The sequence below is a fragment of the Myotis daubentonii genome, chromosome 18, assembly GCF_963259705.1.
Source record: "Myotis daubentonii chromosome 18, mMyoDau2.1, whole genome shotgun sequence".
Classification (NCBI taxonomy): Eukaryota; Metazoa; Chordata; class Mammalia; order Chiroptera; family Vespertilionidae; genus Myotis; species Myotis daubentonii.
This window is the reverse complement of record NC_081857.1, coordinates 21756274-22003319: the sequence shown is the minus strand read 5'-3', so window position 1 is coordinate 22003319 and position 247046 is coordinate 21756274. Positions and strand designations below refer to the sequence as shown.

General features: G+C 39.6%; 4 protein-coding genes, 1 long non-coding RNA gene and 1 pseudogene across 11 annotated transcripts; 3 read left to right on the top strand and 3 right to left on the bottom strand.

Annotated features, from left to right (window-relative positions):
• Positions 1 to 19996: 19996 nt before the first annotated feature.
• LOC132220967 (uncharacterized) lies at positions 19997 to 35953 on the bottom strand. The gene is made up of 3 exons (XR_009449897.1): positions 35819 to 35953; positions 25510 to 25561; positions 19997 to 20367 (listed from the first exon to the last, which is right to left on the bottom strand). It is a non-coding gene; the product is annotated as an uncharacterized LOC132220967 (long non-coding RNA).
• Positions 35954 to 36042: 89 nt separating this feature from the next.
• SOAT1 (sterol O-acyltransferase 1) lies at positions 36043 to 83852 on the top strand. 3 transcript variants are annotated; one of them, XM_059674766.1, is made up of 16 exons: positions 36043 to 36246; positions 48696 to 48818; positions 58725 to 58783; positions 67461 to 67606; positions 70650 to 70709; positions 72563 to 72670; positions 73683 to 73965; positions 74620 to 74698; positions 75193 to 75274; positions 75508 to 75553; positions 76475 to 76604; positions 78307 to 78404; positions 79449 to 79547; positions 80581 to 80716; positions 81316 to 81461; positions 82510 to 83852. In XM_059674766.1, exons 2-16 carry the CDS (start codon positions 48704 to 48706, stop codon positions 82564 to 82566), a joined length of 1644 nt encoding a protein of 547 aa, XP_059530749.1. In that variant the 5' UTR covers positions 36043 to 36246; positions 48696 to 48703; the 3' UTR covers positions 82567 to 83852. The 3 variants fall into 3 exon arrangements, with proteins under 3 accessions (XP_059530749.1, XP_059530751.1, XP_059530750.1); XM_059674768.1 differs by lacking the exon at positions 36043 to 36246 and adding an exon at positions 44707 to 44727; XM_059674767.1 differs by lacking the exon at positions 36043 to 36246 and adding an exon at positions 47782 to 47908.
• A 5677-nt stretch (positions 83853 to 89529) lies between these two features.
• On the top strand, positions 89530 to 152334 carry AXDND1 (axonemal dynein light chain domain containing 1). Its single transcript, XM_059673344.1, has 26 exons — positions 89530 to 89800; positions 90075 to 90254; positions 91544 to 91713; positions 92142 to 92245; positions 97578 to 97698; positions 98446 to 98531; positions 100323 to 100379; positions 102151 to 102253; positions 104070 to 104191; positions 110880 to 111020; positions 111725 to 111829; positions 117925 to 118045; positions 120001 to 120102; positions 121517 to 121680; positions 122754 to 122829; positions 125073 to 125307; positions 131792 to 131993; positions 133013 to 133106; positions 135339 to 135538; positions 136470 to 136566; positions 138732 to 138842; positions 141670 to 141777; positions 143646 to 143750; positions 146810 to 146892; positions 148380 to 148603; positions 152223 to 152334. The coding sequence occupies exons 2-26, from the start codon at positions 90179 to 90181 to the stop codon at positions 152306 to 152308; spliced, it is 3093 nt and encodes a 1030-aa protein (XP_059529327.1). The 5' UTR covers positions 89530 to 89800; positions 90075 to 90178; the 3' UTR covers positions 152309 to 152334.
• Positions 139738 to 141111, bottom strand: LOC132221054 (mitochondrial import receptor subunit TOM40 homolog; annotated as a pseudogene).
• A 1260-nt stretch (positions 152335 to 153594) lies between the features above and the next one.
• On the bottom strand, positions 153595 to 169806 carry NPHS2 (NPHS2 stomatin family member, podocin). Of its 2 annotated transcripts, none has more exons than XM_059673342.1 (8): positions 169461 to 169806; positions 167108 to 167211; positions 165426 to 165498; positions 164272 to 164354; positions 161277 to 161480; positions 159160 to 159215; positions 157714 to 157792; positions 153595 to 156553 (listed from the first exon to the last, which is right to left on the bottom strand). In XM_059673342.1, the coding sequence occupies exons 1-8, from the start codon at positions 169744 to 169746 to the stop codon at positions 156275 to 156277; spliced, it is 1164 nt and encodes a 387-aa protein (XP_059529325.1). In that variant the 5' UTR covers positions 169747 to 169806; the 3' UTR covers positions 153595 to 156274. The 2 variants fall into 2 exon arrangements, with proteins under 2 accessions (XP_059529325.1, XP_059529326.1); XM_059673343.1 differs by having other exon boundaries at positions 156454 to 156695.
• Positions 169807 to 177701: 7895 nt separating this feature from the next.
• On the top strand, positions 177702 to 224076 carry TDRD5 (tudor domain containing 5). 4 transcript variants are annotated; one of them, XM_059673600.1, is made up of 17 exons: positions 177702 to 177933; positions 178553 to 178960; positions 180446 to 180636; positions 185133 to 185216; positions 187414 to 187470; positions 189882 to 190035; positions 194619 to 194791; positions 195877 to 196097; positions 200371 to 200583; positions 201347 to 201413; positions 209045 to 209245; positions 209732 to 209887; positions 212461 to 212616; positions 214520 to 214699; positions 215502 to 215642; positions 217466 to 217676; positions 223829 to 224076. In XM_059673600.1, the coding sequence occupies exons 1-17, from the start codon at positions 177702 to 177704 to the stop codon at positions 224074 to 224076; spliced, it is 3093 nt and encodes a 1030-aa protein (XP_059529583.1). The 4 variants fall into 4 exon arrangements, with proteins under 4 accessions (XP_059529583.1, XP_059529582.1, XP_059529586.1 ...); XM_059673599.1 differs by having other exon boundaries at positions 194583 to 194791; XM_059673603.1 differs by lacking the exon at positions 212461 to 212616.
• Positions 224077 to 247046: the final 22970 nt, after the last annotated feature.

Below are 247046 nucleotides of genomic sequence, written 5' to 3'. Positions count from 1 at the left end.
AGTGGTCACAGAGCAAAATGTTGGGGTTTTTGTTTCATTTGTATTATCTTAGAAAATTCAATTTGGGGGTATCAGTCTGGCTTCTCTGCTAATGTTATATAATGTAATATGCATATAGTATAGCACAGTGGTTAGGGGTAGGAACTCCCACGCTTACACTGCTTGAGTTCAAAAGTGTGTTTATACTTATTAGCTATTTGTTCTTGGGCAAATAACCTTTTTATGCATCAGTTCCTCATCTTTGAGGTGATGATAATAACAACAGTACTTACCTTATAGTGCTCTTGTGAGAATTAAATTAGTTAATATATATAAAGCACTTAAAAGAATATTGGGCATGTAAGTGTCATACAAGCACTTACTATTCATACCAAAAAAAAATATAATGTTTTCAGAAGTCCATCAACTTTTCCAAGTCTAATTTCTTCAAGTGATATAAACTTAGATCATGGAACAAATTCTACAGTATTTATTCAGGTGAGCCACCACCACCACCACCACCACCTACCACTTTAAATTTAACTAAAAACAAAAACACCCGTCAACCAATAAAAACATGTGGAATCATATGTCACTTTATTAGTCATTCCTACCTGGTTATCACCAGCTACCTCCACATGTGAACAATTACATAAGACCTTTGTTTTTCATATGAAAAATTCCTCTGTCATTGATTCTTAAGATCCTATCTAGGCTAAAACAAGAATATCTTGTAAGTAGAGACTTAGAATACATGCACTATCTTGTAGATGTTTTCCATTCTTTCATTTTCAACGTGAGATGGGAACTTTCAGAAAGGGAGTTGGGGAGAAACAAAGTTAGGGAAACTATTTCATCTCAACATAACCAAGCCAAAATGAATTGCCGGAGAATTACACTTTAACATTCAAAACAATCCCAAAACATAAACTTAATTGAGGGCAGCTGTGAGCTTCCATCAGGGGCAGAAAGCATGTGTGTGTGGGGGGGGGGGGGGGCGGGGAGAGTAGCAGGGATGGTGCGCAGTAGTGCAGGAACAGCCTCACCTGTATGATGGCCAGGGAACTGGCATGGAAGATCAGACACAGCACCAACACCAACCGGCACACTGAAGACACAGATGCTCATCATCTCGATCTTCTCCAGAAGCAATGCCACTATTTCCAGAAGCAAGAAGAGTGTGAGCCATGCTTCACTGATCCTTGTCTTCACCAGCCTGCATTTCCAGGCTCTTGCTACAGTCTTACATTATCTCCCATATCTACCTCTTTCCCTGCATCTGTATGGACACAGTGTTCATTTGGACTCAAGTCATCCCTCTGCTGGATTCGCCTGCTACTAGCCTTTTCCTCCCAGGTTCCAAACCTTTAGCACCAGCAATGTATTAAAACAGAAATATTTCTTCCTCTCATTGCTTTGACCATGCTCCCCTCCCCTCCATTATATACAATGTCTAAGTTTTTCATCTAATGTTTCAAAATTATTTTCCAGGACACCCTGGATTATGATTGCCTAGTGTTCATCATCTCCTGTTCCTCAAACCCATATCCCTTCTATGACAGGTATATATACATCCAATTAGCCTCTTACTGGGATGTCTTCTTTTTTAGCTATGACTTTCACAATAATCACATTATCCCCAGTATGGCTCCTGAGTGATTCCCCTTATGGTACTTAGGATTCTACTCAGATCCTGCCTCCTTCATAAGAAAATCTCAGATTTATACATAGAGATATAACAGTTTTCCCTGGTCTCTATTCTGTTCATACCTACAATAAGCATAGCTGATAACAATTCTTTGCCTATAAAATTCAGTTACCTTCCTCTACATCCCCCAAATGTGTTTAATTTTGACAGGTGGCTCAGAGTCATGGGGTTGGAAAGAATTTTAGAGGTCATCTAGGCAAATCTCCTGGAATTCCCTCTATAATAACTCCAGTGAGGGAGCCCATTTATTTTAAAACATTCTAATTCTTAAAAAGTTCTTCCTAAAGATACACTGACACATGCCTCCCTGAAATTTCCACCTGTTTCACCCCTGGTCCTAGTTGTCCCCAGTAGCTACACAAAGCAAACCTAACCTTTCTTCTACACAACAGCCCTTCAAATATCTGAGAGTTGTCATATTTCCCTAAACCTTTTATTTTACTTGCATACATGAATGTTTTTGTATGATTATGTTTATGTCTGTCTATATTATCTACATGTTTATGTTTATGTCGATAATTGAAACTAAAAAAAGTCATTGTATATGTAGTTTTCTTTCTCCCTTTTCCAGCTTTATTGAGCTATAATTGAAATACAGCATTGTTTAAGGTGTTGATTTGATACACTTATATATTACACAGTGATTATCACCATATCCTTAGCTAATATCTACATTACCTCACATAATTGCTATTTTTTTTAACAGTAAACAATACTCACATTTTTTATTCCAAAGTAGGTTTTTTTACAGGACCATGGTTCTTCTGCCCCTACAAAAACATTTTTTTAATTTATCTTTATTGTTGAAAGTATTACAGATATCCCCTTTGTTTGTTTGTTTGTTTTTCCCATTGACCCCTGTCCCCACCCCCTATTTCTTTTTTGTGGTGAGAGCATTTAAGATCTACTCTTAGCAAATCTCAAGTATATAATATAATATTATTAGCTATATCATCATGCTATACAACAGATCCCCGGAACTTATTCAGCTTATAACTGGAAGTTTGTATCCTTGAACCATATCTCCCCATTTCTTTCACCCCCAGCCCCTGCTAACCATCATTTTCTCACAAATGGCAGAATTGCCTCCCTTCTCATGGCTGAATAATATTCCATGGTATATATGTACCACATCTTCTTTATTCATTCTTTTAAGCTGTTTGTGCATGCAGTACTTTGAATTTTGTTTATGTGTGGTTTGTCTCTGCATTGTTGTTGCATTAAATCTTTCAAGGCCTATAGAGTGCTAAATACAGTTCCATTTACAGAAGCACACTTTAAAAGTTTTTTTGGATGACAATCAAGAGGAGGAAGATGACTCTTATCTGGCTGGGATAGAATAAGTCATTCTCTTTGAAGATAAGGAGATGGATTAAATGACCTCTTATTGTTCCTCTTAACTCCCATGGGTCTATGATTCAATATTTCTTCGATTAAAACCTTTATAAATTATTAAGAGACTACTTCAAATTGGCAGAGTGCTATATAAATGTCACTAGTAGCGATAATAACATCTATTCATTTTAAGTTAATAAATTAGTACTCATCCCTTTCCTATGGTAATAATGAAACAGCCGATTAAACAACCCATTTAACATGTAGCCCATCACTACAGTGTAATGGAAATAGGCCTGGTTTAGAATTTATGTGAAATGGGGTTGTTTCTGTTATCTATTGCTGCATAACCAACTACGTACCCCAAAACATAGTGGCTTAAAACAACAGTGCTGTATGACTTCTTGCAATTCTATGGGTTGGCCAGCCAATTCTGCTGAGCTCACCTAAGCTCCCTCATGTAACAGCAGTCAGCTGGAGGGTCAGCTGAGCTGGATGGAAGGTTCACAATGGCCTCCTATCAGGCAGTTGGTGCTGCTATAAGTTAGCATCTTGGCTCTCCTCCATATGGCCTCTTGTTATGGGCTGAATTGTGTGCACCCCATCTCTTCCAATTCTTATGTCAAAGCTCTAGCCCCTACTACCTCACAATATGACTCTATTTGAAGATGTGATTAGATTAAAATTAGGGTGAGTCCTGAACCAATGTGACCGGTGTCCTTAGAAGAAGAGGAAGTTTGGACACAAACACACACAGAAGGAAGATCACGTGAAGACACAGAAGCAAGCCATCTACAAACCAAAGAGAGGTCTCAGAAGAAACTAACCCTGCCGACACCTTGATCTCAGAGTTCAACCTCAAGAACTCTGAGAAAATAAATCTCTGTTGTCTAACTTACCCAGTCTGTGGTATTTCGTTATGGCAGCACTAGTAAACTAATGCAAACAATCTAACCTACTGCAGAATGAGCAGGTATATTAGTTTATTGGTATGTTAGGGAGACTTAAACAATAGGAACGTATTTACTCACAGTTCTGGAGGCTAGAACTCCAAGATCATGGTGTCAGCAGGATTGATTCCTTCTGAGGGCTGTGAGGAAGAAACTGACCTTTGCCTCTCCTAGCTTCTGGTGTTGGCTGATAATGTTTGGTGTTCTTTGGTGCGTAGATGCATCACTCCTACCTCTGCCTTCATCTTCACATGGTGTCCTCCCAGTGTGTGTGTGACTCTGTCTAAATTTCCTCTTTTTATAAGGACATCAGTCATATTGGATTAGGGTCTGCCTGATGACCTGATTTTAACCTAATCACCCTGTAAAGGTCATGTTGCTAAATAAAGTCATATTATGAAGTACTAGGGGTTAAGACTTCAACATACGAATTTGGGGAAACAAATTCAGCCCATAAAACTGAGCTTTCTTATGGCATGGTGATCTCTATGTTCTTTTTTAAATAATAAATTTTTATTTATTTCAGAAAGGAAGAGAGAGAGAGAGAAACATCAATGATGAGAGAGAATCATGGATCAGCTGCCTCCTGCACGCCTTGCACTGGAGGATAGAGTCTGCAACCCAGGCATGTGGCCTGACCAGGAATCAAACTGTGACTTCCTGGTTCACAGGCCGGTGCTCAACCACTGAGCCACACACTGGCAGGTCTCAGGATTCTAAGAGAGCAAGAGTAGAAGCTGCAAGACCTATTCAGGCCTAAGATCCAAGACTCTCGCAACATCATTTCTACTACATGCTATTAAGCAAAGCAAGTCACAAGGCCAGCCCAGATTTAAAGGATAGAGAAATAGCTCTACCTGGTTTGGCTCAGTGGATAGAGCGTCGACCTGCAGACTGAAAGGTCCCAGGTTTGATTCCAGTCAAGGGCACATGCCTGGGTTGCAGGCTTGACCCCCAGTAGAGGGTATGCAGGAGGCAGCCTATCAATGATTCTCTCTCATCATTGATGTTTCTATCTCTCTCTCCCTTCCTCTCTGAAATCAATAAAAATATCTATTTAAAAATAAAAAATAAAGGGTGGGGAAATAGACTCCACCTCTTAATAGAAGAACCAGGAAAATATTATAATCATATGTGTGTGTTTTTAATATTTTCTCATGATCATGTTTTCAATCTTCCACAGGATCTGATCCTTTATTATAAGAATTAACTAGTATAAGGCCTTGGGCTAATCATAAAAGCATAGATTCTTAGAAGAAGAAGGGGTGCATGCAGGAGGCAACCAATGGATGTCTCTCTCAAATTGATGTTTCTCTCTCTGTCTGTCTTTCCTCTCCCTTCCAATCTCTCTGAAAATCAATGGGAAGATATCCTTGGATGAGGATTATAAAAAAAACCAAAACTATAAGAAAATAAATAAGTAAATATGAGAAAAGCAAATAAAAGTAGGTTTACAGCTGTGAGTACATGAAACAGCTTATTCTTATGTTATTATTATTGTATTATTTTTCATACAAATCACTGTAAACTTTTACTTACCCCTGTGTATTCAAGATGATCCAGGTTTCTGTTACAGATACAGCAAAGGAGAAAATGATCTAATAAAATAGGAAACCGTGAGTCCATACTGATATAAATTCATATGTAAATAATCTGAAGGTTTGTTAAGTCACGAGTTGTGCACATATTACAATGTACCCCCCTAAATACTTATTAATCAGTACTGTACAATGGAGAAGACTGACAGATACCATTTTAATCAAGTGATCAAAATCACCATGGGACTAATCAAAATTGAGCTCTAGCTGATTGGTTGCAATGAAAAAAAAAACATGGATTCCTTACCAAAAAGGAGTAACTGGAACTAATCATTAGGAAGAACTGGAAACCCAAAATGAGAGACATTCCACAAAATAACTATTTTGTTCTCTTGACGTCAAGGAAAGACTGGGAACCATTTCAGAGTGAAAGGGATTAAATAGTTATGACAACCAAAGACAACACAGAGTCCTGGACAGATCTGTTTAATCAGGTCCTGGACATTTTGTAAAACTTGAGCAGAGTCTGAAGTAGAAGGTACCAATGTATGCGTGCTGGTTCTTGTTTTAATGATTGTATTGTGATTATACAGGAGCATGATTATAGAGAACGCACACTAACTTACTAAGGAATAATGGCACATTATATTGGCAACTTATTCTCAAATAGTTCAAATACCTCACCAAAAAAGTCAAGTATACAGGTCTATGATATTCCCCTCATTGATAATCTTATAATCCTATCAAGAAATGAAACAAGGCTACTTTAGAATGACTTATTTTTATTTTGTTTTTAAAAATACATTTTTATTGATTTTTAGAGAGAGGGGGGGGAAGGGAGAGGGAGAGTTAGAAATATTGATTGGTTGCCTCCCACACACCCCCTACTGAGGATCAAGCTGTAACCCCGGAATCAAACCAGGTACCTCTGGGGTGCATGGAACGATGCTCAACCAACTGAGCGACACTGTCTAGGTTAGAATGATTTGTTTTTAAATTAACACTGGTCGCCTGTCTTAAGTGGTGACTGCTTTTTTGGATATATGCTGACAGTGATCTACCAATTAGCTTTAGGTTAGAGATTGATCTTGCAGTCTCAAAGGGACATATTTCTGAAAATGGATCATTGCCAGTCTCTTTGCTCATATGTCTCTGTTATTTTAAGGGGTCGCCACCAGTGCTAGAGTGACCAGCCTTCCCAGTTTGCCAGAGACTGTTCCTGTTTGGGCACTGGGAAATCCCTCACCTGAACGTGAGAAGTCCCAGTTTCTGCACTGTGCCATAGGTCAGGGGAAAGGCGCAAAAGCCATGTGGCAGCTCACAAAAATAGCGGCTGAAAGCAACACTCTTTTTAGTTTTAAATGGCGCGGACACAAATTATCCGCCTTTTGGTTACCATTTTTCCCCCCTGAGGCTGATGTTGACAACCTTGATTGTCAGTTCACAGAAAGGAATCGTCCATTGCACACGTTAAAGTGAGCAATTTAGGTGCCTTGTAACAACCAGTGTTTTGGTTTTGTCTGTGGGTTAATTATTGTGCTTTGCATCAAGATAGTGCTAGTTTAATTTTTAACATTGTGAATATTGTGACCATATTTCCTAAGAATGCAGATAATGAAAAAGAACAATTACTATACCTACACCAGCATGACCTACATATCATTGAAAAAGAAAGCTAAACAACTGTGTTATGTTCATGAGAGGGTGATAAGTAAATAACCAAAACAAACCAGACTGCACAATTTGTAAAAGAGAACTGGGGATTGAACATGGTGAAGGGGAAGTGAAAGCACTGACATTGAGGATCTCACAAATCCAGGATGAGAAAAGCAAGCACTTCTAAAGCAATCAGCTGATAGTTGTGGGTGTTTGCTGTGTTCCCTGTGAGAGACACTAAAACCAGCAGATAACTGTGTGTGATTACAAGAGCTGTCACAACTGTTGAGACACAAATTCAGTTAACATTTTAAGTGGCAGCTCAAAGCTTTTACATTCCAATTTGTTTATTTTGAAAAGAATTTGCGCAGAAAAGTTAAAAGAACAGCGTAATGAATGTATTCCTTCCACCTAGCTTCACCAACTGTCAACATCTTGCTACAGCTCTCTCTGTTTGTAAACACACTCTTCCTTTTTGCCAAAACATCTGAAAGTAGGTTTCAGACATCTTCCAACCTTACCCTTAAATGTCAGCCTGCATCTCCAAAGAACAGAAAACATTCCACCGCACAAGTATAATGCTCTAACTCAGTGGTTCTCAACCTTGGCTGCACATTAGAATCACCTGGGAATCTTTTTTTGCATTTCCGGAGGTTGAGGCCCAGAAATCAGGATTTTAAAAAGATTCCCAGGTGATTCTAATGTGCAGCCAAGGTTGAGAACCACTGCTCTAACGAGACTTAAGAAAATCAACATTAACTCAATGACATCAACCAACATTCAGTCCGCATTCAAATTTCCCCAGTTGTCCACCTCTCACATTCACAAGTTCTTTTCTACCCTGCAATGTACTTCTACTGGGCCTGGGAAATAAATGCAGCCTCCTTAGGTGTGTTTCCTCCGCTTAAAGATTAACTATACATTAATATTTATTTTACTTGGACTTATTGGATCTATGATTTATGAATGATAATTGGGTCTGTGAAAACAATTTGGAAAACGTTTCAGGGTAGGCTACCACATCACAAGTAGCCTCTAGGTGTCCTCCTTGGATAGAGGAAATCTGTAGCTGCTCCCAGGACTTGTCCAGAACAGTCATTATTTGAAAAGAGACTTTTTTTCTCTCTAATCAACATAGAGCAAAGAATCTAATAAGTGTTTCAAAATTCTAAACAGAACACAAGTAAGCTCAAGGTATATGGCTCTTCAAACACTTGGTACACATGAACAAGGTTGGGAGCTAGAGAGTTTGAAGACCATAAATAAAGTGTCAGGGCAAAAACAGACCAGTGTAAGTATTCACACACTTGTTTCCCCTACTTCTGTCCCTTTTCAAAAGGATCTTTTTTATTGCTCAATATTGCGTGCCTTTGTTATATTCCTCTGTGAAATGGGGAGAGAAACAGAATGGAATGAACCTAAAAAAGAAGCTGTATGAGAGATGTCTGACAGGAGGGATTCAGGAAGGCTAATCTACTGACCGATCAACTTTAGGGGCTGCCCACTTGATGTTTTATTAGTTAACATCAGCAGGTTTCGGTATTCGTTTACACTAGCTGTTACATCAATGGTTCTCAAACTTCAGTGTGCATCAGGTTCACCTGGTGGGCTTGCTTGGCTCCCCATCCCCAGAGTTCCTGGTTTAACAGATCTGGGATGGAGACTGCAAATTTAAATTTCTAACAAGGTGCCAGGTGACTGATGCTGCTGGTTTGGGGCCACACTTTGGGAGCCACTGTCTTAGATGAATTTTTAAAATCTCAGTGGTTTAACATAATCTTCATTTACCCAACAGTCCAAAGTGTGCATCTGTGGTTAGGTGGTTTTCTTTCTTTCTTTTTTTTTAATATATTTTATTGATTTTTTACAGAGAGGAAGGGAGAGGGATAGAGAGTTAGAAACATCCATGAGAGAGAAACATCGATCAGCCGCCTCCTGCACACCCCCCACTGGGGATGTGCCTGAAACCAAGGCACACGCCCTTGACCGGAATCGAACCTGGGATTCTTCAGTCCACAGGTCGATGCTAGCCACTGAGCCAAACTGGTCAGGGCATGTGGTTAGGTGGTATTCTAAGGCAGCTAGCTCTCTTCTGAGTGGTGATTCCATCTTTGGTTCTGCCATCTTCACTATGTGGTTCCCACGTTTGTCTCGGGATCATCACCTTCCAGTCAACCAAAAGAGGGAAGAGGTATGAAGGTTCGCTCCTTGGAGGTTTTTATGGATCAGGCCTAATAGTTACTATGTTACTCAGACACATAGCCACACCATACTGCAAGGGAGGCTGGGAGATGTAGTCTAGTTATGTGCCCAGGAAGAGGAGAACACGGGTTTGGTCTCTGTGATTAGTGCACCCTTCTGGTCATCAAATACCCATTTCATTTTTCACCACATATAGAAAATAAACCTTTCTCCAAAACAACCCAGAGTCTCTTATAGTCATTGAGCCAAGCTCAAAATCCAATATCTGTGGGAGACACAGTCTTCTCCATTAGGTCTGGATATGGCTCCTCATGGTCTAATAACTTTTGGAAAAACAAGTTTTCTGTAAACTATTCTTTTCCCCTCCTCTGCATAGAATAGTGGAGCTAGGGCAAACAACCCACAATATAACAAACAAACACACACACACACCCATTCAGGAGATACACACAGTCACTAGCCCTTAGCAACTGGTGAAAAAGAGCTGGGCGGGCACTGTGAAGACCTCTATCTTGGGGTGGGAGGAGTTCTTTGATTAGACTAGTCCTACCTTTTGGGAAGATCTTTTGTTAGCATTTTTCTCTGTAGTCCCTGAGAGGCTCTCCTTTTTACATTACACTTCCCAGCCACGTCTGAAGTAGGCAGTGGAGAGCATGGCATCTTTGGGGCTTGCATCATGGGCTTCCTGCCCATGCAAATTCAGAGACTTGAGGGTTGTTTTTAAGTTCTCTGGATAGGCCAAAGTTTTCTTAGACCAGGCTTATCATTTCTTTATCAATACAATTCCCTCTATGACTTAGATATTTCTGATCTATTTGCTTTTGGAAAGACTCAGGTGTCAGTAACTACTCCCAAAGTCATTTTCTAGACCTAAGGTTGCCAGAAAAAATATTGGGTGTCCTGTATTTTCCCTTGCTAAATTTGTCAGCCATATCTAGATCCAGTTCTCAAGACTGTCTGACTTCTTTGTTTCTTTCCTCCATGGTTTGCTCTTTCACCTAAAAGGTGGTTTACCTTTGGGCTCGGCAGAGAAGAGAATATCCTAATCCAATTGCCACACACAGCTGTCGTTTTGTTTACTTAGAAATCTTACTAAGCCTTTGTCACTCACTGTTTTTTCTATCTTATCATTAAATATTTGGAGTCTGGAAGCAGAGGGAGTTTCTATAAATCTCATGATCTCTAGGTTTTCTTCATTCTCTTTGATCCCTGCTTGAATTTAGTCCAGCTCTGTTCTAGTCTAGGTTCACCTGTCTCTTAATAACAATAACTTGCTGAGAGCAGCAAGTTCAACCTGAAATACAATTGCATTCAAACTCGTTCCACCACTTCCCCTAGAGCAGGGATCTGTGACCCAGGGGTTCTGTAAATCGGATGGTGAGTATATTAAATCAAGTTATCTGGAAGCAGACCTTGAAATGAGGATTCATGTGCAAGTGATTTATTAAAGAGTAACTGGGACTGAGGGAAAAGCAGAATAATAATATGATGAAATTTTAGGCAAAGGCCCAACCTCAGCTTGATCCTACAGGGGAACTCTGGAACATCAATTACACTTCAGTTTTGTGCCATCTCAAAGCAAAAAAGCTGACTTTTCATACATCCTCACCTGTCAGTCATTGGCTATGGGCTGCCTTTGGAGGACTTAAACACCCATGCATTTTTACTTTTCTGCATCAGTAGACAAAGGTCTGCAGTAGCCCAGGAATAGTACTCTGAAATAAGGCTCAGGTAAGAGCTGGTAATGCAAAGATAATAATAGAAGCTGTTATCAGGCACAGAACCAACAGAGTTCACCAACATGGGGAATAAATTAAATTTTTTATCTTCACTAACCTCCACCTGAAACTTAGCATTTCCTTCATTCACTTATGAACGTAGACAACAAACCATAGTGCTGGTATTGGCTCCTGTGAACTATAAGTCGCAGGTATTTCATATCATATTATAGTTATGGCACACATGTTGCAACATATCTCAAGATATTGTTTACTCTTATACACTCATCACTACAATGAACTCATGATAGTCTCAAGATCAGTAGTCAGTAAACTGGAGACCCAAATTAGCTGGTGGGATAGTTCTAGTCTGAGTCTAAAGGCCTGAGAGCCAGGAGAGCTGATGATGTAAGTTTCAGTCTGAGGCTGAGTCCCAAGTCAGGAGAAGACTGATGTCCCAGCTTGAAGACAGTCAGGCAAAGAGTGAATAGATTCTCCCTTACTCAGCATTTTTGTCTATTCGGCCTTCAACAGATTGAACAAGGCCCACCCATACTGGGGAGGGCAATCCTCTTCACTCAGTCTACTGAATCAAATGCTAATCTCATCCAATAAAGTCCTCACAGACACCCCCAGAAGCACCATGTTTAACCAAATATCTGGGCAGCCCAATTAAATTAATAAATACAATTAGCCATAACATGCTCCTAGATCTTGCTATATAATGTATTAAAAAAGAGTAGCCGGGACCAGTTTGGCTCAGTGGATAGAGCGTCGGCCTGCGGACTGAGAGGTCCCAGGTTCGATTCTGGTCAAGGGCATGTACCTTGGTTGTGGGCACATCCCCAGTGGGGGGTGTGCAGGAGGCAGCTGATCGATGCTTCTCTCTCATCAATGTTTCTAACTCTATCTCTCTCTTGCCTTTCCTCTCTGTAAAAAATCAATAAAATATATTTTAAAAAAAGATGTAAAACATATTTGCTTTTTAAAAGTATTTTGCTAAGCATTTGTCAATACAATTGGTTTCCCTTTAGTCTTATATATTTTACTTTGTACATTTATGAACATTATTCTGAAATGGGATCCATAAATTTCACCGAACTGCCAAAGGGGTACATGACACCAAAAAGATGGGAGGGGGGAAAGAAGGAAGGAAGGAAGGAAGGAAGGAAGGAAGGAAGGAAGGAAGGAAGGAAGGAAGGAAGGAAGGGAGGGAGGGAGGGAGGGAAGGAGGGAGGGAGGGAGGGAGGGAGGGAGGGAGGGAGGGAGGGAGGGAGGAAGGAAACTGCCCTATTACTGGAAGTTCGTTTAGGCAAGCCATCATCCTTCTAAGTTATTTTAAGTGACATTTTATCAAAATGTTTTGTCAGTACACAATATGCATCTCCATTTTCCTAGGCTTGGATATCTGTTTCCTAACTCCTCACAGCTGATCCACTGAGGTGATGTCACACATTTTGGGTTTTTGTTATGGCAGCTGCTATAGACTGAATGTTTGTGTTTCCCAAATTCGTATGTTGAAACCTAATCTCCAAAGTTATGGTGTTTGGAGGTGGGGCCTTTGAGAGGTGATTATTAGGTCATGAAAGTGGAGCCATCGTGAACTGACTTAGGGCCCTTATAAAAGGGACCCCAGAGAAATCCCTGTCCCTTCTACGACGCGAGGACACGGCAAAAAGATGGCCATCTACGAACCAGGAAGCAGGTTCTTACCAGACCCTGCATCTGCCAGCGCCTTGATCTCAGACTTCCCAGCCCCCAAATTGTAAGAAATGAATCTCTGTTGTTTATAAGCCACCGAGTCTATGGTATTCTGTTCCAGCAGCCGAACAGATTAAGACAGCAACACTCCATTTCGAGATACTAATGTTCTGTACTGGTTAAGATAAAGCTATCTGTGCAATAAATAAGCCCTTGATCTCAGTGGGTTAACACAATAAAAAATTATTTCACAGTTCGTGCCGTGTTCATGGTACATGGCTCCCCTGCATGATTCCCCTGAGCAGCTCCCACTCAAGTGGTGATCTAGTTACCCAGGTTCCTTCCATGTTATCCTTAGCCAGCTGGAGAGAAAAACTGCAAGGAGAATTGTGTGCCAGAGGTTCTTATGGCTGGAACTCAGCTACATAACCCCACCTAACTGCAAGAGAAGCTAGGAAATGTAGTATAGTGCTTTATGCCCAGAGGGAAAAAATGGGTTTGGTGTAGGGTTACCAGATAAAATATAGGATATCCAAATAAATTTAAATTTCAGATAAACAACAAATAATTTTTTAAGTATACGTATGTCCCATGTAATATTTGGGCATCCTGTAGCTTTGTATGCCCAAATATTAGCATATAATGCTACGCAAATTAGTTTGGTGATCAGCAGTCTCTGTCACAGAAAGGATGTCAGACTGACCCTTTTGAACTGCTTAAGGCTTTGAGTTACTTGAAAATTCAAGGGGAGAAGGGAGCCTGAAGAGGAAGATTCGAGACTTCCTGGTAAGTGAGAATGGGACTAGTGCAATTTATTTGGAAGATAAAGGGACAATATTTGTATCGTGGTTCATAGGGGCAATAAGTTACATTATCAGGGGCCTTATCCCAGGATATTTATGAATTCCCATCTAGCACATCCTTGTGTCATGGACTAAAGTGGGGAGTAGACAACATTTTTCAGACAGTGGCTATGATGCTGCTGACAAACTAGAGCACGTGGGTGGATGTAGATACTTATAAGTCTCTGCTGATGTGGGAATAGAGACTTGTGGTCTGTGTTGAGCCTGAGCTTGAAAGGATGCTACATGATGCTTTAAAACCAGACAGATATAGAGTGGTTGGCAGAACATGCAGGGGGAAAAAAGACATGACGATATTAATTTATTTTAGTGATCCCTATCCCTGGAGAAATTTCTATAAGGTAGATATACAGAAGATAGTTTCTAGTTTCTAACTCAGACTCTATAAAAATGTCTAAAAACAGCAGCACCCTTTTTGAAGCATGGACTGTGGCAAGTCTTGATGTACAAGAAAGCCCTAATTTCCCCAAGCCTGGACAAGTCACCCAACACATGCCTAACGGGTTATGTTGCAATAGTCTGTGGGAAAGGCCATGCAGCCTGTAAGAAAATAATGATTTCCAGAATCTGAGGGTATTATCTGGAATGACCTTTCCACCCCCAGGAAATAAAAAATAAAATTTTGGTAAGGACAAATTGCTGAAGTCCTACATACACAAAAGAGAAAGTTATTAGAAAGAGATAACTAGATATCAATGTAGTACTGCAGTGCTGGTGCCCTAAAGGTTATTGATGATCTCTGGGTAGAAAATGCCTTTAATGAATGTGATGAAGTGTTTGTAGGTCCTTAAGAGGATTGGGGCAAAACGGTTCCTACATTTTAAAAAAGTATAATTTTATATAGTGAAGCTCGCTCTTTACTAAAACTTTACACTAAAAGTATGGCTTCATCTCCTCAAAAAATTGTCCTGTCCCTTTGTAATCAAACCCTCCCCCATCCCAGTCCCTGGAATTCACTAATCTGCTGGCTATCCCTATAGTTTTGCCTTTTCCAGAATGTCATATAAATCAGATACTAGGTAACTTTGTTAGTCTACTGATGTCACTTGATGATAATACTTTTGTGATTCATCCATGTTGTTGCATGTATTAGGATTTGGGACAGACCTTGAAAGTTAATTTTTATTTTTTATTATGTTTTTAGAATATAGAGCATCATCAGACCTCTCTGGTAAAAAATGTTAAGACTGAATTCCAGAGAAATGAGAATCTTCAAACAAAATATAAAAATATTAAGACAACAGAGATTTTGCTCCAAAAACTTATCCCCAACGGATGCCATAGGAAAACCAAGTCATCAGAAACACTGCTCTTAATGAGGGGCAGAGATATAGGCTAAAGCTTGAAAACTGCCTCTAAGATTTCTAGAATTAAGGAGACTAATTCTAAAAGAGGAAAGGAAGACTTAATCCTTTTGAAAGAGCCATCAAGACCCACCATGGGTCTTAGCAGCCAATTGGATAGGTTAGCTACAGCTCAGAACTCTGGGAGTAATCATCAAAGACTTAAGGCCACATGGAACTGTCCAGCTATGGCCATGCTTTCATTTGCTCTGAGGAAGATGGATATTTACAAAGGAGAACCATGGACACTAAGGCACGTTTTGGAATTTTCAGGAAACAAGGGTGAACCCAGAGAAAGGAGGATCCCAAGGCTGCTACCAGCTCTCCCTTCATAGGTAGCAAAGGATTAGAGATGGAGCAAAATAACAGAAAACAGACAGTATGGGACTGGCCACCTCCACGCTAGATCCTCTCCTACTTGGCTTCCTAAAAGGTAGTTATGCCCATTCTTTGAATCCCATGGCAAGAATGAAGGAACGTATGGGAAGGGTGGCCCATAAATACAAACAAGGAGCTGTTTCTTCCCTCTTTGGGGCCCAGAGGCTTAGGGGATGATCATAACTCTGGGGAGGAAGAAGGTCTGGCTGGATTTTCAGAAAATCGAAGTATCTTTCTGTTTGGAGCTCATTTTATATTTTATTGATTTTTTAAAATATATTTTATTGATTTTTTACAGAGAGGAAGGGAGAGAGATAGATAGTTAGAAACATCGATGAGAGAGAAACATCGATCAGCTGCCTCCTGCACATCTCCTACTGGGGATGTGCCCGCAACCCAGGTACATGCCCTTGACCGGAATTGAACCTGGGACCTTTCAGTCTGCAGGCCGACGCTCTATCCACTGAGCCAAACCGGTTTCGGCAATGGAGCTCATTTTGAGAGTAACCTGCCAGGCTCCCAAAGAGGAAAAGGGAGAAATCAGCCACAGTTTTGGATCCATGAGGTGGCACATACCTGAGCACATCCTGATTCTGAGTCCGAGGCCAGCTGATGGTCCATAAGCCCGCAGTACATGCAATGGAGGAGACTGGTATGAAAGAGCATCCTGCCAGTGCCTTGGCAGCAGCTGGAACAGAGCCAGCCCAGCTCCCTGTGCAGGCAAGCTGCCATTTTGCTGTCAGCATTCCACCTCATGATAGCAGCAAGAAATTCTATGCACTGGTTACCCTGGATACTGCAAGAATCTTAGATGACAGGGCTCCAGTATCCACATTCAGGAAAAACTAGGGCATGAGTAAACCCCAAGCTTGGGGACTAGGGAAGGAAGTGTCTGATTATACTTTTATAAAACACTAGAGGCCCGTTGCATGAAGAGATTCGTGCAATAGGCCTTCCTTCCCCTGGCTGCCGACACTAGTTTTCCTCCAGCACCTGGGACCCAGTCCTTCGCTCTGGCTGCAGTGGAGAAGCCAAGCCTCTTCAGTCTTCAGTCTTCGCTCCTTGCCTGCATATGCAAATTAACCACCATCTTTGTTGGGTTAATTTGCATACTCATCCTGATTGGTTGGTGGGCGTAGCGGAGTGACACCAATTTGTATGTTTCTCTTTTATTAGTGTAGCTGTCATTTATAGCTCTGCACCCCTCACAATGCTTTCTTTAATTTCTCATTCAATTGAGTCTTTATTGAGTGCCTATGATGTACAAAGCAGTATTATGAAGGTCAAGCTCATATATTAATCTCCTCTGCCCTAGTAACTCAAAACACTAATACTCTCAGTAGACACAGGTATGAAGTACTAATCACAATACTGTGTCCCACAAACCATTCCATAATTTCTTCAAGAATTATTCAAAAAAATTTAATGAGAGTCTATTTACTAAGGCATTGGACAAGGCTCAGACTTAGAGGATAGAAAAGTAAATGGGTAGTTTTTCACCTCAAGAATACGTCTAATGGACATTTATCATGCATCCATTATATTCATTCATACATATATGAAATCTACAGGTTTGATTCTAAATACTGCGAACACTGAATTGACTTTAAAAAAGGGAGAATTCGGTATAGTAAGAATAAAAAAATGTGCTCATACATATTTGAAACCACATAGCACAGTATCTGACACCTAGTAAGTGCTCAGTAAATATTCGTTCATCTATAAAATGATTATATTTGAAGGTATTCTGGCACACAAAATGTATTACAGGGATACTTGCTGGTTATTTTAAAAAGTAAAGCATAAAAAAATAAAGCATAGATTTCAATACACTACTGTGTGGCTCTCACATTAAAGGCATTTATTTGTTACTATTTCATCCTTAATCAACTTAAAGGTTTCACATATGCTATTAGAAAGGGGACTTCTCATTAACCTGGATAATTTTGGGGAAAATTTTTATAGGGCCAAGTCTAGTTATGCTTGTGTTGGAGACGGGGCTGCCAACTCGGTGTCTATGTGGTAAGATTTCTTTAGAAACTGTCTGCTCCAAAATATTCTGATCACAGAGCTACCAATGTCCTTGGAATCACTCCCAGTTGAATGCTGGCTTTGGATGAGAGGCTATTTCAAAAAGTTCCCAAAGTGCAATTCTATGTGGGAACTCATTGATAAGTTCATACCTGTTGACACATTAGCAGTGATTAGTTTGTCGGGCCGATTTATAAGACAATTAAGTATCTCTAAAGGACAGGGCAGGAAAATGAAGGGCTTTTGGGAAGCTTTTTCTTATTACGGGGAGTCATCAAAAGACAAGGGGGTGACAGTAAAGATAAATTACATCTACGTCACAATCTGTTTTTGGGCTGCTTCATTACTGAAGGAAGGACTAGGGCTCTATGTAAAGTGTACTAAGAATTACTATGATTAATATTCTTTCTTGCAATGAGCAGCATTTTAAACATGGGTTGATTTTTTTTCCTGGTCTGTAAGGAATTTGAGTGAATGGGAAATACATTTTTCTCTCTTAATTTTCTCCCCCCAAATAACCATTGCCAAAAAGATACTTTAGAATCTCAATAATGTTTTCGTAACAATCTTTCCCCCCACAACCCTAGGAAATAATTACTATCACTGGCCTGAACTTTCAGGTGAAGAACTTTAGGCATGAAGAAGAATTTGCCCAAGATCCAAAGCTAGCAGTAGTTGAGGCTGGATTTGCACCCAGATGCTGTAGCTATAGAGATCATGCTCTTAACCACTGAAGTGCAGTCCATCTGCCTCCCAGTGTCATCGGGATGTGGTTTTTTTAAAGTGCAAACTGAACACAGGATGTGCCTTCCAATTCGTAGGAGACACTTACACGAGGCATACCGCGAGTTTGACATGCTTGCTTTAGAGACTGGTAGTCTTTCATTGTGGTCCTCAAGCCAAAAAAAATACAAAGATTTTATGTGTAAAGTGATTTAGGTCCTAATACCAACCGTTACAGTTTCCTATCATATTTCTTTTCAAAGAGCTCCTCTTCTCGATGTTCAGGTCATCTTTCTAAATCAGGGCAGGAGCCCTAGCTGGTTTGGCTCAGTGGATAGAGTGTCAGCCTGCGGACTGAAGGGTCCCAGGTTTGATTCCGGTCAAGGGTACATGCCCAGGTTGTGGGCTCGATCCCCAGTAGGGGGCGTGCAGGAGGCAGCCAATCAATGATTCTCTCTCATCATTGATGTTTCTATCTCTCTCTCCCTCTCTCTTCCTCTCTGAAATCAATAAAAATACATTAAAAAAATAAATCAGGGCAAGAGTCTTAATTAGTTATCAATCTCTCACTATGTGTTTAGGTTATGCTAGCCACGGGCCACATAACTGTTTCATAAACAGATAAACAAGATAATGAAAAGCCAGCCAGAAAACAAATACTGTAGCTTAAAAAATTATTATTTCCCATCTTATCTGTTTACTGGGATTCTTAGGCTGAGGAGTTATTTCCAAACCAGCTTTTTATATCCATTATATGCACGATTGTGACCTTGTGACCCCAGCTTTCTAACTGGCTTTTCTGGTCTTTTGGGGGAATTGTTAAAGATCAATAGTTATTTAATGCCTGGCCATACCTCATTTGTATTAAACTAAGGGATTTTAAGGCTACAATATTGGCCTTCACTCTCTGTTCATTTTACAGTATAACCTCCAGGCTTATTCACATCCTATGGACATTCTCTTCTAGCATCCTTTCTATTTATATGTGTAGTATAGTAGTCCCCCTTATCCACAGGGGATATGTTCCAAGAACCCCAGTGGATGCCAGGAGCTGCAAATAGTATCAAACCCTCTATATAGTATGCTTTTTTCCCTATACATACATGCCTATAATTTAACTTATAAGTTAGGCACGTAAGAGATCAACAACAATAAAATACAACAATTACAGCAACATACTATAATAAAAGTTACGTGGTCTCTCTCAAAATACCTTACTGTGTTGTACTCGCCTTTCTTCTTGTCATGATGTGAGATTATAAAAGACCAAACCTATTTCAGAATCTGTGTAAGCTTCCCTGACTTGCAGTAAATGGCTTGGCGTCACTTGTTTCAGGGACCCCTTACCGAAGTCTTCCTATAGGCTCCATGCTTTCTGGTGCAACACACTGCTGTCATTTTCAGTTCATGTCTTCCACCCACAAATTGAAAGCCTTTTCCGTGTTAAGTAAGCATTTATCATGCACTGTGGCTATTTGAGGTGGGACAGCAAAACTGTTTCCTTCTTCACAATTTCATGGCTGGAAGATTCATTCTTTACTGTAGATGTTTCCTTTGAGTTCTGTGTCTGAAGTGTAGGAGGCCTGGCTTTTCTTTCCTTATTAAAGTCGATAATTTTCACCTTTTCACCTTCACGGCTTCTCTTTGGTATATCCACATGGCCAGCATCACCACTCCTGCAACTGGGGCCATTATTACGTAAAATAAGGTTTACCTGAACACAAGCACTGTGATACCACCACAGTCAAGCTAATAACCCAGAAGGCTACTAAATGACTAACAGGAGAGGAGATTACAGCATGGAGATGCTGGATGAAAGGATCACTCATACCCGGGGCGGGGAGGAGTAAATCACACCACTCAGAACAGTGTGCAATTTAAAATGTATGAATTGTTTATTTCTGGGATTTTTCATGTAATATTTTCGGACCTCGGTTTGCAGTAACTAAAACCACGAAAAGCGAAACTGTGGATAAGGAGGGACTACTGTATTCTACAATATGTTTATTCCACATTAAGCATGAAATGTAAAGATCATCATCATGACTCATAAGATTTGTCCCTTGACCTTGGTGGGGGTAGCTGGAGGCTGGGACCTTCCTCTCCCAGTAGTTTCTCATCATTTGGTAACCAGCTTAAGCTTCTTTACTTGGCAGCTTTGCTCCAAAAGAGTCAGGGTAGAAGTTTCGAGCATCTTAAGGCACCGGATCCAGAACTCACATTATATCACTTCCACCATACTCTGTCGGTCAAAGCAAGCCATAAGGCCCATCCAGATTCTAGGGAATAGAATAATAGACTCCACCTTTTAAGAAGAGGCAACAACATCTCACACAGAACCATGAAACCAGGGACTCGTGGTATGTTGGGAGCTATTATTATAACAATCTACTGCAGTTGGGGAGTGCAAATTAGTTTGCTACATTTGGATTTGATCAACGAAAGAGAAAATAATCTCTAGAGATTAGCATCTCTGTTTTTTTTTCTCATAAATTATTCCAGAAAAGCTTTATTATAAATCTAACTGCTTTAATCAGCGTAAACTATACCCCTAAGCATTGTACCTGGAAAGCAAAACTGGAAGTTTACCGAGAAATGGGCAAGAACACTGCATTTTACTTTTTCGTTTGAGTCCTGTGTCTGAAGCGTAGGATTCTTGGGGATTGCGCCCTCAGAACCATAAGCTCGCTCCAAAAGCTAATTAAAGGGAGGAAGCTAATCAAAGAGAGACAAGAAGTGATGAATCTTCGTAAGAGACACGAAGTGACAAATCTTCCATGAAGTGACAAGTCTTTTTAAGATTTCTATGACACTATAATTGTAATGTCAGAATAATCTGTTCTCTACCCAGTGTGATTCACTCTGGGGTTCCACCAAGCTTGTCTTCTAAAACAATGCTCTCTTGCTCTCTCCCATCGCCGGCAATGGGGAAGGCTAATGACCGAAGACCTTGACCTTTTGGCACTCCTACTTAGTGTGGCATTGAGGGAGGCATAAGATTCAAATTGTTTTAGGAAATGGCAATGGGTTGAGTGAACATTTGCCTTGGAGTCTGTTATCATAATGCTTTCTTTAATAAGTGGGAAGATGGAGCCTAGGAAGGTAACAAGTAGTCTGTGCCACTTCTGGTGATAGATGTTACTGCTTTACAGCCTGCATAGTAAAAGAGTATTACCTTTCATTTGTTCAATATTTATCTTCCAGACGCTGGAAGGTGTGTCAGGCCAAGTAGGCTAGGCTGGTAGGTGGAGTAAAGTCGGTCAGGTTTATCTCATTTGGCTGTAACTTTTTTTCACATCTGCCTCTGGCTATCCAAATCCAGACATGAAGTATGTGTACAGTAGTGGAGGAATTTCAGAAGAAAACCCAACTTACTTTCAGGCTTGGAGAGTAAGTTGTATTGTTTTATCAAAAGGAGGGCTCTTGGTGATACCTGGAATATGTTCAAAAAATAAATGGATTTATATAAGGTTGGGCCTTATAGATAATAAATTGCATGGGTCTCCTTGAAATGAAAATGGACCCCATTATAAAAAAAATGGAGCCCTTCACACAAGGATTTGTAAACAAGAAAGGAAGAAATAAAAGAAGGGAGAGAGGGAGGGAGGAAGTGAGGGAGGAAGACAGAAAGAAAATAAAGGACAAATAAAAAGTAAAAACAAACAAATATATGGAAATTAGCCAAAATTAGTTGACCAATTAAGTACAAGATTATGAAGCACAAAAATGCTTAATACAATTAAAACATGAAGCCTTTCAGACCCTTTTAACCTGGGTTTTTCAAACTAGAATATCTTATTATAGAAAGCACTTAAGAGTCAAGAGTCTTGGTATTCAAGTCCAGGCTATTTCATTAATTACCTGTATAAACTTGAGCAATCCAATTGAACCTGCTTGTTTTTAATTTCTTTATCCACAGAATAAAAAGGTTGGGTGATATCTGACTCATTTCAGTGCTGTCATTCTGTGCTGTCAGTCACCTGTCATACCTTTAGCTCTAAATCCTATCTTGGAGCTTTTAATATTTATTAAACGACCTCTCCTACAGCTTCAACTATCATGTGTATTTAGCAGAGTGACTTCTTGAATTTCACAACTGCATATGCAAATAAAGAAAAAACAGTGACTCTTTACTGACATGTCCAGGTCAGGTGTCATATTATCTTTCTGTAAGAAGTAAGGAATAGACATGGATTTCATGAGGATCAGGTTTCCTCAGACTGGCCCAAGGCAAGACTTTTAAAAGGATGAGGTTTGTTATAGGGTCCTCTGACTCCTCTTTCTTCATCTCCTCCTACTTCCTAAATTGCCGTTGGCTGAACCCCAGGTGTCCCTGCTTTCCTAATACCATGCAGCTGCGCAACGCCCACTTCTCTTCCTAATCTCCTCCTGCTCCACCTTTATGCTCACCCTTTAATACAGTGTCTCACTATTAAAATCCCTTCTTACCCACAAAAACCTGTGTCCTTTCCTAAAGTTCCTAATCCAGCAGGTATGATGAGGTTAACTTTCTGACTGAACATTATTATTAAGTTGTGACTCAATCTGCAATTTTTCCCAGAAAAGTATAACTGGTGGAATTTTAGATTCAGCAGCAGAGTCGAAGAATTTTAGGGAGTAGAGGGAAACCTGGGACAGTGCAAGTGGCAGAAAGAAAGTGTCTTTCTGTTCTCCACCCTTCAACTCCAAGTTAGGTCCTAGGACCACCAGCAGTAGAATCATCTGGGAGCTTGTAAGACATGCAGAAGCTCAGGCCTTCCTAGCCCTTCTAGGCAGACTCTGCATTTTCAACAAGACAGGAGAGGTGGTGCTAGCTTGTAGGCACATCAAAGTTTGAGAAGCACTGACTTACAGTGTTCCCCATAGATAAACACCTTCTTCCCTCTCTCTTCCTTATGGCCACCTATTCCTTATGAGACTGAATTCAAATGAAGACCCATTTTAGATTTCTAAGCAGACTTCCTTCTAGCAGTTGACCCAAAGACATCATGGTCACAAAGAAAGACTCTATAACTTAATACATTTTGAGAGGAGGAGGCTTTGCAAAAGACCTTCATTTAACACAGCACTGCAGGGAAGTATCCGCACAAGAACGGAATCACTTGACTGTTCTAACTTTTCTATCTAACCTTTCTTCTTCCACTGTGTTTCTTAAACTATGATTCACGCAACATTGTCCAAGGGTAAAAGAAGCCACAGAATGAACATAGTACATTTTCCCAGAGACTAGTGTTTACTTAAAGATTTTTTAAAAATTGATTTCAGAGAGGAAGGGAGAGGGAGAGAGAGAGAGAGAAACATCAATGATGATAGAGAATCATTGATCGGCTGCCTCCTTCACGCCCCCCTACTGGGGGTTGAACCCACAACCTGGGCATGTGCCCTTGACCGGAATCAAACCCGGGATCCTTCAGTCCGTAGGCTGACACTCTATTCCAGGGGTCCTCAAACTACGGCCCGCCGGCCACATGCAAATACAAATATTGTATTTGTTCCCGTTTTGTTTTTTTACTTCAAAATGAGATATGTACAGTGTGCATAGGAATTTGTTCATAGTTTTTTTTTAAACTATAGTCCAGCCCTCCAACGGTCTGAGGGACAGTGAACTGGCCCCCTGTTTAAAAAGTTTGAGGACCCCTGCTCTATTCACTGAGCCAAACCGGCTAGGGCAAGATTTATTTTTTGAAAGGGATTCGGAGTGTGAACTGCACAAATATGCTTTGTCAGATGTTTCATTTCAGGCATTATGGCAGATTAGATGTTTACAGAAATCCTCCTGGTATAGGACACCTAAAAATGCGCGCGCGCACACACACACACACACACACACACAGGTAGGAAAACTAGAAATCAGCAATGCAGTTTGATGTTGGGTTTTGTTCTGGGGATATCTGTCTACATGGGTGGCCTAAAGCTTGAATTTTAATGGGCTCAGTAAGCAGGGGAGAAAACCAAGACTTACTTTGGAAGATTGAATAGAAACTACTATATGGATCTGGGAACCCACCCCCCTCCCCAAAAGATATTTGACTTCAGCATATAAACTAGGAAAAGAAAAATACCACAAAGAAGTCAGTGACTCTTGTCTGTCTCAATCTAAACTTTATTGGAGGGAAAATATGACTCTTTTGAAATTTCCAAACTATGCAAAAACAAAAACTCTAGCTAAAAATATAGCTTAAAGTGATCTTGGATTGGTACTGCTCCACCTGGCAGAACGAATACTCTCTGGAAGAAAGCACTGCCTCTGGGCCTCAGAGACTTTCAAGAATGTGAGCATCCCTATGGAAAGTCTAGGTTTAACTTTTTGAGTTTCTGCCAAAGTACAATTTATCTATTTTTTCCTCCTGTTGCTCATGCTTTTGGTGTCATGTCTAAGAAACTATTGCTAATATAAGGTCACAAAGATTTAGGCCTATGTTGTCTTCTGAGTTTTATATAGTTTTGGCTTTACATTTTGGTTTTGATTTATTTTTGAGTTGGTTTTTGTAATGGTGGAAGGTCCAACTTCATTCTTTTGCAAGTCTCGGCATCATTTGTTGAAAAAGACTATTCTGTCCCCATTTAAGTGACTTGGCACACTTCTCAAAACCAATTGACCATAATGTGGTGTTTATTTCTGAACTCTCAATTCTATTCCATTGATCTATATGTCTAAACTTATGTCATAATATCTTTTATGACCTAACAAATGACATATCATCACTTCTGCCATGTTCTATTGATTACACAGATCATCTCTGGTATAATGTGGGAGGAACTATATAAGGGTATGACTATACCAGGAGATGAGAGTCATTTGGGGCCATCTGGGAAGCTAGGGATCACATAACACTTACCATGTAATTACCTAGGTATACAGAAAAAAAATATGCCCTTAGTGATTTAGTAATACAAGAGGACTTCTAAATTTGATAAAAACTAGTTTCAAAATATTTACTCTAAACATTGTGTTTAGTGGTGAGACATTTAAAGTATTTTCTTTAAAACCAGATACAAGCCATGGACAGTATTGGTAAGTGGTTAGAGAGTTGGCCCAAGCACTGAAGGAACGAGGTTCACTCCTGGTCAAAGGCATCTACCTGGGTTGCCAGTTCAATCCCTGGTGGCCCGGGTCAGGGTGCAGGCAGGAGGCAACCAGTCAATGTCTCTCTCACATCTATTTTTTTCTCTCCCTTCCTCCTCCTCCTCTTCACCCTTCCACTCTTTAAAAAAAAAAATCAATGGGAAAAATATCCTTGGGTGAGGATTAACAATACACACACACACACACACACACACACACACACACATGCACACATGCACACACACACACACATGCACACATACACACACACACAAAGGATACAAGACAGAAATGCCCACTTTCCCCAGTTTTACTCACCATTGTGTTAAAGACTTCAGCCAGTGTAATAAGGCAAGACAAAGAATAAAATCTGTAAGAATTTGGAAGAAAAATATGACGGTTACTCTTTGGAGATAATATGATTTTCTACATTAAAAGTGAAAAAGAATCTATGAACTATTTAATAAGAACAATTAGTAAGATTTCTGGATATAAGAGTATACCAGCAACACATAAGAAAAATTTATTTTAAAATGACAGCCTTGTCCAGCAGGTGTGGCTCAGTGGCTGAGCGTCAACCCGCGAACAAGGAGATCATGATTCCATTCCCAGTAGGGCACATGTCAGGTTGTGCCCAGTAGGGGGTGTGCAGGAGGCAGCCGATGCATGTTTCTCTCTCATCAATGTTTCTATCTATCTCCCTTTTACTCTCTCTAAAATCAATAAAAACATTTAAAAAATAATAATGATAGCCTTATTGTAGCAACAAAAAGTATAAGTTATTTGGAATAAATCAGGCAAAAATGTGTAAGATCTTGGTGGAGAAATTTATAAAACTTTATTGAAAACTAAATAATAAATAAATAAATAAATATTATATAAATACTAAATAAATTGTGAATAAGAAAAATCAGGCAAGAGGGTCATGCCCTACTAGATAAAAAATCTTATTTAATTATAATAATTGAATCAATGTGGTATTGACAAAAGGATTGGCAAGTAAACCAACGCAGCTGACAATAAAGCATAGAAACAGACACTGCTGTTGGTACTCAATATGCAACAGAGTTTTCAGTTGAGAAAAGATGCTCATTTGGACCTGGTAGAAACATTTCTTTATCAAATACATTCCAAATGGATGACTAAAGATTTAAATGTGGAAAAACAAAGCTTGTAGAACTCCTCAAATAAATTATAGGAGAACCTCTCCTCTGTGATCTCATGATGTAAGAATTTAAGACAGAAAAAGCTCAAACCATAAAGGAAAATATTACTAACTTCTATTCATCAAAATACACAATAAAATAATGAAAAGGGCTGCAAAATATCGACATATGTCATAGCAATGCCTGGATATAAGAGTATACCAGCAACAAATAAGACTGGTAAAGACCGATACAGCTCCTAGGGCAATAGAGATTAAGGAGAAAATAAACAAATGGGACTACATCAAAATAAAAAGCTTCTGCATAACAAAAGAAACCATCAACAAAACAAGAAAGCCCATTGAATGGGAGAATGTATTTGCCAATGCTATTTCAGATAAGGGTTTAATCTCCAAAATTTACAGAGAACTCATACAACTTAACAAAAGGAAGCTAAACAATCCAATCAAAAAATGGACAAAGGACCTAAATAGACACTTTTCAAAAGAGGACATACAGAAAGCCTAGAGATAAATGAAAACGTGCTCAAAGTCACTAATCATCCAAGAGATGCAAATCAAAACAACAATGAGGTACCATCTCACACCTGTCAGAATGACTATCATCAACAAACAACAAACAACAAGCGCTGCAGAGGACACAGAGAAAAAGGAACCCTCGTGCACTGCCTGTGGGAATGAACACTAGTGCAGCCACTGTGGAGAACAGTATGGAGCTTCCACAAAAAATTAAAAACGGAACTCCCATTTGATCCAGTAATCCCACTTCTAGGACTATATCCCAAGAAACCAGAAACACCAATCAGAAAGGGTATATGCACCCCTATGTTCATAGCAGCACAATTTACAACAGCTAAGATTTGGAAACAGCCCACGAGCCCATCAGCAGATGAGTGGATTAAAAAACTGCGGTACATCTACACAATGGAATACTATGCTGCTGTAAAAAAGAAGGAACTCATACCATTTGCAATGGCATGGATGGAACTGGAGAGCATTATGCTAAGCGAAATAAGCCAGTCGGGGAAAGATAAATATCACATGACCTCACTTATATGTGGGATTTAATGATTAACATAAACTGATGAAAAAAAATAGATCCAGAGACAAATGGCAGGGGAGGGGGGAGATTAGAGATCAACCAAAGGACTTGTATGCATGCATATTAGGATAACCAATGGACACAGACACTGGGGCAGTGGGGGCTTGCTCTCTGGGGTGGGAGTGCGGGAGGAGGGGGGTAAGTCAATCAGGGAAAAAGGAGACACATGCAAAACTTTAAACAATAAAATAATAATAATAATAATGAAAAGGGCAAGAAACAACCTTGGAGAGATATTTGTAATGTATATAACTGACAAACTATTAGTATTTATAATTTTTGTTGTTGTTAATCCTCACCTGATGGTATTTTTCCATTGATTTTTTAAAAATATATTTCATTGATTTTTTTTTACAGAGAGGAAGGGAGAGGGATAGAGAGTTAAAAACATCGATGAGAGAGAAACATCGATCAGCTGCTTCCTGCACATCCCCACTGGGGATGTGCCCGCAACCAAGGTACATGCCCTGGACCAGAATCGAACCTGGGACCCTTCAGTCCGCAGGTCGACACTCTATCCACTGAGCCAAACCGGTCACGGCTCCATTGATTTTTAGAGAAAGTGGAAGGAAGGGGGAGAGACAAAGAGAGAGAAACATCGATATGAGAGAGATACATCGATTGGTTGCCTCCTGCACGAGACCCAATCGGGCCGGGCATCAAGCCTGCAACCAAGATATGTGCCCTTGACTGGAATTGAACCCGGCACCCTTCAGTCTTCAGGCTGACCTTCTATCCACTGAGCCAAACTGGCTAGGGCTACCTGTAACATTTTTAAATCCTACAAAGAAAGTCTAATGGAAATACAAGCAAAAACCTTGATGTTATGAAATAAACCAACAAACACGAATGGCCTCTAAGTATATGAAAAAGCCCAAATGTCACTGGTAATCAGAGAAATTAAAACTAAAACCATAATCACATGTACCAGGCAGGCAAAAACTAAAGACTGGAGAACAACGGGCACTCCCATTCACTAGTAGGAAAAGTTGATACAACCACTTTTGAAGACAATTTCGTATGTTTCTGGTATTCTGTTGTTGTGTACAAACCACACCAAACTTGGTGACTTGATGACCCAGTTTCTATGGGTCAGCAAGGGCTTGGTTGGGCAACTCCATAATCATTCCTTCAGTCACAGAGGAACACCTAGGAGTTGGGACCAGGGAACTGGCTGGGGTCTCTCTTCCTGTTGCCTCAGGGCCCCTCCATGCCATCTCTCCACATAGGTGATTAGATTGAGCTCACAGCAAGACTCAGGTCCCAGGGTAGTCAGGGTACTTATATGGAAGCTTAAATATTTCAACCAAAATGTCCAGCAACATGGGAATGAATATAAAAAGATATGCTGTGTAAGCCACAATGCATGACCTTTAGTCACACACACATGGACATGGATGAATCACAAAAACAATGTGGAACTAAAAAAGCAAAGTGTACACTATACATATGTTGTTTATATCAAGGTCACAAAGTTTTCTATGCTACTTTTTGTTATATTGTTTAGAAAAGTCTACATTTGTGGTAAATTAGTAAATTACAGAGAAAAACAAAAGAATGATAACCTAAAGTTTAAGATAGTGATTTCAGGAAGGGAGAATAGCAGAAGAAAAATCTGGGAGGGGCAGACACACTAGGAGCTTTAAGGTTCTGGAATGTTCTGTTTCTTAAGTTGAATGGTAGTTATTTATCGTTCAGTTTATTATTAATCTTTAAAACATATGCATATTTTGAAAATACTCATATTTATAATTCTCACAAAATTTGAAAAATATGCATTTATCTAAACTGTTTTGTCAGATGTATGATAGAGTAAAACCAGTAGCAGTAGGAACCTATTTTTAAAAGAAAGTCTATTAGCCAAGGATAGTATAGCAAACTTGTTTCCTCCTTTGGCAATAGATCTTTAAAACCTTATTTTTTAAAAATTTATTCTAGAGGGAAGAAGGGAGAGAGAGGAAGAGAGAGAGAGAGAAATATCGATGTGAGAGAGAAACATTGATGGGTTGCCTCCTATACATGCCCCAACAGGGAATTGAACCCGCCACCTTTTGGAGTAAAGGAAGATACTCCAACCAACTAAGCCACACTGGCCAGGGATAAAACATTATTTTTATATGATACCCTTCATATGATAGATTCATACGCAAAATTTGCATTCGTTTTAAAGATAAAACAAGAGGCTTCAAAGACATTGGGAGTGGATAGGGGACAAATGCCTAAATTTCTTGGCAAGTGGGGCATTCAAGTTTATTCTTTCTCTGTGAGGAAATACCTTGGCAGAAAAGTTTGAAAAGCATTAGGTCTCCTGGCCAACTTGATTACTCATTATTTCCTGAATACAACCTGTGTCTCCTGACTTCTATGTTTTTTGCTCCTGTCATTATCTCCAATACTAACCTTTCAAGTCACAAAATTTACTTTGAATATGGAGGAGGTGACAAACTAACTTGTTCTTGCCCAGAACCACTGTGACAAGACAACTTGTTCTTGCCCAGAAGCAGCACATTTTGACCTACATTCTGTGTTCCCACAGATGGGAGACAATCCTCTAACGTTTGTGCAAGTCTGCCTTCTGACCTGAAATGTGAAGTCCTGGGTCCACTGTTTCATACCGACGCTGCAACAGCATGAACTCGGACAGTGAGGGTGATTGCTTCTAGTTGGTAGCTGTTTGGTAAAATTAATTGTTGCTCAATATTATTTTTGCTATTTAAAATGTATTCAGCGCCAACAATCTATTAGGGAGTCTTAGTCAAATTCCTAATGAATGGCTATTCATTATATTTCTAAGTCTGCCACAATTATTACTTGAATTTTTAACTGTTCATTTCTAGAGAGTTAGAGTCCAGTTGAAATTTTTTAAAAAAGTGGACTGTTAGAATATTGAGTAGAGGACCTTATATAATTCTAGAGAGTGGCTTTTTATCCCTGAGTATGAAGTACAATGTCTTGCTACTTCTCCTTCTAAAACAATATACCAAGAAGAGATGTCTCATTACCATGCATTGGCCAGCCCTACTCCGAGTCAGGGAACCTCTCACCTACCTAGGTGAGTTGTTCATTGTGCCAAAGGATGCACATTAGTGAAGCAAACTGGGTAAGCTTGTTCCCTATTGCTTATGCTTTATATGTCCCCAGGGCAAATGACTTGACTCTCCATACCTATCATTGCTGCCTCTTTTTGGATTTCTTCAATCTACCATATCCAAGAGAAATCTCTTCAAGTATCCCTACAATTTCCTATATATGTAATTCAGTTAAAGTCAAAACCTATTTATAGGGGCCTACACTCACTGTGATAGGCACTACAGGGGAATCAAGAGTGGGTAAAACTATCTCTTTTCTACTGAAGCAATACAAAATTGTGTGTGTGTGTGTGTGTGTGTGTAGGAGGTTGAAGTAGTCGGTTAAGACGTATATAGATTAACTGCAAACAAGACAGCACACACATGCTGTATGTAGGCCCACCAATAACATTTATGTGTCTGAGGACAAAAAACAAATTGAGGTCCACATGCCTTATCTTTAAGTCTTTAAAAGTTATAAATCAAGTTAACAGACTATTAAATATAGTATACCCTCCTACCTCAACAAATAGAGTATAAGTAAACATTTATAACAACCAAATGGGAAAATATATGGAAAGCTATACTTTTTATATGACTTCAAGAAAAGTGAAATGTCAAAAAATTACAATATAAATATTATTGCATACGTCTAAATTTTTGGCTGATGATGTATTGGATGAGGAATGAAATTAAAACACATGTAATTCCTATATCATCTTATATTTATGCCATAACTTTATCTAGCTAACATTTCAACAAAATCATTAATTATGCTATCATTAATAGTTTCATTTATTTGTGTTCTATTTATAGTAATGATCTAAAGTATCAGTACACAAAATGTAGAATTTAAAGTGCGTGAAAATTGCACTGGCTGGTGTGGCTCAGTTGGCTGGGCATTGTCCCAGGCACCAAGAGGTTGCTGGTCCATTCCTGATCAAGGGCACATGCCCTGGTTGGAGGTTGATGTTCAGTGGAGGGCATACAGGAGACAGCCAATCAATGTTGGGCTGTCATATCGACGTTTGTCTCCTCTTTCTCTCAAAATATCAATAAACTATTCTTTATAAGTAAATAAATAAACGTCCGGTCAATGTGGCTTGGTGATTGAGTGTCGACCTATGAACCAGGAGGTCATGGTTCGATTCCCGGTCAGGGCACATGCTGGGGTTGCTGGCTAGATCCCTGAGGGTAGGCATGCAGGAGGCAGCCAATCAATGATTGTCTCTCATCATTGATGTTTCTCTCTCTCTCTCTCTCCCTTCCTCTCTAAAATGAATAAAAATATCTTTAAAAAAATAATAAATAAAGTACATGAAAATTGAGTGCATTGAATATATTTGTGACACTGAATATATTATATTAAAAATTAAATGTAAAAACTAAAAATTATTTAAATATGTGCTTTATTTTACTTATAAAATACTATTTTTAACTTATTTTAGAGAGACAGGAAGGGAAAGAAAGAGAGAAACATTGATTTGTTGTTACACTTATTTATGCATTCATTGGTTGATTCTTGTATGTGCCCTGTGCATCCTTGGCATATTGGGACTATGCTCTACCAACTGAGATACCCAGTCAGGGTCTAAAATACCCTTATATATTAAAATTAAATAAAAAATTAAAATATAATTAATGAATATCAATATTTTAATGAATATCAAAATTATTTCAATAGAGCTAACATATAAAGTTTTTTTTGTCTGAGATATTACATATAGTAAAGTACACAAATCTTAAATATGTAGTTTGAAGAACTTTTACATTTGTGCACACCTGTGTAATCAGATTAAGGCACTGGACATTTCTAATACACCAGCGGGATCCCTCATACCTTCTCTCAATTGATAACTTGGCAAAAGGTAACCACCATTCAGACCTCTATATTAGTTTTGCCCATTTAAAGTAACTTTACTGGGCCCTAACCAGTTTGGCTCAGTGGATAGAGTGTCGGCCTGCAGACTCAAGGGTCCCAGGTTCGATTCCGGTCAAGGGCATGTACCTTGGTTGCAGGCACATACCCAGTAGGGAGTGTGCAGGAGGCAGCTGATCAATGTTTTTCTCTCACCGATGTTTCTAACTCTCTATCCATCTCCCTTCCTGTCTGTAAAAAATCAATAAAATATATTTTTTAAAAAAATAAAGTAACTTTACTGGGATGCAGTTAACATACTATACAATTCACCCTTTTAAGTGCATAGTTTAATGGTTTTTAGTATATTCACTGAGTTGTGCATGCAGCCATCACCATAATTAGTTTCAGGATACTTTTACCACCCCCAAAAAGAAAACTCTGTATCTATTAGCAGTCACTCCCAATTTCCCTCCAACTATGCCAGTTCTAGGCAACCACCAATCCATTCTCTGTTTATGGATTTACCTATTCTGGACATGTCGCATGAATGGAATTACATAATATGTGGTCTTTTGTGACAACAATTTTACACTTTAGCAGAACGTTTTCAAGTTTTATCGATGTTGTAGCATATATCACTACTTCATTTCTTTTTATGGCTGAATAATATTCCATTATATGGATATTCACTTTCTTTATCCATTCATTAGTTGATGGTCATTTAGGTTGTTTCCACTTCTTGACTATTATGAATAATACTGCCTTCCTCCATTTCAACATTTCCTCTCATAGAGTGATAGTCATTCCTTCTGCTTCCACTGTATCCAGAAGATAATAACATCAACAACAATGATGAACTTCAATGTATTTATGCAGCACTTTTATATGCCAGTGCCTGTACTTGGAGCTTTGTAGGCATTAACTCATTTAATCCTTACAATGACCCTGTTAGGCAATTTTATCATCCCTTTCCCTTCCTTCCCTTCCCTTTCCTTTTTAATTGGTTTTAGAAAGAGAGGAAGGAAGAAGGAGAGAGACAAAGAAACATCAATATGAGAAACATCCATCAACTGCCTCCTGCACATTTCCTACTGGGTACCCAGCTGCAATCTGGGTATGTGCCCTTACCAGGAATTGAATCAGGGACTCTTTGGTGCACAACCTACCTCTTTTTATCATAACACATCTTATTGTCTTGAAATGGTTTAGTTATTACCTATCTCCCCAATAGACAGTTGTTCTTATTCATGTTTATATCCCTAGCAACTATTACATGTGTTTTTGTTTTTTTTTAAATATATTTTTTATTGATTTCAGAGAGGAAGGGAGAGGGAGAGGGAGAGATAGAAACAATGTTGAGAGAATCATTGATCGGCTGTCTCCTCCCCGCTCCCTACTGGGGATCAAGCCTGCAACCTAGGCATGTGCCCTCGACCAGAATCGAACACGAGACCTTTCAGTCCACAGGCCCTTCTATCCACTGAGCCAAACTGGCTAGGGCTACATGTGTTTTTGGTTTTTTTTTTGGAATATGATGAAGCAACATTCAAATTTAACCTAGCCTTGATCCCAAGGATTTTCAGCCCAGTGGCGGGAGAGGCTTAGTAAGGGCAGAGGCTTTCAAGGTCCCTCCAATCATATTAAGTGGTCTTTCTCCTTGAAGTAAATGGCATTGCCATTCTCCCATTCACTTATTACCCTGGGAGTTACCTTGTTTACTACCATTCTTCACACCTGCACCTCAAGAAATATCCTGAAATTCTTCTACTTCCATTTCCATAGCAATTACACTAATCCAGGTCACCATCATCTATCTCAGAACTTGTCCAATAGCTTCCTATCATTCTCTGGCTTCTCCCTGTTCCATTTCTGTTCTCCTCCAAGTCATTCTCTACAAAATAAGTTGATTAAAAAAACAAAACAAGACAAAACTTAACTGAAATAAAAAATCCAAAACGATTAAGCTCTTGCTTAACCTTAAACTCCTACCCTCCACATGGTGCTTCAAGCCTCTTGGCCTTCTGTTCCTCAAACAAGCCAAACTTGTTTAGCATCAGCACCTTAAATTCACATCCATTGTCCTCTGTCCCAAATGTTCGTCTTCCCATAGTTGCCATAGTTGGCGCCTTCTCCTCATTTAAGTCTTAGCTCCGATCACGTCCTCAAAAAGTCCTTCCATGACCATACTGTTTTGCTTTCTTCCCAATACTTATTACCACCTGCAATCATCTCATTTACTTGTTTCAATGTTTTCTGCACTAGAAACATAAGTTTTTAAGTGCCAGAGCTTCTGTTTTATTCACTGCTGTGCCCCTAGCACCAATAACAAAACAGTACTTTTTGAATGAGTAAACGAGAGGAACACACAAGTCTTCTCGGTGTTGACAGGAATGAGTCCCTGTGCTCCTACTGCTCCTTAGCTAATGGGAGTGGAGAGGTAAAGTACACAAACCACTGGGATCTATCGTCATCCAGTTGGCAGAAGCAGCAATCACAGTTGTACAAGAGGCAAACTGGGTAGGTTCCCAGTGACTGCCAGTACTGCATTGGACTGGATGCTGATGCAGCTTCTGTCTTGGGGTGAAGTGCTGCCTGCTTTTAATAGGGCCACAGAGGGAAGTCCGTTCAGATAAACCTGACCCATCTATCTGTTCAGGGCAGCCTGGCCCTATCTGTTTGGAATCGTGTCCAGGTGATTTAGGCAGGTTAGGCTAGGCTAGCTTGTGCTGGTTTGCAGGCTGGGACTGTGGCTCTTCAGTCCCTGCTGCTCTCATAATTCCCTTTTTTTTTTTAATACTTTATTGATTTTTTACAGAGAGGAAGAGAGAGGGACAGAGAGTCAGAAATATCGATGAGAGAGAAACATCAACCAGCCGCCTCCTGCACACCCCCAACCGAGGACGCGCCCACAACCAAGGTACATGGCCTTGACCGGATTTGAACCTGGGACCCTTCTGTCCGCAGGCCGACGCTCCATCCACTGAGCCAAACCGGTCAGGGCTTCATCATTCCCTTTTCACCTACTTTACTCTAAATTCGCCTAACACCCTTACTTTCGTAAAACCTAAGCAATGAACTGTCCTAGCTAATCTATGTCCTACACCTCTCTCTGCATCGTTTTTTCTTTGGTGATGAAAGTCCCCCTTTTAATTACATAATTGCCCATCATTTCACGTATCTCACTGTCTCATCTAGTGCGCACGTGCTGAAGGACACCCACAGCCCCGTACAGTTGACAAGGAAGGATCCCATGACAAACGCTTCTGACTAGCGTTTCTGTGTTGTTTCTAGAGGGTCAGGGCGAACTGCACCGATCCTCAGTTTTAGAGGCGGCTTCCGCGAGTCTCCAGAAGAGGCACCGGTCTCGACAGTCCCGTGCTACCGGGCGGGGTGCCTCTTCGCACTCGCAGGACGTTGTGTCGGTCCCATACCTGCCGCCCATCGGATCGCCAGGGCAGAAACGAAAAGCCAGCTGCCGCCGCCGGCGTCACCACCTGCCGGAGCCCAACTCGCCGCGCCCCGCGGCAGGGCCAGCTGGGGGCTCTCGCACCGGAGACACGCGCGCGGAAAGGGGCGGGGCTGCCGGGAGCGGTGGGCGGAGCCTGGTGGCTGCCGGGCCACCAATGAAATCCTGAGCCGGCGCGGACCGTGCGCGTGACGCTGCGTAGCGGGCCGCGAGGCTGGGGGCGGAGGGGCCGGGTGTCCGGCGCTTTATCTTCGTCTCCGGCCGGGCTGGCGGCGTTGCCGGCCTTGGACCCCCGGAGAGCTGCCCGTAGCTGACCTTCCTGCAGGCCGCGCTCTGACGGCCCCCGGTTCTGCCTTCCTTGCCGAGGTCCCCGCTGCCGGGCTCCGGCCCCAGGTAATGCCCTTGCTCCCGATCCGATCCTCACTACCCGCCCGGGTCCACCCACCCGGGCCGAGAGGAAGGGGATAGAGGCGGCGGCTGCAACTCCGGCCCCGCGGGCCGGGCCTGGTCCTGGGATGGGGGGCGGAGGAGGCGGCGGCTCCGCGGGTCCTGGGGAGTTGGGGTGATGGAGAGGGCGGGAAAGTTACCAGCGGACCCCCGCTGGCTGGCAGCGTTGGAGATGGCTTTGGTGTCCCACACATGCTGTGGCATCTCGCAAGTCGGTAGTGAAGAAAGTTATGACTTAGAAGACATTTTTTTTAAAATATATTTTATTGATTTTTTTACAGAGAGGAAGGGAGAAAGATAGAGAGCTAGAAACATCGATGAGAGAGAAACATCGACCAGCTGCCTCCTGCACACTCCCCACTGGGGATGTGCCCGCAACCCAGGTACATGCCCTTGACCGGAATCGAACCCGGGACCCCTCAGTCCGCAGGCCGACGCTCTATCCACTGAGCCAAACCGGTTTCGGCACTTAGAAGACATTTTATTCCTTAAACCAAAAATGCACTCAGGAAGTCGGCTTCTAATTGATTAAGGGGGGGGGAGGGGGGAGTCCAAAACAAAACACATGTGCGAAGGGATGATTGACACTTCAATACATCTAAATTTGCTTGCCTTGGCACCAAAGGCTTTAATTAAGCTCGTAATTTAGTCTTAAATATTATGATGTAATTAAGTTTCCGTTGCTCTCTTAAATGCTAATAGCCACGCAGCTTAGGTGACATGTATGTTTAGAAGTTATTTGTAAGGAAGAAACAACTATAAACTCTATAGTCTCTGTGTTTATGTAGATTAAGCTGATTGGCCACTTCTTAATAATTAAGGGGCTGCCATCCGTTTAAACTACTTTTTTATTTTTCAGAATACTAGCCTTTCTCTTGACATAGAATTAAACTTCAACTTCTCCCCCCCACTCCCCCCTTGCTATAATTTAGACGGATGGATGAAAGACTTGTTAGGGAAATTTGTGTGTTGTTTAGACATGAGGATGGATTTTGGAAGGAGCTTTGAGACATTCAAGAGTAATCACCTAATAAAGAAAGTAATCTTTAAAAATACATGTGTCTCAATGCATCTCACACGTAGAACTCTCAAAGACTTCCTACTTCTCATCAGCATAAAGACCAAATTACTGCCGCCACTCTTCCTGTCTCCAGTTGATTTGGGCCCACTTTTCTTTTGGATCTCTGGTCCCCAGCCACACGGGTTTTATTTTTTTTATTTTTTTTAAATATATTTTATTGATTTTTTACAGAGAGGAAGGGAGAGAGATAGAGAGCCAGAAACATCGATGAGAGAGAAACATCGATCAGCTGCCTCCTGCACACCCCCTACTGGGGATATGCCCGCAACCCAGGTACATGCCCTTGACCGGAATCGAACCCGGGACCTTTCAGTCCGCAGGCCGACGCTCTATCCACTGAGCCAAACCGGTTTCGGCAGGGTTTTATTTTTGTTCTAAGAAAGCCTCTTTCTCCTTAAGATCTCCACCTCTTAGGCGCTATTCTCTCCCTTCCTCCAACTCCTATGTATCCTTCATTATCAGCCCAAATATCACTACAGGGAACCGGTCCTGTCCTGGTGAAGTTCTCCCAGCATTCTGTTTTCCTTAGCTGCAGTTAATCATTGTAGCAAGCTGCATTAGTTACTTAGATCAGTGGTTCTCAACCTTCCTAATGCCGCGACCCTTTAATACAGTTCCTCATGTTGTTCGCGACCCACAGGTTGAGGACCGCTGACTTAGATGCTTTGTTTCCTCTACTAGCAGGTAAATTTCATGAGCGCTAACTAGTCCCCATCTTATTTATGGCTTCATTCTGTAGAGCAGTGGTTCTCAACCTTCCTAATGCCGCGACCCTTTAATACACTTCCTCATGTTGTGGTGACCCCCAATTTCATTGTTACAAATTGAACATAATTAAAGCATAGTGATTAATCACAAAAACAATATGGAATTATATATGTGTTTTCCGATGGTCTTAGGCGACCCCTGTGAAAGGGTCGTTTGACCCCCAAAGGGGTCGCGACCCACAGGTTGAGAACCGCTGCTCTGACCTGGCACAAAGAGTTAATGAGTTGGAGGACAGGGGAATGAACTTTTGAATAGGAAATAATTAAATGGGGAAGAGTGCCTGTTTCCTTTGGGAAGGAAGTGGGAAATGCTTTTAATACATTAATTTTGGAATTTATCAGGTAAGATTAGTAAATATGGTGACCATACAGATGTTCGGAAAACCTGTCTGTGTTCTTTAGTTTTGCTAATTGACTTAATGACCTAATTCTTTGATACGTAACTATTGTGGGATTGTGTTTAGAAGGAAGAGGAAGAAATTTCATGTTTTGGATTGTAAATTTATCTGCAATTGTTTCTCCTCTCCACCATACCTCCCATCCCCCACTGAACCTAGGTGTGCTACAGCAAAGTTCTTCACTGAGAGTAGGTGCTCAATATTTATTTGTTTTATAGATTTATTTTGCAAGCTTTATTAATAGGAACACTCTAGGCAGGCTAAAGTTGATACTGCTTTTAACCGGGTTCATTTGTTTCTCAAATCAGTTCTTTTTGTTTTGCTTTTGTTAAAAAGGAAACCATGGGCCCAATAGAGCATCGTTTTTGCTGAAAGCTCATGCTCCCAAATCTAGATTTAATACCTGGTCTGATTGCAGTTTTGATCTCTCCCAGAAACATAATCTACCTGATAAGACCCCTGCCTTTCCCTACGGGAAGGTGTCCTTGCCTGAAATAGTCCACCCTTAACTTCTTAGTACTACCCTCTTCCTGCCTATAAAAACCTTTCATTTTGTACAACTTATCAGAGCACCCTTCTAGTTGCTAATGGGACGCTGTCCAATTGAACCGCTTAATAAAAACAATTAGATCTTCAGATTTACTCAGCTGAATTTTAATACTTAAAAATTTTTTTTTTAAAAAAAAGACAATCAGAAATGAATACAATAACTGAAATGAAAAATACATTAAGTGGAATCAACAGCAGATTATTAACACTTTATGAGGCCAAATTAGATGCTATCAAACTGAATATTACAAAACCAACGCATAGATTAGATTCTTAAGAAATAATTGTTTAATCAGTGTGTTGTATTTTAAAATAGTTATCTAGTCAGCTTTATGTCATCTTGGGTATAAATGTTTCCACTGCTACTTACTGGCTATGTGACTTTGAACAAGTTTCATAGCATTTCCAAATCTTTTGTGTCTTTTAAAATGGAAATGTGAAATGAGATATGTGATGTACTTAACCTGGCATCAAGCACAGTAAGTGTTACTGACTTAGTAAAAATTAATGCTTGGTGTCTTCATTGCTGGACCTCTTGCAAGACTAGTCTTATGATCATTGTTTTCACTTCCTCAGCTCATTTTGCAACCCAGTCCAATACATTTCTTTGTCCTTCCTGAAACTAACTAGAAGTAAATCATAGCTACTAATGTCCCCAAATTGTGAAATATCACTATCCTTTTTTTTCTTCATTTAAAATATTTGCTGATTTTAGAGAGAGGAAAGGAGGGAGGGAGGGAGAGAGAGAGAAACTTGGATTTGTTGTTACATTTATTTATGTATTTATTGGTTGCTTCTTGTATGTGCTCTGACCAGAGATTGAACCTGCAACCTGAGAGTATTGGGACGATGCTGTAACCAACTGAGTTACCTGGTTGAGGCCTCCATTTTTTGGTTCTACTTAAATTCTCCTTGATAATTGGCCATAGATTACCTCTTGAATCGTCTAACTTGATTTTGAACATTACTTGCTCCTGGTTCTCCTCAAATTTCTCCTAGTCTTGCTTTTTTAGTGTTCCTTAATTCCCTTATGATATTGGGGAAATGACTTAACCACCTGTAAAATGGGATATTAGTACCTGCCTACCTGCATAGAAATGAATCATAGTGTAAAGTTAATATTAGCTTTATTATTTCCTAGGTAACCTCTTGACTTATGGTGTCCCTGGGCAATCTCCTTCCTGTGTCTTGGCCTTAGCTGCTGCCTGTGTATACTGTTGAATCCCAGATTTCCATCTTCAGTCTGAACTTGTGTATTCATCTACCTGTTAGTCATCAGCATTTGGCTGACCCACACTCACATCATATTAAACTTGTCTACTCCTTTCTCTTCTAAAGTTGCTGCGTTAGAAAACTCACTTGGGATCTAGATTTACAACTGCCTTCTGGATATAGCCATCTGAATATCTCATAGATGCCTCAGACTAATGTTTGTAAATTTATCTCCCTTATCTCTTCTTTCTTCGTTTGTTCACTTAGTAAACTCATGTCATTTGATCCTTACTTCAGACCTTTATCATTTTTTGTGTGAGCTCTGTTCTCCCTGTCAATAATCTTCTTTCATAGTACATCTGTCATATTGTCACATGAGTTATCTTACTAAAAGACAAATGTCAAGTCACCCTGTTATTTAAAAAACTATCAGCTCCTTGTTTGTGCTCCAAGTTCCAGACTCCTTGGAATGGCGTCGTGAAGGCCTTTGACTTTGACTTTTGCCCGTCTGCTTGCTCTGTGCTCAGCTTTATTCCTTCTCTTCCTTTAAGATTTAAACTAAATTTTACTTTCTTCAGGAAACCTTTTCTAATTGCCCCAAAGATCAGTTGGCCACCAGGCTGAACTCCCTTCATACTATAGGATATTTCAACTACTGTTCTGTAACACCATAAGGTGTTATGATGACATTTTAATGACTTTTGCCCGCTGGATTTTCACTTCTGGAGGGTACAGACCTGTGGTCGGCAAACTGTGGCTCGCGAGCCACATGTGGCTCTTTGGCCCCTTGAGTGTGGCTCTTCCTAAGCCTTAGGAGTACCCTAATTAAGTTAATAACAATGTACCTACCTATATAGTTTAAGTTTAAAAAATTTGGCTCTCAAGAAATTTCAATCGTTGTGCTGTTGATATTTGGCTCTGTTGACTAATGAGTTTGCCGACCACTGGTACAGACTTTTGTGGTAATCTGCATATCCTAGGGCTCGGCACACACCTCAATAAAATGTTTGAAATAATGTTTGAAAAACATTTTTAAGCAAATTGCCTTGCCTTCTATGTTTAAACTATCACAGCCTTTTAAAGAATGTCAAGGCCATTAAAAACATGAACAAGGTCTGAACTTGCTCATGTTTTTCATAGTGTGCTCTCTTCCCATCCTGTTTTGATGCCTAGCAAACTTCTAGTTCTTCTTTTGAACTCTGGCTCGAATGAATGCTACTTCCTCTATGAGGACTTGTTTGCTAACATCATTGTAGAAAGAGGTGCTGAATATACATGAATTTTATTTTCAGATAATTGATTGGCACATATCTTTTAAGTGTCAGAACTTAAGAAAGATTTTTAGTCTAAATTGCCTTGCCTTCTATTTTTAAACATAGCCTTTTAAAGATGTGCCAAGGTCACTGAAGCATGAACTTCAGCTAAGGTCTGCTTTGATACAATGATGTATGAGGGGATGCATAAGAAACATAACTCCTTTGATCACACTGAAAACAAAACATAAAACTTCTACTTGTTCTCTTTTTTTAATGTTGAGTCATACTTTCAAAGTTTTCTTTCTTTACTGTCATTTATAATTATGCTCTGGCAGTCACTACTTTTTTTTCTGTTTGAAAATGGGGACAGGATTTACCCCAACATATGGTTATTGTTAGCAGTAAAGGAGATAATGTACACAAAGTTCTTTTTTTTTTTAAGTATATTTATTGATTTTTTAGAGAGGAGGGGAGAGGGATAGAGAGCCAGAAACATGGATAAGAGAGAAACATCGATCAGCTACCTCTTGCACGCCCCCTACTGGGGATGTGCCCGCAACCAAGGTACATGCCCTTGACCAGAATCGAACCTGGGACCCTTGAGTCTGCAGGCTGACGCTCTATCCTCTGAGCCAAACCGGCTAGGGCCACAAAGTTCTTATCAAAGAGTGAAGAAAATAGTAAGTACCCATTAAGAGAACTTACTAACAATTCTGATCATGTTTATTCTAATTTGAATTGTTTCAGGAGAACAGTCGCTCAAGTTTGAGTGGTTTCCAATGGAGTAAAGAGTATGGCATTTGCCAGCAAATTGTTTTTCAGAGTCTCTTAGGTAACCTAAGCTTAGAATTGGGTCCTGAATGGCAAATGTTGATGAATAGTCTTAAGTTCTAGAACAGATCGTTTTTATGTATATACTTACAACTTAAATCCCAAACTAGGTAAATACCCTCATTGACCTAGTTATATAACGTCATTATATTTACCATTTGATATTAATGGGTAAAGTTAGAAATAAAAGTGAACATCAATTCCAACTGTTTTACTAGCCTATTACTGATTGTTTCATGGACATATGAAGCACAATTGTTTTATTTTCTTAATGTATATGAAAATGCTTGGTATCCATTTATTAATTCACTCAACAAATGAGTAGGTATATTCCAGGTGTAGTTCTAGATACTTGGGTAAAATGGTGAACTAGACAGAATTCTACTTTTCATGGGGATTATAATTATAGCCTTGTGGGGTAGATAGATAATAAGTGCTATAATGTATTGGGTAGTAAGTGCTTTGAAGAAAAAGCAAGGTAACGAATAAGAGTAACAGGGTGTGAGAGTGTTTATTTTAGTTGAGGGGCATTTGAGCAGAGAATTTGAATGAAGCGAAGGAGAAAGCCTCGAGGACAGCTGTGGGAATGAGCTTGGCTTGCTCAAGAAACAGCAAAAGGCCAAAGTAACTAGAGTAGAGCAAGTGAGAGAATTGTAGTAGGAGGTTGAGGGCGCTGGAGGGAGAGGGTAGGTGGTGAGTGGCAGATCACGGAGGAGTTACTAGAAAATGATGAGGACTTAAAATAACATCCAATGTTGGAAGGATTTGGAGCAGGGGAGTGACTTGCTCTGACATCTTTAAAAAGGATTAGTCGGGTGTTACGTTAAAAAATTGTACAGAGGGGAGAAATTGAAGAGAGTCCAGTAGGAGGTTACTATAGTGAGAGGTGACAGTGGCTTAGACTGTGGTGAAGTGGTGTATATGGTGAGGAAAGATTAGAATTGGGTATATATTTTGAAGGCAGAGTAAATTGGACTTGCTGTTGGATTGGCTAAGGGAGATTAAAGAATCAAGGATCACTTCCTAGTGTTGTTGTTTTTTAAATCCGGGCAAAGATTCACTGTTAGTCCCATTAACTGAGATGGGGAAAGCAGTAAGAAGAATGGAATTGGAGGGAATATCAGTAATTCAGTTTTGATCATGTTATGTGATGCCTATGAGAGACATCTACTTGAAATAGGCCTTTGGATATGAGCCTGGAGCTCAGAGAAATGTGGGCTGGTATGTGGAGAAGGGAATTAAAGAGTTGGTGTGGAGGTATCAGATTAAGTGAACTGGTGGTGTTCAGAGGGTTAGATGCTGGAAATCAGAATTATGGACATGGAGCAGTTATTGGTGACAGGAAGTTCTAGGGCAGCCGTGGGCAAACTACGGCCCGCGGGCCAGATCTGGCCCGTTTGAAATGAATAAAACTAAAAAAAAAAAAAGACCGTACCCTTTTATGTAATGATGTTTACTTTGAATTTATATTAGTTCACACAAACACTCCATCCATGCTTTTGTTCCGGCCCTCCGGTCCAGTTTAAGAACCCATTGTGGCCCTCGAGTCAAAAAGTTTGCCCACCCCTGTTCTAGGGGAAGGTGTAACTGGGACATAGGAACAGCTTGTTGGAGAAAAGAAGAAGTTGAGATTGAAAGACAGGGTATTGGAAGGATCTGTGTACGTGGGTGATGAAGTGTGGAAGAATTAGTGAGAGGATGGGGAGTGAGTGAGGTGTTCACCTCAGTGAATGAGGGGAGTGATCAGGAAGACAGCACATACTTGCAACAGGAGAGGTATCAGTTGTGATAATCTGGCTGACCTGGGGAGGAGAAAGGGGACCTGGAGATGATAGGACACAAGGAGGATAACTCCCCTTCCAGGTGCTGTGTTAATGGGAGGGCAAGAAAACACTATGGTACACCTCACATAGGATCAGTGGTCCATCTTAGCACTTAGAAACCATGTAGCATTAACTACAGTTTGAATTTTTGACTTTTCAACAGCTCAAGTTGTTTGCCTAGCAACTGTCTAGATTGGTAAGGGATCATTCAGTTCTATTTTAGATGAGTGGTTCTCTCTTTCATCCCTCACCTGGGTGAATGCAGTGTCTGCTCACTGGCCCTTTGCTTGCACTCCTGATCTCATTGTGGTCTGCTCTCCATACAGAGGCCAAAATGATCCATCTGTCTGGAGAAGGAACAATTGAGCTGAGCATTACTATAATTTGCCTCCATTTTTTGCTGTAAACGCTATATACTGTTAGCTGACATGCATGGCAGGAGGAACTCGATTTAGACATCATCTCATACTTTTACCATCTACGTGATCGAAGGATTTGGTCAGAATTGAGGTTAGCCATTTTAAGTAATAGTTATCCTTCCTAACATCTGTATGTATGACAATAATAAAATGTTAATATTACCTTGAAAACCACATGATCTTTGAGCTGCACTTGAGGAAGTATGTGATTATGGCACTTTATTTACCCTCATCTAGTACATCATAAAGCAAACAAGTTGAATTTGAGAATGACATGGCTTAATGTTTGACTGTGTCATTTAGCATACAGGAGGTACGTGTGTAGATATCAGATTACTTAATTCTTTTCACTTGGTTGTTAATAAAATGTTGGCACTTTAGTGCATATTATCATACTTTTTTATGATGATAAACTGTAGTAGCATTTATATTAATTTTCTAGATGAAGAAACATATTGAGAGAGGTTGGAAGATTTACCCAAGCACGTAATGATAAAATGAAGCAAAGGTGTAAACTACCGTATTCTGATACCAAATCCTGTGTTTTTCCACTGTTACAGTTCTCACTTCCTGCTAATAGAGGAATTTGAGGCCAACGGCATTAGTATAGACTCTGATAAAAAGGTTTTGTTGTGAAGTTAGCATTTTCTTCTTTGGCTCACTTCTAAAATAAGTAGATGAAATTATGGCAGTGTGATGGTGTTTTAGCTTTTGATGTAAGACTTTGTTCTTTAGATGAGGATGATGGTTCCTAATTTCACGACAACGGTCTTTTTCTACAGGGTATCCAGGCTTAACTTTTTTTTTTTTTGGTCTATTAGACATCATTTATTTATCAAACTTTGTTTATTAAGTATTTCTTTCACCTCTTAATAAGTGCTTTTAATCAACATGAGAACTGATTTCTCACTGAGTTGATAGTGTCAGCTGAAAGCAAAGTGACATTGTTTTTGTTAGCCTGTATTGTTTATGTGACAAATGTATAATTTTTTTTTCATTATTGAAATATTTGAAGTAGTTTTTGCATACCTTTAAGAGTCCCAGGGGCCCTCCACCCCCCCAAATTAAGAGCAGTTGGAGATCTTATTTTGGAATAGGATGTGTAAAGGTGTTAACAGTAAAGATGATGCTTACTGGCTTCCTTCTAGCATATATTTTGCTCTTGATTCTCTTAGAGCATTGTATCCTTTTACTTAGGATAAGGGGTTGTGGTATAACTGATACATCCACTTTCTGTATAATGCATGCCTGCCATGCTCCAGGGACTCCCCACTAGATTTGGGGGGTTCAAAGAGTAAATACCATGTAATCCCTGTCTTGGAAGAGCTTACGCTAGTGTAAGAGGGAGACAGCATTGCTCTCTGAGCACAGTAGTAAGGTCTTAGTCACAGTGAGATGACTGGTGGTGGTCAAAGGAACCTTAGCAGAGGACACAGGTCTGGCGATTACAGGACAGGCTGTGGAATCCGGTAGTTCTGGTTTTGAATCCCAGTTCTGCTGTCAGAGAATCATATGATTTAGGGCAAATTAAATCACTTCCTTAACAATATTTTTCTCATCTGTAAAATGAAGATAATACCTACTTTCTAACTTTGTAAAGATTTGATAAGAAAATGGAAAGGACTCAGCAGCACATGGTAGGTGCATAATAGCTGCTCACTAAGTCAAAGCTGCAGTTGTTGTTACTACTGCTGTTCCTGCTGCTGCGTCTGGGACTCTTACCTTTAAGGGCGTGTAGGGTTAGCTAGATAGAGAAAGGCAGAGGAGAATGGGCTTTCTAGAGACAGGAAAGAGGGTAACAGAAGACATGGTGACCAAGGACATTTGAGGAATAAAGTAATAGTAACTACTTTAAAGATTATATTGAAATGAAAATACATCATACATGAATAGTAAAGCACATAAGCACTCACAAGTGGAGTCTGTTTTTAATCCACTTTATCCCCTGTGTAATTCCTTTTTTACACATTTGGGTTCTTTTCTCATTTCTCACTCTCTATGGTTTCCTTCCCTGATTTCTTTTCTACTTGATGTGTTACTTCAAGATGTGTTGGACATCTTTCAGAGTTTAGTGGTCTGTTCTCACCTCTCTGATCTTTTCTGTTGGAGAACTAGAAGCTCTTCCGGCTTCCTCTGTCACTGTGACACAGGTGACTTTCAGATGTGTCAGTTGCCCCGACGACCTCTTTCCTAGGTTCCTCTCAGTGAGATCTCATTGGCCTCCTAAAATTTCTACGTGACACATCCACCTACCTTTCCATAATAGTTTCATTTGTTCAGTTTCAGAAAATACTGGAAGGGGACTGATCTACATTTGTCAGATCTTTACTTTGGCAAGCAGTGATATTTAAGAAAATAATCAAACTCCCAGGTACTACATTTCATACAGAAAAGAACATTTTAACCTAAAAGTTTAGAAAGATGGTAATCTTAGAATTTAAAAATATGTAGCTTTAAAACTAATGTAGTGAGTACTTCATTATTTTTCTTTTTGCTTCAGATTAATGAAAATGTAATAGATAATAAACACTGCTTTGGAGTAAGCCTTATTATGTCTTGACATTGATCTGTCAAAATTTGACTTTGATCATATTTTCCAGTGCTTAAAATGGCTCACCACTGCCTAACAGAAAGAAAAAAAAAATCCTAATTTCTTAGGCCTTTACAATTTGATTCCAGCTCTCTTTTCTAGTCTGTCCTCTCGTCATATTTCTCTTTTATCAACTTTAAAAAAATTGAAATAGTGTTTTTTGGATTGGACCCGGATTCACATCTGACCCTGTCATTAGCTGTTTGGTCTCCACAGGTTACTGTAATGAGAAGGAGGAAAGCAGCCCTCGGCACCCAAGAGCTGCACGGGGCTGTCAGCTAGGCCTCGGTGATGCTGCTAGCTAGCCCGGCGCTTAGAGCTGGTTCTTGGTGTTCCGTCGAAAACAATTTCATTGACCGTCAGCATCAGAAAAGGCCGTTCTGTGACCATGATGGGTCAAGACAAAAAATGTCCATGCTATCATCATGTCTGAACACAAACAAAACATGGTCATTGTCCAAGTCACAACATTTCCAGCGTCCTCCTCCCCAGACAGACATCGGTTAGGGTTTCTGCTTTATCAGTTCCAGCTTTATCTTCCTTCCTTGGAGCCTTCCTATGGAGATGTGTTGAGAAACCCAGTCCTAGCATTGTCTCGGCTTTCTGACATCCCCAAGGAACAGTGACCCTCTGCTTCTTTGTACTCTCACCCAAAATCACCTAGCCAAGTTCCAAATCCTAAGTAAGTCAGTTCTAATACCCCCTTACTGAGTCACCCCACAGTTTCCCATGGTGTGTGTTCCTAACAAACCCAACTTGTGCAACTGGTGTGGGGGTGGAAGGTATTGACAGTAACTACTTTGAGCCTTATTTTTTTCTCATATGGAAACCAGGAGTAACACCATCTGTTTTGCAGAGTTATTATGAAGATTAGATGGGAAAATGGAAAGCACATATAGTCCTTGCACTTTGTAGATACTCAACAAAAGCTTGTTTCTTGTCCTCTTGTAAAGTGGTCTGCTGTGATCTCTTGAACAGGGCTCCTTGTTTTAACCCTTTCTTACCCATGAGTGCCCTGTTCTCCTCCTTCAAGACTACGTCCAGATACTTACTATTCTGTGAAACCGTTACATCTTTTAATGCTCTCTTCTGTCTCTGACCTTCAGATATTATTGTTTTCTCCATTGACTTGACTGTTCATCGTACTCTACCTTGCGGCATCTTTGTACTTACCTTTTATTATTGAATTCTTGATTTTTCATATGCTTATGCCTTGTTTGTTCAATTAAAATGTTCTTTAAGAATGAGGGCTTGGTTAAATAAGAGCCTTTGAAACCAGTCAGTTACTTTATAAGGACTAATTTCTTCACATTTGTTATAGTATCTTATACTCAGAAAATGCTTAAACATGATCAGAGTAAAACAGAAGGGAGAGTATATATCATTCTTTTACCTCTGAATATCGTGATATTGTGAAATTTGCCTAAACCAGATACTTGGTTCAAAACTTTTTGCATCTTTTTTCCTAGCTAACACAATGGTGGGCGAAGAGATGTCTCTAAGAAAAAGGCTGTCAAAGTCCAATGACGATCCTGAAGAAAAGGAAGACCAGGGAAGCTCTGCAAAGCAGGCCCCAGAGACACCTAGTAATGGTGAGGCTTTTAATTTTTTTTTTTTGAGGTGAATTAATGAAAGAGAGCAAATTCATGTTCTAGAACACCAAGCCATCTCTTTAGCTCTCTTTATTATACAAATGGATATGCTGACAGGCACTGCAAAGATGCAGAAGGGAAAACTATACTGAGAATGTAAAGAAACACCAATTTAATTGTCAGTCACAGCCACCTTAGGTACTAATGGTGACACGGCACATCTCATAGAGGTGAGTTTTATTGATGTAAATGGAGTTTGCAATGTATACTTTAATGTAGGATTTAAATTACATAGTGTTTCATGTAATGATAAATTAGGAAAACAAGCTCTTAATTAACTCACTGAATATTTTTTGGGTATCTACTATGTTTTAGACACCATTCATCCATTTATTCATTTCTTTTTTTTTTAATTGTTTTATTGCTTATATTGCTTAAAGTATTACAAAGGGTATTACATATGTCTCCTTTTTTCCCCCGCCCTTGACAATCCCCTGGCCTCCGCTACCCCCCAGTGTCTTATGTCCATTGGTTATGCTTATATGCATGCATATAAGTCCTTCCGTTGATCTCTTACCCCCTCCTTCTGCCTCCCTACTCTCCCCGGCCTTCCCCCTGTAGTTGGACAGTCTGTTCCAGGCAGCTCTGCCTCTGTATCTATTTTTGTTCATAAGTTTATAATGGTCTTTATTATCCATAAATGAGTGAGATCATGTGGTATTTTTCCTTCATTGACTGGCTTATTTCACTTAGCATAATGCTCTCCAGTTCCATCCATGCAATTGCAAATGGTAAGAGTTCCTCCTTTTTTTACAGCAGCATAGTATTCCATCGTGTAGATGTACCACAGTTTTCTAATCCATTCATCTACTGATGGGCACTTAGGCTGTTTCCAGATTCTAGCTATGGTGAATTGTGCTGCTTTGAACATATGGGTGCATATATCCTTTCTGATTGTTGTTTCTGGTTTCTTGGGATATATTCCTAGAAGTGGGATCACAGGATCAAATGGGAGTTCCATTTTTAGTTTTTTGAGGAAACTCCATACTGTCTTCCATAGTGGGTGCACCAGTCTGCATTCCCACCAGCAGTGCACAAGTGTTCCTTTTTCTCCACATCCTCTCCAGCACTTGTCGTTTGTTGATTTGTTGATGATAGCCAGTCTGACAGGTGTGAGATGGTACCTCATTGTTGTTTTAATTTGCATCTCTCGGATGATTAATGACTTTGAGCATGTTTTCATATGTCTCTTGGCTTTCTGAATGTCCTCTTTTGAAAGGTGTCTATTTAGGTCCTTTGCCCATTTTTTGATTGGATTGTTTATCTTCCTTTTGTTAAGTTGTATGAGTTCCCTATAAATTTTGGAGATTAGGCCCTTATCAGATATGACGTTGGTAAATATGTTTTCCCACGCAGTGGTCTTTCTTGTTGTTTTGTTGATGGTTTCTTTTGCTGTGCAGAAGCTTTTTATTTTGATGTAGTCCCATTTGTTCATTTTCTCTTTAGTTTCAAGTGCCCTAGGAGCTGTATCAGTGAAGAAATTGCTTCGGCATATGTCTGAGATTTTGTTGCCTTTGGATTCTTCTAGAATTTTTATGGTTTCCCGTCTTACATTTAAATTTAAGTCCTTTATCCATTTTGAGTTTATTTTTGTGTATGGTGTAAGTTGGTGGTCTAGTTTCATTTTCTTGCATGTATCTGTCCAATTTTCCCAACACTATTTACTGAAGAGACTATCTTGACTCCATTGTATGTTCTTGCCTCCTTTGTCAAATATTAATTGAGCATATTGGTTCAGTCTAATCATTTATTCATTTCTTCAGCCACCTAACCTACCAATGATTGGTGCCCTGCTAGGAGCTGAGGCTTACAGCAGTGATCAGTCGTCATGGAGCTCTGAGTTAAATGAATAAGAAACCCTCCCTCTGCAATTAACATAATTGGATTTTTATGAATAAGTGCTACTAATTACTCTTTTAATATAGTTGTAATGAGCCTGAAAGTAATAACCAGGATAACTAACCTAGTTCACTACCGGGCTATAAATCTTGGGAGAGATAGAGAGATTAGGAAGTTTTATTCTTATATCCAAGTCTGTTTAGCACATGCATACCAAGATAAGCATGACATAGTACTTGCTACGGTCAAGGTTTATACTTAAGATTGATAGCTCCAACTTATATGTCCTTTATTGCCGCAGGCTATTTATTTTTGCAATGACATTTGTATAGGTTTCATTTCAACATGGATTTGAAAGTTTGAGGCTTGTTTGGTTAACAAATAGAAGTGAAACTTTGAGACAAGTTGTCTGGCACCATGAACTTCTTAAATAAAGAAACATTCTTTTGCTTTTCTTACTTAAATTTAATTGTAAATAATAGCAGCTGGATCCCCAAAATGTTTCAGCTTACATTTGCATAATGAAGTGTATTGATTGCTGAACTCTTAGTTAGCTACTTACAAAATATTTATATTGCATATGGGCTAGTTTTAGTGTGATATAAAATGGGAAATTTGAGCTAACATTGGGTAGAAACACTCCCCTTTCATGATTTAGGGACTGGGTGATAATCCGTTTTGTTTGTCTTAGAGACAGAAAAATTACTTTTTATTGAAAATGTCTATCACCAGATACAATTTTCTCTTTATGTCCCAATTTAAAAATGTGTTTCAATTACTCTAATTCTACATATTTTCAGTACTCCTCATTGTTTAGTGTATTAAGTTTTAACTATTCCAAGTTTTAGATATTAAAAATTGAATTTTTAAGCTTACTAGTAAATTAAGTATGACCTCCTTCTTGGATTAATGTTAAGTAATGCTCATCTGAAAATAGATTGTGTTTCTCTAGTTATTTAAATATTTGGTCACTTTGGGGAATAAGCAGGTGGGTAAAATGTAGCCTTTGAGTTTTAAGGACTTAAAAGACACCATGCTACGCCAGACCGTGTTGCCCACCAACCAGGACCCAGAACATCTGCACCACCCGGTAGCTTATTAGAAACATCCCACCTCACATTTACTGAATAAAATTTCATTTTAATATTCTCAGGCGATTCATATGCAGGTTAAAGTTAGAGACATGCATCTTACTGGCAGAATATATATATATATATATATATATATATATATATATATATATATATATGTATATAAAATATCTGAACATAAAGAACATATTTTGTAACATATTTTATATGTCTTTCAGGCTTTTGTAACATATTTTGAAAATCCCTTGGCAAAAAAAGAAAAAAAACACACCCCAGTTATTTTGTAATCTTGCACCTTCATCCAATATATGCCTCTAATCATAAAACTGACCAGTCCACATAGAGCCTTTATCTACTGAATAGGTTGAGGGTACATTCCCTTCCTCCCCCCTTAGTATAAAGGCAAAAGCATGTTTGTTTTAGGAAAAGCAGATAAGGAAAAGTCCAAATGGTTGTGATTTTTTTCCTTGCATACATTCCTAGAAATTGTTTTTAGGTCAAAGGGGATGCATATTATAAGATTATTTTGGTAGAGATTGCCAGATTGTCCTCTGGAAATATTGCACTCACAGTGGCATTATGGGAGTACCTGTTGCTTCAAACTTTTTTCAATCGTTGATGATGTAACCTTTTGAGTAAATTATATGGTATTCTGAGAGATGAAAAATTTCACTAACTTGAAAAATGCTTTGTGCAATGAGAGGTAACATAGTTACCAGCAGAAATAAAGTTACTGAGCATTAATTAATACTTTTTATAGCTTTTAAGGTCAAAAGAAGGAGATTGAATGTTTTAGCTCATTACAGGAAGATTAGTCAAAAGAAATGGAAGATATTAGCTGATACTTTCTTTGACAGCTTTTTAAACTTTAAAAAAAAAGAATTATGCTAAAAAATCAGCCCATAAAGGTTTCACATTTTAAGAGGGCCTACAAAATATTGTCAGTGATTATTGTTTTCTGTGGTGAAATGTATTTGAGGCAAATTTGTCTTCTAGAGAGTTGCTAAAAAAATCATTTGGGGCCCTGGCTGGTTTGGCTCAGTGGATAGAGCGTCAGCCTGCGGACTCAAGGGTCCCAGGTTCGATTCCGGTCAGGGGCATGTACCTTGGTTGTGGGCACATCCCCAGTAGGGGGTGTGCAGGAGGCAGCTGATCGATGTTTCTCTCTCATCAATGTTTCGAACTCTCTATCCCTCTCCCTTCCTCTCTGTAAAAAATCAATAAAATATATATAAAAACAAACAAAAAAAACCCACAAAAGCTTCTTTAAAAAAAAAAATCATTTGGGTACAATTTTGCCCAGGCATAATGGGTACATTCAGTTTTAAATAATCGGGCATGAGGTACAATTTGACTATTTTGAAAGAAAGTCTATGATATGTTTTGCTTCTAATGAGATATTCTTCCCGATTTTATCTCCACGTGTTGCCAAGACCCGGGGCAGGAATATAATCATAAATTGTAACAATTTTCTAATGGGGAAAATATTAATATAGTTCACTTTATGACAGTTTTTAAAGGTGTAGTTGCGAGAAAAATGTATGGATAAAATGTTTGAGGAAAGAGCTTGTACTTTTTAATCTTTTCATTGTTTTATCAAGAACATTGTTGGCCCTGGCTGGGTAGATAACTCATTTGGTTAGAGTGTTGTCCTGATATGCCAAGGTTTGATCTCAGGTCAGGACACATAAAAGAAACAACCATTGAATGCATTAATAAGTGGAACAACAAATCAGTGTTCTCTCTCCTTAAAATCAATAGTAAAACAAAGAACATTCTGGAATCTAATTTTAATAACTTTATCAAAAGTTAAATCTTGGAATTCTAGGCACTTAGAATAAGAATTGGTCTTAGCTGTCATTTGATTATGCCCTTACATGCAACACATGCATCTGAGATTAAAGCCTGGTACTGCCTTCAGGTTAGTCTAGTGTCCTTAAGCACCTTTGATCTATGTGTGTATAAGGCAGTGTACCAAGTTTGCTAATAGTTCAGATAAATACGATACGAAAACAGAAAGCAGTCCTATGTTATAAATAGGAGTTAAGTAAATTATAGTAACTAAATGGAGTAGGAGACCAATAGGGTGAGGGTAGGTACCTTGCTTTAGAATGGAAGGAAGTCTCACAGAAGTAGAATTTGGCCTTTGAACAAGAGACTGGGAGAGAGCTTTCAGGCCAGAAGATAGGAGTTCGCAAAGGCATGGAGTTTAAGACAATATAGATTATGTGTATGGTGTTTTGTTTACTTTTAGAGAGGATTGCTGGGGGCAGGGGGAGTAGTACAGATGGATTTGTGTTTTGTTTTCATAGATAAAAAGACAAAATGGGAAAGGCCAGGAGGAAGTGAGAAGGTAGGGCTTGAAGTCTTAACTGAGTGTGTAGTCATGACTGACTGCCTACATAGTGGATGACTTATAGCCTGTCAGTGCTTAGATTTCCTCTTGCAGAACAAAGGAGGGCAAGTGTGAAAGCACTGTTTGCAATATGATATTAAGCAAAACATATCATAGGTTCATTAAGGTATTATTTTATCTTCTCCTTGATGGTGCTGCAGCTCTCTGTCCCAGATCCTTAGGTAGCTTTACAGTTCTCTGCTATATATATAATAAATCAACTAAGAATTAAAATCTACATGAGATCTTTTTGTTTGTTTGTTTTTTTACATGAAATCTTTTAATATTTCTACCAGACATTCTCTCTTTGGATTTAAAAATAGGATCATATGATGTTATAGTTTAGTGATACTAAGGCTAATTCTCTTACTGCATATACAGGGGTGGGCAAAAGTAGGTGTACAGTTATTTGTATGGAAAGAGACACACAAGTTATGATTATTGCAATAGTTTTATTAACTCTGTTTTGCATACTCACAACTATAAACCTACTTTTGCTCACCCCTGTGTGGATAACCCACACAGTTGATACAGGTGTGTGATAAAAGAAAAATAAACCAAAGTTAACTCTGATTGAGTAATATAGTTCCTGGATTTATTTTGATTACAGAATAGAAATCTGTTTTTAGCTTTGAAAAAGTTATAGGCCAATTGTGATTGGTATTTCCATTTATTGCTTTTGTAGATATTCACATTACCCTTTTAAAATCTCAATTTGTTGTCCTCATGCTAAATACTGGGGCTATTTTCTCTTCATAGTCCTTATTCAAGAAATGCAAGATATTTTGGTTTCATTAAAAAAAAATGCTGAAATATGCTTATAAATCTTTAAATTTAAAGTAATATATACTCATTTAAAAATGCAGGCATCATAGAAAGTCATTAAGTAATAATTCTCCTTAAGTAGTCATGTTTTGTTTCTTTCCCTACGTGTGGCATTGTGTTTAGAATATTTTCTGCAGTTTGCTTTTTCTAAACTTAGTAAGTCTTAGACATCTTTTTATTCAGGTTATGTATATAAGTGTTATTCTTTTAAAAGTATCTGTGTAGTATTTCTGTTGCACAAATGCTTGATAATTTATTTAACTTATTTTTATGGATGGGCATTTAAGTTATTTCCAGGGTTTCAGTATTATAATAGTGCTGTACAGAATATCCTTGAAACAGTATCATTGCTTACTTATGCTAGTGTACTTGTAGGATACATTCTTAAAAGTGAAATTGCTGAGTCAAAGAGTTTTTGCATTTAAAATTAAGATATTACTAAATTTACTTCTCAAAATGTTACACCAGTTTACATTCCCATCTATATTATTGCCCCATACTCTTGCCAATGTGTCTTCACCAATTTTTTTTTTAAACTTGCAATTTATGGGAGTAAAACACATAGCATAAATTTGTCCTCATAAATTATAAGTGAGGTAGAGGACTTTTAAAATATACTTACTGACTATATATTTCTTTCTTTAAAAGCTCTGGTCATGTCCTTTGCCCATTTTTGTTCCCTATCTGGTGGCTATTACTTTTCTTTTTTTTTAAAGAGCTCTTCTCTACTAAGGAAATTAATCCTCTGATTATTATGTACTGTGAATATTTTTTAGCTTGTTATATGTTTTTTGACTTTGCTTATGGTGTGCCTTGCCACATTTAGTTTTTATCAATCACATATTTTATTGCTTTTAGATTTCTTGTCATGTTATACATCATCTAAGATTATGAAAAAGGAAGACAAATTTTTTACTTAGGTTTTTCAGATTCAAATATTTGATCCATTTGAAATTTATTTTTAATAATAAGTGTTAGAGATCTCTAGTATAGTTTTTCAAAATGGCTAGCTAAGTTGTTTCAATGTCATCTATTAACTCTTCTTTTCTGTATGAATATTTGTATACTGATCCTGTTTCTAGTTCAGAATCCATTTTTTTTAATATATTTTATTTATTTTTTTACAGAGAAGAAGGGAGAGGGAATAGAGAGAAACATCGATGAGAGAGAAACATCGATCAGCTGCCTTCTGCACACCCTCTACTGGGGATGTGCCTGCAACCAAGGTACATGTCCTTGACGGGAATCGAACCTGGGACCCTTGAGTCCGCAGGCCGACACTCCATCCACTGAGCCAAACCGGTCAGGGCAGAATCCATTTCTTTATGGTCACACAGACATGTGATTAGTTGAGATTTTTAGAAGGTTTTTGAGGTCAGTGGAGCAATAAAAGGTGATAGACTAGAACCATTTTATCTCCCTTTTTTGTTTTAAAGATAGATAAATATCTTTCAAGGAATAGTTCTAAATCCAATAGTTCTTTATCTGGACATAAAAGTACCTTTCCATGTGACTCTTAGATTACTGATATCTCTGGAGGGCAAGGCGAGACTGGGATGACCTTCTAAGGCAGCAATTTTCAACATTTTTTCATACCACAGCACAAATTAAGTAATTACTAAAATTCTTGCAGCACACCAAAAATACATTTTTTGCTTATCTGACAAAAAATAGATATAATTTTTATTCTTTCACACTGGATGGTTACTGTTGTGTTGGCTTTTTATTTTTTTTAATTTGACAATTTAAGGGAAAAGAGGTCAGTACCTCTGACTAAATAGTCAAATATTGAATGTTTTAGAAATTCTTGCAGCATACTGGTTAAAAATCTCTGTTCTAAGGCATACTTATTGAGAGTTTTTAAGAAAATGATTAGGATTTTAAAATGAGTTTGAACTTCTAGGCAATAAAAACCTGTTAGTGCCTACGCACTAGCTAATTCTGTACTTGCTACAAGGAGACAAAGAATATGTTTGTTAAAATAACTGAAACGAAGAAGTGGTTATTAGTCACTGCTTAGTACTCTTTAGTCATCGTTAGGAATTCAGTCACTACAGGCCTTGATTGTTTTTATTTTTAACTTTTTTATGATGCACAATGCATGACTAGGGCACAGAGACCCCTAGTTTTACTTCTTTGCTCAGTTACTTACTGGCTATGTGACTTGTGGTCAAGTTTTTTCATTTCTTTGATTCTTAGTTTCTTCATTTTTTAAAATAGATATGAAACCAACTCTTTTGCTTTATCTACTGGGTTGTTATAAAGAATAAATGAGATGATGCGTGATAAATAGTTCATAAATGTTGGCATTTGTAGCAGGTTTAATGAGGATGAAGATTTAGAAATTTGGGCTCCATAGTAACCCCTGAAGGAGAAGAGTTGCAGAAATAGGTTGGGAATGAATAGCTAGTGAGAAAGTGAAGATGGGAAGTGTAAATCGCTTTGCTAGTGTGATCAGAGAATTGCACGGGTGGAATTTCTTTGTTGCTAGTGGGAATTTCCAGAGGCCCCCACGGGAGGATGAGATGTGGCAGAAAGCTTTATTTGTGTGGAGTTATAGCCCTCGGTTTCTAGAGTCCCAATTTCCTTGAGCCAGTCCTGGAAACGGTGCAGTGCAGCTGGGGACCCAGCAGAGCTGAAAGCAAAGCCATTCTATGATTTCTTCAAGAATTATTCAAAAAAATTTTAACGAGAGCTTATTTTATATTATTTTATATATATATATATATATATATATATATATATATATATATATATATATATATATATATTTGATTTCAGAGAGGCAGGGAGAGAGAGATAGAAACACCAATGTTGAGAAAGAGAATCATTGATTAGCTGCTTCCTGCATGCCCCACACTGGGGATCGAGCCTGCAACCCCAGCATGTGTCCTGACCGGGAATCAAACTGTGACGTACTGGTTCATAGGTCCATGCTCAATCACTGAGCCATGCCAGCTGGGTAATACTTATGTGTTTTTGATTATGGCCATTCTAGTGCATAGGAAGTGAAATTTCACTGTGGTTTTGATTTGCATTTCCCTGATGACCAGTGATGTTGAACATCTTTTCAAGTTGTATTGACCATTTCTATATCTTTCTTGGAAAAGGGTCTGATCAGATACATTGCCTATATTTAAATTGGATTATTTGTCTTTATATTTGAGTTGTAAGGATTCTTTATATATTATGGCTGCAAGATCCTGATTATATTTTCAAGTCCGCCCCCCCCACCCCCATTTTGTGGCTTTTTATTTTCTTGATAGTGTCCTGTCTTTTGCAGCAAAAAAATATATGTTTTTTTAAAGATATTAAAGTCCAATTTATCTATTTTTTAATGTTGCTTGTGCATTTTATTAGTCACAGTTGCAGGATCCACTCAGAGAATCTAATTTCCCATGCTGTCAGAATTGTATCTTATTGCATTATATGATTAATATATAGTTGTAATTACTGTGTATACATATAGTAGTTTTGGTTTTTCTACTTAGCATTTTTATATATAAATTTCCTTCTGTTTATATTACTCATGCTTCATTTTCAAGAGCTGTCATGTTTTGTGGTAGTACTGTAGTTTATTTACTTAGTCATCCTTTCTGTTTGTTTGGTTTTCAACTTCATGATTTAAATAGTGCTGGTAAAAAGAAAAAATTGTGCTGGTATCCATCAACTTAAAAGCTACTTTTTTTTCCTTAGGCCGGGTTGACATAAAAGAGTTAATTGCAAAGAAGAAACAGTTGACAGCAGAGGCAGAGGTAAGTAACTCCCTCTTCCAGAAACAAAAATGTAGAGTGTGCCCTGGCTGGTTTGCTCAGTGGATAGAGTGTCAGCCTGCCGGCTGAAGGGTCCTAGGTTCGATTCCTGTCAAGGGCATATGCCCAGGTTATGGGCTTGATCCCCAGTAGGGGGCCTGCAGGAGGCAGCCAGTCAATGATTCTCTCTCATCATTGATGTTTCTATCTCACTCTCACTCTTCCTTTCTCTCTGAAAAAAAAAAAAAGAGTGTTAGGGTAAAGAGTTTTGTTTAGTAAATTTTTAATGATAAAGTCTTTAAAGAATTATTTATCTTTCTTACCAGTTAGCATTGTCTGTCCTTCTGTGGAGCAGGAGCATAAGGTCTGCTACCTTGTCATTCTATATAAGAACCAGGTTGCTCTTTTCTATCCCATCCGTCACTGTCATTTTTCTGACTTTGACCAGCAAAACTTGGTTTTAGTGAAGCATGTTAAAGTTGAATTTCTATATGACTATCTGTGTAGGTATTTTGTGAAAGTAGCAAGGTTCATAGAAATCACAGGCTTCCAGTAAATGATCCATCTGAATCCAGAAGCAGATTCCCTGTTAGGGATGTAGGGAAAATATCAATTCAAAAACAACCAAGTGGAGCCATTTCAAGCTGGGCAAGCAGTCTGTAAATCAGAATTGAGCGGTTCCCTCAGGGAATTCTGGAGGACAAAGAACAGTTTTAAAAAATACTGTGTGTGCATGAATGTAAGTTGACTTCAAGGCAGCCTCCCCTTTTTCTGAGATTACTTTAAGAATTTATTGGCCAACATGAATATCTGAATATCCAATGCTATAGATGAAATAGCCCTGTTCTTATCTATTAATTTAGTTACATGTGCATGCATGTACATATGCACTTATTTAGAATAACAAATTTAGAAATTTTTATTTTTTAGCATCATATTTATATGGGGTTCTTGGACCCAGTTCTAACATGGGAGTGTAGGTTCCCTCCACGCTAACAAGCACTTCTTGGGTGCCAGTAAGGGTGTCTCAAGAATTCAACTAAATTCTGATACTGTCTACCTGGAGATAAAAATCAAATTCTGCAGGTAAAGGACTCAGTTCCACAAGACTGCCCTCCCTTCCAGATGCTGGAAGCAAGCTCAGGTTACTTGTGCTTCTGACATCTGGCTGTGGATTGGAAGTTCCAAACCTCCCCTGCAACTCAGAATGCCAGTCTCAAGTCCAGGTTGTCTCCTGTACTTCTGACCCACTGACTATAAATCAGAGGTTCCCTGGGTCTGATAAATTTGCTAGAATGAGGGACAGAACGCAGGAAAACCGGTTTACTACTAGATTACCAATTCATTAAAAAGATAGGAATCAACAGCCAGATGAAGAGATACGGGGCGAGGTCCTGAACAAAGGAATATCTGTCCTTAGGGTGCTCGGGCCTGGCAGGTGGAAGCAGTCTGATTCCCTAGCATGTAGGGCTCACAAGCTGGCTTCCTGAGTTTTTATGGAGGTAGTGATGGGACTGAAAGTTCCAAACCTCTAATCACAGGGTTGGTTCTTGTGGCAACCCAGTTGTCACTCATCTTTATTGGACAATTTTCCCCTAATCTCTAAAGTGAGACTATTGTACTAGCTGTCTCTGAGGTCCCCTTTAGCAGTAACATTCTGTGTCATAATTGTGTAGCTAACTTAAACTTCAGCTCCTAATTCACTGTTTCCTGTTGTAAAGGGAATGGGTAGTCTGTAGATCTTATTGGGCAGCTCTTCCAGCTCCACAGAACTAGAGTTGTTAGATAAAATACGGTCTGCCTAATGAAATTTGAATTTCAGGTAAACAGCAAGTAGTTTTCGAGTCATCATGCAGTGTTCGAGACAGACTGGAAAGGTTATTTGCTGTTTATCAAATTGATATGGGTGTTCCTATATTTGTAGTTGCTAAAACTGGCAACCTACAAAAATCCTGAAAATTTATATATAGACATAGAGGAGCTCATAGTAAGGAAAGCAGTGAAGAAGATTGTCAAATACAGAGCTTTTTAGTCTGAAGGGAAGAGGAATGAAAGAGATTATGACATTAGTGGGTTGAAACTAGTGGGTTCAACTGATTGAATCTCTGAAGACCACTTCTAGGTCTAAATACTTTTATAAAAAAATTAAGTACTTAATTTAAAAAAATATGGTGCTATTGGGATTATGCAACATTGTGTAACCCTGAGCCACGACCTTGTGAAATCCTGAGAATTGTGTTGTAACAAAACTTAAAAGACCTTGGAACAGTTCAAGGGAAATTCAAATGATTTAAGTCCCAACCAACTTATGTTAATAGATGAATTATTTGTTTTAACATTGTGTTATTTCCTTTTGGTTGCAAATAACAGAAAATTACTTTGGCTTAAATTTAAGCATATTTGATATTAATGTATCTTGTAGAATCCTGGGAGAAGTTGGACATCCAGGTTTTGGGAAGGGAAATGATTTTAAGGATTTTTAATTGAGATATTCCTGAATTTTTCAGTTAATGAGATTTCCAGTCACTCTCTCCAAGCTCAGAGTTTCAGATTTATGAGAGAATTGGATTTTGGCGAGAAGGGCAGGACCCATATAGTACAGCTCTGGCCTGGACCCTGGATGACTGTTCTCACGTTGAGCACAGGTTCCAGAGAAAAGTGAATATGTTGAGAAGGGTAAGGGAAGTGTCTTTACTATCAATATTTGTAGAACTTTTATTAATGTACACAATTTCATAGAGGAAATGTTAGCATAATATGAAAATTGAATGAATGAAAAATTACTTCCTCTTTCTACTTCTTAAAAATATATATTTGTTGCAACATATTTCATTTGCTTCTTATATAGCATTTCAAGTACTATTGTTTTTCACATCGTTACCTCATGCGATTGCCCAACCACTAAAAGAGCAAACTGTAATGAGTAAGACGCAGATGTCATGCCTGCAGATGAGACTTCCCTTCATGGTTTGTCACTTGTTCAAAGAACGTCTTCTAAAAAGAGGTTTTTGGATAGTGCCAGTCTATTTCTCTTATGAAAAAATTGATTTTAGAGGGTGGGGGAAAGAGAGAAACATCAATGGGAGAGAGAAATATCAATTGGTTGTCTCCTGTACATACCTCAACCAGGGATCAAACCCACAATCTAGGTGTGTGACCTGACCAGGAATCGAACCCACAACCTTTTTGGTGTACAGGGTGATGCTCCAAGGAACTGAGCCACCCAGCCAGGGCCAGAGTATACATTTTTACTGTGTATTTCTTTCTCTCAACTTACTTAAAAAAAATTTTTTTTATGCCTCTGTGCCTTTGAAAGGGTTATTTTTATCCATAAATGCCCCTGTTTTTTTCTCTTTTTAAGATTTATTCCAAAATAACCTCTGTTTAGACCCCTTTTAGGATAGTTATCTTTCTAAAATGCAAGTCTGAACATGTGTATAACCGTATGCTTAAAACATTGGTTTCCAGTTGCCCTTGGGATGCATTGAAAATTCTTAAAAAGGCTTAAGTGACCTAGTCCCTACCAGCCGTGGGCAAACTACGGCCCGCGGGGCCGCATCCGGCCTGTTTGAAATGAATAAAACTAAAAAAAAAAAACCGTACCCTTTTATGTAATGATGTTTACTTTGAATTTATATTAGTTCACACAAACACTCCATCCATGCTTTTGTTCCGGCCCTCCGGTCCAGTTTAAGAACCCATTGTGGCCCTCGAGTCAAAAAGTTTGCCCACCCCTGCCCTAGACCCTGTTTGTCTGTGTTCATCTCTGGTCACTCGTGCGTCTGTGCCTTCACTGTATGTTCCAACCAGAAGTTCTTTGCCTCGAAGTGGTTGTTCCCCATTCTTAGAATCTTAAGTTGTGCACTTCAGCTGCTTATTTAAAAAAATGAGGTTTCTTTGAGCTCTAAAATACAGTGATTCTATTTAATAAATTACCTGTGCACCTGCTTTTCTAGTTTCTAGTTAACTGCCTATCTTCCATTGTTCTTCTGTCCATCTGTTGTCATGATGAGACAGTCCATGGGTTGGGTGAAATTAATATTAGTAGAGATGAGATTGGGGAGAAAAGCAAAGTAGAAAGCCTGTTACTTTCAGCTTCCTTTCCAGGTTACTGATATTAGACATTACTTAGACTTACTGTGATCACATTCTCGAGTTCTAATTGAAGCCACTTCCATGCTACTGGAAGGCTCAGAAGAAGGCAGAGTGGAGCGTTTCTTCTACCGTGTTTTTCTGTATCCCCTCTTTATTCTCACCAGCACTGTATTTGAGAGGTGAAAGGAGGAGGCTAAAGAAATTTAATGGTGTCTCGGAAGCATTCTTTCTTGTCTCCCACTAGCAGCAGCTTCTATCAACTGTAGTTCCTCAGAGAAGGAAGGCATTGAAATGTGGTGGATTTAAATAGCTACCTTTTAATAGTAATAGCCCGAAATGACAGAATTGGCTTACCTGAAGTTTTTATTGTGCATTGTTTTGTTTCTGTCTTAAGAGGCTAGCTCTGACTGAGTGGGAAGGGGTTGGAGCTATACATACCTACAGAGTGATAACTATGTCAGGTACTGTGCTGTGCGCTTTTGCATGTTATTTTTGTTTTGGGCTTTTTAAAAAGCTCACACAACAGTTTAGCATTTTAGATGGCATTTATCTCAGTTTTGCTCAGAAAAGTGAAATAACCTGCCTGAGGTCACAAAACAAGTGGTAGAGGTAGAATTTGAACGAAGGTCTCCCTGGCTGAAAGCTCATACCTTTTTTACTACTTTATTATTAGCTCTAAAGACATCTTTTGCTTTACTAGCTCAAGTATAGATTTATGTGCTACTCACATATAAATTTTATTTCAGGAATAAAAGACATGAATTAATATTAAAATAGGAACTTTTTTAGCTCAGCATACCCAAGCAGTGTTCTGATAAGTCAGAGGTTGGAGTCAGAGTTTCTGAAAGTTACAAGGAGACCTAACACTTGTTTCCACCTTCTACTAGCCCTCATGCTATTGAGATGCCTGTGATTTTGATATTTATTTCTTATTTGGTTCTCCTACCCCGCTGAAGTGTTCTTTGTGGCATTCACTACACCATTAACAATTTATGTCTTCGTTGATATAGACAGTGAGCTGTGTAAGAGCAGGCTGTGTGTATCTTGTTCACCACCATAGGTGCTGAATAATAGAAGTAGTCCTTGTTATCCAAATCTGTTTGGTCCCTGACTTCAGATAGTGAGTTGGGATATCCAGGGATACCCTTATTCATCAGATGACTGTAAAAGAAGAAAAGGTGGGAGTTCTAGAGTATGAGGGGAAAGGGAAGGAATAGGAGGAAAGAGAAAAGAAAAGGGTACAATTGACAAGAAGGATGAGGATAAGCAGAGTGCTGTAGGTTTTCTTACTACGTGACTTGAAGTTTCATGTGCTTTGAAATGTATGGTAAAGGCTTATTTGTGGGCAGTTAGTAAATAAGGCACAAGACCTTGTGCCATAAGGAGCTGACTACTCTATTCAACTTGAGTTGGGTGGAATAGGATCTGATTTTAGCAGTTTGTACTGACACTTACAGAACATTCATTATGGTGTGTTTTTTTTCTTCATGCTATGGTCTACTTAACCCAATACTTAAAATGGGAAAAGAGACTGGTTCCAAAGTATGAGGAAGCCTGCTGAAAGAAATAGCTTGCCTTTCTCAAGATTCCAGCTCCTTTTTTACTGTTGAGTAAAATATCAGTGGGCTGATTGATATGAATAAAGGGTAAAGCTGAGTAAATATCAATAGACAGATTGATGTGAGTCAGGGGTAAAGTGTTAAGACCTTACATGGTTTAGACCTCCTTCTACCCTCCCCCCTTCTCTCCTGACCTCACTTCTTATCACTCTTTTGCTTAAGTACTGCTTCTTGCTATTTATGGAACATGCCAAGGGTGTTCCTGCTTCAGGGCTTTTTATATTTAAAAAAAAACACACCAACAGAAACAGTAGCCCTAGCCAGTTTGGCTCAGTGGATAGAGCATCAGCCTTCGGACTGAAGAGTCCCAGGTTCGATTCTGGTCAAGGTCACATGCCCAGGCTGTGTGCTCGATCCCCAGTAGCGGGTGTGCAGGAGGCAGCCGATCAATGATTCTCTCTCATCATTGATATTTCTTTCTCTCTCTCCCTCTTCCTTCCTCTCTGAAATCAATAAATAGATTGTTGCTTTTTAAAAAGAAAGGAAGGAAAAGGGGAGGGAGGGAAGAGGGGGGAGAGTGGGAGAGGGGGAGAGTATTCTGCCTAGTACTTTTCCACAGATACCGACTAACTTCTGCCCTTTAAACTTTCAAGTCTTCTCATATGTTATCTAATCTTTAGGCTTTCCCTGATTTCTCTATGAAAAACAAGACCCCACCACCATCACCCCTCTGCTTTATTTCTTTGCATCACACCGTCTGGCATACTATATGTTCTGTAATTTCCATGAGCACAGGGACTAGATTTTGTTTATTGTTGTATATCTCCAGAGCCCAGAACAGTACCCAGTACCCAGAACTTAGTGGAATGAATGATTTCTTTCCCTTTTAGTGTATTTCTACATGGGACATTTTTGTAGTTGGAAAAAAAAATCCCCTCTATTTGTTAACCGGTCCAATTCTAGAAATTAAATGAGAAAAGAACTTTTTTTCTTAATGTCATTTTGGTGGGAGGGGGCATTGCTTCTTTTTGGTCAGGGAAACATCCTATTGAAAAATTTCAAATGAAGATGGACGTTTAATTGAAATGGAACAAGCAAAAGGAGCAAATAAAGTACTTATTAGATAACCTTAATATGGGAAAATAATTTTATAAAAACTATTTTTTCTTCCAGGGAACATACTTTTATATTTTGCCCTTAAAATCAGCCTACATCATTCATATTTTCTGTTTTGGCTTATACTTTCCTATTTCTCTGCTTTTTATCACACTGTCTTCTGCCACTTTTCACTTAAAATTAAGTCCTATTGCTTCATCAAGGTTCCAGCTTAAAAAGACATTTCTAATCGTCTCATCCTTGTTTCTTTGTTTGCTGGACTATATATTCTTTGAGTCTTCATTGATGGTTATATTGCTCTGGCCACACTCTTCTGTGTACTGTACTTCCCATCTCCATCAGCTGTCTTGTGAAAGGTGACATCTTAGTGTAGTCTCACTACTTGGGCCCCACAAGGTATTTGGGAACGGTGGGAGACAGTTTAAAAAGCCTTCATATGTAGTTCCATTGGTACACTGATATCTTTACTTTTTAAAAAAGTATATATTTTTTATTTCGGAGAGGAAGGGAGAGGGAGAGATAGAAACATCAATGATGAGAGAGAATCGTTGATTGGCTGCCTCCTGCACGCCCCCTACTGGGGATCGAGCCCGAAACCCAGGCATGTGTCCTGACCAGGGATCAAACTGTGACCTCCTGGTTTATAGGTTGATGCTCAGCCACTGAGAGACACTGGCCGGACATCTTTACTTTACTTTTATAAAGGATATGGTCAAACTCTAGAACCTGGAAAATGCTACTTCAGATATTTTAGGTTTAGTCTAAATAATTTAATTAAAGGAAAGAGTGTTTTTTAAATTGAAGAATTAGAAAAATAACACTTTGTTTACTTTTATGTAGATGGGTCCTGCCAGTTTAAAAATACTGATATTTATAATTTGAGCATTCACAGTAGGTGACCTATTATAATCTGAAGAAATATTTGTTTGTTTCATACTTTTCAAAAACTGGATGTTAAAAGTAGTCTGGACCAAAATGTGTAACAATCTTACATTACAAAAATATGTGTTAGGGTTAGGTAAACATATAATTATGGAGTTAGGAATAAATATTGTCATATAAATGTCTGTAATGTACAGAAGTGACATAATCTAAAATATAAATAGCAGGTACTTGCATGTAGGGGTTGCTTGAGAAGAAAGGGGACTTAAAATTTTATAATGCTGATCTTTATTGTTGTTTTCAAGATAAAAATTTGAAGTCAAACCTCAGAAGGAAGGTAGGGGAGGGTGGAGGTAAGGGGGAGAGATCAACCAATGGATACAGACACCAGAGGGGTGAGGGCATGAGTGGGGAGGTAGGGGGGCAATGAGGGGATAAGGACACATATGTAATACCTTAATCAATGTCATTTTTATCACTTCTGTTATTTTGTTTTTATTATTTATAGTTCATTTAGTAGAAGATTATCTTGATTTATGCTTAAAATGGTATAAATTTTTTTAAAGACATGAATTATGTTTGTTTGTTTGTTTTAAATATATTTTATTGATTTTTTTTACAGAGAGGAAGGGAGAGAGAAAGAGAATCAGAAACATCGATGAGAGAGAAACATCGATCAGCCGCCTCCTGCACATCTCCTACTGGGGATGTGCCCGCAACCCAGGTACATGCCCTTGACCGGAATCGAACCTGGGACCTTTCAGTCCGCAGGCCGACGCTCTATCCACTGAGCCAAACCGGTTTCGGCAGTGTGTTTGGTGTTTTTTTTTTGTTTTTGTTTTTTTTTTTGTAGCCATTTCTGAAACTACAGGTCAGCTATAGAAATAATTTTTCTGCTTTTATTCCTATGAAGTCACTTAAAATGGATTTCTTTGATCCAGCTCTGTTTAAGAGAACACTTTAGAAAAATGTTAGTATCCCATAAGCATGTGTTCTAATGTTTTCCTTTATTTGTTTTAAAATTCTAGGAATTGAAGCCATATTTTATGAAGGAAGTTGGCACTCACTTTGATGATTTTGTGACCAATCTCATTGAAAAGTCAGTCTCATTAGACAGTGGTGGGTGTGCGCTCACATCCTTTTCTGTTCTTGGAGCGAACAACCATAGAGCTAAGTAAGTATGAGTATTACATTCTTTTAATGCAGACATCTGCTCTAGTGTAGCTCAGCGGTTACAATGTGGACTGTGGTAAAAATGCCTGGATGCACACCTGTGTTGCCCTGGGCGTATTATTATTATTATTTTTTTTTAATTAAATCTTTATTGTTCAGATTATTACATTTGTTCCCTTTTTTTCCCCCCCATAACTCCCCTCCTCCCAGTTCCCACCCCACCCTCCGCCCTCACTCCCCACCCACTGTCCTCATCCATAGGTGCACGATTTTTGTCCAGTCTCTTCCCACATCTCCCACACCCCTTTCCCCCCCAAGAATAGTCAGTCCATTCCCTTTCTATGTCCCTGATTCTATTATAATCAACAGTTCATTCTTTTCCTCAGATTATTTATTCACTTGATTCTTAGATTCACTTGTTGATAGATGCATATTTGTTGTTCATAATTTGTATCTTTACCTTTTTCTTCCTCTTCCTCTTCTTAAAGGATACCTTTCAGCATTTCATATAATCCTGGTTTGGTGGTGATGAACTCCTTTAGCTTTTCCTTATCTGTGAAGCTCTTTATCTGACCTTCAATTCTGAATGATAGCTTTGCTGGATAAAGTAATCTTGGTTGTAGGTTCTTGGTATTCATCACTTTGAATATTTCTTGCCACTCCCTTCTGGCCTGCAAAGTTTCTGTTGAGAAATCAGCTGACAGTCGTATGGGTATTCCCTTGTAGGTAACTGAGTTTCTTTCTCTTGCTGTTTTTAAGATTCTCTCTTTATCTTTTGCTCTTGGCATTTTAATGATGATGTGTCTTGGTGTGGTCCTCTTTGGATTCCTTTTGTTTGGGGTTCTCCGCGCTTCTTGGACCTGTAAGTCTATTTCTTTCACCAGGTGGGGGAAGTTTTCTGTCATTATTTCTTCAAATAGGTTTTGAATATCTTGCTCTCTCTCATCTTCTGGCACCCCTATAATTCTGATGTTGGTACGCTTGAAGCTGTCCCAGAGGCTCCTTACACTATCCTCGCATTTCTGGATTCTTTTTTCATTTTGCTTTTCTGGTTGGATGTTTTTTGCTTCCTCGCATTTCAAATCATTGACTTGATTCTTGCGCTCCTCTGGTCTGCTGTCGGGCGTCTGTATAATATTCGTTATTTCAGTCCGTGTGTGCTTAATTTCTAGTTGGTTCCCCAATATAAGATCGAGGGTCTTATTAGTTTTCGTGTAGATCTCATTAAGTTTATCGGCAGCTTCTAAACAGTTCTTGAGAGACCTTAAAAGTGTGGTTCTGAACTCTATTTCTTCCATTGACAATTTTGTCCTGTTTCTTTGTCTCCGCATTTTGTTATGCTTCCTTGGTGCACCCCCTAGTGGTCTTTGTTTGCAGTCTTATAGATAAATCTTGATTGTTGTAGCTAATTCCAGGGAGGGTTTGACCTCCAGGCCAAGTGGCTATGAGAATCAGCTGTGTCAGCAGTGAGAGAACTTCTGTCCTCTAGGGAGGTGCTAATCTAGCCTTTGCCTGAGGCTATCCGGCAAATGCCTCTGTGCAGGGCGTGGGCAGGGCGGGTCGCACAGGATCAACAGGGTGGGCCAGAGAGAGCAGTTATGGCGGCTCTCAGTCCTGTCCCCAGGGGCTCTGTCTCTCTGAGTCCCAGCACCCGCTGCAAAGCTCGGAGAGAAAGCTGCACTCGCTCTGACCGAAGCCAGACAGTCCCGCTTCTCCCGTTTGAGTCTGGGTCCCTAAAGACTCGCCCGGATCTGGAGCTCAGAGTCTGCGACTCCCTCCCGATTGAAAACAACAACCGCGCCCTCCGCCGCCAGCCCACTCCGCGCACTCCGCACCTCAGAATTTGACTTCAGCACTGCGCCTCCTCTGAGTGTCCGTATGCGTTTCTCTTTCCTCCTAGTTGTAGGACTTCCACTCAGCCAGCGTTCCTGTGGTTCTGGGTGATGTCCCTTCCGTGTTTTAGTTTCACTTTTGAAGTAGTTGTTCAAAGCAGCAAACTCCGGCGTTAACCTATGCCGCCATCTTGGTTCTCCTTGGGCGTATTATTTAACCACTGGAAGGGTGGGTTCTTTCATCTTAAGTGGCTTATAACAAATGTGCATCCTTCATTTAAGACTATACTGACACTGACACTTGAGTGCTTTCCATTTAAACCAAACACTGACCCTGTGGGTAGGTAGTGTAATTATCTGCTTCGTACAGATTAGGAAACCAGCACAGAGCGAGCAGTTAATTGTCCGGGATTCCGCAGTGGGGATTTGAACCCAGAGTCCATGCTCTTCGCCCCATCGTTCCACTGCCTCTGTCTCGTATTCTCTGCGATGCTTGTTATAAAGTACAGTGCATTGGTATCTATTTTCTGACCTGTCGGTCATCCAGAGCATGGAGGGAAGGCTCTCAAAGGCCAGTGTGTGCCAATTTGCCATTCTGTGCTTTCCTTGGTTTTTCCTCTGTGGTCTCTGTCAGGCCCTCCTTTTCTGAAGGACAGGTTGAACCGGGAATAGTCAGCGGAAGTGCCGGCGGTACTGCAGAAAGCCCTAGAGCAGGTGATCATGCTAGATGTTAACAGATTTTAATAACTGGGGCAGCCTTTAAGATGAGGAGGCTGTTGGGGATTGTCGGGTTACTTTGACATTACAGAGGACATCGTAGATAACAGTGCATCTTCGAGAACAGACCAGTAACAATAGTGAACTGGAGTAAGGATGGCTGGGGGCCTGTCTGTGACCTTAGGGATGTTTAGGAGAAGGAAGAGTGGTGGTCTGTGTGGTGTCAGGAACTAGTGCTGCCTTAGGGAGGTGTGCCTAACTCCTCTTCCTCCCTAACCAGATAGGCGTGTATTTGTATTTGCCTCATAGCAGTGCTCAGAAGCAGTATATGAGACAACAGGCATAAACTCCGACTCACAGGACCTGGGTGCTAGTGAGATGGCAGTTAATTAATTTTACTTGCTATAGTTGGTAATCTTCCTCTTATTCTTAGGCTTAAATTTCTTAAAATATTTGAAGTACTTACATTTTGTTTTACTTTTTGCTCTTTCCCAGAGATCTGAGAGCGCCTCCAGAACATGGAAAGATTTTTGTTATAAGGCGATCTCTCTTAGAGTAAGTATTTTAAGTGCTTTTGTTAATTATAAGTTTAAATAAAAAAAATACAACTATTCTGATTGTTGGAATCACTGCTTAATCTATGAATGTTTAAAGAGTTTGTCCTATATTCATATAAATCGTTTGTTTTGATACTGCTCTTTGTACATTTGCTGTGTCTTGCTCTTTCTTTCTGATCCCCTGGCTCTGCATCTAGTTTCAAAGGAGGAGCTAGAAATCAGAATGGTTATCTGTCTTTGATAAATTCCTTCAATTTGTGCTGCAGAGAACTGGTTACCCAAAGAGCTAGGATAGAGTTTTCTATTTAGGGAAACTACTTCAAGAGAGTTTTGGTGTTGCTGCCTTTTTGGTATATAATTATTTATTTATTTATTTTAAAATATATTTTATTGATTTTTTACAGAGAGGAAGGGAGAGGGATAGAGAGTTAGAAACATCGATGAGAGAGAAACATCAATCAGCTGCCTCCTGCACACTCCCCACTGGGGACGTGGCCGCAACCAAGGTACATGCCCTTGACCGGAATCGAACCTGGGACCCTTGAGTCCACAGGCCGACGCTCTATCCACTGAGCCAAACCGGTCAGGGCAGTATATAATTTTTTAATCTCTTCTTTGGCTATCCAGATTAAACACATGATAGATTTCTCAGATTTACTTATTTTAAAACCCTGATTGTGTGGATCTTATGAAAAAACACACACATCAGGCAAGGTAAATTAATTGTGGTGACATCATTTGTGAACTGAAAAGTAAAGGTGCACTTTGCGTATGTAATTAATATTTCTTTTGTAATGTTCTCGGAGACCATTCATTCATTCATTCACTCATTCATTAGAATACTTCTGTAATTTAACCTGCACTAGTTTAGGTCGCCTGAAATAGTTGGGCTGGTGAACCTTAGGTATGGATGTGCTTTTCTTTTAAAAATGCATCATATGCTTATCAAAATATATTTTCTATGTGCCAAATTGATCCGTATTACTTAATTTTGATTAGAAGGCCAAAGTTTTCTAAATATCTAATGTAGAGTACCACTTCAGTATTATGTTGTTTGAAGAGATTTATCTTTTAAAATCTCTATCTGGGGGAAATGCAGGCTTTCCATGTAAAAGAGAAATTAAAGAAATATTTCGAACATTATAATTTAGATTTTTAGTGATAGTATTCTATATATGAAAAATAAACAAAATTAAAATACATATTTTTAAATCAAGGAAACAAAATACATATTTTATGGCTCAGGTGAGTTTTATTAGAATTGAAACTCCTTAACCCAGACATTTAATAGTATGTTAGATGCCTCAAAAAGTTAGGAGATTAGCATACATCTTTCCATAAACAAAGCTAAAACACTTGTTTTAATCAAATATAAAAAGTCCTTAGTTAGAAAAAGTCATCTAGAAAGTAATTGGTGTGTTTTAAAAGAAAAGTAACCCGAGTAGAGAGTGGAATGTAAGACTAGGATGTTTTGAAAAAGTTTTTAGCCTTTGAAATAGCTTCTGTATTCCCTGTTTTCAGTGAATGGCCTTTTGCCTACATTAGAAGACAGTCACCTCGGTAGGTTTTTAAGAATGCACACCATTTGTTCTAAATGTTTGATATCCATGCTGTTTTCTAGGAAGCACTATTATCTTACCAGAAAGAGCCTTGTCCTAAGCTCTTCCAATAATTTTTACTTTGGTCATGCCACTTACTGTCTCTACTTCAAGTTTAATATCCTGTGATTACTGTTTGAGATCTTTTTGGGGGTGGATTAAGTATTTCTGGACTGCTTTAAAGTCTTTAATATATGACATTTTAAAATCAGATATAGTTTATTCATTTTATTTGTTTGAACTACATTTACAGTGAGCTGTTCGAGGTGGACCACATCAGAACAATATATCACATGTTTATTGCCCTCCTCATTCTCTTTATCCTCAGCACACTTGTGGTAGATTACATTGACGAAGGAAGGTAAGACAAGAAAAAGGATGGTTGGCTAATTAATTGGCTCATAGGATGTTGGGAGTTTTCATTGTATGTAAATTTTGGTAGCGGGTGATTTGGTTAAATTTGCTTCAGAAAATTCCAAAGTAGCTGATTCGAGGTTGAGATTTCTGCCTCTTAAAAAGTATAATACAACTAAGAAGAAGATTAGAAATTTCATTACTTTTATTTTTCTAAATGGTCTATTTAAATAGACTATAATTGGTAGTTTCTAGGTAATTTTCCTAAATGGGAGAATTTTGTATATATGATTTATCAATTTTTCTGTTATGGTATGCATTTCAGGTCAGTACTAAAAATAAGTAGCTTATTGGAATTTCACATTTGAAAAACGTATTTTTAATATGAAAATCAAATTGTAACTTTAAAAATGACAGTGCAGTAATCATACATTGAATTATAGGCTTTATTAGAAAATTAAATTTTGAGATGATATATTAATAGATTTTTTGTTTATTTTTTATTTTTTAAAATTCTTTATTGTTTAAAGTATTACATATAGTATCACATATGTCTCTTTTTCCCCCCACTGACTTCTTTCCGGCCTCTCCCACCCTCCCTAGATTGTTTTCTTTATATTTATTTCCTTCTGAAAAATCATCTTTTGTACATAACAGTGATTGCTATTTGAATTCTTTAAATATGGACTTTGTCATAGAATATTTTAGAGTTTAAAATGTATTAATTAAGAATCTAACTTTTGAGAAGTTCAAAGTCTTATTATTTTAAGTTATATTAGATATTTTATGTTTAAAGACTGTATTATCTTAGGGCTTTTAGAAACTTTGTTATTGACATATATATTGTGAAGCTGTCTTAGAAGCAGTTCTATAGCACAACTTCAATGACTTCAATGTGTTAATGTTGCTGTGTTTCCTAAAGCTGAGAGTTTGGCGCCTGAAAGTTTTGAATTATGTGAATCAATGCATATTTTTTAAAATGTGCTTTTGTGTCTTTTCTCTGTGCTTTTTCTCCCCAGGCTGGTGCTTGAGTTCAATCTCTTATATTATGCTTTTGGCCAGCTTCCTGTTGTTATATGTACATGGTGTGCCATGTTCTTGAGTACACTTTCAGTTCCCTACTTCCTCTTTCAACATTGGGCCAGAGGCTACAGCAAGAGTTCTCATCCAGTGATCCATTCTTTCTTCCATGGCTTGCTTCTCATGGTCTTCCAGATTGGAATTCTAGGCTGTGGACCAACATATGCTGTATTAGCATATACACTTCCACCAGCTTCCCGGAGCATTGTTATCTTTGAACAGGTAAGGTTTTGAGTGTTGCTCAGTGCAGTGCTGCACTCAGTTAAAATAATGATTGGAACAATAATAATATTATTATTATTATAACAATATAATACTGATATTCTATTATTTTTGGATACATTTTTATAACTGGTTCTTTATGCTCTAGTCTAAAATTAAAGTGTTAAACTAGATCATCTCATCTCATAAAACTTGTCTTAACTTCAGTGTTCTCTGATGCTTAATAATTGAAATAAATCATATTGAACTGTTCTGGATCAGTGCAGATTTTGTTCTTGAATACTTTTTGTAGTAGTCATCTATACCATAAAATGTTTTTGTAATTAAAATCCCCACTTTTGAAATGTCAGGTTCATTATTTTGTCATATAGCTCTTTCCATCTAAAGAACGGATTTATTTTGTCCATAAAACCTTCCGATTTTCTTATATTGGGTGTCCATAATGCTCTGTTTGACTAATGGAAAGGACCATGTCAGGAGCCTTTCTTTGATAGACTTTTGTAATATGGTGCTTTTAGTTGCAAAAGAATATGTCTTTCTTTAGAGGTTGTTTTTAATTTGCTTTATTCCATAAAAGTGAATTTGAGTTGGTATATGCAAAATTAAAACATTCTATATGTGAAAAAATTTATCTTTTCCTCCCACCTTTTTTAGATTCGTATGATAATGAAGGTCCATTCATTTGTCAGAGAGAATGTGCCTCGGGTATTGACTTCAGCTAAGGAGAAATCAAGTATGTAATTCTATTACATCAAAGGACTGTTCAGAGGGTGTTTCTTCCTTTGGTATTTAGGGGGATGGCACATTACATTCTGCAGCCATTATGTTTGATTTTCATTATGTAGCCTCCACATTGATTTGGAAGACTATCTCACTATTTCCTGATTGTTTCTGTTTTGTCTTGGTACCTGCAATTTAAAACCATTGATCATTAGATTCTTGTAACTTCATGAATTTTTATCGAATGTTAAACTCATCACACCCGTGTGCTTATTTCTCTTTGAGTTGCTGCTTAAAACTCTAGAAGTCATCTCAGTCACAGGAATAACTTAGTGTGGAGGGATTGGTCTGTTGATAATAGAATAAGAAGTCATCATTTTGGGAGATCAGGAAGAAACAACATAAGCTAAGGAGAAGTCATTTTATTCTTCTCTATCCTATGCTTCCTTCCTTTCCCTTTGTAGTTCTGCTGAGAGCTCCTGACCTAGCCGAGTTTTCCTTTTTCAGGAACTGTCCCAGTACCCACAGTCAGCCAGTACTTGTATTTCTTGTTCGCGCCAACCCTCATCTACCGGGACAACTACCCCAGGTAATGGCACTATGAAGTACAAGTGTGCTGAGCACCTGAAGTGTGGCAGGAGTGAGGTACAACAGGCGGGCCAGGGTCAGCTCACGTAGCGCTACAGAGAATGTAGAAGGAGTTTTCATTTTCTCTCTGGCCCAGAGAGCCCCAAAGGTGATTCTAGCAGTCTTATTTGATCATAGTAATTCTTGACAGAATGTGCTTTATTTAGAAAATGTATTTTTTTGCTTCCTTTTTAGGACTCCCACTATAAGGTGGGGTTATGTGACTATGCAGTTTGCACAGGTAAGTTTTTTTTCACTGCCTAAGGTTTGGTGATTGGTGGGAGATGGAGATTTTAATCTATTTAAAGTGTTTGTAAATTTATGTCTATTGGGAGCTGTAGAACTCTTTCTGAAGTTTTGAAATTATTCTCAATACAGTGAATGGTGTTTGTTTTGCCAACATCAAAAGTAATTTTCTTCAATAAAATAATTTGTCTTATTGTAATTAATAAAGTAATTCCATTTGGTTACTTCAGTCAGCACCTACATTAATTTCCCCCTCCCCTCCTGTTTTTATATTTTTTGGATATATATGTGGGCCTGGCACTCCTCACTACCTCCTCCTCCTGAACCCCCTTATCAGAATCAAATCCCAGAAAATCCCATTTTAAATTCTTGTTTCAATCAAATACCCATTTATGAAACAAATTATTTTGTTATGGGTTCATGTAGCAGGAAAATCAGGTTCCAAGAGTCTGATCTTTTACAAATGCCCTTTGGTAAAGGGTTGGGAAAAAATATGTTAGAAACTAGGTCTGAGCCGAAGCCGGTTTGGCTCAGTGAATAGAGCGTCAGCCTGCGACTGAAAGGTCCGAGTTCGATTGAGGTCAAGGGCATGTACCTGGGTTGCGGGCACATCTCCAGTAGGAGATGTGCAGGAGGCAGCTGATCGATGTTTCTCTCTCATCGATGTTTCTGACTCTATCTCTCTCCTTTCCTCTCTGTAAAAAAAATCAATAAAAAAAAAATATAAAAAATTTAAAAAAAAAAGAAACTAGGTCTGAGTAATTTCTGAAGGGTACAATTTGCAATCTTATGCATTAGTGTTAAATGGAATATATATGTAAACATTAGAGGTTACATATGTATCTTCTTTTGAAGGAAAATCACCATCTTTACCTATCAAGCCATCATTCTTATGACTATCTTTGTTGTGTTCCAGGTGTTTGGCTGCTTATTTTATATGTACTACGCCTTTGAAAGGCTCTGTGTCCCCTTGTTTCGGAATATCAAGCAGGAGCCCTTCAGTGCTCGTGTTCTGGTCCTATGTATATTTAACTCCATCTTGCCAGGTAACATGGGTACTGGTTAATTTGGCCACTTATAAAGTTGCAAGGAAAATAGAAAGCTATTGCACCTTTGATTTACCTGCTTTTCACTTATAAATTCATCTACATATCTATACCTATCTTTTTTTTTTAATTTCTTTATTGATTAAGGTATTACATATATGTCCTTATCCCTCCATCCCCCCCCCCCCTCCACCCCAACTCATGCCCTTATCCCCCTGTTGTCTGTGTCCATTGGTTAGGCTTTCTATACCTATCTTGACCTCTTCCCATCTGTCTCATAAATGAAGTATATTTCAGTCTCAGCTGAATTTTTCCATTGGTCCTCTGGCTTTTACTCAAGTTTTGCTTTCTCTGACTGGATAATTCATATTTATGCTTTATTTCCCCATAATCTTGCTCCTAATCCAAGCAGGGCACTGAAATAGACTTTGTTAAATTACTAGTTATTTTCTGATTCTAAATCCAGTGGATGCTGTAGCCCTTACTCTGATCTCCATGAAGCACTGGCTGTTGTTGACCACATTTTGAAATCTCCCTACCACTCTTTCTTATTCTCCAGTCTTTTTAGCCATACTTCAGACTCCTGACTTGCTTCATTCCACTTATCTTTTTCTGGAGATATATGAGTACCTACTATATTCAGATGCTGACAATATAGCAGTGAACAGACATACTCTTCACTCTCTGAAAGAGTCATTATATATACAGCTTTTTTTACGTCTTTCTTTTCTCTACACATTAAATGTTGGTAACATTTTCCATGATCACCTTGTTTCTACCTTCTCTCTCTCCCAGATTTCTAATAACCCTCCCTGATTGCTCTTCAAGTGTTACTCCAATAAATGCTCATCTGTTCCTCTAATAGGATATGTGTCACATACTTGTGTGTCTTGTTCACTGGGCTACAAATTCCTTGAGATCAAAGATCGTATCTTATAGCCACTCAGCCAGTCAGAGTCTCTCCCATATTGTTTAATCCATAGCAGATGCTCTATGAATATTTTTGAATAAATGAGTGAAAGGGGTGAGCATGTATTTTACATTATAGTAACAATATATACTACATAAGGAGAATGAACAAAGTGCTGATGAGCTTTGTATCATGCTGGAGATGACATTTACCATTGGCTGTTGGAAATAGATAGGCGTTTGCCTGGCAGAGAAGGTGGGAAGGAGCTTTAGGTGGTGGGATGGGTGCACAGGCATAGACTTACTTTAGAATGGCCGAAGTCCAGGTAGGGATGATGTGTGGGACACTGGGAGTGGAGTCGGAGATAAGTTAACCTTATCACTATTGACATTCAAGGCTGGATAATTATTTGTTTTGGGTGGCTGTCTTATGTGTTGTAGGATATTTAGCACCATTCTGCCTCTAACAACTAGATACCAATAGCACCCCCCCCCCCAAGTCCTTGAGTTGTGACAACCAAAAATGTCTTCATAATTGTCACATGTTCCTGGCGGGTGGTGTTTGGGGGGGACTTCTCCCCCAGTTTCAAACAACTGGTTTGTGGGAATGCACGAGGACCAGATTTTAAAGGGCTTTGGGTATCGAGGCTTTTCTATTATAAACAGGCTGGAATGAGTAAGCTGGAATAATCATTTTTATTTTACAAAATAATTCTGGCTAAGCAGGTGCTGACAAAATTAACTGCTTGGTATATGAGCTATTTGAAAACACTCAATATTATTTTATTTTCAGGTGTGCTGGGGCTGTTACTTACTTTTTTTGCCTTTTTGCACTGTTGGCTCAATGCCTTTGCCGAGATGTTACGCTTTGGTGACAGAATGTTTTATAAGGTAATATATACGTGGACTCATTTTTCTTTTCACAATTTATTATGTCCTCATTGCTAGCTTTTTAACATGAACATTGTCAGATAATGTTTTCCCACAAGTTTTGAAGTCTGAAATTCTGGTATCAGTGTAATTAGTAAAGCTTTATCTTCTACCTCTGATATCCTCCCTTTCCCATAACATATGGCTTCTGCTGGAATCTGTGTTGGTGATTACAGAAGGAAAGCATGTGTCTAGAGGGTGGTATGACTTTGCTGACTGTTCATTCATTTGAAATTGGTTGTCTGGTGCTGTAGGAGTAATTTCAGTAAATTATTCCATTTAAAGTTGCTGAAGGAAGGAAATGACTTTTTCCTCTTTTATTTATGAAAGGCATTAATTCTGCTTAAAATAGTATTCTATACTTGCAAAGTTGGAATTAAGTTCTAAACTCAGGATCTGGAGTTTAGTTTGTGGTTTTGGTAACACTCCAAGCCTACCACTTCTTTCTCAAAGAAATAGTGAATGTAGTTTGTGAATTTTAGTCTGATCTTAAAGTAGGGAGCAAGATATATGTAAAGGGGTGCCAGGTTTTGGAGGTAGCCACCACTCACTCCTTATTCAACCTAAGTTTTTCTGTTTGATACCAGCAAGCAGCTCTTCACCTTTAGCATGCTACGTAACCCTTTGTGACCTTAGAATTCTCTCACAGTGTTTTAGCAAGGCAATGGGGATTCAGTGATTGCTATTTAGAGGAACACTAGATTGAATGATTGTTTGTGTTCTGTGTCTTCCACCATAACTTGTTTCATAATGAGAGAAAATGAACCTAGGGAATGAATCATATAGAACTAGAATTAATGTCTTATTAAACATCAGTAACCAAAATGCCTTTTAAGATTTTTCTGACATCAGTGTATGGACTGACAGTTTATCATCACACACTGGATATTATGTGTGTATGTTCTCTGGAAATATTCAGGGGTTTTCGCTTTGGCTCTGTGTGTATATACATGTATGTGTGTGTGGTATGTGTGTAGTTTTATAGCTTTGGTTTTTTTCCCTCAGGATTGGTGGAATTCCACATCCTACTCCAACTATTACAGGACCTGGAATGTGGTGGTCCATGACTGGCTGTATTACTATGCTTACAAGGACTTTCTCTGGGTAAGCAGCAGGATTTAGTTGATGTTGTTCAAGAAATGGAGACTCTTTTCCAGAAAGTATTAATATTGTATAGCTGGAGGAAGTTATACTTAGTTGTCTTTAATTCTCTTATGAGCCATTTATGTCTAAGAAATCTTCTGCCTTGAATAATACTGCTGAGAGACCAGTATTGACAGTTACTGGGTCTAATACCATGTTTTCATTCTGGATTTTACTTTACATAATTACCAAGTAAGTATGCAGGCAAACATTCAGATAAGTTGAAATGATCCACCATTTATGGATCATTTCTTATGGATCTCACTGATAACAGATAATCTCCCTCTAACTTTTTCTTCATTTACTTTCTTTTTTTAAAATCTGTTCAAAGTGGAGAACCACCCTATGTATGGACTTAACATCTCTCCAATTGGTCATGTAGGTCTTTGAGACATTCTTCAGAGCAGAATGTATTTAGACTGATGAAATGAAATCTTGAATCTCATGGTTGATTAATGCTGGTGTCTCCTCCAGATTATTGGCTAAGTGATAGCATGTTGTAGATCAGATAGCATTGTATTCGAGTGTTCTTTCCTTAGTATGTGTAGTTTCACTTATGGACAAGGCAAGTCTCTTCTTTCTAAATCTTAGTTCTGTTACCTGTAAAAACGGAGAGGATGCCTGCCCTGTCTACCATACTGTGCTACTCTAAAGGTTGAGATCTGATGTGTTCATTTATATATAAAAACTATGTTTTGTCCATCAGAGCGACTTACCAGTATAAGTTATTAATGTTTTTAAAAATATGCCCGCTCTCCTTTCAACATTATTAGTTTTGAAAATGCCTTATTTGAAAATAAGGATTTTTAAGCATAGGTGTTTTTTTTTCTAATTATATTATAATACATTTGGGTTAATCCAAGGAGTAGATTGGCAAGTCCAATATAAATATAATTAAATTGATGCCTTTAACATGTGATAATTATAAGTCTTATGTAGTTTGTGCTTAGTTACCTTTTAAAAACTGCTTTCTAATGTTTTCCTTTTACCCTAGTTTTTCACTAAGAGATTCAAGTCTGCTGCCATGTTAGCCGTCTTCGCTGTGTCTGCTGTCGTACACGAATACGTCTTAGCTGTTTGCTTGAGCTTTTTCTACCCAGTGCTCTTCGTGCTTTTCATGTTCTTTGGAAGTAAGTACCTTGGCATGCCATGAGGACTGAGGCTGATGCCAAAAGAGAAATTTAGAAAATAAAGTATGAAATCAATGTAGGAAGCTAGATAGTGAGCAGTAATATCATCTCAAGGCAGTGTTTGCTTATCAGAGGGAAAAGAACATTGATTTTGAGTAATTATACACAACTCTGTTTCAAGATGTTTATACTTTGAAGTAGAGAAATGAGCCACATAACCTCTTGCAGACTGTTGGCAACACTGATTTGGTAGGTCACAAAAACAATAAAAAACAACTTCTCTATTCTTCAACTCTATCATTGTTCACCCGCTGAAAAAAACTGACCCTTTTTTGGGTGGGGGGAAGGGATAAGCTAGAATATGAATGATTCCATGAAATATATTTTCACCTGTTCTGAATACTGTCCGATTTTTAATTAATCACTGATTAATAAACTTCAACACTGAAGCTTCATTTTTATTTATAGGAGCAGTGGCCAGAATAAACCATGTCCGCACAGTTGATGCTCATTGTGATACGTAGATGATTGTAGCAGCTATCTGAGGCTGCTTAATAGATTGTCTTGATATATATTTTTTGTTCTCTTCCTGACTTCAGTGGCTTTCAACTTCATTGTCAATGACAGCCGGAAAAGGCCGATTTGGAACGTCATGATGTGGACTTCACTTTTTGCAGGCCAGGGAGTCATCCTGTGCCTTTATTCCCAAGAGTGGTATGCACGTCAGCACTGTCCTCTGAAAAATGTGAGTCAGCTCTCAGGCTGCAGTGGAGAAGTGACATGTTTGTCCCCGATTGTGAGGGTTGGAGAGCAATTTTGAGGGGAAGGACATTAGTGGAGATTGTGATGAATTAATGTTAAGCGGAGAGAAACATTATCTGATCTTATTGCTAATGTTCTTAATTTTTTTTCTTTTGCTTGCTTTTCTTCACTTTGAACTCTCCTACTTGGTGCCCCCCCCCCCTTTTTTTTAAATTTCCTACTCTTTTACTGCTTTTTCTTTAGCTCCTTGTAATTTTCTTCCTGTGTCTTAAAAATGTAGGAAATGTGTATCCTATCCTCCACACACAACTGAATATATATGTATATTTTACCTCTTCCTTTCCAAAGTATTACGTCTTTGTAAAAATGTCCAGCTACACTCATATGCCTAGGATCCTGTTTCCCTTGATTTTCTTTTGTTGCTATTGTTATTTGATTTTTCATGATTACATAAGAGTCTCATTCGTAGAGCTTCAGCTTTAAGCTGCATGGGGATGACTCCCAAATAATTAGGAGGTGCCTTCTTTATATACCCGGGTATTTCTCACGGGCACCTGTAACTGAAGATGCCCACAATCAAATTAATCAGTTTCTCTGCCAAAGCTTCTACTGTCTACACTGTTTCTGTTATGCTGCCCGAATGCTTCCTCCTTATTTCCTATTAATCCTCTGTGTGCATTTGAACTAACTGCTCTGGACTACTAAAAATAGGGGTGTGCTAAAAGAAAATGCACGATACCTAAAGAGGTGTAGGACCTATTTGACATTTGGTCAGAAGGGCAATTGTGGAGGGTTTACTGGACTTTAAAGGCTTCATGTAAAGCCTCTAAACCAAGTAAATCCGTGCTGTAGATAAAAGTAATGAACATCTTTTGAATTATTGAACTGTTTTTAACTGAAAGGTTGCTGAAACGCTGAGAGGCATTTTAGAGGTGTGCAGTATATGACACCAACATCCCTATCTCTCCCCACACCTCATGCACATAGAGCACACAAGTGAGCTACATTTATTTTCCTTTTTCTTCTCAAAGCCCACATTTCTGGATTACATCCGGCCACGTTCCTGGACTTGCCGCTACGTGTTTTAGAAGCTTGGACTTGGTTTCCTTCCTTGACACTGAAGACTGGGTATTCTGCCTGACTTGGGGCCAGCACCTATTTCCAGCTGTTAGTGATGAAGTTATCCCTGCTGTTTGGACCACTCCAGGCTTGACAGATGACTCACTCCATCCCTAGGTCGTCTGGAGCTGAGCTGTTGGAAGTTTACTGGACTTAATGTACACTTAAGCAGTGCTTTTTTGTATTACTTTGCGGAGAAGGAAGACTTAATAGCTAACGTAATGACAGATGTTTGCTGGGTCATATTGGCTTAAGCCTCAGAAATTAAATGTTTTCTTTCTCGACTATCTAATTAGAGACTAAACATCATGTTTTCTTGGCCATTGAATTAGCCAAAACACTTAGGAAGAAATCATTTAAATACCTCTGGCTTAGAAATTTTTTCATGCACACTGGTGGAGCGTATGCTAATTAACCATGCAATTGGGAAAGAAAAGAATATGAAATGTTTTGCTATTTCTAGTAGAGAGGAAATATCTACTTTCCAAAGATAATCTTATTATAAATCCTAATTTGTGGGTGGTTGTTCTTCTCAGCCTGTATTTTTTTGAAAAAAGTTTGGTTCTACCCATGTTTTATCTTGTTTTACTATACAGTGTAGGCCATGGTTTCTATGAAGCAAAATTACATCTTTCACCTTGAACTCTTGAGGTTTTATTCATAATATTATATATGAGAAGAACAGAAATAGGATGGGAAAGAGAAAGTAGGCACAGGACAAAGAAAAATATTTCCTCATAACTTTCAAAGAAATTTTTTTAAAAAACTTGCGGAGCCGAAACCGGTTTGGCTCAGTGGATAGAGCGCCGGCCTGCGGACTGAAGGGTCCCAGGTTCGATTCCGGTCAAGGGCACGTACCTTGGTTGCAGGCACATCCCCAGTAGGGGGTGTGCAGGAGGCAGCTGATCGATGTTTCTCTCTCATCGATGTTTCTAACTCTCTATCTCTCTCCCTTCCTCTCTGTAAAAAATCAATAAAACATTAAAAAAAATAATAATAATAATAATTTAAAAAAAAAAAAAAACTTGCGGAATCAATCATATGTTTAAATTATTTTATCATGTAACTTGTATGGAAAATAATTTTTAAAAACTTTAAGGTCATAACTTCTTTTAAGTTATTTAGAAGTATCCTTTGGTACAGTTATTTTATTGTCTAATAACTACTGACTTGAATTAATTTGCAGACTAGTAAGTCTGTAACAGAAGTATTAATCGCCTCCAATAATATTAAAGTGATTCTTAAAGATCCAGAAGCTGGCTTCTGTATTTGCTCAATTATACTTTTAGTGGTATTACACTTTAGGTGAAACAAATTATGTGCTCATTTTCAGGAAAACGTACTCTATTATGTGATGTTCCCATGTTATAAGATGCCCATTGCTCATATGGTGTGGTGTGGAGGACTTATTTTGTTTGTATGTATGAGGTGTGACTATGTTTGTAAAGATTGAGCATTGGAGGGAGTATCTGAGGCCATGCATGTAGTTCAACTTTCCACCCAAAGAAGTAAGACTTATGAATTATTCAAAAAATTACTGTTATTTGAGGCAGACAACTTGAGAGGCCCTCTTGGAATTCTAACAGGCCTACTGTTATCCAGAAGGTTTGGGGAAGTCTTTTCCCAATTGTTTTAAAGATAGTTTGAGTCTCATAAGAAGGTAGAAGGAGTTTCTTAATAGTCACAACTTAATCTGTAGCCAAGTACTCAGTTTAATCACCTATTTTATTCCCCATACCTTTGATTCAGGTGAATTTAGGCAGTTTTTAAACATCACATCCAATTTCAACAGACAAAAGTGGACCTCAAGGTTATCTTCCACATGTTCTTACACAGTAATTATCTGCACAGTGGTAGTGTGATTGTAATGGAACCATAACCTCCAAACAGGACTGCTTTAATATACCTTCTAATTGCTGGTGTTTTTATTAAGAATTAAAATTAGTCAACCACTTGTTGACTAAACTTATAACTGCATTTTAAATATTAGGGAGCTGGTAAAACAAGATTGATGTAAGACTTGGTTATGAATAAGCCAATCTATTGAAGTGAGAGAATGGAATTTTTAGGTCTGTATTTCTGTTAAGTACTGTAAACATATACTCTCATTGAGAGGACTTTGTTGTTCTGTACTGATTCTAAATAGTGTATTTGTTGGATTTACCAAGGCTACTTTAAAAAACCCCAAAATAAAACCCCCAGCCCTAGCTGGTTTGGCTCAGTGGATAGAGAAAGCATTGGCCTTTGACTGAAGGATCCCAGATTTGATTCCGGTCAAGGGCACGTGCCTGAGTTGGTGGGCTCGATCCCCAGTAGGGGCGTGCAGGAGGCAGCTGAGCAATGATTCTCTCTCATCATTGATGTTTCTATCTTTCCCTTCCTCTCTGAAAACAATAAAAATATATTTTAAAAGTTTATCAGATAAAAAAAAATACAAAAAACCTATCATCTTCCCTTTGTTTATTAGTGATTTTTTTCCTACCCTAGATTTTTATGTGACAACAAATAATTTGTGTATAATTGGAGACACTTTAGAATGGTAAGACTTTCCTAAGAAATTTTCAGAAACACTCAAAGGAATAGCAACTTTCTGTGAAAGAAACTTAGTTTGGTAGCCATGGTCTTATCACTAGCCGCTTTTAGCAAAAACCTTTACACAAAACAAAAACTTCTTAGTAATATGTTTCAGGAAGATTGATTGATTCCTTTTTCCCTCTTGCTAAAATTATTTTCAGTTACTGGATGAAACTTTTTTCCTTTGAATGTAATAAAAATTAAAATTTCTTTCCTGTAAGAGATATTAATGGATAGTAACTATTATTTTGAGTTTGTTATCCAAGAGAACAACTAAGAGCTCTAACTTTGTCATAGATTTGTTTGGTGCTTTTATATTCTCAATCCTGGGTAATGAAGGAAAATGGAGTTTTTTTGCTTTTTGGTGGACTAATGTACTGCAGTTGCCTCACATTAGAATTTAATTAGAAAATTGAGACTACAACATTTGGAAGCAAAAGGAGTGGGGAAATGTTTTTGTGGGTTTTTTTTTCCTTTTTAATCATTGCAAGGTAAAAGTGAATGACATTGACAGGTTAAAGTACAGAGTGTAAATGTTCTATATTTGCAAACAGATTATGCTGTAGCAGTAAATCATTTAGTATGGGCAGTTTTCATCTATCAAAATTATACTTACCTGGAAAATTGAATCCTGAAGTCAGAGAAAACGTATCAGAACATTGTGTGCTTAAAAGCTGGTCATGTGGGTTGTGTAGCCTAAAAAGATATAATTTATGAATTGTTGAAATCTTTTATGCAAAAAAGATAATCTTTGTTTTGTGTGATCATAAGTAATTTTGTGTACAGTTCTTCGTTTTGTATGGGGAAAAATACTGAAGGTAAACTCATATAACTGTAGGGAACAGGTGGCCTGGACCAGTTAAAGAATAAAATGTTACATTTTAGCCCAGAATGTAAAACAGATAAAATATCGCTGCTTCTGGTTGAGATAGAGATGGGGGTGCTGGAGCCCTTCGTGTTTGAACACCCATTTTCTCCTACCCCCAAGTTTGAAAACCAGTAGTGCAGGGAGAAAAGAGCATTCCGTGGATATCCAAATCCGAGGATGCTCTGGTACATTATGTGAAATGGCATATTTACGTATAACCTACATATCCTCCTGTACAATTTAATCTCTAGATTACCGATAATCCATAATATGATGTAAATGGTATGTGAATGGTTATACTGTATTGTTTAGGGAATAATGACAAGGAAGAAAGTCTGTACATGTTAAGGAGATGCAAGCATCATAGGCTTAATTAACTACATAGTACACATCAGCAACAATCTAAATTTTTTTCAAATATTTCCCATCCACAGTTAGTTAAATCTGCAGGTGCAGAATGTGTGGATATGGAGGGCCCACTGTATGGTAGTTACAGCCAAAAAAATACTCTCTAGTTACCCTCCATGGTGTGGCTTTACTCACCTGTCTCTGTAGACGAGTGGGAAGGGGAAAACTCTTCAGAAATCAGACATGCCCCTCCTTGATGAATTTATTAAAGTTTAGCTTCCTGTCCTTTTAGGCTCAGCTTGCATTTGGACCCAAATTAGTTGGTCCATGTGACTATCCATCTGACTAATAAAGAAGAATACAAGTTTGTAAACATACCATGAGAAATCATTTCACACATGGAGTGATATACTCAGGTTGGCATCGTCACTGAATCTGTTCTCTGTAGAAACACAACTTACTGTATAATGAGAAAGATGAATGTATTTTAAACTGAATCACCACCATGTGCCAGGTACTGTGCTATGCACTGAATATACACTTATGATTAAGACAAACCATTTACTGCCCTGGCTGGGTAGCTCAGTTAGTTCTAGCATTATCCGATATGCCAAGGTTTCGGGTTTGATTCCTGATCAGGGCACATAAAAGAATTGACCAATTAGTGCATAAATAAGGGGAACAACAAAAAACAATGTTTGTCTCTCTCCCCCTTTCTCTAAAATCAGTGCATTTTTAAAAGCATTTCACATCCTGTAGGCACACTCATGTGGAATCAGGAGGAGGGTACTTAGGTGAAATCTGACTTGAAACTAAGACAGTTGGTGACATCAGTTCAATTTTACTGGAGTCCTTTTACTGGAGTCCTTTTGTGGAAACAATACTAGAGGCTCTCCTGCCCCAAGAGAAGAGTTTGGCTGAGCAGTGCCTAGATTTCTCAGTGTCTCTTCTTTATCATTTCTGGTGAATGCCTTCATTTTTTAGTTACAGTAAACAATTCTGGCCTACTTCACACTCAGACTCCTTCAGGGAGCTTTGCATGCTGCGTTTAAGTGCCCACAGATGTGTTTAAACCCTGCCCACACACTGGGAAAATGAGTTGGTAAAAAGGGCATCGTTGCAAAAGCGCACCTACTGTTCCTTGTGCTTTTCCCAGTTCAGGGCATGTTTGACGATCACACCAACTCCCTCTCTTCTGAGGAAATGCTGTGTTCACCTGAAGCCCCAGAGGACTGCTGCTGAGTTGATGTTAAGCAGCCAACAGAAGTCAGCCAACACCAGCAAGCAATGTTGGCCCCATTTACAACTCTGACGGTCACTTCTATGTCTTAATGTTTCTATTTAGGAAAACTATTACCTGCTCACCTTGCATTTTTATCTTACTCCATTTTAGGGTTCTCTTGGTATAATTCAAAATTACGAGAGGATCTTTCACAAAAGTAGCAGTTGTATTCTGAATGGTCTTAGTGTAATGCTCTTATCTTCTTATCTACTGTACTTACTACTTTACATACTTCTGCGACTTTAACCCAGACCTGTGCTCAGGAAACAGCATGTATAATTACACCATTGCAAGGATAGAAAGTGAGAAGTAACTTTTTTTTTAACACTCAAGGAACCATATTCTTTTTAAATATGTATTTTTCATTGATTTCAGCGAGGAAGGTAGAGAGAGATGAAAACATCGATGATGAGAGAGAATCATTGATTGGCTGCTTCCTGCCCACCCCCTACTGGGGGTGGGGGAGTTCAGCCTGTGCTCTTGGCTAGAATCGAATCTGACATCCTGTAGTCCTCTGGCCAATGCTCTATCCACTGAGCCAAACCGGCTAGGGTGAGAAGTAACCTTGGATGTCTTTTACTTCCCACCACAGTTCCAATCACTTCCCAAATCCTATAGACTTTTCTTTGTATCTCTTGAATCTGTTCACTTATCTCTATTTCACCTATCAATGTCCTGCTTAGATTTTTTAAAACTAGGTTAAGATTATGCAAGGTGGTACTTAGTTCTTCCGGTACCTAAATGCTTGATAAACCATGTTTAAGCTGATGTTGGAGTTTTGGGACCTTTGAGTTCATTATCTTGGTATGGTTCCTAATTATAATGCAGAGTCACAACACCAGTGTGGGGCGAGGAAGGCAAATACACTTTGGGAGAAAATTGCCTTCCACCTGCTTGTGCATTGCATCACCGGTTTTGAAGGTTGCCAGTCCTTAATGGTGAACTATATGTGTGCTATGTGAATGCTATATGTGTATTTTCATTCTTGGAAAATCTAGAAAAAAATTAGAGTGATGGAAGACAGGGCTAAATAAAGGCTACAAGTGTTTGATTAGGATAATGAAAAGGGGTCTTCGAGATTGCTTTTATTTTCAACATTTTGCTTATATTTCTCATTACTATTACCCCGGAAACCAGAAATTTGTCTATCAATACAAAAGCAATAGAACTGTCTAGTTGATTTTAAAACGTCATGTATTGGCACTGTGCTTGGCACCAAGGAATATGACGACTGAACAAGGTAAGTTTTCTTCTGAAAGTTATTTTCCAGACTAGAGGCATCTAGACGCTGGGATTCCACAAGCATCAGTTGGCATTAAGGCTCCATCATGTACAAAGTGACCTCTGGTGGCTGCAAGGGGCATGTGCTCAACTCCATGGTGCAAAAGTGTTTATCACACTCAATGCTGAGAACAGGTTTTCGAACAAGACCCAATGATTTGCCTCGGTTGGCTCCGGCTTGTTTCCAGCCCCTGCGCCCCGCTTCCCCCCGCCTACCCCCCGCAAAATGTTCCGACCAAGGAATGCCTTCCGCGTGCTCGGGAGGGCGTGGCTTAAGTGTCCTAGGAAGGCTGGATCCAGATTGCAAGGACGGGGCAACCCCCACAATAAAGCCTCAACCAATGGCAACTCAGGTTTTAATTATCCATTTCCCCCAGAATTGGCTTTTAGAAAAATATGCAAAACAGCGAAAAAGTGTGTGGCGGGCTGGGGGGGGGGGGGGGGGCGGGAGTGCTGACGCGAACAACCCTTAGGGATGGTAAGGTGGCCCCGGGCGAGGAGGATAGCGCATGCGCACTATCGGGCTCTCGGGCTCGGTGAGAGCCCTTCGGACACTCGGGCTCTGTGAGAATGGCCCGATTAAACATTCTTATTCTATTGCTACTGAACTTGTGCTGAGATTTAAAACACATTAATTCCTAGAGCGACTGTTGGGAGTCTTAGCTGTCTCCTTCCTCAGGCATCACCGAGGGCAGCCCTTATTAAGAGCGGCTGAGGGCCAGGGTCCTAGGTTGCTATGACGACACGTAGGCGTTCCAAGAAAAGGCGGCACGTAAGATGTCTGGCGGGAAATGTGATTACGAATACGGGTTGCAAGTGTCCGTTTCCCTGGAAGTCTGACACAGAAACGGTGCGAACGGTGCCCGACCCGAGCCTGTGGAGCTGGCGTGCGAGCGCGCTGCCCGTGAGACCGGGCCGACTGGGGTGCCGGCGGTTGGTGGGGCCAGCGTGTCCTTCCCGACTCGGACGCTGGCCCTGACCCACCACAGGCTTCTTAGTCGCGTTGGGCGGGGAACGCAGAAGTCTCCCCAAGGAAGGCAAACCCATGATAGACGAATTGTTAACTCCGATATTTAACATAAGCTCATAACGGGTCTCTCCCTCTTTTTTTCTTTTGCCTGCAGGTCACTGGCAGCCCTGCCTAACATGCTGCTGATTTGTTTCTAGGTTAGCTTTCTGGAAGGATATTTCAAATTACTAAAGAGAGTGATTTGAGGTACTGTTTATTATGGCTCACCCGAAAACGCCCTCCACATCTCTCGAGGGCAAAAAATTAAACGTCTCTGCATCCAAGGAAGAGACAGGTGAAGTTCTTCACGGGTCCTACAGACGTAAATAATCACGGCCATAGACAGAAATCATGATCTGTCCGCCGTTTTCTTTCATCTGAGAGTTCAGGATACCTTAATTAGCGTAGTTTTTATAGTTGCAATAAAAGCCATTCTCTTTATAGTATTTTTGAGTCAGGCTGTTGTTTCACTATTCCACCTGTGTAATTTATTTTCAAAGGCTGATTGCTTTATATTGTTTTAAATTCACCCTGTTTTAAATACCAATAATTGTATGAAACAGTACCTTTTTTTTTTTTTTTTTTTTTGGTACCTAGTGAGGAACCAGTTTGTATCAGGCTTTTGTAATTATTCTAAATAAAAATAATACCTTATATAAGATACTCATTCCTATACAGATAAATGCAAATCTGTATTAGAATAAGAATCAGCTGGACTCATTCTTCGTTTGTAGGAGAGGTTGTGCTAAAGCCACATCTGAACTTTTTTTTTCCTATTTCCTCTGATAACTCCGATACCACCCCAAACTTTCAAGAAACAGATTTTATAATGTGAACTTTAGAGGTTTTGATGGTGATGAAAGCATGATACCTCCTTATAGAAATTAACACAAGCCATACTAAGTGAGGGGCAGAAACTAGTGGAGAGTTCTGTAAGAGTGACAGCCTAACTTTCCTTGACTGACTTTATAGGAGACTTTTTCCTGTCCTGGCCCTACCTTTATACCCCCTCCGCCGTAGTCAAGCTGAGTAGGACACTCTTTGTACTATTCTTCCTCTAACCATTTGCTCAGTTTATTCCACTCTCTTCATTTCCAAAAATCCCAATTCTACTTTTACGTTTAAACCTAATCCAGGTCCCATCCACTCTAGAAATGGCCAATTTACTGTAATTATTTCCACCTTTGAACTTAACATAGAAAAAAATGTACAAAATAATTTGACAGTTTTGAGAACAGGAGGCTTCTTTTGTCACTTTTCACATCAACGGGAAAATAGACATTCTCATCATCTTAAGGCTGTCCAAGTTAACTGAGCAAGTGAAGCGAATTTATTTTCCAACTTTGCACTTGGAGTAATGGAATAATGAGTTTTTGAACCTGTGTCTGATGGAAGTGTAAGTAGGGCAGGCGATACGAGTTGCTTTTTCTTGATCAGATGTTGAGTATTTTCAATATTCTTGGCAACCAGATGCAGTGCTTCTTCTGTTAGGAACATATAAAATGGGATTGGTGAGGCAGCCTGGGAACCGCCAACTAACTCCAAAAAAACCACAGTACGCTTTTTTCCCCATTGCTTTCTTAGGACTTCCTGAAATAAGACAGAGAAAAAATATGGTGGATCGCGCAAAACCCTGTCCAACTCCCCTTCAGAATGAGTTCATCCCTCAGGAAGTTCTTCTTTCTCTGACCTCTGCAGCCAGTGCTGGTTCTTGTCCTGAAAACTTACTGCCTCTTAAAACTAAAACCCCAAAGGTGTGTATATACATGTATAAAGTACTTTGGAAAACTTAGCTTTTTGGTATCCAGTTCATTATTTATTGAGCATATATTATGTATTCCAGAGTCTCTTAAAAAGTATGTTTACATTGTTTTCCTATATTGAAATCTAAAATCTTTTGCATGGATGTTTCTAAGGAAATACTTGGGTATTGCCATTAACTTGTTTTTGTGTGATTTACCTAAATGATCACTACTACTCTTAGTCTTGATATTTTTCTTTCATATTGAAGAATTGTTCAAGTTTCAGCCTTTCTCCATAATATTGAATAAGAATTTTGCTCTCTCTTTTTTTTTAACGTAGCATAAACAAATGCCCTTCATGTAAATACTCAAAATGGTTAATATGTTTTCTTTGACTAGTGCGCCCTCTGCTGTATATTCACGTTTTTGTTCTTTACCAGGGTACCCTTCCGCGCCCTGTTGATCACGTCTGGCATCACCCTATTCGAAGGAATAAGTTCAAATATCTGATTGACCATCCTGTTTCCCTAACGGGAGCTGGAAGGTAAAAAAGGAAGATATTCGGGGTCGATGCAGATGAACATTTGTTTTTTTTTTTGTTTTTTCTTATGATTTCCTTGGGAGGGGCAGCATTGGAAAAATCATAATCAAACATTTTGAAGTTTTCAGTATCTTTGATGAATCACAATACAATCTGAAGAGGGACCTCCACCTTATCAGTAGAATGGCAATAGGTGCTAACTGTACTTTTAGTTTGTTTAAAAAAATTTTTCGTATATATTTCTTTAAAAAAAAATCTTTATTGTTGAAAGTATTACATAGGTCCTCCTTTTCCCCCCATTAACCTCTTCTAGCCTGCTGTTCATGTCCACGAGTTATGCATATATGCACACAAGTTCATTGCTTGATCTCTTCCCATCCACCCTCCCCTGCCTTCCTGAGGTCCAACAGTCTGTAAATTTTCTTTTTGCATGCCTTTCTTTATTTGTCCCCTTGCCTATTCCTTGTGCCCTAGTAAAAGGGACGAGATCATACAGGCAGAACGCCTCTCGTGCCTCTTGTTTTTGTATATCTGAGGAATGCTGGGTAACATAGCTTCAAGATGTGGAAAACCTTGACAAATAAGTGCTTAAACCCTGGTTTTCCTCAAAGTGAACCCTTAACCTCTACACTGTTTCAGATCAAATCCGTAAATACTCTTTGTTGTTTTTATATCATTCCTAAAAATATTCTAAATGTCAACATTTTCCTGTGAAAGATTGTGACCTGCTCATTTTCTGTGCGTGGCCCATTTGTCAACGTAACTCTCTGTTTGCTTCTTACTGAAATATCACTTCATCTGAAAAAAACACACAAATGTTTACTGGTACTTGGGTAGGTTATTCAGTCTTTCTGAGTTCTGTTTTCTCATTTATGAAAAGAGAATAATAGACAGGCTCCATTTTGTGCACCCCCCCCCAGGGATATAGAGCAACAAATGCAATGATGAATGGAAGAGCACTTGTAAAACCACACAGTGCTCTTTAAGTATGAGGTGTTAGCTATATCAGTATTAGAAAAGGTGGCAGAAACTTGGGCCATTGACTTTTGTGTCCTGGGGTCTAAGTGTCATAACGTGTATTTTATGCCATCAGGTCATGGCTACAGTTATTAATAGTAATAATCTGTAGTTATGAGATGTTTGAAGTACTTTGAAAAATAATTAGCTATATCTGAATATGGCAATGAACTGACATGAAAGCTTCAATGTCAAAAGACTTCTGACTTGGAATTCTTTTAATGCGAAGATCTGTTTTGTGGTAGACAAGATAATGGCTTCCCCAAAATGTTCTCACTGTAACCCTCGGAAGCTTACATGGCAAAAGGGACTTGTCAGATGTGATTAAGGTTAAGGACCTTGAGATGGAAAGATTATCCTGGGTTATCAGGATGGGCCCAAATTAATTGCCCAAGTCTTTAAACGTGGGAAAGGAAGGCAGTGGAATGGGTTGGAGAGATGAGACAGGAGAAGAAGGATGACAGATTTGAAATCTAAGAGGGACTCAGCCTGCCATTGCTGGCTTCGAGGATGGAGGAAGCGAGAAAACAAGCTGAGAATTGTCATTGGCCACTAGAAGCTGGGAATGGCCTTCAGCTGACAACCATCAAGGGGAACCAATAGACTGTATTCCGTAATGACCATACCAATTAAAATCGGGGGGAGGGACAGAGACTTCTGAAAATTATGTGCAGTAAGTGACATGATTATAACCTCCGTAGGGAGATAAATCTAGTAGAAGCATGTAGACTACCGGAGAAACGAGAATGCACACAAAAATAATGACAACTTGGAGGAGTGATTTTGGCATTGGCAAAGGACAAGAGGACCAACCAATGGAATGATAGAAGGGTGGCTGTAAAATTAACGTGTTAGTGATAGGTGGATATCGAGGGCTAAGGATGGGAAGCAATCCGTTATGGATGCCGAGATTTTGATGAGTAGAGCGGTGGTGCTAACTGACAGAATTAGTGGGCGTTGGAGGATGAACGTTAGAATGGAGGAAGATACCAGCTGTGCCAGGAGGTAACAAATGTGATAAGTGAGATTTGATGACACTGACAAGGGAGAACGTGTAGGTAAAGAACAGAGGGATGAGGACAGACTGTGGTGGAGCATTTCCGTTTAGTAGCCAGGAGGTCACGGAGAAGTCCAAGGAGTAGCAGTTAGAGAGGATGGAAGAACCAGGGAGTCCAGCAACACAGGACAGAGGAGAGTGCCTTTAAAAAGGGAGGTGACCAACCCTGGAAAAAATCCAGGGAGGTAGTAGGAGGTAAGAACTGATCACTTAGCAATGGAAAGTCATTGTCGGCTTCCTGGAGAATAGTTTCAGCAACAGAGACGAAGATGGAAACCAGATTTTTGGGAAATTTCAAGAAGTTGGATGTTTAACTGAAAATGAGAGATAGATGATAGATCCATTGATGGATCAACCGATCGATCGTGGTAAAATGACAATGCATGGTCAGGGCAGATTTTTAGAAGGGGGAAAGACTTCAGTTATAGGCCAAGGAGGATGTTCCAATAGAGGGGGGAGATACACAGAGGTTATGATTGGTGAAATGAGATCCTCAAGGATATGGGCAAAGATGAAATGAAGGACATAAGTGGAGGAAATAATCCCGAGAAAGGGAATATATCTTAAACTGAGATGGAAGGACAGGAATTTGTGATGTGAGTGAGAAGGTGGAGGAGAGAAGAATATGGGGAGAACTCATAGCAAATCGGATCCAGCAGTACATCAGAAAGATCATACACCATGACCAAGTAGGATTTATCCCAGGGATGCAAAGATGGTACAATGTCCGCAAATCAATAAACGTGATACATCACATAAACAAATTGAAAGAAAAAAACCACATGGTCATATCAATTGATGCAGAAAAAGCATTTGACAAAATCTAACACCCATTTTTGATAAAAACTCTCAGCAAGGCGGGAGTAGAAGGATCATACCTCAACATAATAAAAGCCATATATGACAGGCCCATAGCCAACATCATACTGAATGGACAAAAACTAACACCATTTCCCCTAAGAACAGGAACAAGACAGGGATGCCCACTCTCACCACTCCTGTTCAACATAGTACTGGAAGTATTAGCCATTGCAATTAGGCAAGAAGAAGAAATAAAAGGCATCCAAATTGGAAAAGAGGAAGTAAAACTGTCCTTATTTGCAGACGACATGATATTATACATACAAAACCCTAGAGACTCCATCAAAAAGCTACTAGACTTAATACATGAATTTGGCAATGTAGCAGGATACAAAATTAACCCCAAGAAATCTATGGCATTTCTATACACCAATAGTGAACTTTCAGAAAGAGAGATTACAAAAACAATCCCATTCACCATCGCACCAAAAAAATTAAGCTACCTAGGAATAAACTTAACTAAAGAGGTAAAAGACCTCTACTGAGAAAACTACAGGATGTTGAAAAAAGAGATAGAGGAAGACATAAACAGATGGAAGAACATACCGTGTTCATGGATTGGTAGAATCAACATCATTAAAATGTCCATACTACCCAAAGCAATCTATAAATTCAATGCACTTCCCATTAAAATACCAACGGCATACTTCACAGATCTAGAACGAACTCTCCAAAAATTCATCTGAAATAAAAAAAGACCCCAAATAGCTGCAGCAATCCTGAAAAAGAACAAAGTAGGTGGGATCTCAATACCAGATATCAAGATGTATTACAAAGCCACTGTTCTCAAAACTGCCTGGTACTGGCACAAGAACAGGCATATAGATCAATGGAATAGAATAGAGAGCCCAGAAATCGGCCCGAACCAATATGCTCAATTAATATTTGACAAAGGGGGCAAGAACATATAATGGAGTCAAGACAGTCTCTTCAATAAATGGTGTTGGGAAAATTGGACAGATATATGCAAGAAAATGAAACTAGACCACCAACTTACACCATACACAAAAATAAACTCAAAATGGATAAAGGACTTAAATGTACGACAGGAAACCATAAAAATTCTAGAAGAAGCCAAAGGCAACAAAATCTCAGACATATGCCGAAGCAATTTCTTCACTGATACAGCTCCTAGGGCACTTGAAACTAAAGAGAAAATGAACAAATGGGACTACATCAAAATAAAAAGCTTCTGCACAGCAAAAGAAACCATCAACAAAACAACGAGAAAAACCACTGCATGGGAAAACATATTTGCCAATGTCATATCTGGTAAGGGCCTAATCTCCAAAATTTATAGGGAACTCATACAACTTAACAAAAGGAAGATAAACAATCCAATCAAAAAATGGGCAAAGGACCTAAATAGACACCTTTCAAAAGAGGACATTCAGAAAGCCAAAAGACATATGAAAACATGCTCAAAGTCATTAATCATCCGAGAGATGCAAATTAAAACAACAATGAGGTACCATCTCACACCTGTCAGACTGGCTATCATCAACAAATCAACAAACGACAAGTGCTGGAGAGGATGTGGAGAAGAAGGAACACTCGTGCACTGCTGGTGGGAATGCAGATTGGTGCAGCCACTATGGAAGACAGTATGGAATTTCCTCAAAAAACTAAAAATGGAACTCCCATTTGACCCTGTGATCCCACTTCTAGGAATATATCCCAAGAAACCAGAAACACCAATCAGAAAGGATATATGCACTCCTATGTTCATAGCAGCACAATTCACCATAGCTAGAATCTGGAAACAGCCTAAGTGCCCATCAGTAGATGAATGGATTAGAAAACTGTGGTACATCTACACGATGGAATACTATGCTGCTGTAAAAAAGAAGGAACTCTTACCATTTGCAATTGCATGGATGGAACTGGAGAGCATTATGCTAAGTGAAATAAGCCAGTCAATGAAGGAAAAATACCACATGATCTCACTCATTCATGGATAATAGGGACCATTATAAACTTTTGAACAATAATAGATACAGAGGCAGAGCAGCCTCAAACAGATTGTCAAACTGCAGCGGGAAGGCCGGGGAGGGGTGGGGGGCAGGTAGGAGGGGGGTAAGAGATCAACCGAAGGACTTGTATGCATGCATATAAGCATAACCAATGGACATAAGACACTGGGGGGTAGCGGAGGCCAGGGGATTGTCAAGGGCGGGGGGAAAAAAGGAGACATATGTAATACCCTTTGTAAGACTGCAAGCAATAAAATTAAAAAATAATAATAAAATAAAATAAAGCCTCAGCCCTGGTAAGTATGAGGGACGGAGACCAGTTTTGTGCCCCTTTCTACCCATGAGAAGGCTGTGTGGGTCTTACCAACTCTCATCCAGCTGCCAGACTGAAAGTCGATTTTATAAATATATTTTTCTTACTTTTCAGGGATATTTCTTTTCTGTACGATGTTAAATATGTTAAAGGAGAGCCGAGGGAGGGTGTACTTTGCCCCCCACGTTCAAAACCTTCACTACAGTCACATGACGGTGCCATTGTGCCTCATAAGGTAAAGAGAGAATTTGAGCCCCTTGTGACGAGAGCCAAGAGGTTCTTTGCTAGGCTCTTCGGGGTTAGGCTTCGCCCCTTGGGACTGGCTTCACCTGTTGGGGGGCTAGGCTCTGCCTTTCGGGACTGGCTTTGGAAGAAAAGGAAAAAAGGAATTTGATAAATAATTTCATCTTCCTCTCTTTACGTAAAAAAAAAAGGTTTTCCCAAAATCTAAAGCAGTGTTGTACTATAACTACGATCTGCATTGCTTACCAGTTTTCTTCGTGATTTTAATTATTTCTAGAAAATGGTGTTTAGTGAGAAAAGAGCAAAAGTATCTTATTTTAAGCCATTTTCCAAACTACTGTTATTCACTTTAATCTAGAAAATGCAATTTAGGAGATTAATTTTTTTTTTTTTTTTTTTTAGAATCCACAGTTTAAAGTTGTAGAATTCTTATTTGGGGGATATTGCTAAGGTGAATTTTAAATTCCTATTTAATTTTAAAGTCAGTGGATTTCTGAATAGTATATGGGACACCTGTAACTAATAGACCAAAGTTATTATGTAATTCAAGTTTTTTTAAAAGACATGCTCTGCCATTTTTTTTTTTTTACTACTTGCCATGTCCTCTATTACTAATATTATTTTTCTAATCAAAATCTCTTAATAAATAGCATCCTTTTGGGACAGGAATGAGGATTTGGGCAATTCTTTTTTTTTAAAAAAAAAATCTAATGTTTTCATTCTTGTCATTCTTCTTAAGCCAAAGAAACTAACAGATACTTTGATTCCTGAAGAATTTCACATTGTGTCAAGTACAGGAGTTTCAGGTTTGGAGTGCTATGATGAGTGAGTACTATGTTATATACTGAATATCTCCCTCTCCCTCTCGCACCCTCCCTTCCACTCTAAGAAAAAAAAAATCAATTGAAAACATATCCTTGGGTGAGGATTAACAACAACAACAAACTAGAACTGGATTAATGTTTTATAATGAAACTAGAGGCCCAATGCACGAATTTCGTGCAAGAGTGGGCCTTCCTGCCCCCAACTGCCGGCACCGGCTTCCCTCCGGCCACCAGCGAGCACCCGGTGCCTGGGCTTCCCTTGCAGCCCCGGCTTCATCTGGAAGGTTGTCTGGAAGGACATCTGGTCTAATTTCCATGTTACACTTTTTTTATTATAGATATCCAAAATGTCTCACTCTTTTTACCTTATCTAGTACATATGTTATATGGCATTTCCTTGTGATGATGGGTTTTAGGATAATATTTTGCCAAGTGACTAAATAGAACTGATTTTTGGGGTAACTTTTAATTTTTATATAGTTAAAATTATTAAAAAGTTACAAAAATAGGACGCTCTATCCAGACTCACCGAATACTTCATTTGCTTTACAGACAGACAGACACACACACACACGCACACACACACACACACACACACACACACACTATTCAAGAGTAAGTTGGAGACATCATGACCCTTTACCAAAAATACTTATTTTATATTTCCTAGCAACCCTCTAGTTATAGATCTTTTTATGACTTTTTAACTCCATCATTTCTTCTGTATTTATTATTTTGCATTTTACCATATGGACTCATGGATTTCTTTTTGTTTTCAATAGGTTATAATTCTTCACTATGATATTTATTTCGATGTTCAAAAATTTTCAGACTTAGCCAATGTCAGCTCCTTTGAGCTAGCTCTTGTGTTCTTTAAGCGTGTCCCCAAAGGCCTTTGAATGTTCTCTTATTTTCTGACCTCGATAAGATTTCTAGGTTCACCATGTATTTCACAACTTCAGCTCTGGAAGAAGCTCTGAGTCACTTCTCCAAGGAGTACTGATTCCATTTAGTGGTGAATGATATTTAGAAAGCAAGGTCTGGGTGCTAGGTGTGCTCATTGCCCCTGCGGTATCTCCTCACAGACTCATTTTTTAAACTGAGTCTTTATATTCCCTGGAGATTGTTCACTGATCTGATTTCTGAAAATGGACTTTATTAGCCAACTGTGTTCCAGTAGGGGGAAGAACCAAAGGAAATGCTTATTAACCAGGGGGAGGAGAAAGGATGTATAAATAATAATGAGTTTAAAGGATTACCAGATCCTTCTCCTCACCATATTCATCTAGCTCTAAACAAGCACTTCCAGAGGACAGATCAGGCTGGGAGTCAGGAAAACTGGGTTCTGTTTCGTCACTTAACTGCTTACGTCAGTGTTCTTAGAAAATTCTTCCACTTTGAAAAGGCTGTTTTTTATTTGTAATTCCAGTTTGTTCCTGGGAGCATGTCCATGCAGCATCCACTTACTCTGCCACCATTTTTTTTCCTTCCCTGATTCTTCAAAAAGGCTGTTTTTTAAGTGAATATAGGAAATTTTCATATTGTGATATATTAAGGAATATCATTAAAGCTCCTTTGTTAAAAAAAAAAAAAAAGCTCCAAATATGATAAATGTCATTACATCTGTATCTGTAGATGTCTGAGACTATTTGGGCATGATGTTGTGTGCAAAATGGCGGATCTCTCCGATTACCATCCAGCTTCTCAGTTCCTTGAGGTCTGAAGTTGTTGATCATGTTGTGATGTGGGATAAATTTCTCACAGTAACATTTACCTGTCTTATTTATTGCAGCAAATATACGACTCTCCTCAAAGATAGTGAAAACAGGCTATTGCTCTTCCCATCCATGTAAGTACAATTTATTTTTGAAAGTGTTTCTTAGAAAGGATAACTGTATATACTGTATATAAAATATACAGTTTTCTTGGTACTTTATTACATAAAAATATTAAAATGACAGCAGAAACCCTAGATAATAATTGCCCACAATTCTGTTATCTAATCAGTGTTTTCATTTGTCCAATTGAATATTCAGTTTTTACATATTTATCATGTTTAAGTACTATAAAATGCTTCCTGACAGTTTTAAAATTCTTTTGATTGTTTTTAAAATTTTTTTTTTTATTGTGGTAAGAACATAACGTGAGATCTACTCTCTTAACAAATGTTTGTGCAATACAGTGTTAACTCTAAGTATAGTGCTACAGAAAATCTGCAGAACTTACCTTGCATAACGGAAACTTCATGCCTGCTAATTAGCAAGTTCCTCTTTCCCTCTCCTGCCAGCCCCTGGAAACCACAATTCCAATCCATAATTCTATGAGTTTGACTATTTTAGATGCTTCATGTGAGTGTAATCATGCAGTATTGTCCTTCTGTAACTGGCTTATTTCACTTTGTGTCATATCCTCCAGCTTCATACACGTTGTTGTATGTAGCAGAATTTCCTTCTTTTTTAAGTCTGAATAATATTTCAGTGCCTGTATATACCACTTTTTCTCTATCCATTCATTCATTAATGGACATCTATGCTGTTTCTACATGTTGTGACTAGTGTTGCAGTGAATATGGGGGTGCTAATAATCTCTCTGAGATCCTGATTTCAGTTCTTTTGGATGAATACTCAGAAGTGGGGTTGCGGGATCATATATAATAAAGTATATAAAATACACAGAATCCTTTTATATGCTGCATTTAACCATTAGTGTTTCTCCATTTTACTAGTCTTTTTTTTTAATATATTTTTATTGATTAAGATATTACATATGTGTCCTTGTCCCCACGTTACCCTCTACCCCCCCCCGCTCGTGCCCTCACCCCCCCCCCCCCCGTTGTCCGTGTCCATTGGTTAGGCCTATATGCCTGCATGTAAGTCCTTTGGTTGATCTTTCCCCCTTTCCCCCACCCTCCCCTACCCTCCCTCCAAAGCCCGACAGTCCAATCAATGCCTCTCCGTCTCTGGATCAGTCCTTGTTCATCAGTTTATGTTGTTCATTATATTCCACAAATGAGTGAGATTCTGTGGTATTTTACTAGTCTTTTAAAAAAATATTTTTATTGATTTCAGAGAGGAAGTGAGAGGGAGAGAGAGATGAAAACATCAATGATGAGAGGGAATCATTGATCAGCTGCCTCCTGCATGCCCCCAACTTGGGATCGAGCCCACAACCCAGGTATGTGCCCTGACCCGGAATCGTACCATGATTTCTTGGTTCGTGGGTCGATGATCAATCACTGAGCCATGCCAGCTGTCCTGATACAGTCTTCCCCCCCCTTCTTCTTTTCCCTTTTCTTGTATTATATTGTGAAATATTATGTGTTTATCTCTCCACATTTTTTTTCTATGTTCTTACAATCATACACAATAGGTGAATTGAATTTTGGGGGGAGGGAGCATTATTTTCTTTTATGAAAGAGAGGATCATATTACTTGCATTCTTTATTTAAAAAAGTATTACTGATATGCCCATTAGATCAATACTTACAGGTCTAATGCTTTAAGATACCATTAATATTCCATAGAATATACATTTTGTTCATACATATTATATAATTTTTTGTGATTTGAAGATGACCTGTTGTAACACTAATTACTAAGTCTGCCACCTTAATCTTTTAGGAAACCTAATAAAAGAGTAGAAGTGGCCCAACTGAATGATGTGATGGATACTATGCTAGAGAGGGCTGGTGTGGACAATCAGGAGTATACAGGGCCAACTCAGGTAATTGTAAAGATCTGTGTGACCTAGTTAGTGGTTACAAGCATACACTCTGGATGGTAGAATGCCTGCATTGGATCCTGATCCTGCCATTTATTGGCTGGTGACCCTGGGCAAGTCATTTAATGTATTTGTGCCTCGTTTTCCTCACCTGTAAATCAGAGATGATAATAATATTTACCTCATAGAGTTGTTGTGGAGATTAATGACATAATGAATGTAAAGGACTGAGAACAGTGCTTGGCATGTGGTAAACCTTATATAATTAATTGTTAGTACAGTTGACCCTTGAGCAACAGGGGTTTGAGCTATGCCATCCATTTATATGTGGCTTTTTTTCAGTAAATAATGTAACATATTTTCTCTTCCCTATGATTTTCTTAATATTTTCTTTTCTTTAGATTACTTTATTGTAAGAATATAGTATATAACATACAAAATATGTGTTAATCGACTGTTTATATTATTGGCAAGGTTCTCGGTCAAGAGTAGACTATTAGTAGTTATGTTTTGGGGAAGTCAGAAGTTGTGCATGGACTTTTGACTGCATGGGGGTTGATGCTGCTAACCCCTGCATGGTTCCAGGGTCAACTGTATTATTATTATTATTATTATTATTATTATTACTGTATTTCATTGAATATTAAGCACTATAGATTATTTTGCATACCAGTAAAAAGCACTGCCAATTAAGTTGTGCTTTCTTACCACTTGTAATTTTTATTTTGTGCTTAATGAAAGGGCTCTTTCAATCTTACATAGATACAGATGTTTTATGAAGGCTATTTTTGTTTTATAAATCTTTATTTTTATAGAATTGGAAACATAGTTCAAAATAAGACACTCTTATGTAACCTTTACCCAGATTCACCAGTTGTTTACGTTGTGCCCTATACGCTTTGTCATTCTCTCTCCTTCTCTGTGTATCTCTACAAGTATAGTTTTTTCTGAACCATTTTAGAGTAAGCTGAAAACATCATGCCTTTTTATCACCAAACACAATTCAGGGTATATTTCTTATGGAAGAGGACATTCTCTTACATATTTGTAATACAGTTTTCAAAATCAGGAGATTTAACTTTAATGTGATGATCGAAATTCAAATTTATCAATTGTCCCTATAATGACTTTCATCACTATTTTTCCCACTCTTTCAGGATCCCAGGATCACACAGTGCTTTTACTTGTCACCTTTCTTTTAAAAATATATATATTTTTATGGATTTCAGAAAGGAAGGGAGAGGGAGAGATAGAAACATCAATGATGAGAGAGAATCATTAATTAGCTGCCTCCTGCACATCCCCCCCCCACCCCCCACTGGGGATCAAGCCCGCAACCTGGAAAGGTGCCCGAACTAGGTATCTAATAGTGACTTCCTGGTTCATAGGTCAACACTCAACCTCTGAGGCACACTGGCCAGGCTGTCACTTTTCTTTAGACAACCATAATCTGAAAGAGTTCTTAGCGTTTCTTGATCTTGATATTTAGGAGCGCACAGGCCAGTTATTCTGTAGAATGGCCCTCAATTTTGGTTTGTCTGATGTGTAGTCATAATTAGATTCAGGTTTTGTATTTTGGCAGAAATAACATAAAAGTGATATTGTGATCTCAGTGCATCATATAAAGAGGTTCATTGATTAGACACAGATTTTAAAAAGTAAGAAGTCATTTTTATATATATAAGTATTTATAACAGAAAATGTAAGTGAAATAAATCAAGGTGTTTCTAAAACTTAGTTCACATTCAGGGTGATTAAATCCTAAAATGTTTTTACTGACAAGACCATAATAAATGCTAATTAACTTACCTTCTGCCAGATGCACAAACTGCTACATACATTGAAGAAGGAACAGACCATTTATAATACAGTATTTCATGAACTTATTCGACAAGTCAGTGTGGACTGTGCAGATAGAGGAGAACTACTGTCCAAAATCAGGTGAGAGCTATTATTGGAGTATTCCAGAATTTTATGTTAGAATTCTGTTTTTATCTCTGCATTTGGGAAAATCACAAAAGTACACTTCTCTGTCCTTTTGATAAGAAGGAGCCTAATTACATTTTTATTATATTTTCTATAATAAAAATATAACAGTTGAGAACTTCCTTAAGGTGATTTCTGTTGAGATGTTTGACATCATGTTCTTTTATGATTGGGAGTGAACTGCTATGTGAAATGGTGGAAAAAGTATAGATTCTGAAGCTAGACTGATCTGGTTTCAAATTATTATCTGTTTGTGACCTAGGTAAAAGTGTGAGCCTTATTTTTCTCATCTGTAAATGAAGAAAATAGCTACTATGAAAATTTTCATTTGTTTATTTGATCATTACTCAGTAATATTTATTGATTGTCTACTCTGTCAAGCATTAAGATGTTCATAGGATTGTGGTGAGGTTTAAATGAAAGCACAGAATTAGGTACCCAATAAATATAATTGTTATAGATGATGATCATAAATACGATTATCATTATAATCCTCCTCACCACACTGGTACTTTCCAAAAGCTGAAAGAAACAGGAGAATTAAAATACTGGGTTCTGCAGCTTACTTGCTATAGAGTCATATCTGTTTCTCCTAAATGGGCATTAATAATATAAATTTGCCCTATGTGTCCACTATGATTTATGGAAGCTGAGCTCCCCTGTCTGACAGTGCTGAGACACTAGAAGCAAGCCGTTAATAAGAGACAATCAAGATTAGATACTAAGGAGTAAGTTGTTGAAACATCACCAAGAGCTGGAGAATGCCCAATTAGAATGAGGATAGGGACAACTAAAGTCTGAGGTGTCAATCTAAGAACAAAGCCAAGAGGGATAGGTGAGGAATCCTGGCAGAGGAATGCCGGGGTCCAACCCCAGCGGGTCCAGGGGTTCCCAAAGGTGTGGACGGAGTCGGCGAAGAAGGAATGGTCTCGATCTCCAGAGAGGTTCTGTCCAGGTTCTCCAGTCAGGTTCAGTCACCAGGTTCTAGTCAGGCTCTCCTGCCAATCTCCGCAGTCAGGTTCAGTCCAGGATCCCCTGCCATGCTCTCTCGCCAGGCTCCGAGGCCAGTCCCTGTCCAGGATCCTCTGGCATGCTCTCTCCAGCGAAGTTCTTCTGTCTCTAGAGAACGTTCTGTGTAGGTTCTGTGCCTAGGCTCTGTCTCTCTTGGTCCTGTCTTCCAAGCCCTGTGTCCTTAGTTCTGTGTTCTGAGTTCTGAGAGTTTCTGTCTTGTTACAACTGTATTTATACCAGTTGATTCAATCCTATCAATCTCTATTACAAAGGTTAGGGCGTTTCTTATCTCCATTCCAGGGAGAAAAGATTATGTAGTTTAAGCATGATTGTTCGTAGTTAAAGGGATTAATTACCCGCCTGGCACGTAGTTGAGGGATTTTATTCCCTCCCTAACTTCAGGGGAAAATCCCTACCTGGGGATTCAACCTTTCTCGGAGAGGTGACCTTGGTTAAAACACAGCACCAAGAAGGTGAGCAAACATATTAAGAACCGTATGCCATATATGCCAGGTCCCTTGAAACAGCAAGGATGGACCGGCTCCCAGCAGAGGAACTAGATGACCTACAGTGTATCCAAACCTTCCCCTTCTGAGGAGTTGATGTAAGCAGGAATCTTCTCGCTGACTTTAGGAGTTAGCTTCTAGAGGCCAAAATAGGGTGGGGTTCTTTCCCAGGAAGTCTAAACAGAAAGAGACAGGCAGGCAAGCCAAAGCCCTTTAAGAAAAGTTGAGTCATACACTAGGGAGACAAAAATACTAACTCCAGAGTTCCAGAGATAGGATCAGAATAGGTCTTCAAAGCCAAGGATTAGAATAGGGTAAAGTTGGAGTTAAGAATACAAAAGAAGGTGAGAATAGGCAACGAGATTTCCGGGTGACTGCTGCAAACATTCATGATGTGTTGTGGAATGGCGAAACACTCCGTAGGTCCAGAATATTCTAGTGGCCAGCATTTCGTTGTGGTAGGAGCTCTTTTGAAGGTCTAGGGGCAACCTTCAATGAGAAAGTCTTTTGTTGTCCTGAGCCCGGTATCTTAGAGCAGCGGTCGCCATCCTTTCAGGCCTCACAGATCACCAGTGGTCCGTGGAGCACCGGTTGGCGACCGCTGTCTTAGAGGGTTTTCCCTGTTTCACAAGTTTGTTGTGAGGATCCATTAGAAGGCCCCAGTAAATGGTAACACCATGCATGCCCTGGAAATCATGCTTGGTATCAGCCTCGAGCCTCCTCTCTCTGCATGTTACTGTAGCTTTGTGCTCTGTCTCGCTGAGTGCTTTCTAGTCAGCTGGAGTGTGTCTCTGCTTTTCAGGCACCTGCCTCTGAGGCCTGTTGGTGCAGAAGGAGAATTTCATGTGGAACAGCATTTCATTATAACTGTTTTATAGGGGGAAGAATAACTGCCAGATGGGGTGTGAGCTGAACAGGACTCTCCGATGACACAGAAATAGGGCTGACGCTGTAATTCTTTTTGGTTGATACTATAAATACCTCTGGATGCAGGCACCTGACTTTTTTCCAGTTGTTATTTCCCCCCCACATTTTATTATAGAAATTTCTAAATAACTATACAAATCGATTTGGCTTTTACTGTGAGTTCATATATATATATATATACCTACCACCTAGATTCTGTCATTTCAGTCAACTTGCTTTATCATTTGTCTAGCCATCTAGCCATTCTTTTATTCATCAATTTCATGCACTGCAGAAAATTGCAGACATCTGTGTATTTTCCCTTAAACATTTCCACATGTATATTATTAACCAGAGTTTACTGTTAGTCTGTAAGATTTATATGTAAAATTTACATAGACTGAAATGCACAGATCTTGCACTTGTGGACTTTTGACAAATGCATATACTTATAGAGCCCAAACCCTTATAAAGAATTGAGTATTACCATCACCCCACAAAGTTCCCTAATGCTCTCTCCCAGTAAATACCCACCCCCACTTCTCCAGAAGTTCCTATTTCTTTCCATCTTAGATTAGCTTTGCCTATTTAGGAACTTTCCATAAATGGGATCATGTACTATCTATTGTTTTATGTAAGACATTTCAAGTAGCATGCTTGTGAGATCCATCCCTATTGTTGCAGGTATTGGTGGTTGGTTCCTTTTTACTCTGAGTATGGTATGAATGGGACAAAAACCAGTTTATCTGTCCCCCTATTGATGAACACTAGGTTGTTTCCAGTTTGAAAAAAATACTATGAACATAATTGTTTAAATCTTTAAAATGTACTTTAATTTCTTGGATAAATATGTAGGAGTGAGAGTGCCAGTTCGTAAAGTAGATTCACATTTATTTTTATAAGAAATTGTCCTGTCCTTTCCCAAAGTGGTTGTACCATTGTATACTTCCACTGACAATGTAGGAGTGTTCTGGTTACTCTGTATTTTGCTCACATTTGGTTTTGCAAGTCTTTCTATTTTTGACAATTCCGGTGGGTGTGTAATAGTATGTTATTATGGTTTTAACTTGCATTTCCCTGCCAACTGATTATGTTGAGCACTTTTTCATGAGCTTATTGAGGATGTGTTCTTTTTGTGAAATGTTTAAAATGTTTGCCTATTTTATGTTTTTAAAATATATTTTATTGATTTTTTTTATAGAGAGGAAGGGAGAGGGATATAGAGTTAGCAACATCGATCAGCTGCCTCCTGCACACTTCCTACTGGGAATGTGCCCGCAACCAAGGTACATGCCCATGACCGGAATTGAACCTGGGACCCTTCAGTCCACAGGCCGGCGCTCTATCCACTGAGCCAAACTGGTTAGGGCTGTTTGCCTATTTTCAAATTGTGTTGTTTGTCTCTTTATTATTGAGTTGTAGGAGTTCTTTATGTATCTTAGAAACTAGTGTTTTGTCCTATGTATAAAATTTCATTTTATATGTACATATATTTTTATGTATTTATGTGTATATTGAGTACTATATACATATACATATTTTTTTATACATATGTTTATTGATTTCAGAGGGGAAGGAAGAGACCGAGAGAGAAACATCAGTGATGAGAATCACTGATCGGTTGCCTCCAGCGCGCCCTCTACTGGGGATCGAGCCTGCAACCAGGGCATGTGCCCTTGACTGGAATCAAACCCGGGACTCTTCAGTCTGCAGGCCGATGCTCTATCCACTGAGCCAAACCAGCCAGGGCGAGTGCTGTATATTTTTGTTATTCCTAAAAATATTCCTGAGTTTTGTCCAGGACATGATAAAATTACTTGAAAACAGTTTGATCCTTTTGCGCCTTTAGGTGGGACCAAACAGGGCTCCATTTAGGGCTAATTATTTGTGAATACTACTGAGGCAAGATTTTCTTTGAACTGTATCCAATGTGCCATGAATCATGAGTTTTTCCCATCCGGCTAGTTGGAATAGGCACCATGGGTAGTTTGTTCACATTTATCCCTTGGTCGTTACTTAGCTGAATGCGTAAGGGGAACCCTCTGCAGACTTCCAGAGGTCTCTTTCTGTGCAGCTCCTTTCTCTCTGGTACCTGTCCTTTGAACTCTAATCCCTTTGATCTCTCCAGACTCAGCTCTGTCTCCTTAACTCAGTCCAGTGAGAGCAGCCACAGGGTTTATTTTTCTGAACTCTCAGGTGTCACTTTCTTTCATTGGATGATATCCAGTGTTTCAATAATGGTTTCACATATTTTGTCTTTTGTTGTTGTTGTCATTATTTTAGGCCAGAGACTAAATTTAGTTCCACTGTATTTCTTTTTATAATTGTTGTATCTGTACCACAATCCTTTGTATAGAATAATGTTCTTTATAAGTTTTAGAGAAAAAATTATCAGTGATGACCTCTTTGATGAACGTCTGTTCTCCATTCTCCGTTTTCTCTTTCTGGAACTCTGATTAGACTTATATTAGACATTCTCATTCTATGTTCTTTGTCTCTTAATCTCCTTTTTATAATTTCTATTTCCTTGTCTCTGTGCTGCATTCTGGGTAATTTTTCCCAGGCCATTAATATCCTCTTGAGCTAGCTATACTCCTATAACCCATCTGTTGAGTTTACCATTCAATAATGATATCTTTCATATTTAATACGTTTTTATTACTTATTAATTTTTAGATTCCATATTTTGTTTCTCAAATATTTCATGCATAGTTTTATATTCTAAATCTGGTAATCCTAATATATGAAGACCGTCAGTATGTAAACCTCCTGTTTTTTGTTTCGTCTGAGTCTCATTCATAATGGTTTATTTATATAAGTATTTTGCAGTTTTTGCTTACGTGGCTAATGCTTGGCTAATCTTAATCATTAAATCCTCAGGACATAAATCATGGATGCTTCCTGAAGGGAGTATTTGCATTTTCTCCCTTCTGGAATCCTGGATTGATGCAGTAGTTCTACACTCAGGTCTCCCACTTTAAAGATGCCTGAGACTTATTTCTGGGACGCATGTTGGTGTTTTTACTGGGGCAACCCTGACTTTGGGTTTGCCTAATAAATATTGCATACCACTTCCTATTCCATGCTTAGCTTATGGTATTTTGTTTGTTATTTTGTTTTTTATTCCTAGAGACATTTTTTTTTCTTCCTGAAAGCCCGTTAATCTTCAAAAAGTATGCTGTAGCATGGATATCGTTGTGCAATGACAAGGCCCTGCTATATTAGTAGGAGGGGAAATCCTGAAGGTGTTCTTAAAATTGGTTATTTCCTGATATGTGACTTGAATATTAAGCTGATAAACTCTCACTTTAAGTGTTTAAATCTTTCTGCCTGAGGGTAAGAGATTAAACTAACTGACCATTCCAACTCAAATATATTATAATTTTGGGGTCTCAGGGTTAGGATAAAATACCTCAATCACTTTTAATATAAATGAAGACTGCTCAGTTACGGTATTTGTAATTTATCATCTGTAATCATTTCCAAATATTTTGGTTTTATTCAGAAACAAAAGAAACAACTTTGTATTTAAGGTTTTTGGTTTTTGTTTGTTTGTTTTTTAATGTTTACACGAGGATATTTTTTCCATTGATTTGTAGAAAGAGTGGGAAGGAGGAAGGGGGGGGGAGAGAGAAACATCGAGGTGAGAGAGACACTTTGATTGTCTCCCGCATGCGCCCCACTAGGGGATGGGGTTTGAACCTGTAACCAAGGTACCTGCCCTTGGTACATTCCCTTGTACAGGAATCGAACCTGAGACCCTTTAGTCTATGATTACAGATGATAACCACTGAGCAAACTGGCAAGGGCAGGTCCTTTTTTCTTTTTAAATAGTGGTTACATTTTGATCAGTTTGAGGAAAATGGTTTTATTCACAGATTCAACTATTTGTAAAAATTCCACTATATTCAAGGCACTCTGTTAGATGTTATAAATATGGAAGACTTGGTTCTTACCCTGATAGAGTGTTTACTTTAGAAGAAAGGAAAGAAAGACGTCCTGTTTTGTTTTGCATCTCAGATGTTCCAATTATGACCAGTTAAAATTCTCCAAGGTTCATTCATGTGTATGAGCATAGTAGGAATACACAGCCGGAACCCCTTTCTTTTTCTGTATTTGTGTCTGTCCAGTGTTTCTCTAACATTACTTTGTCTCTCATGTTTTCGCTCCTTTTTCCTTTTCTTCTGCATGATGTCTTGGCTTCCTTCTTTATCATGCAGAGAACGGTATGTACAAATGCTTGACCAGATTGCCCGGCAGATGATTGACTTCTACAAGGACTTGGTAACTCAGCGACTGATGGATCAGCGCATTTTGCAAGAATTGTACAATTTTAAGAGTGTGATTGAGGAACTGTCCAGGTAAAAACTGATTATCTTAAACACAAAAGTCAAAGCCATGTCTCTAAAGTGAGTCAGGAATATTCAGGGAAAGTAGAATGGTTAAAGGTGAGGACTTTTGTTTTCTTTTCATGTTTAGCAATAGAACAGAAAGGACTGGATATAGATGTAGATGTAGATATAGATATGTAGTCATGGGTTACACAGGTTAACACAAAACTAGGGCTCTGTGTGTATTCAGTAGGGAAAAGATCTTCTTCCGTCTAAGATAGAGTTGTTTATCAGGTTTACAGAGCAGTGCCTTGATTATGGATGTTAAGGTTCAAATGCCAAAGAGAACAAGCATTATATAGCAATCAAAGTCAGTGATCACCTAAACTCATAGCAAGATATTAGTGGCAAGAATGAAGAGGGTGGGATAGGCAGGTCTGAGGGTAGGACAGAGCAGCCTGGAGGCCTTGCCTGTCAGCACCTACCTTCACCCCATTCTAGAGGATACCCCCACATTTTCTTTCTGCCTTTTCTAGCCAGCCTGATTCCATTGACAAACCTGGCAAGATTCTATCCAGATGTACACTAGGTTTATTGATTTGTTTTGTAAGGTGGAAAAACTAGGAAGAGATGTACAGTGATAACTGTGAAGATTCCTGAGTGTAAATCTGATTTTCCTGGGTAGAAAGTTTTGGAAATATTTATGATTATAAAATTTCTTTGCTTTATTTCAGGGAGCTGTGTCTGGTTCGGGCACATGATATGAAGTTAACAAAGGAAGCAGAGAAAACCCACCAGGATTTGGCACAAGCTCTTTTAGATGCTGAAAAGAATGCCAAGTGAGTCACCAAATGTTTATCATTATGTCATACTTGCTTCACACTTTATTTCAAAATTTTCTAGAAACATCTGAAGGTTTCTTAAAATTACAACAGTGTAAAGTTTATTACGTATATTAACTCCTCCAGGCACTGTTGTAATCCACATCTTGTAGATGTGTAACGTCTTCTTGAGTGATAGTCTTCCAGGGGTGTATACCTGGAAGTGGAATTACTGCGTCATATGATACGCATAGCCTTGTCTTGCTAGATGTTGCCAAATATTCCACAGAGTAGTTGCACCGGTATATGTCCACTCATCAGTATGGGAGAGTTGCCTTTTGCCCATATCTTATTGATTGCATAGGTATGAAAAGATACCTGGTTTTTGTTTGCATTTTCGTAATGAATAGTGTGAGTCTAGTTTTGGGGAGAGGATTTTAGTGATTCTACTATGGTCTTAATGTTTTATTCTCTGTTTGGGGTTAGCAATTTTTTTTCTGTAAAGGGTCAAATGGTGAGATATGGTTTCTGATACAATTAATCAATTCTGCCTCTGTAATGTGCCATTGTAGTTTGAAAGCAGCCAGGGTTCAATAACAAAACATGGCTGTGTTCCAATAAAACTTTATTTGAATTTGTAAAACTTTCATGTGTCAGTGATGTATTCTTCTGTTTTTTTTAACTATTGAAAAATATAAAAAGTAAAATTAAATATATAAAGTTCTTAGCTCATGTATTATGCAAGAAACAAGTAGTGGGCCAGGTTTAACCCACAGGCCATAGATTGCTGACCTCTATTTAATTTCATTTTCTGTTAGAATTCTAATTACTAGAAGCACTTGGGTATATATCAAAAGATGTGTCTAATTGCATTTTTAAATTTTTATTTAGTTGACTTAAAATATTTTATTAACATAGAAGCAGTACATATACCTTATAAGAACATTAGAAAACACAAACAAGCAAAAATGAATAAAACAATATTACGATCTGACTGACTCTGTTGTAATAACCTGGTTATTATTTAACAGGAAAGAGGGAAAGGGAAGTCTAGACACAGGCATGCCATTTATTCAGCTTTGCCAAAAGCTGCATTTAACATTCTCCAAGTCTGTTCCCCACTGATTGATGGAGGAAGGGGCTAGATAAAGGCGATTTAGACACATGCCCAATAAAGGTCCGAGTGACATGGGAAGGTGCTTGCTCACCAGTCACACCTGAAACAGGTAGCTGGCCAGGATGGGTGTGGCCATTGCAAGCTCGAGAAATCTAAATATATAAACTTCCCAACCAAGGAAGTTCCCTCTTGCTCTCTTGGCCTGGCTCCTGTGACTCCTGTTGCAGGGCGCGATCCCCTGCACCCATGTGGACTAATGGACTTTAATTAGCTTGGATGCTGAACCAAACCCAGCTGCAACATGGATGGAAACTCTGGACACTGGCCTTATTTCAGGCTTTGCTTAAACCCCAGCTGCACCTTTTCCAGGGCTGGCTTAAGGGTGCAGGGGACTTTGAAACCCGAGAAATATAACTCTATGCCAATAAAATTGTCCACATCTCATCCTTTTGTAGGGGCTTCTGCAGATGCTTATTTCAGTGGCACCCCAACAACCTCCACCTCATTCCTACTTATGTCTGGGAAATGTGGCCCATGAATTCCTCTAGCATCATTACCACCCATAGGTTATTGCTGTAAATATCTTAATGTATATTCTTGTGGACACTTTTTCTATGTACATGTAAACACATGCATTTTTAAAAACCAAAAGTGGTAATGTATATACTATTAAATAGCCTACTAGAGGCCCAGTGCACGAAATTCATGCACTGGAGGGGTGGGGGGAAGCGGGGGTCCCTTAACCCCGCCTGCACCCTTTCATAGTCTGGGACCCCTCAGGGGATGTCTGACTGCCTGCTCGCTGCTCCTTACCTCTTGGCTTGCTGCTCCCACCACCGCCGCTGCACTTGCCAGCTGTGAGCCCAGCTTCTGGCTGAGCGGCCCTCCCCCTGTGGGAGTGCACTGACCACCAGGGAGCAGCTCCTGCATTGAGCGTCTGCCCCCTGGTGGTCAGTGCACATCATAGTGACCGGTAATTTTGGTCATTCTGCTGTAACGGTCGCTTATGCTTTTATTATGTAGACTAGGGGCCCAGTGTATAAATTCATGCACCTTGAAAGGAACTGTGGGCCGCGAGGCTGCAGTCGGCATGGGGCGGGTCTCGGCCCATCCTCTGTGCCCTGGCCCGGCCCCTCCCGCTGCAACCCCTGATCCCCTGTCTGCTGGCAGCTCTGCTCCCACCGCTGCCGTTCCCACGCACTGACGGTGCCGGCCCCACTTGCACCTGCTAAAAGTGTGGAGCGATTGGAGCCGGTGCCAGCCAGTAGGGAGTGTGTAGGAGGCAGCTGATCGATGTTCCTAACTCTATATCCCTCTCCCTTCCTCTCTGTAAAAAATCAATACAATATATTTAAAAAAGAAAAACACAGATATATATAAAATCTGAATTTAAAAAGATTATTTTATTCTAATTTATTTTTTACTAGGATGAGAAGGGGTACCTTGATCATTTTTTGCCCACTAAATGCTCTACTATTTAGAATAGTGGATTTAGCCTTCTTATCTTAGTAGATAACTGTACTATACTTTGTCTTCTGTCCTCATACTTCTAATACTATCTCTCCATCCTCTTTCTGAGCTGATGACCTTGCTTTATAAAAAATAGAAGGAACCAGGTGGGTACTGGAAATACCAGGGGGAACATTTTGTAAGGTACATGATTGTCTAACCTGAAACTGTACACCTGAAACTAATACAAGATAATATTGAATGTAAATTGTACTTAAAAAAAAAAAAGTAGAAGCAAACAGAAGATAACTCAAATGCTCACCCCTACATCTACCCACCCACCTGCATCTTTGTTCATACATTACTAGTATATCTTCCCTTCTCTTAACTGTGGATGAACACAGTTCATCCTTTCTAAGGCCAACCTCCATTTGTGTCCTGTTATATCCCCTCTTACCTACTTGATATATTTTCAGCCAATATTCCCTGTTTCTCTTGTATCATTAACTTTTCCCTCTCTGCCTGATTAGCTTCATAAGATATATTAATTATATGCTATCATTATCCCCATTAAAAAGATAAAATTTGCCCTAACCGGTTTGGCTCAGTGGATAGACCATCGAACTGCAGACTCAAGGGTCCCAGGTTCGATTCCAGTCAAAGGCATGTACTTTGGTTGCGGGCACATCCCCAGTGGGGAGTGTGTAGGAGGCAGCTGATCGATGTGTCTCTCTCATCGATGTTTCTGGCTCTCTATCCCTCTCCCTTCCTCTCTGTGAAAAATGGATAAAAAATATTTTAAAAAAAGAAAAAGATAAAATTTATTTCGTCCTTTCCTTCCCCTTCTTTCTAGTTTTAGAAGGTATTTTGTTCTTATAATGGACATTAGCACAAAGGAAGTTCTAGTTTATTTGTTTATTCATTCAGCAAATACCTGTTTAATATATGCCAGGTAGTGTTCAAAACTAAACAAAACAAAAAAACCTTTGCCCTTATAGTAGATTCACTAAAATCCCCCCCCCAAAATCTCAACTTATACTACTAATTATGAAAATGCAAACAAAAACCAGATGTATTTTTATACCTACCCAATTAATAAGATAAGGACAAAAGGCAACTCTCATATTCTGATGAATGGATATATACTGGTGCAGGAGGCAACCAAGCAATGTGTTTCTCTCATATTGATGTTTTTCTCTCTCTTTCCCTCTCCCCCCACCCCCTTCCACACTCTGAAAAATCAATGGAAAAATATCCTCGGGTGAGGATTACCAAACAGAATAATACTTTTTGCTGGTAATTGATTACTTTATTGAAAATCTGGAAAATACAGAAACATAAATAAGGATATAAAGAACATTCATAATTCTTTTTCTTAGAGTTAATTACTATTAATATTTTGATATATTTTTTCTATGTACTTTTTATAAAAATGAGATCAAAATGTATAATTTTATCATTTGGATTTTCTCATTTTATTATTTTATTTAACTTATTTTTTTAAAATATATTTTTCTTGATTTCAGAGAGGAAGGGAGAGGGAGAGTATGGGGGTCCCTGTTCAGGTGCCAGATATGGGGGGATGGTGTTCTCTCTTCTTGCGACCAGCGCAGAGAGAGAGAGAACTTGGGGGTTGATGAAATCTTGAATAGAACTTGACGAGGTTAAGGAAAATTGAATAAAACAAGACTGAGACAGAAATGGAGGAAAGCTGGGACCAGGTGTGGCGTCTGCTCTCTGATAGATGAACAGGGCCCAGAGCCAGCACAACAACCTTTATTTATAGCCAAATACCAGGAAGTTTTACTAAGGGTAAATAAAAGGGGGAATGTGTGCATTCTTGTAACTTCCTCGTAAATAGTCACCTCCGAATCGCATTCATTCCTGGTGCTCAACTAGATTTAGATAAGAACCTATTTCCCAGCACCTGGCTTTGAAGGTCAACTGAGGCATTCCCACCTCTTGGCTGGATATATCCCCAAGATAAGGCTCTGCCTTCATCATGGGTTCAGTGGACATGAATTTAAAAGAAAGCCAGCGCCTTCCCTGGCAGGGGGCCTTCCACAGGAGAGAGAGAGAAACATCAATGATGAGAGAAAATCATTGATTAGCTGCCTCCTGCACACCCTTAGTGGGGATTGAGCCCGCAACCCCGGCATAGGCCCTTGACTGGAATCAAACCCGGGACCTAGCAGTCTGCAGGCGGATGCTCTACCCACTAAGCATCTGATTTTCTCAAATATTTTCCAAGTACCAAAGTATTAAGAACGTGATCTTTAACTACAGAGTATTTTTTTTTAAATATATTTTATTGATTTTTTACAGAGAAGAAGGGAGAGGGATAGAAAGTCAGAAACATCGATGAGAGAGATCTATCAGCTGCCTCCTGCACACCCCCTACTGGGGATGTGCCCGCAACCAAGGTACATGCCCTTGACGGGAATCGAACCTGGGACCCTTGAGTCCGCAGGCCGACGCTCTATCCACTGAGCCAAACCAGTTCGGCCAGAGTATTTTTTATCATAAAGCTACATCATATTTTATTTTGCCAATCCCTCATTGTTGGACTTTGAGGTTGTTTCTCAATTTTTTTGTTTTGCTATTTTAAACAAGGGTCAATCATTCTCTTTTTAAAATAGAGGTCTAACTTTCAGATAGTAAAGTGCACAAATCTTAAGGATACAGCTTGTGGAATTTCTGTATTTGTATTCATCTGTGTGACACCTCGGGTGGTTCATATTTTTCTCAGATAATTGAAAAATGGGAGCCTCCAAGTAGAATGAGGCTTCAGGAGCTGATGCCAGTGACCCCTGATTTTCAGCAAAATGGAAAGAATTCTGCTTTGCTGGCTTTTAATCCATGTAGCGAAGTTAATATTCTTCAGGAGGATGTGTTTTAAAAGGTTTATCAAATGCTTCTATTCATTTTACTACTACTGTGTTTGTGTTTAATCTCAGAAGGGCTTTTAATTCTAAGAGAAGCTTCAGTGTAGGTTAGAAGGAAAAGTTATGTTTTTGTAAACACAAAGGAAACATTTAAGAAGAAGGTACTTAATTATACTTAACTTTTGGTTGGTTGGTTGAGAAATTCTTTTCATGGCAAGTGAATTTCTTTAAATCTTATACTAATTACATGTAATTTTAAAATGTAATGTCTCACAACGATTGGGCTTTATGCCTTTAGTAAAGAATCCTGAGTCTATGAGAAATACAAGTTTAACAATAACACTACGGTATTATTGCTACTTATTTTCTAAAATTGTTATTAGATATAGTGTTATATTATTGGAATACCATGTTGTGAAAATTCTATTAGAAGAATATAATGAAAAGTATTTTGAACAGGAAACAGTATATTGAACTTTTTACTTTAACTTTTGTGAGATTTTTTAATGAATTACGAATATTTTTCTTATGTTTCCATTATCAAAATATCCAGCAATTATACTATGATCAGTTTTAAAGGGACAACTTGCTTTTTTTAAAAAAGAAAAAGTTCTTCTTTTGAAAAAATGTCCTATATAGCTGTTTCTTACTTTTCCCTTAAGAATTGTAGAAGAGTACCATGACCTATATATGTTACAAAGAGGAAGGCTGGAGAACGATATTAAACAACTAATGGCAGAAAGAGATATCTGGAGCACAGCCACTTATGAATTGTCCCTAAAGGTTGGTTCGTCAGGAATCATCAACTGAACTTCTTTTTGGTTTGAATAAAATTTCAATTGGACAAAAAAGTTAAAAAAAGATGGGTGGGAGTCAAGGAGAGGAGGGCAAAGGGGTAAAAACAGGGAACATTTATAATACTCTCAACAATAAAAATAAATTAAAAAAAGAAGAATAGAAACATGAAGATGCATATTTAATTGATGAATAAGGTAGATGTTATGAACCCTGGAAAGGGAAAGTTGTATTTTTTGTTTGTTTGTTTCTTTACTATTGGGTGCCTGGCTGTTGCCCACAAAAAGGGTTCTTTTCCCCCCCCACCAGAATCTATGCAGTATGAGCAAGAATCTTCTATTTTTCTGAAGTGTTAAGTGTGTGCTGTTAAGTTGCCTATTCTCACATCTGGGACTTAGAAACTTAATAGCACATTATGACCTGGAACAGATTCAGATTTTTGTCCCATTTTCCTCTGGAATAGTCAGAACTTATCAAGGTCACATTGTTCTATCCTGATCCAGAATTTAAAAGGGACGTTGTCATGCCCAGATGAAATAGTCATGACAGTAAATGTATAAGAAACAAATCCAGGAGTTAGGCATTTTCAGTAGGAAAAATAAAGAAGACAAGTGAGTTCCCTCGCTCCAGAAGTATTTGAACAGTAGAGAACTGACCAGCAGAGGGTTCTGTAAAAGAATGCCTTGAATTGATGGGGCTTTGTGTTAGATCACCCCTAAAGTTCCTTCCAACAGGAAACGACAGCTAGCATGTCCACTCCCTGGAAATGACTTTCTTTTGTTTACAGCTACATGGACAGTGTCTAGAACAGTCATTCATTGAATGACTATATACTACTGGTAATTGATTCCGTGTATCAGTGGTTCTCAAAGTATGACCTCTTGGGAGTCTATGAGACCTTTTCCTGAGGTCAAAACGACTTTCATCTTTTCTCTTTCTTTCTTTTTTCCTTTCTTTCTTTAAAAACTGCTTTCATCTTAATGCTGGAATGTTATTTGCCTTTTTCACTGTCATTCTCACATTAGTGTAGTGGATTTTTTTGAAGTTACATGATATGGAATATTGCAACAAATTGAATGCAAAAGCAAATATGAAAATTCCGCTCTATTCTATTAAAGAGATTGTTCTTAAATGTGAAAGTGGTAATCTTTTCTCCAATTTGTTTTGGAAAATAAAATTATTTTTTCATAAAAATGTTATTTTAATGTATATTAATTTATTAATGTTACATTTAAGTGCATTAACATGGATTTTTAATAATTTCAGTTTTAACTTTATATAGTAAATACCAATAGATAAAATCATGTATAGAAAAGCTCTTTGAAGTTTTCAATAATTATTAAGAGTATGACATTTTGTGTGTGTGTGTGTGTGTGTGTGTTTTAATATAGTTTTTATTGATATCAGAGAGGAAAAGAGAGGGAGAAATAGAAACATCAATGATGAGAAAAATCACTGATTGGCTGCCTCCTGCACACCCCACACTGGGGATCGAGCCCACAACCTGGGCATATGCCCTTGATCAGAATCAAACCCAGGACCCTTCCGTCTGCAGGCCGACGCTCTATCCACTGAGCCAAACCGGCTAGGGCTATAATGGGTATTTGGTATCAAATTGTGTGAGAATTTCTGCTACATACTATACACAAATTTTCATGTACCGGGCCTCCAGTCCTATTATAATGGATAAAAAAAATTAATCTCAAATAGATTAAATAACATTCCCCCCACTTTTCTCCCTTTCTCTCTAGGAACTTCTTTATCAATTTGGTTCTAGTTTAGTAGTTTTAGAAAATATAAATTTGTGATTCAAACTAATTCATGATTTATATAAGTCATTGTGATTGAGTTCATAATTCAATGTAAAAGTGGTTTGAGTTTAATAAATTAAAGTGGTTTGTTAATGATTTAGGATCTTAATTTCAGTTCTTTTTTAAATATAGGTAATTCAAAAAAATAGAGTCATTTTGGCTAAAAACCTTTACCTCAATGAAAAAGCCTGGAATAAATATGCTAAGCATTTCATCATACTGCTGTCAACAAAGGTAAACCTCAGTTCACGTAACTTATGGAAAAAGAGACTCCAACTGTTGAGGGTTGAGACTGTAAGAGGCTTTTGCTAAATTTATAGATTAAATTTTAAGCATAGTTTTACATTTGTGCTTTATTGTGGCAGAATGAAAAATCGAAGGAAAGGTGAATAAAGGTCTTCTAATTAAAGCAAGTTAAGCAGTTTATCTGAGTTAATAACACTGTAAATGTTGTTTATAGTTACTCTATTTATTAAACTAAAAAAGTTGTGATGAGCTGTGTTTATTGAAATAGTTGTATTATTGATACATTCTCTGCAATTTAATGGGGAAATTCAGTGAGCACACTAGGTTACAAAGGAGGAAAGTGGTACCTAGTGCTTCTAGAGTCAAACCATTTACCCTAGTCATTTCATTAATTCTTTTGGCAATCTATACCAGTGGTCGGCAAACCGCGGCCCGTGAGCCACATGCAGCTCTTTGGCCCCTTGAGTGTGGCTCTTCCACAAAATACCACGTGCAGGTGTGCACGTACAGTGCGATTGAAACTTCGTGACCCTTCGTGGCCCATGCGGAGAAGTCGGTATTTTGTGGAAGAGCCACCTCAAGGGGCCAAAGAGCCACATGTGGCTCGCAAGCTGCAGTTTGCCGACCACTGATCTATACTAATAAAAGGGTAATATGCTAATTAGAATGGATAGACTGGATATCTTCCGGACGTCCTTCCAGATAAAGCTGCAGCGGCTGTGAGGGCTGAGGAGGGCCGAGGAGGGCCGGCAGCTGCTGTGGCTGTGAGGGCTGGCAGTGGCAGCAGCAGCGGGGTGATGAGGGTGGTGCCTTCCCCTGATTGGCCCAGTCACCTCCTGGAAAGGGTCGCCAGACTGCAGCTTAGGCATGGGGAGCCGGCCTAAGCCATCAGTAGGACATCTCACAGCTCCCGGATTGTGAGAGTGGGCAGGCTGAGCTGAGGGACCCCCCTCCAGTGCATAAATTTTCGTGTACCGGGCCTCCAGTCCTATTATAATGGATAAGAAAAATTAATCTCAAATAGATTAAATAACATTCCCCCAGGTTACACAGCCAGTTAAATGTCTAGGATTCATATTTGGTTCTGTTTAGCTTTGAATTTCTGTTCTTTCTAGTGTACTGCACTACCTCCCATGAAAGTTTCATGGGGAAATTGGGCTCTTGTTGCAAAGGAAAAAAATTTTGCCTCCAATACTTAGTGCCACAGAAAATCTACCACTGAAGGGACTGTATAGTAGTGTCACTGATGATATTTTGAAAGAGGAATATCTTTTTAATTTTGTAATCCATTTTCTATGGATTTCTCTGGTATTACAATATTAATAATGGCTTGGTGTATGCTAATAACTATTCGTTCCATTAATAAATGAAAAAGTGGTTTGATTCCATGCCTTTTATCTAGGACACTTCGGACCTTGCATTGTTGCAGAAGTTGACACAGAAATGGAAAAACTTAGTGAATAAATTTAAACAGGAAGTGGAAGAAAACGAAAATTCTACAAGGCAGAAATTGCTCATAATTAAGGATGGCCTTATCAAATGGCAGACGTTCTTCAGAACTAACAAGTGAACCTCTAAGAATCTTGTGTTTCTGATTATACTCTGTCATGGCCTATTGCACGAATCTCTTCATGCAACAGGCCTCTAGTATGGTATAACAGTTCGAAAAATATGACAGTGGAAGAGGCTGTCTATCAAGTAGTTAAGTCTAGGCTGGATCACAGCCGAAGTCAGTGGGAATCTATACTTTGAATGCAGGCTAGAAGACTCAACACATTGAAGTACCATTTTCATTTCAAATTGAGCATGGCGGTTTCAGTTTTTTTCATATCCTCTGAGAGGTTTCCCAGTTCGGAGATGTGGAATTCTGGAAGTTGAAGCTGGCACATATCCAGGCTGGTTGCTGCCGCCACTCCCATTTGTTGAGCCCTAACTGGGAGGGGAGCACATATGGCAGTGGTTCTCTTCTCCCTTTCTCTCTAGCAACTTCTTTATCAACAGGTTTCTTCTTGTGAGACTTTAGAGATATGACCCGAAACTTTCCTACCAGAATTTATTCATTAGGCTTCCTTTCTGTTTACCTGTTGTTTTGACAGCTGTATTCAAGAGGAATTATTCTTACGGTAATCTAATTTTGGATGCAGAAGACCCATAGATCACCTTTTTTTTTTTAAATCTTCACCTGAGGGTATTTTTTCCATTGATTTTTAGAGAGAATGGAGGGGAGAGGGAGAGACAGAAACATCAATATAAGAGAGACACATCGAATGGTTGCCTCCTGCATGCGCCCCAACCAGGGCCAGGTACTGAGCTGCAGCCTAGGTATGTGTCCTTGACCGGACTCAAACCCGAGACCCTTCAGTCCACAGGGAGCCAAACGGGCTAGGGCGAAATGACCTTTTTAATACTACTGTGGCCTCTGACCCTGTAACTTGGTTATTCAGGCCTGAGAAGAATCTGAATTTATGTTTTTATTTGTAAATTTAAAGATGAATGCCTATGGAAGGGAGGGGGGCGAACCTGGAAGGTATGCTTGAAAATCATTAAGGAGAAGCATACTATTGTCATATGGTGTATGGATTCACGATTTTCTTTCTTTATACCCTGTTCTGAGACCCTGCTCTTTTTCCTTCTTTCAGGGTAGAAGACATTTTAACCCATAGTAAAGGAAATATATTTGAATCAATTCTTCCAGACTTCAAGAACTGGCTAAAGGTAAGATTTGCCACTCCTCGCCTCCAGCTGAGTCACATCTCAATCTTTAAAATGCCACACTAAGTTTTGGGTAAGACAAGGAAAACAACAAGACTACAGGGGCTTTTAAAAATATGCTTAACTATTTTATTTTCAGTTCTATTTTAGATTTTGGGGTCAAATAAGTTACGGTGCCAGAAAAAAAGTCAGGGAGGAGATATCTGATTCTCCTATAGGTTTTTTTCTTTTCTTCCTTTTTTCTTTTTTTCAGTTACAGTTCTCTAACTGTAAGATGTAACATTTGTGCCTCTCCTATACCTGGCTTTGGTTTTAAGGGCAAATTGGACTTTTAAGATCAATAAAATCATTTTTCAAATTGTGGTAAAATATACATAAACATATAATTTACCAATTTAAGAGTACGGTTCAATGGCATTAAGTACATTTACATTGTTGTGCAAACATCACCGCCATCCATCTCTAAAACTTCTTTCATCTTCCCAAATTGAAACTACCCACCCACTAACTGCCCATTTCCTCATGCCCTAGTTCCTGGCAACCACCACTCTATTTTCTGTCTCTCTGAATTTGACTACTCGGGGCACCTCATATAAGTGGAATCATTTAGATTTGGCCTTTGTGACCCTTGACAGCCTTCCTTCAGCATAATGTTCTTAATGTTTATTCATGTCGTAGCATGTGTCAAATTTCCTTTCTGTCCATTGTCTGTATAATCCACATTTTGTTTATTAGTAACCTCTTTTAAAAAGTGTTTGAACTATGGAAATAGGTTTTATTAATCAAATTACTATCATGTTATAGTAGTTGGACAGAGGAAAGTACATAAAATACTGAAATTCCTCCAAAGTGAATATCAAACTTGTGACTTGATAAAATGTTATCCAGATCCCAGGGAGCCATTTTCTTTTCTTTTGGAATGACTTGAGCAGGATATTCTCCGAATTGAAGGTTTGTTGTCTTATACACAATATAGTTGATTTGGTGACCTGGTGGTTGGTTTTTTTTTTAACTGTTTTTCTGGAAATTTTGACATTGCTTAGATAAAATTGAAATAATCCATGCTTCTTCATTTAGTAGGAATAATAATAACTCATTCATTAAACACTCTGCTAGGCTAATGGTGATTTTCATATGTGATTTTATTCTTCATGGCAGCCACATGATGCAGGTTTTATAATCCCCATCTCACAGAAATGTTAACTTGCCAAGTTATCTATAAATGGCAAGTGGCTGAATCAGAGTTTGAGTCCATGTCTCTCCAACTCCAAAATTCCTACACTTAATGCTCTGCAAGAAGCCTTCCCTATAATGGTCATTCTTATTGAAGCGTGGATGATTTGATTCCATTATCTGAATCACAGGTAATGGCAAACTTTATATATAAACTAGAGGCCTGGTGCATGAAATTTGTGCACAGGGGTGTGTTTCCCTCAGCCCAGCCTGCACCCTCTTACAATCTAGGACTGCTGGCTCCCAACCACTCACCTGCCTGCCTGCCAGATTGCCCCTAACCACTTCTGCCTGCCACCTTGATCACCCCCTAACCACTCCCCTGCAAGCCTGATCGACGCCTAACTGCTCCCCTGCTGGCCTGATTGCCCCTAACTGTCCTCTCCTGCTGGCCTGGTCCTTCCCAACTGCCCTGCCCTGCCAACCTGGTCGCCTCTAACTTCTCTCCCCTGCTGGCCATCTTGTGGAGGCCATCTTTGACCACATGGGGGCGCCATCTTTGTGTTGAAGTGATGGTCAATTTGCATATTACCTCTTTATTATATAGGATAGTACTTTATTTCTTCTATGAATATTTATTGATATGTCATGTTTTGGACTTGGGGTTAAACAGATAAATAAAGTATGAATAAAACACAACCATTACATTCTAGGAACTTTCCCAGTCTAGTGGGGATCATGTAAACAAATGTATTATATCCTTTTGAAAGCATATAGCAATTAAACATGCTTAGCTCTCTGGTACTTAATTGCCTATCACCAACTTTTTACCCATATAGATTTAATATAATTATTTTCATCCTGGTAAACGATGGGTAATCTTATAAGATAGCAAATTAATTTAAATTTACTTTAATTTTGAAAATAAAATGTATGTCAGATGAAGAAATGGTATGAACAAATAATAATAGGATATTTAACTCCAAAATAATTGAAATAAAGATCTGGTTCGACTTTAATGAAATCATTAGTGGATAATGTGCTAATTTCCTTACCTCCCTTTTACTCTCTAGATACTGAATGAAGATAAAGAGAAGTTTACTGGGAGTTCTCTAGTGTCAAAATATGATTCTCTCAAGATTATTAAATATTTACAGGAAAACTGGACAGATGTTGGATTTGGGATATTTCATCGCCATAAAAGTATGGAGGGGGCAATGCCACCAGAGCTCCAACACATGGAGGAAATTATAAAAAACACAGACAGACTCTACAAAGAATTTAAATTAAGGATAACTGGGGATAATGGTAAGAAAAAAACAATGATAATTAGATTGCTTGACATAAAGGATTTTTTTTAATATACTTTTTATTGATTAAGATATTACATATGTGTCCTTATCCCCACGTTACCCTCTTCCCCCTCCCCCCTCATACCCTCACCCCCCCCCCGTTGTCCATGACCATTGGTTAGGCCTATATGCTTGCATATAAGTCCTTTGGTTGATCTTTCCCCCTTACCCCCACCCTCCCCTACCTTCCCTCCAAGGCCCTACAGTCCAATCAATGCCTCTCTGTCTCTGGATCAGTCCCTGTTCATCAGTTTATGTTGTTCATTATATTCCACAAATGAGTGAGATCATGTGGTATTTATCCGCTCTCCAGTTCCATCCATGCTGTGGCAAATGGTAAGAGTTCCTTTTTCTTCTTCCTCTTCTTAAAGAATACCTTTCAGCATGTCATATAATGCTGGTTTGGTGGTAATGAACTCCTTTAGCTTTTTATTATCTGTGAAGCTCTTTATCTGACCTTCTATTCTGAATGATAGCTTTGCTGGATAAAGTAATCTTGGTTGTAGGTTCTTGCTAGTCATCACTTTGAATATTTCTTGCCACTCCCTTCTGGCCTGCAAAGTTTCTGTTGAGAAATCAGCTGACAGTTGTATGGGAACTCCCTTGTAGGTAACTGACTGTCTTTCTCTTGCTGATTTTAAGATTCTCTTTGTCTTTTGCTCTTGGCATTTTAATTATGATGTGTCTTGGTGTGGTCCTCTTTGGGTTCCTTTTGTTTGGGGTTCTCTGCGCTTCCTGGACTTGTAAGTCCATTTCTTTGACCAGGTAGGGGAAGTTTTCTGTCATTATTTCTTCAAATAAGTTTTCAATATCTTGCCCTCTCTCTTCTTCTGGTATCCCTATAATTCTGATGTTGGTACGCTTGAAGTTGTCCCAGAGGCTCCTTACACTATCTTCATATTTTTGGAATCTTTTTTCTTTTTTCTTTTTCGGTTGGGTATTTTTTGTTTCTTTGTATTTCAAATCTTTGACTTGATTCTTGGGATCCTCTTGTCTGCTGTTGGATTTCTGTATATTATTCTTTATTTCAGTTAGTGTATGCATAATTTCTAGTTGGTCCTTTTTCATATCCTCGAGGGTCTCACTAGATTTCTTGAGGGTCTCACTAAATTTATCGGCGGTTTCCATAAAATTCTTGAAAAACCTTATAAACGTGGTTTTGAACTCTATATCCAGTTGTTTGCTTTCCTCCATTTCTGTCATTTGTGACCTGTTTCTTTGTCTCCGCATTTTTTATGCTTCCCTGTGTTGGTAGAGTGGTTTTGTGTGCTAGGTGTCCTGTAGGGCCCAGTGGCTCAGCCTCCCCAGTTACCTGAGGTGGACACTCTTGGTGCACCCCCTTGTGGGCTTTGTGCACAGTCTTGTTGTAGTTAAGCCTTGATTGTTGTAGGATCACTGGGAGGAATTGACCTCCAGGCCAATTGGCAGTGAGAATCGGCTGTGTCTGCAGTGGGAGAACTTCTGTGCTGAAGACACCCTTCTGGGGCAAGACTTGCTTCAGTGGGGCTTTGGTGCTCACTGAGTCTGCCCCCGGGTGTGTCCCTTATGGATCTGAGGAGTGTAATCCGGATGGTCCCCCTCTGACCACTGGGTACACTGGCTCTTGGAGGTTACCCAGCAGGAGCTATGAAGAGAACTGCAGATTCCCCTTCCTTTTTTGGAGTTTGGAGGTGCCCTGATGAGGCCCAGCTGTGAAGCAATGCAAGCTTCTTTGGGGCCTTGGGCCTTCTCTTGGAAGTTCTGGGTCTGTGGCCCAGCTGCAATTTGTTAGGTAATTTTCAGGTTGCAAAGGGCCAGGGCATTCATATGCAAAAGCCTCTGCCGCAGCCTGGGTGGGGCGGGGTCTCAGGGAATCAAAGGCTGGAGCAAGGAACTATGGTGGATTCTCAGCCCTGCCCTAAGGGGCCGCGTGCGCGTCTCAGTGTTCCAACAATCCAATTGCTGTAAGCACCTCTGAGGGAAAGCTGCCCTCGAGTTCCGAGTTCTGCCTGCTGCCAGACAGTCCAGTTTCTCCCTGTATGAGTCCTGGGTCCCCAGAGACTTCCGGGAACCGGAGCTCAGAGCAGTCGGGAGCTTGTGACTCCCTCCCGATTCAAAAAGACAGCTGCGTCCTCAGGTACCAACCCCTTTCCGCGCACTCTAGAGCCTCCGTACCTTTGCACTTTACTTCCGCAGCTCCTGACCCTCAATGTGCTTTTCTCCTTCCTTCTAGTTGTAGAATGGCCACTCCGCCAGCCTTCCTGTAAGTTCTGGATGATGTCCGTTTTGTCTGTTTATTGTGTTTTGAAGTTGTTGTAGGAGGCAGCAATTTCGGTGTTTCCCTATGCCGCCATCTTAGTTTCTCCCCGACAGAAAGGATTTTAATAATAATTATTTTCAATACACTTAATAGTTAAAATCAAGATAGTACTTGAATAGTTTTAGAAATAAAGCAAAATAAACCATTGAGCATCACTTTGTTGAGATGTAATTCTTATACAATACAGTTTACCTGTGTAAAGTGTACAATTTGATTATGTTTAGTGTATTCACAGGTGTGTGCAACCATCACTACAGTCAATTTTAGATAATTGGATGATATCTAATTCTCTTATAGGTCTTTTTTTTTTCATTTTTAAAATTACAGTTGACATATGATATTATCTTAGTTTCAGGTATACTAAGTCTTTTTTAAATTTTTTTTTCCATCACCATTTATCCCCCCCATACCCTCTTCCATCTCCACCTCCCCCTACCCCACAGTCACCACACTGTTTTACGTGTCTCTCTCTCTCTCTCTCTCTCTCTCTCTCTCTCTCTCTCTCTCTCTCTCTCTCTCTCTCTCTCTTCTTTTTTGCTTAGGTCTTTTTTATTGTCTGTAATTTGTATTGGTTTTGAGTCTATTCTTTTCATATTCCTGGTTGTTTCTGATTGATGTTGGACATCATGTGTGATAAATTATAGAAATAATTAAGACTCTGGATGATGCTATATTTCAAAAGAATGATTTTAGTTTTTATTCTGGCAGGTTATTTAGGATAGGAGTAGATCATTTTAATCCAAAAAGGGACTGAGCTGAGATGAAGTGTGGCTCCAGGCTTTGCAAGAACCATTCTATTCTATTCTACCCTTACTTCTAAGGTGTAGCCCTTCAGGGATTCAGGGGTTCCAAGTGAAAGCCTGGTGCGTTTACCAGGGCCTCTACTCCTTAGCAGATTTTGAACTTCAATTTATTTCCCGTGGGGTGACCTAATATCCCAGTTTTCCTTGAGACATATTGAAAATTCGCCCTCCAAAACCCATGAGAGACATTAAAAACCCATCAGAACACTTTTTTTTTTAATTAAATCTTTATTGTTCAGATTATTACATTTGTTCCCTTTCCCCCCCCCCATAACTCCCCTCCTCCCAGTTCCCGCCCCACCCTCCGCCCTCACTCCCCACCCACTGTCCTCATCCATAGGTGCACGATTTTTGTCCAGTCTCTTCCCACATCTCCCACACCCCTTTCCCCCCCAAGAATAGTCAGTCCATTCCCTTTCTATGTCCCTGATTCTATTATAATCAACAGTTCATTCTTTTCATCAGATTATTTATTCACTTGATTCTTAGATTCACTTGTTGATAGATGCATATTTGTTGTTCATAATTTGTATCTTTACCTTTTTCTTCCTCTTCCTCTTCTTAAAGGATACCTTTCAGCATTTCATATAATCCTGGTTTGGTGGTGATGAACTCCTTTAGCTTTTCCTTATCTGTGAAGCTCTTTATCTGACCTTCAATTCTGAATGATAGCTTTGCTGGATAAAGTAATCTTGGTTGTAGGTTCTTGCTATTCATCACTTTGAATATTTCTTGCCACTCCCTTCTGGCCTGTAAAGTTTCTGTTGAGAAATCAGCTGACAGTCGTATGGGTATTCCCTTGTAGGTAACTGAGTTTCTTTCTCTTGCTGTTTTTAAGATTCTCTCTTTATCTTTTGCTCTTGGCATTTTAATGATGATGTGTCTTGGTGTGGTCCTCTTTGGATTCCTTTTGTTTGGGGTTCTCCGCGCTTCTTGGACCTGTAAGTCCATTTCTTTCACCAGGTGGGGGAAATTTTCTGTCATTATTTCTTCAAATAGGTTTTCAATATCTTGCTCTCTCTCATCTTCTGGCACCCCTATAATTCTGATGTTGGTACGCTTGAAGCTGTCCCAGAGGCTCCTTACACTATCCTCGCATTTTTGGATTCTTTTTTCATTTTGCTTTTCCGGTTGGATGTTTTTTGCTTCCTCGCATTTCAAATCATTGACTTGATTCTTGCGCTCCTCTGGTCTGCTGTCGGGCGTCTGTATAATATTCGTTATTTCAGTCCGTGTGTGCTTAATTTCTAGTTGTTTCCCCAATATAAGATCGAGGGTCTTATTAGTTTTCGTGTAGATCTCATTAAGTTTATCGGCAGCTTCTAAACAGTTCTTGAGAGACCTTAAAAGTGTGGTTCTGAACTCTATTTCTTCCATTGATAATTTTGTCCTATTTCTTTGTCTCCGCATTTTGTTATGCTTCCTTGGTGCACCCCCTAGTGGTCTTTGTTCGCAGTCTTATAGATAAATCTTGATTGTTGTAGCTAATTCCAGGGAGGGTTTGACCTCCAGGCCAAGTGGCTATGAGAATCAGCTGTGTCAGCAGTGAGAGAACTTCTGTCCTCTAGGGAGGTGCTAATCTAGCCTTTGCCTGAGGCTATCCGGCAAATGCCTCTGTGCAGGGCGTGGGCAGGGCGGGTCGCACAGGATCAACAGGGTGGGCCAGAGAGAACAGTTATGGCGGCTCTCAGTCCTGTCCCCAGGGGCTCTGCCTCTCTGAGTCCCAGCACCCGCAGCAAAGCTCAGAGAGAAAGCTGCACTCGCTCTGACCGAAGCCAGACAGTCCCGCTTCTCCCGTTTGAGTCTGGGTCCCTAAAGACTCGCCCGGATCTGGAGCTCAGAGTCTGCGACTCCCTCCCGATTGAAAACAACAACCGCGCCCTCCGCCGCCAGCCCGCTCCGCACACTCCGCACCTCAGAATTTGACTTCAGCACTGCGCCTCCTCTGAGTGTCCGTATGCGTTTCTCTTTCCTCCTAGTTGTAGGACTTCCACTCAGCCAGCGTTCCTGTGGTTCTGGGTGATGTCCGTTCCGTGTTTTAGTTTCACTTTTGAAGTAGTTGTTCAAAGCAGCAAACTCCGGCGTTAACCTATGCCGCCATCTTGGTTCTCCCCATCAGAACACTTTTAATCACTATGTCATATGTTACCTAAGAATCAGGCCTTCTCTGTAAAGTGTTCCAGGCAACTCTGATGCATTGACTACCACTGTTGTTCAACATCAAACTACTCTAGATGGGGAAACACAATCTTAATGATCTGTTACAGCAGTAATATAGTTACAGATAAAATGGCAATACTTATCTATGAGAATATTCCTATTGTGGGCAGACAAAAATGATTTAGTAAATGGTTTACAATAATGAGAGTCCAAATGAAGAGTGATAGTGAAATTAACAGATCACTTTGAATACTCCTCGGTGGTCAAAGTTGACTGATGAAGGCATTGAAAATATTTTCATCAAGGATAAGAAAAAGTTTGCTTTTAAATTATTTCTCTTTATATATCTCTGAGATAGGAGCATTTGTATTTCTTATTTTGCAAATGACATAAGACAGAGGTATAAAGTTGTTATTTTGCCATGATCTCACGTGAATCAATTCAAAGACTAGGATCCATATTTGATTCTGGTTCAGACTAAAACTATGAACTTCATGAAAACCTGAACAATGACTTAAAAATAACTCAAGAACTATATTTCATTTCTCTTATTAACTGTCCTATAATTATGAAGAACCTGTTTATCACCATTGTCTTCTTAACAGAAAGACTCAGTGAATTAATGCCTTTTTCAGAAAACTGTAGTTCATAGTTTCTGGGTTTAATGTATTTGGTTCTCAGCTGAGAACATAAGAGACTTAGAGTATAGGTTGCAATCAAATAAATAGTCTATCAGTCAGAAAAGCACTAATTATACAGTATTCACTAAACATTTATCTAGGAACTTCTCTTTATAAGATTTTTGCTAAGCAAGCTATAGGATAATAAAAAGGTGAAAAAAGATACGCCCCTGCCCATTAGTATTTTATAATTTATTATTGAAATAGTAAACTTGGCCCTAGTTGGTTTGGCTCAGTGGCTAGCTAGATCATCAGCCTGCGGACTGAAGGATCCCAGGTTCGATTCCAGTCAAGGGCACATGACTGGGTTGCAAGCTCGATCCCCAACAGGGGGCGTGCAAGAGGCAACCAGTCAATGATTCTCTCTCATCATTGATGTTTCTCTCTCTCTCTCTCTCCCCCTCCCTGTCTGAAATTAATAAAAACATATATTTTTTAAAAAAGAAATAGTAAACTTACAAATACTTCTAACAATTCATGCTTTTCTCACTTTTCTAGGTATCACTAAAATTCTTTTAAGTTTGATTAGTACTCTTGACTTCTATTCTTTCAAGATCGACCAGCATCTGGATTTTCCTGACGTGCTTCTCGAAGAATGGGAGGCACTTACTGAAAAAATTAATGAAATGGTAGCTCAGACGGATATCTTGTTAAACACTGTTGGTACTGTTCCACAGAACCTTGACGCAGATTCTGGCTCGTAAGTTCCCATAGCTCTCTGCTTCTCAATTGCGTTTTCCCAGAACCTAGCCTCAGCCACAGGGAGCTGGGGTCAGCTGACAAACCTTAAAATCCTGTTCCTCCCAGGAAGAAAGTCCATCTGACTGGGAGCAGGAGGGTGAGGGAGTCCTGTGTTCGTGACTGCAGTGGCCCACGGTGGAGTTTCTGCCTCACTGAGCTGGGAAGGGGAAGAGTGGGGGCAATCATGGTTCAGATACCATAGATTCTTGTCTTTCTCACTGAATCTTCAGAGACTGTCTCGAAGAGATGTCTCTTCAGTTGCTCTTTGTTCTTGGGACCATTTTTAGAGGCTTTTGATTTTTTTTTTTTATCCTCCCCCAAGGATATTTTTCCATTGATTTTTATAAAGAGAGAGTGTAAGAGAGAGGGAGAGACAGAGAGAAAATCAATGTGAGAGAAACACATCAATTGGTTGCCTCTTGCATGCGCCCTGACCTGGGCCCGGGCCGGGGAGGTGCCTGCAACCAAGGTATGTGCCCTTGACTGGAATCGAACCCGGGACCCTTCTGTCTGCAGGCCGACACTCTATCCACTGAGCCAAACAAGCCAGGGCTCGATTTTTTTTTTTTAAAGAAGTAATTCTCACCAGTTTTACTGAGAAATGGGTCAGCTTTGCTCCTCACACTGTCATGCTGGATGCTGATCTCTTGAGAGAATTTAAAAATTCATTCTCACTTTTTGGTCTCATTGGTCTAAGAGTGAATATAAAGCATGTGAGTGTGAGTTTTTATAGTAGAGAGCTAGCACTGAAGGTAAGATCTACATTATCCAAAGTGCATCATGCTAATTGCTATGGATGTTAGCCAATATTCCTGATAATTCAAGGTTTTCATTCACCTTCCTTTGAATTCTCAAACATTTGTCAACACTAAGTATACTAGCGAGGCCCACCCAAATAAAACCCTTTCCTTTAACTGATAGTTACTTTTATATTCTGAGTAAGTCACTTATCTTTATTTTACTTAATTTTTCCTTCAGGGCACTTGCAGCACATATATATAGCATGATTAAACATTGGCACGTGGAGATGGGCAATGAGATTGCTAATGGTAACATTGAACTTCAGCGCCACGTATGTACTTAATAGGGATTTGCCAGGTTAATTTTGCCTTGGCTGAGAGTTTTCTTTAAGGAAAAATCAGGTCATGCCTATGCAATTAAAGCAGGAGATTGTGAGGGCAAAATGGGAACTTACATTGACTTCTTAGCCAGCACAACATGAAATAATTTCTAGAGGATGTCTTAGTTTATTACATTTACTTTCACCTCATAATTATAATTTAAATTTACATTGAAAAAAATTATTATAAGTAAACTTAATATGATAAAATGAACTTAATCCATTTTAATATTACTTAAATTAGGAATTTGAAAGGCAGAGCTCATCAGTTATATGGGAATATTGCTTATGAATCATCACATTACAGTATATGACAACACATCAACACTAATAAAAGAGAAAAATGGTAATTGGCGTACGAGCTACCCTTTTCATTGGCTAATCAGGGCTATATGCAAATTAACTGCCAACTAAGATTGGCAGTTAACTGCCAACTAAGATTGGCAGTTAACTGCCAACAAGATGGCGGTTAATTTGCATATGTAGGCACAATGCAGGGAGGCGAAAGGGAAAGCAGGAAGAAGCCCCCTGCCACTGACAGTGATCAGAAACCCAGCGGGGAGCTAAGAGCTGGGGGGCAGGGCAAAGGCGGCCCTGGGGCCGCCTTTGACCTGCCCCCCAGCCATGATCAGAGAATCAGGTGCCTTTTCCGCCCTGGCCAGTGATAGCAGGAAGTAGGGGTGGAGCCAGCGATGGGAGCTGGGCACGGTCGAAGCTGGCAGTCCTAGGAGCTAGGGGTCCCTTGCCTGGGCCTAAAGCGGAGCCCACGATCGCGGGGCCGCTGCAGCTGCGGGTCCCCGCTGCCCGAGCCGGATGCCTCAGCCAGAGGCGTTAGGCCTGGGCAGGGGCAGAACCAGTGATGGGGAGAAATGAGGGTCCCCTGCCCAGGCCTGACACCTCTGCCGGAGGCCTCAGGCCTGGTCAAGGGGCCGATCCTGCGATTGGAGGGTGATGGGGATCAACGCCTGAGGGCTCCCAGTATGTGAGAGGGGGCAGGCTGGGCTGAGGGACACTCCCCCCCCACACACACCCAGTGCACGAATTTCGTGCACCGGGCCCCTAGTTATAAATATATAGAACCAAGAGTTGAGGAGCAAATATATCAACACTGGAAGTATGGATCCAGGGTTGGGGGAAATTTCTGTGATTTGGAAGAACAATTATCATGTAACAGCCAAATAACTAAATTTTCCCAAATAAGGCAAACATGTAAATAATTACAGCCAATTATAAACATCTCTGCCCTTCCCCCTGCCCACAAAGCACCCCTAACCATTTTCCAGGTTTGGCATTGCCCAATTGAAATTGTTTTTTGCTGAAAGAAACTTTGTAAAACTTAATGTCTCAGTTTACCTTTTTACATACATAAACATTGGGAAAAAACTTTTATTCTCCATCAAAATTACTAAGGGATGTATGTACTGGGGCACTGTACAACTTTTCTAACCTTGGAATCATATTGAATGTTGCCACCTTTACTTCCTGTTCCGCTTAGATTTTCACACAGTACTCGTTTTTTTTAATCTTCACTAGAGAATATTTTTTCCAATGATTTTTGGAGGGGGGCGCGGTGCAGAAAGAAACATCAATGTGAGAGAGATACAGCGATTGGTTGCCTCCCACACGAACCCTGCCTCCCATTGGGGCTGGAGATGGAACCTGCAACCAAGGGGCATGCCCTTGACCATGAATCCAGCCCTCCACCCTCCAGTGTGCAGCCCAATGCTCTAACCACCAAGACACACTGGCCAGGGCTCACACAGAGCTTGTTTTTACCACACCACCAATAAAATCAGCTTTGCAAAAGTGATATAGTGCATCTGATGTTGAGTGTGTGAACTATGTCAGGTTCATGCTATGTCTGACAGATGTCAAATATCACTGTTATTTCCCTCAAGAATTTAAAATCCCAAGGCATCCTGGAGAGTTCACTGTGGAGCCCTAGGATGCCTTAGTGAACAATTTGGTAACGGTAGTTTTAATACCCTTGACCAAGCTAAAGAAGAGTTTAATGTAGTATAGTGAGAAAAAAAATATATATATATAGTTATACCAGCTGCATAGTGATGATAGCATTGCTAAAAATTGGATGCAGGTATGATCATCTGTTTTTAAATTTGGCATGGTTTTTACTGTTTGATTTATATAAAATGGGTCATTTGTATTATAACTGTTTTTTAACAGATGGATGAATTGCATATATCTATGGTCAAGTGGATGGTAAATGTGCTGATATTAATGGTACCTGACTTTACTGACCGAGACAGTCTCCCAGAGTTGGAGAAAGAAAGTGATGAAAAACATGATATAGGAGTTGCAAAGTTAGAGCTAGACGCAATTGCACTGGCCAAAAATCTGTCCCGATACACCAGTTATTTGAACGGGTAAAACGATCTGTTTTTCTTTTTATTTCTGCCCCTTTGAAGATTAAATGTGACATAAAGCACAGGAGAGGGCAGCAATGAGGAGTTGTTCTAAAACCTGGAAAGAAGTACCAGTTCTTCACTTAAATTAGCTTTGACACTGTCCAGTTGGAATATGAGATTTTGGTGTTTTCCCAATGGCTTTAGAATTCATTTGAAAACAATGTTAGCATGGGCAGGATGGGACGTATGTACAGACGAGAGGCCTGATGCACGAAATTCGTGCAAGGGGCTTGGCCCTCACAGCCCCGGCTTCATCTGGAAGGTCATCCGGAAGGACGTCCAGAAGGACATCTGGTCTAATTAGCATATTACACTTTTATTATTATAGATGTGGGAGTGACAATTAGTAACAAAACAAAAAGACTCACTTCCATTAAGTAAGAAACGTTTCGCACTTTTCCTCAGGCTGGGGCATTTATGAAGAAGCTTATAGTGTCCTGGGTAATTCCATGCAAAGCTGAAAGTATACTTTTTTATATTTCAATAAACACCAACCAAAACATCTCTTTCTAAAAACCTTATGTCTGGAAAGCTAGAGGATTCCCACCAAATAAAGACGAAGTCTGGAAAATTGTAAATTATTAACTAGTAAGCCTACTGTCTCTGATTACTTCAAATTTGGCAAGTAGCTTTTATAATCTAGCCAATTACCCGCTTCATTTCCATTCAATGTTACCAATGGTCAAAAGTGAGAGGAATGGAAGGGAGTGAAGAAGACAAGGGTAAAAAATGAGAAAGAGACAAATTATACTCTTTGGTGAATCAGTAGCTTAATTGTTAATGGTAAACTTCCACTGTACTTGGATTTAAAACACTTAGGGGAACCACTACTAATAGGTCATGCTCTGTGTGTGTGTGTGTGTGTGTGTGTGTGTGCTTTCCCCCCCAGTTGTTGCAAAGGGATGGTAACAGCTATGGCTCTGAGTATCGCCGGCAGCCTACAAAAAAATCCTGCTAAGGAACTTCATGAACTGAATAACATGAAGGTAACCACTTGCTCTTGTTTTGTTTGTTCTGAGCAGACATTTTAGGTTTAATTGATTTACAACAAACTACACATATTTAAAGTGTGTAATTTGATAATTTCTAAAATGTGCATACACCCATAAAATAATGACTGTGATAAGAAATGTTTCCTTGTATACCATCCTCATCCCAGCCAATGTCTGATCACCTTTCTAACACCAAAGATGATTTTTCATATTCTAGAATGTATGTAAATGGAATCATATAAAATGTATGCTTTTGGTCTGACCTCTTTGACTAAGCAAATTTTTTTTGAGGTTCACACATATTGTTGCTTTTATCATAAAGCATATTTTATGTTTTTTTTAGTGCTGAGTAGTATTCATTGTATGGATATACACGATTTACCCATTCTCTGTTGGTGGGCATTTGAATTGTTCCCACTTTTCAATTATAATAAATAAAACTGCAATGCATATTTATGTACGTTGTTTTCATTTCTCTTAACCATTTGTATGCCATAAGCATCTATAGACGCACACGGCCAACCTTTTTTAATTAAATTCAAAATATTGTGGCAGTTAACTGGCTAAGTAAATAACTAGGAATGGAGTGGCTGAGTCATATGGCATGTGTATGTTTAACTTTTTAAGAAACTGTCAAACTATCTTCCAAAGTAAAGGGTGTACCAAAATTCACGCAAGAAGTAATTTTGATAGAAAACACAGGTTTATAATTAAAAATTGTAAATTTTTTATTGATTCATAAAGTATACAGTATAGGGTTATGTAGGGGATAGCATACATAAAAACTGGATTATCATGTCGCGATAGCGAGCACCATTAACTTATTGCCTGAGCAGCCACATTTTCGAAGAAGAATGGTCCGATGGTGCCTCCAGCCCCAAATCCGCACCAAACAGTGACACATTGTGGATGCATTTGTTTCTCAACAATCACTCATGGATTTTCTGAACCCCAAATTCGACAATTTTGTCGATTAACCAACCCATCAAGATGAAAATGAGCCTCATGAAAATTCAGCCACATTTATGCAAAAACGGTCATGGAAAATTCCAACAAAAGAATGCGTATGTGCCAGCAAAGCCGTGGAGGCCATTTACCCGATATGCTATTCCATACATAACCCTATACTGTATACTTTATGAATCAATAAAAAAATTTACAATTATTATAAACCTGTGTTTTCTATCAAAATCAGTTCTTGCGTGAATTTTGGGGCACCCTTTAGTTAAGCCATTTTATACTCCTGTCAGTAGTATATGAGAGTTCTAGTCGCTTCACATCCTCACCAGCACTTGATAACGATCAGTCTTTTCAAGTTTAGACATTCTAATAGGTGGGTAGTGGTATGCCATCATGGTTTTAATTTGCATTTCCTTAATGACCATTGATGTTGAACATCTTTTCATGGGATTGTTTGTCATCTGTATATGTCCTTTGATGAAATGTATATTTGAATGTTGCTAAAGAGAATAGATCTTAAAAGTTTTCATCACAAGAAAATAACAAACTATGTGAGGTGATGGATATTAACTAAATTTAATGTAATCATTTTGATATATATATTTATCAGATCATTATGTCATATGTCTTAAACTTACATACAATGCTATATGTTGTTTATATTAATAAAACTTGAAAAAAAACCCACAAAAAATTCAATTGCCTTCTATTTTGGTTAGTTAATAGTTCAGACATCTAAACAGTAACTGTTGTCTCCCACACATGCCCTAACCGGGACCAGGGATCGAAACTGCAACCCAGGTACATGCCCTTGACTGGGAATTGAACCCACGACCCTTTGGTGCACGGGCCAGTGGTCTAACAACTGAGCAACACCAGCCAGAGTGTGAACTGGTCAGTTGTATATTTGTTGGGACAGACTGCTTGCCCATCGTAAATCCAACAATGTTTCTGCATCTAATCTTATGACACTTCACTACTTCTTATCCCATTATAATGATGTCAATAAGCAAACAATGGGGTTTTAGGTCTCTATAGAAAAACCCTTCTGCACAAATCAATGAACTGAAGTGATACAATGTTAATTGAAGTTATATTTAGAGGGTTGTATTTAACAGCTCCTCAGTAGGAGTGAGTGAATAAATGAGTTGGTGTACTCTGATTTTTTTCTGCTTAGTAATGATCTTTTTATCTCTTAGAAGGAATGTCGTGAGTGGATCACCACATGCTCTCAACTCCTCTCTGGGATCAAAGGCAGAAAAATAAAGTTATTGACAGAGGAAGAAGAGGACCACCTGATTGAAGAAGAGGTATTTGTCACGTGCTAGCACGCATCATTATTCAGGTTCTTCCTGTATCTTAATAGATAAGGGGTCAGCGACTTTTCGCAATGAGTGTTCCGAATCCTCCTCATTCACTTACTCTATCAGAAGAGAATTTCGGCTCCAACCAAGAGCATTGGCAGCTCTTCTCCCTTCTCAGGGAGAGAGTTATCCACCCAAACATCTCTCCTCACTTTCTTCTTTGTTGTTGTTATATATATATACTAGAGGCCCATTGCACGAAGAGATTCATGCAATAGGCCTTCCCTTCCCTTGGCTGCCGGCACTGGTTTTCCTCCAGCACCCGGGACCCAGGCCTTTGCTCCAGCCAGAGCCTTCAGTCTTCGCTCCACCACTTCGTGCCTACGTATGCAAATTAACCGCCATCTTTGTTGGGTTAATTTGCATACTCTCCTGATTGGCTGGTGAGCATAGCCAAGGGATGGTTAATTTACATGTTTGCCTATTATTAGGTAAGATATATATATATATATATATTTTTTTTTTTTTTCTGTAAAATGTCCTGGTTCTTCCATAACTTATAAACATGCTTTATAGTAAGGAGTGGATGGGAAAGTGGGTGGAGGCAGACTGGGATGGGGAAGCTCCTCTTCTTGCTGCCCCCTTGGAGTGGGGCCCCAAGATCTTTCTTGGAGGGGGTGGCAGCAGAGATGCCCCAACACCTCCCTGAGGTTGTCTGGCAGCCTCTGTCCCTGGTGCTCAGAATCTGGTGTGCCCCTCGATTCCAGAACCCCTCTGGGCCCCAGGTCCACTGGACACACAGCTCCTGGTGCTCCGAATCCTGAAGCACCCGTGGTTCTAGAATTCCCCACTTGGCTGCTGGGGTGATGGTCCCCTCATTTCTGCTGCCCCCCCCCCACCAAGGAGGGAGGGAAGGGAGAAGAAGGGTGCTTAGGTCTCCCCTCCCTATGGGGGAGGAGCAGGGGGAATCTCAAGGAGGGAGGGAGTGGGAGGCAGGAGCCAGGAGGGGCTCAGCCAAAGGTGAGGCCAAAGCCACGCTGGAACTGGTCCTTTGGGTGATTCAGGAAGGCCCGGGGGCCAGCGTCGGGCAGGGGCAGGAGGTTCTTCTCCAGCGTGGCACCCACGATCCAGTTGCTGTCCACGGAGCCATTGAAAAGGGGTTGGCCTTGGGCAAGTCCAGCTGGTACCCGAAGGAGACACTCATGTCTTGCATCCTTGTACTGGCCTCAAACTCCACGCCTACGTGCAGCTGGCCACTGGCTTTGTGGTAGTATGTCCCATGCATGCCCGCCTGGCCCCACGTTACTGTCGCCAACCAGTTCCACATGTATTTCCCAGCTGGAGACATGACGGTACCCTCCTCCCCAGGCCGCCGGGGGTAGACCAGCTCTCCACCCGGCGGATGCTTTGGCGGTCGTGGGCCACGAGGATTCCTGGACCCACCTGACGGCTGGGTTCCTGAGAGTGACAGCTGCTGTGAAGTCAGAACCCCCTACTCCCCGTCCACCTGCCAGTTCACAAACTGACTGCTGGGTCTGGGTGGCCGTCTTGGACCTAAGGCCGGGCCCAGCTGGTGAATGACCTGAGCGTTGAGGCTGCCACTATTGTCCATGTCACCCACCAACCCGGGGAATGCCTCCGTGGGACTCAGCTGCCCTGTCCCCACATATGTGACCCTGAAATGGTAGTTGGACTCCCAGATTGTGCCCAGGGCTACTGTGTGGTTCACCGGGAAATGGTTACTCAAGCTTTTGTTGACTGTGAGCTGGACACCTTCCATCTGAATAGGGAACAGCTCCTTGCACTTGGTGTCTCTCCCGAATGCGCCCGGCTTGGGAAGGCAGCCGCAGGCCCCATCGCCCCGCGGTCCCTGCAGAGCTGGCGCCTGTGGGGGGTGGGGGGTGGGGGTTCGTTCTGGACCTCCACCCGCGCCAGCCCCGGCGCCCAGTCCGCCCCGAAGGAGAGGGTGGAGGCGGCGGCAGCCCCTCGAAGGCGGGCGTGGGCGGCGAGCTAGCGGCCAGCACGTTCCCCACGGGCGATGGCGGCAGTGCCTGTTCCCAGCCTGGGCTCCGCTCCCACCCCGGGCGCCACGCGCAACCGAACCCACTGCTGCCGCCGCCCTCTCTCCACTTTCTTGGTGAAGGATGTTGCCTCCCGCTTCAGAAAGGAAAGGATGGCTTTCCGTGGAGAGCAGCCTGCCACTTCCTGAGGCAAATCCTCAGGCTTACTGCTTCTGCACAGGCACCCTCCTCTCCTGCCATCTTAGTCTCCCCATCAACGTCGTTTCTTCCTTTGAGCACTTCAGCCCCTGCCCGTTGTCCTCTCCCTTTTGTGTCTCACGGCCTTCATGATAAAGCCCAGTCTTCCTGCGTGACAGACTGTGATTGTGCCCTTGTCTCCTACGTTTCTGTCCTGTTGAACTGCAGTACTTCTGTTCTCCGAGCCACTTATGTGCGTATTAGTATCCTCTCCCTTGTGCCATCTGTTTTTCTTTTACTCATCCTTCAGGACGAAACTCAGACATTATCTTCTTCAGGAAACCTTCCTGACCAACCCTTTCTTTGACCCCTATACTCTACCAGAGCAAGATGGGGTATATCTAGTATTTGACTATAATATATGAATCCATAGCATTTCCTTGTGCACTAAATTGTAAGCACCTTGAGGGCAGAGACCATTCTTATTAACTTTGTATCCTTATCCTTAGCACAGGGCCCAGTCACAGGATTAGTGCCCTTTGAATATTTTTTAATTAATAATTGCTAATATAGCACTAAGATATAAATATATATTAAGCTGTACTAAGTAATTATGTTATTGTTTTATCTCACAGGACATTATAAAAGAGTTAATCCAGGCTAAAATGGACATACCTTTTAAAGAGGATAAAGAAGAAGGTACAGAGGATAAATTTGAGAAGAAAGAAAAGGAGAAAGCAGAAGTAAGATGATTTGATATCATTTTTTAAAGAACTTCTACATGTACTGTTGAAAATAAAAACATCATCTGGAGTAAACTCTTCAACTTCAACAAAACGCCTTTCCTCATATAGATGCAGCCATATCTGAAGACAACTTATCTCTTCATTTTCTGAAGAAGTGTCCCTTTTCCTATCATTTCAAATCCAGCCATTTCCATTAGCCTCATTCACACCTCTATTCCTACTAACTGAATAATCAATCTCTCACCCCGATGCTGTTTCTTTATTCTTTCATTGCCAAATTCTTTTTTAAAAAATATGTTTGTATTGATTTCAGAGAGGAAGGGAGAGAGAAACATCAACATCACTCAGCTGCCTCCTGCACGCCCCCTATTAGGGATCCACCCTGAACCCTGAGCATCGAACTGTGCCCTCCTGGTTCATGGGTTGATGCCCAACCGCTGAGCACCAACCAGGCGCCAAATTCTTTAAAAAGTGTAAACTTCATTTTTCCACTTCTTCAGCTCCCATTCTGAGCTGCCTTTCCCCTCCCCTCCCAAGCCCATCTCCACATCTCTCTTTTCCTTACCCTGTCTCCACCCCTGTTGAGGCATTAGTAGTAATAACCTTTCCTGGGGCACTTGTAATAATAACAGAAATATAATGATAGATACTAATAACTGATGCCTAGCATGAGCTACATACTTTGCACATGTTATCTTTTATCTACCCAACATGATTTCAAAGTAAATATTACCACCCCCATTTTACAGATAAGAAAACTGAAAATCAGTAATCATATGACTCTAAATAGCACAACCAGCATTCAAACCCAGATAAGTCCTGGTTAATTCCTAGAATGAATGCCATCTTTGGCTTTCAGAACTCATCATGATTATCTAACATTCTTTATACTGTCTTACTTTACTTCCCTGATGTTTCTTCTCTGCAAATAGTTTAAATGTTGGCATGACCCAGGCCCATGACCTAGGTCCTTTACTTGCTGTACATGCAGGACAACAGAACAAAAATATTATACAACACTCAAGCCTCTTTGGACCAGCATTTTCTGTTCTATTTATGATACAGTTCTTGCATATAGAAGGTGCAACATAAATGGAAAATATTATTATTTGGCCACTAAACTCTGTCATATCTTTTAAATCTATAGAACAGTGGTTCTCAACCTTGGCTGCACATTAGAATCACCTGGGAATCTTTTTAAAATCCTGATTTCTGGGCCTCATCCTCCGGAAATTCTGTTTCTTTGTTATGGGGTGGGGCCACAACATGAGTAACAAAGAAACAGAATTTCCGGAGGATGAGGCCCAGAAATCAGGATTTTTAAAAAGATTCCCAGGTGATTCTAATGTGCAGCCAAGGTTGAGACCCACTGCTATAGAGCATCACCTCCTTTTTCCCTTTCCTTCTTCTGTGGCCTTATATCAGGCCATTTTTTCTCTATTTTACAAACTCCTATTTAGCCTTCAAAGATCTTTTTCTCTGTAGAAATTTCTCTGTGTGTCAGCAGAATGGAGGGCCATTTTCTGGGTATACACAGCTCTTGGACTATGCCTCTATGCTAGTAGTAATCACATATACCATAATTATTTTATTGTCTATCTCTCCTACTGTGCTATAAGTTCCTGAGGTCTAGAAGAAATCTGCTTTGTTTTTCTCACAGCATCTCCCTTTGTCCGACAGTACTTCCCCATCCACACTAAATTATCGCACAGTATTTGCTGTAAGTCTTCCAAAAATGTTCGTTAAATGATTAAAGCAAATGGAAAAACGAAAGCTTAAACATGGTACCAGGCAATTGCCATGCCACTGTGTCACTGGGTCACATACGAGCTCACTGACAGGTCTGTGGTATTCCTGTGCCCTAGGAACCTTCAACATCTACAGAGGATGAAAAACTCATTCGATTCATTGGAGAAGATGAAAACGTTTATTCCAGACCTCTATCTGGAGCAAATAGGTTATCTTCCTGGGTATGTATCTGAAACCCAACTAGGAAATTCAAAGCTAGAGAGAAAAACTAGGAAACTTAACATGATATAAAAATGGTACAGCTCCAACATAACTTTTATCTCCCCAAGAGGACCAAGGGGTTCTAAGTAATATATTTTCCAGATCCTGTTTTATTCCTTCCTAGCATCATCCCTAGAAAACTCTCAATCAAGCAACACAACAACAAACACTTCTTATTCTCTTCTGTAAACCTTACTTTATTTTATATATATACTAGAGGTCCGGTGCACAAAAATTTGTGCACTCGGGGAGGGGGAGGAGGGGGTCCCTCAGCCCAGCCTGTGCCCTCTTGCAGTCTGGGACCCCTCAGGAGATAACGACCTGCTGGCTTAGGCCTGCTCCCGGGTGGCAGAGGGCAGGCCCAATCCCTAGGTACAGCACCTCGGGCTCAGAGCAGGGCTGATTGGGGAGTTGGGGCGTCGCCCCCTGTCATGCACAGAGCAGGGAGGATCGGGAGTTTGCGATGCCACCCTCAGTCACGCTCAGGGTAGGGCCGATTGGGGGGTTGGGGCACCGCCACCTGTCACACTCAAGGCAGGGTTGATGGGGAGGTTGCGGCGCCACCCCCTGTCATGCACAGAGCAGGGCCCATCAGGGGGGTTGGGGCTCCGTACCCTGTCACTCACAGAGCAGGGTCGATCAGGGGGTTGGGGAGCTCTCCCCGTCACTCACAGAATAGGGCTAATAGGGAAGTTGGGGCACCGCCCCCTGTCACACACAGAGCAGGGTGGATCAGGGGGTTGGGGTGCCGCACCTTGTCACACTCAGGGCAGGGCCGATGGGGAGGTTATGGCTCTACCCTGTCACACACAGAGCAGGGCCCGTGGGGGGGGGGGGGTTGGGGTGCAGCACCCTGTCACACACACAGCAGGGCTGATCAGGGGGTTGGGGTGCCGCACCCTGTCACACACAGAGCAGGGCTGATCAGGGGGTTGGGGCACCGCCGCCTGTCACACACAGAGCCACAGGGCGATCAGGGGGTTGGGGAGCTCCCCCCTATCAGGCACAGAGCAGGGCTGATCAGGGGGTTGGGGCACCTTCCCCTATCACGAACAGAGCAGGGCGGATAGGGAGGTTGTGGCCCCGCCCCCTGTCACACATAGAGCCGCAGGGCGATCAGGGGGTTTGGGCGCTGCCCCCTGTCACGCTGATCCCGGTGCCGGGAGGCCTCGCGGTTCTGCTGATCCCGGTGCTGGGAGGCATATTAGCTTTTTACTATATAGGATAGAGGCCTGGTGCACAGGTGGGGGCCGGCTGGTTTGCCCTGAAGGATGTCCTGCATCAGGGTAGGGGTCCCCACTGGGGTGCCTGGCCAGCCTGGATGAGGGGATGATGGCTGTTTGCAGCTGGTCACGCACCCTTCAGGGTGGGGGTCTCCACTGGGGTGCCTGGCCAGTCTGGGGGAGGGGCTGAGGGCTGTTTTCAGGCTGGCAGGTGACTGAAGCTCCCAACTGCCCCCTTTTTTCTTTCTTTTTTTTTATTCTGGGCCAGCTTTAGCTCTGAGGCTTGGCTCCAGCTCTTAGGCCTCCGCTGCTGAAAGCAGGTATCTGGTTTGTTTGGGTTCTATAATCGAAACACTGTTTCAACTCCAGCTCTGAGATCCCGGCTGGCTGAAAGCAGGTTTCCTGGGTTTTGTTTAGCTTCTATATTTGTAACAATGTTTCAAACTGCAAGCTCAGAGGCCGGCAGCGGGGAACGTTGGAGTCTTCCGTCACTGAAGCAAGCAAGCCTCATGTTCTCTTCAAGCTGCCTGGCTGCCGGCTACCACCTTGGCTGGCACTTAATTTGCATATCATGCTGATTAGCCAATGGGAAGGGTAGCGGATGTACAGCTAATTACCATGTTTCTCTTTTATTAGATGGGATTTTTTATTGATTTTAGAGAGGAAGGGATAGGGAGAGAGAGAGATGGAAACGTCAATGATGAGAGAGAATCATTGACTGGTTGCCTCCTGCACACCCCCCACTGGGGATTGATCTCACAACCTGGGCACATGCCCTGACCAGGAATTGAACTGTGACCTTCTGGTTCATAGTCCGTCGCTCAACCACTGGGCCATACCTGTTGGGTGTAAACCTTATTTTAAAATAAGCATCCTTTCCTTAATTTAACAATTTATTGGTCAATTTTTGACCAATTTTTAAATAAATCTACTAAGCAGTTTCTGTTGAGACCTATGATAAGCACATACCTCCAACCATAAGAATTACTGGGAAACTAGAAACTTTTAGACAGTGGCTACAGAAACTCATCAGAAAAACAGATTTAATATTCCTCCACAAAGTTCTAGGACCATTATAAAGGTGTTCCGCCCTGACCGGTTTGGCTCAGTCGATAGAGCGTTGGCCTGCGGATGCAAGGGTCCCAGGTTCGATTCCGGCCAGGGGCATGTACCTTGGTTGCCGGCACATACCCAGTGGGGAGTGTGCAGAACGCAGCTGATTGATGTTTCTCTCTCTCATCGATGTTTCTGACTCTCTATCCCGCTCCCTTCCTCTCTGTAAAAAATCAATAAAATATATTTTTCAAAAAATAAAGGTATTCCCCCGCCCCATATTTTTACTGCCTTGATATTTATGAAGTTCCATATCAGACTAAAACATCTTATTGGATTTTGCAATGTTATGTGCTTAGTGTAAAGTAAGTTATTAAGATAAATATAGATAATTTCCTTGATATTTAACTTGATTTGATAGAGTAACATGTTTACCCTTTATTTATTTTTAAGTCTTTTCTTCCTTCCCTGTTTCTTTCTGTTGGTATTGTTTCCTCTGCTTCTTCTTTACAACTCTAATCAAATATATATCCACACACAGCATAAATAATTTGAAAGCTGGGATGCTGTTTGGCAACAGGAAATCCCTATTTTTGTTATTAAGAGTAGGCTTAATTATCTACTGTGTAAATATGGATAGTAGAAAACATATTCGGAAAGGCTTGGTCCAGAACATCCTGAGGAAATACAGTATCAACTGTGGGACTTTTCAGTTTATTCATCGCACATATTTTCTTTGTCAGAGAGAAGCAGCTAATGAAGGTACCTTGGCCTCAAAGTATCGTGAAGCAATATCTATAATTGAACACATGCAGGACAAGTTAGTGTGAGTATGAGGCACCACAATGGTAAGAAGATGAAGAGGCTGGCCAGGAGGTTTGGCTGAGAAATCCACACTTCTTGGCTGACTTTGGTTCTCCTGTGCTTCTTCCCATCTTCACTAGTGGGAAGGGTGTCTCCAAATCTTCTGCTAGAGTCAGTGAACTACATGCTGTAGAAGGAATAGCTGTCCTCACTCACAGTAGAGATGGAGGAAGTCAAAGCTGGGGCAGGGAGGGAGAGGGGGAATTAGAAGTGATCCAATTCAGTATGTTTTAATACATGAACTAGATAAATAGATGTAACAGGGAGAAACTACTGTGTATAAGAAGGAATGTAGCACTTTCTGCTGTTGCTCAGTGCTTAGAGCAGTGATGGCGAACCTATGACACGCGTGTCAGAGGTGACACGCGAACTCATTTTTTAGGTTGATTTTTCTTTGTTAAATGGCATTTAAATATATAAAATAAATATCAAAAATATAAGTCTTTGTTTTACTATGGTTGCAAATATCAAAAAATTTCTGTATGTGACACAGCACCAGAGTTAAGTTAGGGTTTTTCAAAATACTGACACGCCGAGCTCAAAAGGTTCACCATCACTGGCTTAGAGTATTAGCCCGAGCACCGGAAGGTCATGGGTTTGATTACTGGTCAAGGGCATGTACCTGGGTTGCAGGTTTGATCTCTAGCCCTGGGGCACATGTGAGAGGCAACCAATCGATGTGTCTCTCTCAATAGATGTTCCTCCCTCCCTCCTCCCTCCCTCTCTGATTCTTTCCCTCCTTCTCTCCCTTCCTCCCTCCTCATCCCTTCCTCTCTTCCACTCTCTCTAGAAATCAATGGAAAAAATATCCTCAGGTGAGGATTAACAACAACAACAACAACAAATTTACAAAACCCCAAAAGTAGGAGGAACAATATAGTTAAAATGGCTGAGAATGCCAAAATGGAAGCATAGGCATATAAGTTATGTGCTGTAGTAATTAAGAAGCACATCTCAAGTTGGTTTTCTTGATTGTAAAATCTGGTTTCAAAGGTGCAGAAAAAGAAAGGAATGAAGGGGGGGAAAGCTGTGTGTTTCTGAGCACCTTTGCTTAGGAATTTTTTTTTTTAATTTTTTTTTTTAACAAAGGGATACTGTTGGATTTGGTTTGTTGGATCACATCAATGAAGGGAAGCCGAAATTAACTTCTGAAAGGGGGTTCCTTGGGTATTGATGGAGACTTCCAAGTACCCCAAATCAGATTTCATTAAGAAATGATAAGTATGTTCTTAAATGACTGCAATTCTGACACTATCACCCAGAGTAGCTCCCAGGCCTCCAAATCTTGGCTAATCATGGGTGCTGCTGCTTCCCTTATTTGCACCCTTCATCATTAACTACATTTACCTCATCCTACTGCCTTTTTTAGGCAATGAGTTTTTATATACGAATGATACTTTTTTGAACCTTTCCGTTTTGTTGTGTTTCTCTGGACTTTGTCCACATCAGAGAGCTTGAAAACCGAGCCAGACAAGCAGAGGAGAAGTTTGATGACACAAATGAAAACCTTCATTTTACCCTCATAAGAAATAAAGACCTGGAGGAAATAGTGCAGTCTAGGAAGAAGGTGGTTGAAGGAGAAGAAGAACATGACGGCGAAAGAGCAGCAGAAGAAGAAAAAGAAGAAGAAGAGGACATTTCAGCAGGCAGTTCCGTAAAACCTTTACAGAGAGGTGAGGCTTGCTTTCTGATTTGCTTGATTTAGGTTGTATTTATGAAAGAAAACTTGATTGGGTCCCAGATATTTTATTTTATATATTTCTTCATTAATCCTCACCTGACGATATTTTTTTCATTTTTTTTTTTTTTTTTAGAAAGAGTGGCAGGGAAGGAGGAGGAGAGAGAGAGAATGAGAGAGAGAGAGAGAGAGAGAGAGAGAGAGAGAGAAGCATGGATGTAAGAGAGACACGTCAATTGGATGCCTCCTGCGTGCATTCCAACCTGGAATGATAATGTCAGAATTGCAGTCATTTAAGAACATACTTATCATTTCTTAATGAAATCTGATTTTGGGTACTTGGAAGTCTCCATCAATACCCAAGGAACCCCCTTTCAGAAGTTAATTTTGGCTTCTCCTCATTGATGTGATCCAACAAACCAAATCCAACAGTATCCCTTCGTTAAAAAAAACACCCAGGTATGTTCCCTTAACTGGGAATCCAACCTGAGACCCTTGGTGTGTGAGCCAACACTCAAACCATTGAGCAGCACTGGCCAGGGCAAAGGTCATAGATATTTTAGAAGAATATCAATAAATTTAGTGTTGATCTTCTACTTCTCATAGGATTGCATATACATTTAATTACATAACTTCTCTTATTCAGAAAGCACAAAAAGGAAAACGAAATGACTAATAATTGTAGACTAGTAAACTAACTTGAGATACAGTTTTGACTTATAAACTGGCAAAGATTGTTTAAAACGAAAGAATACAATGCTGGTCAGAGGGGCAAAGTAGTTAGTTTTATAGAAAACTTGTCGGTCGACAGACAAAAATAACTTGAGAGTATGTGTGGATCGGCCTTTAAAAGCAACATATGCTTTGACCTAATAATTTCACTTGAGAGCCGAAACCGGTTTGGCTCAGTGGATAGAGCGTCGGCCTGCGGACTGAAGGGTCCCAGGTTTGATTCCGGTCAGGGGCATGTACCAGGGTTGCGGGCACATCCCCAGTAGGGGATGTGCAGGAGGCGGCTGATCGATGTTTCTCTCTCATCGATGTTTCTGACTCTCTATCTCTCTCCTTTCCTCTCTGTAAAAAAAAAAAAAAAAAAAAAAAAAATTAATTTCACTTGAGAATCTAAGGAAATCATCGTAAATACAGAAAAAAACTTAATGCATAAAGATGTTCAGTGCATCATTATATATAGTAGGAAAAAAATAGAAATAATCTCTCCAATTATGGAAGAAAAATTAAATAAGTTATGCTACATTAATATACCTGAATACAGTAAAATGATGCTTACAAGGAGTTTATAAGACATGACAAATTCTTGTGTTAACATATTAAACACAAGAAATAAATTATAATACTATTTTATTTATTTATTTACTTATTTATTTATTGTTTTACATATGTCTCCTTTTTCCCTGATTAATCCCCCCCTCCAGCCATTCCCACCCCAGGCAAGCCCCCACTACCCCAGTGTCTGTGTCCATTGGTTATGCTAATATGCATGCATACAATACTATTTTTTAAAGCTAGAAAAAAGGCCAGAAGTAAATATGCCCAAATACTGACAGACATTATTTCTGGTTGATGGAATTTTATGGGAAATTTTGTCTTTATTTTTCTGTACTTGTTGGGTTTTCTGTAATGAAAATATCTCCTTTATTATACTAAATGGAAAAGGCATTTAGTTCTTTTAAAAATATATATATCGCCGAAACCAGTTTGGCTCAGTGGATAGAGCGTCGGCCTGCGGACTGAAAGGTCCCAGGTTCGATTCCGGTCAAGGGCATGTACCTGGGTTGGAGATGTGCAGGAGGCAGCTGATCGATGTTTCTCTCTCATCGATGTTTCTAACTCTCTATCTCTCTCCCTTCCTCTCTGTAAAAAATCAATAAAAATATATTAAAAAATATTTTTTTTTATTGATTGCAGAGAGGAAGGGAGAGGGAGAGAGAGATAGAAACATCAATAATGAGAATCATTGATCAGCTATCTCCTGCACGCCCCCCAGTGGAGATCGAGCCTGCAACCTGGACATGTGCCCTTGACTAGAATTGAACCCGGGACCCTTCAGTCTACAGACCAATGCTCTATCCACTGAGCCAAACAAGCTAGGGCTTGGCATTTAGTACTTTCTTTTGTTTCTTCTTTTTTTTATTGATTAAGGTATTACATAGGTGTCTTTATCTCCCCATTGCCCCCCCACACACAACCCCCCAGTTCTTTATTTTCTTACCTCTAATGAGTGCTATAATATTCCCTCAAGCAGTTCTCAATATCTCTAACATTGGAGACTGTTTTTTTACTTTTGCTGTCATCTTCAACCTGTGGTCTGTTCCCAGGACAACGGATGGGAAGCTCTGAAAAGTTTAGGGGAATTGGCTCCTGTGTAAGGCAGTCCCCATGCTATGCAGGTGACTGGAACATTTTCTCTGGAAAATCCTAAGTTAGACATTCCATTGAGTTAGCAACAGCTCTGGAGCAATGTGATACCCATATGGCATATACAATATCATATTTGTACGAGTTAGTGCAGGCAGACCACTCTTCTCCTGAGAGTTGTGCAGTGAAAGAATGGAAGATTCTATACGGTAAAGGAAGGAGCCTGGTGCATGCCAAGTAAAGAGAAAATCTGGGCAGAGTAGGGAGAGATATTTATTTTTGTTTTATATCAATATTTTTAATAATTTTGCTCTCAGCTATGAACGAAGAAAGGAATCGAAAGGGTGTTTACGAAGCTAAATCTGATCTCAGTGAGGCCCACGATTAGGAGTGGGAAGATACATTTAAAAGCAAGACAAGGGTGCGAACAAGGTGACCAAGTGTGGGATGGAGGTGGCCACAGCCAGTCAGAAGGAGTCAGATTACGAAGTTTGTGTCATGGAGCAGCCAGACACAGCAGGTGTGATAGCAGAAGGCCTCCTGTAGTCATCCCAAGGGTAGGGCGTGTGTAGGGTCTGTGTTCAGGAGGCTGGAGAGAAAGAACAGGGGTGCAGGGATGGATCTAGCAGGATTCTGGATACTAGCTCTATTTGAATATTTTCTCACCAAGCGTGGGGTGTGTACAAGATGGAAGAAGAAAATGTTCTTCCTCTTTCTCTTCTCTCCTTGACCACATGGTCCCCTTCTGGGACCCAGACTTCAGGCTGACTACACTTAAACTTTAGGAAAATTCATTCTGAATCCCAATATCAAATTTAGAGTCAAATTTTTGGCACAGAATGTGTTGGTAGCTTAGCAGTTACTCAGGCAGAATAGAATTTTAAAATTGCTTTGTAGCCCTGGCTGGTTGCTCAGTGGTTAGAGCGTTGGTCCACGCACCACGCACTGGAGGGTCATGGGTTCGATTCCCAGTCAAGGGCACATACCTGGGTTGCAGGTTCTATTCCTGGTTCTGGTCAGGCTGTGTGTGGGAGGCAACCATTTGATGTGTTACTTTCACATCGATGTTTCTCTTTCTCTCTCTCCCTCCCTTCCTCCCTTCCATTCTTTCTAAAGATCAATGGGAAAAGTACCCTCAGGTAAAGGTAATTTACAAAAAAATGCTTTATAAAGTAAAAAGTCTTTAGTAAATCATGAGATCGTGTTAGTGTAACATTCTAATTGCTTTTGTCTTTCAGAGGCACGACGCAAGGGGAGTACTGTGGGCAGCAAACCCAAAATCCGGATTAAATCCAGTAAGGGCAAACCAAAGCCACACCCATAGCGTGCTGGGCCTCGCCGCCCCCCCCCCCCCCCCCCCCCGCACCTGATTGCACCCAGGTATCTCTGTGCTGTTGAGCTGACACTGTGCCTCAACTGAAGGACTTCCATTGTAATAGCTATGAGAAAAGCCACGACAAACCACGCAAAAACATTTCCTTTAAAAGTCACATGATGCTGTAGGGAATCAGTATATTAGCTTACTTCCCAGATTAAAAAGAGCTTGTGCAAAAGTTTGCTCGCCTCCTCAATTATTTCCTACCAGAGGTCTGCGAAAAGTGTCTGTTTCTGTTAAGAAAATAATGCTTTTTGAAGAGAAGAATGACAAATAAAAAGCATTATTTTTCAATTTAAAAGAGAAGATCCTGATATTACTCATAGGTTTCTGCAGCATTTTCAAATTTCTTCTGGTTTCAGGCATTCTTATGGTTTCTCTGATTTTCACAAGAACCCTATAAAGGAGGTGGGGTCATACTGTTATCCTCATTTCTCAGAAGATGAAACTGAAGCCCAGAATGGTTATAAGCCTCCCCCTAGGTCACTGAGCTGGTTGGTGTCAGAGCCCCCAGCTTGCTGAACGGGTGTCTAGATTGTTTGACAATGGCCACGGGCCATCCATGTTCAGACGCTTTCCTTCACAGAGGCCGGTGTTGCTGAAAGTTCACCCAGAATCTTCATTCTTTGCTTTTATTGCCTTATTTGTCTGTTCTGTTTGTGCCCGGGGATTCTCCTAGGCACTAGAGGTGGATTAACCTGCAAAAATAAGTTGCAAATGACAAGTGCACGTTCTGGGTAGTCACATAGCAAGAGCTCCTTCTGATTTCTCTGCTCCTGGGTCACTTGGATTTGCTCTTATCTTTCAGGCTCCAAACACTGTGGTGAGATTTCTGCATCTGCTTTGGCTCACAGATTTGGTGTTCCTTTGGGTTTATCTCCTGAAATTTTAGACCTTTGCCTGTTCCTTAAACCTCAGACACCCCCACCCCAACTCTAGAACCCCAGCCTTATTTAAGACAAACCCCTGGCCAGGCCTGCCCTGGCCGTCATCCAAGTGTATATGGGATGGGTTTCAAAAATGCTGAGCCTACTGGACGGTTCTTTAGATCTGGGGGCAGAAAACATAAAATTTTCCAGACAGTTGGCTGTGTTCATGGTTAAATGAAAGCCAAGGCTGAGATTCACACATACAGTTACCACCTGCTGGGCATACCCAGCTGTACCCTTTGGCTTTCCCAAACAGATCTTGGATGTCACTAACAAATTTAGTGGCTTTTACATGGGACTTAAGAATTTTTTTTTTTTGAAGACATAGTAAACTTTATTCAGACTTTGGGATTCACAAAAATATGGAGGAGGAATTCGCATTTTCAACATGGCAACAAAGAATTCTTAATAAGTTTTTCCGAATACTTTTTGTTAACGTCAGGGACCTTAGGAATTATTAAAGGTCCATACAAGCTATTGTTACATTGTCATCCTGGCATTCACTTCTCACTGTTCTGTTCCTGGCTGTGGTTTTTACCGGAAACAGCATGACCCTACCTCCTTTTTTTCATTAGTCATTCCAACATCTGCCAGCCCAATATCAAGAACATCTATAGGGGGTGAAAAGTGACCAACAACTCTTGATGTCATCCTAACTTCAATCAAAAGTACACTGGGATGGGTATAGGCCAACACAGCGGTAATGAAACATTTTTCCCGCTTCAGGAATGCTCTAATTGCCATTGGCCCTTGAAATGGGCTGGGCCACCTATGACGGTGCCCTGGCGGGTGCACAAAAACAAACTGCAAAGCCTAATGGTTAGACATTCTAGGGAATCACCCAGGAGTTTCCCCTTCCCCATTCTGTCTGCCTCATTCGTGCTTGCTTTCCTCTCGTTGGCTCCATACTCCTGGCTTGGCAGATTTCATTACCTGCTTTGGCCTACTTGGATTTGACCGCCTTTTGGATTCCACACTTTCTATTTTGGCACTTGAACATGGTTTAGAGCTTTTCCTCCTTCAGAATCTCCCATTGCCCCAGAGACTGTTTGATCTATGGCTTTCTGCACCGCCATTCCCACACAACCAAGCCTGGTCCTTGGGAGCAGGGACTAGGGAGACTCTCTTACCAACATTCGGAAACATTTTTCAGAACTGGATGAAATAGCCTTTTGAAACAAAATTGAAAATTTATCATCATTATATACTAACCTTATAAGCCGATGGTCATATTAATAAGTGAATTTGGCATGTCAGTATGCATATGTAGGTTCTGAAATAATCTAATAATCCTGCATAATCTTAGGAAGATTCATTGCTTGGCTCAAGTCAAAGGGCACAGCAAGGTTGGGCTAGAATGTGTGGTTATCCCAGTGTGGCTGGAGGTGATGAGATGGCCTAGAGACATATGACAGAGATGACCGTGAGGTTGGCCTCATGCTGCACTGCTATATTAGATTGCTAGGGAGTTTTTGTTCTTTTTGTAGAGGGCAGGAGGATGGCAGAGGGAAGGAGTATTGGAGTGATTGAGAGAGAACAGGATGGGCAAAGCACCCTTGGTTTGGGGCCTTGTCTCTGTTATTTAAACATAGTGGGAAAACAACCTGTCTTCAACAGATAAAATACTAACAAAATTTCTAGGTCCACTGTTAGGAGCTCAGAATACATTTCTCTCTGAAATAATGTTCAACAGGGTTTATGGGATAACATTCATAAACAGAAGTCCTTTACCGATGTTTTTATGCCAAATATTTAAAGTTCTCACGGGCTAGCAGGAAGACATCTCCAGTAATGACATCAGATAACATGAAGAGTAAAGAGGCACTTTGACGGAGAGAAATCACCAACTAGTGAGCACTGGGGTAGCTACCACCATTTCTGTCTGCTACAGCAACATGGAAAATCCCAGGGTCATCTCTATCATATGTCTCTTCATAATGATTTTTAGTCATGTTTTTGTCATGTTAGTAATGTTTTATAATGTTATTGTTTTTTTAAGTTTATAAGAAGATTCACTATATATATATATATATCAGTATTCTTATTTATGTGACTAATATTTTTTCTATAGATATATATTTCTAATTGTATAAGGCAAGTTAATAAAAAATAAGGCCAATTATATAATATAAATGTATTTGTATTAGGGAATACATGCAAGAAAAGAATACTTCAAAGTATGTATAGATCATATAATGATACTGTTTGAAAAATACGCAAACTGGCCAATTCTATACTGAAAATACATTGGCCCCATATTTATAGTGATGCTTCCTCCGATTTTAAGCAACATGTATCAGATAAATGTTTTTGTCCTTTTATTTCTATATTTCAAAAAGGAATCTTTATTAAAAAAGGAACTTTATAATTCCTTTTAAATTCTTTATTTATATTTAGCCCAACTATATCTCTTTTACTCTCATTCACTCATTTAAGTGTCACTGTGGTGCAGGTATCAGGATTAGGTGTGAGGACTATGGGGTGGAGTGTACAAGGTTGAGTGTGGTCAGGGGAGAATGACTAAGATGTACCTTTGAGGAGTTCCTAGTATAGTTGGAGAGAAGCCTGCATCTTAAGTACAGGATTATACAACACAGTGTAATAAACACAACGATCAGCGCATGTAGAAAGGGCTGTGGGAGCAGCAAAGACATTGCCAAAGGGGCCAGAGGGCACACAGCAAAAAGGACATTTGAACCACATCTAAGTTTAGCCATATATGGACTCAAAATTCTTTCCAAAGTAGAATGTTGGCTAAAGCTCTTTCCCATAATTACTCTGACTAGATGATCTACTTAAACTTGTTGTATCTCTTCTTGGTCATTACATGATTTCACTGTCTTCTCATGTAGGTAGGTTGCTGCATTGCAACTTCATACATTCCGAGGGCATTCTATCCGGCAACCAAAAGAAAGGGCAGGAAGTGAGAACACTCAGGGGTGTGGCTGTCACATGGCAGGTTCCCACATAGTATCCTTCGCCCCTCTTATAACATGGGAGAGTCTTTCCTTTTAGGATTCAATGGTTCAACAGGTTTGGAAGGATTTGGGAAGGGGATGCTTCCTTGAGTTCTGTTGCTGGGAGAAGACACGAAATTTAACATGTCAAATGGCAAAGGTATAACCACGGTGGAAGGTTTGTCTGTGAACAAGGACTGAAGAGTGTGGAGGTATCGAAGCTGAACAGCAGCTGGAGTGCCTGATAGAATCTCAGCTGCCATTCTCAGGGACTCGGAGGTGGCTCTCTCCCCTTCTGCAGCGATCATCTAGAGAACAGATGTGAAGAAAAGCAATGTGAGTTCCCTTCTTCGTTCCTGGACAGTTTTAATCACTATTCAGCAAGCATCTATTATGTGGCAGGTGCTGTGAAGCATAGAACAGATGGTCTTCATTTTCAAGGATCTTGCTCTAGGGAAGACAGATTACACCATTAATTGTAATTTAGGGCAGAATTTGTTGAGGCCACAAATGGCAAGTATAGTGAAGTGTTTGGGCGTTATGTCTAGTGGGCCTTGAAAGGTTAAAAGGATTTTGCCATATAGAGAAAAGGTTGGCCAATATTCCAGGCAAAAACATGGAATCCTGAAAGGGTAGTTCCCAACTCAAGCAAAATGAATGGGAAAGCCTTTCAGAAGGAAAAACACCAGTCTCACCACCTGAATGCCACTTTAAAGTGGGCAGAGAGGGTTAGATTCCACTCTGCCCTGAAGACCATCTTCCTCCCCCATCCTCCTCCACTTCCCCTCAGTCATCAACCTTGTATGTGGTTAGGGGTTTTTCCACCTACTTCCTGTTCCTTAAAAGAAATCTGCCTCCCCTTCAGTCCTCATTTTCCTCTTCCCATCACCCCATTCCACCCACACAAGTCAGGAGTTGCTGGCAGCCACATCCTCGCTTCTCACTGGCATGTCTGAGTAGAGGCTATGGGTCGCACAGCCTTCTCTTGGCTCTGGTGTTGAGGAAACTGGCCCCTGAGCATGGTTGCCTCTCCAGAGCTTGCGCAGAGCTAGGGAGACAGGTCTGGGTGTCATTAACCTATAGGTGACAGGTGACTGATATTACCCAGGACAGATGCCAATACAAGAGAAGAAGGATGAAGTATGGTGAGAGGCCTTTAGGGAGAGAGAATGAAGACAGGACTCAAGCTGGAGGAGATGGTCCCTGTTACCAATGGCCTCAGAGAGAGGGAGTAGCGGGAGGAGATGTTGCATTAGTCATTTAGGAGCTACAAGCACACTAGCAATTTTAATAGAGTTGGTTGGAGTGGGGGGCACAAGCCAGATTCCTCCCAGTGCCTGGACGAATGGGAGGTGAGGAAGCAAAGGGGAAATGCTCTGCATGAGCAGGCCTTTTGGATTCTCCGGTGCTTCTCCAAGAACAGCCTGCTCTTTGATGGAGGGCAGATGGCCTGCTCCGTCTGGCTCACCCGCACTCGGGCCTGTCTCTGCGCTTCGGCTTCCACAGCCAGGGAGTGCTGCAGCCCGGCCGGCAGCCTCACGTCCTTACTGAAAGAGAGAACGTAGCCAGGTAGGTTTGCGGCACTGCTCTCAGCACTCAGAGCTCCCGTCCAGTCTGACCCCCTTCCCTACTGCTTTTCACGATGCACAGGAAATTCTGACGGACAGAGTGCCATCCCTAGATCCCTGGGCAGACAGTCGGCCAAGGGTGTGTCTCAGGGGTCAGTGCCTTAGCGCAGATTTTTATTATCACTGATGCTACAGTAGAGCTATGGTTTTCTCTTTCCATGGAGAACAAATTCTGTGTTGATGGATTATGTTCCTTTCCCCCCACATAGTTTAATCTAAATCCCAGTTATTAAATTAGAACAATGAAAAAAACCTTGAAGAGCCACGTGATTAATAATAAGAATAAGGGGAAGTTATCTCAGTTTATACAAGAGAATTGTTTTTGAAAAGCACAGAACTGACCGAATAAGAACAATACTTAATGTCTTACAAAAAAATAACAAAATGTTACTTTTACCCTGAATGCAACAATGAAAAATACATGGATAGAAAACAGTCTGGCAGTTCCTCAGAAAGTTAAATATGGAGTTACCGTATGACCCAGTAATTCCACTCCTAGGTATCTGCCCAAGAGAATTGAAAACATGTTCACATAAAAACTTGCACGTGAATGTTCATTGCAGCATTATTCATAATAGCCTCAAAGTGGAAACAACACAAATGTCCATCAGTCGATGAGAAGATAAACAAAATGTGGTCTAGTCACACAATGGAATAATATTCGACCATAAAAAGGAATGACGTACTAATTCATGCTATAGCATGGGTGAACTTTGAAAACATTATGCTATGTGAAAGAAGCCAGACACAAAGGCCACATATTGTATAACTGCCTTTATATACAAAGGCCAGAACAGGCAAATCCAGAGAGAGAGAGAGAGAGAGAGAGAGAGAGAGAGAGAGAGAGAGAGGTTATCAGGGCCTGGGAGGAGGGAAAATGCAGAGTTTCTGCTAAGGACGCAGGCTTTGTTTTTGGGGTGATGAAAATAGTCTAGAATTAGTTGGTAGTGACGGTTGCACCACATTGTGAATATACTAAAAACCACTGCATTGTACTTTAAAGTGGTTTAAAAGATGAGTTTTATGTTATGTGATTTTATCTCAAAAATGTTTTTAATTCCTTACAGAGAAAATGAAAGTAATTTGCCCAAATGTCACAATGCTTGTGTTATGTTTATGAGATAATAGGTATAGGTGTTTTTTTCTCTTTTCTCCCCCAAATTTATGCTATTATGGCTATAGTCATACTCACGCAATGAAAATAACTTATCAAGGAAAATTTTTTTTAATAAAACCAAAATATTTCCATTTGTCATATTGTTCTTCCCAGTTCATTTCCTACCCACATTTCTGTTCTCTCCACTTGGATTCCCCAAATACAGGTCACTGAATCCAAGGCGACCTGCAGAGGGAAGAGTCGAGATGTCAGTGACAACCTCCAGGTGGTGCAGAGGGAGATCAGACAACAGAAGAAAAGACGATGTGGTGACGGAAGCAGACAGTGGAGTGGTGTACTTTGACGATGGAGGAAGGGCTGCGAGCTAAGAAATGCAGGCGGCCGCTAGAAGCTGAAATAGGCAAGGTAACGGATTCTCCTTTCAGAACCTCCATTAGGCACCAGCCCTGCTGACACCTTGACTTTGGCCCAGTGAAACTAACTCTGGACTTCTGGCCTTCAAAATTGTTAAAGATGAAATTGATGTGGTTTTAAGCCACCAACCTTGTGGCAATTTGTCATAAAAGCAAAGGGAAATGCTACAGATGGCGTATTTGTTAAATCTCTTTTAAAATACATTTATTAGAAACCCAGAGTCTGTAGTTTTCTCCCAAATAACAAGTTCTTTCAATGACAGGTGCTTGCACGGCCTTCCTGTTGGTGGCATCCGTTTCCCCCACGTCCAGTCCCGGGAGGAGGGAGAAAATGAACTATGGGTTCTGGAGAAAAGTGGACAAGGCCTGGAGCTCCACATGTGGGCTCATATTCTTTTCCTTCTTAATTATTTCTTAGTTGTTAGATAACTAATAAGCTTAGTGCATTGAGAAACCTGAGAAGACTGACTAGTTTGGGAGTGTGGTGAGAGGAAGGAGTGTTGAAAAAGCCATCAGAGGAGGTGGCATCTTAAAGAACAAATAGGATTTTGCCTGTGGAGAAAGGGAAGTATTCCAGGCGGAGGAGACAGCCTAAGAGGACGCAAGGAGCCGGCGGAATGCTAAGGAGGCTGGAGTATCGGGTACCCGGGGGGAGGACAGCAAGAAGTGAGGCTGCAACAGCTGGGCTGTTTCTTCACTCAACCACTATCAGGCCGCTGTGTGACCGCCCTGTGCCAGGCCCTGAGACAGAGAGAGGAATAACACGGCCCCTGCCATACGGAGTTCATAACCCGGAAGACAAACGTATAAATACATAAAGTATAATTCAGTGTGACAAGGCAAGCTTCAATGTCAAGGGTCTGGACTTTATCCTTTCATGGGGAGGGAAGAACAGGAAGAGCGGATGAGCGGGTACAGAGGAGGGGCACACTTGGATGGTTTTACATTCCAGAGCAACAACTCTCCTGTGTCCCTCTTGTTATAACTTTTCCTCTTTTTAGCTTCTCTTGTTTACTGAATTCTTCCCTTTATTTACAACCAGGATGCTAACCACTGTTTTATCAGTAGCAAGTGGGACAACTCACAAGCATTTGGGTTCTTCATTTTCTCGGATTAGTGTCCGCTCAGGCCCCATCAGCACGATTATTATCAACGCCTTTGGTCCTTAGATCCCCCTGTTGGAGGTCCCCCTTTCTGCTAGTCATGACTCATCACCCCCTAACTCAGTTCTGTGCCCCAAGGCCTCATGACAGGCTCTGTCACTGGAGGTAACACTTGACTGGTCAATTTTCTGGAATCCTGCTTTGTTCTTGCCTCTCTTCATAATACCTTTGCCAATCTTGAGAGGCAGTTCTGGCTCTTCTCTCTCTCTCCCTCCCTTAATTCAAAATCAGTTAAGTCTAGATGATTGGGAATTAATCATGTAAGGGTCTGTGACATCTTTTTATCTGAAAGTCTGATTTGAATTTATCATTGTTTAACTTTGTTTCCCCAACTAGACAGCTCCCAGGAGACATTCCTTATCATCTTGGTATGCCACCAACCTCTCCCATCCAGCCCCCATCCTCACCCCGCCAGCCCCCACTCGCATCACTTTGTGCTATGTGGGCACTTTACAATGAGTCTGAAGCTGCTGGAGTAGGGTTGAGAGCAAAAACTATGGCAATGACTGCCTAACCTGCACCACACTGGTGACTATGATTGGCTCAGGATCAATGTGATAATCTTTTATTTAGCTATCAGTTTCTTAAGGGGTAGCACCTTCAACAGTGAAGGCCTGGCACATGACAGATTCAATAAGTAATCAATGAAGGAAATGAATGAAAAATAAAGGTATATTTCCACACATTCAATGTTAAATTTATTGAAGTACCTTTACATCTTGGGCGATGCTCTTCCTCTCTAGAAGAATTTCAGTGAGGGATCGATGTGCTAGCAGACGCTTCATGGTGGTTTGCACGAGGAACTGAATAGTTTTGGACACATGAGTAAGACTGCTTAGGAGAAGAGAGGCATTTTCTATTCGGTAGTAGCAAATGGCATCTATCTCCATTATAAACATGTCTTTGGTCACAACCTACGCAGAAAAGAGAGTGTGGCTGTCAGGCCTCATTCTTGGACTCCTTTCCTGGTCGAGATTAAAGGAACGGGAACTAAATGTGTTCAAGGGGAATTTTCTCAAAGGGCGATTTTAGCAAGAAAAAAACTAAAGAGTAGTTGGCCTACCCATTATTCAAAATAGACGTGTTTCTGAAGATTAAGGAGTTTTTATTAACTACACCAAAGCATTCACAATGTAAGGGAGTCCTGTTGTAAATATTTTTGTAAAAAAAAATCAGGAAGAATTTTCTTACATGAAGAAAACAGTTGCTTATCAGGTGTTTTTAACTGATGCCTCCAAAAATGTGCTCAAGAGAAGCAGGGTCTGGGAGGCAAGCACGTGCATGCTCTGCGTGCTGGGTGTACACTAGAGGGCAGGCTGGTAATGCATGCCCAGTGCCCTCACAGACGCATGTGCTCAGCATGTCCATGTTCAGACCCTTCACAAGGACATACAAGGATTTAGCTGCAGGGATGTTATTCACAGTATTGCTTACTGTAATAAGAAATTGGAAACAACCTAATATCAACAATAGGGAATTATAAATTGTGGTACATATGTCCATACACTAGAATGCTTTGTGTCCATGTAAAATAAAAGGGTAGAAACATAGCTAATATATGAAAAGATGATCACAAAAATTGGGGGTAAAAAAAAAGTCATGCTAGGCCAGCTGGTGTGGCTCAGTGGTTGAGTGTCAACCCAGGAACCAAGAGGTAACGATTCAGAAAAAAAAAGAGGTAAGGATTCAATTCCGGTTAAGGTGCATGCCCAGGTTGTGGACTCGATCCCCAGTAGGGATCGTGCAGGAGGCAGCTGATTGATGTTAATGTTTTTCTGTCATTGATGTTTCTCTCCCTTCCTCTATCTCTAAAATCAATTAAAATATATTAAAAATAAAATAAGTCATGCTACTATGGAATGTATGGTTTGACATATATTCCACACACAGACATAAGTCTGAAAGGATACACTCCAAAATATCTACATCTGTCTATAGGTAGTAGGATTAGGGGTAAATTTTATTTATTTCTTTTTTACATTTTATCTGAAGTAAGCCTTTAAATATATATATAATTTCTGTTTTTATTTAACAAAAGAAAGCATAGGAAAGATCTTTAAATTGAAAGTGGGGGACAGTTAGGAAAGGCTTATAAATCTAAATTACCAATAGAAAAATCTAGGTGTTATCTCTACTTTTTAAATTTATTTGTGGTAAAATACACATAACACCAAATTTACCATCTTAACCATTTTTAAGTGTACAGTTCAGTAATGTTAATTGCATTCATATTGTTGTACAACCAATCTCCAGAACTCTTTTCATCTTGTAAAACTGAAACCCATTAAACAAGAACTTTCCATTTCTCTCCCCAACCCCTGAAACCCCCACTCTACTTTCTGTCTCTATGAGTTTAACTACTCTAGGTACCTAGTATAAGTGGAATTATACAGTATTATCTTTTCATGACTGGTTTATTTCACTTAGCTTAATGTTCTCCAGGTTCATCCATGATGTAGTAAGTGTCTGAATTTCCTTACTTTTCAAGGTTGAATAATTTTCCATGATAGATATATACCACATTTTGTTTATTCAGCCATTGATGGACACTTGGGTTTCTTTCACCTCTTGGCCATTGTAACTAATATTGCTATGAACATAGGTATATAAATACCTCTTCAAATTTTTGCTTTCAGTTCCTTGGGGTATATACCCAGAAGTGGAATTACTGGACCTAATGGCAATTCTGTTTTAAAATTTTTGAGGAATTGCTGTACTGTTTTCCACAGCAGTGGTACCATTTCACATACACACTAATAGTACACAAGGGTTGCAATGCCTGCACTTGTTATTTCCTGGCTTTTTTTTTCCTTCTCTTTGGTGGCCATCCGAATATATGTGAGGTGGTATCTCATTGTGGTTTTGATTTGCATTTTTCTAATGATTAGTGATTTTGAACATTTGTTCATGTATTTGTTGACAATTTGTATATTTTCTTTCGAAACGTGCTATTCAAGTCTGTATTAGCCAAGTCTCTCCAGAGAAATAGAATGTGTGTGTGTGTGTGTGTGTGTGTGTGTGTGTGTGTGTGTGTGTCTAGAAAGAGAGAGAGGAAGAGATTTTAAGGAATTGGCTTACACAATTGTAGAGGCTGAGAAAAAGTCATGCTAGCCCAGCTGGTGTGTCCAAAATCTTCAGGAGAGGTCAACAGGAGACTCAAGGAAAAGTTGATGTTGCCACACCAGCCTGAGAGCAGTCTGTTGGCAGAATTCTCTCCTCCAGGGGAGGGCAGTCTTTCTCTTGAAGCCTCCAACTGATTGGTGAGGCCCAGCCACATTATAGAATGTAATCTGCCTTACTCAAAGTCTACTGATTTAATATTAATCTTACCTAAAAGTACTTTCACAGCAACATCCAGTTGTTTCTGACCAAATATCTAGGTACCATAGCTCAGTCAAGTTGATACATAAAAATTAACTTTCGCAAGTCCTTTTTTTGTTTGTTTGTTTGTTTGCTTTCTTGTTGAGTTGTAAGATGTCTTTATAATATCTTAGATATTAACCCTTTATCAGACATGTTATTTTCTTCCATCCCATACAGTGCCTGTTCATTCTGTTGATTGTGTCCTTTGATGTACAGGAGTTTTCTCATTTTGATGTAGTCCATATCTCTAGTTTCCTTTTCTACTTTTGATCTTAAGTAGTCATTTTGCCCTAGATCAGCTTTGTAAAATGTAGAGAAAGCAACATCCATCATTTGGCTTACCTCATGAAAGGGTATCTCCAAGGTTTGGAGACGAAGGTCAACCTTGTGGTAGGTGTCCAGGCAGGGCAAAAAGAAGAAAAGACCTAGGAGAGGGGGAGGAGAAAGTTACAGGTGAATGGCTAGCATGGAGACTGTTTGGGGCTCACTTTTGGGGGGTCAGGCTGCACATTTCATTGCTTTTCTTATCCTGCAACTACACACAGGCCATTGGGCGACCCCACCACTATCCCTGTAGTGTCTGTTGTTGCTAAGGTTACTGTATAATTTGTTGTTCAATCTGGAACACTTTTGAGAGTGAAAAGAGAGCACTGTTACAACCTACTCCAGGACAACAGGCATAAACAGAGGTTATCTTTGGCAAAATAGGCTGTATGATCACCTTGGTCTGTTGATTATGAATCTTCAAACTCTGATTTATGTCTTCTAGTCTGGTCTCTATTCTCTACCTTCTTCTGTAGAGCTGGCCTGGAATTTGGACCCTTTCCAATATATGCACCGTGGGACTTTGCTCCTTTTCATGCCTTCCTGGCTCACTTGGCTATCCAAATCCCAACTGCTAGACCTTTCAGACTAACCATGCTTCTATCAGTACCCATTATCAGCTTGGACCTCTGTACATCAGCTCCACTAGATTTTAAGGTCCTTGAATTCAGAAACCATGTCTCATTCATATTTATATCTCTGTCAGCTATATAGTATCTGAAATATAAGAAGTGCTCAATCTGTTTTTCTTCAGTTCCACCAACTAAAGACCACTTTATTACCTGGACGCTGAACTTTGTCTATTTCCCATAGTTTGGTCTGACCCTCTCGACTTTGAATTAGCTTAGCTTTGCTCTGAGAATTCACAGAACTCTGACCATACACACATTCTACTAAAACTGGTGCCTGGACATGGATTCTAAGCCTACCTGTTACTCTGGCCAGCCTGGCCCTGGCATTTAGTTCTCTGCACCCATCTTCTCTCTTGGTTATTGTGACCTGGTAGTAATGCTCTCTGAAGAATTTCTTAATAAACCTTGCTACAAGTACCAGATTGGAAAATGGAGATACCATGAATCAAGTTATTTCATGTAATCTAAGGTCGATATTACAAATATGCATGGATTGAAGAAACTGGCAAGTCTACAGGTGGTTAAAAAACTGTTCCTTACCAGGGCCTTTGGCTCTCCCAGGAAGCAGATGTCCCAGTCGGAATATAATTACTCTCTCATATTCTTGTACAACCTAAAAGCAAATTTAATACTTTTGAATCACGCCAAGAAAGAAAAAGAGAGTCTTCAAAGGCCTTCACATGAGAGTAATGCTAAGTATCAGGAATCTTTGGTTTTGAGAACCAAGAAAAAACTAGATATGTAGGTTTCCAAAATCTACATTTAGTAAGTGTAGAATTTCAGAAACCAATAAAAAAAACTATACTGGCCGTGTTCATTTTTGAGCCTGTGAACAGAATTTTTATTAAAGAGCCATGATTATCTAAAAATAATAATAATAATGCTTCCACTAATGTTTGATAGTCCCTAACTCAAAGAAATCAGAGCATGTTTTCCACAGCATGTTCAATCTTGTATTTTTCTGTGACTTCTGTATGATTAGCTTTTATATGTCTCAATTAACAGAAAGAGGGAGTATATTTTAATACCAGTTCTTACATTTTGTTTCAAACTGTGAGAAGTATTGCAAAATAATACCTGAATCTTCTACCTTAGGACACTGGAAATAGAAGAGCAAACTAAACCTAAAGCAAGAAGAAAGAAGTTAATGAAGATTAGAGTGGAAATAAATGCAATAGAGAAGAGAAAACCAATAGAGAAAATCAGCAGAACCAAAAGTTGGTTCTTTGAAAACATCAACAAAATTGACCAATATTTATCTAGACTGACCAATAAAAAAGAAGACTCAAATTGCTAAAACCAGGAATTAAAGAGGAATGATACAGGGACATCACTACTGTCCTTAAAGAAATAAAAAATATTATAAGAAAAAATACTATGAACTATACACCAACAAATTAGATAACTTAGATGAAATGGACAAAATCCTACAGATACACAAACTGCCAAAACTGACTTAAGAAGAAAAACAAAAACTGAAAAGAACTAGAAGAGATTAAATTAGTAGTTTAAAAATTTCACACTAAGAAAAATCCATGATTAGATGGCTTCACTAGGGAATTCTGCCAAGTGTTTAAAGAAAAAGTAATGCCAGTGAGTCACAAATTCTCCTCCATCCTGGGCCACTAATTTGTTCCCAAGTATGACTGGCAGACGGGCAGGCACCCTCCCACGTCACTCAGACCTTACTGGGCATGTATCTAAACTGCCTTTGTCTAGTCCCATCCCCCATCAATCAATGGGGAACAGACTTGGAGAATGTTAAAGGCAGCTTTTTGGCAAAGCTGTATAAATGGCATGCTTATTATATGTAGTTTGTCTAGTCTTCCCTTTTTTCCTTTCCTGTTAAATAATAGCCAGGTTATTACAATGGCATCATTTGTGTTACAGAGGGCAGATGACCTAGGTGTAGCCCCTGTGTTGAAGGGGCTCTCCATCTAATCAGAGAGATGGGGTGTCAAAAAATACTATACATGTGGTAAGTGCTAGACTGGGTGTCAAAACAGAGTGACACCAGAGCACGAGGAAGGGAATGACAGTCTGGGCAAGTCAAGGAAGTCTTCACAGTTACATGTGAGCAACATCTTAAAGGAGTAGGTGCTCTCCCGGAAGGTGAGTAGGGAGGGCATTCCATGCGGAGCAGACAGCCCTTATCAAAACACAGAAGTAAAAGTGGGCATGTTGTGGTTAGTGAGAGGCTCCAGGAAATTAAAGGATCTCACCTTTATGCAGAACCAGACAGAAAAAGGGAAGGTCACGATGATGATGAGCAGGGATGTGAGGACAAGAAGCCACTCGCAGGCCCCTAACCCAGAAGACTTGGTACCTTCAAAAAGAAGAAGAAGAAGTATATTAAAACTTCACCGTCTTCACTAACTAGCATGTGTTGTCCAGACCTTGGTATTAGGGTCAGAACAGTTTGTAGACGTCCATGGGAATATTAGAATAAGCTGGATATCAGCGAAGTCAGTTCACAGGGCTAGGCTACTATCTGTGTGAAGGGCCGTGTGGGCCTATGGAAGGTGGAGCAGGCCCCTGAAAAGGCAGAATTGTGTTTCCCAAACATTTGACCAGGCAATGTTTTCTCCAAGGAAATTATGTTCTATGGAGTTTATTTCTCATGTAATCTACTTTGGAAAATGCTGCTCCATTAACATCATGCTAGCCTTTTTTTTTTTCTTATTCTTCCTTAAGAGCAATAACAGTGTTATTGCCGCATTTAATTAGTAAATAAAAATATTTCACTTACAGTGGTAACCATGCCAAGTAAAAACAAATAAATGCACATACAGACAAAATTACATTTTATAAGTAAAGGAAGGCCTCAAAATTCCTTCACACAGTAATTAAGGATATGAACAGGAAACTAATACTAGTATCTATACCCAAAACCTAACTTAAAGATTTGCTCACAAAATATTCTCTTGGAAACAGTTCCTTGAATATCCGATTTGTTTGATTTAAGTGACTAGTGAACCATTAAATGTTAAAGTAGGAAGAGCCTTTAGATAAGACATAGCCCGAGAATCCCCAGCATTTTAGTAAAGAGATGCGTCCTGTCGTTTCTCCTAAATCTTAAGTAGCCTGGAAGGGGGAGTGTGGGCTAAGTGAGGCAGAGGAGTGGATGTTGCTGCCTCTTGCTCCCCTTCCTCCTAGGAGCCACCGAAACCTCCCAGACAGGGGCTCAGCAAGGCCTCCTCATCCTCAATGAGACTTCTCATCCATTGCGTTGGGCCCCAGGCTCTAGTCACTTGAATGAAGCCCACACAGATGAAACTACTTGCCCAAGGCCACAGCTGGTCGGTGGCAGCTGGTCTGGGACCATGACCAGAAATCAGGGGCAGAGCGGGCAAGGAGGAGCTTTTCCATCAGACTGTCTTACTCTAGAGTTCAGGCATCTCCACTTCCCAGCTGCAGGTCTTGGGCAAGTTACCAGGTCCTCAGCATTTTCCCTCATCTGTGAGATGGGAATGGCACTACTCAGTGAAACACCGAGGCTTCCTTCTGTGGCTCCCTCTCTGTTGTAGCCTGAAGCACATACAAGACCTCTACTCTCAGCAATACTATAGCAGTGAACTCAACAACCATTTAATGACTGGACGTTTCTGGCTGACGAAAGGGCATCAAGTGGGCAAAACAGCATTAACATGGTCCTGGCTGCACGAATCTTGCTCAAATCATAGCTTTCAATGCTCCAGCATGTACGGCATTGCTGGTAACTAGGAAATGTTACAATTTCCTACCCAGCAGAAAACAATATAATGCAACTATTCCTTATTTAATTTCCTTTAAGCTTTATCTACACTTAAAGTGGAATAGTTTTTCTTTCGTTCATTATTTAAAAAAAAAAAAAAAGGAAGCAGATACATTTGATCCTAAGGGTTGCTTCACCCCGCAGAAGCCAGACAACTTTCCCTGTGATTCCCTCCTTCCATCTGACTTTGCTCTCTTGCAGCTTGCAGGGATCCTGTTTTAACGGAATGTGTTCCTTGAGCCAGGCTTTGTGCACGGTGCCTCATCTCCTTTCATCCTCACAGCTACCCTCTGAGCCAGGTCCTGCCGCCATCCCGGGTGCCTATGAATGCTGAGCTGAGATTTAAACTCGGGTCTGGCTCTTCTCTACTTGGCTCTGCTCCCTCTACTTTTAGAAAAGTGATCATCCCAAAGAGGCTTCAGCATGCGTTTCCGTGGGATTGAAGGGTGGGAGTGAGGATGGAAAAATAAGTTGCATAGTTGCCCGGAGCCACCAGCCCATGCACGTCTTCACTTAGATGAGGTGCCCGTAAACTCTTCCGTGGCCATAAACCCAGCGGCAGGGTTTCTTTGCCGTGTGCATTGGTCCCTAACCCAGACCACACTGCCTCCGACCTCCCCATTCTGGAGATCCACGGTATTTAGTTGATGTTACTTGTATTTCTTCGGATGCATTTGGCAGCTGCCCCTTGTGGGGGTGTCTACCAGGCCCTGGCCTCGGTGGCTCCGGGCATGGAGGCGCATTCCACTGTATCTGACATCCCTCGGCTGCCACTTGGAAAGGCTGCTCTCGCTCCCGGGCCCCCAACCTGCCCGCGGTACCTTCCTCGGGCCGCTCGCTCTCCAGCGGCGCCATCGCCTCGGTGCCCTCCTCGCCGGAGCCCCGCACATCATCCACGTCCACCACGGTGGCTGCCACGGCGGCCGCGGGCGCGCGGGTCTCCCGGGGGCTCCCTTCCCGCCCGACGTCCCGCCGCTCGCGCCCCGCATCCCGGCGCCCGCGGCCTCCACCGCCCCTCTCGGCCTTCGCCCTCCGGTTCTCCTTGCGGGGGGTCCCGCCGCCACTCCCCCGGGCCTCTCGGGAGGAGCTCCGCGCCCTCCTGTCCATCCTCCGAGCGGCCGGCGGGAGCGCGGTCCCTGCAGAGTCGCCTGCGGCGTGTCCCGGCGGGACCGTCTTGAACCGGGGCGGGGGCGGGGGCGGGGGGCGGGGGCGGGTCGCGGGGGGGGGGGGGGTTTGCTCCTGGTGACCGGGGCAGCGGCTGCTCAGAGGAGCTATGGACGCGCCCGCCGCCGGGTGTGACCTTCAGCAGTGAGTGTGCGAAGCCGTGAGCCGGGTCGCGGTGTTTAAAATGTGTTTCCTGTGGACCATGCACCTGACATGCCGGCGCGGGCCGTGAAGGCCACTGCTTAGGGGCCTCGGCACTGCTGGCGAGCTTGAGGGAACAAGCCGTCCAAGTGGGGTGACTTGAAGGTAAAGTTAGAAATGTCTCCCCAAGCCGTCCTGGCTCCCCCTTGGGGTCCTCCCCAAGCCCTTCCCCGCCCCCTAATTTATTTCACGTCCTGGCCCTGATCTTTCTGCAAATGCTTTGACTGGTAATGGTGTTCGCACTACTCGGGGGGATTTAGATTTTAAAAAGGGGAAAGGAAGTCTTTTGGATCTCTATTCTCTCTCACACACACACTTATGTTTTCTTTTTATTAATTTACTAGAGGCCTGGTGCATGAAAATTCGTGCACTTAGGTGCCCTTAGGGGGTCCCTCAGCCCAGCCCGAGCCCTTTCACAGTCCGGGACCCCTCGGGGGATGTCCGCCTGCCAGCTTAAGCCACGATCAGACATCCTTAGCGCCGCCAAGGAGGCGGGAGAGGCTCCCACATCAGCCCGGCTTGTGGCTGAGCCTAAGCTCCCCCTCTTGGAGTGCACTGCCCACCAGGGGCAGCTCCTGCATTGAGCTTCTGCCCCCTGGTGGTCAGTGCTCGTCATAGCAACCGGTCGTTCCCAGTGGTTCTGCCGTTAGGGTCAATTTGCATATTACCCTTTTAGTATATACGATTATCTTGACTAGGGCTTGAGCCTGTTGATGGTGTCATGCTTCTTGAAGGGCCTTAGGGGGGAAGAGATCTGATTAAACTTGTTTTTAGGGGAGGGACACTTTTGTCCTTGACGAGGCCTATTCTCCTGCTTCCTTGCTGAAGGCAGGAGTGTTGCGTTTCCAAGGTTCCCTGACTGCTCCATCGGGCAGCAGACCTGGGAGCCGACACACTCTCTGCCCAGGAGCTTGAAACAATGAATAAGCTTCTCTTTTACTCTCTATTCATAATCTGTTTCACGCTGAATTTGAGGTTGGTCTAGGTAACCCTACAAATCAAGATTTATGATTCTACTCAAATAGCTCAGATCACATGATGGTAGAAATAACGTTCACTTATCTTTTTCAATATTTGAGTTCACACAGCAGTGCATAGCTTTTTTTCCCTCTCTCAAAAATCTTACTAGAGAATGAGAACCTAACGTAACACCAAAGGGTTTGGAAAAACCATGCCCTACTTTCTTCCATAGATTCCAAGTTTAGGCTACTGGGAATAGAGTAATTAAAAGATTAGTAATAAAGCAAGTTGAATAGATGTGGTTTTTACTCTCTAACCCTTTTTATTGCCTGGGTCCCTTAAGGGAGGACAAATGTTTCCTCTCATGTGCCTGCCTCAATGAACGCTCCTGCCGAGAGCAGCACAATGAGAAAAATTCTGAGGTTGCATTTGGCCCACAGAGGGAAAAGTACCATGGTTATTTAGTATTCGCTCAAATTCATAGCTGCCATTGTACATAGCTAGTTTATCATCCTGTAAAGATTTCCCCGTGTGAAAAAGTATGAAACTGTTGGTAGCATTTACTGATATTTTTTTTCTCAGCCTTTGATTGTTACAAATTAATTTGATCTAGAGTCCTAAACTCTTGAACCAAAATTTCACCTCAATTTTTACTCCAAGAATTGGCAAGGTATCTGGATAAATAATGCTCTCAAAACTGTACCGTCTCCCAATAAGATAGAGGGCTTTCTTGCAGAAGAAAAACTGGTGAGAAAAGGCCCTGCATTGGGTGTTTGTTCTCAGTCTCTTGTGCTGTAGGACCACTGACAAGGTGCGTAATCATTTCTTCATTTCTTATATCCTTATATTAACAGCAATCGATACAAGCACCTGCTTATAACACAGGCCTGTTGGGATTATAAATGACGATGCTGAGAAAGCGCATTGCATTCCATGGTAAAAAGGTCAGCACAGCATCTCTGAGAGGGCGGGAGGTGAGGAGTGCTGAGGCAGCAACATGAGTCTCTAGCTGGCTGGCCTCATCTACTCTTATGATGTTGCTGTTTTCTTTCAGATTCCTTTTTAATTAATGTTGGTCATCCTTTGTTGAAAATATTGTATGTTGACATTTTAAAACTCTTAATACTTTCCTTCTTGTTTGGATTTGTTAAGAGACTGACGTATGTGCGAATGGGGTTATTAGAAGGGGAGGAACAATTAAATTTGTTGACTTTAAGGTTTGTTTCTGAGACAAAAGGTCATCAAAGATTTCATGGCTTTAAAAATTATACTTATTTCACTTATTGTTTTGAAATGTTATATCCATTTGGATAAAGGAGTGAATATTGATTTATATGAATTAATGAAAAGGCTGGAATTCATTGTCACTAAATAAAATTGCAAATCTTATTTTAGAGCTGTAAGAAACTAAGGAGACTTAAATTTGACTTTTTTTTCTATTTGACTTTGACTTTCTCGATTTGTAGATGGCAAAGAGACCAACGAGGAGGGCACAGCAGTGGCCCAGGAAACTGATACTGATGAGAGCTAGATCCAAGGCTTTGCAGTGGAGATGGCTTGGATTCACAAAATATCTCTGAGACTAGAGGCCCAGTGCATGAAATTCATGCATGGGGGGTGGGTCCCTCAGACCCACCTGCACCCTCTCCAATCTGGGAGCCCTCAGGGAAGCCCTCTTCAAGCCGAGAGTCATGACGTCTTAGGCCCACTCCCCGTGGTTCTTTGCTCTCTGCGGGGCCTGGCCACTCCACACCCACTGCCCAGAGGCTCTCCGCAGCCCAGAAGCCCTCCGTGGCTGGGGCGGGATGCTTGCCTCGTCACTACGGTGACAAAGCAAGCATTCCACCAGGCCACTCATGCTGCCCGCTCTCAGTGGCTGCTCCCCCCAGGACTGGGGAACTCTGGCGGGGCTGAGGGGACTGGGTGCCATCTTGTGGCTATGGGCACCACCATCTTTGTGACAGAGTGACAGTTAATTTGCATTTACCTTTTTATTAGATAGGATGGAGAATCAATAGAATTTGGTGACTACATGGGGTCATGGGAGACAGGGTGAGGACTTGAGAAAGATGGAAATTTCTACCTTTATAGGCAGAGCAGTTAGTTATAACTGTAGGCAGCTCTGGAAGAGCCAGTTTCCCTAATTGTACTGACCTCAAGCATCTGGGCTGCATATTTGAAAGTTGCTGAGAGAGATCTTAAAAGCCCTCATTTCAAGAAAAACGTTTTTGTAACTATGTATGGGTGGATGTTAACTAGATTTACTATGGTGATCATTTTGCAACATATGCAAATATCGAATCCTTATGTTGTTCACCTGGCGTTAATGTTACATAAGTCAAAAATTACACTTTAAAGGAGGAAAAAATCTCAAGCTTCCACAAAAATAATTTCATGTTTGAAATGGCTACATGAAATGTCTAATCAAGGATTTTTAATGATAAGCTCTTTCAATTTTTGTTACTGTTGATAAGAAACATGTTCACACAATTAAAAATTTTTTAATTTGCTTATGTATTTCTTTACCCATTTTATTGAGGTATAATTGACATTAAAATCGTATGTAATACATAATATCAAGTAAGGTCAAGTGCTCTTAAGGAAAATGAACCGGAGAAAGGGAGCGACAAGGGGCTGCTTTACATGGAGTGCAGAAATAACGCTTTTGTTGAACCTCTATGACATTGGTTTCTCAACATGTGGTTCCAGAGCAGGTGGATGCGACAATGTGTTTTTTGTGTGTTTTTTTCAATCCTCACTCATTCCTCAGTAGGTTTTTCAAGAGTCTCTCGTTCTTGTCATGAGGCATATATTAAAGCTTCAGAAGCTTAAACACCCACTCTCTCTCTCTCTCTCTCTCTCTCTCTCTCTCTCTCTCTCTCTCTCTCTCCTTACTGGCTGTTTTCTAAGGCAGGAATGTTGGTAGGAGCAGCTGCAGTTGAAATATACTCCCCAATGCAAGCAGGGCTGGGAGGAGACCAGGTGGAGACAGTTAATTACCAGAAGAAAATGGGCTCTAGTCATCATATAGGCAGCAGGGTGGAAAACACGATGGTCTTGACCAGGGGTCCTCAAACTACGGCCCGCGGGCCACATGCAAATACAAATATTGTATTTGTTCCCGTTTTTTGTTTGTTTTTTACTTCAAAATAATATATGTGCAGTGTGCATAGGAATTTGTTCATAGTTTTTTTTAAAACTATAGTCCGGCCCTCCAATGGTCTGAGGGACAGTGAACTGGCCCCCTGTTTAAAAAGTTTGAGGACCCCTGGTCTTGACTCTTGACTCACAGAGCTCTCTGGTTGTGGTTAATTGTAGGATTCAAGGAATGAACTTAACTCAGTGTAACAACAAAAAGCAAAAAACCCAAGAAAACACAATTCTAGGTCTAGGAACCGAGGCATCTCAAGAGTGAGCGACATGACTTGTCACCCCATTCACAGAGCTAACTCAGATCCCAGACCCAGAGCCTCTTGAGCATAGCCCAGATATTCTTAAAGAAGGATGTTGCTAAAACACCTCAGTACTACAAACTTTTGTCCCAGCCTTTCCCCAAAGACCTTGTGTGATCCCTTATGGATAACTGCTCTGGAGAAAAGAAGGTACCCAAACTGCTCACAGACTATCACTAATTTCTGGTACCAAAATGTCATGGTTTGCCATCAACATTCTGAGCTTATATAGGGGTTAGGTGATAAATAACTGAATTCCGGCCCAAGTTCACCTTTGGGTAGGGCTGGTGGTACTGAATGCATCTTAATGGTTATGTACCCTACTTGACAAGTGAATAGCTGGAATAGGTCATCTTAACAACTGACAGAATTCTTCATTGCTGAGTTCACTTATTGAGTAAGGGCTATTCTGGTAGAAAATGCCAACCGGAGTGCCAAAATAATACACCAAAAGCCTTACCACATACCTGAAGAATTGCAGAGGTGAGTGTGATCATCAACGGTGTGAAAGATGCCGGTGTGACCATTCTTGACCGTTCTCAACTCATTCCCATTCATTTCCTGGGTCAGTCACCACAAAAGACTGCCGGTCATGGAGAATGAATGACAGTGCATTATGGTAAACCCAAGTGAGGGCTCCAATTGCAGGGCCTCTTCCAAATGGGGTCTTCTTATTGAAGCAACCCAAACTACCCTGACACTTGGTTTGCAGTTATTGATATGGGATTTAGCTCCAGAATATCTTTTTTTTTTTTTTTGAAAATCCTCTTTTTTTCCAAGCATAAGTTTGAAAAAACTTATCTTTTTTCAAGATAAGTTTATTGCCTATCACTTTTTGTTATATCCTTGTTTATGTCTGTACATCGGTCTCTTCACTTTCAAATGGGGATCATAATTGTATCTTCCCACAGTGTAATTGGGAAATTAGAAAATTTATGTAAAGAGCATGTAGTAAATGTTCGATATGTGTTACCTGTTATCTCAGATGACTGGGGATGAGAATCTGGGATAATGTTGTTTTTCCCAATTCATTTCGCAGTAGTCATTCTCCAGTGAGATGATAAATTTTCTGAATCCTTGCATAGCTGAGAATGTCTTTTCTCCCACTTCAATATGGAATTGGCTGGGTATAGGATTTCAGTTTCAGCTTTGAAAATATTGCGTCATTTGAGAAACCCAATGGCAATCTAATTTCCATTGCTTTATAGGTAACCTATTTCATTAGTTTCTAATATTCCAAGGACTTAGTGGGTCCTTTTAATTTGAAAATTTGTCTTTTTCTTCAAATCTGGGACATTTTCTTCTTTTTAAACCCCCAACCCTCACCACCATTCTCTGTTGTTTCTGTAACACCTGTCATTCAGATGTTGCAATGTCTGGATCCATTCTTCCCATCTCTCATTTTTCTTTTTATTTGCTATTTAGCTCTATCCATTCTGCTGTATACCAGCTCATCATTTCATCATTTCTATTTCCTGTCTTTAAGGGATTCTTCAATATTCCTGGCTCATTCATGGAACATTTTGTTCTCTGGGGTTTCTTTTGGATTTATTATGCTCTGGAATTTTAGATAGAAGGTAAGGTACATGTGTGTGCTCAGATTTCCTTCTTGATTCAAATTCCTTGGTTATCTTTACATTTTAAGGTAATAGGTTATGCCTCTCTATTCTCTTTTCTGGTTTTCAAGGACCTTATACTAGTAAATCTGGCTCATTCCACCTATCCAATAAATGCATCCCTAGGTTAGTTTCCCAAATACATCCTCATCTTTAGTTTCCTAGCTCCTTTATCCCCAGTGGCACCTGGAATGTTCCCTCATACAGGAAGCCCTCCTCACCCCGGGCATTCCTCTAGCTCTGCAGCGATTCTCCCCGAAGCATCAAAATTGCCTGTGATTATCCCTAACAGACCTGCACCCACTGAATCAGCATCTGCTGATCAGACCCGGACATCTTCCCCGCACACCCCCCACCCCCCCGCCCCCACCACGCACTCCCCGCCCCTCTTAAACAAGCCCCACCGGTGATTCTAAGGCCCACCCAGGGTTAGAACCTCTGCACCTTCTCTTCCGGGCTGCCCGGCCCCAGGGCAGGACGGCGGCGGTTGGAGAGGTTCTCATCCCCACCTTGCATCTAGCAACCTCGTCCAAGAAGGTAGGCCCCGGCCACCCCAGAAGGCAGCCATGACGCTCCTGGGAGTCGGTCCTAGCGGCCCGCCACCGGGGCAGGCCCCGGATCGGACCCTGGAGCGGTCAGCCCTGCCCAACCGTCCCCGGGGCGCGCGCCCTCGGGCTGGCACGTGGCGCCGGCGGCGTCCGTGGGGCTGCGGTGCGCAGGCGCGCAGCGCGCGGGCCGCCTCCAGCGCGCTCTTCCGTCGGACCCAGCGCCTCGGACCCTGCGCGCCCACAACGGGGGCAGCGCCGGGGCCAGACGGGTGAGTGGCGGCCACTCGAGGCCAGGCTGCGGAGGGGGGTCCTCCTGCCCCTCCCGGGGCCTCTGCGCCCTGGTGGTGCGCGGCCCCGAACAGGTGGAAGGAGCGCTGCCCACGCGCCAGGGGCCGTGAGACGTTGGGGGCGGGGAAGGGGCCCGCTCACCCCGCGGAGTGGGACGGGGCGGGCGCCGGGGACGCGGTGAGAGGCACCGAGAGCCTCTGGAGGGTCTGGGCTGGAGAAAGTGTCCGGGGTGAGAGTGTGTCTTTATCCCGAGGGCAGGCGGCGTGGCGTGGGCCTCGTTCCCAGTCCTGGTTCCCAGCGTCCATTCCGAGTGGATGGACTCTAGGGAGACCCGAGTTAAGGCTGCAGAACTCGGACCTCGCACACAGGGGCCACTGGCAGAGATTCCTGGAGACACACGTGGGTGAAAACCCTGTTGGAGGTTTATTGAGACTTTGAGTTTGAGTTGCGGGTGGGGGAGGGGGGTCCTGGCTTGGCGAAGCGCAAGTTTCAGGGGCGTCCCATGATGTTGCCTCTGCCTTCGACATTTTTTAAAAAATATATATATTTTTTATTGATTTTTTACAGAAAGGAAGGGAGAGGGATAGAGAGTTAGAAACATCGATCAGCTGCCTTCTGCACACCCTCTACTGGGTATGTGCCCACAACCAAGGTACATGCCCTTGACCGGAATCGAACCTGGGACTCTTGAGTCCACCGGCCGATGCTCTAGCCACCGAGCCAAACCGGTCAGGGCTGCCTTCAACACTTTTAAAACTCCCTTGTTTGTATTTCACTTATTGGTCGTTTTAAGCTTAAGGGCCGTGTTTCTGGCTTAAATCCCGAAGGGTGCCATGTCTGAGCAGGAGCGCATCCTGGAATGCCTGAGGAAAGAGATAAGGTCGCTTCTCATTTCCACCAAAGACGGTTTGACCCCACAGCAGCTGGAAAAGGAGTACCTGTTGATGGTTGGCAACCACTTGCCCCTGCGAGTCCTTGGGTACCGGTCCACCATGGAGCTGGTGTTGGACATGCCTGATGTTGTCAGTGTCTGCCCCTGCGGGGATGGGACTGTCATACTGAAAGGTAAACTTCGTAATCAGTAACCACGTCGTAAAGTTTTAGCCGTGATCCTGCATCTCAGGCAGGGTGTTTTCATTTGGGGGGGGGGGTAGGAAGGAGGTGATCATAGGCAGCTACCTTTGAGGTTGTGGGCTAAGTTAGAGCTTTCACAAAATTAAGAAACCTTCCCCCCCCCCCCCCAAAAAACGTAGATTGACAAAAACTGCATTTTTGCATATGATTTCAGATGATGGCCCCTTTCGTTGGGAGAAGCATAGCAATGGGACTTTTTTTAAATTATAAAATCATATTTTTTAATTCCACATAGCACACACACACATACAAAATCGAGGGGAAGTTTGTTGTTCATCTCAAGATTTTCAAACCTTTCAAGGAGTCAATTAGCAGTAATAATGACATACTGGATTTTACCTTTCTCTCTTCATCCTCGGGTAGAGGAACTAATAAGCTGTTGTCCAAAATGCAAAAAATAAAAGAACCAGGGGTTCATATTTATCATGCTATCCAGAGACACATCTACACGGAGAGTTAAAAATAAAAATGACTATACAACCACAGATACAAAGGATAACGAAGGGAGTAAGTTTTCACCTACGTATGATTTCTTTGTTCATCTCTTTAGCCATTCCAGATGAATCCACCAGAGGAATCGCAAGTTTAGTTGCAAAACAGAGGAGCAGTCATAAGGTTCGAAACTCCATGCAGAAGGGAAGGGCCAGTGTTTGCTCTGGGTCAAGTTTTCACCACCGAGTACCTTACCGAGGAAGGGTGCCCCCTATCCTTCCAGCTGTTGTGAAGAGTGAGTTGAAGGACCTCCTGGCATTATCTCCTGTTCTCTTGTCTGATTTCGAAAAGGCATTTGCCAAGCGATTTGGACGATCATTCCAGTACATGCAATATGGGTTCCTGTCCATGTTTGAAGTGCTGAATGCGGCTTCGGATGTTATTTCTGTAGAGCAGACCAGAGCAGGTTCTTTGTTGATGTTAAAGAAGAGCATATCAGAAGAAAAGCAGAGAGGGTGGCCAGCAGGTAAGCATGTTAGCATTGGTAACTATTGTGGATGAACAAATTTCGGAGCACTCATGACAGAAGGAGGCATGTAATGGCTAAGCTCCACCAATTTGTTGAAGTTAAATGTTAGCTCTGTCATTCACTAGCTGGGTGATGTCAAGCATGTTACTTAAAACATCTAAGCGTTAGTTTCCTCATCTCTGGAAGTAATAATACTTGCACCTTGGAATTGTGCTGAGGATGAAATGAGATGAGGTCTGTAAAGTGCCTGGCATTTAGTAAGGTCATAAGAAGTAGTATCTATAATAATAAAAGGGTAATATGCTAATTAGGCCAGACATCCTTCCGGATGAAGCCAGGGCCAGCGGAAAGCCCGGGTCCTGGGTGCCAGAGAGAAGCTGGTGCTAGCAGCCGGGGGAAGGAAGGCCTACTCTTGCACAAATTTCATGCATTGGGCCTCTAGTCTATTATAAAAACACAAAATTAGCTCTCTCACTGTAAATGAACATTAGTTCTATGTGTTCACGTAAAGAAGATGAAACATGGAAAATGAAGTTTTAAAAATCATACTAGTTAGTAGTATTTGCCATCTGATCTTTGCCATCATTGATCTTTGATGTCATAGCAGGCACTACATTAATTTATGTAGTGTAATGATAACCACCTTATTTGTATAGCATTTGACCTTGGGTTGTCATTGCTATACCATAGACAAGTAGTGTGAGTATCCCTGTCTTACAGATAAGGATACCAAAGCTCAGGAAAGCCAGATGACTTTTCCAAAGTCACATGGTTGGAAAAGTGGTAGAGCCAGGTTAGAAACCCAGTTCTTATTATTGCTCCTTCATTGTTTTTCCTTTCTAATCACTGTCATTCTCAAAGGCTCAGAAACCAGTATAATCATTTGTATAGTGTTTCTCTAAACCAGTGGTTTTCAACCTTCCTAATGCCGCGACCCTTTAATACAGTTCCTCATGTTGTGGTGACCCCCAACCATAAAATTATTTTTATTGCTACTTCATAACTGTAATTTTGCTACTGTTATGAATTGTAATGTAAATATCTGATATGCAGGATGTATTTTCATTGTTACAAATTGAACATAATTAAAGCATAGTGATTAATCACAAAAACAATATGTAATTATATATGTGTTTTCCAATGGTCTTAGGCGACCCCTGTGAAAGGGTCGTTCGACCCCCAAAGGGGTCGCGACCCACAGGTTGGCAACCCACAGGTTGAGAGCTGCTGCCTTAAGTGGAGTTTTAGATGTCCCTTTTTTCAGTAACACACTTAGGATCTCTTGGTTTTCTTCTATTGATGACTAATCACTTCCATTACATGTACATTTTATTGACTTAATGTTTAAAATGTAAGCTTACTTGCATTAATTTTTAGTTCTAAATTGAGGGCAATTTAGCTCACGGTAGCCTCGTATATAACCACCAGAAGATAAACTAGAAATTTCTAGTGACAATTTTTCTCTCCTTTTATTCACAAAAGGTAAAATTTTTACCCAGCCTTTTAGAATGAAACAAGAAGGATCATACTCTCCAAGTTTCCCAATAGCAAAGACACGCTTTTCACGACCCACTTCAAACATGGAGCCATTGAAGCAAATCTGGAACATGGAAAAGACTAAGTCAAATGTAGTGGAGACTTCAAGGCTGAATCACACTGAAAAATTAAACCAGGTGAGATACTGGAGTTTGGAGATATAAATACACTGAAAATGTGTTTAAATTCAGTGGTTATTATATCTGATGGAAAAACTGGTCTTTTAAAATTCAAATCATTCACTAATTTCAGATGTAACTTAAGCATTTCCTATGGTTCGCTGGATTATAAGAAATGAGAAGTGACAGTGAGAAAAGAGTACAATTTTGTCAACTCCAGGGTTTCTACTATTTTCTCAGATGATTCCCAGATCTGTATCTCTAGTTCCAGCTTTTCACCAAAGTTATAGAAGCATATTTACAACTTACCTCAGGAATATCTTCACCTGAATGGCTGGCCCCTGAGCACTACAATCGTGGTATTTTTGTGTGACTATAATGCTGAAGGACTTTGAATAAAAACTATTAAAATATAATCAACAAAGGCCTGGTTAAGTTAGCAAGATAACAAGTTGAGCTCAGAATAAGCATATGAAAATTAAATTTGAAACATAAAAGTCCCTTATTTCTATAACTTAAAATACTAGCTTTAGTAACATATATAATAAAATTTACACATTTTAAATGGACAGTTTGAGTTTTGACAACGTATCTAGTCATTAAGAACCATAAAAATCAAGAAACAGAACATTTCCATCATCCCCCCAAAGTTCCTTCATGCCACTTTGTAGTTAATCTCTTTCTCCGCCTGCAGCTACAGACAATTACTGCTTTCTATAACTGTAATTTTGACTTCCCAGGAGTTTCACATAAATGGAATTAAATAACATCTAGCCTTTAGTGTTTATCTTCTTTAACTTAGCATGATGCTTTTGAAATTCATCCAGCATTTATCAGTCGTTTGTTCCTTTCTCTTGCTGAATATCATTCCACTGTATTGATATACTTCAGTTAGATGTTATTTCCTGTTTGGGGGTATTATGAATAAATCTGCTATGAACATTTACATACACTTTGTATAAATAGAGACTTCATTTCTCTTGAGTAAATACCTGGGAGTAGGATTGTTGGGTCATACACTAAGTGTGCGTTTAAGAACTTTATAAGAAATTGCCAAACTGTTTTCTAAATTGTCTGTACAATTTTACTTTCTCATGAGCTACGTTGCAGCTTTGTTAACATTTGATATTGTCAGTTTTTAAACTATTAGCCATTTCAGTGGGTATATGATGGGATCTCATTAGTTTTAATTGAAATTTCTCTAATGATGAATAATGCTGGGCATATTTTTATATGAGTATTTTCCATTTGTATATCTTCTTTAAAGTGTCTATTCATATTTTTGCTCAATCTGAAAAATTAAGTAGTCTTTGTATTGAGTTGGAAGAATTATTTATATAATCTAGACATAGTCCTTTATCAGAGAAATATTTTCTTTGGTCTATGCTTGTCTCTTCATTTCTTTAATCTGATTTTTGTGGAAAAGTCTGTATTTTTGATGAAATTGAATTTACATTTTTCTTTTGATTCTTGCCTACATAATAGATCTTTGCTTAATACAAAGTTCCAAAATGTTCTCCTGTGTTTTCTTTTAGAAGTTTTATGATTTTAGTTCTTAGGTCTATTATTGATTTCAAGTTTTTTGTTGTATAAGGTACCTGGTATGGATCAAGTTTTAATCTAGCTGGATTATAATTTTGGGGGAGTGTGTTTCTGTGCCAGTTCTATTTTGGTGCTTTTAAATTCACCTTAATTTTGTTAGGGCAAGTCTCCCCTAGTTAGTCCCTTTTCAGACTTTTTATCTATTCTAATGTATTTTTTCCTGGAAGTTTATAATTATTTTTGTGAATTCTAAGATTTCAATGAGATTTCTCTTTGAATTAAATTTTTAAAAATTTGAAGACTCCACACATTACATTTAATAGATTTATTCAATAACATATGCAGCTTTCTATTCATTCAGAATTATCTTATGCTCTTCATTGCAGATGTATAGTTTTCTTTATTAGAGTTTAGTGCATTTCTTGTAAGTATATTCTTAGGTATTGTGTAGTGTGACACTTTTGTTGCTATTGAGAATGGGGTTCTAACTACTTAAGGCTTATGAGGAAAGAAATTCGTTTTTTGAAATATTATTTTGAAACTGGCCACCTTACTGAACTTTGAACTTGTTTAACCATTTTCTCATAGGTTTTCCAAATACACCATAATAATGTTTATAAATGATTTTCCTTTGTCTTTTTCAGTATGTAAAGTTCTCATTTTTATTTTCTAAATTTATTTACTGATTGAAAATTTCAGAAAAAAATATTAAAGAGTGAAAGTGCATATTTCTTTTGTAAAAATAATTTTCCAATTTGATTGGTAAATAACTATTACTGTCTGATTATTAGAGGTTAAACTTTATGCTTTTATTATCTGTTTAGTGTTAATTTTTATCAATTGCCTATTAATTTTTATCTATTTTTCTGAGGAATATATATCTTTGATTCAAAGCTCTTTTCTGCCTTTTCTCTGATCCTGTAGGTTCCTATCTGAATATGGCTTTGGAGGGGGATGGGGGAGAGTCAGTTTATATCTTTATTTATGCCCCTGTGTTGTAATCTTTTGTTCATTTGATTTATTGCCCATTCTTTGTATTTTGTATATGGGCATTGTGAGATCAGGGACCCTCTTGATTACTTTCCTTATGTCAATCACTGATTACCTCCTGTTCTTACTTTCCCCCACATTGTAACTTCTACCCTCTAATTATAGATATCTTCAAGATTACCTGGACTTTAAAAAATCTCCCTCACTCCATTCATTTTAAGTCTCTTAATTTGAGGCAAAAAACCATATTCATCTTCTTGAGAAGCATTCTTTTCCTAGTAAGAGCCCATCATTTTGACATCTTGAAACCAGGCTTGGAAAATATTTTCTCTAAAAGGCCACATAGTACATAGTTGAGGCTTTGAGGGCCAAATTGTCTTTGTTGTAATTATCCAACTCTGCCCTTGTAGTGCTGAAATAACTTTGGACAATAGTGAGTGAGTCTGTGTTCCAATAAAACTTGATTGATGGATACTGAAATTTGAATTTTGTATCATTTTCATGTGTCACAAAATATTCTTTTTTACCCCCCCCCCCCATTTAAAAATGTCAAAACCATTCTTAGTTCATGGACTATACAAAGACAAATGGTGGGCCAGTTTTGACCCATGGGTCATAGTTTGCTGACCCTGTTACAAGCCATTCTTCATAGAAACGAATCACATTTGTATTCAGTATCCTTCCATTTACTCCCCCGATTTCCAAATTCTTGAAATTGAGTAAAAAACAGCAAAAACCTACCTTTGTGTCCAAGGTCCTTTAGCTTTCTGCACAAAACTTGAGGTCTCTGAGTCTTTTTCCTTGGTCTCTTATTCATCCGTGTAGGATCAGCAATTCCTTCTCCATTGTATTCTTTCCTAATTTCTGTGGGTTGCACCTTTGTATTATCTCCTGTTTCTATTCTTACCCTCTTAGCACCCTAGTCTCCTGATTGCTCATCCCTCCAAATCTAATTTTCTGCCAGATTAAAATTCTGATAATGTCTCTCTCTTGCTAAAAATCTCTGTCAGTTTTTGTTTATGTAACTAAGAAAAACTTCATTTGGCATATTCTGTAATATGACTTGAGTCTACCTTTTTCAGTTTCCTCTACTACTTTTCTAATGCCTTCAGGAAAACTATTCTTTTTTTCTTTGTTCATGAAGTTCCTTCTACCTTCATTGCCCTCTCTACCACTTCTCTGCAATAGTCTCTTCATTTTTTTCCTTTATTGGGGTCTCCCTTTGCCATTGGCTTCTCTCTGCTAAAATCCTCAGATCCCTGCTGTCTTAACTTGGGCCGCTCCTGTCTTTACTCTCTATCTGTTGAGTTCAGATAATCATCCGTTATTTCCTTAACATTATTTTTCCACTTGCTCAACTTTGTGAATTTCCTCCCCTTTCCCTCTTTCCTTAGGGAGCCTTGCTTCTAAACTCAGAATACACTAGATAGTCACTCTATTTTCTCACCCCACATTCACAGATCTTTCTGCATCCCTATTGGTTCTTTCCTCCTTCATTTCTATTTCAACAGAAGAGCTTTTCCTTCTGCCCTTTATGGCCAGTCATTCCACCAGTGCCCTGGCTCACACTGAATCCTGCCTCCCAGGGACCTTTCACCATCCCATCTCTTCCCTGCATTAGGCAAACACTAAGTGTGTGTTTAATAAACATTGAATACTTTTATAAAGAGAAGAAAATTGGTAACAAAATTTTTTTCTGGGTAAGAGTATGGGATTGAGTAATTGAAGACTCTAGAATCTAATTGTTATAGAGAATGTTAATTCTCTGGAAAGTTTAAGAATATTTAGTTTTAATAAATATTTTACCTACTATAAATGTATTTTGTATGTGTTAAATGTTACAGTGACTCTTGAGAACAGTTTTTTATCCATTTGATTGAAATACATTTCCTTTGATAGATATTTCCTTTGCATATTATTCAGATTTATCTTTGACTTTTTTTTTTTTTACTATAACTTGAACTTTTATTTCTTTTTCATAGTTGGAGAACACCTTCAAATCAGTTATTGCACAGATTGGACCTGGTGGGACTATTAATCCAGAACTAAAGCATAAAATAAAATTTGTAAGTATTTTCTGTTTCTGGAAAATGGATAAGAATACTTGATTATACAATTAGATATCATTTGTGGCCAAGTTAATTTGCTTAAGAGTATTTCTTAGCTTTATATTTATATTTATGCCTGATCTTTTCAAATATATTGCAAATGGAGTGGCTATTCATTTAAGATCAGAAAAAAACTAAATAAATTAGAGTCTTAAAATTTTTTAAAAAATTCTTTAGAAAATGTTAAGTTCCTTCATAAATGTGCTCTCTTCCCAGTTTTCTTCCCCTTACCCTAATGAATCATTGTCAAGTTCTTTCCAATACCAGTTTTCTATATATTTATGTCAAATATTATTCTAAATTGTGTATGGTATCCCATCGTGTTGGTACACAATATTTCACTTTAATGAAATTTGTTATTGATTACCATTTGGGTTATTTCTAGCCTTCGCTATTAAAAAATGCTGTAGTTAATGTCTGAACATTTATCTAGAAGTGGAATTGACAAAGGTATTGATTAAGTTTGATAAATATTACTACTTTTCCCTCTAAAAGGTTTGAACAGATTTTCACTCCTACTGACAGTGAAATGTTACTGTCTAATTATGTTGTTTTAACTTATATCTCTTGATTTTTACATTGAGCATGTTTTCATATGCTTAGTAGTCATTTATATTTCTTATGTCTTTGGCCTAATTTATTGTTTCTCCTTATTAACTTGTAAAATTTTGGTGGTAGCTGTTAATTGTAATTTGAATAATCAGAGTGCCATTGTGACTCTTTCTGCCTTACTTTCATTTGAGCTGTGTGGTTTTACTAGGAGAAATGCAAAAACTTTCGGGCATTGAGGCCCTGTCTTCTTTGTTTGGACATTTGTTCAATATGACTTTTTTATGGTAACAAAATATTAGAGAAATAGTAAGCATTCATTGATAAAGGATTGGTTAAATTATCCACCCAAATTAGGGAATATCATGTGGCTCATAAGAAAGTTTTTATGTGTATCTCAATTAATTTACATGGAATTATCTCCTTGACATATTGTTGGACTCTAAAAACAGATTTTATAGAGTGACATGTTTAGTGTTATCCTTTAATGTAAATCATAAATAATGTGAATATGTTTTTGCATAAGTTGGTTTCTGAAATGCATCAACAACTATCTCTGAATCATAGGATTTTATAATCATTTCTACTTTGCATTTTTCTGAAACTTGAATTAAAAATTTAAATAAAATATATAGTATCTTGAAAAATCTAGGAAAATCCAAAGCTTTAAAAAATTTTATTGATTTTTTAAGGAGAGAGATGAAAGATATAAATATATAGAGAGAGAGAAACATTGATTTGCTCTTCCACTTACGCATTCATTGATTGATTCTTGTATATGCCCTGACCGGGGATCAAACCCGAAATCTTGGAGTATCAGGACAACACTAACCAACTGAGCTACCTGGCCATGGCCAGTACAAAACTTTTTATACTTTATTAGGATAGACTGAATCCATTTCTAGGAATTTATCCTAAAAAAATAACTGGACAAGTGCATAAGGTGCAACTATGAGGATAATTACTTCAGTGTTTGTGGTTATGAAAAATAGGAAATAGCTCTAGGAGATTGAGCAAACAAATTTAAGTATATTGAATATTTTGAAAACTCAAGCCAGAAACATGTTGATGCATATTTACTGACATGGTAAGATGTGTTTGGTTTGATATTTAAAAACTGATTATAGAAATAATGACCTATTTTATGTTAAATATAGGTATTTTATGTATACATAGACAATAATGGCTAACTGGATATTTTCTCTGTACTGTATTTTTCAAAGTTTTTTATAATGACCATTGTATTTCTTTTCTACCATTTAAAATGCTTGAACTTATGCTATAGAATTTTTTTTTTAGATTTTTTAAAAATGTGAACTAATGGTATGCTATCTAGGCTAAAGAACTGATAGGAATTTGTGGAGAGCTGTGGAATTGCAATGTTGTGCCAGAATGATTTCTCAACTCTGGAAATGTGGAAGTCACTGCTTTTTGTTGTTATAATGTTTTTTAAAACTGGAAACTGAAAAATATTGTGACTGTTTCATTCACTCAGTAACATGCTGCTTTTATCTTTGGTAATATTTACATTTATACTGTCTTATATTTTATCACCCAACACTCCAATGGTAACTATTTATATTATATTTCATTTTCTATTTATTAGGTTGTGTCCAGGTTTCCAGAGGGTTTACTTATTTCTAAACTGCTTAGGGAGTTTGAGGTGAGTGTTTCCTTTTTCATCAGCCATGGTTTTTTTATAGCTTATGTTTTCCTGATGGATAGAAATTTTGTTGCTGCTACTTGGACCCTCCAAGGCTATGCTCTAGAACTTAAACATCTTGTTTTGATTTCTGATGTCCTTTTCTTTACTAAAAGAGTTAAGAATATGATTTTTAATAAATAATTCATGATGCATAGGAAGGATATTGTTACAATATTATTAGAAAAAACGTTATTTTTCATATCTGATAATACCAAGTAGCAGAGAGGTTGTAGAGATACAAAATACCTCTATGCTGCTTGTGTGACAAATCCCCTTTGGAGAGCGTTTTGGCAGTACCAAATAAAGCTTGAGATACACACCCCACTGATCCAACAGCTACACTCTATACACACACTTTAGAGAAAACTCTTACACACGTGCACATGAAGACATTCATAAGGCATTGCAGTATAGTAAAAAAATTGGAAACAGATTACATGACCATCAATAGGAGAATGGATAAATAAATTTGGATTGACATTTATACAATGCAATAATATGTAGTAGATAAAATAAATGAAGTAGATTTGTTCTGAAACCTGGAACATTTTTGGAACCATCATGTTTGGTGGAAAAAAAATCAAGTTGAAGAATGATAGTTCAGATATTGCCATATAGCCAATTTTAAAAAATGGTTAAGACCTATACATATGTTAGCTGTGTGCAGCACTCTGTTCTGAATGTCTTTCATTAGATTTTTTACAGCAAACGGAAGCACAAAGAAGTAACTTGCCTAAGGGCCAGATAGCGAGTATGAAGGAGTCAAAATTTGAACCCCAGGCAGTCTGGTTTCAGAATCCTACCTTTTAACTACCATGCCATAAAAACTGACATATATTTATAGACATGAATACAGATATTGCGAGATACTATAGCATAATGGGCAAGATACATCGCTTTGTGCTATTTTATGGATGATATGTAAAGTCAGGATAATATTACCTAATGCTATAGTTTGGTGAGTTTAAATGACTTAAAAATAAAGTACTTAGATCAGTGCCTGCCATATAGTAATTATTCAGTAAATGTTAAAAGAAGAAAACTTAGAAAAAATACATATCATCCCTCAGGATAGAGATGGAGGAAATTTAAATTCATCTTGTTTTAAAGAAATGTATCTTCTAGAACCACAAAGTGTTTTTCAAGTAGGCCAATGGGAGAAGCTAAAACAAAGACTCTGATGTGTTTTGGATTAACAAGTAAAGTCACTTATCAGTGAAATTACAGAATAAAGTCAGAGAGTAATATAAAATTTATGGGTAAAATCAACCTCCTGTGCCAGACTCACAGCTCATAGTGAATAGTTTTCTACCACAAACATTTTAGCAAATGTACTTCGTGTAATAAAAGTTCAGGGTGTTAAGATTACAAAGGTTAAGGAGAAATTAAGTCGTTTAATGTTTCAGAAGCTCTTTGCCTTTCTTAATAAATAGACTTAGGCAGAAATTCAATTTTATGATTATAAATATATAGTGAGTGTAGATTTAATTTAACTTTTACTCTAAATTGTGCAAACACCTGCCAACCCTTCTCTTTATTTTATCCAACATGATATAAAAGCTACCTGTATGATTTTTTTTCTCTTGAAATACCTGGTCAACACTCTGCCATTCTTTCAACATCCCTTATGATATTGCCGATTGAAGAGAAGATAATGTATCAGCAGTGCAGTCATGGGATCTTCCTGCAGCTCCACATAAATATGAAGAGAGAAACCAGATAGCAAAACCAAAAATTCACAGACAATATATATAATAAAATTGGGTAGTATAAATTGCACAAGAAACTGGTGAAAAGGGTTACTTCCCAGGAGGTGATCTCTTGGATGACTGGTGCATGGGAGTGGGATGGAGACTGTTTTTTGCTCTGTATCTTTCTGAGACTTTTGAATATCATTTATTTAAAGAATTCATATTAAAAAATTCTTTGTAAACTAGCCTTTTGCTTACTGAATTGCATTTTCATAGTACTAGGTACCGACAGAGAAGGTAGAGGAACTATTAAAGTAACTAATGAACATAAAAGGGAAAGAAACCATAATACATATGTAAGGTACAAAGAAGTAAAGATACTAAGTTTAATTCACCACCACCCTTCCTGTGTCGTTAACCAATTCTTTATTTCTTGGGATAGCATAGTTGGCCTGTAAGTCTTACAGTGAGGGATTATATAGGTCTCTTGTTTGTATTAGACTTGTATGGAAGCAAGCCTTTACTGTGGTACCTGAGTTCACTGATCCTTACAGATTTAACTTGGCTAAATCCAATTAAAGCACTGCCCAAGGTATCTGTAGATATTATATTCCTAACATTGCTGTTTCATGTTGTTCCTGTTTTTTTTTTGTATGTGTGTGTGTATGTATATGACAGTTAATTTTTAAAGAACAACTTTCACCAAAAAAATTGGGCTTCTTAAACGTGATAGAACTCGTTGGAGCTCTTAGTGACATTCTCCATGTGGAGTTCAGGGAAGGAGAGCAAGACTTACTGGTGTTTGATGCTGATATGAAGCCTCTACCACGTGGTGAGTTTAATTACAATATGAAGCAAACCTGATTTTTAGTTGTCCCTGTAAGGACAAGGAAAATGAAAGCATAATTTGTATGTGTAAGATTCTTTGTTATAACCAAGCAGATCACACATTAGCCTTGAAAATGTTTTATATATAATGACCTTATTTCTGGTGATATTTGTTATAATAGGCTAGCCTGTATTACTATTCAAGATTATCTGATTTTTAAAAAATTTACTTTCTTCATTGTCCAGATTTTTGGATGATTCTGAAGAAAACGGTTTTTGAAACAGTGATCTGATGGGGAAGCACTAGGTAGTTCTTAACTCTGGCTGTATAGCAAAAGCTATTTAGAAAAACATGGCGATTCAGCCCACCTGTTGTGGCTCAGTAGTTGAGCATCAGCCCCTGCTCCAAAAGGGCACCGGTTCGATTTGGGGTTGCAGGCTCAATCCCCAGTAGCCGATAGATGTTGATGTGTCTCTCTCATTGATGTTTCTATCTCTCCCTCTCTTTGCTTCTACCTCTAAAATCAATTAACTTATTTTTTTTTTTTAAAAAGAAATACATGGAAATTCAGAATAAATGGGTGTGCCTTGGCAACCAGCACTTGTGCTTTTCTAAAAATGAACATTTTATTTTGTGATAATTTTAGGTTTACAGAAAAGTTGCAGTGATAGTACAGGGTTCCCATATGCCCTTCATCCAGTGTCTCCTAATAGTAACATCTTACATTACCATGATACATTTATTAAAACTAATAAATTAGTATTGGTACATTACATTAACTGACCTTCAGAGTTTATTCTGATTTTACCAGTTTTCAAAAATTGTTCTTTTCCTATTTCTCTGCCACTTCAGGACACCACATTGCAATTAAGGCACTTGGTTTTTGTTTGTTTTATTTTTATTTTTAATGTGGCTTAATATTTTTCTTTTGGAATTTTTATTGACATTACTATAGATTCAGATACACTTATTAAGAACTAATGCAGGCAGATCCCATGTACTCTTTCCTCAGTTCCCTCATTGGTAATGTCTTTCCAACCAATAGTACAATATCGTACTTATATTTTTACTAGTGGCCTGATGTATGAATTCCTGCACATCGAAAGGAAATTAATTAGAAGAAATATTTTAACACATTGCAGACCAGTAGTTTTATTACTAGCTTTCTTTACCCAGTGGCCAGATAAGTTTCTTTTGAATGAGTACAAAAAACGTTTTACATAAATGTTAAAGGCATGTTTTAAAATTAAATACCCATTGCATTTGGAAGTTATTACATGTTCTTACAAGCTAATATCTTTTTAAAGAATTCTCATGATTGGTCACAAACCTTAGAACAGAAAAGATGAGAATTCGTGTGATACGTCCGCAATGTGTTAATATCGCTATCTGCCCTTTCTCTATAATAGTAGTGTCAACCAAATTCACAATCAACAATGACAGATGGAAACACACGCGTGTGATTGGCACCAGTGAGAGCTTTATATGTATCGTGCATGCGTGTCAACTTAGCCTTTTATAGATATAGAATAAACTTGCTTAATTAGACCTGCTTTCTGACTTAGCTAAACTTTTTCCAGCCCAGTGAAGCACCCCAATTCTCTTTCAGGTAATTGTCAGCAACACAGCAGTAAATATCAACACAAAGCAGGTTATTATTGTAGATCATGCAGGGAGAACAAAGGGTAAAATATTTAACTGCAGCAGTGTTTGACTATATTCCGTGCAGTGAGAAAACCTGAAGTCATTTTCAAGGTCCACCATTTCTTTCTTCTTTTCAGTTGGGTCAAGTTTCTAAGCTTTCTAAATCTCCGTTTTCTGGCTAATGAAAAGAAAATAGGATTCTACCAAGTCTCCTGTCTACCTACTCTAGGACTTCTGTGAGGATCAAATCAGATGAGGCATGGGAAAATGCTTCACAGACATTTGGTTAAAGTGTAAATGTTTCCACGTGGGTATAAAGCAAGTCCTGTTCCTGGCTGAAAAAACTCCAAGGAGGCTAGTTGCTAGGGAGAGGAAGCCAGGTGTTGCTATGTGATGTCATTACCTGGCGCCCACAGTGACCGTTTCTGGGCTGGCCATGGGGTCTCGGCAGCGTTGGCTGCAATTTGGTGGGCTATCACTCTGGGATGGTGGTGAGGCCTGTGTCCCCCTTGGGGGCAGCCAAGTGTATCTTTGTTGGCCAGGTCCTTCCTGCCGTTTCTCTGTAAATGGCAAGTGTGCATCACGGCAGCTCCTGCGTTGAGCACCTGCCCCCTGGTGGTCAGTGTGCATCATAGCAACCGGTCGGACAGTGGGAAGGACACTTAGCATATTAGCCTTTTATATAGAGACTAGAGGACTCTTGCACAAAAAGATTCGTGCAATAGGCCTTCCCTTCCCCTGGCTGCCGGCACTGGTTTTTCTCCGGCACCCGGGACCCAGGCTTTCGCTCTGGCCGTAGCCGCCTTCAGTCTTCACTCTGCCACTTTGTGCCTATGTATGCAAATTAACTGCCATCTTTGTTGGCAGTTAATTTGCATATCTCACTGATTAGCCAATGGGAAGCATAGCGAAGGTACGGTCACTTACCATGTTTGTCTATTATTAGATAGGCTAAGTTTCTGCAAATGGTTACAATGGACAGCTATTTTTTTCCAAAGTATCAATGTTTCTTTGTATATTTTTCTGATTAAAATAACCCATGTTAATTCTAAAAAATTCAAATAGCACAGATGAGTAGAAAGTTGAAAGTGAACATTTCTCATTATTTAACCCCCACAAAAATGCTATTAGAATTTTTGTGTAGCCTTCCAGACCTTTTTGTTGTTTTTTTATTAATCCTCATCTGAGGATATTTTTTCCATTGAATTTTAGAGTGTGGAAGGGAGGGAGGAGAGACAGAGAGAGAAACATCAATGTGAGAGAGAGAACATCAATTGCTTACCTCCCGAATGTGCCCTGACAGGCTAAGGATCAAGCCTGCAACTAAGGTATGTGCACTTCACCGGAATCAAACCCAGGAACCTTCAGTCTTTGGTCTGAAGCTCTAGCCCAGGGGTGGGCAAACTTTTTGACTCGAGGGCCACAATGGGTTCTTAAACTGGACCAGAGGGCCGGAACAAAAGCATGGATGGAGTGTTTGTGTGAACTAATATAAATTCAAAGTAAACATCATTACATAAAAGGGTACGGTCTTTTTTTTTTTTTTTTTAGTTTTATTCATTTCAAACAGGTGGATCCGGCCTGCGGGCCGTAATTTGCCCACAGCTGCTCTAGCCACTGAGCCAAACCAGGTAGGGCCAGACTTTTTTCAATGTATATGTAAGCATAGCTAGATTTTGAAAATATTACAAAAATAATGTTTGCTTCTTTAAACATTTCTGACAATGCAGTGGTGGTAACTAGTGTTAGTAGTTTTAGAGGGTCTACTTATGGACTTCTTCTGTATAACATCCTGTATAATAAAAGGCTAATATGCAAATTGTCCCTTCGACTAGGAGTTCAACCAGGGGGCGGGGCCTCCTGACCACCTTCCCACGGCCCCTCCACCAAGCCAGCCTGACCCTATCGGCCCTGATCGGGTTGGGCCAGCTGAACCTCACCCGTGCACGAATTTGTGCACCGGGCCTCTCTCTAATAATATAAGCATATTATGCTCATTAGACCGGACGACCTTCTGGACGAAGCCTGGGCTGTGAGAGAAGCCTGGGTCCCGGGTGCCTGCCGGCAGCCAGAGGGAAGCCCGGGTGCTGGAGGGAAGCCGGTGCCAGCAACCGGGGGAAGGAAGGCCTACTCTTGCATGAATTTTGTGCATTGGGCCCCTAGTAGTTATATAATGTATGTAAACTTTTCTTACATGAGACAATATATATAAGTATTTTATTAGTCCTTGTTTTTTATGCTTCATATATTGTGAATGTTTCCCCATGTCAGCATATATAGGTTGATTTCATTCTTTTTAACTACATATAATTCTTTTATGTGACTATATTATAATTCACTTAACTAATCTCCTATTAATGGACATGTCAATTATGAAAAAACTACAGTGATAAATATTATATTTATTTGTGCACTTATTTTATTTTTTAGGAGCCACTATGGTTTTAGATGTATCTGGGGTCTGTTTTAATGTGCCAAACTCCTGTAATCATCATACACATGTACATTTCAACAAAATATGTGATTTATTTGGGAATTCCCTAAAAATTAAGGCATTGTATTATGGACTACTAAATAGTCACAGACATGCTACATGAAGCAACAACGAACGTTCACTGCTAAAGTTGAAGGAGAAATAAATTGAAATAAAAATGTTGAAAGTTAAAAAACCTTCCACCAAAGTTTAAGAAGCCTTATCAGAATTAACCTCTTTCCCCAACATAATTGAGATTTGTTACCATCTAGAACTTCCCTTATATGTCTCCATACTGAAAAGTTCTGCAAAGACAGGTTCATATCTCTTATTCAGCACTATCTACCCAGTGCCTGGCACATAGGGTGTGCTTAATAGCAGTTATAAAAATATTTTAACAGATATACTTAAGCTACTCTATTGGTCATTTCAGATGGAGCTGTTTCATCAGTAAGAAGTTCATATTTAGTTCAATCAGATAAGAAAATAGAAGCCAAAACTTATGTCTCCAGTCCCCCTAGAAATGCATTGCCTACTGCTACTATTAAGGAAACCCCATGGATTTGGTCTTTTAAAAATCATAAAGAGCCAGAACAGAGAATTTACAAGAAGCCTAACCTGGTGGTGAAGCCTTTACAGCTGGTGAGTGAGGTTTTCAGACTTGTGCACTGGAGATTCAGCATTATGGAGGGTAACTGGATGACTGCGTCCTTAAACCAAAATTCTGTTTTAGAAAGTCTTATTTCTGGGTATTTGATTTCTTGGAAGAGACTAGAGCTTTGGTCTAAAGTCACTTTATGCAGCATTTACTCTGGTTTTCAATCTTTTTTTTTTTTTTTACTAGCTTTCCCTCAAGTCTCATTTTCAAGTTTTTAGATGGCTTTGAAGATATGACAGTTCTCTTAAGATGACATTGCTGATTCTCTGTCCAGGGTTTTCAAAATGTAAGCTTGAAAACCCTGGACTACTTTAGAAGGGAAGACTTGAGGAGCTTTGTGTTAGCTGTATGCCTCAACAGCTGCTGCAGACTACCCCAACCTATACTCAGTTATAGGGAGCTTTTCTTTTTTCTCCTTCATTACATCTCCACACAAATTTTCCCCTTTTGTGTTCTCATCTCCTATTACTTATTCTGTTGTTATTAAGGAATTAATTACTTATGCTCCTTCCTTTCTACCCTCTATTCCTGCGTCTTTCATGGAAGGAAAACATTGTTTTAGGAGAGTCTGCTGTGTTTTCTAGAGGACAATAGGAAGGCCTAAAGGAAAATAATACATTTTAGAATGAGTGTTTGAGAAACCCTATTTTTTATTATAAGACTAGTTTGAAATTTAATCTATTCTTTCAGGTTACCTTTGTTGGTAAAGTTGGGTAAGATGAGAATCAACCTGAATATTTGAAGTACCATGTTTATAGTGTTGTATAGGGTAGTTGAGCAATACACTTTTAACTCTTTAACTAATATCATAAGGCAGTAGGTTTTCATATTTTACCATAGGTAAGAATCACCTAGGGAATTATTTTTAATGCATACTTGTGGGCCCCACTTCCAGGTATTCTGAATTATTAAGTGTGGACTAAAGCCCAAGAATCTTCATTTTTATAATTTCCTAGGTGATTCTGATAAAGGTGATTCATGAAATATACTTGGAGAAATGTTGTCATGAAGTTTGAAATGTCACCTGAAGATTTATTGTGGCTTCTTTGATTTCTTTTTTAACTTGTAGCAAGTAGAAATTGATAAATCACAGCTCAGTCAGGCAATGGCAAATCATGATATCCCACCAGATGCTGCCTGGAACAAGAAATTATGCAGACTGCCGCCATTAGATACCAGTACCCTCGTGGGAGTCTTTGTGGAGAATATCATCTCTCCTAGTCAATTCTACATCCAGATCTATAGCAGGGATTCATCAGAGTTACTTGAAGACATGATGATTGAAATGCGGTAGGAGTCTCTTGTTTTTAGTGTATCTCATTCTAAATCAGCACTTCTCACATCTTTTGGCTTCAGGACTCTTAAAAATTAAGGACACATGAGAGCTTTCGTTTATTGATATTTATCATATAGAAATTAAAATGACAAGATTTTAAAAATACCTTTTGTTTAAAAGTTTAGTAAATCCAATTGTGTGAATATAAATAACATTTTTTTGAAAATATTTTTGTAAATTAGAAGAGTGGCATGGTTTACATTTTTTTGCAGATCTCTTTAATATCTAGCTTAAGAGAAGAAACTTGGATTTTTTAATATCTGCTTCTGTTTTGAGATACGTTGTTTTGGTTGAGATATTAACACAGTGAAAAGGGAAAATAACTATTTTCATAATAATACTAAAATAGCATTGCTCTTATGGACTTCCTGAAGGATAGTAACAGGATTCCAGGTGTTCATGAACTATACTTGGAGAACTACTGCTCTAAGTTATCTCTTCTCTCTACTGAAAAATGATGTTCTTTATTAATAAACATCATGTAAATGTATACATTTTCAATCACTTTAGATTTATTCATGAACAATGTCTAATTTTTATATTAGTGTCACATACAAGTGTTTCTTTATTATTTATTTTGTCTCTCTTCAAAAGCACTTAATGTTTTTTTCTAATTTTACATTATATACTTGTCCCACCCAAGAATACCTGGAATAATGTAAGTCACATAATCACTTGGTAAATATATTCTTGTATAGTCCATTTTAGTGTGCCTATATTTTATTTTTTATATTTTATTGATTTTTTACAGAGAGGAAGGGAGAGGGATAGAGAGTTAGAAACATCGATGAGAGAGAAACATCGATCAGCTGCCTCTTGCACACACACCCTCCTGGGGATGTGCCCGCAACCAAGGTACATGCCCTTGACCAGAATCGAACCTGGGACCCTTCAGTCTGCAGGCCGACGTTCTATCCACTGAGCTAAACTGGTTAGGGCTAGTGTGCCTATATTTTAAAGCACACTTACTGGCTCTGTGACTTTGAAGTTACTTTACTTCTCTGGGTCTGGTCTTCTAATCTACAAAATAGGGATAATGATAGCACTTAACTCACCGAGTTGTGAATGTGGAAGTACTTAGAATAGAGTCTAGCTCAAATGTTGGCTGCTATTGTTAATACTGTATCTGCTGTTGCTTGGTGTTGGGATGTTGAGGCACTGGCTGTACAAGGAGAAGAGGGTCATGGTCTTTGCCTTTGTGACGCTATGATTAGCTAGGAAAATAGATGCGGGATAAGGGGGATATGGTGTGAGGCAGAAGTTGTGCCTGGGCAAGGTGGAGGAGAGCTTCATAAGGATTCACTTGAGCTAGGCCTCAAATATAAGTAACAATTTTCCAGACAAGGAGGAGTGAGTGGATGGGTGCAGGTCCAGTCACTGGCACCAAGGCCAACATTACAAAGGACTGAGCCCTGTGCTCTAAGAACAACAAATAGGGAATTGAAGTCACCACTGGGTGAGGTTGGGGGGACAATGACTGGATGTGAAACTGGAAGGCTAGGGAAGAGCTAGAGTGTGGACACTATGGGAAGAGAATTTTATTTCTTCTGTATACAGCGAGGAACCTCTAAAGGTTTTAAGAAAGAAAGAACATCAGGTTTGTATTTTAGAAAGCTAACTCTAGTTGCAGTGTGGAGGATGGATGGAGTGAAGGGGAGAAGATCCATTATAGGCTAGTGTTGGTAAGAGAGAGTGTGGAAAGGAGGAGAGAAATTAGGAAAATAGAATTGTCAAGTCTTGATGACAAGAATGTGATTGAAAAGGATGAGAGAAAAGGAAAATATGAAAACTGTGCTGACTTTAGAGATTAGGTAGGTTTCAGCTGGGCTTGGAAGTTAGAAGTTTACAAATAGTGAATCTAAGGTGATCATGAGATACTGAATTGGTAATGTTGAGTGGGTAATATGAGGATTAGGGTTTAGCCAGTGTTACAAAGACATAAGTTAGCTGTAGTAGCATGAAGGTAAAAGTTTATTTCTTCTTCCCATAATAGTTCGTGTCTAAGTAATACATGCTGGTAGGATAGCTCCAGGTGTTAGGGACAACAGTGTTTTCTGTCTTGCTGCCCAAGATAATATATTGGCCCACCCACATGGTCCAGGATGTAGCTCACCACCAGATCCTCATTCCAGCCAGTAGGAAGGAGGAGTGGGGGAGGTAGAGGGTTGGAGATATCCCTTTTTCTTTGAAAGACACAAGGTGGATTTTCACACTTTACTTTTTTAAAAATTGTGGTAAAATACACATTAATTCACAACCTCACATCCCATTGTCCAGAACTTAGTATTCACATAGACACATTTAGATGTAAGGGAGTCTGGGAAATCAATTAAAAATAGGGATTCTATTGCCTGACCAGGTGACTCGGTTGGTTGGAATGCCATCCCGTACACCAAAAAGTTACGGGCTCAATTCCCTGGAGGACACATACCTAGGCATGTATGGGAAGCAGCTGATCAGTGTTTCTCTCTCACATCAGTGTTTCTCTGTCTCTCCCTCTCTCTCTAAAAACCAATGAAACAGCCCGACCACCATGGCTCAGTGATTGAGCGTTGATTAGTGAACCAGGAGGTCACGGTTCAGTTCAATTCCCGGTCAGGGCACATGCTCAATCCCAGTGTGGGGCATGTAGGAGGCAGCCGATCAATGATTCTCTCATCATTGATGTTTCTATCTCTCTCTTCCTTTCTGAAATCAATAAAAAATTAATAATTTTTTAAAATGAAAAATAAAAATCAATGAAACATATCATCCAGTGAGGATAAATAATAATTTTTTAAAAAAATAGGGATGCGCCGAAACCGGTTTGGCTCAGTGGATAGAGCGTCGGCCTGCGGACTGAAAGGTCCCAGGTTCGATTCCGGTCAAGGGCATGTACCTGGGTTGCGGGCATATCCCCAGTAGGAGATGTGCAGGAGGCAGCTGATCGATGTTTCTCTCTCATCGATGTTTCTAACTCTCTATCTCTCTCCCTTCCTCTCTGTAAAAAATCAATAAAATATATTTAAAAAAAACAACACACACACAAAAAAATAGGGATGCTATTTCTACAAAAAAAAAAAAAAAAGAAAGAAAAAAAAAAAAGAGGAGAATGGAAATTGGCAACAACTAGCATCTTTTTCATACAGTTGGAAGTAAAGTTTTAAAGTGCAGAAGGGCCCTAACCGGTTTGGCTCAGTGGATAGAGCGTCTGCCTGCAGACTGAAAGGTCCCAGGTTCGATTCTGGTCAAGGGCATGTACCTTGGTTGCGGGCACATCCCCAGTAGGGGGCGTGCAAGAGGCAGCTGATCGATGTTTCTAACTCTCTATCCCTCTCCCTCTCCCTCTCTGTAAAAAATCAATAAAATATATTTTTAAAAAAGTGCAGAAGGGATGCAGAGTCTAAACATAGAGATGGAGAATCATCAATTTATCAGTAGTAGTATAAGGTATGAAAATGGATGAGGCAGTAAAAAAAAATCCACAAAAAATTTAAAAAATGGATGAGATGGTATACAGCAGGGGTAATAATAAATAGTTAATATTTGGGTGTTACTATATTTGGATTTTGCTGAACATTCACATATTGTAAGTAGGGCTTTATTATCCCCATCCCCATCTTCAGCAAGTTAGCTGAAGCACAGGAAGATAAAATCATCACACAGCTAGTAAATAATGGGTGTGAACCCAGGTTACTGGTTTCAGAGCCTGAGCTTTTAGTATGTTACACGCCCTAAAGATAAGCCCCCAGTGGAACCCAAACTTTTAAGGCAATTACAGAGCCACTAAGGGAATAATTATGGACAAGGAAGTAGTAGGAGAAAAGAGTGTCTTGGAAACTAAGTAGGATAGAATTTGAAAGAGGAAAGGATCAGGGCCATTCTGCAGAGAGAACAAGTATATTGAAAGCTGAGGAGAAAGGCTATTGGATTTGGGAATTAACAGACCATTGATATTTTTACAATGTCCATTTTAGGAAGTCCTGGGGAATGGAGTTAGATTGCATTCTTCAGCAGAGAATGTGAGGCAAAATGAGTGTATGAGTTTCCTATTTAAAGATATTTGTTGAAGAAGAGAAGGGATTTAGAAAAGAAAAAGGAAAATTAAACTAATTGGTATTAATAACGCATTAACAAATCAGAAAAAATGAGGGTGTTTTCCTTTGCTTTTTGCCCAGACTTCCTTGCTCTTGATACACTAATAAAAATTGTTCTTCCCCTATGTTTCCATGTTACGGAATTCCACAGGCGCTGTTATTCTAATCAACTGGTTTCTGATCGGTATGCCATGCCAGAATATTTTATCCAACCAGGACATCTCTGTTGTGTAAAGATTTCTGAGGATAAGTGGTGGTATCGAGTCATTATCCATCGAGTTCTTGGGAAACAGGAAGTTGAAGTGTTCTACCCAGACTTTGGAAATATTGGAACTGTTCAGAAGTCCTCTTTGAGGTTCCTCAAGTGAGTTAACAAATTTAAGGAGGACAACTCAATTTTTGAATCACAATGCCAAAGCTTTGTGTGGTTTTAGACCTCTGTTTTCTTTTGCCTTCCTCTCTCCATCCTTCCTTGCTTACCATCCCTCTTTCTTCTCAGTGCAGACTTGGCAAATGGTCATTTAGGTTCACAGTTGGATTATAATCTCTTGTGTCTTTTTCCACATGACTGTGAATCTGACTGGACTATGAGATTGAATTTCAACCTCCTATTAAGAAAATGTTTCTTTGGGTTATGCTAAGAGTTGCATTTATATAGCATGAAGATTTCCTCTTCCTACCGATTTGCATGGTTTTTAAAAACTATATTTAATGATCTTACTAGTATTTCTTAGAGTGCTTTAAAGTATAAGACATTAATTTAAAAATGCATGAATAAAATACTCTGAAATGGTGTGAATAGCTAAAATCAAGAAATGGCTTAGAAATTCCATAGCATGCAGTATAAAAACATGATTAAATATTAATATATTTGGCCGAAACCGGTTTGGCTCAGTGGATAGAGCGTCGGCCTGCGGACTGAAGGGTCCCAGGTTCGATTCCGGTCAGGGGCATGTACCTGGGTTGCGGGCACATCCCCAGTAGGAGATGTGCGGGAGGCAGCTGATCGATGTTCCTCTCTCATCGATGTTTCTAACTCTCTATCTCTCTCCCTTCCTCTCTGTAAAAAATCAATAAAATATATTTAAAAAAATATATATATTAATATATTTGATTATTAATTGCAGATGCTGCTACACAAAGCTTCCAGCTCAGGCTATCCCTTGTTCTTTGGCTTGGGTGAGACCGGTAGAGGTATGTTTGCTTGTTTTCCTCTTAATCAGAAAACATGTGATGCCAAGAGCAGATTTAGTTTCTCAGGATACAAAAATAAAACATGGAATAAGCCCTCAAATAAATCATTGTAGAAAATATAGAAGACAGATGTGTAGATAAAAATAATTGTACTGTGCCTTATTTGCTATAGAAATTTCTGCTGTGTATGGTAGAGGGGTATGAGGAAGAATATACATCTCTGTTCAAGGTAATTAGGGAAGGACCCATAATACAGGTGGTATTTGAGTGGAATTATGAAGGAAGATTAAGACTATAACTGGACAAAAAAGAGAAGACATTCCAGGCAAAATGAGAACAGCACAAAACACTTCAAATTGGAGAAGTTTGGAGTGGTTCTGTTTGGCAACTTATTTTGGATGAGCTGGAGTTGGGGCTTGGCAAATGATGGTCAGAGAAATAGACAGAAACCTAAGAGGGATTCATATTCCTGTTCAGGAATCTGGACATTGTCCTTTAGATGCTGGGGAGCAGCTAAAGGGTATCCATGGGGAACTGCCACAGTCAATCTATGTTTTTTAAAGATTCTCTAGTAATATCTTTGTGGGAAATGATTGTAGTGGGGTGAGAGCAGGAGGCATTTTCACCCAGGTAGTTAAATTTGTTAACTGTTATATAGTCATATTTATGTACCTTATATATGTTTTTCCCTCAGAACTCTTAGTTGTATATATCATACATATTATTATACTATATTTCTCTATCAGTTGCTTACATATACATGGATTTTTCCCTTTAAAATTCTTTTTAATCCAAAAAACTCAGTAAAGAGGAAAGAAAAAGGAAAAAAACATTATGTATAATTTTACCACTAAACACATTAAATTTAGAAATTTGATGTATGTTTCTTTCAGGTTAGCTTATTGGTTGTTGTGGTGAGGATTTTTGTAGTCTTGAGCGTTTCATAAAATAATAGTCCTGTTATTTCATAATTCATGTTTTCACTCGGCATTATAGCATAAATATGTTGATGTTACCATAATTCTCAATTTTAATAGACTCACAGTAATCTGTTAGGTAAATGTGCATCATGGCCTGTGTATCCCTTTATTGTTAGACATTCAATCTGCTTCTGACTTTTTAGTATTACAAATAATGTATGCAGTGTATGGTTTTTGTGCAAGTCAGTATTCAGGATTATTTTCTAAGGGTGCATTGTAGCCCTGACGTACATCATGAAGCTCAGCACTACATTCGTGACCCACTTGTGGCCAATGTTCATTACTCTCGTATCTGCCAGATCACTACCATTACTGATTCCCTTTGCTTTGTTTTCTTATTTCTTTCCTGAACTTAGGGCTTCTGGCCTTAGGGATTTGCCCTTTCTGATCAATGGAATAGTTTATGCAAAGAATTCTCATGGTTGGCTCCTTTTTGTCATTCAGTTTTAAGCCCAAATCTTATTTCCCCAAGAAGGACTTCCTTGACCCACCACTTTAAAGTGCACCTTTCCACTTCCATCATTCATGGTGACTTTATTTTATCTTCATAACACTATCTGGTATTATTTGTTCACATAAGAAAGTATGAGCTCCTGAGGTCAGGGAAATTATCTTGTTCACTAGAGCACCAGCGCATAGATCAATACTTGGAACATCATTTGTGCTCAGTAAATCTTGTTATCTAATAATAGACAAACATGTAAATTGACCATCCCTCCGCTATGCTCACCAGCCAATCAGGAGAGTATGCAAATTAACCCAACAAAGATGGCGGTTAATTTGCATACGTAGGCACGAAGTGGCAGAGCGAAGACTGAAGGCTCCGGCCGGAGCAAAGGCCTGGGTCCCGGGTGCCGAAGGAAAACCAGTGCCAGCAGCCAGGGGAAGGGAAGGCCTATTGCACAAATCTCTTCATGCAACTGGCCTCTAGTCTTATCTAATAAAGAGGGGATATGCAAATTGACTGTCATACCATAATGGTCAAGTTGGCTGCATCCACAGCAGAGGCAGGGATTCCGTAACACAAGCTGGCTGCACCCACATCGAAGTCAGGGATTCCATAACACGATGGCTGCGCCCACAGCGGAAGCCGAGTTCCCGTAACGAGCCTTAATGAGCAGTCAGCAGGGACATGAGGCTGCATGGCGCTGGGCCGGGGCAGGAGATCTGAGTCTGCGCCCCCGGCCTGGTGGGGCTTGACAGGGGACCTCAGGCCATGCCCCGCGCCTGCATGGCTTGACGGGACCTCAGGCTGCGTCCTCCACCTGGCAGAGCTTGACGGGGGCACTCAGGCTGCGTCCCCCACCCTGGCACCGGGCCAGGGGACCTGAGGCTGCGCCCCACACCCTGGTGCTGGACTGTGGGACCTGAGGCTGCGCCCCATGCCCGGCGGGGCTTGACCAGGGACCTCAGGCCATGCCCCCCGCCTGGCAGGGCTTGACAGGGGACCTGAGGCCACACCCCTCAACCTGGCGCTGAGATGGAGGACCTGAGGCCATACACCCCACCTTGGTGCCAGGTCGGGGGACCTGAGGCCGCGCCCTCCGCCATGTGGGGCTTGACAGGGGACCTCAGGCGGTGCCCCCCACACTGGCACCAGGCTGGGTGACCTCAGGCCATACCCCCTGCCTGACAGGGCTTGACGGGGACCTCAGGCCGTGCCCCCTACCCCGGCCCGGACCGGGGGACCTCAGGCCATGCCCCCTGCCCCAGTGCCAGGCCAGGTGACCTGAGGCTGCGCTCCCCCACCTGGTGGGGCTTGATGGGGGTGAGGCCATCCAGGTCTGGATAAAGCCAAATGGGGGTGGGGCCAGCTGGGTCTGGGTCTCGCTCGATTTCAAGGTGCATATGGGTGGGTGGGGACTTGACTCTGGTTTCCGTGGTGTGCCCCAGACTCTGACAGGAGGAAGATTTTCATATACATTTTACCAATTTTCTTTCATCTCTGACACTTCTATTATAGAGAAAGGGCAAATAGCAATATTAAAATATTTCCTCTAATTAATTCCCTTTTAATGTGCACTAATTTCGTGCATTGGGTCACTAGTGTCTTTAACTAAATGAATGGATTTCACTTTATTTCTATCTTTTTTATGGTTTTGATGAAAGTTAATGTAACTTATAATGGCAGAATAGCGTGGTGGGACTAACTCCCAGAGACAAAATCCAAAGGGGGCAGAAAAGCAGTCTACCCTTGGAAGCCAAATCTCCAGCCTTGCTGGTTTAAAGAGTTAGAGGACATTATTTGGGACTGGCATACAGCTGGAAGTTTAAAGGAAACACACATGAAGGGAGGGAGCCACAGATTGGGTGAATTCTATAATCAGTGTACAACCTGCCCAGATTATTAGGTCACTACTAAACTTCGCAAGTTCTGGGAAGAGCCCAGGCCCTGAAAAATCACTGGCTTACTTAGTCTTTCTTTTTCTCACCTTGTCTTCCCCTATTTTGAAGAGATATTTAAAAATCATTCCCCTAATTAACACATTGTATGCGGGAAACGTATTTATATGTTTTACGTTGACTGGTAGTAGAGCGCGGGACACGTATTAATACGTTTTTTATAGACTAGCGGTAGAATGCAGGTAACATAAATACGTTTATTTTTATACTTATTTATTGCTCTAAAGGGATGCTAACATGCAGATATATGAATTCCAAAGGACAAAATTTGGGTCTCTAACACATATGGTGAATTATGTATGTACTTCCAGGTATAACGGTAATCAATCTATTCAACTGCCAAAATGGCCCGCTCCACCTGTTAGTTTGCGATAAAAACTACCCGCAAACAATGTGTTAACACTATATTATTTTAGTGATTATTCTAGGAAATACAACATATATGTGTATAACAATGCAAGGATATTAGAACACTTTAAATTCTTTAACCTAATTTTCTGGTCTATTTTTTATTTTTTTATATTTTATTGATTTTTTACATAGAGGAAGGGAGAGGGATAGAGAGTTAGAAACATCGATGGGAGAGAAACATTGATCAGCTGCCTCCTGCACATCCCCTACTGGGCGTGTGCCCGCAACCAAGGTACATGCCCTTGACCAGAATCGAACCTGGGGCCCTTGTGTCCGCAGGCCGACGCTCTATCCACTGAGCCAAACCAGTCAGGGCTTTCTGGTCTATTTTTGTTGTGTAGTTAATATTATAGTTTTTGACCCCTCAAGAAATTGACTGCATAAAATAATAACATCCATGTAGATTTAGTTACATACTTCTCATTTTCTTAGCTCTTTATTCTCACCACTCTTGTCCTTTATCTGGGAATAGTTCCCTTCTGTTTGAACTGGATCGTTTAGTATTTCATTTTGTGAGGGTTTGATGATGGCGGACTTAGTTCTGTTTACTTGAAAATATAATTTTGTGTTTATTCTTGAAAGCTATATTCCCTTGGTATAGAATTTTAGGTTTGGCAGTAAATATCTTTACAGCCTTGAAGATATCATTGCTCTGGTTTCTGGTTTCCCTATCATATTTGAGAAGTCAGTTGTCATTCTAATGGATGTTCTTTTGTAGCCAGTGTCCTTTTTGTAGCTGTTTTTAAGATTTCCTATTTGTTGCTTGTGTTCTTCAGTTTTAGTATCTTTATGTATAGATTTATTCTTATTTATCCTACTTTTGTGGTTCATTGGATTTGTTTTAATCTGTGCCTTATTACTTTTCATTAAATCTGGAAAATTACTAGCCATTTTCTTTTCAATTAGGTTTCCCCATATTCATATATATGTTAATTCATATATATGACTGTATGTACATATATTAATATAGATATATATTCCCTCTGTCTGTTTCTGCCTCTCTCTTTCTGGAGCCATAATTATTCTCAATTTATTGTCTATGTCCTTTAACCTCTCTTTTGTATTTTACAAATTTCTGTGCTTTGCATGTTACATTCTGGGTACTATTTTCCAAGTTACCTTCTACTTTTTTATTTAATTCTGTCTAATCTACTATTAAAATTAACCTATTAGGTTTTAAATTTTATTGTATTTTTAAAGCTTTCTTAGTTCTTTAATTCTGCTAGATCGGTTATTGGATTGACGAGAGGCCTGATGCACGAAATTCATGCAAGGGGCTCGGCCCTCGCAGCCGCAGTGGCTTGCCTCGGCCTGAGGCAATCACGGGAGCTTCCTCAGCCCTCACAGCCCCGGCTTCATCCAGAAGGTCGTTTGGTCTAATTAGCTTATTACGCTTTTATTATTATAGATAGATAATTTCTGCAGAGTAAGTTTAGTTGTTTTATAATTCGTCTAAAATCTCAAATATGTAAAGTTTTTTAAGGTTTGTTTCACTTGTGTTGTTTCTTGTTCTTGTGATTTGTTGTTTCTTTGTATGTTTTTAATCTTTGCTTATGTACTGCTCATTGTCTTTGAAAAGTTATTCATAAGAATGTTTGAATAATACAGGCTGAGATTGCCTACCTACAGAGAGATTTATTCACTTTGCCATGCACCTAGGAATACTACCAGTCTGGTACCTTGTTAATTAAAATGAACAGCTTGAGGATTTGTGTACCACCCAGGTGATGTGAAAATCAAGGTGCACATCCATGTGAAAGAGACCAGTGTATTTCTTTTCCCACTTATCCTGAGTGTGTACTCCTGCAGGAACTCAGGGGAATGAAGGAGAGTTCTCCTCTCCACTCCCTACCATGGGATTTAATTTCTGTTCCCTTTGACCTTTGAGAACATCAGAACTAAAGTTCAAATTTGCCTGGATTAGTGGATGCCTTTAAGGCAAAAATAATTCCCATTTCCCCTTTAATTTTGGCTTGATAATTTTGTTACTTTCTTAGCAGTTTTTTTTTCAATTTTTGAACACATTTTTAAAGTATTTTATCTAGAATATGTAGTTATTTTTATAAGAGGACTGGTCCAGTAATCTTACTGAATCATATCTGAAAGTGAAAGCTTTCACCAAATAAAAATTTAAAAATTTTTTCTATGATCACATTTTTCATGATTTTTTCTTTATTCTGACTTTTGTCATCTATAAGTCATAAATATCCTCAAATGTGTTGCCCATTAAAATCTCTAGTTCAAGAAGAACAAAGTAGGTGGGATCTCAATACCAGATATCAAGCTGTATTACAAAGCCACTGTTCTCAAAACAGCCTGGTACTGGCACAAGAACAGACATATAGATCAATGGAATAGAATAGAAAACCCAGAAATTGACCCGAACCAATATGCTCAATTAATATTTGACAAAGGGGGCAAGAACATATAATGGAGTCAAGACAGTCTCTTCAATAAATGGTGTTGGGAAAATTGGACAGATAAATGCAAAAAAATGAAACTAGACCACCAACTTATACCATACACAAAAAATAAACTCAAAATGGATAAAGAACTTAAATGTAAGATGGGAAACCATAAAAATATTAGAGGAATCCAAAAGCAACAAAATCTCAGACATATGCCGAAGCAATTTCTTCACTGATATAGCTCCTAGGGCATTGGAAACTAAAGAGAAAATAAATAAATGGGGCTACATCAAAATAAAAAGCAAAGGAAACCATCAACAAAACAACAAGAAAGCCCACTGCATGGGAGAACATATTTGCCAATGTTATCACCGATAAGGGTTTAATCTCCAACATTTATAGGGAACTCATACAACTTAACAAAAGGAAGATAAACAATCCAATCAAAAAATGGGCAAAGGACCTAAATAGACACTTTACAAAAGAGGACATTCAGAAAGCCAAGAGACATACGAAAACATACTCAAAGTCACTAATCATCCGAGAGATGCAAATCAAAACGACAATGAGGTACCATCTCACACCTGTCAGAATGGCTATCATCAGCAAGTCAACAAATGACAAGTGCTGGAGAGCATGCAGAGAAAAGGGAACACTTGTGCACTGCTGATGGGAATGCAGACTGGTGCAGCCACTATGGAAGACAGTATGGAGTTTCCTCAAAAAATTAAAAATGGAACTCCCATTTGACCCAGTGATCCCACTTCTAGGAATATATCCCAAGAAACCAGAAACACCAATCAGAAAGGATATATGCACCCCTATGTTCATAGCAGCACAATTCACCATAGCTACGATCTGGAAACAGCCTAAGTGCCCATCAGTAGATGAATGGATTAGAAAACTGTGGTACATCTACACAGTGGAATACTATGCTGCTATAAAAAAGAAGGAATTATTGCCATTTGCAACAGCATGGATGGAACTGGAGAGCATTATGCTAAGTGAAATAAGCAAATATGAAAGAAAAATACCACATGATCTCACTTATTTATGGATAATAAAGGCCCTTGTAAACTGATGAACAAAAATAGATACAGAGGCAGAGCAGCATTGAACAGACTGTCAAACTACAGCAGGAAGGCCGGGAGGGTTGGAGGGTGGGAGGCGGGGTAAGAAATCAACCGAAGGACTTGTATGCATGCATATAAGCATAACCAATGGACATAAGACACTGGGGCGTAGGGGAGGCCGGGAGAATGTCAAGGGGGGAAAAAAAAGGAGACATATGTAATAAGAAGTAAAAACATTTCTTTGAGACAAAAAAAACCAACTCTAGTTCATTGGGAGTTCACTTTCGCATATGCTTACTATATGTAATTCATGTTTGATTTTACCATGTGAATTTCATATCTTGGTTCTATTTCAGGAATGTTGGACTTCCAGAGCCATTTTGCAGTTCCAGAAGCTGTGTGGTTTGAAGCCATTAGTTGGGGTAGTAGATGAATACATAGATGGGATCCTTAACATTTTTTTGTGTGATACATCCTCAAACGAAGACGTCTATTTCCATCATGTCTTGAGAACAGAGGGCCATGCTATTGTATGCCGAGAAAATGTCCCTTCTAAGGTGGAGCAATATTTTGTAATTTGTTTTATTTAATCTCAACAGGTATGAGAGAATTTATAAGAGAATTTAATACAGAAGGTTATTTGATTTATTCTCTAGTCTTAGATACCTGTGAGATTCCTGCCTTCTCAATGCAGAGCACTCTCTTCATTTTCAGATGACCACAAACAACTGCAGTTAGCTTCCTGTCCTTTAGACTATGAATACTTGTATTTTAAATAATTGAGAATTTACCCTGAAGTATTTAATTCTCTCAAGTGTACTTAGAGAAGAACAGTACTCTCTTATCTTGCAATTATCGGCATCAATGTTTGCATTACCATTAATATTGATGTTGAGAATTTTTCTGACTAGGAAAAACTTTCATTATTTTTAACTCTTAATTTTAGAAGATAATACATTTCCACAACAATTGAAAATTGTTAAGTGCTAACTTTTTCACTTTTCTCTGAGTAATTAAACACTTTCTTCTTTATTTTATCCTAGGGTTTCAGCGAACTCAATCCTTTAACTTTATACACTAAATCCAGTGAAGCGCCAGAGGATGTCTTGACAGGACTTGGTTGTCCTTCCCAGAACCACTATTTTAATGAAGACCGAGAGATAAGTCCACAGTCAAAAGAGAGTGATTTATATACCCCGGTAATAGGTTTTTGCAAATATGATTATAATTTTATTGTTAACATTTAATTAGTGCTTACTATATGCCAAACACTATATACAGAACTTGAAGTATGATATATTAATCTTCATAAAGTCCCTGTGACGTAGTTACTATAATAATTGTATTTTATAGGTAAAGAAACTGAGGGTTTCCAAACCCAGGAAATACCTAGTGAGAGACAGTTACCTATACCTCTCATAAATTTCTGGTTTCAGCCTTTGCTTCAGCAATGCTTCCTCCTGCACGAATTCTCCTGCACTCAATTCCATTGCTGCCTTGGTGCGATTGTCACTTCACCTACACCAACCCGAATGCTGGTACTCCTCAGCTGCTTCTTCGGGTGTTCTTATGTTTTCATTTCTCTGTAAACCTTTTTGCAGCTCCCACCCACAGCAATACAAATATTATTATTTTCCCAGTAGCAGTAATAACATAAAACAACATTTATTGAACTCATACTGTGTGGCAGGCACTGTTGTGAGTACTCACATGTTAATTTATCTTTAAAACCACTTTACCAGGTTGGTACTTAATATCTCCCCTTTACATATTAAGTGAAGCACATAGTAAGAACTTAAATGATTTTCAACCAGTGAACAAATAAACATGTCCTTTGAGTCTTATATTCCTCCTGACAGCAAGTACTGGGCTAAGAATATAGGGTGTGTTCAAATTGGAGCGCCAAAAAAGTGGTTTTCTAGACATAATAGACTTATTTCGTTTAATAAAATATGAAAATTTTAGTATGTTTTACATCTGTGACTTTAAAATTATTAATATGATTGTATTTTTTTAAATACTGATTTTTTACAGAGAGGAAGGGATAGGGATAGAGAGTTAGAAACATTGATGAGAGAGAAACATCAATCAGCTGCCTCCTGCACACCCCCTACTGGGGATGTGCCCACAACCAAGGTACATGCCCTTGACCAGAATCGAACCTGGGACCCTTCAGTCCTCAGGTCGAAGCTCTATCCACTGAGCCAAACCAGTTAGGGCTATGATTGTAGACACTAGTTATTGCAAAAAGAGAAAGAAAAAGCAAATTTGACTACTGGGGAGATTAACTGGCTTTGAAAAATATGTGTGAGGGTTTATTGCTGCATGTTTTTTAAAATTCATTTTTATTGATTTCAGAGAGGAAGGGAGAGGGAAGAGAGATAGAAACATCAGTGATGAGAGAGGATCATTGATTGGCTGCCTCTGCATGCCCCATACTGGGGATCAAGCCCGCAACCCAGGCAGGTGCCCTTGACTGAAATTGAACCTAGGACCCTTCAGTCTACAGGCTGACACTCAGTGGATAGAGTCTATCCATTGAGCCAAACCAGCTAGGGCTATTGCTGCATGTTTAAAGCAATATAAAGTGCTTTTTTTCTTTCTAGTTTACGTTAAAATTAATTGGGCTTGTTTGACTTTTCTTAAGCCTGAAGTTTTCTTAGTCATTATTACTTGATTAGAACAATTATATTTCCTGATTCTTAAATAATGAATTGAATTCAACCTTTAATATATGTAGAATATACTATCGTCATGTTTATGTCTTCAAATAATCATAGTTCAGCCCTAGAAATGAAATACGGCCATCTTTTCTGCAAAAGAGAGAAGTCTTGCCGAAACCGGTTTGGCTCAGTGGATAGAGCATCGGCCTGCGGACTGAGGGGTCCCAGGTTTGATTCCGGTCAAGGGCATGTACCTGGGTTGCGGGCACTTCCCCAGTGGGGGATGTGCAGGAGGCAGCTGATCGATGTTTCTCTCTCATCGATGTTTCTGGCTCTCTATCTCTCTCCCTTCCTCTCTGTAAAAAATCAATAAAATCTATTTTTTAAAAAAAAGAGAGAGAAGTCTTAAAATTTCCCTATTCCATCCAGCCTATATTTTAACATATTAATACTTTTATGCTACACACATACACCAAGTTCCCTGTAATTTCCTCTCTTTTTTTAAGCGTTCCAACAGTTTGTGTTAAATTCTTCATTGCATCTTCTCAAAACATCCTCCTTCCCTGATAATATTTTAGTTCTAGCACTGAGAGGGATCTGCACTATTGGTTGTACTGTGATTATCCAGTTGTGTGTTTCCTGCTATATTTGAGTTCTTTTAGAGCTGGAACCTATTGCACTCATCTTTAAATTCACAGAGCTACCTTGTACACATTTTATAATATGTACTAAATAAATGTTTATTGGCGTGAACTAGTTTAGCAGGATGGGAAGTCCAAGGGTCATAAATAAAGTTAGAAAACAATGTAGCATTTGTGTGAACCACAGAAAAATATTCCTCCCCTCCCCGAATAGCTTTTGGAAACAGCATTAGTATGAAAATTAAATAAAATAACCCTGACTTGTGTGCTCAGTGGTTAGAGTGTTGCTCTCTACCCCGTCAGAGTACGTGCAGCAGTACTCTGTGTCAATGTGTCTCTCTCACGTTGATGTTTCTCTCTCTCCCCCTCTCCCTCCCTCCCTTCCACTCTCTCCAAAAAGCAATGGGAAAAATATCCTCAGGTGTGGATTAACAAAAATAATAATAATTTATCTTTCATATCTACTAGCAAGATATTAATGATGGAAAGGCTGTCATTGACTTTGAGTCAAAGAAGCCATTAAAGGATTCTGAATTCAGCTCTTTGAAAACTCAAGATAAGAGCTATGAAGAAGATACAAAGTGTTCTATCCCTAAGCTAAAGGATCTGAAGGAAGAAAATGAGGTAGAAGGAAAGATTTTTTAAATGTAATTAATGTAATACAAATAACCCATAAGTGAAGGGGGCTGGAATGAAATAGCTCTTTAAACCTTACTGTTGCCTTTAGTGCAGTCAGAGCATCTGCCACAGATGAATTATAAATTCTCCCTTCAGCAGTCACCAAGACCAAAGTAGAAGTAACATAGTCTTGATCACAAAAAAGAAAGGGCCTTTGGTGTGTTCATTACTATCCTGTAGCTTTGAGCAATCTTCAAGAATTATGCAGTGATTAGAAACTAGTGTTGAGAAACAGTATTAAGAAAACGCATCAGGAAAAAATGCTGGTAACTTTTTTGGAGGACATATTTATTTTAGTCAAATGTTTATGAACACATAGCTTCGAGTCCCCCATAACTCTTCCCCCTACATTTCCTGTTTCACAGAGCAATCATTTTCATCTCTTTCAGCTGCTGCTTTTGGAATTTACCTCTCTTTCTTTCTTACATAACATGCTTATGTTATTTATTGATTTTTCAGTTAACTGTGTATGTATGGACCACACACAACCATATCCTTTTTACCTCCCCCACCATCTCACTAATACAGTTAACAAACTTTCTGTTAGCTCACCATTCAATATTTACAGTGTTATGACTGTAAATGCTCTTCACAGCCAAGTAGTTGGTTATGGCAACTTTTCCTTCCCTGCATAGCTTCTATTTTCTTGTGTTAATGTTTCTTTTTAACCCAACGTACAATAAAATTGACTTTCTTTTGATGCCCTGTCCTGTCAATTTTAACACATGTATAGTTTTGTGCTCCATCCTCAGTTTTACTCTTGAGAAGACCCTCTGGCCTTCCAGAGGGAGGAAGACTTGTAGCTTCCTGGGTCCTTGAGATGGGGGTCCTTGAATCTTGTGCTCTAACTACTACCGCTTTTTTTTGCGTTTTTTATTTTTTAATCACAACTTACTTTCAGTATTGTCTTGCATTTGTTTCAGGTGTACAGCATAATGGTTAGACCAGTGGTTCTCAACCTTCCTAATGCCGCGACCCTTTAATACAGTTCCTCATGTTGTGGTGACCCCCAATTTCATTGTTACAAATTGAACATAATTAAAGCATAGTGATTAATCACAAAAACAATATGTAATTATATATGTGTTTTCCGATGGTCTTAGGCGACCCCTTTGAAAGGGTCATTCCACCCCCAAAGGGGTTGCGACTCACAGGTTGAGAACTGCTGGGTTAGACAGTCATATCCTTTTCAAAGTGGTGCCCCTGATATTTCCAGTACCCACCTGGCACCGTACATAGTTATAGCAATAATATTGACTATATTCCCTATGCTGTACTTTATATCCCCATGACTGTTTCATAAATACCAATTTGTAATCTTAATCCCTTCACCTTTTTCACACTCCAGTCTACTTGGCAACCACAAGTCAGATCTCTGTGTCTATGAGTCTGTTTCAGTTTTGTTTGAATCTAACTGCTTCTTACTCAGATTTTTCAACCAGTGCTTTTGTTTCTTTTCCACATTACCCCCTTACTTAAAAAAAAAACACCTTGTGTGGCAATTCTTGCACTTTTGTGGTAACAGTGGTATAAATTTGGGTTTATTCTTAGTTTTTCCACTGCAAGCTCAGGGTTCCACTGTCTCAGGACTGCTGATCAGCTGTCACTTGTCTGCTTTCCTGTATCCAGAATGTAGATGGTATTTTCTGTTCTTTTGTTGCCTTTGACCATGAGTTTATACCTTAAATTTCTTTATTTTATTTTGGTGATATTTCAGGAGGGAGAGAGTAATTGTGTATTCAAACTGCCATCTTTACCTGGAATCAGAAAAAATTATAAACCTGAATTTTAAAATGTACTCATATAGGAATTATAAATTAAAGCTTTTCTGTCTTCCGATACTTTCTAGGATGAGATCCCCACTGGAATGCCATGCCTGGAGTCAGTGACCATAGGTGATGATGTTTGGGATGAAAACTGGTTACCTTTGCGAGCTAAAGTGGGAAAAGAGGGTGATGCCTCCCACTTACTTACCTCCAGCCATGGTGGAAAGAAGCCATACCTGTCATGTAAAGAAATGCCAGAGAAGGTTAGATCCTTGAGAAAACAAAGTGAATCATATTGAAAAAAGCACATGTAAACTCAACTGTTCACACCTCAAGAAAGCCATACATTCTTCAATTCAAAATGATTTATCAGAAGATAATTTAAAAAAATACACAGTTTCTTTTACACACAGTTTCTTTTTTAACTCAGCATACAATAAAATTGACTTTCTTTTGATGCCCTGTCCTGGTAGTTAGTCATGGTAGGAAGGGGGATAGAATGAAGTAGGGATGAATAAACCATGGACTTATTGTGCCTATCTGCCCTTTCAGTCATGATTTTTGTTTCATCATTGGCATCTGGTCAGGGCCTTAGGGTCTATAAGTAAACTGTTTTCCCTAATTTTGTTTTTGCTAAATTAGTCTTAACTTCTGGATGTCAGCAGTGAGAGAACATTTGCTAATATTGGTCCTAACTAGATATTTAAATTTTCATTTATTTCCCACTGGTTATGAAAAAGAATATCTGCAGTTAAGGTGTTCCTTCTAATTTATGCCATTTCAATAATACATGATCATGAAAAATCTAGCCATGAAAACAGTATTGAGGAAAATACTGCAAATAACTCATTTGTGTTTATGAGATCTGTGTAGTCAGAGGAATTCAGGATACTGGGTATGGGTCAATCAATAATGAAAGGAGGAAAAGGCATACTGATACAGAAAATTAAGTACCTTTTCTTGTTTAATATACATTGATTCCTTGTCTTTACTTTGCCAAGTTATCCTCTGTTTGGGCCATGTATCACTATTTCTCAGTTTATTGTTGCAATTTTTTCTCTGTAGGATTGGTGTTTTTCTACACAAGATACATGGGATGATGATTCATGTCAGCCTTTAGGACTTGTGAATGGAATGCAAGTAGAAGCTCAAAATCAAGGACTGGGTACTCAGGAAAAAAATACTGGGACAACCAGCACTCAAAAGGTAAATGTCTAATGAATGTTATTTTCTCAGGTTTGCATGAGGAAAGTGCTTCATTTTAGAAAGTAAAATTCTGGTTAATGATCCCTCCCTTAGCATTTTATAGAATACATATACATACAATGTATGTTGATTTTAAAAGTTCAGTGAACTTAATACTTAAAAAGAAAATCCTGAGCCTAAAATTAAAAGATTGATTAAGCATCTATGTTAGGGATACATAAACAGGTATTTTTTTTATAACTTAGCTGTAAATTTTAAGCTCTATATCTGTCCTGTTATTTAGGCCTGTTTTCTTTCATGTTGTTTGGCAGGCGCACTAACCCTGGACAAAATACATTTGTTTCTCAACTATGTTTTGAGCTTCCTGAAAGCAGCAGGACAATTTGTGGTTTTGTATGTGAAAATTTGGCACTCCATTCACTTAGCCCAAATTCAGTCTCTCTTTGGGACATTCGTCTTTTTCTCTTAAGACATGGGTTTTTTTTTTTCTCGTTTTTTTTCTTTAAATATATTTTATTGATTTTTTACAGAGAGGAAGGGAGAGAGATAGAGAGTCAGAAACATCGATGAGAGAGAAACATCGATCAGCCGCCCCCCGCACATCCCCCACTGGGGATGTGCCCGCAACCCAGGTACATGCCCCTGACCGGAATCGAACCTGGGACCCTTCAGTCCGCAGGCCGATGCTCTATCCACTGAGCCAAACCGGTTTTGGCTGTTTTTTTTCTAAAGTTCTACATATGTCTCCTTCCCCCCCATTGACCCTCCCCTCCATCCCACCCCCGAGGGCAAGCCCCCACTGCCGCAATGTCTGTGTCCGTTGGTTATGCTAATATGCATGCGTACAAGTCCTTTGGTTGCTCTCTAACCCTCACCCCCACCCCTGCCATTTGTCTCTGGATCTATTTTCGTTCATCAGTTTATGTTGATCATTATATCCCACATATGGGTGAGATCATGTGATATTTATCTTTCTCTGGCTTATTTCGCTTAGCATAATGCTCTTCAGTTCCATCCATGATGTTGCAAATGGTAAAAGTTTCTTCTTTTTTATAGCGGCATAATATTCCATTGTGTAGATGTACCGCAGTTTTTTAATCCACTCATCTGCTGATGGACACTTAGGCTGTTCCAAATCTTAGCTATTGTAAATTGTGCTGCTATGAACATAGGGGTGCATATATCCTTTCTGATTGGTGTTTCTGGAAGCCATGGTTTCTTAATATTCCATTGTGTCACTTCTTCTGAGGAGCCCTCCATTTAACTGCTTTGTGTTGCAGTTAATGCATCTTCATGGCTAACTGCAGCACAGACCGTTTCCCTCACAGGACTCTGAGCTCCTTAGGATCACTTCTTCCTGGAAAGTGATGTGGTTGAGCACAGAGAGCACACACTGGACTGAGTTCAAATCTCTGTCTTGTCATTTATTGATTGACATTGGATAACTTACTCTAGCTCTCTGTAATACAAACACATAACACCTAACCAAAAAGTGGTCATTACGATGTTGAAATGAAGAAACATTTGCAAATAACCTAGCACTGCCTCTCGTTTCCTGCCGTTCTTCCTTAGCTGTGTATGGCAGTGCTTGGTAGGTGCCATGTTTGCTCAAAATATGTGTTCAGTGAATGTTTTGATGGTCACTAAGTTAGTGGACTTGTTTTTGCCAGCAAGTATCTAGATTCTTAAAAATGATTTTTAAAATTTATGATATAAAAATATTTATTTTTTTATTTATAAGTAAGGAAACAAAACAGGCTTAATCCTTCCATTGTAGTAATAGTTACTTTCCATGGTTTTGCCTCGTTTTTCCCATTCTGCAGCAACCAAATTCAGAAGGTTCTTCCTCTTCTTCCCCATTGCCCAAGTTGGAAGAGTTCTACATCTCTCTTATCCAGTCACAGCAGTCAGCAGAAGGGAGCCCGGGCGAGCTGCACAGCATTCAGACGCAGCCACAGCAGGCTCAGCTCTCTACAGCAGCACTCGACTCACCCCCGGCCATGGTGGATTCCCCAGAAAAACACTCTGGTTCAGGTAGGTTTACATAAAACTAACAAATGTGACTCACCACGTTGCTAAAAAAAAAAAAAGTATCTTTTCCAGAACATGAATTGGAAAATGCTGACTTTAGCATTTGTCTCAAGTCCTGGGCTCAGTTGTTCCCTTTCACTTTGCCACTCTTCTTTTCTTCCTGCAGTTTGGGAGGTGTCAGGTTTACGTACAGTAAAATTTTCTGGTTTATACAATTCTGCGAATTTTGACAAATGTCTACAGTCTCATAACTGCCACCACAATTGTGATATGGGATGTTTACATCAATCCGGAAGTTTTGTCGTGTTTCTATGCAGTCATTCCTGCCCTCTGCTTGCTGGCTTCTGGCATGTTACTTTTCCTTTTCTAGAATTTCATCAAGTTTATAATTTTTTATGTGTGAAGAAGAAAGTGACTTCTTTCATTTAGCAAAATGTTTTAGAGCAGTGGTTCTCAACCTTGGCTGTACATTAGAATCACCTGGGAATTTTTTTAAAATCCTGATCTCTGGGCCTCATCCTCCAGAAATTCTGTTTCTTTGTAACATCAGTAACATGTTACTAACAGGTTGTTTATCTCTTCCCCAGATGATAGCCATTTAGGTTGTTTCAGGGTTTGTGCCATTATGAATAAAGCAGCTGTGAAATTCACATACAGCTCTTTGTGTAGATATAATGTTTTTTATTTCTTTTTAGTACATATTTCAGAGTGGACGAGCTGCGCCATTCCACTACATATGGTCACTGCATTCTTTTTAAAAACTGCCAAATGTTTTCCAAAGTGGCTGTACCTTTTGTATTTATACCAGCAACGTATGAAAGTTGTGATTGCTCCACATCCTTGCCAACACATGATATCATCAATCTTTTTAAATTTTGCCATTTTAGTAGGTGTGTAGTGGTATCTTATTGTAGTTTTAATATACATTTCCCTATTTGCCAATGATTTTGACAATTTTTTCATGTTCTTATGTGCCGTCCTTATACCTCCTTTAGTGGATCACCTGTTCAAGTATTGGCTAATTTTTGTTGTTGTTATTAATCCTCACATGAGGATATTTTTCCATTGCTTTTCAGAGAGAGTGGAAGGGAGGGAGTAAAGAAAACGAAGGGAGACTGGAGGAAGGGGAAAGAGAAGGAGAGAGGAACATGGATGTGAGAGAGACACATCAACTGGTTGCCTCCCACATGCACCCTGATCGGGGCAGGGAGCAAACCTGCAACCCAGGCATGTGCCTTTGACTGGGAATCGAACCCAAACCTTTTGGTGTGCTGTCCAGCACTCCAACCTCTGAGCAACACCAGCCAGGGCTTGGCTAATTTTTATTGGACTATCTCCTTCTTTTTGATTTGTAAAATATTCTTTATTGTAGACATAAGTCCTTTGTCAAATATAATATGGGAAATATTGTCTCCCAGTTTGTGGCTTGCCTTTTAATTTCCTTATTAGCATCTTGGGAAGAACAAAAGCTTTCATTTTGGTGAAGTCAGATTTGTTGATTTATTTTTCTTTAAAGTTTTGAGTTGTTTTTTTCATTCTATGTAGAAATCTTTGCTAACCCAAGTAAGGTTTTCTCTTATATTTTCTTAGAAAAGTTCTATAATTTTAGACCTTACATTTAGGTCTGTGATCCAATTCATTGATTTTTTGCAAATGGTGTGATATAAGGATCAGTGTCTGTTTTCATGTGTATAGTATGAAAACATTATAATAGCATACTTCCATTTTTCCCATCCCAGCCTTTGAGCTGTTGTTATATATTTTACTTCTTCACATATTGTAAGTCTCAAACTCCATTCTTACTATTTTTGCTACAGTCAATTTTCTTTTTAAAAAAAATTAAAAATGAGAAAATTCTTTTTTTGTTCATTCATTTTTCTGTTATATCTAGTGTTCTCTATTTTATTGTGTAAATTAGGAAATCTGATTTTTACAGCAACCCTATTCTGTAAAGAGCCAGAAAGTAAATAGACCATATTTACACAGACCATATGGACTATGTTGCAAATACTCACCTCTGTAATATAGCCCCAAAGAAGCCATAGATAATATGCAAATAAATGAGCATAGCTGTGTTCCAATAAAACTTTATTTAAAAAAACGAGTGATAGGCTGGTGTTGGCCCACTGGCTGTAGTTTGCCAATGCCTGTTGTAAATCCAACTTTCCATCCGTTTTTGTTTTTCTTTTTTTTTGCTTGAAGAACTTTAAATTTTCTTGTAGTACAGGTCTGCTACTGGTGTATTCTCTCAGCTTTCATACATGACAAAAAGTCTTTATTTTTCCTTAATTTCTTTAAGATTATTTTTCTGGATATAAAGTTATAGGTGGACAAATTTTCAGTGCATTAAAAGATGTCACTCTGCTTGTCACTGTTTCTAACAAGAATTCTGTTGTTCTTATTTTTGTTCCTCTGTATAATAGTCCTCCCTTATTCGTGGTTTTGCTTTCTATGATTTCAGTTATCCAGAGATAATTCATAAGTTTTAAATTGCATGTTGTTCTGAGTAGGATGATGAAATCCTATGCCATCCTGGTTCTTCATGCCCAAGATATGAGTCATCTCTTTTCCAGCATAGTCACACTATATGCATTAACCACCCTTTAATCACTTAGTAGCCATCTGGGTTATCAGATCCATTATGAGATAGAGGAAGACACACACACACACACACCACATTCACATAACGTTTATTATAGTATGTTGTTAGTATTATTCTATTTTATTATTTCTTGTTGTTGATCTCTTAGTGTGCCTAATTTATAAATCAAACTTTATCATAAATATATATATAGTGTTCGGTACTATTCGTGGTTTCAGGCATCCACTGGAGTTCTTGGGACATATCCTTCATGGTTTAGGGGAGGACACTACTGTAATGTGGTCTTTTCTCTGGATGCTTTGAGATTTTCTCTCATTACTGGTTGCAGCAATCTGATTATGAGGTGCCTTGGTGTGGTTCTCTTCCTATTTCTTCTGCCTGGGGTTCATTGAGCTTCTTGGTCTGTAAGTTTATAGTTTCCATTACATTTGGAAGAATTTAAATCATTACTTCTTTAAATGTTTTTTCAATCACCCTCCCCCCTTCTTTTACTCCGTTTTCACATTACACATGTGATAGACCACTTGATGATGTTCCACAGCTCACTAATACACTTTCTTTTCCCCCTGTCTTTCCTTTCTGTGTTTCATTTTGGATAGATTGTATTACTATGTCTTCAAGTGTACTAACTTTTTCTTGTCCCATGTGTTATATGTTCTTTTCCCATTCAATATATTTTTCATCTGAGAAACTATGTTTTTCATCCCTAGAGGTTTGGTTTGGATCTTTTTTATATCTTCCATTTTTTTCCTCATCATAGTCATATTTTTCCTCTGCCTTCTTGAAAACTTGGCATTTCCATATAACAGCTATTGTCATACCCTTGTCTTATGATTCTAGCATATATATCATTTCTGCATTCTGGTATCTCTATAATTTTTTTTAATCAGCCTCTATTGGTTGATTTTTCTCCTGATACCAGGTCATTTTTTCTGCTTCTTTGCATAACTGTTAATTTTTTATTGGATGGTAGACACTATTAATTTTACATTGTGGCCAGATCACTGCTTGGCCTAAGACTCAAAGGGACCTCTTGTAGACTGCCAGCTGCTTCTCTCTCCATCTCTGATACTTTCCTCCCAAATTCCAGACTCGGTCTTCTGAGCCCAGTAAGACCTCCAGCCTCAGTTTGGATTCTTCCTCCTGTACTGCAGCCTGGAAGCCATCTCCAGTGAGCTGAGGCACTTACTGGGCTCACTTTGTTTTCTCACCTCCTCTTTGGGATCTCTGTCCTGCACATTTGTTGTTCAGGTCTGAAAGCTGTTTTTTCCTATATTTTGTTCAGTTCTCCAGTTGTTTAAAGCAGGAGTTTGTTTTTCAATCCTTGTTAAATTAACATCATGTCTGGAAACAGAGGTTTTACAGCTCTTTTAAATTTTTGATCACGTGACCCTGCTTTTGGAAACCTGAGCTCACCGAAGACCTCCTGTCAAACCACATTATTGCATTAGAACACACCATCTTTTTCCTCTCTTGTGGGCATCAATTATACTTTTAATGATTGCAGTTTTACTTTTTAGAATAACATGTCAAATCTTGAATATAATTAATTAATCAGAAATGTATGGAACATATACCACATGCTACTACTGTAGCTAGTGCTAAAGATGCAGAAGTGAATAAAATACTGGATTATATCTGCTATTTTCTCTGATTTTTTAAATTATTATTATTTTTAAAAATATATCTTTATTGATTTCAGTGAGGAAGGGAGAGGAAGAGAGAGATAGAAACATCAATGATGAGAGAGAATCATTGATTGGCTGCCTTCTGCATGCCCCCACCAGGGATCAAGCCTGCAACCCGGGCATATGCCTGTGGCCAGAATCAAACCTGGGACCCTTCAGTCCACAGGCTGACACTTTATCCACTGAGTAAACAGGGCTTCTCTGATTTTTTTTTAAAAAATCTCTGTTTTTAAGGTATAGAGCAGTGCTTTCAAAATGTAGTCAGCATACTGATGCCAGTGTGTGAAATGTTTATATAGTGGACTGCACAATAGAACATTGTCTAGCTCACGTAGATTTTTATTTTTCTAAAGCAGGGCTTTCTTAAAGGAAGCAGAATGCTGGAAAAAGCTACTTCTCTCATGGTAGGCAAGTAATAAGTACTTCATAGAGCAGCTACTTCTAGTAGAACTGTCTAGAGTACACATGTGGGAATGCCTAGCATTCCCTTTTTTGGATATTGGAACTCTGAAAAATATGAGTTCCCAGCAATTTATTTCATTTAAAAGGCCCTTCCTTCCCTCCCTCCCTCCCTCCCTCCCTCCCTCCCTTCCTTCCTTCCTTCCTTCCTTCTTTCCTTCCTGTGCATGGATTTGTGCACCTGTGGGGTCCCTCGGCCTGGCCTGCGCCCTCTTGCAATTCGGGACCCCTCGGGGGATGTCGGAGGTCCGGTGCACAGACCAAAACCAGCAGTCTGACATCCCCTAAGGGGTCCAGGAGTGCGAGAGGGCATTCTGCAAAGTTGCTGTCACTCAGCAGCTCCTGCGTTGAGCGTCTACCCCAGCTGTGGGCAAACTACGGCCCGCGGGCCGGATCCAGCCCATTTGAAATGAATAAAACTAAAAAAAAAAAAAAAAGACTGTACCCTTTTATGTAATGATGTTTACTTTGAATTTATATTAGTTCACACAAACACTCCATCCATGCTTTTGTTCCGGCCCTCTGGTCCAGTTTAAAAACCCATTGTGGCCCTCGAGTCAAAAAGTTTGCCCACCCCTTACCCCCTGGTGGTCAGTGCATGTCATAGCTACCGGATGGTGAGCCGGTTGGACAGTTGCTTAGGCTTTTATATATATAGATATATATAATTTTTCAACCACAGTTTACATTCAGTACCATTTCACACCAGTGTCAGATGTACCACAAAGTGGCCAGAACACCATGCACTCTACAGAGTGGTCCCTGCTGCCCTAAGCACCTTCCTGGCCCCACACCTCATTATCTCACCATCATTGACTATATTCTCCATGCTGCAATCCACATCTGTGTGATTAGTCTACAACTACCAATTTTTACTGCTTAATCCCTTCACCAAAAAGGTTCTTTCTTCTTAATTGAAACTAATTCCTAAAGAATTCATGTTATAGCTAATAACTGGTTTTTAGAACTTCATAGCAACCACAGTCTTGATCAGTTTTATTTTTACACTGCCACAGACTTGGAATTGGGACCGCTTTGGCAATAGACAATGCCCAGGGAAGGAAGTAGGAACACTTCAGGACTCTTCCCTGGAATTGGAATTATATCCAATCTGTTTCATATGAGATGCCCTAGAAAGAAAATTTCCTTTTCTTGTTCAGGGTGCATTTCTTCTCTCTCTCTTTTTGCCCTCATCCAGACAGAAGTTTATCTCAAAGCATGATTCCTCATCCTCGTTTCCTTTCCATTTGTTGATTAGTTTCTAAGTCTTATCCTCTCTGATTTGCCATTGGTTCTTATCACCACCTAACAGAAGATGTTTGTAACACACAGTAGAGATCTAGAATAGGAGAGAGAAGGTAGTATGAGAATCCCTTGAAAAGACTTGTGCTTTCTTTCTTTTTCAGTGGAAAGCTCTCCAGAGAGCCTAAAGAATGAAGATTTTTCTAGTAGCCATGCTATCACAGTGTTCAAAGATAAGAGCTATGGAGCCATGGACCAGCTCTCTTTGATTTTGTCTCCTGAGCACCAGATTTCTCAGAAATTCTACATTCCTCGAAGTACAGCCACTGCTGCCTTAGGAGCTGCTGCCCGGTTAGCCACATCCAGGAGCTTCCTACACTGGTACCCCAGTGTGAAAAGAATGGAGGCATGAGGGAGGGGAGGACGAAGGAAGGGAGGGAGGGAGGGAGGAGGGGAGAAAATAAACCCACTGCTTAGGGTTTGGTGATTTCCCAGGCCAAAAATAGGACATATTGAGACAAAATAGTATTTTGGTAGTTGAGGCCTTTGTCTCTCTGTGTGACTGTGTGTTATCTTTATTGTGCTAATAGTCCATTGTGTTGTGTAAGTATTGGTATTTATTGTTAAGTTTTTCATTGATGTTGTTTTTTATTCTGTAGTTTTGTTCACCTTTGTTTAATGTAGTAGTTTAATGGAGTTTTTATATTTGTTGTTTCTTTATGTTGCTACATATAAATGTTTTTCTTATACATATCATGACTGATAAATGAAAACTGAAAAACTAATGTTTTGTGATCCATATTTAGTAAGATAAAAATTATCTCACATCTCTTTCTCCAGAAAAAGGATGTCTGAATCTTAAAGCTGCTTTTTCTATTCATTTGCAATCTTCTATATCAGAGAAAGAATTCAGGGCTTGAATTCTTACCATCTGTATTTCTTTGAAATACTAGGATCAGTAAGAAAATCCACATCTGAAGCTTTGGTTATGGAAATACTTTTACATTAAAAAAATTAAGCTGTCTGTCAGTATAGGCAATTCTTTGGAGACAAATGACTAAATTAGAGGCTGACTGTTGAAACTGAGCTGAGCCATTTCTGTAGTCATCACAGTTCCCAGGAGCCTTAAGGTCACAGTAGTTCAGTCGTGGTATTTAAGCATTTATATAACATTATGTTCTCTGAAGTCCAATTGTGTGAAATATTATATGACCTATTAAGCTCATAGTATAAACCATCAAGAGGAAAGAAAAGCTCTACAAAGGTGAAATTAAAGAATCTGAATGATACTCATTTTTTGTGTGGTAAAATACCAGACTTATCCCCAAAATATAAAAACCCTATACAGAAGCATTTCTTTGACATAAAGTCAGAGAAAGAAGTGTGAGTTACTGACATGTAACTAGGTTCTCACCTGCTTAGCCCCTCTCCTACAGCCTCCTGTTTTACCATTAAACAGCAGAGCTGCCCCCTAGTTCCTTTCTCTCTTTCCACAATAAGGAATCTCTCCTCTTTCCTTCTCGGCTACTTAATCAGCAGTGTCCACTGAGGAAGGGAGTGAGATGACAATGGATACGGAAATGCACTTAAATTTATAATCTTACTGGCTGAAACTTATTTCTTAGAAGTAAGTAATCATACAACAAAGTTAAACCCAGAGTCGCTAACTGCTGATAGTTTTTGGTTTAAGGACCTTTGAAAAAACATGTGTACTGCAATAAAATTTAAAAATCTAGATTCACCTTTAATTCCAGTTATCTCAAAGAATGATGATATGACAATTGACCCAAAAAATAGTAATCTGGAAACATCATTGATCCACCGGAAAGAATGGTTACTCATTTGGATTTTGTGATTTTATATCAAGACATTTTTATTGGAGAAGACATTTGAAGAGTTACATGGAGGGTCAATAAACGGTCAATATGGCAGTTAAATAGCACATGTGATATTGTCTTATGGACTGGAAAAGCTTTGTTTTTCCTGTAAGTTTAGGTAATTATTCACAAATTTGTTTCTAAAGAAGAAAATTTATCTTAGAATTCTTTCTTTAAAAAAGAAACCAAGTTTGAGTAACATACTTCACTTCTCCAGATGGGCAGTCATTGGGTTTGTGGCCAGGTAAATTTGGTAGAAGCAATATTTACATTTTGAGTAATATTTACATTTTCCTCTGAAAATCATTCAGCTACCAGCAGGAGCTCTGCCAATGCTGAGTAACCTGGCAGTGACTACTGTTACACTTTGCCAGTTAGATGGGGATTAGGGAATCCCTGTGTGAAGGCTCTTTGAGAATCCTATCCAATTGCAAATGCCCTGATAGAGAAGAACCATTTAGACAGTGCCATCTCACCCTGTCTGTCAACACACTTAGAAACCCGTTTAATAATTAATAGTTAACATCCTGCTTGAGTTAGCAGAGTGGCTTTATATTTTGACCACTTAGCTTTGACTAGGACAGCCAATCTGCCTATCCGCTTAACCTGTCTTCTCCCAAAAGGTGGGCTTTGTTTGGTAGTTAAAGCATGAAACAAATTTAATAGGTCGTTCGAAGATGAGTAAATAGGTCTCTGTTTAACTGAAACAGCACAAAGAACTGTTCAGAAGATAGGTAGATGCTCCGTGGTTTAGGGTTAAATTGTATTTTATTGTTAAAAGATGGGTTGACATTTACTGTACTTAGAATAGCCCCCCCTTCCCACATATTTGGTGTTAAGGATCTATTAGAAATAATGGAGGTCCCCAAGAAATGTTGGCTGGGAAGTAGGAGCTGGAGGTATGTGAGAGGGAATGGGGGTGAGAACATACAGGAAATTCCTGGTTATAAACTCTTTAGTAACGGGAGAGGGAGTGGCTTTACTGACAGACCTCAACTTTTGACTCCAGCGGCTTGTCACCAATACCCCTCTTCCTTCTAAAAACACGTGGGGTATCAAAAAAAGGGGTCATTCCAGCTACTGCCAACCATGCCTCTTCCCTCTGAGTCTCACACATTGAGATGCCAGTTGTCCATTTCAAGGGGGGTAACTAGAAGCTTCAGCCTGCAGTTAGACTATGTCTGAGAGATTTAGGATGATAGAAATTTGATCTAGAAGGGATCTTAGGTGAGGAAATTTGAAGCCTAGAAAGACTGGCCTCCAGTCACGCTGCTTAAATTCTCATGTCTACTGACTCCTAGCTCAGTGCCCTCTCCACAGGAAAATAGTGTAACTCTCTTTGTGAAGTTGAAATGATTTGGTGCTAGAAGACAGTGTGTCGTAGGTACATCCAGAAGAAGGGTGGTCCTGGTAGCTGAAGAAACACCCCTGGTTTTGGAAGGAAGGGCAGGGTGGATTTGCTGAGAGCTCATTCTTGAACATGGGTAGCTTAAATAGCAGTGGCCAGTTCTACTGAAGAACCTGGAAGGGGCCGGCTGGCATGGCTCAGTGGTTGAGCGTCGACCTATGAACCAGGAGGTCACTGTCGATTCCTGGTCAGGGCACATGCCTGGATTGTGGGTCTCATCCCCAGTAGGGGGCGTGCGCGTGCAGGAGGCAGCTGATAGATGATTCTCATCATTGATTGATGTTTCTATTTCTCTCTTCCTCTCCCTTCTTCTCTGAAATCAATCAAAATGTATTTTTTAAAAAAGAACCTGGCAGGGGGCATTGTAAGGGATGAGAAACCAACATCTTATAAAGCCATCTTCCTGAAGCTTCCTATTAATGTTTATACTGTGTGGCAAGGCTTTTCTAACAAACTTCTGATGTCTTTTCAGACTTAAATTCGTCATGTTTATATATATGCCACAGACAATATTATTCATAATTTTGCAGGAGTCATCATTAACCAGCGGTTCTCAATCTGTGGGTCGTGACCCCTTTGGCGGTCGAACGACCCTTTCACAGGGGTCGCCCAAGACCATCCTGCATATCAGATATTTACATTATGATTCATAACAGTAGCAACATTACATTTAGGAAGTAGCGGCGAAAATAATTTTATGGTTTGGTCACAACATGAGGAACTGTATTTAAAGGGCCAGAAGGTTGAGAACCACTGACTAAGGCATTTAAAATTTTCATTTCCAATAGCCCATTCAGATCTTGATGTGTTCCAAGGCGCCTATCAACTAAATCTATTTACTTAGAACTTAGCCCTATCCATTTGTCTCATACAGTTAGTCACCAGCCAACCTACTAAGTTTTTGGAATCATCCAATTGGAACCAGAATGTGTAAACTCTGCTATTTGAACCACGTACACAGAAACTTTTAACTTCGCAGTCAAGGACTGCTCTGATACTTAGAACCATGACTGACTGGTGTGCCACTTTTCACATGAAATTCCTTGATCTGCCCCAAAACTGAGTAGAGAATTTATACACAGCTAAATTTTCTTGGTTATAAACATAGTTTTCAGGAAATGCTTTTAGCTTCTGTTTTATTTTAAATTTTGTTTTATATTATTGTTAAATTTTTTTAAAAAATATTTTCCTGTGGAGAAGGCACTGAGCTAGGAGTCAGCAGATATGGGAATTTAAGCAGTGTGAGTGGAGGCAAGTCAGTCTTTAAAAATATTTTTTAATTTATGGAAAAATGGTCATACAACAATGTGTTTAATATTCTTGATGCAATTTAGATAAATCGGTGAGGAAGCCAAATTCATGAATCTCTGCTCTGATACTTACTGGGATTAAGGAATTATTATTAACCTAATCTTTGGCGTTTGTAACAGCATTTTGCTTGCTTTATTTAAATATTTATGAAGTTGGAATTTGTTTCGTCAAAAGTGTCTAGGCTGTTTGTTTATTTTTTAATTAGCTTTTTTGTTGTGATGATTCTGCAGAAATGAAAACTTTATTTAAATATGTGACTGAAAGAACTTGAGTAAAATACAAAATTTCCTTGTATAGTTGTGAAAACAGAGATTTGATATTCTTCTTGACTAAAATATTTGTCTTCATTTTTGGCACGACCTCTTTATTCTTACTTTAGCCTTTGTAAACCTTTGCTATATTGTAAATAAATACCTTTATTTCATGAAGCTGGAAATTAACTTGCACCGGAGCCACTTCTTAAATATCTGACAGTCACCTTTCTAAGACTTGTTTTCTTATGTTTATAGGAACATATCAAACCCTTATAAGCCATCTTCTGGTTTCTTAAATTCTTAAATCACTGAATACCAGTCCTCATCGCATCTTGTGGCTGCGTTGCCTTGATTTCCTGAAGCCACATTCAGAGCCTTTGCTGCAATAATTCTTCTGCCTAAAGCAGATTATTTACTGGTGGTCCTCAGACTCCTCTCAGGTGACATTTCCTACAAACTTTTCTTTCATCTGTCATCCCACTGTACTCTTAAGTAGAAACCAAAGACAGCTAAGTTCATAACTTACTAGAAAAATTACTTCTTGACAAAGCATACTATTAGTGTAGTGTTGATATTCATGGAAAGCCTCCTCTTATACCACACATGAAAATATCTGTCAGTTAAATAAAACTTTATTATTTAGGATACTATTAGGCAAAGCATATTCCTGAGGGATTTTCCGTATTTCCTCCTCACAATATGTTTCCCCTTTGCTTAGCAGAATGAAACTTAAGCAAAGATACATGATATGGGCTAGAAGAGCCAAAGGTTTATCCTTTTGTGAATTTTAAAAGTAACAGGGTTCCTGTACTGATCTGGAGTAGGGCAGTTTAAACAAATTGAGAGTAGAGGGGTGGAACATTTGGTTGCAACATCTCACATGTTAGGCAGTGGAACATCTATTATGATCAAGTAGACAGAATGGCTTTTTCTTTTTTAAAAAATATATTTTATTGATTTTTTTTTTTTTACAGAGAGGAAAGGAGAGGGGACAGAGAGCTAGAAACATCGATCAGCTGCCTCCTGCACACCTCCCACCGGGGATGCGCCCACAACCAAGGTACATGCCTTTGGCCGGAATCAAACCCGTGACCCTTCAGTCCCCAGGCCGACGCTCCATCCACTGAGCCAAACCGGTCAGGGCAGAATGGCTTTTCAACCATCTTTTCTTCAATTGATGCAGATTTATATTTGCTAAACTTTTTAGATTCAAAAACATAACTCCACCAAAACCTTTTGGTCCTTAGCTAGTTTCTACTTGGAATTGGTCCAATTATTGACTTTACCAGGATTCATGAGACTCAGCGAAGTTGCCTCAAAAACTTGATTTAAGAGAAAAATGGTGAGTTTAACAATAATAGTCAAATCAGTTGTAGAAAACACCATGTAGTTATCAGTACTGGCTTTACTTAGGATCTTTTCAGACTTACAGTCATTCAACATATTGTAGAAATCAATTTGTGGTGTCAAACTAGAGTTCTATGGAATTTTTGTCAAGTCTCTCAGCTAGGTTGAAGGAAATTCATGCTCACAGGTCCTTCTTTGTCCTTGGACCAGATCATAAACATGGGATACTCCTGAGATAGAGTCCTGTTAAAGACCCTGTGCTTGAGCAACTTGGTAGAGCCCTCTATTTGTCATGAATTTAATATTTAAGAATTTCCAAGTTCTGTATGCTATGGGGAGTGATCCCTAACCTTTTGTGGGGTCATTCACTTTATTTGAAATAAATGTCAGACACTGAGGACTGTCTCCCCAGAAAGCACGCGTTCATACACATTGTTCCCTAATTTTAGGAGTCCATGACTCCGGAAACCCTCCTTACACTTTCTTGAACAGAAAAAAAGCGAGAAAAATCTTCTTCCTCCCCTGTCCCATCTCTACCCCTGTATTCCCTGCCACCACCCACCAGTTGCCTCAGATACAAACCCAGGAGGGTAACCATCTGTGACCGCTCCCTGCCCTGCATTGCCACGCTCCAATCAGATTCTACCTCCTGAGTACCTCATAGTCCACCTGTTTTCCTGCAGACCTGCTGCCACTAACGTAGGCCAAGCCACCTTCGTGTCTTTTCTGGCACAAAGTAGGATTTCAGTCAGTCCTATTGAGTGAATGAATAAGTAAACAGGACAAAGAATAAGATACAAATAAGGTCCATTGAAACCTTGATCTCTTTTCTACATTGCTGTGTTCTGGATATAAAACAGGCTTCGTTGGAAAGAGTTAATAACACATGAGCAAACAGCATCCCATTTAAACTTTGCATTTAAGGCAGGGTTATGTGTCCGCAACAAGCAGAAACCGAAGTAACCGCTTGAGCTAAAGCTGACCCTAAACTTTGCATTTAGAATTAAAGAGCGTGCCCCCCAGGTAAGAACTGAGTAGGAAGACTGGAAATATTTTGCCTAGGTTATTCTTTTGCACAAACCATATTTGATTATTTTTCTAGTTTGGTTTGTAAAAGAAAGTATTAAAGAAAAAAAGCAGTTTGACATTTGCAGGTTCTCAACAATCAGGCTCTCACCCTCCTTTTGAAAAGTTTGAATTACCAAATTGGCATCTTTTAGTTTATCAACTTTTATTTTTAAAATTTTGTTTTGTTCTAAAAGTCAAATGAAATAGCTTTTCTTTGGAGATTAGGTTTTTCTCTCGCCTCACTGCTAGGTGGCGCTCTAGGACGAATTCTGGTGCCAAGCCCTGTGCTAAAATAAAATTCCTTTCCTTGAAATACTTGGTTTCATGGCCCTGTAGTTTCAGAGTTGGAAATGGAACTTGGAATTCACTTCATCTAACCTCTCTTTACTTGAAAAACAAGGTAAGTGACATTAGTGAATCCTTTGGGAAGTAAGGGTCTTAGAGTAATTTGAAGTTTCTCCTAATTTAACCCTACTGGAAGCTGCCACAAAGCTTTCTGTGTTTACAGAACTTCAACACTGTCTGTCTGTCTGTCTGTCTGTCTGTCTGTCTGTATTACATAAGGTGGTGGGGAAACACCACCAGCCCCTCATCATATTCGGAAGCTACAGCGACTAATTCTATCTTGCTCCACTGAGGAAGTTCAAAGGGGAAAAGTCACCTTTCCATCGTTCTTTTGGACTTTCCAAGTCGATGTTTTCACCTCCTTTATAAGTTTCTGTTGTAGAGAAATGCAAAGTTCTTACAATTTAAACACATTTTGAGTCTTTAGAAGGACTTTCTTTTTAAATCTCTGGGTGTTAAATTTTGGGTGGTTGTATATTTTCTGGAGGAAAGTTCTTAGCCTCCTCAGATTCTCAAAAATGATTCAGAATGCCTGCAGGAATTCTGCACCCTGAGTTAATAAACCTCTATGCTTTCTGGGTTCTCTGGGAAGATGGAAAACAACTAACCTTTCTGACTCACTTTCAAGTGAAGACACGCAACTTCTGTGGTTCAGAGAGTGGGCTGAGCTCCCAACAGGATCTTGAGTCCGTTACGACCATCACTTGTGCACAGGTTCACATATCACAAAGCAGCAGAGGCACTGTCATCACAAGGGAATGAGTTTCGGTCACATTAACACAAGGAAAGTATCTAAGAGGGGAAGTTGTAAGTGCAGCGCCCTGTTCACTTCTGGGTAGCAGTGCATTTACAAAAGAGGTAGACCAGCATGTGTGAGAGAATTGGTTGGATATTAATAGCTTTATTAAGTTCAGATAATGTGCCGCAAGTGGCTTGTTCCCAGTGCTTTATGTAGATTATCTCACTTAATCTTTCAACCACACCACGGGGTGGGTACTGTTATTACTCCCATTTTACAGAAAAGGAAGTTGAAGCACAGAAAGGTTAAGTGTCTTGCCCACACTATGACAAATTCATATTGTGTCATAATATTGTTAACAGTATATGCCATACCCTTTACATATTTTACTTAATTCTCACAGTGTCTCAGTTGCTATTCCTTTTTTACAAGAGGAGAAACTTAAGGCTGAGAAAATTAAGTAATTTACCCAAAGTCACATCTTTGGCAAAGTCACATAAAAAGCAGGAACTAAATACGTCTGGTTCCTCCCAAGGGTTGCCTATATTGTCTTCCATTATGCTTCTTCTTTTCCCTCGTAAGCCCCCTCCAATTTCACCAACTCCACTCCACCAAACGTGCTCCTGTTGAGGTCTCCGGTGACCTCCTGTTGCTGACTCCAAGAGGAAGCCCTCAGTCCTCGTCTCACCTGACCTGTCAGTAGTCTGACAAATCTCCCCTTCAGGGACATCACCTTCTCCAGGGTTCCCTCCTGCTTGTTGGTCAGTCCTTCGCATCTCCTTTTCCGGCTCCTCCTCTCAGTGCAGGAGGGCAGCAGGTCTCGTTTATCGAGTTTCTCCAATCGCGGGGCTTTAATTGCCGTCTGCTGAAGATTCCATTTATATCGCCAGCATGGACCTCTCTCCTGAACTCCGTAGTAAAATGCTTATTTGACCTCTTCACTCTGATGTCAAACTTGGCAGGTTCAACATGGAGCTCCATATCCTCGTCCCATCTGCATCAGGCCACACCACCTACAGTCTTCACTAACCCAGTTGATTGCAGCTCCCTCCATCGAACTACACAGCCGGAATCCTCAGAGTTATCACTGACTCTTCCCTTTCTCTCCTACTCCACACCCAATCAGACAGGATATCCTGTTGGTGTACCTTCATAATGTATCTGGAATCTGGCCCCTTCTCTCCACCTGCACTCCTGCCGCCTGGTCTGAATCAACACCATCATCTGGTGTCCCTGCTTCCTACATTGCTCTTTCACTTTTCCACAAAGCACCCCAGGAATCCAGCCTCTGCTCAGACCCTCCAAGGACTCCTGGTTTTACAGTGGCCTTCATGTGGCGTTGCCAGATAAAATGCAAGATGGCCAGTTAAATTTGGGTTTCAGATAAGCAGCAAATAGTTTTTTAGTATCTCTCATGCAATATTTGGGACACAGTTATACTTTTAAAATACTCATTATCTGAAATTCACATTTAACTGGGAATTCATATTTTTATTTGCTAAATCTGCCAGCCCTACCGACAGGCCCAACATGATGTGTGCCCCCCATTATCTTCCTGACCTCACCTCCCACAACCTCCTCCTTACTCCCTTCCCTGCCCACACCGACCTGCTTTCCTGGAGTCCAGACAGGCCGCCCCACCCCTGGGCTTTGCCTCGGCTCTTCTCCCTCCAGTATCTGCATCTTCTCAGAGATGTCGTTTTGGAAATTACCACTCATCCTGATACCTCTTACTCACCTCTACTTTTTTTCCCATAGCACCTACTTTTAAGATACAATATAGATGTTTACTGTCTGCCTCCAACAACCACATTATAAATTCCACAAGGCATGTGTTCTGTCCGTTTTGTTCATTATTGTATCCTAACGGACTAAGACAATAACACATAGGCACATGAGTAGTTGTTGAATGAATGAGTGATCTCAAAAGCCTATGCTCCTTTCCACTGCATTACATCCCCTCCGTTTCAACTTGTCGGATGACAAATATTTGAAGAACCTTAGCGAGCCTAATCCGGAGGGGAGGTATTGGCCATGGTCGGGAGTGCACTTACCTCCCAGTTGTTATGGTCCTTCTGCTGGGACATTCTGGGTCAAGGCACGGGATTGACAGCGCCTCTCTGCCCAGGCAAATACCATGTTCCCAGACTCTCAGCATTACCTCCTAACATAAAACGTGTTTATTTTCTGTATGCCAGGCCCAATGCAAAACTCCACGGGTAGGAGAAGAAACAAGATCAGTCCTACCTAGAAAGACCTTACCGTGAGGTTGAGGTTCCTGCCTGTCTGATACAGTGAAAGGGAATTAATTGGACCTCTCTAGTCACAGTTTCCCCTTTCCAAAGAAAGCACTACAGCTTCCGATTCCCTTTGTATCTTGTCATCTCCCAGCTTCCCAGTCCCCTTTGTATCTTGTATCTCCCCCAGGAGATTTTTTCTACTCTGGTGAACCCCAAGAGAAAAGCAAAGTGAATATTAAGCAGGGGCGGAGAGAAGAGCATCAGCTCTAACCTCCCTGTGACCCCAGTGCAGGAGCTCCGCAGAGATAAATTAAAGCAAGCGCAGGAAGCCTGCTGGCGTCCGTCTCGAATGACGCCAACAGGAAAGTGGAATGGGAGAGGGAGGATGTGTGAGTGTGCATATGGGCACAGAGAAGCATATTTGCTGCTGAAAATCATTTCCCCCCACAACGTCTTAGGAGTGGGGGGGGGGGAACAAAATATGTTTTGCCTGCGATGATAAACTTTATTCAATAGCCTTGTATAAATTTTCAACCCACCTTATTTCTGCACTACTGTGTTCCTGAATTATTGATTTGAGAAATTACCACCTTCATAGGCAATTGCTAAGTAGAAAAATCTAGGGCAGTTTACAGGCGTGTAGTAGTAACATGGCTACAATGCAGAAACTGGAAAATGGAGAGAGAAGCATCTTTGGCGGCAGATGGCTTTCTCTTCTTCCTTTCCCCCGTCACTCTAGATGCACCTTGACATGTACTCGTCGCTAAATGAGAGGGCTGTCATCTTCTAACTCAATGAACATTTACTGTGGGCCTATGTGACGCAGGCTGTGCAGCTTCCTGTTTCCATGGTAAAAAGAGCTCATCCTTTACTAAAAGAAGACAGCGCCTGTTGCAGCTGACCAGGCATAGAGGGGATAAACAGGAGCCCTGGGGATCAACTAGATGCCAGTAGCAAGAATTTGTTCTCTTTTCTTGTAAAAGTGACCAGATGTCTCAGGACACCTTTGGTGACAACCTGGGTTCTACAGGGAAATCCTATCCCTGGAGGATCTTATAAAGCAGGATCGTCCCAGCAAAATTGGGAGGGAGCCATGTCCATCCTCAGCATTCTCTGATTTTCATGTTCAGCTCTTTTCCCGCTGACCTTGGTTCACTGTAGCCCATGACAAAGTTCCCCTGCCCTGTATCCATAGTTTACGTTTTTTGTTTGTGCATTTGTTACTTTTTTATCTTATATTCCATGAGTGGAATCATGTGGTTTTTGTCCTTTTCCGTTTGACTTATTCCACTTAGTATACTAGTAACACCCTTGAGATCCATCCATGTTGTCACAAAACAATATTGCATCTTTTTTGTGGCTGAGTAGTATTCCATTGTATATAAGCACCTCATCTTCTTTATTCATTGATCTGTTGATGAACACTTAGGTTGTTTCTATATTTTTGGCTATAGTAAATAATGCTGCTCTTAAAGAACATAGGAGTACATGAGAGCTTTTCAATTTAGTGTTATCTGAATTAATACCCAGAGAGGAATTGCTGGATAATATAGTAGCTCTAAATCTTTGGAGGAATCTCCATACTGTTTTTCATAGTGGCTGTTCCAATTTACAGTCCCACCAATAAGGGCTCCCTTTTCTCCTCATCCTCTCTAACACTTTTTATTTCTTACTTGTTTTTATATTAGTCATTCTAACAGGTGTGAGGTGATAGCTTATTGTGGTATTGATTTCATTTCCCCAATAATTAGTGATATTGAACATCTTTTCATGTACCTGTTTGCCATTTATATGCCTTCAATGGAAAAATTTTTATTCTGATCCTCTAACAATTTTTCAACTGTGTTGTTTGTTTTTTATTGTTGAGTTGTATAAGTTCTTTATATATTTTGGTTATTAAGCCTCTTATTGGAAATACCTTATGCAAATATATTTTCCCATTCAGTAGGTTGCCTTTTTGTTTTGTTGGTGGTTTCCTTTGCTGTGTAAAACTTTTAGTTTGATATAGTCCCATTTGTTTATTTATTTTTGTTTAACTTGCCTTTGGAGTCAAATTCACAAAAACACCACAAAGACCAATGTCAAAGGACACATTTTAACTTGAGGAATAGGCTGTAAGAGAAATATTTGTAGAAATAATGGCCAAAAACTTCCCAAATTTGATACAAAATAAAAGCCAAATGGACTCTAATCAAATAAGCTCAAACACATCTACACCTAGACACATCATCATCAAGCTATCCAAAGATAAATAATATTGAAAGCAATAAGAGAGAAGTAATTTATCACATATGAGGAATACTCAAACAGCTTGTTTCTCATCAGAAACTATTGGGCAATGAGATGACCTATTCAAAATGCTGAAAGAAAAAGACTGTCAATAAAAAATTCTATAGCCAGCAAAAATATCCTTGAAAAATGAGTGAGAAATTATGACATTCCAAAATAAGTTAAAAACTGAATTTGTTATTAGCAGACTTGCTTTGTAAGAAATAATACAATGAGCCCTTTCATGCTGAAATGACATTAGACAGTAACTCAAATCCACATGAAGAAATAAAGAGCACTAGTAATGGTAACTACATAGGTAAATATATAAGATGGTAAAATATATTTTTTATTTTAACTGTTTTTCTTCTGATTTAAAATACAAATGTATAAGGTAATAATTATAAATTTGTATTGATGGATATGTAATGTATAAAAATGTAATTTGTATGAAAATAGTAACATGAAAAAGGAGGGGAATGGCACCATATACAGTAGGAGAAACAGAACCAGTAGGACATTCATTCATTCATTCATTCATTCTGAGTTGGTTTATGTGATCATGGAGTCTGACAGATCCCAAGATCTGCAGGGTTAGTCAACAAGCTGAAGACCCAGGAGAGCCAATGGTATAGTTCATGTCCGAAGGCCAGCAGACTCAAGACCCAGGAAGAGCCAGTGTTTCAGCTCAAGCCTGAAGGTAAGAAAAAGCCAATGTCCCAGGTTAAAGACAGTCAGGCAGGAGAATTCCGTTACTCAACAGAGAATCACTCCTTTTGTTCAGGTCAGGCCTTCTACTGATTAAGTGAGGTCCACCTACCCCTGGGAGGGTAATCTGCTTTATTCAGTCCATGAAATTTAAATGTTAATCTTGTCCAAAAAAACCCTTAAAGAGATACCCACCCAGAATAATGTTTGACTAAATACCAAAAAACATGACCCAGTCAAGTTTTTATATAAAATTGCCATCGCACTATTGAAATTGAAAGTTGGTATTAATCTGAAGCATTTGCTATAATTTAGGACAGCGGTCGCCAACTGGTGGTCCATGGACCCCTGGTGGTCTGTGGGGTCCGAAAGGATGAGGACCGCTGATTTAGGATGTTAATTGTAATCCCTATAGCAACCACTAAAACGTTAACTAAAAATATATACAGAAGCCACATGATTATCTCAATAGATACAGAAAAGCATTTGCTATAATCCAACGCCCTTTTATTATTAAAACACTCAACAAACTAGGAATAGAAGGGAACTTCCTCAGCTGATAAGGGCCTTGATGAAAACCTACTGGTAATATTGTACATAGTGCTGAAAGACTGAAAGCTTTCCCTAAAAGATCAGGAACAAGACAACATGTGTACTTGTGTGACTTATGTAAAGTAATTCAACATTACAATGGAGGTTCAAGTTTGGACAATCAGATAACTAAAACAAAGGCATTCAGATTGGAAAAGAGGAAGAAAATATATCTATCTCAATTTGTATATAACATGATCTCATGTAAATGAAAACCCTAATAAACACACACAAAACCTATTAGAGCAAAGAAACAAATTCAGCAAGGTTTCAGATATAAGATCCATATACAAAAATCAATTGTTTTCCTTTACACTAGCAATGAACAATCTGAAAATGAAATTAAGAAAACAATTCAGTTTATAATAGCATTAAAAAGAATAAAACACGTAGGAATAAATTTAACAGAAGTCCAAGACCTGTGCATTAAAAGTACAAAATGTTACTGAAAGAAAGAAAACCTAAATAAATGAAAAGACATTCCATGTTCATGTATTGGAAAACTTAATATAGTTAAGATGTCAATATTCCTAAACTTATCAACCCTTATCAAAATCCTAGCTGGCTTTCTGTAGAAATTGATAAGCTGGTCCTAAAATTTATATGTTAATTCAGGGGACTCAGAATAGCCAAAACAACCTTGGGTGGGGGGAAAAAGAGAACCAAGTTAAAGGATTTACACTTTCAGATTTCAAAACTTACTATTAAAGCTATAGTAATCAAAACTGTGTGGTACTTGCATAAGTATAGACATGTGAATCAATGGAACAGAATTGATAGGTAATAAACCCATACATTTGTGGTCAATTGATTTTTGACAAGGGTGCCAAGGATAGAACCCTTGGGAAAAGGATTGTCTTTTCAACAAATGGTGCTGGGATAAACAAATAGCCACATGAAAAAGAATTAAGTTGGACCCTACCTTGCATCATATACCAAATTAACAGAAAATGAATCAAAGACCTAATTTAAGAACTGCAATTGTAAAACTCTTAAGGGAAATTATAGGCATAAATCTTAGTGATCTTGGATTTAGCGATGATTTTTGTCCTACCCCTCATGTTTCATGAAGAATATTTACAGAGTATATTAGTCACTGATACTTCTTTTCCAAATTTCAATGCAGGCATGTTAGAGGTACTCAGTTGACATTTATTTTCCCTTATGGCAATTTATATCTGAACCCCTAGATCTTTAGGAATGAACAGCTTTCCCTAGTGGGATGTGGAATAGTAGCTTCTGTAATAATACTTGCAATGCCTTTGGAATAAAAAGAATTAGCATAAGGATTAACTTTGTTTAAAAGTCTATGTGAATTCTAGTGAAAACTAGAAACCTCCATCACTGAATGGCATTGTATATGTAAGCCTGTTGCTCACAACCTCAGTCTTGGCAAGTATTAGAACACAAACTCTCGAGGATTGTTCCAAACAAATTGGGTCCCAAAAAAAGAAGACTGACTCATGGCAAGAACCCTGCAGATCGCCTTCGTCTGTTTTTATGATTTATGATCCCCAACCTCAGTGGTGGCTCCCACGATGTGGTCCGGACCCGCAGAGGCCGTGTCTGACATTTTGGCAGAGAGAGGGACATATACCATCTTGAACCTATCTTGGGCTCACGAATCACCTTTCTTCCCTGCAAAGTTATCGTCTGCTTAATTATAGATGAGAAGTTTGCATCTGTGGCCTGAAACCTGGGCCAGGTTTAATAAAACCTGAACTGGCTCCCAGTTTCCAAGGACAGTCAACATTCAAGGAATCCCGCTGCAAACTTTCCCAGGATTATGGAGATAATGAAAAATGCCAATCTTCCCCAAGTATAACGTTTTCTCAGATTCATGAGTGGCTACTAACAATAATCTATAACAAAAGTAACTGCTAATATAGCAGGGTTTGGTGAGATGACAGGAAAACCAAAATTAACTATCAAGATGACATACAAAAATCATTTCCCATCTGTGTTCGTTCCTCTTCCTCTAAAACAAAATGTAGGGCAGTTTGGTATGGCCCTGTAAAAGAGGGATGAAGGACTTCTCAAGATTCCTTAACTACCCGTAGTGTAAAATCCAATGTTTGGGAAATTCTGTGCAATTACTATGTTTATAGCTACTAACATGCATATTGTATAAAGCTTAGAAGATTCAAAAGTATCTACAGAGAAAGATCTCCCTCCCATCCATTTCCCTTAATCCTCCGGTGTTTATCTCAGGGGCAGTGATGCCAAGTACTATTCTAGGTCTGGTGGATAGAGCAGCGAACAAAACAGAGCCCCTATCCTCAGTGAGCTTACATTCTAGTCTAGAGAGACACGAAAGAGCTTTAGGAATTGATAAATCCTATGAGAAAAATAAAATAGCCTGAGGAGGACCAGCCTTTGAGATTCCCAAGGAGATCATAGTCAGCTCTGGTAAATGTTGCCAAAAGGTTAAATATGGAGTAAGATGCAGTGGTATGTCTATAAGATTTCCCAACATGAAGATGGTTGGTGACCTTGGCAGGGGAGGGGAGGGAAAGGAACTAGGTTATAATGGGCAAAAGAATGAATAGAAAGTGAGACAGTGTTAGCCTGTAACAGTGGAGACCATGTTAGACAGTCACTCTAGAGATCTTCTGTGAGTGGGCAGAGAGATGGGGCAGTACCTGGACTGTTGTGCAGGCTAAATAAAGTAGTGCATATAAAGTGCTGAGCCCAGTGCCTGGCACAGAGTGGGCACATAGCTATTCTTAGTATTGTATTTCCTATCCCTACTCCTTTCTATGTCTATTCCAAGTTCATTTTTTCCTTAAAATGTTTTCCATCTATGATGGTCTTATTTGAGTCCTGGGAATGTACAGAACTCAAAAGAGTTACCTGGAGTTATGAATGATGGTGTATCTCTGGCCACTGTTGGACAAAAGCTACTCTTTGAGAAATTGTAATGGAAGGGCTTTGCGTTTTAAGTGGCCTGTCAGAGTGCATTTGGTGCTGATAGGATGAACTTAGATGACAGCTCATTTCAGCTTGAAACCATGCGCTGGAAGGTGCTGCAAAGTACCCAATCTCAGACAGTAAGTGATCTTTCTCCTTTTTTCTCTGCTGCTCTGGTCATAGGGCAGAGGAGAGAGCACCCAGGGAATTTGTTGTCTCTAGACAGGTTTTCTGGCATTTTCATATTTTCCTGACAAAGCAAGAGGGGGTGGTGTTGGTATGTTTGTGGTTTATTTGGTCTTTTGTTTGCTAAATGTCTGCCAAATAGACACATTTCCCTAGTTGTCATCTCTTAAATGTCCACAGTCTATCCACGGGGATAAAAAGACAAAGCAACTTGCAGAAGGGAAAGTGGGCTAATGACGTTCCTCCTGAAGTCACTGCAGTGCTGTTCTGCAGAGCAACAACTCACTTCCCAGGCAGTAGAACCAGATGTTTCCAAACCTGGGCATCTGTGCACCAAGTCCTGTTGAAGAATCAGTTAGTTAATCCCAGCGTTCTCAGTTAATGCGCCTGTTTGTACCCAGCTGGCTAACTGTTGTTCTGGGAAGAGAACATTCCTTCTCATCTTCATGGCTGACAGTCAGAATAGACTCTCTGTTCTTCTCCTGCCAGCTGAAAGGCAGCACCCTGAAGCTTCTTCCCTTGGAGTTGTTGCTTCTTAAAAGCCCTTCCTGGTTGTCTCTAGCAGTCTCCTTTTCCCAAAGCAATACAGTGTATGTTCATTATATCATCCCATGTATTTGTGACTTCAGTCACCCATTGCCTTGCACTGACATATAGTTGTTTTGTGTGCATCTTGTTTTTCCAACTATAACTGTGAGCCCCTTAAACTTCTTTGAATTCCTTTCAATTGAATATAGAATATAGACAGACATTCTGTAAATACTTTTGAATTAGTTTTAATGCATTGCTTTACCCTCGAGGATCTTAGAATTTCACTGGGGAGGCGAGGGGTAACCAGATGAAATAGTGGGCTGATGATGAATAACAGGGCAGGGCAACAATTTAATGCCAGAGTGGAAACGTAGAGCCAGAGGTCCTGTGCTGAGGATGTCAGGCGAGAGAAAGTCACGAGGCTGGGCCAGTCTGAGAAGGCTTGTATTTTGCCTGTAACAGTCTTCACTGTGTCCTGAGAGAAGAAGTAGGTAGTTGCCTTCAGAGTTGGCCTGGTTTGACCAATGAATCTCGCTAGCATGACAGTATTACCGCAACTGTCATTTTGTCCTTTGCACACTGATCTCTGCTTCCCAAAAGGAATTTGTTCTGCAGACCATCCCAGCTCCTGGCCCTGGGAAATCTCACAGCAAACTCCACTTCTGCCCTCTTTTCCCACTCACTATCCAAAGCTCTTTCATCACTATTACTTTTTTTAAGCCTCTGTTTCTATGAAAAGATTTATCTTATGGTTCAGCTCTCTAAAAGAAAGAGCCAATAGCAGGAGAATGGGCGTAGAAAGGGTGCATATGTTTTCCTGCGCTGCTTTCTGGGTGCTGCATTTGTGCTTTTAATCTTGCTGCTGTCAAACTTCATTAGGAGATTTGAGCATCAGCCTCCTACCTCTGGGGCCTGCCTCCCATCAGCCCTGGCAGAAATGAGGATGGTGTTTGAGATTGGAAGAAAGATAGGTTGGATATTGCAGAGAGCCCTTACCCACCAACCTTCCAGCCTACTCACCTTTCATATTGCACAGGGGCATTTATCCTCCCATTTGCAAGCACTGGCTGCATTAGGGAAGCCATCAGAAGGCCATGTGCTGGCATCCATAAAGTGGTTTGAAAACAGTAGTGGAAAATCAAGGCTAAGCCTCTGTAACCTTTGTACACCTGTGAAAGGGAATGGATTTCCTCTTTGGGGGAATATGGAGTAGTGCTGGAGGAGACCCCACTCCCATCAAAGTAGGCAGAGTCATTCCAAACAGTCCTGGCGGTCACGGTGACATGTTACAGCCAGACAGCCTTCACATCTGCTCTCTGGTGTGGTTTTGCTGGGTCCAAGCAGTACGTGGACTCTTGCCTCAGAGGACTGGCAGTGAGCTTCTGGGAAGGAAGAGGCCCCCTGGTAACATTCCCTTTCTTGTCATTTGATATAAAGTAGAAACCAATGCCATAGAAAGAAACTAACTTGTGGACATTTTTAAATTTCAAATTGTGGATAAGGAATTATAGACTTGTATAAGAGAAAACCCATTGATCTAGGCTTCATAATCTGGTCCCACTCTAGAGAAATCTGTGGTCTTAATTACTGATTAAGCAGTACATGGCATCTTTAAAAAGCAAACTTAAATCCTGACGCTGGTTTAATATATGGCGTGAATGTCAGATGGCAGAGTTGGCCATGTGGAAGAAATTAAACTAACTCTCCTTTTTGATATCTCAGGAAGCTTGCAACAGAAGAACCTGTTTTTGGATTTTAAAAAATATTTTCCCCCAGTTATACCAACACCACCAAAACTGCTTTGGAAAATGAAGAACAGCCCCTCAGATAAGGGAGGAGGAAATGTTTCCACTGGTCAAGGAGACTAGATTGATGCGTGAGTATCATCGCACTTCTGTTAAGTGATGTGGCCCCTGTCTGAATGTTACTTTGCTTTTTTAAAAATCTTCACCTGAGGACATTTTTCATTGATTTTTAGAGATGAGAGAAGGGGGGGGGGGGAGAGAAACATTGATGTGTAAGAGAAACATCGATTGGTTGCCTCTGACATGTTCCCCGACCAGGAATTGAACCCACAGCCTAGGTATGTGCCCTGACCAAGAGTGGAACCTGTGATCTTTCTGTGTGCAGGTCAACACCCCTACCAACTGAGCCACAACGGCCAGGCAGATGGTCCTTTGATTTTATAATGAAAGTCAATAGATAAATATTACTGACTTTGCAAGCTACTTTACTAAGAGAGCAAAGATTATGGGTACTTTTTTCCTTGATGTTATCCTATATATATCTTTAGCAGAAAGGCCGTTTTCAGCCTAAATAAGTCCCCGCAGATTAAAACAACAGCACATGAACACATGTCATGGCTCCCGATAGTGGCAGATTAAGTAATTCAGACCCACCCTCCTGAAGTATAAGCTAAAGATAAATAAAAGGTTGGTTAAAGGTTTATTTTCTAAATTAAAATATGTTTTAAATCTTCTTAAAAACATCAAAGAGCTAATAAGCTAATGAAGAATTACTGGCTTTAAGCCCCAAGAGAAGATAGAAGTACAAAGAAAAGAGCTTTACAGTTGGGGCCACTGGGGGGCATTTGGGGATTCTGGTTAGAGGTCCAAAGTTGGAGTCCATGGTTCACCCAAGGTGTGGCTGCTGCCCCACCCCCGGCTGATGGTTGGGATCATAGACTCTAGCGCAGTGGTTCTCAACCTTCTGGCCCTTTAAATACAGTTCCTCATGTTGTGACCCCCAACCATAAAATTATTTTCGTTGCTACTTCATAACTGTCATGTTGCTACTGTTATGAATCATCATGTAAATATCTGATATGCAGGATGGTCTTAGGCGACCCCTGTGAAAGGGTCGTTCGACCGCCAAAGGGGTCGCGACCCACAGGTTGAGAACCTCTGCTCTCGGGTAAAGCGAATGGGAAGGGGAACAATATTTGTACTTGGGTGTGGGATGGATTTAGTGACTTACTCCTAATGAACAGTATATGGCAAAAGTGGTGGATACTCTTTCTCTACATGGTCTTTCATCCTGGGTTTCTTTACACCATGGTGGTCTCGGGGCTCTAAGATGACAAGGGAAGATGTTATAGGGCTTCTTTCTTAAGCTTTAGACTTTGGAACTCATACAGTATTACTTGCACCATATTCCACCGTATTCTGTTAGTAAGTCCCAAGGACAGCCAGAGTCTAGGAGGTGAACAAAGAGACCCCACCTCTTCAGGGGAGAAGTACAAAGTCATACTGCAAAATGCCATGGCCACTGGAATGAGAGAAGTTTCCTTCTGTATAAAGAGCATCTACAAAGACCTGCAAATGTTAGACTTAATGGTGAAACTTTAAAAGTTGTGCTTGCATATTCAGATCTGAAAAATGGCATTATAGCTCAAAAATAAAACAAAAAGTGATAGAATTGAAGAGAGAGACAGTTCAACAAACAAAAGTTGGAAACTTCTAAAATCCCACTTTCAATCATAGATAGAAAACTAGACAGAATATCAATGATGATATAGAAGACTTGAACAACACTATAAAACAACTAGATATAGATCCATAGCACACTCCACCCAACAACAGCACATGAAACATTCTCTAGGATAGACCATATGTTAGGCCATAAAATAAGCCTCAATAACTTCTAAAGGTCTGATATCATAGGAAGTATGTTCTCTTACCAGAATGGAATAAAATTAGATAATATTAACATTTGAGAATTTCAGAAATATGAATAAATTAATACACTCCCAAATAACCAATAGGTCGAGGAAGAAATCACATGGGAAATTAGAAAATTTGAGATGAATGAAAATAAAAACAATACACAAAAACTTATGCAGCAAAAGCAGTGCTAAGAGAAAAATTTATACCTGTAAACAGCAATATTAAAAAATAACAAAGCTCTCAAATTCATTACCTAAACATCCACTATAGAAAATTAGAAAAAATAACAAACTAAACCCAAAGCAAGAAGGAAGGAAATAATAAAAAGATTAAGGTGGAAATAAGTACAATAGAAAATAAATATAAAATCAGTGAAACCAAAACTAGTTATTGGAAAAAATCTACAAAATGGACAAACCTTTAGCTAGACTGACCAAAAAAGTAAATAAATAAATAAACTCAAATTACTAAGCTTAAGAATGAAAGGGAGGTAATCTCCTACCTCCTTCCAACTGCACAGAAATAAAATGGATGATGAAGGAATGCTATAAGCAATTGTACACCAATAAATTAGAAAACCTAAATAAAATGGACAAATTCCTACAAAGATGCAAACTATGACACTGACTCAAGAAGAAATAGAAAAATCTGAATACCTATAGCAAGTAGATATTGATTGATAATTTAAAAACTACTCACAAAGAAAAACCCAGTCCCAGATAGCTGATGAATTACACTTTTAAAGGTGAATTAACACCAATCCCTCACAAACTCTTCCATTAATAGAAGAGGAGGGAACACTTCCCAATTCATTTTATGACATTAGTGTCACCCTGGTACCAAAACCAAAAATAAAACTGACCCATGTCTTTCATGAATATCAATGCAAAATGCTTTAAAATATATTAGTAAATATTGTTTCAAACAATATAAAAAAATGATATACTAACCCATGTGGGCTTTATTCCAGGAATGCAAGGCTGGTTGTTTTCAGTCAATGTAATCTACCATGTTAACAGGCTAAAAAAGGAACAAAACAAAAATCACATGATTATATAACCCGATGTAAAAGCACTCAACAAATTCAACACTCATTTATAGCAAAAACTTTCACAAAAATAGGAATAGAAGGAAAATTTGTCAACTTGATACCGACAGCTAAATCTTTGATATCTAGGGCTAGAGTAAGAGTTCTTAGATAGATTTACACCAATAGCATGACCCACTGTATGAAAAAGTGAAAATTTGGACCTTATTAAAATTAAAAACTTTCTCTGTAAAATCCCATGTAAAAGGGGTAAAAAGACAAGCTACAGACTGGGAGAAAATATTTTCAGACCACATATCTGCCAAAGGACTAGGGTCTAGACTACAGAACTCTCAAAACTCAGCGATGTTTTTGTAAAACAAAACCAAACCAAAAAATCCAATTAGAAATGGCCAAAAGATAAATAGATAGCCAAAGAGAATATGTAGATGGAAGTATAGATGCCATGCCAAATAAGTAAATGGAAAGATGTTCAACATCATTGGCCATTGGGAAATGAAACTTAAAGCAACAATAAGATATCACTACACATCTGTCAAATGGCTAAAACTTAAAAACTAGTGACAACATCAAATGCTTGCAAGGATGTGGAGAAACTGGGTCACTTATACATTGCTAGTGGAATGCAAAATGGTATAGCTACCTTAGAAAACAAGTTGGCAGTCTCTTAAAAATCTAAGCATGCAACTATCATATGATCCAGCAATTTTACTCCTGGGCATTTATCCCAGAGATATGAAACGCATGTTCACAAAAAACTTGTACATGAATGTTTATAGCAGGTTTGTTAGTAAAAGCTCAAAACTGGGAGTGGGGGAAGGAACAACGGCCAAATGTCTTTTAATGGGTGAGTGAGTGGCTAAACAAACCATGACACGTCCATACC

Coding starts and splice junctions, on each gene's coding strand:
- NPHS2 (XM_059673342.1), bottom strand. CDS start 169,746: ATGGACAGGAGGGCGCGGAGCTCCTCCCGAGAGGCCCGGGGGAGTGGC. Junction 165,499..167,107: donor CTGTCTGGTTCTGCATAAAG/GTGAGATCCTTT, acceptor ATTTGCTTTTAG/GTTGTACAAGAATATGAGAG. Junction 156,554..157,713: donor AGAGACAGGCCCGAGTGCGG/GTGAGCCAGACG, acceptor TCTGTTCTCTAG/ATGATCGCTGCAGAAGGGGA.
- SOAT1 (XM_059674766.1), top strand. CDS start 48,704: ATGGTGGGCGAAGAGATGTCTCTAAGAAAAAGGCTGTCAAAGTCCAAT. Junction 48,819..58,724: donor CCCAGAGACACCTAGTAATG/GTGAGGCTTTTA, acceptor TTTTTTCCTTAG/GCCGGGTTGACATAAAAGAG. Junction 67,607..70,649: donor GCGAACAACCATAGAGCTAA/GTAAGTATGAGT, acceptor GCTCTTTCCCAG/AGATCTGAGAGCGCCTCCAG.
- AXDND1 (XM_059673344.1), top strand. CDS start 90,179: ATGGCTCACCCGAAAACGCCCTCCACATCTCTCGAGGGCAAAAAATTA. Junction 97,699..98,445: donor GTGCCATTGTGCCTCATAAG/GTAAAGAGAGAA, acceptor ATTCTTCTTAAG/CCAAAGAAACTAACAGATAC. Junction 100,380..102,150: donor CTATTGCTCTTCCCATCCAT/GTAAGTACAATT, acceptor TTAATCTTTTAG/GAAACCTAATAAAAGAGTAG.
- TDRD5 (XM_059673599.1), top strand. CDS start 177,702: ATGTCTGAGCAGGAGCGCATCCTGGAATGCCTGAGGAAAGAGATAAGG. Junction 178,961..180,445: donor GCAGAGAGGGTGGCCAGCAG/GTAAGCATGTTA, acceptor TATTCACAAAAG/GTAAAATTTTTACCCAGCCT. Junction 187,471..189,881: donor AACTGCTTAGGGAGTTTGAG/GTGAGTGTTTCC, acceptor TGTATATGACAG/TTAATTTTTAAAGAACAACT.